Here is a 225,782-nt window from a genome sequence, read left to right on the forward strand (position 1 = left end):
GAATGGTCACCATCAACTCACAGCATCTCCTATGACTGTCCAGTCTACCTTTAGTTACCAGTATTGAGCAGCCCTTAGCCAGGGGATTCTCATTGACACCCAACCCAACACTGTGCCTGGACAAAGAGATCACAGTTTCAAGGGAGGGCAGGACTGTCATTTGTGAAGCAGTAAAGGAAGCATGCACTCCAGAGAACAAAATTAAGGGCCAAAACCTCCCTGGCCCTCTGCATTTAGTGAGGAGAGACAGCCCAGGAGTCAAGACCAACCAATGGCACAATGAGCTCCATTTCATTGCAACTGTGTCATTTTGGGCAAGCTACACCCCCTTGCCAAGGGTCAATGTTCACATCTATAAAGAAATACAAGAATTGTCTTGAAAATTGCCTATGAACATTTACATGTAGTGTGAATAAGGTGTCTGGCTCAGTGCTAGACACCTGAGTTAGTCATTTAGCTAATCAATGATAAGCATCACTTATGAGCGTCTCAAAGAGAATGGTTGGAAAACCTCAGACAACTCAGGGACTTACAGGCGTACTTGGAGGAAGATTATCTCTGATTTCTGACGTAAGGAAGCTCAGCCACCGGCCTCTGCATCATTTCACCCCCATTTTGGGCTTGAACCATCCATTCATCCATGCTGCCCCTGTCTCTATAAATATATTGGGCTGTCAGCCACTAGGGCTGGAAACTGCTCTTCCTGAGCTAGAATCTCTAACAGCTCAACCTCCACAAGCTGTTCATGAGTTATTTCAAGGGACATTTTGCTGTCAATCACTCACCCTTGAAGTGGACTGCACAGGCCTGCTCTGCACCCAGAATCATGAGGGAGTGGGAGCAACATTTGCTTCTTGGGAATCAGCACATTAGTTCATGACCCCTGAGGAGAAGTCGAGAAGAGGACTGTGATGCCAAACAAGGAAAGGGAACTGTTCCTACCAAGAACTCCATATATATCAGGCAGCATCCTCCTAACACTAGGACGCAGGGAGGAGATTCCCATCCTACAGGGGAAAGAAACTGAGGTTGAAAAATTCTACCGTGTCCATCTGGTGAGCGGGGAAGCTGAGTTTCAAACCTAGGGCTCTTTGACTACAAAGTTCCTTACAGGATTTCTCAGAGGTGGTGGTGCTGTGGTATTTGGGGTAAGATCGTCTTTTATTACATGATGTTTAGCAACTCTGGTCCCTTGGCATTAAAAGCTGATAGCATACCTGGGTCATTGCAGCACCTGAAATGGGAATGGCCTCTGCACATTTTCAAACCTTCCCTTGTGGAGGGCGGGATGCCGCAGGCTGAGGAGGATTCAGATAGATAGATAATGTAAATCAAACAACATCCTGTTTGAGAACAGGATTCTGACAGAGGGTATGAGGAGAAAGGGAGCTTTGCAGATATGGCTGTGAGGCTCTCGACTAGTCTGGAAATCCTTGTAACTCTGAGTATGTGCGTTTCCACCTGAAGTAACGCTTCTTTATGCATGGCATGTGCATGCAAATGATGACACAGGTATATGAGGTGTGCTCTCGAGCACATGTCGGAACGCTCAGGTCCCAGTCCCCCAGACCCCCTCCTCCTCACTTCCTCCACGTTCAGTCTCCTTCTTCTGTCCTGGTAAGTCCCACACCTAAATATATCTCACAGCCATTCCCACTACACTGGTCTACATCAAACCTCCTCACCTCTCATCTGGACCATTGCAACGACCCTGCCCCTAGCAGCAGCTACCACCAACTCGTTCTCCACACCACTGCCAGCATGATCTTTCTAAATGGCAAATCAGACCACATCACTCTCCAGCTCAAAACTCCCGTCATTGCCATTGCCTAGAGCAGTTTTAGAAGCAGACCCTGTATCTAAATGAAATCTCCACACAGAAGGGCAGTATGTAAAGCAAATAAATGCAGGACTGCTCTGTTGAATTATGTAGACTCCTAAGTGAGGCATACAAGGTCTTTACTGATCTGTCCCCCTTCTACCTCTCCGGCAACATCTCTTAACTCTATAGAATCACTGTGGCTCGGTCAGCTAAGTTGGAGGACTCTGGAGACAAGCTTCCTGCATTCAAATCCTTTGCCATTTCCTAGCTGTACAAACTTGGGCACATTGTTTTGCCTCTCTGTGCCGGGGTTTCCTTATTCATAAAGTGGGGCTAATAGTACATCACAGGGTCCTTTTAAGGATTAGATTAGTTTATATTTCTGAAGTACACAAAACAGTTCCTGGCACATAGTAAGCACACAGTAAATTTCAGCTCTTATGACCTTTCTTAAAATTTTTAAAAAGATTTTTATTTATTTATTTGACAGGGAGAAAGAGAGATTACAAGTAGGCAGAGAGGCAGGCAGAGAGAGAGGGGAAAGCAGGCTCCCCGCTGAGCAGAGAGCCCAATGTGGGGCTCGATCCCAGGACCTCGAGATTATGACCTGAGCTGAAGGCAGAGGCTTAACCCACTGAGCCACCCAGGTGCCCCTCTTATGACCTTTCTTGTATCTCATCCTAAGTTGCTCTAAACCTCTACAAGTTCCCTGAAATGTTATGCTACCCCATACTCCAATATTTTGGACACTGTATACATGTGTGGGCAGGAGTGCAGGGCTCAGCTGCAAGACCTGGAGTCATGAGGCTGCTTAAGAAAGGAAGGAACTTGGGTGCCTGGGTGGCTCAGTGGGTTAAGCCGCTGCCTTCGGCTCAGGTCATGATCTCAGGGTCCTGGGATCGAGTCCCGCATAGGGCTCTCTGCTCAGCAGGGAGCCTGCTTCTCTCTCTCTCTCTCTCTCTCTCTCTGCCTGCCTCTCTGTCTACTTGTGATCTCTCTGTCAAATAAATAAATAAATCTTAAAAAAAAAAAAAAAGAAAGGAAGGAACTTTATTATAAGAACACATGTGGACTGCATCTGGCATCAAAAAAGCTATACAGAACTTAAGGGGACTCTAGGCACCAGGTGCTCTAACCAGGTTTCCTGTCTTCCCTGAGCACCTGCTTCATCATCCTTCATCATCCTTCTACACCGACTGGACGGTGCACTGTCCTTCTACACCGACTGGTCTCTAATTTCTTGAGGGATCCAATCAGATTGGCTAAGTTCAGTTTCCAGTGCTTCCTAATTGGGTAAAAGCCCTTTGTGTCCACCTGCTTCATAGGACAACAGCTTCTTTTTTTTTTTTTTTCCTTTCTTTTTTTCTTCAGGTTTTTTTTTTTTTTTTTTTTTGACAGAGAGATAGCAAGAGCCAGAGAGCATAGGCAGAGGGAATGGCAGTGGGAGAGGAAGAAGCAGGCTCCCCACTGAGCAGGGAACCTGATGTGGGGCTCGATCCCAGGGCCCTGGGATCATGACCTGAGTCAAAGACAGAATCTTAACCATCTGAGCCACCCAGGCACCAGGACATCACCTTCTTGTCATGAGGTCATCTCTGGTCCAACCAGTGACCACTGTACTTCAGAGGATGAATTTACTTCTCTTCTCTGAGCTAAGGACTGGGGATGAGGCTGTGCCTCTGGAAGGGGCATTACGAGCAGGCCTTTAACATAACATCCTGCACCTTCCACTGGAACGGCTTCCTTCCTACTTCCCTGTCTGACAAATTCTTTATTTACCAAGGATTACTTCCTTGGTCTCTCTTCCCTGATTCTCCCAGGCAGAACGGGTGCTCACTTTACCCAGGTAGGACCTGAGAATCAGCATCTGTACACTGTCTTTGGAGGGCCTATCTTTTTTTTTTTTTTTTTAAGATTCTATTTATTTATTTGACAGACAGAGATCACAAGGAGGCAGAGAGGCAGTCAGAGAGAGAGGAGGAAGTAGGCTCCCTGCTGAGCAGAGAGCCCAACTTGGGGCTCGATCCCAGGACCCTGAGATCATGACCCGAGTGGAAGGCAGAGGCTTTAACCCACTGAGTCACCCTGGTGCCCTAGAGGGCCTATATTATCAGCAACTGTATTTCTGTCTGCCCATCTTTTAAAAAATTTTTCAGTAATATTCCATTGTGTATATAGATAGCACTGGGTGTTAGACGCAAACAATGAATCATGGAACACTACATCAAAAACTAATGATGTAATGTATGGTGACTAACATAACATAATAAAAAATAAAAAAATTTTTAACATTTTTTAAAAACTTTGAAGTATAGTTAATATATAACATTGTGTTAGTTTTAGGTGCACAACATATATGCCTATCTTTTTGCAAGAATTCCTCACGTATCTCTAGCACCTGGCACACAAATGTGCATTATGCAAAATGCCAAGACATCTGGGGAAGAATTTTATTAAATGGATGAAAAGAATCTGGATATACATGCAAAAGAAGGTAAATTTCAGCCCATGTGTGCTTTCTTTGTTGAAATTGTGTCTTTCCTTCAGGACTAAGACAAGTTCATCTTGAAAAGGAGAAACAGATGTTGTTTCTGTGACATTTTCAAACCTTTCCCTGCTACCAAGAGGCACAATTGCCTCTCATGCCTGATTTCTCTACTCCCTCCAATTGGAATGTCCTTCAAAGGCTCTTCCTTCTCACCCCTTGCCTACCTGGTGGATACTATTCACGTTTGAATAATCCCACACATGTTAGATTCTCTAAGAACATCCCCTTGACCTCCTCCTCTTCCCCAACATTGACACTTCATTCCTCCTTGCTCAGTACCAAGTTTGTATGGTAACCTATAGCTGTTTTTATGTTGATCCTATAGAATGGAGCTTTATTTCCTTATATATTTTGGGGGTTTTGCTTATAAAGGAACTCATTGAAGGCAAGAAGAAGAACCTATTCCTCTTTATAGCTCCCATACATCTAAGACAGTCATTAGAATGCAAGAGGTACCAAATACATGTTTGTTGAATGAATGAATGAATGAATGAATGAACAAATGAATATAGGGCACATAGTTATTCCAAAATAGCACAAAATCCCCAAACCCTTCGCTTGGTCTTTGAAATGTGATTTTCTTGCTGCAGACCTCCCTTTTTTTCATCATGTTTCATTCAGACTAAAGCCACTTCTTTTCTCATAGTTCTCACAATTTCCCTGAGTATATTTCAACTGACTAATGGGGACAAAAATACTCACTAGAGTGCCACTATAAACAACTGAGGCTACAAACATTTTCAAAGGGGTTTTCTAATGATTGCTTTACCCAAAGAAGGTCTTGGTACACATATTTGAAGGAAATGTGAAACTTCTCTGCTATCCCAGCTTTCTCATATTTCCCCCCGACCTTTGCTACCTTTCTGCCATTTCTAGGTCTGACAAATGTGCATTATGCAAAATGCCAAGACATCTGGGCAAGAAGCATTTTTTAAAGCAAAGAAAATCTTCTTTTCAATGCGTGTTAGCTCAAAAACACCGATTCCTCACACCATGCATGAATATAAATTGAAGATGTATTAAAGATCTAAATGTGAAACCAAATTTTAAAACTATGAAAAGGGATAATAAATAAATATCATGAACTTCCATGAAAAGAAGGATCTCTTAAGAAATAAAAGAATTATAAAATATAAGGGCAAAAAAATGTCTTTGCAAGTAACTTGGCAATTTCTAATGAAGTTGGAAATGGACACATTATGTGACTGAGCGATTCCACTTTTAGGTTTACACCCTAGAGAAAAACTTACACATGGTCACATGGAAATGTATAAAAGAATAAAGAAGTATTCTTTCATAATCAGGAGAAATTTAGGAACCTTTTATGTCATAGCCTTCCAAAGACAGAAGAAACACAAGATTTTGCATGAAAGTCACTTATTTTGGGAAGTGATCCCAGGGAAACATATGTAGGGAGATAGGAAGAGGGAAAGAGGGAAGAAGGTAAAACCAATCCAAAAATGTGTATCTAACCAGTCACCACTGTAGACAACTCTAGTGGGGCTCTATTCTACTAGAGATTTCTTTTGGAACCCTATAGAAAATAGATTTCTTTTACAACACCACAGAATTTTTTGCCCCAGAGATAAAAGATGAGCACATTTATTAATGAGCTTCCAACTATCATTGGTCAAGGATTGCCCTATGAAGTGTTAATTCTCTCATATTTCTAGGTTGTATACATCTTAGAATGACTGAGTAGGATCCCATTGGAATTCCCAGATTGTCCTTATCTTTTCTTTTATATGCTCTATCTCTTTGCCTTTTGGTCCCACTTTCTGAGAGTTCTTCAAATTTATTTTCCAACTCTTCTACATTCTTTTATATTTATCCATGTTGTGTTTTATTTTCTGAGAGCACTTTCTTTTCTCTAATTGCTTCTTTTTTCATAGCAACCTGTTCTTGTTTTATAGACGCACCAGCTTTTCTTGTCTTATCGACGGATTAGCTTTAAAATCTCTCTGCAGATTTTAATTATTATTTTTCGTCTCCTCCCTACATTCTCTTTTTTCTCTGGGGTCACATCCTTTCTTATAGTCTCTTTTTTATGGTGGAAATTTTCCTCAGCTGTCTGATAATATCATTGATTTTTATTTAAGACCGAGGCATTAAAAAGCTGTTTGGAGTTGTATAATGGGTTAGACTTTAGAATTGGAGAACTTTGTCTTATGTTATCAGATAGGAAGTTTGCCTTTACTATGAGTGTCCCCCAAATGCCAGATAAATAGAAATTATTCAGTTGTCCAGGAAAGAACCTTCTGCCTATGGAGAGATGTCCTGTGGTTAGAGGCTTTACATTAAAGTTGTGAGGAGGTGTTCCATTCATAGATACCCCATTAATCCATCTGTTGCCTGCTCTACATTTTACTACTGTAAAAAAAGAGAAACATGCTATCTTTGTGGGCATGTTGGGTTTCTTTTAGGCTATACTGTGACTCCTGTTATGCTCCAGACTGCAAATTCCCTTGTCCTACTCTATCAATTACCCTTCTTTATGTCATTTTCTCTCTTCAGAAATTTGTTGAAATCTCTCCTCCACTTTGCTTTTGAGATAAGAATCTTCTTTTCTTTCCAGGTGAGTTAATAATCTATATCGATTAGAATGACAATACATTTGGTCTTTTAAGTTATTCCTTTTTTAAAAATTATTTTTATTAACATATAATGTATTATTTGCCCCAGGGGTACAGGTCTGTGAATCGTCAGGCTTACACACTTCACAGCACTCACCATAGCACATACCCTCCCCAGTGTCCCTAACCTAACTACCCTATCCCTACCTCCCCACTCCCCAGCAACCCTCAGTTTGTTTCATGAGATTAAGAGTCTCTTATTATTTGTCTCCCTCCCAATCCCATCTTGTTTCATTTTTTCTTTCCCTACACCCCAAGCCCCCAACTCTGCCTCTCAAATTCTTCATATCAGGGAGATCGTACAATAATTGTCTTTCTCTGATTGACTTCTTTTGCTCAGGATAACTCTCTAGTTCCATCCATGCCATTGCAAATGGAAAGATTTCATTTCTTTTGATGGCTGTACAGTGTTCCATTGTATATACATATATACCACATCTTCTTTATCCATTCACCTGTTGATGGACATCTAGGTTATTTCCATAGTTTGGCTATTATGGACATTGCTGCTATAAACATTCGGGTGCACATGCCCCTTTGGATCACTACCTTTGTATCTTTAGGGTAAATACCCAGTAGTGCGATTGCCAGGTCGTAGGGTAGCTCTATTTTCAACTTTCTGAGGGACATCCATGCTGTTTTCCAGAGTGACTGCACCAGCTTGCATTTCCACCAACAGTGTAGGAGGCTTCCACTTTCTCTGCATCCTCGCCAACATCTGTCATGTCATGACTTGTTAATTTTAGCCATTCTGACTGGATTGAGGTGATATCTCACTGTGGTTTTGATTTATATTTCCCTGATGCTGAGTGATGTGGAGCACTTTTTCATGTGTCTGTTGGCCATATGGATGTGTTCTTTGTAGAAATGTCTGTTCATGTCTTCTGCCCATTTTTGATTGGATTATTTGTTCTTTGGGTGTGGAGTTTGATAAGTTCTTTACAGATTCTGGATACTAGCCCTTTATCTGATATGTCTTTTGCAAATGTCTTCTCCCATTCTGTAGGTTGTCTGTTGGTTTTGTTGACTGTTTCCTTTGCTGTGCAAAAGCTTTTGATCTTGATGCAGTCCCAATAGTTCATTTTTTCCCTTGCTTCCCTTGCCTTTGGCGATGTTTCTAGGAAGAACTTGCTGTAGCTGAGGTCGAGGGGTTGCTGCCTGTATTCTTCTCAAGGGTTTTTTTTTTTTTAATTTTTTTTTTTTATTTTAAAGATTTTTATTTATTTATTTGACAGAGAGAGATCACAAGTAGGCAGAGAGGCAGGCAGAGAGAGAGAGGAAGGGAAGTAGGCTCCCTGCTGAGCAGAGAGCCCGATGCGGGGCTCAATCCCAGGACCCTGGGATCATGACCTGAGCCCTGAGCCAAAGGCAGAGGCTTAACCCACTGAGCCACTCAGGCACCCCTCCTCAAGGGTTTTGATGTATTCCTGTCTCACACTGAGGTCCTTCTTCCATTCTGAGTCTATTTTCATGTGTGGTGTAAGGAAATGGTCCAGTTTCATTCTTCTGCATGTGGCTGTGTAATTTTCCCAACACCATTTGTTTTTAATGCTTCTTTTGATGATTTTACTGTATTGATGTTTCACTTCATAATCTGTGGTTACTTTTCTGGGATACATGTGTATACCTGCTGGTGTGGTGTTTCCATCTGATAATTTGAATGTTTTACAGTCTACTGTTCTTCTAATTGATAACTTTATAATCTAACTTTATATAATTAATTCTAGCATATAGCTAGATTTTTAAAAAATCCAATCTGATAATGCATTTTTTAAAGATTTATTTATTTATTTTGGAGAGCGAGAGAGTGGGGGAGGGGCAGAGGGAAAGGGAGAGAGAGAATCTCAAGCAGATTCCCCACTAAGTGTAGAGCCCAATGTGGGCCTTGATCTCATGATCCTGAGATCATGACCTGAGCAGAAATCAAGAGCTGGATATTTAACCGACTGAGCCACCCAGGTGCCCCAGATAATGCATGTTTTTAATAAGTGTGTATAATTTATTTACATTTTCATGAATATGTGCCTATATGAATTTTCAGTACCAGCTTATGAGGATTTCTGTTTACCATTTTTTCTTTTTTTTTTTTTTTTAAAGATTTTATTTATTTATTTGACAGAGAGATATCACAGTAGACAGAGAGGCAGGCAGAGAGAGAGAGAGAGGGAAGCAGGCTCCCTGCTGAGCAGGGAGCCCAATGCGGGACTCGATTCCAGGACCCTGAGATCATGACCCTAGCCGAAGGCAGCGGCTTAACCCACTGAGCCACCCAGGTGCCCACCATTTTTTCTTTATTCTTTCTCTGTTGATAGATTTTTCTGCATCCCTATTTTCATGTTTTAGTCTGCTTCTTGAAAGCTATAGATTGTACTTCTATTTTTTAGTAGTTTCTCTAATTTTATAACATATACACAATTTCTCACTTTTCTAACAACTATTAAATATTTCAGTCCCACCTAACTCTTTGAATAATTATCATCCTTCATTTTATTATAGTTCTTTAGAATTTCCATTTTACATTTTTACACAGAAAGTATTGTTTTCTCAGTCAATACTTAAATTTCTCTACATTTTAAACAAGTTTCTATGCTGTCATTAAATGCATCCTCTAATAATTATTTTAGTGAGCATCTGAAAGTATAAACTCTCTTAGTTGTTATTATATCAAAAATGCATTTGTTGCAGGGCTCCTGGGAGGCTCAGTTGGTTAAGTGTCTGCTTTGGGCTTGGGACATGATTTCCAGGTGCTGGGATAGAGCCCCCGGGGCAGGCTCCTTACTCAGCGGGGAGTCTGCTTCTCCCTCTGCCTCTCACCCTCCCCCAGTTCTCTCTCTCTCAAATAAATAGATGAATAAATAATTTTTTAAAAATGTATTTATTGCTTAAATGGAACATAAAATTAGTGAATACCAAACTATTGCTCCTAGGGAAAATACAGGGTTGGGCTCCTGAGAGTCTGCGGAGATATTTCAAAAACCAATCAACACATAACTTTGTTTAGTGTGTGTTTTTGCTTAATGAAACATTGCTTAATATATACAAAATTAACACAAAATTCTCAGCCAACAGCACTATAACTCGTCTCTAATACACCTATTTTCTCCATAAGGCACATAACAACTTTCTGAGCTTAGCCATCACTTCGGAATTATGCTCGGGGTCCATTTCAGATGGCTAACTTACTAACAAAAAAGCACAAAAGGTGCAACCAAAAAACAAACAAACAAACAAACAAAAAAACAAAACAAAAAAAGTAGCACTAGGTAGACTACAAAAAGGATACTTGTTTACAATAGGAGAATTGAAACAAGAAGGTGGAGTGTTGCCTTGTTTGACCTCAGATGAGACTAAGTGTCTGATGACTCAAAATTTCCCCCTTTACTGCCCATGTCGGCAAATGACCCACAAAAGGCACAGGTACTGATTTTTGGGGTTACGAATACATTTTTGTGAATAGGCAAATCCACAAGTACAAAATCTGCAAAGGAAGATTAAGTGTATCTATAACATAATGACTTTTTACAAAGTGAAGGCATTCATATTGCAAGTAAAGTCAAGAAACGTTAACATTTCCAGCATCTCCCTTGGGTGCTCTTTCAACAGGAACCACTGTCCTGACTTCTAACATCAGAGATGAGTTAACCTATTTTTTCATATCAGTATAAGCATGTGTTTTGTACTCTTGTTCTGGCTTTTTTTTTGGTAAATATTACATTATTTATCCATGTTGTTGTGGGTTGTAACAGTATCACTCATTTTAAAGCATTTTTACTAGTCCATTCTGTACAATTAGTTTTGTCAGAAGTGAATTTGTGTTCTTATTGTTGCTTTCATTGGCTTTCCTAGGATTATATTTCCTCATGAATTTTGGCTTTTTGACTTTCAAGTTCACTTTAAGTAGGAAGCTTTCTGCTTCTTCATCTTACTCTTACTTTCTCGTAGTATAGTGGGTGTACTGGTGCTTTCCCCTGACCTCCGAAGGCCCCAGTGTCTCACGGCGGTGTTTCAGCGTACCTCCCCTGCAGCAACATTGAGGATATCCAGTCTCAGAGCCTGCAGGAGACTTGGCTCAGGTCCTGCTTGTGAGGCTGTGTCCATCCATCTGCCTTGGAAGGTCCCGATTTTCCTGGAAACATTTACCCCAAGCAGCAGAGGGTCAGCTTCCTGAACCCCCTTCACAGGAGGCGCACCCCACTCCAGTTCCTAGCAGCATGCAGGGAGCCTGACTCTATTCTATGCCTCGAGTGGAGCTGTTTTGTTTCTGTTTCTCTGCTGGAGTCAGTCTCCTATCGCTGTTGTCTGGCCTGCCCTTGATTGGCTTCATCCTTGCTTACTTTTGTGGATTTCTGGTCCCAGGGATGCTTGCCTTGTCTTTCATCCCAGTATCTCTTTTTGGTTATCTCTTCTATTTGACCTGTCATTGCTGTGTCTGGAGATGGGAGAAGTCGTGAGGACTGAACTTTACTATGCTGTCTGGAAGTCTGTAGTGCTTTGTTTTATCAGCAAAGCATTTTTATTCTGAAATAAAGAAAGCACCATTCAAGAGTCGCCATCCAGCTGGAAACAACCCAAACATCCATCAGCCGGTGAATGGTAAACAAAAATGTGGTATATCTATATAATGTAATATTAGCCAGCCATGAAAAAGAATGAATTACTGCTACATGCTTTTACACGGATGAACCTTAAGAACATTATGCTAAGTAAAAGAAGCCAAAGAAGAGAGACTGTACATTGCATTATTCCATTTATATGAAATATCCATGATAGGCAAATCCATTGAGACAGAAAGCAGATTGATGTTTCTAGGAGCTGGGGGAGGGGGAAGTGGGGAGTGACTACTAATGGATATGGGATTTCCATCTGGGGTAATGAAGGTGGTCCAGAACTAGATAGTAGTGATTGTTGCATAACATTGTAAATGTACTAAATGCCACTGAATTGTATACTTTAAAAGGGTTAAAATTGTGAATTTTATGTTATGTGAATTTTACCACAACACACCTCTCTGCAAACCCTCATAACTGCCCCTGTTGGAATGTATCACTCTTTCTTTGCACCAACACAGTACTGGGTCAATATGTTCAGTGAGCATCTTTTATATTATACTGCATATTATTTGTCTTTGTGTCTGTCCCTCTGATGTGGGAAACAAAGGGAGAAGAAAAATTATTAAATCTCCTTACTACCTACAGTCCGTTGACAAGTCCTTGAAACATGCAGAGTGACATTTCCCTAGGAACTCAACTGCCTCAATGTTAATACTTTGCTAAGGGCAAAAGGCTATTCTAGCCCGACCCCTCCCCCCCCCCAGGATCCTGTAAATCTACTTTAATGTATTAAAATTCCTTTGGGGGCGCCTGGGTGGCTCAGTGGGTTAAGGCCTCTGCCTTCAGCTCGGGTCATGATCCCAGGGTCCTGGGATCGAGCCCCACATCGGGCTCTCTGCTCGGCAGGGAGCCCGCTTCCTCCTCTCTCTACCTGCCTCTCTGCCGGCCTCTCTGCCTACTTGTGATCTCTGTCTGTCAAATAAAAAAAAAAAAAAAAAAAAAAAAAAAATTCCTTTGGAAACTTTCTTTATCTCTAAACCCCTCAAGAGACATGTTGGCAATCATCCCCTGAGCATGTGGCCCACCAATACATATCTGAAGGGTCTCATGACTAAGGTTTTATGAGATGGTAATAAGTTACCTTTTCCCCACAATAGCTAGCCCTCCCCCAAGGTCCTGGAAACCTTGCTTTCAAAACTCCTTAGAGGGCGCCTGGGTGGCTCAGTGGGTTAAGCCGCTGCCTTCGGCTCAGGTCATGATCTCAGGGTCCTGGGATCGAGTCCCGCATAGGGCTCTCTGCTCAGCAGGGAGCCTGCTTCTCTCTCTCTCTCTCTCTCTGCCTGCCTCTCTGTCTACTTGTGATCTCTCTGTCAAATAAATAAATAAATAAATCTTTAAAAAAAAAAAAAACAGAACTCCTTAGAGACTTACACTATCCCTAACCCCCTCCCAACATGAAAGTATATAATGAGCTACTCCTCATGACCCCGGTGCAGCTCTTTCTGCCCATGGATCCTATCCCCGTGCTTTAATAAAATCACCTTTTTGCACCAAAGACGTCTCAAGAATTCTTTCTTGACCATCGGCTTCGAACACTAACGTCGTCTTCCCTCCATCACCACTATCAGACCAAAAGATACTTTTAGGAAGGGGAGTGTGAGGGGCACCTGGGTGGCTCAGTGGGGTCAACCTCTGCCTTCAGCTCAGGATCCAGGCCTGCTTGCTCAGCAGGGAGCCTGCTTCCTCCTCTCTCTCTGTCTGCCTCTCTGCTTACTTATGATCTCTGTCTGTCAGGTAAATAAATAAAATCTTTAAAGAAAAATCTAAAAAAAAAAAAAAAAAAAGGTGGGGAGTGTGTCCTATTCACCTTTGTTTCTTTGTCATCCGGCTTAGTGGCTTAGTGTCCAGAACAGAGTAAGCCCAACAAATATTTGCTGAATAAATGAATGAACAAATTAAACTCACAGGACCACCAAGAAAAAGAAAAAAAAAACAAGTCACTCTTCCTCTAAGTCTCACAATTTATTGTTAGAATTACCCCCTGGGGAAAGGGTTTTCATTCGGGAGCATACTGTGGTGCGCACGGAGCCGAAGCCTTTTGTGTGAGGAAACAGGGCCAGCAGCCATGACCTGGCCCTGACCCCTGACCGTATCCCTGGGGGCCCCATACAGCTTTGCCTTTCCAGCCTCTGCCAATCCGCACATAGCATCTGCTGGAGGGGCAGTCACAATGGCTGCAGGCTCAATTAATCAACATATTCCTAATAACTAAGCTCAGAGATGCTTCTGCTGAGTCACCCTCCAGCACAAAGCATTTTTTTTTTTAAACGATGCTCCCATCTGTCCTCTAGGGTGTGAATTGCAAATATGGCAGCCTCACTCTGTAGAGAGGGTTTAAATGACAGCCCCTGGGTTAGGCAATAAACAGTAGAATAAACAACGTATCAAATTGGGAGAGATTCCAGGGGTTCCTATATTTGACTATGTATTTGCAGGCTTTAGGGATATACATTTCCCCAATATACCAGCTATGAGATTAGGAGTTTGAGATCTAAAAATGTCTTCCTTGGCTTATGCTACAATTCTTTAGGACATGGCCAAAGATGTTTCTTCTTGTTCCAACTCACGAGGAGATAAGGGCAGGAAAGGAGTCCTTAACCATTTCCCTCATGTTTGCTGTTTATACTCTCAAAATGACTTTTAAATGATCACTTTCACTCTCTCATATTAAATTTGCAATCTTTTCTTTAACAGATATTGAGAACCTACGCTGTGCCAGGAATTCTGGACTCCTCAACATAAGTAAAATGTAATCCCTCTTTCCAAGGTATGAGTTCATAGGCTTTTTTTAGGATTTGCTCCAAGTTCTTATTTCTGATTCTAACCCAGCTTTGTAAAAAGTGCCCCCTAATTTACCAGCTGGTAAACATTTTTGACCACCCTTATGATTCTCTGTGCTTATAATAAATGGAACAAGTTACTGTTAATCTCTCCTCGTGTTGTCCTAACGATCAGCAGCCTGTGGACAGGTTGGGATTGTCTGAGCCCAATCACACTGAAATCCCTTGAATTATCTGGAATGGAACAGTTTGTTTTTGCCCGTGAAAGATACAGAGTAGGCACTCGAAAATAATTGCTTTCTAGCAGGGAGCCTAGAGTTCCGTGGAAACATGCCCTTCTCACACAGCATCCCCAGGTTCTGACATCATGAAGACTGATCTGCCCCGACTGACGCGAATGGCTTTTCTGGGAAACCCCACAGCAGTCCACAGTGCCCTGCAGTTCCCAGTCACTCCGTGTAGTCCCCAGAATGTTGCTGAGGGACATGGCAGGCAGAGTAAAGTTGCATAAGTCTCTGTCATCTAGGAGCCAGACCCAAGGAGACTGAAGGCTTCATTTCCTCTGCTGACTGAATGTATGGGGTCCCTGGTCTGCTTTGAAAGGGATGTGCTAGGATTTCAAAGCCAGCCCTGCAGTCTGCCAGCAATGATGCTGACTATTCATGCAGCCAATATCTGTCATTCGTGCCACCTGCAACACAGAGTCGCACAGTAAAAGAATTTGGGATCAAAAATGTTCAATGAAAGAAAGAAACTTTTTTTCACTTCCAGCAAGGTTTTTGGTGTTATTGTTGTTGCATTTTTTTGTTTTGTTTTCTTTTTGTTTTGTATAAAACAGGTAACAGTTGGGGCGCTTGGGTGGCTCAGTCGGTTAAGTGACTGCCTTCAGCTCAGGTCATGATCTTGGGGTCCTGGGATTGAGCCCCACTTCGGCCTTCCTGCTGGATGGGAAACCTGCTTCTCCCTCTCCCACTCCCCCTGCTTGAGTTCCCTCTCTCACTGTGTTTCTCTCTGTCAAATAAATAAATAAATAAATAAATAAAATCTTTAAAAAAATAAAAATAGGGTGCCTGGGTGGCTCAGTGGGTTAAGCCGCTGCCTTCCGCTCGGGTCATGATCTCAGGGTCCTGGGATCAAGTCCCGCATCGGGCTCTCTGCTCAGCAGGGAGCCTGCTTCCTCCTCTCTCTCTCTGCCTGCCTCTCTGCCTACTTGTGATCTCTCTCTGTCAAATAAATAAATAAAATCTTAAAAAAGATAAAAATAAATAAAAATAAAATAGGTAATAGCCTCCAAAGAGGGAGGGAGATGTGCTATCTCATAGTCACCTGTCATTCATTAATCCCAATCACAAATGCTATTGTTCTGCTCCTGTCAATCAGCATGGCATTGGAGGGACTTCTTCGAATATTAGAGTGACTTCTTCTTCCTCATCTTACTGCCTTTTCACTCTCTTTTTGTATGCAACTACATTGTAGCCAAATACAAGAAGGCAGGGGAACTGTCCGTGTTGTTTGCCACTGTCTTTGCTCCAGTTCCTTCCCTCAGAAGCAGACCCTGGGCCAAAGATTCATGCAAGTAATTTATCTGAGAAGTGATTCCAAGAAACAGTGGTTGGGAAGGGAGTCAGAGAAGGGAAGTTAGCCCAAAACAAAAGGATTACGAAGCAAGTTACATCATGGGTAAGTGGAGCCTAATCCCATGGGTGAAGTCTGGGAAATAGGGTATTACACAAATCTCAAAGTTATCCCACCTAAGGAGTGAGGAAATTGGGGTATTTATATGCCAATTTTCAGCAGACATTGGTAGACAGCTGTTCCTATGTAACATTAATTGTATGGGGGAAAAAATGAACCTTAAGTCTGACTTCATTTACTATAAACAATTTAATGAAAGAAGGGTCATGTACCCAGATGTAAAAATTGGAACCATAATTTATCTAGAAGAAAACATAGGAAAATATGTGTACAACCTTAGGGTAGGCCAACATTACTTAGGACACAAAAAACACTGAAAAAAAAATCTGAACGATTAATAAATTGGACTCCAGTCAGAATTAAATAATTCTGCTCTTTGCAAAACATTATTAAGGAAATGAAAAGGCAAGTCACAGAATGTTTTTAATGCATGTATCTGACAAAAGACTTATATCCAGAATAGGTAAAAAAAAAAAAAAAAAAAAAAAAAAAACCTCTTGCAAATGAATAGTGGCAAAAGATTTGAACAGACGCTTCATAAAATAAAATATACAAATGGCCAGAAACCCATTGGAAATGGGGTTCAATATTATTCATCATCAGAGAAATGCAAATTAAAACCACAATGAGACATCACAATAAGTCCACTACAGTTGCTAAACTGAAAGGATTTGACGAAGCAAATGTCAGCAAGCACAACTGTACCTCTCAGGTGTTGCTGGTAGGAGTGCCAGATGATACAAGAATTACTGCCACACGCTCCTTTGCCGTTTTTTATAGGATAAAACCTATCTCTCTAGAATATAGCAATTTCACTCCTAGGTATAGATTGAAGATAATCGACAGCACATATCAACAAAAAAGACTGGTACAAAAATGTTCATAACAGCTTTTTTTTTTTTAAAGAATTTATTTATTTATTTGACAGAGAGAGATGACAAGCAGGCAGAGAGGCAGGCAGAGAGAGAGGAGGAAGCAGGCTCCCTGCTGAGCAGAGAGCCTGATGTGGGGTTCGATCCCAGGACCCTGGGATCATGACCCGAGCCGAAGACAGTGGCTTAACCTACTGAGCCACCCAGGCGTCCCTGTTCATAACAGCTTTTAACAAAATACAGAAAACAACCCGAATGGCCATCGACAGGTAAAGAACAAATTATAATACAATCATACAATAGAATGCTATTGAACACTAAAAAAGGTTGAACTACTGATGCACATCACAACATGGGATGAACATAAAGACAAAATGGTACCAACCAAAGGAAGCACATATGAAAGGGTACATTCTGTATGGTTTCATATATATTAAGTTCAGAAGCAGGAAAAGCCAACCTATAGTGATAAAAATCTGACCAACGCTTGCCCTTGGGAGTTGGAGAGTGACAGGAACAAGACATTCCTAAGAGACCCTGGGGCTTTCGGAAATGTTTTATATCTTGTCTTGGATGGTGATTATATGAGTGTTTAGAGGTGTCAAAACTTGCTTGTAATAACCTGTGCTTTTATTGTGTAAAATTGTACCTTGATACATATTATAGATTTATCTTTAAAAAAGAAAATACAGGGTGCCTGGGTGGTTCAGTCCTTAAGCGTCTGCCTTTGGCTCAGGTCATGATCCCAGCGTCCTAAGATGGAGCCCCCATATCAGGCTCCCTGCTCAGCAGGGAGTCTGCTTCTCCCTCTCTCCTGCTCCCCTGTGCTGTGTTTCTTGTCTCCATATTTTTATCATTAATAAATAAAATCTTAAAAAGATAAAAGAAAATACAACGACCATTAAAAATATGGAGTAATTTGCTCAGTGTTCGGCACCCTCTTCCCCACTCCCTCCAACTTCTTGCTAGACAGTAAGCTTCAGGAGGGTAGAAGATGTACCTGGTTTGATCTCTACTGTATCCCCAGCACCAAGTATAGCATCCAGGATCTTTTGAATGCTCAAGTCACATTTGTTAATATCGTAAGTTTTTAAGAGCCTCTGTGCATTGTGCTGTGGCTTTCTCATATCTCCTTTTGCAAACATGATTTGTTCTTGGCAGACGCTAGTGGCCCCAGAAGCTCAAGCACAGGTGCATTGTCTAGGAGGGGAGCTTGCAGGTGGGAACCCAGCAGGGCCCTGGGTGTCCTTGGGCACTGACAGGGTCCCAACTGTGAGCACCATCTGTTCCTGTGAAGGGTGTCTGACAGCATCCACAGTCCTGAACCTGGAAGGTGAGCGCCTCTGAGACCGAATGTCAGGCTCCCGTTCCATCCTCCTGCCTACGGGGAGCCCATAGAAAGTCTCTTCAACCCTGTGATTAGAAAGCATCAACATGTGTACCGCTTTGTAACTGATCAAGTATTTCCCTCATATGGTCTTATTTTATCTTTCCCCTGGCCCTTTAAGATGGGTATTTGCTAACCCTATTTTACAGAGAGGTTAAGTGACTTCCCCAAGGTCACACGGCTGGCAAGTGGTGGAACTGGGACTCACATCAAGCTTCTAACTATTTACTACTATATTAAATGTCCTAGTGCTGTGTCATTTAAGGGCCTTTAGAAGCAGTTTCTGAAATCTGAAATGGAACGATGATTAACATTAATTCTCTGCCTTGAATGCAGTTTGTTCTGTATGCCCCTGAAAGATTAACCTGCCTAGACCACCCTACACACATTTTCCATGCTCCTTATCACCTACCAAGTAAAATTCACTCTCCTTAGCTGCTGTTCTTTGCTCTTTTGCCCCTGGGGCCTCATCTTCCTTGAAACACCTTCCACTCTGACTGGTTGTGTCACTGTCTCCATCTCTGAAACTTTGTTCCTCAACGTGTCCTCCATATGGAATATCGGTTTCTTCTATGTTCCCTTGGAGAACTTTTTCTCATCCTTCAAGTTCGCACTGAAATGCCACCACCACTCTTCATCTGAATTCTCAGAGCACATGGTTTGTGCCCTTTCCGTGGCAGTAACTATATCATGGGTACCTCTCATTGTCTTCCTTATAAGATCCTAGGAGGCTAGACACATGAGCTCCTAGAAGGCTAGATATATGACTTACCCATTTCTGTAACCCCTGTACTGACCAGTGTAATTACACACTATGGATATTTAATCAGTGTTTTGTAGAATGAATAAACTACCACCTCTCTAAACATTGTCTATGCATTTACTACCCTTTGACATTTAATTTTAAAAATTATTTGCATTATAACTCTATTTTATGTGTTTGGTTAACATTGTCTCCATCCTCTGTATACTCTGCATCTGGTTTGACACAGACCCAATGAATACCTAAATTCTTGGTGAGTGGGGTAGACGCTTGGAGAGACTGTGGAGACCACACTTTTGCCCTGGCTGTGTAACCTTGGACAAACCACTTCAGCCCTCAGGACCTTATTTTGCCTACCATTTATTCAATGGGGGCAGTAATATCTGTTTTGCTTCTTTAATTCACAAGGTTGTTGGGAGGACAAATGAAATAACAGATGTAGAAGTGCTTTGTCGACTATAAATCACCCAGACCTGTCATTTAGTTGCACCTGCTGCTTGACTGGGGCACACCTTTTATAGCCGTCAGCTTCCCACCCAATTGCTCTTCTCTTTGGCAAGAACTTGACAGTCTGGAGTATGTCCGGAGGGTCACAGGATGAGGAGAAAATAGCCTTACTTCCTGAATGGCGTGTGGAATTGATGCAGTGTTGTGATGGGTTTGGGGTGGGCCATTTGAAAGGCTGCTGTTAAGGCAAACACATTTGTCCATGCAGCCTCGGAGAGCCGGCCTAGTCCCAGCGCGCAGAAGTTAGTTTTCAGAAATGTCCTAGTCAGAGCGTTTGGACCGGCTGGACCGTGACTTGAGCTCCCGAGGGCCTCAGGATAGTAGAGGCGAGGCCCACCACCATCTATCTACAAGCGTCACAGCCTCACTTGCAGGTAGAAGTTACTATCTCCACTTTTCCCACCAGCAGGAGAAGGCGCACGAGGTCCCAAGTGACGTCCACAATCCCAGCAGCCCCCTGCACGTGTCTTGGGGCCTGCCCATTGGCTTCCACTTGCGAGGAAGGTGGGCCTTGGGCCATCTCGCTTCCTGATTGGTTGGCTGTGCGGATTGGCATGGGCCCGCTCGCTGCGCACGCCCCGAAGCCGGACATGGCGGAGGCGGGAAAAGAGCCCGCAGGCCTAGCGTTCCCGGGAGGAGGTGCGACCCAGTGGCCTCTGCAGCGCTATGGCCGCTTCATGCCCTCGGGTACCGGAGAGCCGCCTGGGCTTGGTCAGGACGTTGGGGCAGCGTCTTCCCCCACATGGAAGGTGAGGCCTGTGGGCAGGAAAGGCCGCGCGTGCTCCACTCCTGGGAAGAGAGGGAAGACCGGGGCCAGTAGCCACACTGGGCCTAGTCTGCCGCCCAGGCAGGAGGAGGGGACACCTCGGGACTGGCACGACTGGCTAGCCAGGAGCTAACGGGAAACGTCTGTATGTAATCTCATAATTGGAACCAGTACATTCTCAAGATAATTACGCAAGGCAGTAGTCCTATGTTAAACAGATGAACGGGCGGTAGTTGTGTGTGAGAGACTTGATTCAGGGGCTGGCGATATGTCAGTGCACAAGATAGTAATGGTCCCTACCCTCAATTTTGTTTTCAGCCTAGTGGGGGACATGGTATTATCCAAATAACTGCCTAATTATTTAAACCAGTTCCATACCCTTATGTGGAAGGAAGGGTTGAGTAGCCCATGACCAAGTTATGCCAGGGGCGGTCAAGCACCCCACAGAAAAACTACTAAATTTGAATCCTTGCTTTGCTGCTGAGTTTCTCTGACCTTGGTTGAGTTGTCGATCCTCTTTTTACCTTATTTAACTTACCTCAAAATGGAGATAATAATAGTATCCCCTTCATAGCATCCTTGTGAGCCGTGAATAAGTTAATATATGTAAATTACTTCAAACAGTCCTGGTAAAATTATAGAAGCGTTTGCTGTGACTATTTTGTTGTTGTTGTTGTTGTAGTGGTGGTATGTTTTAATGCCAGGAGTTGCTAGTCATTCAGTTCCTTTTGGTCAGCTTTCACTGTTGGTTGTGGACCCTGAAGTTTTGGATTATGCCTGTGCATGCATATGTTAGTGTGATTTGGGTAGAAGAGTAAATTAGAACAAATACTTCAGATAGCCTTTGCAGCATATGCAAAGGTCTTACACCTGGAAAACCTCAGCACGTGTAATGTATAGAGGAAAAGAATAAGGCTGGTACTTAGAGAACAAATAGAGTGAGAGCACAAGGTAGAGAAACAGGTGCCTTGTGAACATTATCCTAAAGCTAGTTGGAAGCCACTGAAGGTTTTAAGTAGAAGAATTTTTGTATCGGAAAGATCACTCTGGCTGAAGTCTGAAGACAGAGTTGAAGGGGAATATGAGAAGATCCCTTAGAATGCTGTTGTTGCAGGCAAATGATGATAATGGCTTTGACTAGAGTGGGACTGCTTTGAAAGGATGGCAGTAGGGATAGAGAAATGGGACATATTAAAACTATATTTTGGAGGCCAAAATGACAGCACATGGAGGTTGATAGGATATAGGTGGTGGGAGTAAAGGACTTCTGAGCTTCTAGCAGGAGCAAATGGGTAGATGGTTGAGGAATGGAAAGCACTGGAGGAGGAACAGTGAAAGAAAGATCCAAGGCTTCAGTTTTGGATGTATGGAGTTTAAATGTGTTTGAAGCATTCAAGTAGAGATGTTGAGGTAGTTGGGTATACTGGTGTAGAAGAAAGATATGGGCTGGAGATGAATGTGTCATCAGCATGAAGGTGGAATTTATAGTTACGAGATTACATGAGATTTCAGGACCGAGTCCCAAGATGGCCCAACATTTGAAGGTTAGGTAGAGGGGACATAGTCCCTAAGGAAGATTGACAGGGGACAGGGATTGGGGGGGGGGTCCAGGAGAAAGTATCAAACCTACAGAAAGTTATTTTAAGAGGGAGAGAACAGTGAACTTTGTTGAACAATGCTGCAGAGTGGAGAAAAAAATGATGTCTGAGGGGTGTCCATTGGATTTGGCAACATGAAGATCCTTACAGTATTTACCAAGGGAATTTTCAGTGGAGTGAAATGGTGGAAGCCAGATGAGATGGGCTGTTGGGTGACTGGTAGGTGAGTGAGCAGAGTCACCATGCCTAGACAATTCTTCTGAGAGGGTTGGCTGTGGATGAGAGTAGATATGGGGCATAATGAACTGTTCACCAAATCCTCAAATATTAGATGTAGGGCACCACTTAAAGCTTGAAATCAGTGTATCTAGAATCATAAAAAAAGCATTCAGTGCCTCTTTATGTTCTTATAGAATGGTATATCCAGAGAAATTATATAGGCTGCAAACACAAAAAAGGATGAATAAAGTTAAATTGAAGGATGACTGATCTATTATTGTGTTTAAAAAAAAAAAAGAAAAAACAACCAGGGAAGTTTGAAGAATATGTAAATTCGGAGACTGCCCAACACTTTCCTTCACACCTTCTCTTAACACCCCTTCAAACCCTTTCTCCTAAGGCTTCTGTATTGGGTGCATTGGCTCATATGCCTATGGGTAACTCTTGGATTCTTATCCTGCAGCCAGAGGCCATGGACATTTGGCTGTTGTAAGGAGTTCATTGTTATTACAGTTATTTTTCCCTTCTTTTTGCAAAGCTTTTCATAATTGCTTATGAGGAATGGCACTTTTCAACAGTTTTCAAATGTTTGGCATAAAGCCACAGCTACAGTGACAAGAGATGAAGTTGGCTTTTGCAGTGCTTTTGAAAATGGAACATTTGTACCTTCCTTTGAATCTGTGCTGAAGCATCCTACCTGCTGTGATCAGTTTCAGCCTAGGTCTGTCATTTTTCTTTTTGGAAAAACGAAAGAGAAAACAAGATTTGTTCTATTTTATGTGCACTGTGACTATTGTGCAATAGTAATAATAAAAGATGAGCCATCTAAAGAACTGTACTAAGTCCCATGTGAATTTCTGATTTTAAAAATATGTGGTACCTGCAGTAAAAAAATGTGTTAGGTAAAGCATAAAAATATATTATTGTGGAGGATTGAGTCATTCTGGTCGTTTTTTTCCTAGGGAACTTTCAAGTTGAACCTTGGCTTAAACTACTTTGAGTTTTTTTATTTTTATTTTTTTTCTGAAGGTATAGCAAGAACTGATCTGGTATTTTTCTGTATAGTTATTTAATTACAGAGACTTTGTCACAATGGTCGCATGCTAGGGGCCACAAAAATGTTGACTCAAGAGAAAATATGGATAGTACAACAAGTCTTCTAAGACTTGAAATCCTGGTTGAGAGGGGAGGTCAAATCTGAGACAAATATTATACAGAACATCTAATATATGTATATCTATTTGATTTATTTGTCTGAATTGAATTATTATGAAAAGTAACTCTCTGGAAATAAGTTAATCAACAGTTTGGAAGCAAATAAGCTTTTTATAATACTGTAAAAAAAGTGTGAAAAAAAATCAACATTTAGAACTATGCTATTCAGACTTCATTGTGCACAGAAATCACATGTAGATTTTTTTTTTTTTAAAGATTTTTATTTATTTATTTATTTGACAGAGAGATAGAGAGCACAAGTAAGCAGAGCAGCAGGCAGAGGGAGAGAGAGAAGCAGGCTCTCTGCTGAACAGGAAGCCCGATGTGGGGCTCCATCCCAGGACCCTGGAACCATGGCCTGAGCTGAAGGCAGCTGCCCAACCAACCGAACCACGCAGGCGCCCATGGGGATTCTTTTTTAATGCAAATTCTGACTCAGTAGGTCGAGTATGAGGAATAAAATTCTGTAGTTCCAGCAAGTTCCCAGGTGATGCTGATGCTGCTGGTTCTAGGACCACACTTGGAGAGGCAAGGGTTTAGAAGACCTCGCATGAAATGGGCAGCCATACAGTAAAATTAATAAAATGAATTCATGGAGTTATGAAGTAAGGCAATCAGATTCATAATGAATATGCAAATGTCTTGTTAATAGGGTTAATATTTAAGCCATCTGTCATTTAAGTGGAATGAGCAAATGAAATACAAACTTGAACTTGGTTTTAATTCCTTACATCTGTTCTTCGCCCAAGCCTTTCTGAAAAGATTATCATAATAACAGATTGGTCCATTTTGTGTATTTTATATCTGAATATAATTTAGCTTACTAATTTGAGAATAATTTTGAAAGATGATGTTAAATTGTAGGTTGCTCTTAAAGTTTTACCATGTTTTTCAGATTCCAGGATTTCTTAGACATGCCCTAATTGGTTGAACCTGACAATTTCTTATTTTTTCCTTTCAAAGGGAAAAAAAAAATCAACCTTTAATTTTTATAGGAGGAACTTAAAATAATTGCCCTACTTAGAAATTAAGAAATAGAATATGAAGGAGGTGAACTTCTAAATGCAGATTCAACATAAGATATACTTCAGGTCCTCTCAACAGTGTCCTTTTCTTCCTTGTATTCTTAGTGCCTGCATATTAATACTTAATATGTAGCATATGATTGCTTGTTCCTCAGTGAATGTTTGAGTGTGTACTAACTTTTCTAAACTTTCCTCATGATAATGTGATAATTATGGCATGATAGTTACTATTTATTAAGGTGTTTACTTTGATTTCTTTCTTTTTAAAAAAAAATTTTATTTATTTATTCAACAGACAGAGATCACAGATAGGCAGAGAGGCAGACAGAGAGAGAGAGAGACACGGGAGGAAGCAGGCTCCCCACGGAGCAGAGAGCCCGATGTGGGGCTCTATCCCAGGACTCTGGGATCCTGACCTGAGCCAAAGGCAGAGGCTTTAACCCACTGAGCCACCCAGGTGCCCCACTTTGATTTGTTTCTGACAGAAGTCCTATGGAGCAAATATCATACCATTTTATAGATAGGTAAACTAACACTCAGGTGCAGTGGCTTGTCCAGGAACACTGGGATAAGTTAAGAATAAAGAATTTATTCAGAGTCTGGTTTAACTGCCTCTAAATGGTGTGCTTTTAACCACTATGCTGTTTGCCTCTGAAGCGTTAACATTTCATATACAGAATAGCATTTCAGTTATGTAGATGAGGGATTTTGAGATTAACACAGAGTGCAAATGATAAAAATGACAGGTTGTTTGTTTGTTTGTTTTTAAGGAAAATTTAAGATTCAGTAAAACCCCAAGAAAATGATTTTTAAAATAGTGAAATAGTAGTTCTTCTTTACATGTCTGGTAATTTTTAATTGGTGACTGATGTGAATTTTGCCCTGTTGGATGCAGGATATTTTTGTATTCCTATAAATATTCTTGAATTTTCTGGAAACAGTTTGATCCTTTCAAGTCTTGCTTTTAAGCTTTGTCAGGTGGGACCAGACAAATTGGAAGTCCATAGTGGGTCATTTGGTTGAGTTCTATTTTGTCATTTTCCATGTCAGTTCATCAGAGCAGCATTTGACCTAGGGCTAATTTTTTTCTCACTCCTGAGGCAAAACTCTTCAGGTTGTTCTACCCAATGCTCTGTAAATTATGAGGGTTTTCACCCTAGCTGATGAGAACAGGCACTATTCCCTGCCCTATGTGAGGTCTTGGGATTGTTCCCTTAAAGCTTTCCGAGTGGTTCTTTGCCCTGCCTCACATATGTATATGTAGAAGAGCTGGGGAATCTCTGCAGGCTTGGGAGTTTTCTCTCTGGTATTCTGTCCTGTGAACTGTAGCCACACTGTCCTCCCTGGACTCACATCTCTAGCCCCTTAACTCAGGGAAGCCTCACCCTGTTCTGCCTGGGCTCCTCCTCTCAGTGCTTTGGCCTGGAGACTTTCTCCAAGAAGTAATCTAGGGCAGTTGTAAGACTCACCTCCTTTGTTTTCCATTATAGCTCAGGAATCATGATTTTCATTACCTGGTATCCAGTGTCTTGAAAACTGTTGTTTCTTCTAATTTGTTCTGTTTTTTAGTTGTTTGAGGCAGGAGGGTATATTTGGTCCCTATTACTTTGTTGGCCAGAAATGGAAGTCCATAGTGGGTCATTTGGTTGAGTTCTATTTTGTCATTTTCCATGTCAGTTCATCAGTTCAACAAAATGTTATTAAATTGTCTACTGGCTACTTAGCATATAGTTAGGCACTGGAGAGGCTATGGAACTGTTCTTGTGCTTTCACAAGGACCCTGTAAGAACATGTAGAGGGCCTGATCATAGAGCAGTGTTTCTCAAGGTGTATTGGGCTGACTGCTTTCAACAGTCTCCTGGGGTGCTTGTTGAAAATGCAGTTTCATGGTTCCTGCACTGGACCTATTGAATTAGAATCTCTGGGGGTGATACTCTAGTTATAACTAATTTATGTACTGCGGGCCATCCTCACGCCCCAATTCTGAAGAGAAGGTGGGGAAGAGGGAATAATTGACAAAGTAATACTGATACTCTTACAATTTGTATTTTTGTCAGCCTCTTCCAATTTAATTGTCACTACTCTTTAGATCTGTCTTACTACCATTTTATAGAAGCTGAGGCCTGCCTAGGCTAACTGGCTTGCCAAAGGTTTACATAGGAAGTAGAACTAATTCTAAAACCCTGTTTTCCTCAAGTCAGTCCTCACTGTGCTGTACGCTTCCTACAGTGGTATTTTCTCTTTTGTAGATGTAGGAGTCTCCTTGAGAGTTATTTTTCATGCAGCTTATTTTTTCTGAAGAGCTAGCAGGTTATATTATGTATTAATTACAATTGATATGGACTCTGAGTAACAGAAAATATAAAATAACAGCAGATTATATAAGGTGAAAGTTTATTATTCTCCTTGTAAAAGTGCAGGGCTGGTATGACACTCCACAGTGTCAGGAATTGAGGAGCTTTCCGTTTTTTTCTCTGCCACGCCTGGCCATGGTCTAATAGCCCAAGATAGAAATGATATCTAGACAGCCTGGTGGAGGAAGGGATCAAGAAGTAACAAAAGGATATATACCTGCTGTCTCTTATGGAAGATTCCCCATAAGCTGCCACATGATAGTACCCCTTACAGCACAGTGGCCAGAACTTTATTTTTTATAAAGAGCTGTGGCCCCATCCTAACTTCATAAACAGCTGGCATATGTAGTCTCTATTCCTCAAGATCATGTGTCCAACTAAAACCCAGCATTGGAGAACAGCTAGGAGTCTGCCACATACTTTTCTCTTCTGACTCTGGAGACTGCCAAGAAATGAAGGCTTATTCTGGGGTCCCTGGCTAGAACTCAAGGGCACTTTTTTTTCTTTTCTTTTCTTTTTTTAGATTTCATTTATTTATTTGAGAGTGAGTGAATGAGAGAACATAAGCAGGGGGAGGGGAATGGGGAGAGGGAGAAGCAGACTCTCTTCTGAGCAGGGAGCCTGATGCAGGGGTCCATCCCAGGGCCTTGGGATCATGACCTGAGCTGAAAGCAGATGTTTAACCAACTGAGCCACCCAGGCACCCTCAAGGGCATTTTATAATAACAATACCAATAACCAAAATATCCTGTTATTTAGTGCATAACTACAATATGGCCATAGATGTATACATTACTTGTGGGGTTTTTATTTTTGCTTTTTTTTTTTTGTCTGAGTATTATGCACTTGTAATTGTTTATTATTGTTGCTGTTAACATTTAGCCTTTCTATGAAACAACAGAAACAAAATACTGAATTTTACAGTTTTGTAATGGGTATATAGCAGAATCACTTTCATTAGCATATATCTTCTACTAGTTTGTTGAAATAATTTATGAATCACTTTAGTTACCAAGAGGGAAACAGCTGATAGCCTACTTAACAGTCTTCCATGTTTTTCATATTTTGTGATGCATAAATCCCTTAGGGCCAATATATATAGAGAGAGCTGTGATACTTTCTGAGGGGTCTTAAAAGCAGGAGGGGGGGACCCTTAATTGAGTACATAATCTGTCACATTTGAAGAGTAACACTATTTTAACCTTTCATCTAAGATAGAAATACATTTGAAATACTTTTCTGTATTTTCATATATTTAACTTTTTTCTGTTTAACTTTATTTTTTATTTTAGTTTTTTAGAGAGGGAGATGGGAGTGTGGGACAAAGGGAGACGGGAGGATGGGACAGAGGGAGTTGGGGAGAGAGAGAATCTTAAGCAGTCTCCATCCCCAGCAAAGAGCCCAATATGGGGCTCTGTACAGCAGCCCATGAGATCATAACCTGAGCTGAAACCAAGAATCAGTCACTTAACTGACTGAGCCACACAGTCACCCCCTTTTCTTTTTTTTTTTTTTTTTAAACTTTAGATTAGTGTTATAGTACAGTCTTGCCCAAATATATGCAGGTAAAATATTAGGAGACTCTGATTTAATCATGTATAACCTGTGCCTGAAAAGCCAACTTGTAATATAGGCAAGTTCTGTATTTCAGTGTGTCCTATCATATTGATGTTGAAATACCACAATAGAGGTCAGGTTGATTTAAATCTTTTTCACCCCATTTTATTGCGATATAATTGACCTACAAGATTAAGTTTTAGTTGTATGACATAATGATTTCAAATATGTATATTTGTGAAATGATTACCACAGTAAGTTTAGTTAATATCCATAACCTTACATAGTCACAAATTTTTTTCCTTGTGGTGAGAACTTTTTTTTAAAAAACATTTTATGTATTTATTTGAGAGAGAGAGAGAGAGAGAGAGAGAGAGCATGATCAGGGGGAGGAGCAGAGGGAGAGGGACAAGCAGACCACCCTCTGAAAATGGAGCTCTTCATAGAGGCAAGGGGAGGTTGGATCCCAGGACCCTGAGATCAAGACCTGAGTGGACTGAACCACCCAGGTGCTCTAGTGATAAGAACTTTAAAGAACTATCCTCAGCAATTTCCAAATATTCAGTATAGTATCGTTAGCTATGGTCGTTATATTGTATATTAACATCCCCAGAACTTATAAGTGGAAGCTTGTACCTTTTGATCAAGTTCAGGTATTTTGCCCGCCCACCTTTGTTCTCCACCAATCCATTCTCTGTTTCTGTGACTTTGGGGTTTTTTTAGGTTTCACATGTAGGTAAGATCATCCAGTATTTGTCTTTCTGTGTCTGGCTTATTTCACTTAGTATAATGCCCTCAAGATCCATCTACATTGTCACAAATGGCAGGATTTCCTTCTTTTTATGGATAAATAATACTCTATCATGTGTATATATATCTCAAATTATCTTTAGTCTTTCATTTTTAAGTCTTGGCTATTACAAACAGTGTGGCAGTGAACAAGGAGGTTCATGTATCTCTTCAAGATAGCGATTTCATTTCCTTCAGATCTATCCCTAGAAGTGGATTTGCTGGATCATATGGTATTTCTTTAATTTTTGTTTTTCGAGGAATGCCTATGATGTTTTTCTTTGTGGTTGTACCAATTTATGTTCTCACCAATAGCATACAAGTGTTCCTTTTTCTTCATATCCTTGCCAGAATGTGTTACCTCTTGTCTTTTTGATAACAGCCATTCTAGCACATGTGAGGTAATAGCTCATGATTTTCATTTATATTTCCTTGAGGATTAGTGATTTGGAGTACCATAATATGTACCTTTTGAACATCTTTGGGAAAATGTCTTTTCAGGTCCTTTGTCCTTTAAAAAATTGGATTATTTGCTTTTTTTGCTATTGAGTTATATGAGTTGCTTATATATTTTGGTTGTTAATCCCTTGTTAGATATGTGGTTTGCAAATATTTTCTCCCATTCTGTGGCTGTCCTGTCATTTGATTAATCCTTTCTTTTGCTGTGCAGGAACTTGTTAGTTTGATAGAGTCCACTTATTTATTTTTGCTTTTGTTGCTTGTACCTTAAGTGTCATATCCAAAAAAATCATTACCTAGACTAGTATCAAAGAGCTTTTCCCCTGTGTTTTCCTCTAGAAGTTTTATAGTTTCAGGTCCTGCATTTTTCTTCAATCCCCTTTGAGTTAATTCTTGTGAGTAATGTAAGATGGGACACTAGTTTCATTTTTTTGCATGTGAATATCCAGTTTTCCCAACACTGTTTTTTTCCATGGAGTATTCTTGGCTCCCATGTCAATTAGTTGACTAGATATGCATGGGTTTATTTCTGGGTTCTCTATTCTGTTCCATTGGTCTGTGTGTCTGTTTTTATGCCAATACCATACATACTTTATTTTATGACCTAAATCTTAAGCCACATTTAGGTTAGGAACTGGAAAGAAGAGAAGATACAAATATGATAAATGTTTTCCCTGACACCTTAAAATTAATATCTTTTTCTGTGATGACTTGGTCATTAGAGATAACATTTTTCTTTGAGCTTTCCATATTGTGCCAATGTGAACATTCCAGTAAAATGCTAAATCACTCATTAAAAATATTTCCCAAGAACCGGAAGTCAGCGATTTTTTTTCTCAAATGCCTAGATTATATTAGGCATTATGACATTTGGAATTTGTAGAGTTAGGGCAGTACATGTAGTATCCTTGTCCTTTGCAGTAAGCTGAATACCTTCACTTAATCAAGCTTAGACCTAGTCAACAAAGAAAATGGAAGCCTCTTGTAAAACTTTTTGTTTTAAAGAAATTAAAACATAATCAAAGATGCATAAAATAATGCAGTAAGTCCACATGTATGTGTCATCAGCTTCAATAGTCATCAGCTCATGGCTAGTCTGGTTTCATCTGTATCCTATCCATGTCCATTGTGTTATTTTGAAGGAAATCTCTGATATCATATCATTTTATCAATGATTTCAGTTACCTCTAAAAGGTAGGGACTTTAAAAGAAATCATAATACCACTTTTGTCCTAAAAAGTTCCTTAATATTATCAAATATTCAGTGTTCACTTCTTAAGTGTCGTAATTCTCTTTCAATCATTCTCTTTCATCCATTATGATTGATGTATCTTTTAGTCTTTACGTTTTCTTTGATCTTTTTCCCTGACCCACCTTTCTCCCTTCCTTGCAATTTGTTGAAACAAACAAACAAACAAACAGGTTCTACAGAGTTTCTGACTGTGGATTTTGCTGACTGCTTCTTTGTGGTACAGTTGATCTGATCCTTGGGCCTGCCTAATTCTTGTGAATTGCTAGTTGAAGCTAGAAGTGAGGTCATGTTCAGGTTGGGTTTTTTAAATTTTGTTTTTTATGGCAAAGGTACTTAAAGGGGGTTGGTTTTCTTCCTGTTGGAAGTATGTAGTGCCTGTTTATTTCTCTTCGTGATGTTGCAGCTAGAGCCTAGAGCTCTAGAGCCATTAATTAGGAGTTGCAAAAGGTGATATCCTAATTTTATTATTTTTTTCTTCATTTATTATTTGGAACATAAAAATATTTCATATTCTTTATAGAAGAAAAAGTTCTTCATGTCGGCTAGTGTTTACATGGTCACTGGTTTGTATAGGAGAGGTATGATATATGTTTAATTATTTTCCTTCATTTACCACTGAAAAAGTTTTTTTTTAGAATCGTCTTGTGCTGGAGAGTGACTTTTTTAAGACTGGTAGCTTTTAAGGTCTTCTTCTGTTCTTTCAATTCAAAATTTTTATTGGGTTGTATCTAGTGTGTTTCCCTACCCCCACCATCAGTGCCTGGAACTTGAATCCCTTGTATCTCATGCCTTTCTGCAATCATGGGATAATTCCTGTTTGTTGAATCATTGTGTCTCCTCTGTCTCTTTCTACCCCTCCACTTTAGCTGTTATCATTAACACTTGTTCTGCATTTGATCCTTTGTTCCACATTACCTTATCTTACACACATGAGTTCTTCCTCTTTGTAGTTTTGCTCTGTGTTTCTAAATATTTCTTCTACTTGCTTTTTCAGACCATTAATTTGGTTTCAACAGTGTCCATCCAATTCTTCAGTTAAGCTATTGAGTTTTTTTCCTTAGTTTTTATGAGGCATAATTTAGCTCTAAGACTCTGCTTAAATGTTCTTAATTATATATATTATTGTAATTATGTATGTATGTGTATATATATGTATGTATGTGTGATATTTATATGTGTATGTGTTGTAGTTGAGGTTGTTGTCCATCTCCTTTGACAGTTTTGTTCCACCAGGAGCCACCTATTCTGGGTTTTCTGTTTGTTCTTCATTACTTTAGCTACTAGGTATATTGTTATTTTCCTTTGTCTAACTTACACTTCTTTTTACCCTTGTGGCTCAAGTTCAACAGTGAATATATATCTTAACTGGTAAATGTTAGGAAGTATATGATAGCTTCTGGGCCTTCTTAAAGGGGTAGGAAGGACTCAGCTCAGTAAGTTGTCCATCTCCATTGTGACTTCTTAGAGGCTGGGAGACCAGTAGGAATTTCAGAATACACAGGCTGGTACTGCTCTTTTTCTTGGTTGGCCGGTGGGGTGAGGTTGTCTACAGTTTCTACTGGTAAGATTCTTTCCCAAGAACTGGGACATTCCTATCTTTGTCCTAGGGTTCTTTGCTCAGAGGAGGGCCTCCTTTCTCTTGGGGGTGGAGAAAGTATGCCACCTCTTTATATCTGAATTCTAAGACCTCAACCCCTCCTTCTGGCCCATTTGGATGCTGATTTTTAGTAACTTCTCAAGGAGAGGTAGTTGGTATTTGGTTTGGATTTGGGAAGGGAAGACTGCAAGGATGCAAACTACCATTTTTCCTAACCTCCTTGGAAATCTCTAATTAGGTATTTTCAGAGTGTATGAATATACTATAAAAATCTTTTAGGTGAAGGATTGCAACAAATACCTGAAAAATAGAAAGTATTGAATTCCCAGATATCTGGTTAACTCTCTAATGCCTTCAGGTCTTTGCTCAAGCCTCACCTTCTCAATATGTCTACCCTGACCAGCCTATTTATATTATAATTTTCATGCCTTGTCTTTATACTCCTGTTCCCCTTACCCTGCTTTATTGTTTCCCTACCTTCTGTACTTTCCTACATACTAGATAATTTACTAATTATGTTTACTTATTACTTATTTACTTATTATGTTAAATGGTGTGCCTAGAGCATTTGACACCCAGAATGGATAACTTTTTAGCACTCTACTGCCTAAATGATGACATTATTTTCATAAAATTTCCACAAATGAAATCGTTCATTTATTATATAGATAGTAAACTCTTTTATTGAGCTTCATTATTATAATCATGGCAGTAAAATAAATAAGAAAAGGGAAATACACACTACAAGACAGGAAAAAAGCACAACTCTTTAGCTAATTGTTTTTACATCTTGTTAACTTCTGAACCTTGATTCTTTGCTTAGAGGCTGATATTTTATGTAATTAATCACCCACAAACTAACAAGTGATTAAAAAACCTGAATCTCTCAACGGTACAGTTTAGGCAACTAATGATAAAATTACTGTTTTATTTCCTTTTTTTGTTCTTTAGTTTGAAACATTAAATAATTTTAAAATAATGTTAAGAATACTGTTCAAGTTTAGCAAAATATTTTGAGTGTGAACTAAAATTTGCACTTAAACAAAAATGTTCCATCTTGTGCTTGCACTCTTGTCTCATTTAAGTTTAAATTTTAAAATTAAAATTAAAATTTTAAATTTTAAACACAGGCCACCTGGGTGGCTCAGTTGGTTAAGCAACTGCCTTCAGCTTAGGTCATGATCCCGGAGTCCCAGAGTCAAGTCTCAAATTGGGATTCCAGCTCCAAGGGGAGTCTGCTTCACCCTCTGACCTCCCTCTTATGCTTTCTCTGTCTCTCTCTCAAATAAATAAATAAAATCTTTTTAAAAATAAATAAATAAAATTTTAAACGCAAATATAAATACCAACAGGTCCCAGCATTGGACAAATGACAGCATTGGAGTAACTCCAATCTGTTTGCGTTTATAATCCCTATGCTATCATTGTTTGTTTTGAATCTAGTTGAAATGTAGACTGTAGTACTGCAGGGTTGAAGTGAACTTTGTCCTAAGAAGGGGTTGGAGACAAGGATTTTGCATTGAGCAAACTTGATGTCAAATCTTTGTGAGCTATTCTTGAAAAAGATGTATGTGGTTAAGTGTGCAATATATGTGGGCCAACATTATAATTAGGAATTTCCCAAATGAATGTGTGAAAAGCAAAGTTTATTAAAGAATAAATACTAAAAGTCCGATAATTTGAAGCTTATATATGTTTTATTCAAACTTAGTAACTATAGTGGTTGTTTAGAACTAAGACCAAAAAAAGACTTTTACAGGGAGGGGTAGTTCATCAGTCACATTGGTTAAAATTGTGGGCACATGGTGGTAGTAAAAATCAGATTGCTTGTTAGTCTGTTTGACTAATGTATATAAATTCTTGACACAGCATTCCCTTATTGCCTGAACCAGGGTTCACTGCTCTCAACATCCCACCCTTAGAATGCCACTAATTATATTTGTTTACTGTAGTCTTTACTGTACGCTTGCCCTGCATCCCATCCTCCATTAGTTCCATGAGGGCAGCTACTAATTTTGTTCAGTTATGTTTCCCATCTAAAAATGCTTGGAGTCTAGTAGGTGCTTAATAAATATTTGTTGAATGAATGAAGCTCAAGGTCAGGGACATTCCTTTCTATGTTTTATTTTTCTCCTTTCCCAAATATTTATAAAATAAATCACTATATAGTGGGTTCTTTATTAATGTTAGCTGACTGAAATGCTTGATATGTGGTGTCTTTAATCTCTACAGAAGAATTTAGAATTTTAATTGTTGCTGCTGTTAACAAATTGCTACAAACTTAGTGGCTTAAAACAACTCAGACTTGTAGCTTATAGTTCTGCAGTCAGAAGCTTGAAATACATCTTAATAGGGCTAAAATCAAGGTGTCAGTAGGGATTCTTTCCTTCTGGAGGCTCTAGGAGAGTATGTTTCTGCCTGTTCCAACCTCTAGAGGCTGCTTGAATTCCTAGCCTTGTACTAATACCATCCATCTTCAAAGCAGTCAGATTTCCTACTCTGATCTCTGATTCTTCTGCTTCCCTCTTTCCCTTGTAAGAACCTTGTGATTATACTGGGCTTACCTGGATAATCCAGGCTACTCTCCCATCTCAAGATCTTTTTTTTTTTTTTTAATTTTATTTATTTATTTGACAGAGAGAAATCACAAGTAGATGGAGAGGCAGGCAGAGAGAGAGAGAGAGGGAAGCAGGCTCCCTGCCAAGCAGAGAGCCCGATGCGGGACTCGATCCCAGGACCCCGAGATCATGACCTGAGCCAAAGGCAGCGGCTTAACCCACTGAGCCACCCAGGCGCCCCCATCTCAAGATCTTTAACCTGAATTACCTCTGCAAAGTTTCCTTTGCCATGTAAGATATATCCACGTGTTCCAGGGATTAGGACATGGAAATCTTTGAGGGACCATTATTCTGCCTGCCTCAGTATCTTGCCAATACTAAATGTTCCTATCCATGAACAAAATATCTTTCTCCATATATTTATGTGTTTTTAAATTTCTGTCAATTTTCAGTGTACAGATCTTTTTCACTTTTTTGTCATATCCCTAAATATTTCATATTTTTGATGCTGTTATAAATGTTGATATTTTTAAAATTTCAAACTCTAATTGTTTTTTTCTAGGTTGTATAAATTTAGTTTTATTCTAAGAAAATCAATTAGATTTTCTACATAAATGATCATGTCTGAATTTAAGACTGTTTTAATTCATTCTTTTATTTCTTCTTCTTGCCTGATTACAAAAGTTAGAACCTCCAGGATAATGTTGATAGGAGTGGTAAGAGCTAACATTATTGTCTTATTCTTTATCTTAGAAAGCTTTCCATCTTTCCTGCTAACTGTAGGTTTTTCATAGATACCCTTCATCAGCTCGAGGAAGTTCCTTCTATTCCTGGTTTGCTGAGTTTGTAAATAAGGAGTGGATGTTGGTTTGTGTCAAAGGCTTTTTCTATATATTTCTCACTATTGAGGTGATTATATGGTTTTTCTTTTTAGTTTATTAAGATAGTGAATTATATTCAGTTCAAAATACTTCTAATTTCTCTTTTATCTTATTTACCCATAGGTTATTTCGAAGTGTGTTACTTAGTTTCAAAATATTTGGGGAGGTTTTTTTTCAGAGATCTGTCTGTTACTGATTTCTAATTTAATGTTAGTTTTGATAGAACATACTTAACATGTACTAAGCCTTGTTTTATGGCCCAGAATTTTGTCTGTCTTGGTAAATGCTCTGTATTGGAGAATGTGTATTTTGCTGGTATTGGTTAAAGTGTTTTATAAATGTCCATGAGATTATGTTGGTTGATACTGTTCTTCAAATCTACTATTATTTACTGATTTTCCATATACTTGTTCTGTCAGTTATTGAGAGAGGGGTATTGACAGCTCTGACTATAATTGTGGATTTATATATATTCCTCCTGTTGTTCTATCAGTTATTGCTTCATGTATTTTTAAGCTCTCTCCTTGGGAACATAAATGTTTAGGATAGTTATGTCTCTTGATTAACCTACCCCTTTATCACTATGAAATGACCATCTTTATATCTTTTTGATATTTTTGCTTAATGTTAATATACATACTCCAACATTCTTTGACTAGTATTCTCATGGTATATGTTTTTCCCACTCTTTTGTTTTTAACCTGTTTATATTTTTATATTTAAAATGCATTTCTTGGGGCGCCTGGGTGGCTCAGTGGGTTAAAGCCTCTGTCTTCAGCTCAGGTCATGATCCCAGGGTCCTGGGATCGAGCCCCACATCAGGCTCTGTGCTCAGCAGGGAGCCTGCTTCCTCCTCTCTCTCTCTCTCTGCCTGCCTCTCTCTGCCTTCTTGTGATCTCTAACTGTCAAATAAATAAATAAAATCTTTTAAAAAAAATAAATAAATAAAATGCATTTCTTGGGGTGCCTAGGTGGCTCAGTGGGTTAAAGCCTCTGCCTTCAGCTCAGATATTAATCTTTTTTTTTTTTTAAAGATTTTATTTATTTATTTGTCAGAGAGAGAGGGAGAGAGAGCGAGTACAGGCGGACAGAATGGCAGGCAGAGGCAGAGGGAGAAGCAGGCTCCCTGCCGAGCAAGGAGCCCGATGCAGGACTTGATCCCAGGACACTGGGATCATGACCCGAGCCGAAGGCAGCTGCTTAACCAACTGAGCCACCCAGGCGTCCCTCAGATATTAATCTTGCTCTGTTTCTTCCCTATGTGAGTAGAGTGCTGTTCCATTCAGTGCTTGACTGTTGTGTTTTCCACAGTGACTCCAATACCAAAATGCAGTGGGCAGGAATGCTTGGATTTCTACTCCTGGTGATAGGCAACAGATGTCACTTGCTCAAGACTTTGTAAATATTGAATGAATAAATGTATGAATGGGAAGGTTTGGACTTCAAGTTAGGGGCTGTTGATTTTGAAATGACTGTTGGGCCTTTAAGTGAAGATCACAAGTAAGCAATTAGAAGTAGCAGTTTGGAGAGCAGGGGAGAAGTCTCCTGGGATTCTCATGGAAGTCATTAGTTACCACTTGAAAAAATTACAAAATAATTTGGAAGGAATTGGTGTCTCCATAATGAGTGTTTCTAGCCAACAAAAGACGTAGACAAAAATGTTCATAACAGCATTATTTGTGCTCAACCTAAACTGGAAAACGATATTCATCAACAAAAGAATGAAATAATAAATTGTGGTATCATTGTAGAGTGGTATTCTGTAGTACTGAAAACAAATGAACTTAAGTATGTGCAACAACACTGATGAAGACTGACGGAAAATAATTCTTTCTATATGATTCCATTCATACAAATAGGGCTAAACTATGGTGTTAGAAATATGGCTACCTTAGGGGGAGGAGGGAGCAGGTAGTGGTTGGGAGACAGCACTAGGGTACCTTCTGGAAGGCTGGCAGTGTTTTCTGTTTCTTCACCTGCGTGGTGATTATTATACGTTTGTTTTATCATCATTCATTAATTTATACATTTAACTGTTGGATACTTTGGGGAATATTTTTGGCATATATAGTACATTTGTAAAAAATAAGCTGTCAGGGGCACCTGGGTGGCTCAGTGGGTTAAAGCCTCTGCTTTCGGCTCAGGTCGTGGTCCCAGAGTCTTGGGATCGAGCCCCACATCCAGCTCTCTGCTCAGCAGGGAGCCTGCTTCCTCCTCTCTCTCTGCCTGCCTCTCTGCCTACTTGTGATCTCTCTCTGTCAAATAAATTAATAAATAAAAATCTTAAAAAAAAAAAAGCTGTCATGTTGAAAAATTGCCTCTCAAAGAATTTGTTGACCAGGCTCTAGTTTTGAAAGCTGTACTTGACTCCTAGCTGTCTTTGTGATTTTAAGTGGTCATGAGGCATTCAAGATAAACCATTTAAACTGTGGCTGGAAGAGTATCATACAAATAACTGAGTTCCTAATCCTGGAAAAGAGACGGAGCAATAACCACCAAAGTGCAGAGTTTAGCATACCTTCCTTGACATCTAAAATACCATTTGGGGGGGGGGGGCCTGCGTGGCTCAGTGCGTTAAAGCCTCTGCCCCACGTCAGGCTCTCTGCTCAGCAGGGAGTCTGCTTCCTCCTCTCTCTCTTCCTGCCTCTCTGCCTCCCTGCAATCTCTGTCTGTCAAACAGGTTAATAGAATCTTTAAAAAAAATTTTTTTTAAATACCATTTGTTTTTTTTTTTAAAGGTTGGAATTTAAAGTGAATTAGAGAAATCTCAGTAGGAACTCCTTAAGTTTAAATATAGCATTAAAGCTGGATTCCCCACAGATGAAACTATGAAAACATTATTTCTCAAAAGAATGTAGTAACCTTATAAAGATAGATTTCAGTTAGGTATGTATTCATTGTTTTGAGCTTTGAGCATTGAGGTAAATCCATAATTTCATTTAGTATTTATACAAGGATGTTTATCTTTCAGTATATTAAAGCTACCTATATATAGAAGGTAGTCACTTAAGACCCAAATCCCAGTTTTCTATACCTATGAATCATGTCCTCTTTGATATTTTGATTTCATTGCTTCAACTCCCCTCTGAAACTATAGGCCAAATCTAGCGAGAAAAATATAATGAGAATAAATGCAAGATCTTACATTTAGGTTTGGATTAAGAATGTGAAGGAATGATTTACCAACATAAGTGATAAAGTTTCAAGAGGTTTTACTGATACCAGATCATTCTTCAAATGGGACTACCCCCTCAAAAGGTTAATGTCGTTGTAGGCTGTACTGTGTAATTGGAGATAGACCACACCCAGCACATTTCGGTCAGTTTGGGGCACCATATTTTTTTTTTTTAAAGATTTTATTTTGATTTGTCAGAGAGACGGAGAGAGAGCGAGCATAGGCAGACAGAGTGGTAGGCAGAGACAGAGGGAGAAGCAGGCTCCCTGCCGAGCAAGGAGCCCGATGTGGGACTCGATCCCAGGACGCTGGGATCATGACCTGAGCCGAAGGCAGCTGCTTAACCAACTGAGCCACCCAGGTACCCCGGGGCACCATATTTTAAGAGTGACATTGAGGGGTACCTGGGTGGCTCAGTGGGTTAAAGCCTCTGCCTTCAGTCATGTCATGATCTCAGGGTCCTGGGATCGAGCCCCGCATTGGGCTCTCTGCTCAGTGGTGAGCCTGCTTCCTCCTCTTTCCCTCTCTGCCTGCCTCTCTGCCTGGTTGTGATCTCTGTCAAATAAATAAATAAAATCTTAAAAAAAAAAAAAAGAGTGACATTGACAAATTAAAGCTCATCCAAAGGAAAGCACCGGGTTTTGAGATGTTGTAAAAAATGGATTTATATGACTGAAGAAACTAGTACTCTGAAGTCTCACAGCAACCCTGTAAGGCATTATCCCTATTTTAAGAAAGGAAACAGGCTCAAAGATAACTAATAACTTATTAATATGTTACTGAAAAGTGGTTAGTTCAGGGCCCACAATTCTTTATTTTTAAATTAGTATCCTCTTCATTTCAAAATACTTAATTTAGTAATATTTTTTAAAAGCTGGCTGTTATCCCTGCTCCGCAGGAAGCCTGCTTCCCTCTCTCTCTCTCTCTCTCTGCCTGCCTCTCTGCCTACTTGTGATCTCTGTCTGTCAAATAAATAAATAAAATCTTTAAAAAAAAAAAAAAAGCTGGCTGTTAGCCCCTTTTATAAAGGAGAAACTTGAAAGTATAAGTGTTGTGTTGTACTGACTGAACCAGTAAGGTGCCCCTACTGGATAATACTTTTTAAAAAATCTTTATAAATAAATAAAGTCTAAAAGCTGGTTACAGATTAAATGGAAGGAAAGGGAACATTCTGAGTAGGAAGATCAGTGTGAAAAGATATACATTTACTAGTATTACAGAAATGTATTGTTTTACCCGCATTTCTCTCACTCTCTTCTTTTCCAAGGTTTTTGACTCCAGTGAAGAATCTGGGTATCTTGTTCTCACCATCGTTATATCAGGTCATTTCTTCATTTCCCAAGGACAGACACTGCTGGTAGGTTTTATGCATACAGTTTTATATGCAAATATATTTCTTTATCTTTGTAGCTTTACATTAATTTTTGTACCCTCAAGCTTCTTCAGGGCTGCAGAAATTCATCATGTTCAACAAAGTAAGCATTTATCAATGTTCTGTAGCAGAGGGAAATACAAAAATATACCGAATATTGCCTGGCCGAAAGGGGTTTATGGTTCTGTTTTGGGAGCCAAAGTGGATCAAAGGATTGAGATTAACCAGTATTAGAAAGGATTCTTAACTGGGGAAATTGGGTTGAGACAGGCTAAATTTATGGAGAAATGTGTGGAGGGTTTTTCAGAGAAGGTAAAGAACATAAGCAGAGGGATAGATCTGAAGAAGTAGCTAGAAGAAAACTTGAAGCATGCTATTATTAACTTCCATAGCCCTCTATAAAACTAATTTTATAAAGGTCCATTTGTCCTTTAATCTGAGCATATACACATACATATTGTAGGAAATTTTTGAAATGAAGAAGTAAATAAAGGAGAAAATAATAGTCATTTTGCTTGAAAGTTTGGGTTTGAATTGGTATTTAGAAACAAAATGAAAAAACAATCAACTTACAGTCAAAGAATTGTAAAAGGAAGAAATAGAAGGGAAGAGTATTATATCCTTTGCCTGTGAGTGATATCTGTATACAAATTCTTACAAATATTTACTGAATATCAACAGAGGCATAATTTATTCACATAACAGATATTTATTGAACAATTATTATGTGCTAGGCATCCTAGATGCTAGGGATACAGCAGTAAACAGCAGAGATATAAATCTATCATTGTGGAATGTCATTCTTGTGGGGAAAGACATCATGAACAAATAGGTCAAATATATTTAAAAGATATGAATTTTTGGTGAATCCCTTACACATTCTGTTAGGATGGCAGCATCCCATAGTTGTACATTGCAATGATTCATCTTTCCATGGAGTGTCTTCAAGGTCCTCTTTGTTTTCCTTGTGATTTTTAAAACTGCAGCAATGGTTGTATCATTTTTGCTTTATTTGCCCAGTTAGGGCTTGTATTAGTTGCAGAGGATAAGATATTTTCTTCAGCTTCAAATGAAGAATATTCCAGACGGTGGACTGGGGCTGCCTAGCCCACAGCTAGTTCTCCTCTGTCAGTATTGTGAGTCTTTGCTGAATGATGACATTAAGGCAATTTGGCTTCCTTACACAGGGGGCCATCTTGTGCTTTGTCTGTTTCATCTGTTTGTACCAGTGGTAAATGTTGTTACAAACTGATAGAGGTTTCTTTGTATCATACATGAAATGATTTTTGCAATGCAGTTACAAAACTAAGTTTATCAAATTCCACACCCACTACTGAGAAATACAAAGGTAACTACAATTTGTTGCCTGTTGCATATACATATATGCCTTATATATTGGATAATACATTAAAAAAATTCTAAGTAGGGTCCATACCCAGTATGGGGCTTAAACTCATGAACCTGAGATCAGGAGTCTTGTGTTGTACTGACTGAACCAGCAAGGTGCCCCTACTGGATAATACTTTTAAAAAAATCTTTATTAAGCGCTTTTTAAAACTCAGTTTTATTGAGGTGTAATTTACATAAACTCAGTAATTTTTAGTGTTCAATTTGATGTGTTTTGTTTTTGAGAGAGAGAGTGCCCACATGCACTCAAGCGGGGAGGGGAGGGGCAGAGGGAGAGAGAGAGAATTTTAAGCAGGCTCCACGACCAGCATGGACGGAGTCTGATGCAGGGCTCAGTCTCAAAATCCTGAGGTCATGACCTGAGCTAGAATCAAGAGTTTGATGCTTAACCAACTGAGCTAGCTACCCAGGCACCCCTGGTGTGTTTTGATAAATGAATATAGTTGTGTAACCGTTGCTAAAATCATGATGTAGAACATTCCAATTAACCCTGATAGTTTCCTTATACCACTCTGTAGGCAGTCTCCTCTGTCTACTCTTGGAGATCTGCTTTTTCTTGCTATTGTTTTCCTTATCTAAAATTTCATGTAAATGAAATCCTAGGATATGTAGTCTTTTGTATCTGGCTTTTCCACTTAGCAAAATGCTTTTGAATTCATCCATATTTGTTCCTTTTCATTACTGAATAGTATTCACTTATCTGTGTAAACCACATTAGCTTATCCATTCACCTTTTGATAGACATTTGGGTTTTTCCTTTTTTGTTGTTGTTGTTACTATGAGTGATGCTGGGATAACCATTTGTATAAAGCCTTTGTATTGAATGTATGTTTTCATTTTTCTTTGATAAATTCCCAGAGAGGAACTGTCACTGAGTCACGTGGTACATCTGTGTTATAAGAAACTACACAGCTGGTTTTCAAAGTGGCATTCCAACAGTGGGTGTGAGGGATCCAGTTGTTCCATGTCCTTACCAACACTTGGTATTGTCCTTCTTCTTAAGTTTAACTCTCCTAATGGATGTCTAGTGATATCTCATGGTAACTTGCATTCCCACAGTGATTAGTGACATTGAACAACTTTCTGTGTGTTGACAGGTATACCTTAGAGGTATTGCAGGTTAAAACCTGCAATATGTTATTAGGCCATATAATAAAATAAATATCACAGTATGGTGAATCAAATGCATGTTTTGGTTCCCAGTGTATGTATAAGTTAAGTTTACCCTACACTGTAGTCTATCAAGTGTGCCATAGCGTTATGTTTAAAAAAAAAAAAAAGTGTACATACCTTAAGTAGTACTCTGTCTAAAAAATGTTTACCACCATCTGAGTCTTCAGTGAGTCATCATCTTTTTGCTAGTTGGGGGCGGGGTAGGGGGATTGGCCCTTGCCTCGACGATGCTGCCTGCTGACATATCCGGGTGGTAATTGCTGAAGCTTGGGATGGCTGTGGCAATTTCTTAAAATAAGACAGTAGTGAGGGGCACCTGGGTGGTTCAGTCGGTTAAGTGGCTGCCTTCAGCTCAGGTCATGATCCCAGGATCCTGGGTTCGAGTCCCACATCAGGCTCCCTGCTCAGTGGAGAGCCTGCTTTTCCCTCTCCCCCTGCCTGCCGCTCTGCCTACTTGTGCTCTTTCTTTCTCTGTCAAATAAATAAAGTCTAAAAAAAAAAAAAAAAGACAGCAGTGAACTTAGCTGCATTGATGGACTCTTTCCTTTTACCAACAACTTCTCTGCAGCATGTAATGCTGTCAAGATTGTTGCAATTAAGTCCCATCTTCAGGCTCCACTTTTTTTTTTTTTTAAGATTTTATTTATTTATCAGAGAGAGCAAGAGGGGGAGAGAGCAAGCACAGACAGACAGAATGGCAGGCAGAGGCAGAGGGAGAAGCAGGCTCCCCGCCGAACAAGGAGCCCGATGTGGGACTCGATCCCAGGATGAGCCGAAGGCAGCTGCTCAACCAACTGAGCCACCCAGGCGTCCCTCAGGCTCCACTTCTAATTCTAGTTTTCTTGCTGTTTCCACCATAGCTACAGTTACTTCCTCCACTCAAGTCTGGAACCCCTCAAAGTCCTCCATGTTGACTGGAATCCACTTCTTCCAAACTCCTGTTAATGCTGATGTTTTATCTCTTCCCCTGAATCAGAAACTAGAATAGTTAATTCTTTCCAGAAGGTTTTTAATTTACTTTGCCCAGATCCATCAGAAGAATCTCTAGTTAAGGGAGCTATGGCCTTATGCAGTGTATTTCTTAACAAAACTTGAAACTCAGAATGACTTCCTGATCCATGGGCTACAGAATGGCTGTTGTGTTTGCAGGCATGAAAGCAACGTTCATCTCGTTATACGTTTCCATCAGAGATCTTGAGTGACCAGGTGCGTTGTCAGTGAGAAGTAATATTTTGAAAGGAATCTCTCAGAGCAGTAGGTCTCAATAATGAGCTTAAAATATTTAGCAAACCATATTGTAAAAAGATGTGCTGTCATCCAGACTTTGTTGTTCCATTTATAGAACCAGGCAAAGTAGCTTTACCAGAATTCTGAAGGGCCCTAGGATTTTTGGAATGGTAAATGAGCATTGACTTCAGCTTCAACTCATCAGGTGCATTAGCCTCTAACAGGAGAGCCAGCCTGTCCTTCGAAGCTTTTGAGGCCAGGTGTGGACTTCTCCTCTCTACCTGTGGAAGTCTGACATGGCATCAATATAAGGCTGTTTCATCTACCCTGAAAATCTGCTGTTTAATGTAGCCACCTTCATTATGATCTGCTTCATTATTGTCTGTTATAACCTGCTGCTTCACCTTGCATTTTCATGTTATGGAGATGGCTTCTTCCCTTACCCCTCCTGAGCTACGCTGTGCTGGCTTCAGACTTTTCTTCAGCAGCTTCCTCACCTCACAGCCTTCACAGAATTGGAGAGAGTTAGGGCCTTGCTCTGGATTTGGCTTTGGCTAAAGGGAATGTCATGGTTGGTTTGATCTTCTATCCAGAGTGCTAAAACTTTCTCCATATCAACAAGAAGACTTGCTTTTGAATCATTCATGTGTTCACTGGAGTAGGAATAACACTGTTAATTTCTTTCAAGAACTTTTCCTTTGCATTCACCACCTGGCTAACTTGTTTGGTGCAAGAGACCTAGCTTTCAGCCTATCCCAGCTTTCAAGGTGCCTTCCTCACTAAGCTTAATCAGTTCTGGCTTTTCATTCAGAGTGAGAGACGTGACTCTTTCACGTTGAACACTTGCAGGCAATTTCTTTCTTTCCTTCTTTCTTTCTATCTTTCATCTTTCTTTCTTTCAGATTTTATTTATTTGTCAGAGAGAGAGAGAGAAACAGAGTGAGCACCGGCAACACACACAAGTGGGGGGGAGCAGCAGGCAGAGGGAGAAGCAGGCTCCCTGCTGAGCAAGGAGCCCGGTGTGGAACTCAATCCATGACCTGGGTTCATGACCTGAGCTGAAGGCAGATGCTTAACTGACTGAGCCACCCAGGTGTCCTTAGAGGCCATTTCACTGTGGGGTTATTACTTGGCCTAATTTTGATATTGTTATGTGTCAGGGAATAGGGAGACGCACGGAGAGGGAGAGAGCTGGGGGAACTGCTGGTTAGCAGAGTAGTCAGACCACACAACATTTATTAGTTTGCTGTCTCAGATGGGTGTGGCTCCTGACTCCCCAGAGCAATTAGAGTAGTAGTATCAAAGATGACTGATCACAGATCACCCTAACAAATACAGTAATAATGAAATAATTTGAAATATTGTGAGAATTACCAAAACATGACACGAAGACATGAAGTGAGCAAATGCTATTGGAAAAGTGGCACCAGTAGATTTGCTTTGTACAGGATTGTCACAAAACTTATATTTGTAAAAACAACAGCATATGAGAAGCACAAAAGCTAAGTATTGCACAAAACAAAGTGCGATAAAATGACATATTCTTCTGTTTTCCTGTATTTGCTCTTCATATGTTTTTTTTTAAGATTTTATTTATTTATTTGATTGAGATTACAAGTAGGCAGAGAGAGAGAGGAGGAAGCAGGCTCCCCGCTGAGCAGAGAGCCCGGTGCAGGGCTCCATCCCAGGACCCTGAGATCATGACCTGAGCCGAATGCAGAGGCTTTAACCCACTGAGCCACCCAGGCACCCCAACTCTTCATATGTCTTACTAGTGTAGTACCTGTTTATGTTTTTTAATCGTTTTTAATTGGAGTTGTCTTTTTATATTTGAATTTTAAGAGTTCTTCTGATTACAACTCTCTTATCAGTAGTATTTTCTGCAAATTTATCTCTCAGGGACGCCTGGGTGGCTCAGTTGGTTGAGCAGCTGCCTTCGGCTCAGGTCATGATCCCAGCGTCCTGGGATCGAGTCCCGCATCGGGCTCCTTGCTCCTCGGGGAGCCTGCTTCTCCCTCTGACTCTGCCTTCCACTCTGTCTGCCTGTGCTCACTCTCGCTCGCTCTCTCTCTGACAAAAAAATAAATAAAATCTTTAAAAAAAAAATTTATCTCTCAGTCTGTGGCTTACCTTTTTGTTTCTTATCAGTCTTTTGAAGAGCAGAAGCCTAAAATTTTGATGAAGTACCTTTTTTTCCTTTATGATTCATGCTTAATTATCCTGTTTTAGAAATTATTGTCAACTTCAAGATTGCAAAAATATTTTTTCTGTTTTCTTCTGGAAATTTTGAAGTTTTAGCTCTTATATGTAGGCCTATGGTCCATTATGAATTTTTAGTATTATTTAATAACACTAATATTTATTATTTTGCATAGAGCCCCTTCTTCCCTTTGATTAAGGCAATGTGGTATTGAGAAAAATGACTATATTATGAAATATCATGGATCTTAAGGAATCTACTTCTGGAACCACTGAGTTAGTTTTTAATGTATGGTGAGAGTTAAGGGTCAGGGTTATATTTTTTCAGATAGAATGATCCAGCACCATTTGTTAAAAACTCTAGCCTTTTTTCATTGATTTACCTTGGTACCTTTGGGAAAATCAATTTGGTATGTATGTGTGGGTGTATTTCTGGACTCTCTCTTCTGTTCTATTGACCTATACATCTGTCCTTACTCCAGGAAGAGACTGTCATGATTACTTCAGCTATGTTGTAATTTTTGAAGCAGGTAATATAATTCCTCCAAATTTGTTTTCTCAACGATGTTCTGGCTGTTTTAGGTTATTTGCATTTCCATATATATGTTAGAATCAGTTTTCCTACCCCAAAACACCCTGCTGGGGTTTTGACTATGATTTCTTCAAATCTGTAAATCATTTGGGTAAAAATTGACATTTTAATATTGAGTCTTCTGACCTGTGACCATGTTATAATTATATTCATCATTCCATTTGCTTATATACTTTTCCTCAGCAATGTTTTGCGGTTTCCACAATAGACCTGGCACATATTTAACTAAATTTATTCACAAACACTTCATAATTCTTACATTATTGTAAAAAGAATTTTATAAATCTCAATGTCTAATAGTTTGTTGCTAGTGTGTAGAAACACAACTGACTTTTTATCACATTCACTTTATATCCTGTGATGTTGCTGCACTCATTAGTTCTATAGTTTTTTAGATGTTTTTATAGAATTTTACATGTAGATGATCTGTTGTCTGTGAATAGAGTTTTACATTCTTTTCAATCTATCTATTCTCCCCTGTCTCCCTTCCTTTTCCCCCAGATGACACTGGCTAGGACATCCTTTACAATGTTGAATAAGAATGGTGAAAGTTGATATCGTTGCCTGATCCTGATCTTAGGGAAAAGCAGTCTCTTCACCAAAAAGTATAATGTTAGCACTGAGGTTTTTGTAGATACCCTTTACAAGACTGAGGAAGTTCCCTTCTATTCTAGTTTGCTGAGAATTTTAATCATGAATAGGAGTTGAATTTTGTTGAATGCTTTTTCTGCATCTACTGAGATGAATTTCCTTTTTTATTTCCAGTTATGTTGATGTAATACATATTTTAAAATATTCAGTTCTTATTGAATCTACCTTTATTGCAGGAGTATTTGATTTTTAAAATGATGTACATGTGTTTAAAAATGATTAAAAATAAGAATGCATACTAAAAAATGTACCCCCTAAATTAAAGAATAATTTTTTTCAGTTCATACAGTTTATTCACAGTATTTTCTAGGTTCCACAAGAACCAACATACAGAAGAGCAAAATGCATTTGGAATCATAACACATTTTAATTACAATTTTATGTTGATATTACATTTACACACCCTCCCCTCTCATGTTAATCTGGGTTGTGATATATTTTTAGAATTTTTCCCATAAAAGGTAGGGAAAGGACAGCTATGGAAAGTTTTAGCCACTTCCGTTTTTGTAAGAGAATCCAATTGTTGGCATGGATTAAAATGTGCTATATTTGTATTATCTTTGTGGAAGCTATACAAACCCCTAAAAAAGTCATTTATTTCAGAGAAATTGATGGCTAGGGCCTAGTAACAGTTCCCTCTGTGATATGTTTTTGTAGAAATCCAAACAGGTCAACAAGGCTTTGGGCTTTTTGCTTGAACCTCGCAGCTATTTCAACATAATTCCTCTTAAACCTCATATTTCTCTGATTGTCTTCTCCTGTTGAGGCCCATGGGAACTTAATGTTTCAGATTAAATTTAGCTTGGTGTCCAGTAATACCATGGGTTTCCATTTTGCTTGTTCAGTTAGCACGTGCAGTCATGTGATGATATCACTGCCAGAGGGTTCCACACGTACCCACCACTGGTCCATTCTCTTGCTATTTCCTGTGGAGGGTTAGTATGGCAAGAAGGCAGGGAGACTTTTGCTCCATCCTCAGTCTACCTTGTACTTGAGTGCATCTGGTTTCCCCTTTCTGGACTTGGCATTTTAAGCAGAGTCTCCCTTGTCTATTTGGTCTTTTATTTTATTTTTTTATTTTTATTTTTAATTTTTACTTTTTTTTGTTTTGTTTTGGGCTTTTAAAATTTGTTTTTAATTGCCATAAATGCCATAAGACTTACCGTTTTATCTCTTTTTAAGTGTATAGTCTACTGATATTAAGTACATTCATCTTATTGTGCAGCCTATGCTACTATCCATCTCCAGAGTCTTTTCACTTGCAAAACTGAAACTCTATACCCATTATACCCATTATACTCATTAAACAGTAGATCCCCACTTCCAGCCCAGCACCTGGCAACAACAATTCTACCTTCTGTCTCTGTGAATGTAACTACTGTAGGTACTGCATTCAAGCAGAATCATACAGTATTTGTCCTAAGGTTTATCCATTGAAACAGGTATCAGAATTTCCTTCCTTTTTAAACTGAATAATAGTCCATTGTTTGTATTTACCACATTTTGTTTATTCATTTATCTGTCACTAGACAAAGGTTTTTTCCAATTTTTGCTCACTGTGAGTAATAGTGCTTATGAACATGACCCTGCTTTCAATTTTGGGGGGTATATACCCAGAAGTGGGATTATTGGATCCTATACTTCTATCTCAATTTTTTGAGGAACTGCTGTACTTTTCTCCACAGTAGATGCACTATTTTATACTCCCACTACTAACACTGCACAAGGGTTCCAATTTCTCCACTAACACTTGTTAGTTTGTTGTTGTTTCTTTAGTTAAGGTATCACGGACATAACATATTAGTTTTAGGTGTAGAGCATAATCATTTGATATTTGTATACATCGCTAAATGATCATCACAACCATCTACTTAATATGTCACCTTATATATATGTTGCATAAAACCCTTTTTCTTGTGATGAGAAACAAGATTTACTCTCTTAGCGCTATCAGATATGCAATACAGTATTATTAACTGTAGTTACCATGGTATACATCTCTGACTTATTTGTGTATTTATTTTAAAAATATTTATTTATTTATTTATTTATTTGACAGAGAGAGAGAGAGCATGAGTGCGCTATCACAAGTAGGCCAAGAGGTAGGCAGAGAGAAGGGGAAGCAGGCTCCCTGCTGAGCAGAGAGCCTGATACTGGCCTTGATCCCAGGACCCTGAGATCATGACCTGAGCCAAAGGCAGAGTCTTAACCCACTGAGCTACCCAGGTGCCCCTCCAGGACTTATTTATTTTGCAACTAGAATTTTGTACCTTTTACGGTCTTCATATCTCTTCCTCCCTCACCCTGGCCACTCCCAACAGTATCTACTTCTAGCAACCACCAGTCTGTTCTCTGTGTCAAAGGAGCTTGTTTTTTTGGTTTTGGTTTTTAGATTCCATTCATCTACTGAATAGACACTTAAGGTTGTTTCCATATGTTGGCTATTATAAATAATGATGCAGTAAATATGAGTGCATGTATCTTTTCATTTTCCTCAGATCAAATAGCCAGAAGTAGAATTGCTGGATCACATGGTAGGTCTAGTTTTAATTTTTTGAGGATCCTCCACAGTGTTTTCCATGGAGACTATGTCAGTTTACATTCCCACCAGTAGTGCACAAAGGTTCCCTTTTCTTCATATGATTGCCAACACTGATAATCTCTTGTCTTTTTGTTAATTGCCATTTTAACAGGTATAAGGTGATATTTCACTGTGGTTTTCATTTGCATGGTATAGGATCTTTTTAATGTGTTGTTGAATTTGGTTTGCTAATATTTTGTTGAAGATTTTTGCATGTGTTTTTATCATAGATGTGTTATTGGCTGATAATTTTCTTGTGGCATCCTTGTCTGATTTTGATATCAGGGTAATGCTGGCCTCATAACATGAGTTTAGAAGCATTCCCTCTTCTTCTGTTTTTTGGTTTTGTTTTTTGGAAGAACTTGAGAAGGATTGGTAGTAATTATTCTTTGAATGTTTGGTAGAATTCACCAGGGAAGGTGACTGCTCCTGGACTTACCTCTTTGGGGTGGTTTTGTGTATTGATTCAGTTTCTTTACTAGTAGTTGATCTGTTCAGATTTTCTCTTTCTTCATGATTCAATCTTAGTAGGTTGCATGTTTCTAAAAATTTATCCATTTCTTCTAGGTTGTCAAATTTGGTGACATATAATTGTTCATAGCAGGCTTGTGATTTTGTATTTCTCTGGCTTCAGTCATAAAGTCTCCTCTTTTATTTCTGATTTTATTTATTTGAGTCCTCTCTTTTTTCTTGGTGAATCTAGGTAAATGTTTGTCAATTTTGTACAACTTTTCAAAGAACCAGCTCTTAGTTTCATTGATCTTTTCTGTTATTTTACCCTCTGTTTCTTTTTTTTTTTTCATAGTAGCCATCACAATGGTTTTGAGGTTGTATCTCAGTGTGGGTTAATTTGCATTCACTAATTATTAGGGATGTTGAACATTTTTTCATGTGCTTTTTGACAAATTATCTTAGAGAAATATCTATTCAAGTCTTTGCATATTTTCTGATTAGATTTTCTTGTTATTGAGTTGTAAGATTGAGAGCTTGTTGTTGTTACTGAAGTAAAACATTTCTCCAAACATGTAACACACACACAGCAGCTGATGAATTCAGCTTCTTTTATATATATATTTTTTAAAGATTTTATTTATTTATCAGAGAGAGGGAGGGGGAGAGAGTGAGCACAGGCAGACAGAATGGCAAGCAGAGGCAGAGGGAGAAGCAGGCTCCCTGCTGAGCAAGGAGCCTGACGTGGGACTCAATCCCAGGACGTTGGGATCATGACCCAAGCCGAAGGCAGCTGCTCAACCAACTGAGCCACCCAGGCGTCAGGCGTTAGCTTCTTTTATATTAAGTCTCATGTGATTTCCTTTTTCTCTCTTGTTTCTTTCAGCATGAGTAGGTATAGGCTGATACAGACTGAGCACTGTCAGCCCTTTTTAGAGTGGGAACATGGAAGAATGGCTTCTGTGGGGGACAGCATTCTGCACCTTGCTGTACCCTCACCCAGTCACCATTAAGTGTAAGATTGCTCCTGCCTCTGCTCAGCCCTACTTGTCTCCTCCCCTCCTGGTGCTGGAGCTCCTGATCAGAGTGCATTTATCCTTCACTGAGACATTGTCTGCTTTCTCTTTCTTAAACCCATTTTAAAATGTAAAGTTCATAATTCCTTTTGAGATATTATCTCTGAAGTTAAAAAAATCCTATATGTAATTGTAAATGTATAAAAATCCACCTTTTATCAGCATCTCCCTTCTCAAGCTAGAAGTTGCAGAAACCAAAATGCTAAAGATATCCAAATGGGGGAAATTATTTCCTAAGACTTTAGCCTCTCCTTTTTATCTCACTTAGTTCTGATCCAGCATGAGGGTCTTCACCTAAATAAAACTATATCTGAAACATAGGAGCTAAATGGTCTTGAGACCATTTTAATTCTGTCTTCTTGGGAAACATCCTGGAAATAATGAAGTTCATTTTGTTTTGTTTTCCTTTTAACTTTTCATGCCCAGCCCAAATATTCTTCAAAAAGAAATTGTCTCACTATTTACCAGTGGAAATATATTCCTATTTAAGTGAACTCTGGAAACTGCAAACACTAACTTTAACCTTGTTAGTTTAAGAAATATTTGTTCAAATCACAGTCTCAGCTTAAGAATCTTCTGAGAGGAAAGTCTTAGCACAGAGTTTTAAAATCAAGTTATTCACCCAGTTAAATTCTTTAAATTAGAACCAGTCTTTTTCTTTGGCTACCTTTTCAAGAAGAGGCAAGGAAGACAGAATTCTTCATAAGTATATTATCACCCCCTTCCCACATTAAAAACCTTATGATCAATTCTATCACTTTTTTCATCTTGTATCTCCCCTCCGGAGAGAATTGGGTTAGCAAGAGTTAAAGCATTTCCCTGCTTTATTTTTATACTCTCCCATATCTAAGTAAACTTCAGCACCTATGCAGTACTGGCTTGAAAAGTTGCTGACTACCCATCTAAGAGGCATGTGAAGGCCATCCTCCACCATACCTTCCCTATCTCCCTGTGGTGCTTTTAGGAACCTATGACCATCCCCACCTTCATTAGTGAGACATCCATGACTTACACATTGGACTCACTTGCCTTTCTTCTCTTAAATTATCCATTGGACTCAACTTGTCAGTAGGTAAGAGAACAGTCTGTGGACTCCAGAAAAAACTCACACAGCAGCTGCAGTGTCATCTCCTCCCAGACTTCCTCAGGCAGCATTCCCTCACTTGCCTTCCCAACACTCCTTCCAGTTCCAAACTCGTTTAACAAGGGTAGTGGTGAGTCTGTGCCAATCTCACTTCTTATGCCAACGGATGCATTTCAGGTGGGTGGAAGGAGAACGCATACTCATACACAGTGGAGTTACAGTTCTTGCTTAATTAGCAACGGAATAGAATCTTATTAGAAGTGAGGTAGCCACACATGACTGCAGTGGATACAGTGAGTCTCAGTAGTGCCTCCCTCTCTCTCTTGTCTGATGACATTGGTTTTTTCCAGGCTCTAAAAAAAGGTCACTTTTTGCTAAGCCACAGCCTTTTATATGTGAGACTTAACCTTATCATTCCAGGTATTCAGAATGTATCAGTTTCTAATTAAGGGAATGTTAACAAGCATTGGATTCGCCTCTCCATCTTTTCTATGATTGAAAGCTGTCATAGCTCAGGTATTTCTGCAGGCTTTCAGAATTCTAGAACAGTGTCTTTCACATTTTCTGTTGGGAGACTGGTGTTTTGTTGTTGGTAGTAATGGCATTATCTTTCTAGAGTAAGAATATTGAATCTTTGAATACATTTTGAAATCTCTTTTTTCTTGATTTGTCATTGGCTTTTTTGAAAGTAATTTTAATTGGTGTATAACTTACAATAAAATGTACTCACTGAATTCATGGAGTTTTGATAAATATATACAACTATATAAAGCACCATCACAATCATGATATGGAACTTTTACCCCTCCAAATTCCCCCATGCCCACCCATCCCCAGGCAACCACTCTTCCTCTCTGCTTTCTGTCACTGCAGATTAGTTTTGCCTTTGCTAACCACTGATATAAATGGAATTCTATAGTTTGCACTCTTTTCTTGTCTGATTTCTTTTACACAGCTTAATGTTTTCAAGACTTGTCCCTGTTGTTGTGTGTGTCATGTTCTCTTTTATAGATGATTAGAATTTCATTTTATGAATGTGCCTCAATTTGCTTATCCATTCATCTGTTGATTGATATTTGGATTATTTCTACTCTAGGTCCATTATAACTGAAGCTGCTATGAACATTTGTATACAGGTGTTTATGTGAATGTAATGTAAATACTTGTTTATGTTTTAATATTTCTTGGGTGATACCTAGGGGTAGAATTGCTGGGTTGCATGGTAAATGAATACTTAGGATTATAAGAAACTATTAATTACACTGTTTTTCAAAGTAGTCATATGATTTTGCTTTCCTGCCAGCTCTGTTTGATAGTCCATGTTTCTCTACATTCTTGCTAACATTGGTATTGTGCCTTTTTAAAGATTATTTATTTATTTATTTGTCAGTGATAGAGGGAGAGAGAGCGAGCGAGCACAGGCAGACAGAATGGCAGGCAGAGGCAGAGGGAGAAGCAGGCTCCCTGCCGAGCAAGGAGCCCGATGTGGGACTCGATCCCAGGACGCTGGGATCATGACCTGAGCCGAAGGCAGCCGCTTAACCAACTGAGCCACCCAGGCGTCCCTGGTATTGTGCCTTTTTAATAATTTTAGGTATTTTAGTGTCTGTGTAATGGTATGTCATTGTAGTTCACTTCTCATTACTAAATTACTAATAAAACACATATGCTTGTTGTCCAGGTTAAGAAACAGAACATTTTGGAGCACCTGGATGGCTTAGTCAGAAGAACACAGGACTCTTGATCTTGGGGTTGTGAGTTTGAGTCCCATGTTGGGTGTAGAGATTAAAATAAGTAAGTAGATAGATAGATAGATAGATAGGTAGATAGAGGCACCTGGGTGGCTCAGTCATTAACTGTCTGCCTTCAGCTCAGATTGTGATCCTGGGGTCCTGGGATTAGGTGTCACATCAGGCTCCCTGCTTGGCAAGGAGTCTACTTCTCCCTCTGCTTCTCCCTCCTGCCTGCTCATTCTCTCTCTCTCTGTGTCAAATAAATAAATAAAATCTTTAAAAATAAAAGTATAAATAAAATATATTTAAATTTATATATAAACTTATATATTTAAATTTATGTAAAATCTATTTAAATTTATATATACATATATAAATATATTATATACAATATAATAAATATAAAATAGATATAAATAAAAATAATAAATATTCTTTTAAAAAGGAAAACATTTTTGAAGTATAATTGACATATATTCTATATTAGTTTCAGGTATAGAATAAAATGATTCAATATTTGTACGTATTGTACAATATATAATCCCCAAATTATTATGGTTGACATTCATTACTATGCAGAATTACAAAGATTTTTTTCTCTTGTGATAAGGACTTAAGATCTACTCTTTAAGCAACTTTCAAATATGCAATACCGTATTATTAACTGTAGTTCCCATGCTGTACCTTTCATCCCTGAGATTAACTTATTTTATAGCTGAAAATTTGTGCCTAAGAAATAGAACATTTTGAAGCCCCCAAAACCTCTCATGTTCCCCTCCAGTCACTATTATGTATCACCTCCCTCCTGAAAGTTAGCCACCATCCTGACTCCTAAAAGTATAGATTAATTTTGCTTGTTTTTACACTTTATATAAAATGAATAAATACAAGACTCTTCTGTGCCTGGCTTCTTTCACTCATAATTATATTTATGAGGCTTGACCATGTTGTGTGAAATTACAGATTATCCATTCTTGTTTTGTGAATATATGACAATTTACTTAATTTACTGTATTGTTTGATATTTGGGTAATTTCCAAATTTTAGCTATTACAAATAGTGCTGCTGTGAACATTCTAGTACATATTTTTGGGTGAACATTTGTATATATTTTGTTGAGCATATAGGTAGGAGTGGAATATGTGAGTTATAAGATAGCACTTCTCCAACATTAGTGTACCTATGCTACATTATATGTACCATATATGTACCAATGTACCTATAACCTTGGCTCTTAGTAAATTGCTGATTGTGAATCAGCAGATTTTGGATGTGGTCTGAGATTTTATGTTTCTAACAAACTCCTAGGTTTGCTGTTGCAACTGATGATGCTGCTGTTACTGATCCCTGGACACACTCTGAGAGACATGCCTGTGTTCAGCTTTGGTAGATACTGCCGAAGAGTTTTCCAGAGTGATTATGCCCATTTTATATTCTTGTTAATAATGTATGAGAGTGCTCCACATTCTTGACAATACTTGGAATCTTCTCTTTATTTTGGCAATTTCGGTAGGTACGTAGTAATGTCTTATTGTGGTTTTAATTTCTATTTTTCTACTTAGTAATGAAATTATGTACTTTTCCTTATATTTATTGGTGGTCTGGATATCCTCTTTTGTGAATTGTATGTTGAAATCTCATTTTTTTACTGGGTTTTCATTGATGTTGTTTTTCCTTATGCTATTACAGTTCTTATTCTATTACATCTGTTCATCTCCTTATTCTTAATTTTCTTTTCATTGAACTCCCTACTTATTTCTACCTTACTCTTTTGTTTTGTTTTGTTTTTTGTTTTTTATTTTCAGCATAACCGTATTCATTGTTTTTGCACCACACCCAGTGCTCCATGCAATCTGTGCCCTCTCTAATAACTACCACCTGGTTCCCCCAACCTCCCCCCACCACTTCAAACCCCTCAGATTGTTTTATTTCTACCTTACTCTTAGCCAAACTTCAGTCTGCTACACAATATCTGATCTGTCATCTCGGTTTCAAAGAACGTGTTTTTTTTAAATTTTATTAAATTTCAAACAAAGCAATTTTAATTAAAATTTACTTCTGTTTCCAAGGGTTTTTTCAAAACTGTATGCCCTTTTCTGTATCTTGAGTGTTTTTTTCCTTTTCCTTTTTTGCTGCAGAATGGTTTCATAGGCCCCGTACATGTTTTTTTCCTCCTCTTCCCCTCTTCCCATTCTTTTTCTCTTCTTCTTTCTCTTCCTCCTTCTCTACCTCTTTCTCCTCCTTTTTTCTATTTTATTCACCCTTATGCTGGGAGAAGTCTCATCCAGGGCCTGTGTGTGGATTCATTTGCAGTAACCTTACTGTCCTTGGACACTAATAGATTTTCTTTTCAAATATTACAGAAGTGACCTGGTTGATAGAAATTTACATTTCTGTTCATATACCTAGAAGCCTGAGAGGAGTGGCTTGCGAGCCTGTCCCAGCAGGGAGTGATGTCTCTGTCTAATTTCTTCTATGAGGAATGAGACTCTTTCAGAGCTATGAGGCTAGCTTTTGGTAGCCACAAGGCCAGTTATATACTATAGTTATTCATCCACCTTCCTAGTACCTCTGTCCACTGTTTCTGGGTGAAATTGCTAGATTTCCTAGACCATCATTTTGTACATTTCAGTGCATATCCTGCAGTACAGCTGTTTCCAGTGCTCTTGATTCCTAGATTTCACATGAAAGATTTCTTATTTTTTTCCTATGGTGCAATCTTCCCCTAGCTCTTGCCCTTCTTCTTCTTTTTTTTTAAATTAACATATAATTTATTATTTGTTTCAGGGGTACAGGTCTGTGAATCATCAGTCTTATAACAGCACTCACCATCACACATACCCTCTCCAGTGTCCATCACCCATCCACCCTATCCCTCCCACCCCAAACCCCTCCTGCAGCCCTCAGTTTGTTTCTTGAGATTAAAAGTCTCTTCTGGTCTGTCTCTCTCCCCAGTCCCATCTTGTTTCATGTTTCCCTCCCTCCCCCCACAACCCCCCAGATTCCTCATATCAGAGAGATCATATGCTAATGATTGACTTACTTTGCTTAGCATAACACCTGCTACTACCATCCCTGTAGTTGGAGATTTGCCCTTCTTATTAATGGCTATTTTTGCCAGTATCTCCTCTGCGTTCTGTCCAGCTCACAGCACTCCTTGTTCTCAGGAAGATAAGTCACTAGTTGGCTCTTGACATCTTTCTTCCACCCCAGATTTATCTTTCCATGTCTTTCAGAAAGTCTTCAACAGTTTTGACATAGAAATGGCATCCATTCCTAGTTTCTAGGATTGGTGTAGTTGTGTCTTATTTTAGATTTGTTTTGGAATTTTAATTGTGATGGCATGAAGGTGTTGAGTTTAATGTCTCTATTCAAGATGTTATCATCTATAAGTATAAAAACCTTTTAGATAATTTTTAATTTTTTCCCACTAAAATACCTTGTTCCACCAAAATGTATATTTTTTCACCTTAGAGTAACAAACATAGAGTTAAAGTCTTGCTGCTTTCTGTTAGGTTTGGTTGTTCATGGTATCTCAGATGAAGTTATGTTAGCAATTAATTGGGTGATAGTCTATCAGTGGACTGGAATGTCCAAGTATAAGTCAAGAACATTTTTGTACCCAAAAATACTTCACTGACTATAGTGGATCAGACAAATGAGGCCCTCTAAATGGGTGATTGTTGACCTAGGGCTGTGCTACTTTGTTATGGTAAGTGTTTTGTGATGAGTGAGTGTATATATCTAGCTTTTTGATAAGGTAATGGCTCTGATAGGGAATGTAAGGGCTTATTTAGCCTGCTTTGCTTTTAAGACTATAATTATACTTTTGTTCTGTTGGACTTCAGTGGGGTCTTTGTATGTATTTCTTGTCCTTTCTTTGGGGACCAGTTCTTGACAGTAATTTGTAAGAAAGCTTCTATTTTGTGTTTCGTCTGAAAAAATCTTAGGCATATGAAGCCAATAATAATGATCATTTCCTTTTTGTCTTTTATCTTTTTTTTTCCCTTTAAAGTGAGTCGTAACTTTGGAATAATGATTTTGAAAAGAGATAGTAGCTACTCACAAAGAGTAACTTGACATTGGAAACCCAAATGCCTCCCCCCAACTTCATTTTTAAACATCTCGGAGTCAAATATATTTGCCAGATTTTATAGATTGTGTCTTTATTCTTAAAGTTCCCATTTAATTTATCAGACTTGTAGTTTGGAAGACGAAGTGCCTCTTGGGGGCTGAATTCTGATTCTTATATTCTTATTTCGTATAGTGAAAGTTATCTCACCAGTTATCTGTGATATGTCTTATCACAATGTCATGATGATATGTTTTATCATCAATGTCATGACTCAAAAACATTGTGAATACCCTAGTCTTAAAATGTTTTTAAAGAGCAAATAGGGGCACCTGGGTGGCTGAGTGGGTTGAAGCCTCTGCCTTCAGCTCAGCTTATGGTCTCAGGGTCCTGGGATAGAGCCCTGCATCAGCTCTCTGCCCAGCAGGGAGCCTGCTTCCCCTGATCTCTCTGCCTGCCTCTGTGCCTACTTGTGCTCTCTCTCTCTGTCAAATAGATAAATAAAATCTTAAAAAGAGAAAATATAAAAAAAAAATTCATCTCTTCCTATTTTTGACTGCAACAAATTAATTTTTGTTGCATATGGCATGAATTCAGTCACATGGCACTACTCAACCAGGCTTCTAGATTCCTTCTCTGGTTACAAGGTTACAGAATTTAGAGTCTTTCTAAAAACACATTGTTGGTATAAGATTTTTTCCCCTGCAGTATTCAAGCCTGCATGAATTTTGATTGGATCAGCTTTACTTGGGTTGTTTTAAAATAGTAAATCTTTTATTATTATTAGAGAAAAGCCCTTTTTTTGTATCACTAATCATTAGCAAAGAGGAAATGAGCAATTTTGCTTTGATTTTTACTACTTAAACTCTTCTTTTTAAACCTTTAAAGTAATTTAATTCTTGTGAATATTTAGTTCTTCAGTGGAGCTTACTGAGGAGACAGAATTTATATACTTGTAACAAAGTGCAATTCCAAGTGATGTGGTTTAGATTATAAGCACTAACACCATTATTTCTTTTAAACTTGTTATTTGGAAATAATATCAGACTTAACCAAAAAGTTTGCAAAAAATAACACAGGAATACATTTTACCACATACATTTCACCCACTTTCTGCAATGACCAAAAGCAGGAATTCTGGTCTGACACAATACCATCGACTTATCTGCACATTTTATTCTTATTTTACCAGTTGTTCACTGTCCTTTTGCTGGCCAGAATCTAATTTAGGATCCCACATTGCGTTTAGTTATCATGTCTCCTTGAGCTTCTTCAGTCTGGGACACCTCCTCAGTTTTTGTTTTTCATGTGCGTCTTTGATGCATTAAGAGTATTGGCCAGTTATTTTGTAGAATGTCCTAGAAGAGAAAGATATTCCGCCTTTCTCAGTTCATCATCTCTGGAGGTACGCTGTGCTGCTATGTCTCATTATTGGTGATGATTATCTTGATCACTCGCCTAAGGTGGTATCTGCCAGCTTTCTCTATTGTAGTTTTCTTTTTATAATTGGGGAGATATTCTGACGTATGCAAGTTTCTGTTTCTCATTATACTGTTGTACTAATACTAATTTTAGCATCCATCGATGATTCTTGCCAGTAACAATTATTACTCTAGTGTTTGCCAAATGGTGATTTTCTATTTCAATGATTCTTTGCACATTTATTAATTGGAAGGGTTGTCTCTTTCCCCATGTTTATTTATTTATTCAATTATTTGATTATATAGGTATAGAATCATGGATATTTACTTTATTCCATAGATCACTATCCACAACTCTATTATTTATTTTGGTACTAGCACCATTTTTATGTTAGAATATCATGGTTCTTTTTTTTTTTTTAAGATTTTATTTATTTATTTGACAAACAGAGATCACAAGTAGGCAGAGGCAGGCAGAGAGAGGAGGAAGCAGGCTGCATGCTGAGCAGAGAGCCCAATGCAGGGCTTGATCCCAGAACCCTGGGATCATGACCTGAGCTGAAGGCAGAGGCTTTAACCCATTGAGCTTCCCAGGCGCCCCTGAATATCATGATTCTTAAACTTTCTGGTGTGCCATGAAATTTGATGTTGGGCAAAATATTCAGCTATTTTCACCTTCAGTGTGCTCAGTGTAAAGTGGAAAGAATATCTGCTCTGCTATATATAAAATAGATTTGCAAACTCTAAAATGTGATACAAATTGTAACATTGTCGTTATTTTGTTTTAAATGTCTGTGGTTGTTCAGAGAACAAAAGCTCTTTTTAGGGGTAGACTTGAGAGTTAATTCTTTTAGACTGTTCACTTATTTCAGTAGGGAGGACCAAGAATGAATGTGGAGAGAAATGGCTGATGAGATTAGAGGCAAAAGAAAGACAAAAGTAAATCATATAAATACAGAGCAATACACATTCTCACATTCTGCTGCCTACAATAAATACTTCTTGAATTCCCTAGAATATTATGCAGTAGTAAATGTATTTGACTGTTAGTTCTGAAAACTACCTTGTTTCATGTAACAAAAATATGTTGCCAAATTAAATGTGGCTTATAAAAACAACATTAACTTAATTTTTTCTGTTGTTTGGTTTGGAAACATTATCTCTGGTGTACTTTATTAAGGGTGTGTGAAACACACAAAACTATAAGGTGTTGTGAATGTTACTGCTCTTGGCTTTCTTTCCAGTTTGCTTTGTGAGTCTTTTTTGGTACCTATGATAATACTGTGCATGGAAGTCCTTGATATGACTTCCTCTTATTACATTTCTGAATCAATACGTATATATCCTGCCCAGGATCTGTACCTTCATCCTGTTTGCTCTGGATATTTAGAAGATACATGGAATGTTCAATTTATGACTTAATATTTTGTCTTTTTTCTTTTCTTTTTTTTTTTTTTTTTTTTTGGTCTTTGGGGATGAAGGTTTTATTTCTTCATGTCATCACAATCAGGCAAAAAATAGTAGACTAAACTGCTAAGTAGGTCGACCTGCCTGAGCATGGTGAGGTGGCGAATTCTAATGAGACTTCCTGACTTCAGCAGTTACTAGTGCTGGGAACAGCAAGTGGAAATAGCAATACTTGAACTGCAAATAGTTAAAGAAGAATAAATGAGTTTCCACTTTGTTCAACATTTGTAACTGAGGAAACAGAAGACTTCACACTACAGCACATTTTTTTCTATTTCATGTTAAAGGATATGGCCAAATAAAGGCATGAAATCAGAATGAAATAAAGAAGAGATCAGAGTAAGTGATTGTATTAATGGATGTGGGGTCTTTCGGTGGGCATCTTCTGTGTTCTCTTATACAGTGAAAGATTAGAAATAGACTTGCCTCATTGTTGTATATGTTTATAAAAGCTCACATGAGGCATTGAAGCTATCAAAGGTTGATGTTTTGTGCCAGTTATTTTGGAGATGGATGTTTTATAAAATTCAGAGACCTCAAAATCAACAGTAAATGCATTGAACCTCAAACTTTGGGTTTAACGTAGCTTTTGATTTCAGCTTAGAATTTCACCCTTCTTTGTTGGTTTTTGGCTCTTGACTTGTGTGCACAACGACACTCAGCTGAATTTTCCCCCTTGTCACTGCTGCTCTGGCTTGGTCTATCAAGTAATTAAAATTTTCCAACTGACAAAGGGAGGACATTGGGCACTCCCAAGGAACACCTGCCAGGTATTAGTACTTATAACTCAGTATGATTCCTTTATTTAGTTAGAGTGAAACCCATTTTGAAGGGGGAAAGTATTATGGAAGAGTGTTTAATTGCTGCAAGGCTGTGTGGAGAATTTTTAAAGAAAAATTAAGTATTCACCAGAACTCATTTTGACCATTTGCTATCTAATGCAGCCTTTTGTGCTTAAATATTTTAGATTGGTACAGAAAGAACAAAAGGATAATGAAAAAAAATTTTTTATGGAAGTATAATTAACATACAATATTATGTTAGTTGTAGGTATAGATTCTACAATTCTTTTATTATTACTATTATTTATTTATTTAATCTCCACATCCAATGTGGAACCAAAACCCATGAACCTGAGATCAAGGGTTGTACACTCCTCCAACTGAGCCAGGCAGACACCCATATATTATGGTATGTTCACAGCAATAAATATAGCCACCGCCTGTCATCATACGTTATTACAATACCTTTGACTATTCCTTGTGCTGTAGTTTTCATCTTTATGACTTATTTTTAACTGGAAGTTGATAACCTCTTCATCCTCTTTATCTATTTCTCCCATCCTCCCATCACTGACATATTTTTTATAGCTGAGTAATATTCCATCATATATATTACCACATCTTTCTCCATTTATCTGTCAATGGCCTAACATGTGATCTGTCCTGGAGAACCTACCAATATGTACTTGTAAAGAATGTGTCTTTTGCTGTTTTGGGGTGGACAATTCTGTATATATTCGTTAGGTACATCTGGTCTCATGTGTTGTTCAAAGCCACCATTTGCTTAGTGATTTTCTCTCTGGATGCTATCCATTGATGTGAGGTGTTAAAATCCCTTACTATTATTGTATTACTGTCCAGTTTCTCCCTTTTTTCTGCTAATGTTTGCTTTAGATATATAGGTGCTTTTGTGTTGGGTGCATAGATATTTACAATTGTCATGTCCTCTTATTGGATTGATCATTATGTTACGTAGTGCTCTTCTTTGTCTCTTGCTACAGTCTTTGTGTTAAAGTCTACTTTTTCTGTCCTTCTATTTGCATGGTATGTTTTTCCATCCTTTTACTTTCAGTCTATAAGCATCTTTAGGTCTGAAGTGAACCTCTTACGGGCAGCATATAGATGAGTCCTATTTCTTTATTTATTCAGTCACCCTGTGTATTTTGAGTGTTTGAGTGTTTAGGCCATTTAAAGTTATTATTAATATGTATGTACTTGTTGCCATTTGGTAATTGTTTTCTGGTTGTTTTTTTAGTTTTTCTTTGTTCTTTTATTTCTCTCTTCCTCTCTTCCCTTGTGCTTTGTTGGCTTTCTTTAGTGTCATCATTGGATTCCTTTCTTTTTATTTTTTGTGCATCTATTATAGGTTTTTGTTTTGTGGTTACCATTGGGTTCATATATAACACCTTATATGTATAGCAGTTTATATTCAGTTGATTGTCACTGAAGTTCAAACACATTCTTAAAGCACCAAATTTTTACTTTCCTCTCTACATTTGATATATATGATGTCATACTTTGTGTCTTTTTATTTTGTGTATCCCTGTGTCTTTTTATTTTGCATATCCTTGACTAATTTTTGTAGATTTAGTGGATTTTACTATGTCTATGTTTAACCACTGTACTACTGGATTTTAAATTAATTAACTTAATTTTTAATTAAATTAATTAATTTAAAAATTTTTAAATTTAAATTTTTAATTTTAACAATTAAAATTTTAATTTTAAAAATTAAATTTTTAATTTTTAATTAATAAATAGACTTCCTTTACTATTTGCTTTTATCTGTGAAATTCTGTCTTTTTATAATTTTAGTTATGGCATTTTCTTTCCCATTTAATAATTTTAGTTATTTCCCATTTTTATAATTTTAGTTATGGCATTTTCTTTCCCATTTAAAAAGTCTCTTTGGGGTGCCTGCTGTGTGGCTCAGTTAAGTGGCTGCATTTCGCTCAGGTTGTGATCCTTGGGACCTGGGATTGAACCCCATGTCAGGGCCCCGGCTCAGCAGAGAGCCTGCTTCTCCCTCTCCCTCCGCCTGCTTGCTTTGCCTACTCATGCTCTCTCTCTCTATTGTTCTCTCAAATAAATAAATAAAATCTTTTTTTAAAAGTCTCTAACATTTCTTTTTTTTTTTTTAAAGATTTTATTTATTTATTTGACAGATAGAGATCACAAGAAGGCAGAGAGGCAGGCAGAGAGAGAGAGAGAGGAGGAAGCAGGCTCCCTGCCGAGCAGAGAGCCTGATGCAGGGCTTGATCCCAGTACTCTGGGATCATGACCTGAACCAAAGGCAGGGACTTTAACCCACTGAGCCACCCAGGCACCCCTCTCTTTAACATTTCTTGTAGAGTATTGGCTTAATGGTGATGAATTCCTTTAACTTTTTTTTTGGGAAACAGTCTCTCCTTCAGTTCTGAATGATTGCCAGGTAGAATATTCTTGGCTACAGAATATTCTTGGCTATATTTCAACATTTTGGAATATATTGTGTCACTCTGCAAAGTTTCTGCTGAAAAATCAGCTGATAGCCTTTTGGGGTTTCCCTTGTATGTAACTGTTTTTGTTTGCTGCTTTTAGAACTCTCTCTTTATTCATGCCATTTTAATTACATGTCTTGGTATGGACCTCCTTGAGTTAATTTTGCTGGGAGCTGTCTGTGCTTCCTGGACCTTGATATCTGCTTCCTTCCCGAGATTAAGGAAGTTTTCAGCTATTCTTCAGATAAGACTTCTGTCCCTTTCCCTCTCTCTTCCCCATTAGGGATTCCTCTAATATGACTGTTATACTTGATGTTGCTCAGTTCCATTAAGCTATTCTCTATTCTCATTTTTTATTTTTCCTTCTTACTACAACATACTAATTTTTAATAATCATATTAAAAACAAAATATCCTTAACAGTCATGTTCTCTTCGTCTTTATTACCATTATCTCAGTTTCATTATTGTTCTACTTTTTATCTTTTTCTTTAAAGATTTTATTCATTTATTTGACTCCTCCTCCTCCAAGAAGAAGAAGAAGAAGAAGAAGAAAGTCTTCTTCTTCTTCTTCTTCTTCTTCTTCTTCATGATTTTATTTATTCATGAGAGAGAGCAAGAGAGAGAAACATGAATGGGGGGCCGGAGGCAGAGGGAAAAGCAGACTCCCTGATGAGCAGGAAGCCAGAAGCTAGGCTCGATCCCAGGACCCTAAGATCATGACCCGAGCCAAAAGCAGCCATTTAACCATCTGAGCCACCCAGGCAACACACTGTATTTCTTTCTTTTTTTTTATTAAAAATTTATTCTGAAGGAATTATAGATTTTGGGTCCTCCTTCTCTCTTATCAGGGTACTTCAGTAACCTCCCACTGATCACTTTTCTTTTTGTCTCTTATTTAGTGTCTATACTGATGCATGAACAGTTATTTTAAAATACAAGTCTAATCAGATAATTCTCTTGCTTATGGTTGCTTCAGTGGCTCACATTGCATTAGGATAAAGCATAACGTGCAAGGACCTTAATGATCTGGCCTTTGCCTGGCTCTACTGCCTTATCACCTACACTTCCCTAAAGAACTTGTGGTTTTCTGAAAACAGAGAACCACAAGTTCTCTGAGAACCTTCTCATCTTTGCTTTTTTTTTTTTTTTTTTCAAAGTAAGCTCCATGTCCAGTTTGGAGCCCAATGCAGGGCTTGAACTCATGATGCTGAGATGGAGACCTGAACTGACTGAGCCACCTAGGCATCCCTCCACTTTTGCTTTTAATATTTCTCTAGCTAGCATGCTCTTGTCTTATCTTGCTAATTAGCTCCTATTCATGCTTCAGGACAATTTAAACTTTTTATTACAGATATTGTCAAACATACACTAGAGAAAACAATGTAATGAATGCTATGCATCTATCACCCAAATGCAGATTATTAACAGCAGATCTTTCAACTTGTTTTTTTCCCCAACTCAATCTTTATTGTTGTTTTCTATGACCTTTTTAGGCAAAGCGAGTTGCTTCTTTCCTCTCTTGTCCTTAGCACCATGGCCATTCTTCTCTTAGAATGATTATAAGTTGATATAAGTACTCATTTACTTGTCTCTACTTCTAGATTGTAAGTCCTTTTAGAGAAGGAACCAAGTTCTTTTTACTTGGTGTTTTCTCTGCCTAATGTAGAGATTGACACATGATAGGTATTTAATAAATATGGAAAGTAATAATTAACCTCATATCTTTCCTTCCATTTGGCTATTACCTCATTCTCCCCTGTTTCCCACAGATAAGTACATTAAAAAAAAACAACAACACCCCCCAAGAGGCCAGATACAAAAGAGTATCATATATTAAGGGAAAGATAAAAGTGGGCTCTGGTAATAGAAGCCAGAATAGTGGTGGTCTTTGGCAGCAGGTGATAAGTAGACATTGCTAACCAGGAGAGATCATATATGAGGGAGTCTTCTTGGTCCTGGGTATGTTCTCTTCTGATCTAGATGATGCTTAGATATATATATATGAATGAAATATATCAATCTAAAATTACTTGTGCATTTTGTTGAATGTAAATCCTACACCAATTTAAAAAAAAAGAAAAAAGAAAAACTTGCTTTCTTCCATTATTTTTTCCTTGCTGCTACCACCATTTTCTTGATTACTCTGATTGGAAAACTGGTAGTTTCTCTAGACTACCTCCTTCTTCTTCTGAATAATAACTCTTGACTCCTTCCCTCCTGTTCAGCCTCAGCACCTCTGTTCATAGAATGCAGACTAGGCTGTAGATGGGCCCAGTCTATGTCAGGTTCTCCCTCCCAGCCTTTGGGTTAAGGGATGGAGTCATTGGACTTAACTATGCATTTAACCAGAGTTGTAGTTTGGGGAGGCAGTGATTCACTCACCAACACAGATTACATGAGAATTTAAGGCATGTTCATGAAGCCATTTGCAGTACCTAGGTATGATATTTGGAGTAAAAAAGAGATGCCAAAACACTGCTTTTACTAAGAATATTTCTTATTGCACATCCATGAAAGTATAACATTCAGTCAAGTTGAATAAATGTTAAGTAATGATTGAAAGAAACAACTTTTTATTACATGTAGTTTATAGGAGATTTTAAGGAAAGATGCATTTTATGCAAGTATTGTTTATCATTTTTCTTTCTTAATGGAAGGGTAGTAAAAGTAAAAATCTGGACGCTCCTGGGTGGCTCAGTCATTAAGCATCTGCCTTCGGGCTCAGGTCATGATCCCTAGGTCCTGGGATTGAGCCCTGCATTGGGCTCCCTGCTCAGCGGGGAGCCTGCTTCTCCCTGTTTGTGTTCCTTCTCTCACTGTAACTCTCTCTCTCTGTGTCAAATAAATAAATAAATAAAATCTTTTTTTTAAAAAAAAGTAAAAATTTGTAAGAGGGTTCAGAATAAATGATGAGAGTTTTTATTCTGTGGGTTTTTGCCAGTTATTCTTGAGGAAGGACAGAATTGATTCACTTTTTTAAAAGATTTTATTTATTTATTTGACAGACAGTGATCACAAGTAGGCAGAGAGGAGGAAACAGGCTCCCTACTGAGCAGCGAGCTCAATGCAGGGCTTGATCCCAGGACCCTGGGATTATGACCTGAGCTGAAGGCAGAGGCTTTAACCCACTGAGCCACCCAGTTGCCACCAGAATTGATTCACTTTTAAAGCATGATGATTTTATGTTTTATTTTTCAGAATAAATGTTTTATCAGATCATCAGCAGGTGCAAGGGATGCAGTGCAATCATCATTGCAGTAAATACTTAAATATATACAGCTCAGGAATAGAAGTCATTTTCTTGTGAAATGAGTTTTATTAAGATCATATTCTTTATGTTCAAGATTTAAGAGAGTTCTGTTGTGAAAGGTACAATTCCAAAAACGATCTTAGTAAGGAGAGAAAGTAATTTTGGTTCCTACAGAATGTGATACTTGTATAATTTATGTTCTCCATATCTATTAAATAATAAATCTTAGGAAAAAATAATGAAAATAAAATATCAAGCTGAAGACTGAAACTTCCATGGTAACATTATCTATCACACTAAGTGAGAAAGATTAGATTGCATTTAAGGACATTTTGGTACTAAACATATGTCAGGGTATAAAAGATTAACTTTTGTGTTTTTATTTTAAAGATTTTATTTATTTGAGTTAGTGAATGAAGAGTGAGAGGGCATGAGTGTGGATGGGGGAAGGGCAGAGAGAGAGGGAGAAGGAGTAGCAGGCTCTCCACTGAGCAGGAATCCTCATGCAGGCTCCATCCAAGGACCCTAAGATCTTGACCTGAGCCGAAGGCAGATACTTAACCAACTGAGTCACCCAGGTGCCCTTTGTGTTGATTTTTAAAATGAAATTCTAGCCCATTCTTTAGATTACCTCCCCCCAAAAGCTACTTGTAGGCTATTATTTGCAAAAGGGATGATCTCTTCAAGGTATGTAGTGATACTAAAGTTAAATAATTTTGTTTGGGCCATTTATAAGAAATCATGAAGATGTGTAGGATATTTAAAGATACTTTCTTATAAAGTATTTCAAACAGAATTTAAAAATCACCATTGCACTATATGTGGAAAACCCAAAAGACTCTACTCCAAAACTGCTAGAACTTGTACAGGAATTCAGTAAAGTGTCAGGATATAAAATCAATGCACAGAAATCCGTTGCATCTCTCTACACCCACAATGAGACAGAAGAAAGAGAAATTAAGGAGTCAATCCCATTTTCAATTGCACCCAAAACCATAAGATACCTAGGAATAAACCTAGCCAAAGAGGCAAAGAATCTATACTCAGGAAACTATAAAGTACTCATGAAAGAATTGAGGAAGACACAAAGAAATGGAAAAATGTTCCATGCTCCTGGATTGGAAGAATAAATATTGTGAAAATGTCTATGCTACCTAAAGCAATCTACACATTTAATGCAATTCCTATCAAAGTACCATCCATCTTTTTCAAAGAAATGGAACAGATAATTCTAAAATTTATATGGAACCAGAAAATACCTCAAATAGCCAAAGGAATATTGAAAAAGAAAGCCAAAGTTGGTGGCATCACAATTCCGGACTTCACGCTCTATTACAAAGCTGTCATCATCAAGACAGCATGGTACTGGCACAAAAACAGACACATAGATCAATGGAACAGAATAGAGAGCCCAGAAATAGACCCTCAACTCTATGGTCAACTAATCTTCGACAAAGCAGGAAAGAATGTCCAATGGAAGAAAGACCGCCTCTTCAATAAATGGTGTTGGGAAAATTGGACAGCCACATGCAGAAAAATGAAATTGTACCATTTCCTTATACCACACACAAAAATAGACTCAAAATAGATGAAGGACCTCAATGTGAGAAAGGAATCCATCAAAATCCTTGAGGAGAACACAGGCAGCAACCTCTTTGACCTCAGCCGCAGCAACATCTTCCTAGGAACATTGCCAAAGGCAAGGGAAGCAAGGGCAAAAATGAACTATTGGTATTTCATCAAGATCAAAAGCTTTTGCACAGAAAAGGAAACAGTTAACAAGATCAAAAGACAACTGACAGAATGGGAGAAGATATTTGTAAACGACATATCAGATAAAGGACTAGTGTCCAAAATCTATAAAGAACTTAGCAAACTCAACATCCAAAGAACAAATAATCCAATCAAGAAATGGGCAGAGGACATGAACAGACATTTCTGCAAAGAAGACATCCAGATGGCCAACAGACACATGAAAAAGTGCTCCATATCACTCGGCATCAGGGAAATACAAATCAAAACCACAATGAGATATCACCTCACACAGTCAGAATGGCTAAAATTAACAAGGCAGGAAATGACAGATGCTGGCGAGGATGCGGAGAAAGGGGAACTCTCCTACACTGTTGGTGGGAATGCAAGCTGGTGCAACCACTCTGGAAAACAGCATGGAGGTTCCTCAAAATGTTGAAAATAGAACTACCCTATGACCCAGCAATTGCACTACTGGGTATTTACCCTAAAGATACAAATGTAGTGATCTGAAGGGGCACGTGCACCCGAATGTTTATAGCAGCAATGTCCACAATATCCAAACTATGGAAAGAACCTAGATGTCCATCAACAGATGAATGGATCAAGAAGATGTGGTATATATACACAATGGAATACTATGAAGCCATCAAAAGAAATGAAATCTTGCCATTTGTGACAACATGGATGGAGCTAGAGCGTATCATGCTTAGTGAAATAAGTCAAGCAGAGAAATACAACTATCATATGATCTCCCTGATATGAGGAAGTGGTGATGCAAGTTGGGGGCTTAAGTGGGTAGGAGAAGAATCAATGAAACAAGATGGGATTGGGAGGGAGACAAACCATAAGTGACTCTTAATCTCACAAAACAAACTGAGGGTTGCTGGGGGGAGGGGGGTTGGGAGAAGGGGGGTGGGGTTATGGACATTGGGGAGGGTATGTGCTTTGATGAGTGCTGTGAAGTGTGTAAACCTGGTGATTCACAGACCTGTACCCCTGGGGATAAAAATATATGTTTATTAAAAAAATTAAAAAATTAAAAATATATATTAAAAATATTTTTTTAAAAAATCACCATTGCTTCTACCACTCAGCTTTAGCCAGTCTTTTATATCTTTGTATCAATTCTTACTGAGTTGATTGCATTGATTAAAGAAATTCAAATTAAAACCCCAAGGAGATACCACTACATATTATTAGAATGGCCAAGACTTAACAACAAGAACTACAATGTTTTTTGCAAGGATGCAGAGTAAATGGAGCTCTCACACTTTGCTGTTGGAAATGCAAAATGATACATACAATCACATGGAGAAAGAGTTTGGCAGTTTTTTGTATAAATACAAGCTTATCATATGATCCAGTAATAACGATGAAATGAAAACCTATTTTCACATAAAAATTGGTTCACAAATGCTTATAGCAACTTTATTCATTATCACTCCAAACTGGAAACAGCCCAGTGTCTTTCAGTTGGTGAATGTATAAACAGAACTATGGTGTATCAGTGTAATATGCCTCAGGAATACAAATTCCTGACTGCTGGCACACAGCAACATGGATGAATCTTAAATGCATTTTCCAAGTGAAAGAAGTTTACTCCGAAGAGTATATGTCTTATCATTCCATTTACCTGATATTCTGGAAAATACAGGAAAAAAAAATCAGTGATTGCCAAAGCTGGGTATAGGAATTGGGTTTGACTACAGACAGGAGACTGTTTTTTGGGTTGATGAAAATATTATTTATCTGGATCATGGTGGGTACACAACTGTGGTTATTAAATTCATAGAACTCTATACCCACAAGGGTGGATTTTACTGTGTGTAAATTATACCTCAATAAACCTGACTAAAAATTTTCCTCGTTCTTTTAAGGCTATAGCTAAAATGTTTACAGAAAAAAAAATGCTATGACACCTAGAATTTGCTTTGAAATTATCTTGCAGTTGAGGTATAGATGAACTAAGATTGACTATGAATGAATGGTTGTTGGATTGGGAGGTGGGTACATGGATGTCATTTTACTGTTACCTATTTTCATATATGCTTGAAATGGCCTATTATAATAAACATTTTCTAATGTTAATCTGGTGGATATGAAATAGGATTTCATGTTTTTAAATTTTGTTTTTCCTGATTTTAATGAACTTTTGCATCACTTCCTATTGTTTACTCAGATTTCCTTATGCATGAATTGTTTTTTTTCCCCCCATGCCTGTTTTCCTATTAGTTTGTCTATCTCTTACTTATCAACTTTAGAACTTTATATATTCTGGATGCTAGTCCTTTGCCATGGACTAGTATCTAAGTTGCAGATATTTTTTCCCAGTCTGTCATTGGCTTTTTCTGGTGAGTTTGTAGTGACTTTTACAGTACATAGGTTTCTAATTTTTACGTAGATGGGTTTATCAATCTATTTTTTTGTGTTTTGTGCCTTATTTATATCTTGTTTAATAAATTCTTCTATAGAGGGGCCTGAGTGGCTCAGTCAGAGTCCAACTCTTGGCTTCAGTCCAGGTTGTGATTGTAGGGTCATGAGGTCAAGCCCACATCAGGCTCCATGCCCAGTGAAGAGCCTGCTTGGGATTCTCTCTCTCCCTCTCTACCTTTCCCCCCATTCACATGCCCTTGCATGCTCTCTCTCTCAAACAAAGAAATAAATCTTAAATTCTTCCATAGAAATATTTTCATATTTCTTTGTTTTTTGCATTTATGTCTGCAGTCCTCCTAGAATTTATCTTTGTGTTTAGTGTGATCAATATTAGTTTTTTCCCATGTGGATACCCAATTATTCTAACACAGTCCTTTCTCTACTGATTTGGAATGGAACCTGCAGTTAGTTTGTCGCTGGGCTGCCTGCCCATCCTGGGCTCTGGTCCTGTTTGGCAAAAAGAATCCTAGCCCTTCCTTCCTGCCCACAACCAGCATTTGTTTTCCCTCCTCTTGAGTTTCTTCAGATACTTGAGATTTATGCTCTTGGGCTTTGCCTCCCCTCCAGGTTTAGTATGAATCATCTTTAATTTTTTCCTCAGGAATATACTTGGGGGAGGAGAACAGGAAGGAACAGTCAACTGATTTTATAAGTTTGGCTGAGCTTTCTAATTTTGTTTATTTATTAAAGCATTTTTTTGTTATTTATTAAGACATTGGTTACATACATATTATATGCTGCATGGGAACTCTTGAGTTTTGTTTTAATGGATTAGAGAATATAGACTCTAATGGATTCCATTTTAATTTGGATTACAAAACCTTGGACTTGGGTTGCCTACATTTCTACAACAATAAAATTGCATCCTGTTCTCTAACCAAACCACATTACATTCTGTTCCTTGCTCATATCACTTTCCTCTACTCCTCTGTTTGTATTTGCTCTCCTCACTTCCTAGAGTTACTTTTTTTTTTTTTCTTTTTGTGCCTGGAACACTTCTACATGTTTATATTCCTCACTAACCTGTGACTGTCACTATGTTCTATTTATCTTTTTTTTTTAATTTTTATTTATTTATTTGACAGACAGAGATCACAAGTAAGCAGAGAGGCAGGCAGAGAGAGAGGAAGGGAAGCAGACTCCCCGCTGAGCAGAAAGCCCGATGCGGGGCTCGATCCCAGGACCCTGAGATCATGACTTGAGCCGAAGGCAGAGGCTTTAACCCACTGAGCCACCCTTGCCCCCCTATTTATCTTTTAAACCCTTGTACCTTACATAGCTTCTACAGTGTAGTAGGAGCCCTATAAATGTTCATGTGCTTACATTCAGCATGTTTGTGGTATTCTTCATGTGTCAAAGTGTGTAAACTTCTCTATAATTTGGTTGGATATTTGGTCAGGGTAAGTTGTAAGTTTATCAGTTAAATATATGTGTTGCTATTGGTCATGTGTACTCAACCCATTTGTCTCAAATTTGCTAGATCTGCAAAGATGCTTATGAAAATAGTTTTTTGTTCATTGCTATGTATTAAATTGTCTGACCATCTGTTTGGTGCAAGCAAATTAGACGCCTTTTATTACTAGTACTTTTTAAAAAACAACACCCTTTGTACTAAATAGGACCTATTCTTATCCAACATTCAGCTCCAGTCCTTTTTAACCTGGTTATTGTTCATAGAAAATTTGCTTGTTGTTGTTCGGTAACATTGTACTTTTTGTTTGTTGTTTCAATTCTTTATTTCAATTCTAGTTAATTACCATACAGGGTAATACTGATTTCAGGAGTAGAATTTAGTGATTCATCACTTATATCTAGTACTCATCACAAGTGCCCTCCTAATACCCATTATCCATTTTAATTTGAAACGGCTTGCTTTTTTAATTTTTTTAATTTTCAGTGTAACAGTATTCATTGTTTTTGTACCACACCCAGTGCTCCATGCCATCTGTGCTCTCTCTAATACCCACCACCTGGTTCCCCCAACCTCCCATCCCCGACCCCTTCAAAACCCTCAGATTTTTTTTTTTTAATTCCTATGGATGAAACATTTGAGGAGAGAGAGTATGGCTGAAAAAAAGTGATTTGGAGCACATCCTTTCTGAATTGACAGAGAATTAACATTCCATTACTTTCTTTTTTCTTTTTATAAATGCATGTTTTCATATTGATTTGGTCATCTTATGCAGAAAACTTATAGTAGGCTCCACAAATTAAAGGTAAGGAAAGCTTTGGTATTTCTTAGAAGCTAAAAGCTTCGCTTTTTGCATTTGGTCTTTTATCACACATATTTTCTAATAATGGAAGATAATGGGAGCTGAGAAATAGGACTCTGAATTATGACCCTTCTCATTTTAAAAAAGCTTTTCCAGGTTGTCTTGGTTGTACTTTTAATGTCACTTAGTATTGTTTGAGTTGTACTGAAATAGCAAGAGGTGGTATTATACCTAGGCTCAGCTGGTTCACTGCACTGTTATAATTACTACTACTTGTGAAATCTAAAAATTAAAAGTTTAAAAAGATGCCTGTGGTGCTGATACAATATGGCTGAAGTGCCACTAGAAATGAATGCAAGCAGAAGTGCTGTATTTAGTATCTCAGGAATTAGATCAGAAAGTGATAACTGTGAACAATGTATATATGCTTGGTTTGATAGATTACAGTTTAATTAAGCTATACATATTTCTTTATCAAAACTGAATTCAACCAATGTAGAATCATTGTTACAATTATAAATTTGGGGGGGGGATAAATGTAAACAAATGAAAGGGTTTTATAAATCCTGTCTTACATGCCTGAGAAGCCAATGACCACATCAAGCTTAGAGTGCCCCTGAAAGATCAAAAGAAATATAGGTCTGAAAGAAGGTGGTTACAATAATTTGTGTACTAATTCCATTACTCTGTGACCTTAGAAAGGATTTTCTAAATCACCAAGGAAAAGATCAAAAGATACTAACTACATAAAACTGGAAAACTTTGCTATGTCCAATAAAATCCATAACCAAACTAGAAAAATGTTAAAGTGGAGTGAGGAAGGCCATCTTAAAGATGTGAAAACCCAGAATCTATAAAAGTTGATAAAGTGGGGCACCTGGGTGGCTCAGTGGGTTAAAGCCTCTGCCTTCGGCTCAGGTCATGATCCCAGAGTCTTGGGATCGAACCCCACATCAGGCTTTCTGCTCAGCAGGGAGCCTGCTTCCTCCTCTGTCTCTGCCTGCGTCTCTGCCTACGTCTCTGCCCACTTGTGATCTTTGTCGGTCAAATAAATAAATAAAATCTTAAAAAAAAACCAAAGTCGATAAAGTTTGCTAATAAAAAAGAAATCAGTGCTTCTACATGGAGAAAATACCATAAAGTTAAAAAAAAATGATGAAATTTCATTTCAAGACAAAGTGTTAATTTCTGGGATATATGAAGAATATCTATAATTAATAAAACTGTAACTCAATTAAAAATAGACAAAGAACATAAAGAGAAGTATCCACAGAGTATTTATATCTGCAGAAATAGAAATGGTTTATGTATATAACTTGGACAAAAATGATCATATATATATCTGCTTGTATGTGCATCGAGTATATCAAGAGGCTTTATAAGAACTTGGTTTCAGTGTTTGCGACAGGGAGGGAAACTGGATGGCTGAAGGACAGAGATGGGAAGAGGAATTACTCCTTACCTTCAAATCTTTATCTTTTGGTATTTTTCTATTACGTATTAAATAGATACCATATATGGATAAACACACATGTGTAATTTTTTTGTTAAAAGCCTAAAAAGAATCTTTAAAGCACAAAATGACAATATTTTTATTGTAACAAAGAGCTCGCACATGTTAACAAAAACAAGACTGTTATCAAATTAATTAAGCAAACATACATTAGCAAACAGTTCACAAAAAAGGAAAACAGAATGAATAAATAAACATGTAGAAATATGTTCAACCTCAGTAATAATCAGAATGGAACTTAGTTATAACCTCTCAGTAAGTCATTCCCAAGCCCCTAAAATTAAGGTGAGCACCATTTCTGTGTGTTTCTGGCACTTGGCCTCATGGTTCTTATCCATGAAATTACTAGGTGATGGATGTGTTGATGATGTTTTCTGTCTCTACTTCTGCAAGCTCTTTGAGGTTAGAGATTGTGTTTTTTGTCATTTCCCCTTGAGTATGCCAGTGTCTAGCACAGAGGACTATTTCTTGAATGAATTAATGAACTGAGTAAATAGCTAGTAATCAGAGATAAAGATACTGAAACAATGCTTACATTTCTTTAATAAGGAAAAATTAAATTTTAATATACAGTGTGTTATTAAGAAGATGAAACTAGGGGCGCCTGGGTGGCTCAGTGGGTTAAAGCCTCTGCCTTTGGCCCGGGTCGTGATCTCAGGGTCCTGGGATCGAGCCCCACATTGGGCTCTCTGCTCAGCAGGGACCCTGCTTCCTCCTCTGTCTCTGCCTGCCTCTCTGGCTACTTGCGATCTCTGTCTGTCAAATAAATAAATAAAATCTTTAAAACAAACAAACAAAAAAGAAGATGAAACTATTATGCTCCTTATACTCCTGGTGACATAGCACATTGTTTTTCTAAAATATTTTCATCATTTGCCAATATTATCAAGACCCCGCCCTTCCACAAACACACCCCTTATAGGGCACAATTGTTAACCTTTAATCCAGTCACATTTTCAGAATCTGTACTAGGCTAATAATCTAATATATTTTAAAAATATGTATCCAAAGATGTTCATCATGGTGTGATTCATAATAGGGATACAATGGAAGTATCCATAATAGCCAACACTGAATAGCGATTTTAGAAAAATTGTTGAATCTATATGGTAGGCAGTAAAAATTACCCTTACAAAAATATAACAGCATGAAAAATGCTTGTGATATAATAATGTTAAGTGACAAAGGCAGAATTCAGAGTATATCTTAATAATGCCAAATATGAAGATTAGAAGGAGATACTTTACAATGAGAAAACCTTTGTTGTAATTAGAATAATTTTAAGTACTGTGGCTAAAACTCCCTTTCTTGAAAATGTTGGATGGGAACTATAAATATTTGCCTCTGACACTCTGTATCCTTTAGATACATTAATATATTCAAACAACTTATTGTATTATATTCTATTATTTTTGGTATAATAAGTCTAGGAGTTATGAGATTTGGTATAATAAGTCAGTGAGTCTGGGAGATTTCTTTTGCAACAGATCTATAGTATGATTATGTGATTTTTAAAGGTTTTTTTTAAAAGATTTTATTTATTTATTTGACAGAGATCACAAGTAGGCAGAGAGGCAGACAAAGAGAGGAGGAAGCAGGCTCCCTGCTGAGCAGAGAGCCAGATGTGGGGCTAGATTCCAGGACCCTGGGATCATGACCAGAGCTGAAGGCAGAGGCTTTAACCCACTGAGCCACCCAGGAGCCCCTGATTATGTGATTTTTAAATTTGAAAATGTTTATATATCTTAGCAAATATAATAAGATCTATATTCCTGTTTCTTTAAAGATTTTACTTATTTTAGAGAGTGCGAGCACTTGGGTGGGGGAGGGGCAGAGAGAGAGAGAGAGATACAGAATCTCAAGGAGAATCTCAAGGAGAATCTCAAAGAGAGTCTGTGCTGAGCACTGAGCCGGTCTTTGGGCTCCATCCAGAGATCAAGACTGGAGCAGAAACCAAGAGTCAGATGGCCTAACTGAGCCACCCAGGTGCCCCTTAGATCTGTGTTTTTACCCAGTTGCTGTAGTTATTAATACTGTCATAGTGATGTTGTTTACGAATTCTGAGGGTATTTTGCCATGACTGACATGGGCTGTTATTGACTCAGTTCTTTCCCTTCTAAATTCATAATTCTAAAGTCATTATAACCCAGTATAATGGTATTTGGAGTGGGGCCTTGGGGATGTAATTAGATTTAGGTTAGCTCCTGAGGATGGGCGGCTCATGATGGGATTAGTATCCTTACAAGAAAAAGAGAGCATATACTCTTACCTTCTCTCTGGATGAGAAGAGGCGATGTGAGCACACTGCAAGAAGGTGGCTATCTACAGTCCAGGAAGCAGTTTCTCCCCAGACACTGAACCTGCCAGTATCTTGATCTTAAGCTTTCTAGTTTCCAGAGCTAGGAGAAATAAATGTCTTGTTTAAGCCACTCAGTCTATGGTATTTTGTTGTAGCAAACTGAACTAAGACATGGGCTAAAACTTTGTGAATATGGTAACTGTCGAAGGCATATAATAGCTACCTTTTAATTTTGTTTACAATCTATTTTATTCACAAGGAACTGAATATAAAGACCAATTTCTGTAGTTTTTAGATAGACTTCTATTTACAAAGTAGATATGCAGATGTTTACATACAACACCCTTCCCATTTACTCCTTTGCAGGCCATATAAAAGATTTGGTTTTTTATCCTTAGAGAAATAGGATGCTATTGAAGGATTCTAAATAGGGGAGTGACAGAACCAGTGGTGTTTTTAGATAAAAATGACATCTCTCACAGTGGTGCAGAGAAGAGGGTGGGCTAGAGGTTACGGGAAGCCTACTTTAGGAAGCTATTTAGTAAATCAAGAAGGAAGAGGGCAGCTTAAACTAGGACGGACAGGAATGGATTGATAGAAGAGATACTTGAAAGTGAAAAAAATCAATGACTAGTGGTGATTTGGAAATGGCAGTAGGGGAGAGAGACATGTGAAAGAAAACTTCCCTGTTTCTAGCTTATGTAGCTCAACTGAAGGTGTCCTCACTCATTGTGGTTAGAGAACTCAGAGAAGAGGGGTGTGTGTGTGAGAGAGAGAGAGAGAGAGAGAAACAGAGAAAGAGAGTGAGTGAGATGGCTATGGCCTTGGTTTTGGACAGTTTGAATTTGAGGTGTCTTCGAGATACTCTAGCAGAGACGACAGTCCACATATCCTTGTTTACTGTTTAACAATTAACCTCCTTGTTCTTTGAAGGTGGGATAGAGGCCTGCACTAGTGATATGATTCGGGAGTCATAGGTATTTAAACAGTAATTGAGACTGTGAATGTGGTGAAGATTGCCTGGGAAGAGGGTAGCAAAATGAACAAGAGAAGAGAATATTGAGGAGAGTAAACTAGCAAAGGAGGCAGAGAAGGAGCTGTCGGGTAGGAAGAAAACGGTAGGAGTGTTGGGGTCATAGCAGCCAGGGCAGACATGTTTCATGAAGGAAAAAGTGGTAGGCTGTGGTGGATACTGATAAGACACTGAGCAAGAGGAAGATAAAATTAATGTGTTAATTAGTATATTGTTAAATGAGAAGATGTGGGGTTTTGAAAATGGTATGGCAGTTGGACAGGGAAATTTGGATATATAATTGAAGTGCTAAAAAGTGAGTTATGTTTGCATTAAGTTGTATGTTAATTAAATTTTTTGGATTGGGGGAGGGTAGTGAGTACGAACCTTTAATAAATAAAGTGTAATAAATAAATGAATAAATAAATAAATAATATGTAGTAAGTGCAAACACCCTACTAAATGAAAAACAGGAACAAAATACAAACCACATAGCAAATAAGCCTATGCTTATTTGACCATATGCGTTTAGTGATAACAAACTAACCACATAGCAAATACCACATAGCAAATAAGCCTAGACCATATGCATGTAGTGATAAGATTAGCGCGGAGTAACAAGTTGTAAATATTTTAACTTGTGCGAAATATCGTAAACTAAAACATGTTTACGATGTGTGTATGTTTTTGGTGTGTAAGCATAAGAAAAATAAGTGATATAATATGTTTAGGAAGGAGACTTAGCACAGTATATAAAGAGGCATCGCGTTGGTCTGAGGTGAAGCGAGTTCCCTGTCGGGAGGACATCATCGCCGGTGCTACCGACGCCCCCAACAGTTTCGTTGCCGAACACTCGCTGGTTCTCAGTCTCAACTTCTGCGGTGACCTCTCTGTCTAGATTGTGAGGCGACGTCTCCTTCTTCGTGACAACGTCAGCGGACCGTGACCGGGCCACGATAGTGGTGCGGACCTCGTCCCAATAAAGATCAAGTGAGTAACATCATATCCATCTCTCTGTCTCTTCTTTACACGTCGCGATATCCTGGCGGGACGCAGGGGTTTTGCTCGCGACAGGGAGCCTGCTTCCCCCTCTGTCTCTGCCTGCCTCTCTGCCTACTTGTGATCTCTCGCTATCAAATAAATAAATAAAATCTAAAAAAAAAATTCTTTGGATTGGAAATAACAGTACCCCAACTCAATTTCCTTTAAACAAAATAAATAACTTATTGCCATAGAGAATTAAAATGTCCAGAAGAGGTGCCTCGTTAGCGCAGTAGGTAGCGTGTCAGTCTCATAAAATGTCCAGATAGGAGTGGCCTCTGGCACAAGTCAATCAGGCACTCAAACAATATCATTAGCTATGTCTTTATCATCTCTTTCAGATCTGCTTTCCTCTGAGGAAGGATTGTAAGGGCCTATTCAGCCAGAGCGGCCCCACTCTGGTTGAACGGCCATTTTGTTGTAAAACTTAAATGGACTCTGCCCGCCCCCCAGGGGAACTTACTTAAAATCAAGTCCCAGAAACCAGTAGCAGGTAAAAAAGCCCAAATACAAGGGTGGGTCAGGTCAGGTGGAGACATTCAATCACTAAGGGGTGCATACTGTCTCCTAGCTACCAAGGAGTATGGACCCCACCCTTTGGGCACATTTTGGGTGCCAATTCTGACCAAGATGATAGGCTGGTTCAGATGTCACTAGGGTAAATTATAATTCAGTTGGTCACCTAGCATGACTGTGCAGCTTTCTCTATGTGTTACAGTTTCATTGGCCACACCTGTGCATGGCCAGGCCCAACCACATGCCTTTGCTCTATAGAAATAAGTCTGTGAAACAGAGAGGGGTCATCCTCTCTGTAAGGGGCGCCCTGACCGGTCTGTTTGACAGTCAGTTTGATTCTTGATGCTTGGTGCGAGATAAAGCTTTGCTTGACTTTGTTTGTATCAGTCTTGCTCCTTTAATCACAGACCCATTACTGGGGGACCCAATACGGGGGACCCAACAGGATCTCTCCTGGTCCCTAGGCTTTTCTTATCCTTACAATCCTAATGGAAAGAGTGTTCTTCCTTCCCATTTTTAGCAAAAATCTCAGGACTTACTTGGATTTTACCAGTTTGTATCACATGCTTGTGCATAAACAAATCACTTTGGTCAAAGCAATTAGAAATACTGCCAAGCCAGGCCTGAGTCACCTGCTCAGCCCTGGATCTGTGCCAGGTAAAGAAGTAGTCTAATCTGAATCACATGGGCTGTGAATAAGGGAGGAGTGATTTCCCAAAGGAAAATCAAGATGTGTTCCCAGAATAAGGACAAATGTATGCTAGGGAGGCAGAAAGAGCAGACATCTATTTCAACTGTAAAAGAAGCCTTTGGCCCAATATATTTGAACACCTGCTTTTGTCATATACTTTGTAGGTAATCTTTTGACTTAAAGGATGATTGAGTCTATATGTTAGTGTAACTTCTAGAAGGAGTCCCTGGGCTTGGTTTTTATGGCTAGAGGAAGGTTGGAATTATTCTTGCTGTATGTGCTACTGTTGGTTTGGGGAGCTTGAATAACCAATCTTGAAGACACACTGGGACCAACAAACACATGAAAAGATGCTCAACATCACTAATTACTAGAGAAATGCAGATCAAACCACAATGAGCTATCACCTCATCAGGATGGCTACTATAAAATACCACCACCACAAACAGAAAATAACAGATTTTAATGAGGATGTGGAGAAATTGGAACCCATGTGTCTTATTGGTGCATTGATTTATAAAATGATGTTAACTGCTATGGAAAACAATATGACTCCTTAAAAAATTAAAGTGTAGAACTATCGTATGATTGAGCAATCCCACTTCTGGGTATATATCCAAAGGAATTGAAAGCAAGATCTCAAAGAGATATTTATACGTCATGTTCATAGCACCATTATTCCCAATGGGCAGAAGGTGGAAGAACTAATGTATCACTGATGGATGGATAAATAAAATATGGTATACACATACAATAGAATATTATCCATCCCTATAAAGGAAGAAATTCTCATGTAAATGACAGCATGGATGAACCTTGAGGATATTATGTTAAACATGATAAGCCAGTCATAAAAAGATCAATACTGCATGATTCTAGTTACAAGGTATGTAGAACAGTCAAAATGATAAGAGACAGAAAGGAGAATGGTGGTTGCCAGGGGCTGGGTGGGGATGCAGGGAATGAGGAATTGTTGTTTAATGCCTGCAGAGTTTCAGTTTTGCAAGATGTTAAAGTTCTGGGAGATCTGCTGCACAACAATGTGAATGTATTCAAACCACTGAACTGTACATTTAGAAATGGTTAAGATGGTAAATTTATGTTAGTATTTTTATTATAATTTCAAAAATTCTTAAAAGACACATTGACTAATGAACAAATTATAAATGTTCCTTAAGGAGTAACTTGTATTACATTTTGTAATAAAGACTGATGCACCTGAACCAAAGGCAAAGGGATTTTAGGGGTTGAATTTACAAAAACTGTCCCTAGCACCACCATTACCACCACTCCTGCTTCATTCTGCCTGGATATGCCTTTGAAATCTGTGTTACTGGCAGTGGCATTAATAGATTTGTAGGATCCATTAATGTTCTTTTCCCCAGTCTCCTTTCAAATAATCCACCTGTGTTTTGTGTTATCAGTACCTAACTCTTTAAAGAGTACTTTTAGGGGCACCTGGGTGGCTCAGTCGGTTAAGCATCTGCCTCTGGCTCAGGTCATGATCCCAGGGTCCTGGAATCAAGTCCCCCCACCAGGCTCCCTGCTTATCAGGGAGCCTGCTTCTCCCTCTGCCTCTCCTCCCTGCTTGTGCACGCACACTCACTGGCACGTGCTCTCTCTCTCTCTCTCATGAATAAATGAAATTTTTTAAAAAAGAGTACTTTTAATCTAGTTTTTAGAAATTTGTAATTCATCATTATATTTGTTGATGAGAAACAAACCCACACTTTTTTATGCCAGTGGACATGTTTTCATTCATTCACTCAACAAACACGTACTCCATTGAATATCACTTTTTAAAATTAAAGTTGGCACACAATCTTATGTTAATATCAGATATACAACATAGTGATTCAACATTATGAAATGCTCACCACAGTTAGTGCAGTTACCATCTGTCACCATACAAAGTGATTACAGTGATATTGACTATGTTTCCTGTGTTGTACTTACCATCCCTATGACTTATTTATTTTATAACTGGAAGTTTGTACCTCTTAATCCTCTTTACCTATTTTGTTTATACCCCCCAAAACTCCTCTCCTGTGGCAGCCAATTTCTTCTCTGTGCCTATAGGGTTGTTTCTGTGTTTTCTTGGTTTAGAGTCCCCATATAAGCAAAATCATACAGTATGCATTTTTCTGTATGGACTAATTTCACTTGACATAATACCCTCTAGGTCTATCCATGTTGTCACAAATGGCAAGATCTTATTCTTTTTTATGGCTGAGTAATAGTCCATCATATGTATGTACCACATCTTTTTCTATTCATCTATTGATGGATACTTAGGTTACTTCCCCATCTTGGCTATTGTAAATAATACTGCACTAAACATTGAAGTGATTATATCTTTTTGAATTAGTATTTTTGTATTATTTAGGTAAATAACCAGTAGAAAAATTACTGGATCATATGGCATGTCTATGTTTAATTTTTTAAGAAACCTCCCTACTGTTATCCACAGTTGCTACATCAGTTTACAATCCCACCAACCATGTACAAGGGTTCCTTTTTCTCCATATCCTTACTAACACTTGTTATTTCTTGTATTTTATGTTCTAGCCATTTTAACAGATGTGAGGTGATATCTCATTGTGGTTTTGATTTGCATTCCTAATAGCGAATGATGTTGAACATCTTCTCATGTGTCCACTGGCCATCTTCTTTAGAAAAATGTCTACTCAGTTCCTCTGCCATTTTTTAATTGGGTTATTTGTTTTTTTGGTGTTGAGTTATATAAGTTCTTTATATATTTTGGATATTAGTCCCTTATTGGATATACCATTTGCAAGTATCTTCCTTCATTCGGTATGTTGCCATTTAATTTTTTTTATGACAAAAGCATTTTAGTTTGATGTAGTCTCAATTATTTATTTTTGCTTGTGTTTCCCTTGCTTGCAGAGATACAGTCAGAAAAATATTTCTAAGTCTATTGTCCAGAATATTACTACCTATGTTTTCTTTTAGGAGTTTTGTGGATTCTGGTCTCACTTTTAGGTCTTTAATCCATTTTGAATTTATTCTTTTTTTTAATGACTTTTTAAAAAAAATATTTATTTATTTGTCAGAGAGAGGGAGGGAGAGAGAGCACACAAGCAGGCAGAGAGGCTGGCAGAGGCAGAGAGAGAAGCAGGCTCCTGCCGAGCAAGGAGCCCATGTGGGACTCTATCCCAGGACTCTGGGATCATGACCCGAGCCGAAGGCAGTGGCTTAACCCACTGAGCGTCTCTTAATTTATTTTTGTATATGGCATAAGAAGGTAGTCCAGCTTCATTCTTGTTCATGTTGCTGTCCAGTTTTTCCAGCACCATTTATTGAAGAGGCTCTCCTTTCCCATTGCATATTCTTGCCTCCTTTGATCATAGATTAATTGACTATAAAAACGTGAGTTTATTTTTGGGCTTTCCCATTCCATTTATCTGTGTGTCTGTTTTTGTGCCCATTTCATACTGTTTAGATTACCACAGCTTTGTAGTATATCTTGAAATCTGGGATTGTATTACCTCCAGCTTTTGTTCTACTTTCTGAAGATTGCTTTGCCTCTTGAAGGTTTTTTGTCATTACATACAAATTTTATGGTTATTTGCTCTAGTTCTGTGAAAAATGCTGTGATATTTTGATATGGATTGCATTGAATGTGTAGATTGCTCTAGGTAGCATAAACATTTTAACAATATTTTTTTTCCAGTCCATGAACATGAGATATCATTCTATTTGTTTGTATCATCTTTAATTTTTTTAATTGGTGTTCTGTAGTTTTCAGCATATAGGTCTTTCACCTCCTTGGTTAAGTTTATTGCTAGGTATTTTATTGGCTTTGGTACAATTATAGAGGGGATTGTTTTCTTAATTTCTCTTTCTGCTACTTCATTTTTAGTGTATAGAAGTACAACTTATTTCTTTGTACTAATTTTATATACTGCAATTTTACTGAATTCATTTATTACTTCCAGTAGTTTTTTGGTAGAGTCTTTAGGGTTTTCTACGTACAGTATCATATTATCTGTAAATAGTAGCAGTTTACTTCTTTCTTACCAATTTGGATGACTTTTTTTTTTTTCTTGTCTGATTGATGTGGCTAGGACTTCCAGCACTGTGTTAAATAAAAGTGGCAAGAGTGGGCTTCCTTGTCTTATTTCTAATCTTAGAGGAAAAATTTTCAGTTTTCACCATTGAATGTTATATTAGCCATGGGTTTGTCATATACAGCCTTTGTCATGTTGAGGTGTGTCCCCATTAAACCACGTTACTGAGAGTTTTTGTCATGAATGGTTGTTGAATTTTGTGAAATGGTTTTTCCGCATCTGTTGAGATGATCATAATATTTTTTATTTTGATGTGGTGTGTCATCTTGACTGATTGAACCATCCTTGCATCCCCAGAATAATTCCCACTTGATTGTGGTGAATAATCCTTTTAGTGTAGTTTGCTGATATTTTGTTAAGGATTTTTGCATCTCTGTTCATTAAGGATGTTGGCCAGTAGTGTTTTGGGTTTTTTGGGTTTTGTTTTGCTTCTATTGTTTGGATGGTGTATCTTTTTTCCATCCTTTCACTTGGAGTTTATGTCTTTATTTATTTATTTTAAAATTTTTGGCTCCATGCCCAACATGAGACTTGAACTTACAACCCTGAGATCAAGATTTGCATTCTTGGGACGTGTAGGTGGCTCATTCAGTTAAATGCCTTCAGCTCAGGTCATGATCTTGGGGTCCTCGGATTGAGCCCCACATTGGGCTCCTTGCTCAGCAGGGATCCCTCTCCTTGCCTCCCTCTCCCCTTGCTTATGTGCGTGTTTCTCTCTCTCTCTCTCTCTCTCTCTCTGTGTCAAATAAATAAATAAAAATATTTTAAAAACAGTTTTTTTTAAAGTTGCATTCTCTACAAACTGAGCCAGCCTGGAGCCCCTCTTCTATGTCTTTAGGTCTGAAGTGAGTCTCTTAGGTGCAGCATGTAGATGTCTTGTTTTGTTTTGTTTTGTTTTGTTTTGTTTTGTTTTAAGCCGTTTAGTTACCCTTTTGATTAGAGTATTTAGACCATTTACATTTAAAGTAATTACTGCTAGTGGGGTGCCTGGGTGGCTTAGTCAGGTAAGGGGCTACCTTCAGCTCAGGTCATGATCTCAAGGTCCTGGGATCTAGCCCTGGGCTCTCTGTTCAGTCAACAGGGAGTCTGCTTCATCCTCTTCCTCTGATCTTTCTTGCTTTCTCTCTCTCAAATAAATAAAATCTTAGAAGAAAAAAGTACTTACTGCTAAGTATGTACTTATTGCTATTTTATTGTTTTCTGGTTGCTTTTGTAGTTCTTCTCTGTTCCTTTCTTCTGTTGCTCTCTTGCCTTGTAATTGATGGCTTTCTGTAGTGTTCTGCTTAGCTTTTTATTCTTTTGTGTATCTATTGGGTTTGGGTTTGTGGTTACCATGAGTTTCAAGTATAGGATCCTAAGTATATAGCAATTTATATTAAGTTGACAGTCATTTAAGTTTGAAGATTTTCTGAAAGAACTTCTTTACTCTTTCCTTCACATTTTATATTTGTGTTGTTATATTTTCATCTTTTAATTCATAATTTTCTTACTTCTAATTATGGCCTTTTCTTTTCCATTTAAGTGAAGTCCCTTTAGCATTTCTGGTAAGGCCAGTTTAATAGTAACAAATTCCTCTTACTCTTGTCTGGGAAACTCTATATCTCTCCTTTCATTCTGAATGATAACCTCACCAAGTAGACTATTCTTGGTTGTAGGGTTTTTTCCTTTCAGCTCTTTAAATACTATGCTAAGCAATATAAGTCAGTCAGATAAAGACAATTATATCAGCTCACTGAAATGTAGAATTTAAGAAACAAGGTAAAGGATCATAGGAGAAGAGAGGAAAAAATGAAACAAGATGAAACCAGGGAGGGAGATAAACCATAAGATATTCTTAATCTTAGGAAACAAACTGAGGGTTGCTGGAGGGGAGGGGTTGGGAGGATAGGGTAACTTGGTGGTGGACATTGGGGAGGGTATGGACATGGGGAGGATGGAGAGGGTCGCACTGGGTGTTATATAAGACTGATAAATCACAGGTCTGTACTCCTAAAACAAATAATACATTATATGGTAATTTTCAAAAATTAAAAAAAAAATAAATACACCAGCTACCTTCTGGCCTGGTATATTTCTGTTGAAAAATCAAGTGATAACATTATAGTGTTTCCCTTCTACTTAATTTTTTGTTTCTTGCTTAAAATTCTCTATCTTTAAACTTTAACACTCTTGATTTTTATGTGTCATGGTGGGAACCTCTTTGAGTTCATCTTGCTTGGAACTCTCTGTGTGTCCTGAACCTAGATCTGATTTCTTCCTTTAGTTAGGGACATTTTCACTATCATTTCTTCAAATAAGTTTTTTGCCCCCTTTTCTCTCTTTCTTCTCCTTCTGGGACCCCTATAATGCAAATGTTTATTCACTTGATGTTATACAAGAGATCCCTTATCCTATCCTCATTTTAAAAAATTATCTTTTTGTTTGTTTGTTTGTTTTTTCTGTTTAGCTTAGATTCTTTCTGTTGCCCTTCTGGATTGCTGATCCATTCTTCGGTATCCTTTAATCTGTTGATTCCCTCTAGTATATTTTTCATTTCTGTTTTTGTGTTCTACAACTGATTGGTTCTTTTAAATATTTTCTCTTTGTTGAAGTTCTCACCAAGTTCTTCACTCTTCTCTCCAGTGTTATGAGCATCTTTATGATCATTAAACTCTTAATCAGGCATATTCACTCTCTTTCATTTATTTTTCTGTGGTTTTGTCTCATTCTTTCACATGGGGCATATTCCTCTGTCTCCCCATTTTGTTTAGCTTTCTGTGTTTGTTTCTCTCTGAAGGAGGTAAAACAGCTATTTCTTCTAAACTTGAAGAAACAGTCTTCTGTATGGTCAACCCCCAGGTAGACTGTGTGTGCCTGGTAACTCTGGCTGGTTGGCTAGGACTGTGTCTGGTGTGGGCTGGGCTTCTAAGGCTCTCCATGTTGGGCCACCCTGGTGAGATGGCCAGAAGTGAAGTGGGTGTGGGCTGGGGTGGTCTTAGGGTTCTTTGAGCAGAGGTCACCCTGGCAGCACAGCTGAAGCTGAAGTAGATAAGCTAGAGTGTCCTGGGGCTCTCCACATAAGAGGGTTTCTTGAAAAGACAGCTAGAGACAGGGCAGGATGGTTCAGAGGATCCCAGGGTGTTCCACACAAGGAGTATCTTCACAGGACAGCTGTAGGTGAAGTGGGTACAAGTTGAGGTATCCTGGAGTGCAGGGCGTGCCCTGATGGGGAAGCAGGCCAGGAGTCCCAGAGCCCTCCGCACAGGGGCTGCCCGGGTGGAGTAGCCAAAACCAATGCAGGCACAGGCTGAATGTTCTTAGGGCACCCTTCCAGGGTGGATGGAGCAAAACTAGGTGTGAACCAGGAGGTCACAGAGTGCTTTGCTCCAAGGATGCCTTAGCAAGCTGTCTGGAGCTGGCATGGTGGGGACTGGTGTGTTTTGGAGTTTGTGCCTGTGTTGCCTTGGCACATCAGCTGGAAATGTAGTGAGTGCTGACCAAGGGTGTGTCCTGGTGTGTGCTACAGTGGAGCCACCTTTGTGGAACAGCTGGCGCTGGTGTGGGCTAGGAGCCTGGGTCTCACTGAGGTATTAGGCCTGGACCTTGCTCTTGTCCATGCTCTCAGGGTGGACGAGGGAGCATAAACCATAGTGCTCACCAGCCCCTCTGACTCAGAGAGTGTTCCAGCAGCTCTTCTGCTGTTTGGCAGAGTCCTGGGGCTGGATCTTTTATATCTATTTGTTCTTTTAAACTGTGGCTCTTTTTCTCTGCCCCAGGGCAAACATATCTGCTTATGGCTCCTCAATACTGTCCATTCCCACTGTAGTTTTTTAGCACTGGAGGAGGCGGGCGGGGGGGGGGATGTATGTTCCCCTTTGTTACCACATCTCCATCTCTCTTGCTCTTTTCCTTGTGATCTATCTCAGAAGCTGTTCAGTCAGCTCTCAGTTCCTTAGGAGGAATTAATTGCTCTATAAATAGGTATAGATTTGGTGTATCTGTGGAGGAGGTGAGTTTAGGGTTTTCCTTATGTTCTCATCCTTGACCAAAACCTCTAGTTGAATTCTTTTGTATGTGGATGTCCAGTTTTCCGAACAGCATTTATTGAAGAGACTGTCTTTTCCCCATTTTTATTCTTCCCTACTTTTTATTGGATTCATTGACCATATAAGCATGAGTTTATTTGGGGGCTCTCTGTTCTGTTCCATTGATCTATATATCTATTTTTGTGCCAGTACCACACTGTTTTGATTTATTATAGCTTTGTAGTATATCTTGAAATCTGAGATTGTGATACCACCAGCTGTGTTCTTCATTCTCAAGATTTATTTGGCCATTCAGTCTTCTGTGGTTTCATATAAATATAAGTATTATTTTTTATAGTTTTATGAAAAATGCTATTAGTTTTTTATAGGGATTGCATTGAATCTATAGATTGCTTTGAATATTATGAACATTTTAACATTATTCTTCCAATCCATGAGCATGGGATATCTTTCCATTTGTTTGTCACCTTTTATTACTCAGCCATAAAAAAGGATGAAAAGCTGCCTTTGCAACAACACATATTGACCTAGAGCTTATTATGCTAAGTGAAATAGTTCAGAGAGAGAAAGACAAATACCATGATTTCACTTATATGTGGAATTTAAAAATGTAGAATAAATGAATAAACAAACAAAAATTAGAATTAGACCTATAAATAAAGAGTGTAAACTGATTGTTGCCAGAGGGGAGGTGGTGGGGGATTGGGTAAAATGGGTGGAGGGGAGTTTGAGATACAGGCTACTAGTTATGGAATAAATAAGACACAGGAATAAAAGGCACAGCATAAGGAATGTAGTGAATGATATTGTAGTAGTGTTGTATGGTGACAGATAGTAGCTATACTTGTACTGAGGAAAGCATAACAGAGAGATGTTGAATCACTATGTTGAACACCTAAAATTAATGTAACATTTTATGTCGACTATATTCAGATTTTTAAAAATAGAGCAAACATAATATTATGAGTGAAAAGAGGGATGTTACTGTAGAGCCTACAGACATTAAAGAGATAAAAGAGGATATTTTATTTTATTTTTAGATTTTATTTATTTATTTGACAGAGAGACATCACAAGTAGACAGAGAGGCAGGCAGAGAGAGAAGGGGGAAGCAGGCTTCCCACCAAGCAAAGAGCCCGATGCGGGGCCTGATCCCAGGACCCTGAGATCATGACCTGAGCCGAAGGCAGAGGCTTAACCCACTGAGCCACCCAGGCACCCGAGGATATTTTTAAATATCTTTATTTCATGCCATTTGATTGTTTGGATAAAATGCACAAATTCCTTGAGAAAATACAACTTACCAAAGCTAACAGAAGAAGGAATAGAAAATTTACATAATACATTGTCTATTAAGGAAATGGATTCCATTATTTAAAACCTTCCCACAAAGAAAACCTCAAGTTTTAGAACTTATCTGGTGAATTCTTGCAGATGTTGAACAATCTTGAATAGACTTCTCCAGACAACAGAGAAAGAGGGTTATAGTCCCTACCTCTTCTTACAAGAAAGGAGTTATAGAATAATTTGCAAGAAAAGAAATTGCAGGCTAGTCTCTCTTAATGGTCATATTTATGGATGCAAAAGTCCTTAACACAATATTAGCAAATTATATGCATAAAAAGGCAGTATGTTACAATAAATTAGATTTATTTCAAGTATGGAAAGGTAGCTTAATATTTAAAAATCAGCATATTTCACCATGTTGACAGAATATTGAAAAATTAAATGACTGTTTTGATAGATACAGACTTTTTAGCTTATCAGAAGAGGACCTTTTCAAAGAATCTCCCTCTCCAGTCTCTTCTCTTGCACTGCCATATATGCACAACTTTCTTCCACCATATATGGAATAGTTTGCACTTCCTGGATCATGTCCTGTTATTTCTTGCTTCTCTGCCTTCACATGTGTTGTACCACCTGGTTCTTTCCCCAATAACTTAAACTTGTTCCTTAGAAGTCTGTCTAGGATTCTGGGAAGGTTTTGGCAGCACAGTCTCCCCACCCCTCATATACAGTAAAAGGCATTTGGATAACTTACTCCGCTACAATCAATATGTAAACTCTATTTATTACTCTCAAATGATGCCGCTTCCCTATAAATATCCCCCCCCCTAGATAGCTTCAGCTATCTGCTTTCTGTTAGTATAGATTACATTTGTATTTTCCAGATTTTCATATAATCGGAATCATACAGTATGAAGTCTTACATGATTAGTTTTTTCACTCAGTATGCTTTTGAGATTCACCCATGTTATTGCTTGCACCTGTAGCTCATTCTCTCTTGTTTCTGAGTTGTATTCCAGTGCATGAAAATTCCACGAATTGTTCATCCAATTACATGTTCATGGACGTGGGAGTTATTTGTAGTTTGAGGTTATTGTGATTAAGGCTGTTATGAACATTAGTGTATGGGTTTTTGTAGAGATGTATTTTCATTTCCCTTGGGTAAATTCCTGATAGTGAAATTGCCAGGTAGTGTGCTAAGTGGTATACAAAAACTTGATAAGACACTGCCAAACTATTGCCAGCAGAGTTGTACTATTTACATTGACCAGCAGGGCATGAGTATTACAGTTGCTCCGTATCCTTGGCAACACTCGGTATTTGCCAGCCTTTTTAACTTTAGCCAAACTAATGGGTATGTACTGGTATCTTGTGATTTTAATTTACATTTCTCTGATAATGATGTCGAGTATCTTTTAATGTATTTGTTGGTCATTACTATATCTTCCTTTGCTAAGTGTCTGTTCAAATCCATGTGTTCAAATCTTTTGCTTATTGAGTTGTCTGTAAGAGGTTGATATATGTATATATATAGATTTATATGTGAAAGCTGCCATATATGTTTATATGTAAATATATATATATATATATATATATATATATATATATATATATATATAATGTATATATATAATGTATATATATTCTGGATTTAACTCTTTTGTCAGATGCGTGTGTTGTGAATATTTTCTCCCAGTATGGGTCTTCCTTTTTCACATTCTTAACATTGTCTTCAAAGAGCTAAAGATTTAAAATTTTCAAAAGTCTGATTTATGAACTGTTGATTCTTCTATGATTTATACTTTCTGTGTCCTTTCTAAGAAATCTTTGCTTACCCCAAGCTTGCAAAAGATTCTCTACTGTGTTTTATTTTGGAAGTTTTGTAGTTTCAGCTAGTCTATTTAGGCTTCTGTTTTATTTTCTTTCTTTTTTTTTTTATAAAAGATTTTATTTATTTATTTGATAGATATCACAAGTAGGCAGAGAGAGGGAAGCAGGCTCCCTGCTGAGCAGAGAGCCTGATGTGGGGCTCGATCCCAGGATCCTGGGATCATGGCCTGGCCGAAAGCAGAGGCTTAACCCACTGAACCACCCAGGTGCCCCTTCTGATTTATTTTCAATTAATTTTTGTGTGTTGAATGAGGGTAAGGGTCAGGGTTTATTTTTTTTCCCCAAATAGATAATTTTGTTGTCCCAGTATGTTCTTCATTGAGTTATTGTGGCACTTTTATTGAAACTGGTGATACAAATCTTCAAACTGTGTCTGTTTACAAGCTTATTTTAGCTAAGCTAGGCCCTTTGCATTTCTATATGAATTGTAGAATCAGCTTGCTCATTTCTAAAAATTTCTGCAAAATTTTAATTGGGATTTCATTATATCTACAGATCAGGTTTGAATTGAATCTTAACAATATCATAATACAATCTATGAACATGTATGTCCTGCCATTTATTTAGGGTTCAGTTCATTGTTACCCTTTTACCTAGGTATCACAGTACTTATACTATCTGCTTCCCATTGTCTAAAAATAGCTATTGCTAATAGTTTGTCCAGTTTTCTAGTTGTTTATGACAGGAATATAAGTCTTGATCCTCTTATACCTTCTTGGTCAGAAATGGCATCTTAGCTTTTGAATCTCCTCAAATCACCCCATAAAATTAGATCGAATAGGACTCCAAAGCCAAAGACCCATGGTTAACAGCTCCACAAATCTAGGTGACTAGATGTTTCTGTGACCCTCCAGATATGAGTTGGGGAGGCTAAATCACTTAGAGATGGTCTGTGTGACATCATCATCTAGGGAGGAGGAAACAGGGAGGCAGCCTAGCTTATGATACCTTGAGAACTAAGTGTATGTCAGGATTCAGGAATCAACTTGAAAAGGTTCTCACTAGCCAAAGAGAGATAGTTTGGGAATTAAGAACTACAATTAATTTCAATAGAAAATATATTTAAATTTTTAAGTTTCAAAGAATACTTTAAAAAACCCTCTCATTGTTACTATTGGATTAAATGAAGGAAACAGTCATTATTTTGAAAGCTGGCAAATAAAAGAAGCAAGCATTTATCCTTCCTTTTCTGTTTTTAATCTAGAGTAACAAAGTAGTTGATGAGGCAAAGTTTCTCTGTGGGTTTCAGCTCATAAATGCATAAAGAATGAATGAAACACTAACACATCGCTTTGCAGCTATCAATGGGTCTGGGCAGTGATGGTCAGTGGCTGCTAACTTCACTTTGGAAAAGATACTCATATAAAATCACATACTCCCATTTAGGAAGTAGCCTCACAAAATGTGACAACATGAATCTGATCAAGCATATTAATCTATCATTCTACCAATTATGAGAGTACATAATAAAAGACACCATGGGGGTATAATAACAAAATTTAGTGAGGATTACTCTAGAATAGGGATTGGCAAACTGGCCCATGGGACAGATTTGGCCCATTGCCTGTTTTTCCATGGCTTATGAAGTATGAGCAGGTTTTACATTTTTAAATGGTTGAAAAAAATCATGAAATGTGAAAATTACATAAAATTCAAATTTCAGGGACATCTGTGTGCCTCAGTCAGTTAATAAACCTTTGCTTTCAGCTCTGGTCATGACCCCAGGAGTCCCCCAACAGGCTCCTTGCTCAGCAGGGAGGCTGCTGCTTCTTCTGCTTGCTGCTCTCTGTTTGTGCTCTTTTTCTCTGTCTCTAACAAATAAATAAATTAAAATCTTTTTTAAAAATAAAAAATAAGTAAACAAATTTAAGTGTCCACAATTGAAGTTTTGTTGGAAAACAGCTATGTTCTTTATATGTTGTCTGCGGCCGCTTTCATGCTACAGTAGCAGACTAGAATAGTTGTAACAGAGACTATAAAATCTGCAAAGCCTAAAATATTTACTCAGTGGCCCTTCACAGAAAAAAATCTGCTGATCCCTGACCTAAAAGACTAATGACCTAGTTTCCTCAACAAAAAAATGTAAGGGAAAAGAGATGAAAGGAAGAACCAATAGTTTGAAAGTGACTTAAACATAGCAGTTATCACAGTAAATATGAATCTTATTGGAATCCCTGTTCAAAAAAAATGGGGAGCACCTGGCTGGCTCAGTTGGCAGAGCATGCAACTCTTTATCTCGGAATTGTGAGTTTCAGCCCCATGTTGGGTATAGAGATTACTTAAAAATAACATCTTTTAAAAAATGAAAAATGTAAAAAAATAGAGAAATGTGAACATTGACAAAGATATTTGGTATTAAAGAATTTTCATTTTAAAAGGCATGATAATGGTTTTGTGGTTATGTTTTCAGAAGAGTCCTTAGCTTTTAGAGATACATTCTGAAATATTTACAATGTCCAGAGTTGTCTCAATAATCTGAGGAGTGGTGGTTATTGGGTGTGGGTATAAAAAATAATAAGATTGGCCATGTTATGAAAATTGTAACTGGAAGATGGGTACATATGATTCATCACACTATTTTACTGTTTCTTCCTCTTTTGTGAATGTCTGAAAATCTACATTTATAGACTTAAATCAGCTATTTAAAAATAAAAGTATTTATTTTAAAAATTATTTATTTTTATTATGTTTAGCTAGCCAACATATGGTATATCATAACTTTTGATGCAGTGTTCAGTTTTTTAAAAATTGATTCAAGGGCCATGTCCTCTGAGCCTTGTAATCTTAATGCCTCTTTTCTGTGCTTGTGCAGAAACATGGGATTTACTACATTGGTTGTTACTGCTAAATGATTGTTTGATTTCCCCTCAACTTTGAGCCCCTGAGGGCTAAGACCATGTATTATTTGACTTTGGTCCCTAATACTAATAATCATAGGACCTGGCACATAACCTGGTACGTAATAGCTCTTTCATAAATTTGTTTGGAACAAATTGTGACTCTCATAGCATATCCGATTTGTAGACATTAAGGATTTCAAGCTATAGTAATCCCTATTTTATTGACATTATTCATTAATTTTTAACATATGCCTTCCAAACAGCCTGTGTTTCAGCATGAAAGGAAACTGTTTATATCTCTTATAAATCAGGAAAAATATAACTCTAAAGTAAATTATAGAATGGGCATGTTTGAGTTGTTTGTTTATCTTCATGTGGTTTGTTTATCTTCATGCTAAATGTGGAGTAGTTCCTTCCAAATAAGACCATTATTTATTCTGCAGGCACAATACTGTGTATTTCTGAATGTAGGGGAAATATCCCCAAAATCTAAGATAAAAATGCTAATCATAATGGAATATGAATTGGTGCAGCCACTATGAAAAAGAGTATGAGGTTCCTCAAACAATTGAAGATAGAGGGATTTCCAGGAGTAGGATGTGTAGGGCAGAGTAGGAGGATCCTAAGCTTACCTCATTCCATGACTATACTTACATAACACCCATATCATGTAAATAATCCAGAAAGTAACCCAAAGATTGGTAGAATAGACTCTCTACAACTAAATGTAGAGAAAGAGGCCACATTGAAAAGGGTAGGAAGGGTGGAGATGCAGTTGGAAACAAAACTGACCTGTAAGACTGTCTGTAGGAGGAAGAAATGCCACTGGCACAGAGAGAGGGGAGGAGGACCCCAGATCAGGCACCCTAGGCACAAGGACCTTAACTGGGAAGATGAATTCCCATAACATTTGGCTTTGAAATCCAGAGGGGCTTAACTTTGTGAGTTCTGACTATAGGTGGGGCTTAACACCTGGAACTTTAAAAATCAGCGGGATTGGCTCTTGGAGAACCCAAGGGCAAAAAGAAACCAAATCACCACCATTAAAAGGAAAGTACAACAAATAGCTCTGCTGAGATATAGCATAGAAGAAGCAGTTTGAAAAACACCTGGGGTATAGGGAAGAGAGATTTATTTACTTATCTCAGAACTGTGCTGGAGGGACAGGATCTTTAGGAGACTTCTCTAAGAACAAAAGAGCTGGTGGTGCTATTTCTCTCTGTGTCCCTCAGTCTAGATACCTGGATGTATGTGGGAACCAGTGCAGCATGAACGCTGTCCATGTAGTTTGCTACCTTGCTCTTTTGCAGGCCTGCCTCTTCCAACCCGTCCTAGGCAGAAGTCCATCCAGAGTGGTACCACAAACAGGACAGTGTGCAAGCAGCCCTGACAGGGGCTAACACCTCTCCAAAGTGACTCCTGCCTTGGGGAGAGAGGGAGATAACCACACACACCCATTTAACTCTGGCTCAAGCAATGTGCTGGGGGCAGACATGCAGTCTGACTACAGGCTCCGCCCACAATGAAAGCTTCTAGGGGACAGCATACGGAGAGCTCCCTGCAGTTTGGAGTAACCACAGCTCTGAAAAATGTCTGACCTAACTCAAGCCCAAGACATCTCCAGACTGGTGCACTAACAACACAGAGATCAAACCCTGCCCACACAGGCAAAGAGGGCCATTGCAGATGATTGGACTGAAGTCAAAAGTGGCAGCTCAGCCATTACAGTAGGGCATATGCAGTACACGTAGGAGAAACCCCTGAAGTACCAGGTTCTGGTAAACAGGGAACAGGGCACTATAGGATCTCTTCTTCCTAAGTCCACTACTTTTTTCTTTATTTTTTTTTTATTTTTAAGTAATATCCACACCCAGCATGGGGCTCAAACTCATAACCCCAAGATTAAGGGATGCACACTCACTGACTGAGGCAGCCAGGTCCCCAGGGCCACTCCTTTCAAGAGCAGAAAACATAGTTGACTTTCCTAACACGTAGAAACAGAATTATGCAAAATGAGGAGACAAAGGAATATGTCCCAAATGAAAGAATAGGACAAAATCACAGCAAGAGAGCTAAACAAAATGGAGATAAGTAATATGCCTGATAGAGAATTTAATGGCCATACTCACTGGACTTTGAGAAAAGAGTGGAGGACCTCAGTGAGATTCACAACAAAGAGATAGAAAACATAAAAAAGAACCAATCAGAGATGAAGAACTCAGTAACTGAAATTAAAACTACACAGGTGGAAATAAATAGGGGAAACAGAATGGGTCAGGATAGAGTAATGGAAAGCAGTGAAGTTGAACAAGAGAAAGAAAAAATAATATAATTGTTATTTTTATGTAGTATACATTTATATATAATAAGTAAAATAATTTAAAAATAAGAAGAGATTGAGTACCTGGGTGGCTCAGTGGGTTAAGCCGCTGCCTTCGGCTCAGGTCATGATCTCAGGGTCCTGGGATCAAGCCCTGCATTGGGCTCTCTGCTCAGCAGGGAGCCTGCTTCCCCTCTCTCTCTGCCTGCCTCTCTGCCTACTTGTGATCTCTGCCTGTCAAATAAATAAAGAAAATCTTTAAAAAAAAAAAAAAGAAGAGATTAAGAGAACTCAGTGACACCATCAAGCATAAGAACATTTACATTATAGGTATCCCATAAGGAGAAGAGAGAGAAAATGGGGCAGAAAATTTATTTGAAGAAATAGTAGCTGAAAACATCTCAAATCTGGAGAAGGAAACAGAACTCCAGATCCAGGAGACATAGAAAGCACAAAATCAATGGAGGGAGGTCTGCACTAAGACATACAATAATTAAAATGGCAACAAGTAATGATAGAGAATTTTATCTATTTTTTTAAAGAGGTATTATTTTTTAAGATTTTTATTTTTTTATTTATTTGACAGACAGAGATCACAAGTAGGCAGAGAGGCAGACGAGGGGGGGTGGGAAGCAGGCTCCCCGCTGAGCAGAGAGCTTGATGCGGGACTTGATCCCAGGACCCCAGGATCATGGCCTGAGCCGAAGGCAGAGGCTTTGACCCACTGAGCCACCCAGGCGCCCGGTAATAGAGAATTTTAAAAGCAGCAAGAGAAAAGAAGAAAGTTACATACAGGGGCTAACTCCATAAAGCTACCAGCTGATTTTTCAGCAGCAAATTTGCAGGCGGGAAGGGAGTGGCATGATTGATTCAAAGTGCTGAAAGAAAAAAAAAAACAAAACAAAAACAAACATGCAACCAAGAATCTCTATCCAGTAATGCTGTCATTTAGAATAGGAGATATCAGGAGTTTCCCAGATGAATAAAAGTTAGAGGACTTCATCACCACTAAAATAGCCTTATAACATATGGTACAGGGATTCTTTGAGTGGAAAGGAAAGACCATAAGCAGGAGTAAGAAAAGTAGGATGCACAAAAGCAGTAAAATTAAGTATGTCAATAAAAGTTAGGGAATTCACAAAATAAAAAGACATAAAGTGTGACACCATATACTTACAATGTTGGGGTTGGAGGGAGAGGAATGAAAATTTAGTGCTTTTAGAATGGGTTCAAACTTAACCACCAATTTAATATAGTCTGCTGTATGCATAAGATGTTATATCTAAATCTAACGGTAACCAAAAATCAAAAGCCAGTAATGGGCAAAAAATACAGAGAAAGGAATATAAATATATCACTAAAGAAAAGCAGTGACCTGTGAGAGAAGAGAGCAAAAGAAGAAAGGAACAGAAAAATTACAAAAACAAATACAAAACAAGTAACAGAATTACAATAAATATATACCTATCAATAATTACTTTGAATGTAAATGAATTCAATGCTTCAATCAAAAGATATAGGGTAACAGAACAAATGAAAAAGCACGGCCTATCTATATGCTATCTGTAAAAACCTTATTTCAGGGTGCCTGGGTGGCTCAGTGGGTTAAGCCTCTGCCTTCAGCTCAGGTCATGATCTCAGGGTCCTGGGATCAGGCTCTCTGCTCAGCAGGAACCTGCTTCCACCTCTCTCTCTGCCTGCCTCTCTGCCTACTTGTGGTCTCTCTCTCTCTGTGTCAAATAAATAAATAAAATCTTAAAAAAAAAAAAGACTTATTTCAGCCTTAAGGCTGAAATCTTTAAAGATAACTCCAAATTGAAAGTGAAAGTGGGATTTATTCCTAGAATGCAAGGGAAATATCAGCAAGAGAAAGGAGAAAAACCATATGATCATTTCTAAAGACAAGATAAAGGCATTTGACAAAGTACAACATCCATTATGGCAAAAGTTCTCAACAAAGTACTTTTAGAGGGAACATACCTCAACATATAAAGGCCATCTATGAAAAAACCACAGCTAACATCATACTCAGTGGTGAAAAACAGCTGTTCCCACAAGGTCAGGAACAAGTCAGGGATGTCCACTCTCACCATTTTTATTCAGCATAGTACTGGAAGTCCTGGCCACAATAATCAGAGAAGAAGAAGGAATAAAAAGCATCCACAGTGCTAAGTATGAAGTAAAACTATCACTATTTACAGATGACTTGACACTATAGATAACCCTAAGGACTCCACCAAAAATCTACTAGAACTGATGAGTGAACTCCGTGAGGTTGCAGGCTACAAAAATCAATATACAGAAATTCATCATTTCTATGCACTAATGAATCAGCAGAAAGGAGAAAGAAAAAAAAACCAAGAAAACAACTCCATTTACAATCGCACCAAAAATAAAAAACTCCCTAGGAATAAAATTAACCAACGAGGTGAGAGACCTGTACTCTGAGAACTATAGAACATCGATGAAGATGACACAGACAAATGGGAAGATATTTCATGCGCTTGGATTGGGAAAAAAAATATTGTTAAAATGTCTATACTACTGCAAACAATATACACCTTTAATGTAATCCCTATCAAAATACCAACAGCATTTTTCACAGAGCTAGAACAAATGATCCTGATTTGTATGGAACCACAAAAGGCCCCAGAGGGCCAAAGCAGTCTTGAAAAAGAACAAAGCTGGAGGTATCACAATTTCAGATTTCAAGATACACTACAAAAGCTATAGTAATCAAAACAGTGTGATACTGGCACAGAAATAGACATATAGATCAAAGGAATAGAATAGAGAGCCCAGAAATAAACTCATGCTTTTATGGTCAGTTAATCTAGGACAAAGGCAAGAATATGCGTTGGGAAAAAGACCGTCTGTCTAACAAATGGTGTTAGGAAAACTGGAGAGCCATGTGCAAAAGTATGAAACTGAACCAATACATGCAATAAACTTGAAATGGATTAAAGGCCTGAATGTGAGACCTGAAACCATAAAAATCCTAAAAGATAACAAAGGCAGTAATTTCTCGGACATTGGCCATAACAGTGTTTTTCTGCATATGTCTCCTTTGGCCATAGAAACAGAACAAAATTAAACTACTGGGACTACATCAAAATAAAAAGCTTCTGCATAGTGAAGGAAACAATCAACAAAACTAAAAGACAACCTACAGAATGGGAGAAGATATTTGCAATGATAACATGATAAGGGGTTAGTATGCAAAATATTGAGGGCACTTATATAACTCAACACCAAAAAAACCAAATAAGCCAATTAAAAATGGGTAGAAGACATGAACAAACATTTCTCCAAAGAAGACATACAGATGGCCAAAGGGCACATGAAAAGATGGCCAACATCATTCATCATGAGGGAAAGGCAAATGAAAACCACAACGAAATATCACCTTACACTTAACAGAATGGCTAAAATAAAAAACACAAGAAACAGCGAATGTTGGTGAGGATGTGGAGAAAAAGGAGCCCTTGTGCACTGTTGGTGGGAATGCAAACTAGTGCAGCCATTGTGGGAAACAGTATGGAAATTTATCAAAAATTAAAAATAGAATTAATATAAAACCCACTAAGTCCTCTACTGGGTATTTACTGAAAGAAATCAAAACAGTAATTTGAAAAGATAAATGCATGTTATGCTTATTGCAACATGATTTACAGTAGTCAAATTACAAAAGCCCAAATGCCGGTTGAATAATGAGTGGAGAAAGAAGATGGGTGTATATATACAATGGAGTATTATTCAGCCATAAAAAATGAGATATTGCCATTTGCAACATGGATGGACCTGCAGGGTATAATGCTAAGTGAAATAAGTAAGTTAGAGAAAGACAAATACCATATGCTTTCATTCATATGTGGAAACTAAGAAACAAAACAAAGAAAAGACAAAAATACTCTTAAGTATGGAGCAGAAACTGAAGGTCACCAGAGCAGAGGTGAGTGGAAGATGGGTGAAATAGGTTAAGGGGATTGAGTATGCTTTATCTTGATGAGCACTGAGTAATGTCTAGAAATGCTGAATCTTATTGCATACCTGAAACTAATGTAACACTGTTGTGTTAATTATATTTGAATTTTAAAATAATTTTTAAAATGTAATCCTTGGGGCACCTGGGTGGCTCAGTCAGTTAAGCCTCTGCCTTCAGCTCAGATTATGATCTCAGGGTCCTGTGATCAAGCCCCACATCGGGCTCCTTGCTCAGCTGAGAGCCTGCCTCTCTCTCTCTCCCTCTGTCTGCCCCTTTGCCTGCTTGAGCTCTCTCTCTCTGTGTCAAATTAATATATAAACTCTTTAAAAAAAAAAAGATTTTTTAAAAAATGTAATCCTCAAACCAGCGCTTTAAAAAAAAAAAAAGATTGTTAATTATTTATATGAAAGAGAGAGAGCAAGAGCACAAGCGGGGGGAATGGCTGAGGGAGAGAGAAAAGCAGACAAGCCACTGAGCGAGGAGCCCAAATGAGGGGGTGGTTTGCCCCGGGGCTTGACTCGAGGTTCTGTCCCAGGACCCTGAGATCATGACCTGAGCTGAAGTCATATGCTTAACCAACTGAGTCACCCAGGCACCTCAAACTAGCTATGTTTTTTATCTTTTTGTTCCCTTTTATTAGCTTAATAAATAACAATTGATTATGATTATTAAAAAGTTAATTTTAAAAAATTCCAGTTCTTTTGCTTGCTTTCTTTTCTGTGCACATTGTTATCTTCATAGTCTGTAGCAACCCTTTTATCATGGATGTTTTTTCCTTATTTTCAGTATAATTTGAACCTCATGAACTCTGAGCTCCAGGGAAAGTGAGTCAAAAACACAATGCTGGGGCGCCTGGGTGGCTCAGTGGGTTAAGCCTCTGCCTTCAGCTCAGGTCATGATCTCAGGGTCCTGGGCCCGCATCAGGCTCTCTGCTCAGCAGGGAGCCTGCTTCCCCCTCTCTTCCTGACTCTCTGCCTACTTGTGATCTCTCTCCCTGTCAAATAAATAAGATCTTTAAAAACACACATACACACAACGCTGAAACTTAAGATAGGATCTAGTTTTTTAAATAAATTACTGGCACCTGAATACCTCACGTTCATCAGGAAGCCCTTTGAATGGTCTGGGCTTGGGGACTGGGAAGGTTGTGTAAAGGTAAGTCACTGAGTTATTTTTGTAACCATATTCTCCTCTGCTGTTTTTCTCTGAATCAGGGTGTTTGTAGCAGGTGTGAGCATTTTTTAATTGTTATTTCCATAAAAGCAAAATGCTGTGTTTTCTTCTCTTATGATCATATCTGGCATGGTTTGAAAGCTAATTTACCTAGCTAAATGCCAACAACCCCTATGATGGCCTCCTAGCTTGCCTGCTCACACCTGAGAGGTGTCCGAAGCACTAAAGAAACTAGTTCAGTGATCAAATCAACAGCAAGGGAAATGGCTTGGTTTGGAGAAGGGCATAAGACATTTTTCCCCCCACCACTCTTAGATACCAAATTGTCTACCTCTAATCTCTGCATCCATTTATTTAGGTCCTTTTCCCCCTTCTTTTGATGGCTTTCTTTCTGGTAACTGTTAATTATTTATAATAACAAAGGACATGGAATGTGGATAACTAAAATCTAGAAATGAACTTTGTAATTTATATTACTTGAAAACCAAAGCCTGTGGCTGTGTGTTTGTGTGTACGGCATTTGTGCCACTGCACCTCGGGGAGACTGGAGCTGGGCAGCAGGAAGGGATGGGCCACAGGGTGATCAGAGGACATGGCAGGGGGTGGGGGTGGTAAGAAATTGGCACTCTATTTCAGTTAACCAGCATATAATACATCATTAGTTTTGATGTAGTGTTCAGTGATTCATTAGTTGCTTATAACATCCAGCACTTACCACAACATGTGCCCTCCTGAATACCCATCACCCAGTTACCCCCTTCCCTAATCCCCCTTCCTTCTGTAACCCTCAGTTTGTTTCCCAGAGTCCAGAGTGTCTCGTGATTTTTCTCCCTCTCTGATTTCTTCCCATGCAGTTTTCCCTCCCTTCCCCTGTGGACTTCTGCACTACGCCTTATGTTCCACATATGAGTGAAACCATATGATAATTGTCTTTCTCTGCTTGACTTGTTTCGCTTAGCATAATCACCTCCAGTTCCATCCAGGTCGAGGCAAATGGTGGGTATTCATCCTTTCTGATGGCTGAGTAATATTCCGTGTATATATGAACCACATCTTTATCCATTCATCTGTTGAAGGACATCTTAGCTCCTTCCACAGTTTGTCTGTTATAGACATTGCTGCTCTGAATATGGGGTGCCCTTGCCCCTTCTTTTCACGTCTATATCTTTGCAGTGAATATTTAATAGTGCTGGGTCTAGGGTAGCTCTGTTTTTAATGTCTTGAGGAACCTCCATATTGTTTTCCAGAGTGACTATACCAGCTTGCATTCCCACCAACAGTGTAAGAGGGGTCCCCTTTCTCCTCATCTTTGCAAATACTTATGGTTTCCTGTCTTGTTAATTTTGGCCATTCTTACTGGTGTAAAGTGGTATATCAGTGTGGTCTTGATTTGATTTTCCCTAATGGCTAGTGATGTTGAACATTTTTTCATGTGTCTTTTAGACATTCATATGTCTTCTTTGGAGAAGTGTCTGTCCAAGTCATCTGCCCATTTCTTGACTGGATTATTTGTTTTTTGGGTGTTGAGTTGGATGAGTTCTATATAGATCTTGGATATATATCTTGTCCCATTCTGTGAATTGCCTCTTGGTTTTGTTGACTATTTCCTTTGCTGTGCAAAAGCGTTTTCTCTTGATGAAGTCCCAGAAGTTCCTTTTTGCTGTTGTTGCCCTTGTCTTTAGCCATGGCACTCCTTTTCTTATTCAAGAGACATGCAAAATACAAAGATGGGTACACCACAGTTCTTGCTCTCATGGAGTTTGCAGTGAAGTGGGATCTAGAAGGGAGAGTGAGTTAGAATGACAGACGTGTACACAGACATGGTAGCATGTAGCACCTCCCACCTGCTGAATTCTGGGCATCTTATAGGTCTTATTTTCACTCCATCCCTGTCCATTACCTAAGACCCTCAACTGTTTACTACTTGAAAGTCTCATTCTCCTTAGCTTCCACATGCCTCTCTCTCAGACATAACTTTTTGGCTCCTGTCCTTTTAGTTGATGGTAAATTTGGTATTTTCCAGAGTATTCCACTCTCTTTCTCTTCCTACCTTGTACTGTTAATTCCCAGCCATTTTCCATCCCATCACTTTGAAGAGATATGGCAGACTCTCAGCAGCAGCAGTGACTTTGACCAGGTGAGGGAACAGTGTCCTGAGGGGGAGAGCCCTTGGGTGTCTCTACTAAATTCTTCCTGCCCTTGGGTGGCTTCTGTGTCTTTTTTTTAACCCGTAGCACAGTGCTCATTCATAGTAGGAGCCCAGGGATGGTGAGTGAGTCTTCAGTAGCAGCTGGTACAGTTGATGTAGGTGCACAGAACAGGGATGCTTGTCTCTCTGAGCAAGTCAGGAGAGGCTGCTGAGAGGAGCCATCAGCTGAGCTAAACTGAATTTGCCAGATGGATAAGCCTTAGAGGAGATTCAAAGAGGTGGATTTTCAGAGACCGGGCGATGAATTATTAAAATCTCGGAATATATTAATGGCAAGTGGTTAGGTACAGAGACTTCTTTACTAAATCCCAAAGTATTAGGATGAAAAAGCTCGTCTTGAATCTTCAACAAGATTGAAATAAGTCAAATAAAAGTTAGATGTTCTGTATCATTGGACAGGTAATAAATGCATGGGCCTCATTGTTCCCAAGAAGTACCGCCTTGAAATACTCTGTTAATTTTAATAAAGAGCTTCATTCTTGCATTCACTGACGACTTATTGAAGCAGCTGCTAGGGTCAAACGCTGTAATAGGTGGTATATGTTCAGTAGGGAGCAAAATGATCAGAGCCCCTGCCTGCATGGGGCTTCCAGTCAAGGGGAAAACAGACTTAAAGCAAACAAGCCTTGCGGATGCACGACGACTGTGAAGGATGCCGGAGGGGGGGTCTAATAGGCTCACCTAAGTGAGATTAGGGATGAAATGAACAGTGATCAGAGGTTAATTAGGCAAACAGAGAGAAAAGATATACAGAGTTTGAAGGCAAAATGGTTTGGACGAATTGATGAAGAGAGCCCTAACATGTCTCAAATAAGATGCTGTCAAGTGTGCCTGGGGGGTTCAGTTGGTGAAGCATTTGCCTTTGGCTGGGGTCGTGATTGCAGGGGCCTGGGATGGAGCCTGCCTCGAGTTCCTTCACTGGGCTCCCTGCTCAGCAGGGAGCCTCCTTCTCCCTCTGCTGCTCCCCCTGCTTGTGCTCTCTTGCTTTCTGTCAAATAAATAAATAAAATCTTAAAAAAAAAAATGTTGCCAAGAAGGAGACCACACCTTTCTCCAGGTGGCCACTGCACAGAGTCCTAAATGGAATGGCCGCTGGGGCAGAGCCAGTAGCATTTGCTAAACATTGTGCTAGTTGCTGGGTGAGTAATAAGACACATTCAAGAACCTGCCTTGCCTGCCCAGGGGTTCTTCCTCACTCTGAAATATAGTCAGTTAGGAGGTAAGTACAAGATCCTGTGAGAGCATAGATTCTGAGAGGTCAGCCAACTTTGTCTTGTGGGGGATGTTTGGGATAAACTGGGTTTTCAAAAATCAGTGAAAAAGGAAGCCATTTCAGGAATGAGCTGCAGAAGAAAATGCAGGTGTGAGGAGCATGGCACATTTGCAGAACTGCAGGGAGTTTCACATGGCTCTAATACAGCGTTTATATGAGCGTCGAAGGAAATAATCAGGCATAAAAAGCAGAGAAGCCAAATGTTAGATATTTATATGCAGCAAGGAATTTGAACTCTATCCTGCAGGTGTTTCTTGCAAGGGGTGAGGGAGAGATGAGATGGTGGCATCGAAAGGGAGTGACTTCATCCGATTTTTGTTTTATAAAGGCTGCTCTGGTGGTAGCACAGATGGATGGAGAAATTAGGCCTGGAGGAAGGGGCACTAGTTCTAAGGATAGTGCGGGGATTCTGGGGACAACTGGCGGGGGTCTAATGGAGCAGTGGCCGTGAACATGGGGGGAATGGTCAGGTGGAGAAGCTCTTTGGGGATGGTATCTCTGAGACTTGAAGATTTCATGGTGTTGAGGGAGGAGTGAGGAAAGGAGGAGGTGAGCATGATGCCTGGTGATAGGCTGGGTGCAAGGGGAGGATGTGTGACACCATTCACCAAGGCAGCACCACGCAGGAGTGACAGCGTTTGGAGGACAGTTGTCTGGATGCAGCCGGGCATGCTCACATGGTGAGATCTGTTGCGCTGTCCAGTGGAGATGTCCTAGAGAGCTCTAACTGGACCAGAGACAGGAAGACGTGAGATCTGACCAGGGCCAAAAGCCATTCATTTCTTTTCTTTTTTAATCAGCTGTTTATTCTAGAATAGTTTTTGATTTGCGGAAGGGTTGTAAAGATAGTACAGAGTTCCCATGGACTTACCATCTCTTTAGGTCCCACTTCCACCTCTCCCTTGAGTTTTTGCCATGGTGGAATGGGTATCTTGTTTTCACAGAGATTCCCATATATATGCGGGATAGGCTTATGTGGTTCAGAACTGAAAGCAACATAAAGACAAAATAAAAAATCTTCCTCTAACCCCTGCCCTCATTTGCACTGTTCCTCCCACTCCCTACAGATAGCTATTTTTATTAGTCTCATGTGTACTAATCATTCCAGTTTCTCTTTAACGTAAATGCAAGCAAATAATAAGAATATACATTGCATGTGTCCTCCCTTTCTTATACAGAAGGTGGCATCTTATGGGCATTGCTGTGTAGCTTGCTTTTTGCTGAACAGTATACTATGGAGATCAACACAGAACTGCCCTGAGAAGGTAGCAACAGGCTGGCCGTGCAGGGCTACTGGGCGCTCAAAATGTGGCTGGGGGATGAAAGCCAGAAGTTTAAATTTAGTTTAAAGTTGAATTTTAAAATGGAAGCAGTGTAACTTATGTTCCCATTAAATGTTATTTTGGTGGAATGACATTCCACTTTAACCATCAAAAATAGTTTCCAAATTGAGATGCAGTATTTGCGTACAATAACATGGGGGTCACAGACTTAGTTTACATTCTCTATTTTGATATTACCTTAATGTTTTACAGTGTTAAATTTGAAATAACAGTTACATGTAGAAATAACATTTCTGACATAGAAGTTAAACAAAATATTTAAATTTTACCAACTTTTATTTTTAAAATATGGCTATTAATTAAAAATTATATGTGGCTCAAATTATATTTCTACTAAATAGCACTGATATAGAGCATTTATTATTTCTTACAGTTGGATACTGCTGTAAAGAGTACCATATTTTGTTTAACCAGTCCACTGTTGATGTATACTTGACTTGATTCTAGTCTTTCACTGTTAAAAATGCGGAAATCCATAGCCTGGCCTTGCATCACTTCACACACGCGCAGGTGGATCTGTGAAATGAATTCCCAGGATGGGAGTTGCCGGGTTAAAGAGTATTAAACTTGTAATGTTGATCCTGACAAATTACCCTTTATAGGAATTGCACCAGTTTGGGGACACCTGGGTGGCTCATTTGGTTAAGCATCTGACTCTACTCAGGTCTTGATCTCAGGATTGTGGGTTCAAGCCCTGCACTGGGTGTGAGTTCATGCCCAGCAGGGAGCCTACTTAAAAAAAAGAGTTGTACCCTTTTAAATAGCTTTGTTGTGAAGACAGGTTTACCACTAAAATGGCTTAAACATCAACATCAGGACTTTGTATCTTTTGATGTATGTGAAGATCAGTTGCTCTTATCTGGTCATCTTCTTGGGGACTTCCATGTCTTGGTGGCCATATTTTCCATGCTGTAATCCTTATTTTCTTCTTTCCAGCACATTCTGTCATTTTGAAAATTATTTTTAAATAACTTAAATGTATTTTGAAATTTAAAAAATGGGAAAAACCTTACCTGGCATTGTATGAAAACTGAAATTTCCCATCAGTCTTTGCCTTAAGGTTAAAGGTAAAAATAAAACAATAAAGAGTCTGAAAAGTTAAAAAAAAAAAAAAAAGAGTTGTAGCAGTTGTGCTTCTGCCAGTAATGTGTGTGAAGTGCCAGGGTCCTTGCATACTGACATTTTACGCTACACACATGTTTGGAAGATCTAATAGTGAATGCATTTCTTTTTTTGCCAATTCTGAGAGTTTTAAGAAGAAATCACAGATGGTTTGCCTAACTTCTTTTTTCATTTAAAAAAAACAGTATTAATGACAAAACTCTTACAATGAACATTTTAGAAGTGACTCTTTTTCTTTTTTAAATGAAAATGCGGAGGAATTAACATCCAGTTTTCCCAGGCTCTAAATTTCTTTGGAAGTTGTGGTTTCTCTGTAGACAGACTTAGGAAGAGAGAGGCCAGGAGGGTTTGTATTTATAAGGGATGACATTTTCTTCTGTTTTCTAATTATTGGAGTTTTTTTCCAATTCCTCCTCAGATCCCTTCAGCAGCCTCCCCTGGCTGCAGTGCATGAACAGTATAAGGGAGACAAGGGAGGTGGGCAGGAGGCAAGCAGGATTCACGTACATACAGCCTTTCCATCTCTTTAGTTTGGTTTGGTTCCCAGGATCAGTTTTACTGAGTGCTGAACACATTCTCACTTCAGGGGCTTCCTAAACCAGGAAATCCACTGACAACATAATTGGAGCTTATGAGTGTACACAGTGGTTCAACAGCCAATTCTGTTTACTTGATTATTAATAAGCTGCAGACAGTTCATCTTTCTACCATTAGGCTCTAACTGCTGTCTCTCTTTTGAGGCTAGTGTGCCCTCTACTGCCCTCTCTCCCTTTTTTTTTTTTTCCCCAGACTGAAGTGAAGAACGAGACATTCAGCATCCAAAAACAAGTTGCGTCAATTTTTCCATTCATAGGAATCTCAAAATAAGATTCTCACGAAGAGAACTCTCACTGTGTAGTTTGAGATCTGTCAGACAAGCTAATAGTATATTGGAAACCCTTAGCTTTCAGGAACATAAGCTTGTATTTTGGCAAATCCAGAGATGTATTTTACAACAGCTATGACTGTGGACATTTGCTTTAGTATTTCATTGATTTTCAATATGAAAAGGTGAAGCCGTGAAAGCTGAGACTCTCACTGTGGGTCAGGCAGGCAGAGCACTGGGCTCAGGGACTTACTGGAAGGGTCATCCTTGGCAGCCGGTGAAATTGAGCCATTTCTATATTGTGCTTACTTTCGGAATGAATGTACAACTTTCTAATAGGAGGCAGCTGCTCCAGAGCTGTTCTTCCTGTCCCTTTTTGCTTCTATAGCTAATTGTGCTTAATTGTTTTGTTTCAGGAAGGGTTTTCACTCATTGGGAGCAAGAACTGGTTGAAGATTGTGAGACGCATGGATTGTCTGTTATTTGGAACAACAATAAAGGCAAGAGGCCCCGTGGCCAACTGTTTTAAGCGAAAGATCATACCCTTCTCATCTAAGTGTGCACAGGGAGGGTGAGTGTGGGAGCTTCTCTTTGTAGGTGAAATGGAACCGGGAAGATCACGTATGTTGAAAGACTTGCCCTCTGAGCAGAATGTGAACCTCGGGCTGCAGGAAGGCAGCAGCCCGTCAGTTAGAGGATGTTGTTGAGGACCTAGGGCTTTGACTGATCTGTCAGTGCCCATCTGACACAGCGGCGGCCCAGCCGTGCCCCATTCCCCAGGCACACGCTGGGGGGACGCGGGACATGTCATTGTTTGTCTCACTATTTTTGAATGCTTTTCTGAGAATGTCTTTTCGTTTTCCCTCTTTAATAGTAAAAAAAATCCCTTTTATTTGCTTTCTGACTGCATTAAACATCAAGAATGATTCTCATCAAAGACACATACAGTCTAATCACCTGGATTATTTTCTTTCAGAAATAACTATAAAAAAAACCAATCTGATAACATTCACCAAGTAGGTAATATTTCCTTCCATTATGAATGTTGGCATCAGACACAGTCGTATTAGATCTTTGCATCAATAGAAATCAGCTAATTTCACCACATCGTGGTTGTTTCTGGGAGCTTCAATGTCAGCCGTGCTCAGCACTGCCGCAGAATTATGGTGGTAATTAGGCCTGCTGTTAGATCTTTTTATTGCCTATGTTAATGAGCATATATACTGTTAGTTCACAAATTAGTGTTTTAATATTGTAGTAGCCTACTTCAGGATAATTGGTTTCCTTTATAATCTAATATATTTTATGTGATTGCAAATGTTTTGAGAAGTGGTCCACTGGTTTCACCAGACTGCCAAAGGGAACTCGCAGGTCTGCAGATACACAGAATTTTTTTTTCCCGATAAATACTGTACAACACTGTAAATGTATTTGCTCTTCCTACTGATTTTCTTAACATTCTCTTTTCTCTAGTTTACTTCATTTTAAGAATACAGTATATAGGCGCACCTGGGTGGCTCAGTGGGTTAAAGCCTCTGCCTTTGGCTCAGGTCATGATGCCAGGGGCCTGGGATTGAGCCCCACCATCAGGCTCTCTGCTTGGTAGGGAGCCTGCTTCCTCCTCTCTCTGCCTGCCTCTCTGCCTATTTGTGATCTGTGATCTCTCTGTCAAATAAATAAACTAAATCTTAAAAAAAAAAAAAGAATACAGTATATAATAGATGTAACATACAAAGTGGGTTGATCGACTGTTCGTGTTACCAATAAGGCTTCCTGTCAACAGTAGGCTACAAATAGCTAAGTTTTGGGGGAGTCATTAAGTCTTACTTGGGCTTTCAACTGTGCAGGGGTCAGCACCCCTCACCTCTCATTCTGCAGTCAACTATATATGTCTTTTAAAAGTTACACCAATGGCGCCTGGGTGGCTCAGTGGGTTAAGTCGCTGCCTTCGGCTTGGGTCATGATCTCAAGGTCCTGGGATCGAGTCCCGCATCGGACTCTCTGCTCAGCAGGGAGCCTGCTTCCTCCTCTCTCTCTCTCTGCCTGCCTCTCTGCCTACTTGTGATCTCTCTCTGTCAAATAAATAAATAAAATCTTAAAAAAAAAATAAAAGTTACACCAAGTTTTTAAGTTTTTTCCTGATATATATTACTGTTAAAAATTTGAACTATGAAGAACAACATAAAAACCAAGCAACTGGACCATTCCAAAATAATTATTACTAACATTTTGAAGTTCTTACATGACATATTCTTTCAGTTAGGATAGCATTCAAATGCATGTGACAGAAAATCCAGGCATAATGGCCCCCAAAATGAAGGGTTTATTTTATTTATTTAATTTATTTTTTTACTAGATGACAAATCCAGAAACAGGCAGTTGCTAGCATCGGCTCAGCAATTTCACAGTTCCAAAGTCAACATCTTTGCAATTCCCCTGGCCTCTCCCTCGCATTTACAAAATGGCTGCTGTAGCTCGACCGAATTTCTATTCAAGAAAACCAGCTTCTTCTGTCCCTTTCATAAGGAAAGCAAAAACTTTCCTGTACAGCTGTACAGGAACTTTCCTGTACAGCTTCTTTCCACAAAAGAATAGGTCTTCTTAAGTCTCATGGACCGGAACAGTGTAATGTGGCCTGTCTCAATTTGCTGACATTAGCAAAATGAGCATTTAGCTTTCTCAGCCTCTCATATATGTCTGCTCATGGCAGTGAACAGTGTCTGTCGCACAGATAATTTATACCTTTGGGTTTGTATTACACGGAGTGCTTTGTTCCTGCTGTCTTGTCATGGAACATGACAGCAGGAACACGATCCTGAGTGACGACCTTCTTAGTCTTTGAAAATGTGATTCTTCAGGGCTACATAGCATTTTATTGTTTGCATTCAACATGATTCAGCTAATTCCCAAGTTTTCAACTATTATAAAAATGTTTTGATTTTCATAAGGATTTATTTACAGGGTTCTTGAGATAGGAGTCCTGGAAGGATGTGTATTTATTTTGTCAAAGTGCCCTCTCTATAAGTCACCCCATTTCTATAGCACTAGTGAATTTAAGAATGCTCATTTATCCAAATTCTTTCCAATAGGGGGATATAATTTAAATTTTAAAGCTAGCTTCCAGTCTGATTGGCAGAAAGGAACATCTTCCTTTAATTTGCATTTCTTCAGTAACTAATGGGAATGAACCTTTTTTGTGTATTTGTTAGCCATCTGTATTTGTTCTGTGAATCACCTCCATATATATATATATATATATATATATATATATATATATATATATATATACACACACATATATATATATGTGATTTATATATATGTATATAAGTCATATAGATGTAGATTTTAGAAATATTTAAGGTTAAGATCCTTTTGCCCACTGTTACTGTGAATGGTATTCTTTATCCCAAAGAGATTTCTAGCTGCTTATTATTGGACTTTTTCTGAATTAGTTGAAATTTGGCTTCCAACCAAACTTTTATTAACTCTGATTTGTTAATTTTTTAATTTCTAGGAAAGTGATTTATAATCTACAATGACAATTTTATTTTTCCCAATAGTTTAAACTTATATATACTTATACTTTTCTCATCTTACTGAATTACCTAGACCTTTCAGAACACAAATTCTGTGGTTATACCATCATCCTTGACCTCTTGTTGACTTGAATGGACAGTTGTGTTTAGACGTTAAGAACATTTCTAGCGGGCGCCTGGGTGGCTCAGTGGTTGGGCCGCTGCCTTCGGCTCAGGTCATGATCTCAGGGTCCTGGGATCGAGTCCCGCATCGGGCTCTCTGCTCGGCGGGGAGCCTGCTTCCCTCTCTCTCTCTCTCTCTGCCTGCCTCTCCGTCTACTTGTGATTTCTCTCTGTCAAATAAATAAATAAATAAAATCTTTAAAGAACATTTCTAGCTGTTGATCAGATATTCTTTACCATGTAAGGGAGATAGTCTTTCAGTTAAATTTTATTTACTAATACTTTTATCAGGATTACATATTAAATTGATTTATCAAAATATTTTTGATACCTTTTCAAGATCATGTCTTCCCCCCCGCCTGACCCCCTTTTTGTGATCTGTTGGCTTGGTATAATACTACTGAACCAACAGATTTTTTTTTTTGGCCTTATCTAGAAAAGGGTATCTCTGGTGTTTCTTGCCTTGGATAACTTTTAGTTAACCAAGTGTTGTGTAACACCATTAAGTTAGCAAATGGAAGAAGTGTTTTGAAAATAAAGTTTTCATTCTGTTAACAGCAATTAAATATAGCTTAAATCCTGTGGGTAAATAAAAGATTGTATTTCTTTTCTCTCTGGATGAAATAAGCAGATTAAGTTCTGCTTATTTGCAAATTGGGCTTCTTCTTCTTCTTCTTTTTTTTTTTTTTTTCCCAGTAATTCTGATATAAATGCTCCAGGTTAATCGGCTAGCAGTCAACATTTAGTTACCTATCTGCAGGGAGTTTGGTTTAAAGGAATGAACAAACCACTCTCCTCTTTACCCCCAGGAACTCACTGAATCCTGTTTTCATGATTTTGGAGTATTGCATCTTGGTTGCAAAGTAAAAAATCAAAGAACGTGTTGAAGCCCCTTCACTCATTCAGTCCTTTCTTGTGTACTCCCCTCTCCTTCCTTTTCTATGGCAGAGGAATTCTCTACCAGGGGTGGGGAAAACTGCTTTGGTTGGGGGTCCTAGTGGTGATGAGAAACTTTATACAAACAGGTCTGGGCAAGGAATCTAAAACCAGCAGGAAAACCCAGCAGGTTGATGAGGCCTTGTGTCTCCTTGGCTCTCCTCCCATGTAGCGCTAACCAGACCCACGTCTTACATGTGTGCTGGTACTTTATGACATCAGCCAGAGAGCTTGTATGACAATCGCCAAACGCAGATGCTCTTCATACCTGTGAGTCAGAATTTACTGAGCACAATGCCTCCCAGAAGGTAGAGCCTGACTTTGTTGTGAGTACATGATCAGTGTCCAGAGACAAGCCCTTGGCCTTTACTTTTGTTTCCTTAAGGCGTCTGTGTGAAGGGAGTTTTCTGCTTATTGTAATACCTTGAAATTAAGCGTTCTGAAGTAGGGGAGAACCACCCAACATGTAAACCATCACTTAAAACATAGTCATTTTGCGCTAATCTTCTTAGATGATAGACTGTATATTTAGGCCAGCTCATGGCTGTTGGCATATACTTGAAAACTTTTCATTTCACCACAAGGAGCCCTTTCTCACTTTTAATTATGGCATAAGAATAAGTCTTATCAAGATTTTCAACCCAGGAGTCCTTTTTGTTAACCTGGTGGCAGCTTTTCCTTCGTGGCACCCCGTGGCATTGAGGACATGGGATGGCGATGTAGCTCATTGTCACATTTTTTCCTGATGCACCTCAGTTTTATCTTGGGTCTGCATGCACTGAGGTGATATTTCTGGCTTCAGATGATAAGCTCAAATTCTCTCTGAGAATTTTACAGAAGCAAACTTGGAGCAAGGCTTCAGTTAGGCTGTCACCCGTACAGCTTACCCCATCATTCTTGGAACTGCATTCTAAAGAAACCCTAACTGTCCAGACTCCTCCTTATGCACACTCACATACAGATAGCTCTAAACCTGCATGATTGGTATGAGATCGTTGCCCGGCTGATGCACTTAATAATTGTCTGTTTCTGTACATAGCCTTTTGTCCAGCCCCGAGGTACAATTTTTAATGTGATTGCTTGTCAAAGATTTGATAATTACAGAGTCGGAATGGGAATAGCTAATACAGAGGTCTTCATATAGAGTTTAGGGTAAGCTAGAAACGGCTTATTAATTGTAAACAGGAAAGCATCTCAATTTCACAAAAAAGACTCCTAGAATTACCGAAAATGGAATGTATAGGTCTCTTATCAGGTCTTTCTCCTTCCTCAGGGAAAATCAGGTTTTATTTTCTCTTGACAATTTGGGGATTATTCATCCGAGAGAAAAATATCTAAGGAAATGAATATGCAATCCAGAAAAGAAAAATACAGGGGACTAATAAGTAGAAGTATTTGACCTTATTTGTAATCAAAGAAATGAAATTCTACAATAAAAAGTCTGTCTTAACCTAGTAGAGTAAAAAAAGTTTAAAAGAGTAAGAATCTCCAGTGTGGAGGGCACAGTGGGCATAAACTGATAGTATCTTGTTCGGAGCAGTTAGGCATGGTACCAAAATACCAAGACCTTTTGACCAGGCGAATTTGTAGAAGAATGCCTACCACAGCTCTGTTGTTTATAAGAGGACAAAAGGCTGTAAATAACTTAAATGTTTGTCATTAGGGGGCCAGATAAATAAAGGACTACTCTTCAGTCATTAAGAACAATGAACTTCTTTTTTTTTTTTTTAAGATTTTATTTATTTATTAGAAATCACAAGCAGGAAGAGAGGCAGGCGGGGGTGGGGGGTGCAGGCTCCCTGCTGAGCAGAGAGCCTGATGTGGGGCTCGATCCCAGGACCCTGGGATCATGACCTGAGCTGAAGGCAGAGGCTTAACCCACTGAGCCACACAGGTGCCCCTAAACTTCTAGATTTATGTTCCTTATTAATATACAGTAGTATAGTCCAACATATCCCTGTAATACATAACCCACGATGCATAAGTGCGTGTATATGTTCTCAGATAAGTATATATTAGAGTATTCCCTTTTCGTATTTTTTCATTGTTGTAAGGGTAGTGATAATGGATTATTTTACACTTAGGAAAAAGATTAAATGAATTACAAAATGAAGAGAACCCAACAGTGGCAGTCAAGTGGAAGCAGTGTCCATTCTTTTTTTTTTTTTTTTAAAGATTTTATTTATTTATTAATCAGAGAGAGAGAGAGCAAGCACAGGCAGACAGAGTGGCAGGCAGCAGGCTCCCTGCCGAGCAAGGAGCACGATGTGGGATTCAATCCCACGTCACCAGGATCATGACCCGAACCGAAGGCAGCTGCTTAACCAACTGAGCCACCCAGGCATCCCGAGCAGTATCCATTCTTCTAAACACAATACCTCCTCATCACTTAGACATGCCCAGACTTTTCTGTAATGTAATCATGTGGTTTTGCCTAATGGCTTTATCTAAAAAATTTAAATAGTACCAATTGGGAACAGACAAACCAAGGGATTTTTGCCTGTAGGAACTCAAAAGGATTTTGTTAGCTGTGGTTGGAAACATTCTCCCATTAGCAGTGATTCATGTATTTAATAAATAGAAAGTACTGTCACTCTGCTAAGTTAGCATCTGGATAACTTTAAAGAAGGACCTGAACAAAGGCACACCGTACATACCCCTGTCTGGTACGTATCAGCCCCTCTAAACTAGGCAGAATACTAGACTACCAAAACAGGAAGCTACTTCTACTAAAATAATGGGTTTATTTTTGTTGTTACTATTACAATACAGTTCTATTTTTAAACTTACAATCAAATAAGTTTGATGTAGTTGTCAAACTTTTACAACATTAACTGCATCTCTCCCACATTAGCTGATCTGCCAAGGAATGGAAGAACTCATACAGCCGATGAGAGGCAACACGGGATCTGTGTGTAGTCTAGCTTCGTTCTGGATCTAGAGCCCTGCAGATTACAACTGTGCACTCACTCTTCGCATCTGCCTGTCTCCTGTTCCCCTGTCTTGTTGGTCAGCTTCACTGGTTGAATGCCATCTCCCTGGTTTGCTCTTTTATATACTTAGGTTTAGAAAAATTTGGTTGAGCCATCACTGATTTTCCACCTAAGAAATAAGAAGCTATGAAATCTTTATTCCAAAGTAAGACAAAACACTGATCTTTTACTGCAGTCAGTTGTGACTTTCCTGGTCTTCATGATATGGGCGTTTCCATTGCTGCTGGTGTCAGTTCCCTGAAGGAGATGAATTTAGTAGGAGTGGCTCCCCAAAGGGGGAAGAAAGGAAATTAGTGGCTTTTCTCTACCCACAAGAACAATCTAGAGTAATTAATCCTTTGTCCACACCTGTCCCCTGCAAGCAAAGGGCAGCACTCCCTAGAAGACGGCACAGTAAGGAAGTGTATGACAAGGGTGACTAAGGCTAACTTTGGATTTGTCCCACAGAACAAGAGCCGGATGTTCCGGGTGCAGTTTAGTGGAGGGTCCAAGGAGCAGGCGCTGGAACACTGCTGCAGCTGTGTGCAGAAGCTGGCCCAGTACGTGCCGGTGCAGGTGCCCGACCCAGTGGGCCAGGAGCTCCCACCGAGTTCCGGCCCACTGACGGGTGAAAGCCGAGGGGACTGTGTGCAGCATGTACCCCTGCAGCAGGGGGTAAGTAGGCAAGTGTGTTGGCTTTGGGAGAAACCTGACAAGGTATTCTTTTGAGGAGTGGGGGCAAAATCACAGTGGAATTTGTTGAGTCTGTCTGGTTTGTAGGTTAAAAGGTACCTAAGTTTAAGTGACTTACTTAAATTGAAGGTTGATCGTCACTGTAGCTACCTCGCATCCTAGAAATTAGAGCAGCCAGGAGTCCCGGCTGTGTTCTAGGTGTCACTGTAGACCGTGGACCTCAACGTGTATGGTCCCTAGACTCTTCCCTGAGACCCTTTTCAGGGGTCTATAAAGTCATCCTTGTTTTTATAATAATATGACATCATTTGCCCTTTTCATTGTTGTATCTGTATTACCTGACAAAAGAATGGAGCAAAGCTACTGTCACCTTAGCACAGATCAAGGCAGTGACATCAGACCGTGCAGGGAGTCAGCACAGTCCTCCGCAGTCACTGGCGGCGAGAACTCACCCACCCACCTTGCACTGGAAAGCGAGGTGGGGAGGCGCCTGAGCTGCCCCTCTGCGCCCTGAACCAGCCCCACTTCCAGAGCGCCTCTGGAGCGCTGTTAGCGCTGGAAACGGCGGACAGACTGCCACAGCCCAGGTTCACCACCCAAGTGAACCTGGTATTTGGTGGGCATTTTCTCAAATGAAGTGAGTCTGTCATTATCGGAAAAAGACTAATAGTATTTATCGACAGTGATGAAATAAGCTTCTCAAGCGAAGACTGGAATCTTGGAAAAACTTGTATCTGCTGCTGGACTGTCACAGTTCCCGACCCAGCCGACTTCTCTGATAGTGCTACTTGTGAACATGGGTGTGTTTCTTTTTTTAGCTATAATTATATGACAAAAAGTTTCAACATTTTGGAAGACCTGTATAGTCCGGTGAACCAGTATTTTCCAAGCGACCAAGCCACGATGCTCCAAAATCATGCATGGATAGAGATCTGGTCAACGTGTACACAATAGTCCCGTGGTTTTAATAACAGAAAGTGTAACAAGTTCATTGCTATGATTTCAGACTCTCTGTTACAACTGACTTTTAAGAACCTATCTTTTGTTGAGTTTTAATGTTCTATCAAAGAATATCCACCATTATCTGAAAAGGGTGTTTTAGGATACTTCTGCCTTTTCCACCTAAATAGCTGTGTGAAGCCAGAGTTTCCTCATGTACCTCTCCAGAGCAACAGATTGAATGAGATAGGAGAGTCCAGCTGTCTTCCATTAAGCAAGACATTCCAGAGATTTGCAAAATCATGACATTTTTTGTTTTAGGAAATAGTTTTTTTTTTTTTCATAAAGACATTTCTAAGAACATATAATGGGTTTATTTTTTAAAATGACTCAGTATTTTTAATTATTTCCATTTTTAACAGATCAGAAATATATAACCAAAACAGAGGCTGTCTGAAGGCCTCAATAATTTATCTGTGTGTAAAGGGGTCTTGGAATCGTAAGTTGGAGGATCACTGTTTCAGAATTTCTCCTGGAAAAAAGACATTTTCTAGCATTTCATTGGCCTGATCCCAAATGTTGTTAGCATAAGCATCTACCTGTGCTCTTGAGATGAAATTCCAGTTTCAAGCTGAGTTTTTAATTTTCTGCTTTGAGAAATTATTTTCCAAACCTGACTTTCTTTCCTTCATCCTGTAAGAGCCCTTAAACCACTGGACTGAGATGGTTTGTTGTTGCTGTTTTTTTTTTTTTAAAGATTTTATTTATTCATTTGACAGAGATAGATCACAAGTAGGCAGAGAGGCAGGCAGAGAGAGAGAGAGGGAAGCAGGCTCCCCGCTGAGCAGAGAGCCCCCGGTGTGGGACTCGATCCCAGGACCCTGAGATCATGACCTGAGCTGAAGGCAGCGGCTTAACCCACTGAGCCACCCAGGTGCCCCTGTTGTTGCTGTTTTGCCACCAAGTTTCTGGTTCAGAATTTATGTAAGGTGAACATAAATTTACATTATTTTTCGTAAGGTCTTTTTCTTTGAACAAGTGCTGACTTCCTCTTGAATGTGCTTAGTTTGCCAAGTAAGATTTTGTATTAGAATTCTTTCCCTTCATTTGTTTCTGTCTGACCTTCTTTGAGAAGATGTCTTCATGCTAAAGCTCCATTTCTTACAAACCCTGGATCTAGTTTCAGGCATTTTGCCACATCAGCTCCCACTGTATTAAGAATCCTTTCCCGCTAAATGGGATGGAGTGGTCTATTATTTAGTACTTTATTGCTCATGATCCTTTGCCCCCTAAATAGAACATCTTCTTTTGTAAATTTCATTGATCCATTATGCAGTTCAGATTATGGTACCCAGGGCATGGGATGGGACAGGAAGCAGATAGGCTCCTAGAATTTGGGTAGTCTGGAATGCCTTATAAAGGGCAACGAAGATGCATCAGGCTAGAAATTAACCAGGCTACACAATTATCTGAATAGAAGAAGATAAACTGAGGCTATAGCATGGAGTAGCAAACACAGGCTGAGGGTTGTGAACTACAGAAGCAGATGGAGGCTCTACCGCTCCAATTTTGAAGGCTAGTCCCAAGTATCTAGGTAGAAGTATCCGCAAAGTGGCTAGAAATTTTTCATCCTTTTCTTGATTCTGTCTTCAGGTACCTTTCCAAACTGTAGTTTGGTGTTATATGTGATGTTGTTCAAAGACCACGGGCTGTGGCATCAAAATGGAACTGGAATCTTGACCCTATTAGTGGCTGTGTGAGGAGGAGTCCCTGAACCTCATCTGTAACACTGCAAGATGGAAATGTTCTGTGTTTATGTATGTATATGTATATATACACACAGAGATGTAGTAGAACACCTGGCAAACATCTAAACAATGTTACTCATGACCTTCACTGTCAGAACTGTTACCCACCCAGATTGTTCCCTTGCAGATGGACAAGTTCAGGTGCCAGTTAGTTAGCCAGGATCACAACTCCAAAGGGGCCATAATAAAATGCAGTGTCTGAAGCTGCAGAGCAGAAGACAAGATAAAACCACTGGGTTAATTTGCCACAGTGTAGATATCGTGAAGCACTGTCTAGAACATTCTAGTCTTCCTTATGGCAAAACATTCCCACGTTTGCCCATAGCTGCTGCTGTGCAAATGTGGTACCATGTTCCCTTTCTCAGAATCCATCTGAGTTGCAAGCTGTGGCCAAGTTCTAGTCATCATGCTGCTCTCTTGTATTCAGGTGTGTCATCTTCCTAAGAACTACATACACACATGTATATGTATGTATATGTGTATGTGTATACACACACACACATATATATATATATGCACATGCATATACATATATATTTGGGGGGGTCTGAAATAGTTATCTTCTTTGCAGATAGAGATTAATTACATGTCTTTCTACTTCAAGCTCTTGAGTCCATTTCCCAGAGAATTTTGTTTTTACTTTACCTCAGCCTTGTAATTTTGCTAACTGTGGCTTAACTGTTTCTCAACCTGAGAGTTTCTAAGCCAACCCAGCCCACCCCGAAGAGAGGGGCACAGGATGGTAGTTGCTGGTGAACTCTCCTTTGTCAAAACAAGTCTGGAAGAAGCAAACAGCAAGTTACTGTGTGCGCAGAATCTTCTAAGTCTACACACTTGAGTGGAGGACAGTCTAAACCCGAGCCACCCTACTTGCCTCAGGTGCTACCCTCACACTTGGCTACTGTTCAGTGTTTATGCGACACCACATTTGGTTGATGTCTGTCCCAGCTGTCTGAGGAACATGATGTGAGCTGAGCTGGTACATATCCTAGGAAAGCATCACATACCAGAGCTAGGCGTGCCATGCCAGGCATGAGAGTCTTTTATTTTCACACATGAGGAAACTGAATAGAGAAAGGGGCTTTACCTATGGACTTCTGATTCATTTGAGTCCCTTAACCTTTTTGTCATTTTTAGTATTCTTGACTAGTTTTCTCTTTGTTCCTTACGTCCTGTCACCCTACCTTCCATTTTGATGCTTCCAGCTGTACTTTTTTTCTGAATACATACTGACCAGTGATGGTCAGCTACCACATAGGAGGAGACAGAATCTGGCACCCCCGACTTCTGGCGGCCAGAACATACTGATATAGCATGACAGAGGCACCACCAGCTCACACCTCAGGTGGGCACGCCTGTGTGCAACAGCCACAGGTGGCCTGAGCCTAGGTGGACCTGCAGGTGTATGACTAGGAAGGAGGGGGCAGGGCATTGGAAACAGTGCTTTTAGGTAGAAGCAGCCTTCCAAGCCTTTCGGGCCTCGGGCCGTCTCCTACCCTGTGTGGATTTTATTTGCCTGGAACACATCCCGTATTCTACCCGAACAGTCTCCTCACATTGTAGATTCTTGTGAAATGCACAGATTCTGGAGCATCTCCTACTTCCTACCTAGCATAGAGCCTCCCTTTAGCTCACCCCCCACCAAGAGCCTGAAGTCTTAGACCTGCTTCCATTCCAACACCGCTTGGGTTGCATTGTAATCACTGTTTCACTTGTTGGGTTCTCACTGGGCTGTAGGTTCTTGAGGGCTGGAGCTCTGCCCTGTTCTCTGTGGCCCTTTCCCTTTCTCACCCCAGTGTCTAGTAGGCACAGACATTGTTGAATGAAGATACCTTGTTATTTTACTCAGAAGAACGCATTCTCTTAGAATATCTAAAAAGATTTTAAGTCTTATTAAAAGCATATGGTTATCTTGAAATTACACGGTGTCCCCTCCCCGCACGTGCTGCCCCCCCCCCCGCCCGGTTTGCTTTTCTGCTGTGATGATGTATTGCTTGAGTCATAATTCTCAGAAAGGAACAAATCATTACCAGAAGCTGGGCAGGTCGCCTGCCCTATGGGACGAGCTTGTGGGCATGAGCTAGGCCTCCAAAGTCTGGAGCGCATAGTGGTGCTGGACAGTGGAAAGTCCTAAAAGCCTAGTAGCAGACACTGAGGAACACATACCAGGCACAAGGCAGGGAGCCTCAGACTGAAACTGTACTCTGTACTCCCTCGCCTAGCTTAAACCAGGCAGACTCCATGCGTCATGACTTTACGCCCTTTACTGACCTTTTTTTACACAAGCAGACATGCTGCCACTCCTGTGATGGCCGGTGGCATTTGTGATTACATTCAGCTCGTCCCCTAACTGCAGCCATGTCCTTGCAGCCACCCCAGAAGCCAGAGAAGCTGCAGCCATGTGGACCGGCCAGCACGAGTGTTTCCGGAGGAAGGATCTCAGTGAGTCGGTTAGCTCAGGTAGAGCCTATTTTCCTGTTGTTTTCCTTGGTCATGAAAACAGTGATCCTGAGGAATCTGCTTCCCAGCGGTCACCCCTTGTGGAAGAGTAAGCTAAGATGCTAGTGTGGAAGCTGGTGCTGAGCGGGGGCTCTTGGGCCGATGGAAGAGCGGTCTCTGGGGAAAGGCCGGCAGGGTGGGCTGTGCCTGTGGCCTTAGCGGTTCAGTGTGGGAGATAACAGATTTAATTACCACCTCCCCAAAAGGAAGAGTAGAGGGAAGTACTTCCACTTAATTTTGGACATGGAATTTGAGAACTAGTCTAAGACAAATATCAATATGAATTTGGAATCAGATGGTGGTTTCTGTAGGGACAAACTTCCGGTGCTGCGATCTCAGCTAAGGATGTGTGGAAACCCAGGAGGATTCAACCTGGTTCGCACAGACTAGCTTTCAGACATTCCTCCCTCCCCTTGCAGTTTGCTATTACCAAAGAATCCCACAAAATCTGTTCATTCAAATTCGGGGTCACTTGATGCCTACTCAGCTGGAAGCTCCTGGAGACCTGTCTCCCCACTGTGTTTCCCTGCTGTGCTGGACAGCACACGGTCAGGCTAACAGCTTCTGACTTTCATACAATTCTGCATGGAAATCATCAGTATGCAAGGATAATTTTTTTTTTTAAATTTATTTTAGAGCACGTATGAGGTAGGGGATGGGGAGAGGGAGAGAATGAATCTCAAGCAGACTCCACGCTAAGTGCAGAGCAGTGTCAGGCTGGATCCCAGGACCCTGACATCATGACCTGAGCCAAAACCAAGAGTCGGACATTTCCTGACTGAGCCACCCAGGCGCCCATCTTTCTTTTTAAATGTATTTATTGAACTGTGCTAACAGTGGTATGAAACAGAAAACACTGGTGTTTTCTCCGTCTGGCTTATCACTACTAACTCAGTCATAGAACTAACCTGGACAGTCATAGAACTAAAAAACTTAAGAGGAAAGAAGACTAAGAATTCATGTCTATTCCTTTTAATAACTCAAGCAACTATGACAAAACCAAAATCAAAACCAAACACAAATCTAAACGCCTCTGTCCAGCGGCAGATCAGGCTACATAGTGCCCCAGTATATAGCCTCCTATTTGCATTGTGGCTAGAGGGTAACTGAATGAGAGGCTGAGGACAGGAGAGCCACACCAAAAAAACCATGGAAACGGCACGGTGTGATACCCTTCTTCAGGAAATGTCAGTTGCTATAAAAGGTGTATCTTAGCCCAATTTATTTACATAGTAACTATACATATGTAAGTATTTGCATATTTACATATTATGGAAGCAGGTACAAACAAGAGAGAGCACCAGGCTGGTCGCTCAGACAGGTTATTCGTTTGCTCTAAACTTCTAGACAAGTCATTCCATGAAGGTCTAAGTGGGTGACACTTTTAGAAATCGTTGTAGCCATATAGATCAAATTTTATGTTCTGTCTTGTTACCTGTAATTCCATTTCAACTACATAAACATGCATATAAGGATGCCCTTCACAGTGTTGAGCACAGATAGAAGATCAGAAACAACATAAATGTTGACTAATAGGACACTAAGTGGTTTTAAGTGTGGCATAACCGTAAACGGGATAAAAATGCAGCCGATAAAAGTGACACATATCCCTGTCTATTGCCATGGAGCAATATTAGCAGTACAGTAAGTCTTTAAAAGGCTACAAAGCAGCATGGTTGATTTTCTTGTCCTGAATACAAACAAAAGTTGGAAGGAGATACACTAACCTCTTAACAGTGGCTCTCACTGGAGAGCAGGGCTCCATGTTACTTTCACGTTCTCTCCTGAAGCAGAGTCTGAGAAGTTAGTTTGAATTTAGAAAAGTAAATGTCTATTACAGATCGTGTCTAGGGAAACATCAGTTGTATCCACATACACCAAACCATGCCATCCATAGAAAGGGATAAATAAGTCTTCATCGTTCTAGGACTGAGTTAGTAGTGATAAAACCACTCACCTAGGAGGAGTGTTAGGAGTCAAAGCAGCAAGCGCAGAGGGAACACCACAGAGCCGGAGCCCACAGTCTCGCGTGATGTGTGGACTCCAGTGTCACCGCACCATCCAGACTGCCAGGTCCAGTAGACTTTAATTTGAACTCTCATATCAAAATAGTGGCAACTTACTCACCTGGTTTTAAAATACTGCAAGTTACCAAAGACACACAGATGGTAATCCATCAAGTGACAAACTTGCTTGACACTGTATGACCTCATCTGTGACATTTTGGAAAAGGCAAAGCTACAAGGTATGGAAAAGAGATGAGTGGTTTGCCAGGGGTTAAATGTTTGACTACTAGAGTGGAGGTGGTATGAAGACATTTTCTGGGCTGGGGAGTGGTATGGAAAGGTCCTGTTTTCTTGATTGTGGTGACAGTTTCATGTTCCTCTCCCTGTCCAACTTCACGAGTAAGACTGGAAAGAGACATGAGAGTTAATTATGTCCTTTGGATGGTCAGTTTGTGACTTTAATTACATTCAAAACCCACTTCCCACACGGTGAACTGCTCACACCCATTCATCTATGAGGTCTGGGAAAGCTGAACAAAGCTCATGCATTTCATTCACTGACAACTTTATCAGTCCACAAAATGTGCTGATCTTAACTTTGTAAATCATTTCATTAATACATTTGAAATAGGGATACAAGTTGATATCACTTCCTATGTATATTTAGAAACGTCATATAAAGGAACCCTATAAAGCTAGAAAACACTAATTTTTGGTGTATGTTTCCCTAATACTTCCTTAAAGCAAAGTTTTTCTGTGTTCTATTCAGGCTGTTGCTTTTGGCTATACTCTCTAATAAACTACTCTTCTGAAATCCCCACAGTCTCTCCTGGTGTCAGGGGAGCGGCTCCCGGTCTGCGAACAATCTGCGTGGGACGCAGAAGAGTTAGGCCCCTTTCTACGCTTGTGCCTCATGGATCAGAATTTTCCCGCGTTTGTGGAAGAGGTGGAAAAGGAACTCAAAAAGCTGACAGGGTTGAGAAATTAACACTCCAACAAAGGAAGCTGAAAGCACTGAAAAAGTGCTTCCTCCTAAGATTAGATACAAGAATAAAGAATATTATTCCGGGGGCACCTGGGTGGCTCAGTGGGTTAAAGCCTCTGCCTTCGGCTCAGGTCATGATCTCAGGGTCCTGGGATCGAGTCCCGCATCGGGCTCTCTGCTCAGCAGGGAGCCTGCTTCCTCCTCTCTCTCTCTCTGCCTGCCTCTCTGCCTGCTTGTGATCTCTCTCTCTGTCAAATAAATAAGTAAAATATTAAAAAAAAATATTATTCCGAACACCTTTTATCAATGTTTTATTTTTAAAAACAGGTGAATCCACTTTTTTATACATCATTGCACTTCAACACAAAACACAAGTACATGCATCTATGGTTACACACCGCATGAGAACCCTGCCGGGCGAGAAAATCTACACTCAACCGTTAAAGCAATGTGAAAAATACAGTGTCAACCCCGGAGGAGAACGAGTTGCATAGAATACCATGCGAGAACATTTCAAGGTCATTGAAAACAAAAGGTAAATTATAAAAGTTTGCCTTAATTGAATGTACAATAAGGTTCAACACATCAGTGCAAAAGGATTTAAGAATTTACATGGTTTAACAAAAAAGAATCACTTAAAAAGCAATCATACATATATACTGCAATTCAATATATCCATTCAGTGGAGCGTTCCAGCTTCTTACCAAAGTCACAGGTTAAGCCCTTAGAACTACAGATTTCAGTTTATATTACTCATCTTTATGTACCAGAACTGCACAATTTCCTCATCTGACAACATACAATAAGGAATGAATATCAGCAGCTAAAAAATGAAACAAGCATTTATTTTATTTTGGATTTCTCCCACCCCCAAAAATATAAATATATATATATATATATTTATATACTGTATATATCTGTAGGTTTTGCTGTACTTTACAAAAATGTTTTCACTAGATGGCAGCAGTGCAATTTAGAGCTTTGCCAATTTAACAGCTGCATTAAGTAAAAAATGGCGCATGCACGATCCGATCCTGAGGACCTTTTCACTTCTACTTAAATATTTTAACAAAGGGGGGAAAAAGCAACATTCACAGCACATCAAGCCCAAAATAGTTTACACCTTCTACACTGAAGCATTGTTTAAAATGAACCTGACTAGTTCACCCTTACAGGAAAGGCTAAATAAGGCATGCTTTAGACAGTCGTTGTGGTGTTGCTCACTTGAAAGGGGAGAGAACCAAAGAGGTCCAAGCAGAAAATTTAGCAGGTCATGTTGCCACCAGTTTCAGGAACCTAAAGATCTGTAAAGAGACAGTATGTGGAAATTAAAAGGGAATATGCACCATCACTGAAGACTACACTAAGTGCCACATCAAACAAAGCTTCGGTTCAGACACATGCTCAGGGATGTGGTGTGAAATTCTGATCTCCATGTGCCTACGTGGAAGGCACTGCAGCCCAGCTGTGCCGGCCACTGTTCCTGCCTGGCCCTCACAAGCAAAGTGGAATTAACTGGCCTCTGGGAATAATCCACACAAGGGGACAAGTTTTCCCTCTTTTTAAAGATATGGTTAAATAGTGGTGCAGTGTCTTTTTAAAACACCACACATACTCTGAAATGGCACTTATAGAGATATGTGGAACAACACAGCTGAAAATGTTCCTTTCCAGTGGCTGCACTGGACGAAGGACAGAGAAAGAACTTGTTCCATCAGTATTGGCTGCTCAGAAATGAACTACCAAGATCCCACAACGTGATGCCAACTACTGAAGAATCTGTAGCAAGGTCAACAGAGGCACACTCATTGGAATATAATTTTTAAAACTTCTAAAGAAGGCCATACTTACATTATAAGCAGTATTTAATTTGTGTTTCTCTGGCGCAAGTTTTTATCTTTGTGATTGTTGGTAGAGTTGGTTTTCCTTTGGAGGAAAAATTGCATTACAAAAGTTAAACTCAAAGTAGCAACTCTTGAAATTATAACACATGGAAATACAGGGATTCTTTCACTTACTACCATCCCTGGTGTAAGAAGAAATTTTACTGCACACTAATGCATAAGAACACTCCATAAAGTGCCTACAGATCTTCGAGTAATCCTTTTGACTCCCACAATACAATTTTCAGGTACCTTTCCCTCTGATTTATGGACTATAAAGGTAAAAACTGTAGTTTCTTCTCTACTGAACACCACAGTCTCTCCTCAAATAAAAGATGATCACATATGGGCAGTGCTGTGCCTTAACCAATTTGGGCAGTTTGCCTGTCACTCCTTAGTCTGCAACTCTAGGAGGTTCTGCTTATCTCGGACAGATTCAGAGCCCGCAGTACCGTCTCCCTCGGACACATGCAACTGTTGAGGGAGCCTGGCAGCTTACCTGTGCTATAGTTCCACTTGAGATGATGAACAAGACTGGAAGTCTCTGATACATACTGGTGATTGCCCCCCCCCCCCGCATTCTCAATTTGAGCATACAGGATGCGCAAACCTTTATTCCTGCATGGCATTCCACTTTATATTGTTAGAAAAAAACAAAATTATACTGCCTGTCCTGGGAATCAAATGGTCGGTCAGCCCCAACTGTGCGGCTAGGGAGGTCTACACTACAACACTCACTTCCACTCACTGGTTGTCCACAACCTTTGCTACTCTATTGGATTACACTGCAAATATAAAATAAACTACTGAATCAATGTCCAATAAATTACTTACATTGGTCCAGCTGGTTCATCATCTGTGAGGTATTCAGATTTTTAATAATCCATTGAGAGACAGGAGAAGAAAGGAGAAAATCGTGAGACTCTACATAAGAACTAACAGAACAGCAAATGGCAAGTGGCAAACATGGCTATTCATAGCATTTATTCAAGGCCATTCCATCTGGAGGTGCAAAAACACTCATGGAGTTATTACTTCTAGATTCAAGTTTTTAATGGCAGGTATGTTGTTTCAATGGTTTTAGTTAACACTTTGAATGCTTGTCATGAAAAACTGCAACTGTAGCGGACAGATAGGCTGCAATATTATTATACTCATCTTGTCCCCAAGTTCCAGTGGTTCACTCTTAAATAGATGAGAAGACAAACCAACATTTCAGTTGTAAAATCCTGCTGTTTGTTTTCTTGGGGTGAATGCGTGCACAGTTTTGGCTCAATCCTGCAAGGTAGATGGATGTGTATGTTCTATACATTAGCCACACATCCTCACTTCCCCAAAGGACACTGCTCTTGCTCTTCTGTAATCTTTAGGAGAGTCTTTCATCTGGAGAAAAGACTGAGGAAGAGGAAGCCACAATAGTTCAACCTAATACTGGGTTAGCCCGGCTGGGCTATGCCCGCAACAAGTGTATGGGTACCAGATGTTCCGTGACACACCAGGGAGAGCTGAATAGTGGTGACATCCCTCTAGAAAAGACTTCAGACAGAAAGACAGGCTCAACTCTTGAGCCCTGGCCAAAACCAGAACCGAAATCCAGATGAGCCATGAGATTTTTCTTTTTCTTTCTTTCTTTTTTTTTTTTTTTAACCAAAAAGCTTAGATTCTCTGAGTTTAGAAGCCTTCTTAAATTGGTATTTCACGATTGTGATTTTTAAGTTTTTCTTTCCTGTTTGTGGACTGAGGGCAACTTGGTCCCCTTTAGGCAGAGATGTACATACATGGAATGTTTGTTTTAAAGAGGCCCACAAACGGGAGGGAACAGTAAGTGCTCTCAGTTTCTTTCTGTTTTACGTAAGTCAGGTAGACTAAATGATTCAGAACAGTTTGATTTCACTGAAGGCTTCCAGAAAAACTCTCAGCAGGATTCCACAAGGGGGCTTGGTGCACATGAAGCAGTTATGGAGGTCACAGTCTCCGTGTAGGCATCTGCAGGAGCACACGTCAGGAGTAATGTCTGTCACAGGGAGACATTGCTCCACCTGTTCCTTTGAGGCAACGGAGAGGCAAAGCCACTGCCAGCACACACAGTGACTGGAGCAAAAAAAGATTGAAAAACAAAAACAAAAACGAAAACAAACTAACCACAAACCAGTGACTTGTCAGCCAGAACAACAGGCTAGCGACACACCAGTGTCCACAAGGCTCTACTACAAACAACAGTACACTCTCGACCAGGTACAGAGAACAAACTAAGACTCAAGGACACCCAAGACAGCTGTGTGCCGTGTACGCAGTGGAGATATACGGGACAAACCAAGACTGAGACACAAGCCCAGCCTACGTCCACTGGCACCACAATGCCCTACGCTCTCAGCATCCAGGCCAAGCCAGCTCAGCTACATGCCAGGAACTAAGCACTTCAGGAACTTAAAGGAAAAGACCCAGGAGCAAACTTAGAATAGTTTCAGTGCTTTGGCTGTGCACCGGAAAACAGAAAATTCTAGAGCAAGATAACTGACTAGAATATCACCAATCTACACCCAGCATGAAAAGAAAAAGCAGGGAAGGGAGACTCGCGATAGCCAAGCTAATCTCCTCAAAGCATGATACTGTCCGCACTGACCCAGGCACTTTACACGCAAGCTTTGCTTTCCTTTGGTGGCAGAGGGGGAGGCCCTGCTGTCTGCCCAGTGACGTCATCTTCCAGCCCAACAAGCTGGTACCGTGCAAAGGGCTGCATGTAGGGGTTTTAGCAACAGCGGCTCTGGTGCAGCTGCCATGCCTGCAGGTGGGAGCAGGTGCTGCTCACACTAGTGTCTGGATCTCGCATCGTCTCTCCCCCCAATGCACATTTACAAGGAACCCAGAAAACAGTCTCATGTCTCCTACTGTCCTGGACTGAATCACTGTCTGCAGCACCACTCTCCCTTCACGGGTCAGACAAAACAAAACAAAACAAAACAAAACAAAAAACAAACAAAAAAAAAAACAAAAAACAACCTGACCCTAACAGGGAAGTCAGGAGAGAGGAAAGCACAGAACTACAGAAGAAAAGGTACGAAAATCAAAAAGTAAATGAGGATTAAACAGCAAACTGAAATCCAAATTAGTTGTGAAAGTGAATGAAGTAAACTTGAAGAAAAGTGTTAACATTATGAACTGTGCATCGTATAGACTGAAGCGGAGATTAAACAAACTCCAAAAGCATGCATATCGCTCACTTACCACCATGTTTTAAGGGTTTGATGCAATTGAGGGGGGAAAAAAAAGAAGTCATAGTAACCGACAAATATCAACATACCCCCAAACCCTCAGGCCAAAAGATAGCGGCTTAAACTGGCTCTCCTCTTCGCCTGGGATTACTCACAGCCACTGGCTAGATGGGAGGAAGAGGACTGGGGAGAAAGGGAACAAGATGCTTCTGGAATCCATCTGAGGAGACTGAAGTTCCTGGTGGAACTGCCATCTTCCCAACTAGTTGTGCTATGGCGCTCACTCCGCCAGATCCCATCGCCTCACCATCTGGAAGGTGCTCTGCGATGCCCAGTACACAACGCGTTACCTGATAGGACACCACCTCGAAAAAGATGGCTTTTCAGTCAAAGTGACCAAGAGTTGATATCTAGTCAAAGCTTTTTCACTGCCTTCCTCTCACTGAGGATGGATTTTTCTAGTTCCTAAACCTGCTTAAATCTTGCCTTATCTCCATAGAGCAGCATTAAACCAGAGAGATTAACGGTCACATCCAGTTGCCTTTCATATTTAGTCCTACTGTATTCTCTCCACAAGGTAACTTGTTACTGACTCAGATGACCCCTAGCTAGGAGACGATTTTAAAAAGTCACATTTCTTTTCCAGCATTCCCAGCCAGCTGAAAAGCTTCAGATGTTCCCAACTAACAGATTTTTTCAAACATAAGAAAAGCTCTTATTTGTAAAGTGTCTAAAAGATTTTGAATGTATCATAGCCACTAAAAATGGTCCCCCTAAACCCCCAAATATCTTCTCCACCAGTAACTTAAGGAGGAGTCCCTTTGAACTGCTAATAAAAATTGTCCCCTGAATGTGAAAACAGAAAACTCTCTGATGCTGCCACTTCTCTTAAATCAGCTCTTCTTGTTTTCATTCGAGGTCACTAAATGTCCAGTAGAACTGAAGGCCCCAACAATGAGGCAGGCTCGCACCACATCTCCCCAGGTGACTGGGGAAGACAGACTTGAAGCATATTCGCGCGCACACTAATCCCTCCCTGGGTTCCGTCAGCAGAGAACTGACACGGAAGGTGTGCTCCAAGCATGTGAGCTGTAGGACGGATAGAAGGCTAAGAGGATGCCGGCTCGACCTAGTCTTTTTAGATAATTACCATTTAACATTTTCAGAGAATGTAGTCAAGAAGTGAGTAAAGTGAAAAAACGAAAACTCTGATTTGACCCCATGATTCATCTGTTAACTGAAAACACTGAAGGTAAAAGGCGATATGCAGATAATCTACCTGTAAGACAACATATTGGGCATCGATCCTCAAACACATCACAGCAGGGGCTTAAAGGGACTTAGCGTGCATTTTGCTTGTAAAATGCCCTGAGTAGAGGCACCTGGGTGGCTCAGTCAGGTAAGCACCTGCCTTTGGCTCAGGTCCTGAACCCAGGGTCCTGGGATCAAGTCCCTGCATTGGGCTCCTGCCAGTGGGGAGTTTTGCTTCTCTCTCTGCCTGCCGCTCCCCCTGCTTGTACACACTCTCTGACAAATAGATAAAATCTTTAAAAATAAAGTGTCCTGGGTAGACTCTAGTAGAGTCTACTAGAGACAAAGACAGAGATCTTTTGGTTTTCTTCTGCTGAAAACCACTAAACCTTAACTCTAAGCATTTCCTATGTGAGAAATCTGAAACAGTATTTACTTTTCTGGGGAAATATACTCAGACGAAACTCTCTAAGTTCGAATTTGTGCATGTGTACAGTTTTAAATTGTTTAAATTGTTCCCTTAGTGCTTTTCTGGTAAGGGGCTGAGTGTCTTAAGAGCTCAGACTGCCCAAATAGGAATATTGTGAGTTTTACATGAAATTGTCTCATACAAAAAAAAGTTCAGTGACTCAGAAATCATACATCTACTCTGATAGTAAAGTACCTATTTTGGCAGAGAAAGCATGTCAGGCATATTAAAAAAAAATCCATTTTCACTATGTCATAAATAAGTCAACAGCTCCACAGACGGTTATCTGACACAAACTCATCACCTCTACAACTCCAGTTTGTATCAGATAGGCAGTCCCTCTTCCTTCATTCCACACAGGGGTGCATGCATCTGTCTACGTGTAGGCTTGGGGAGGGCTGTGTGGGGAGAAAGCATATAAGAGGGTGGCCCGTACATGGGACTGCGCAGGAGTTGAGGGGAAACTAGCTGGAAAAAAGCTACAGCATAAGGAAAACTCACTGAAGAACAATCGACTTTTTTTTTTTTTCTTTAATGATTAATTCCAGGGGGACAAGAAATGAAGGGGCATAGGAGCAGGGAGGAGTTGGAGAGGAGGCAGCAGACAAAGGAGAAAACTCTGGTGCGGAAATGCTGGAGCAAGGCAGGGATGTGGAGAATGGAGCCTGGACCGCGCTGGCTGTCGGGAAGGGAGCGGAGAGGAGGCAAACACTGCGATAATCCCAGCACCCCAGGTCTGTCACCCCAATTCAACAAGAGAAAAGTAAATGCTGCTTACATTATAGTTCCTCTAAGAGACGAGAGCAAGATTTTAATTTGCACTTACCCATGTCTTTCATGTAGGATTCATCCACTGTCTATAATAATTTCACTTAAAAGAGGGACCTTCCCTTCGGAAGCCACTCAGATCTGCTGACCACACACGGCTCCTCCACCCAACTAGCCACCACTTGCACTCAAGAGCCATGGAGCTCTAGGTGGTGGTGGTGGTGGTGGTGGTGGTTTTTACAATAGCTGCTCCCCATGTAGGTGTCTGTGCTTGTCAAAACCAATACTAACCATTTCTCAAATCTAACCCAAATGTCTTCCACACATGCGGGGTGGGGTGGGGGGGCAACCTGGTAATAAACCTGGTAATAAAGTGGCTTCCTAACAGGAAGACTCAGATGGGGATGTGCTAAGCCAATGTGTCACTCTGCCAAGAGAGTGGCAGCCAGCCTTGTCTTAAAAAATCAGGATCTGAAGCCCATCTTTGCCTTCTCCTACCTCTTTGCTTCTCTACCTTTCCGAACAGAAGGCTGAGCAAGGTGATATTCTGCAAGGCAAAGAGCATTCTGAGGGGATGAAAAGCCTTTGCAGAACTGAGGCGTAAGTGCTCCTAGGGAGCCAACGCTGGAAATACAGCGTCCCTTGACTCTCAGGCCTAAATATAAGTACTCTGCCTTGGAATCCTAATTTGTGGCAGGAAAGAGACAAAATTATAGGAAAGATAGTATGCATGTGTGAAAATCCCAAGAAGGCAGCTCGCATCATAGAACAGCAGTTCTGTGGACTTAGGAGAAGGAATGTAAAAATCCTGGGGCACGTTCCCCCTGCAGGAACTGGCTCATTTATTCCCACAAGCCCAGGGGCTTCCCACCTCCCACAGGCGTAGTTAGGTTAAACAATGAGCCTTTCCAGCAGCCTCACTGTAATACTCTCTTCTGCTTAGGGCAACCAGAGAGATTTTGGAGGTGCTGAGAAGGAAAAGATGGGGAAGGCCTCTCAAACGTGGCCTTCCAGAGAATCCAAAGCTCCCAGGCCTACCTTCAGGGCTGCATACCTTCTGAGGGAGCAGCAGCCACAGGGACACAGACAACTCTGCGGGGTGAGCACAGAACTGTGGTGCATGAGCACAGGCCCAGGATTGTCACAGCAGAGCTGGCATCCTCACCGTCACCTAAGGCCGGCCTCCACTGAACTTAGACCCACACCCTTCTTGTCTAGTCAGTGACAGGCAAGTGGTGGTAATCGCTGGCTGGCCAATGACTTTGACGGTGATGTTACAGGGCAGAAGGGTGGGAGCTAGTCAGGAAGCCAAAAGTACTACCGATACACATCTCCAGCAGCAGCTGCCCCCTGACTATAATCGTGGGGTTAGAAATGGAATATCCACGACCAAAACAAAACAAAAGGAAAAAACCCTAAAGATCCCCTAGGACTTTCCTCATTGTAAGCATGTCCAAAAATCTAAGTTCCTTGTTCTTTCCAATGCTTACTAATTCACTGTTGTCCTGATGCCACTATCCAGTCCTACCTCTGGCCTAAGCCAGCCTAAGGGTGTCACCTCAGGGCCTGGGCTCCAGGTGTTACTGCTTAGTAGCTCAGTCTTAAAACCAGGGGCGATGGATACATCAGACTACACCATCCTTGTCTGTGAGACAGCAGAAAAGCCAAATGCTTGGTGGCTGCCTCACCAAGAACCTTGAAACCTGCCAAAGGAACCTAGCAAGGGAGCCAAAGGCTGATCTTATTCTCAAGATCAGTCTGATTGGGCTGGGGCGGCACCTGCAGGGCTATACCAGGCAACCACATGACAACCAATGAGATACCTTAAATCTGCCTGAAAGGCCAGGTGGCCTGCGATCTTGGGTGGCTTCTAGGCTTGACCTGGATTCCCCTCAAGCTCAATCTGCCTGATGATCTGTATTGGAGGAGGACAGAGCTGAACAAAGAGACTGACAGCTGCCTGTTCCCCACATGGGGCCTGAAGGGCAGATGGGACTGGGGCTTGGAGAACAGCCAAATGCAGGGATGGAGCTAATTATAGCTCGAAGGTGGCTAATCTTAAGAGCAGGGTGTGAGGAACCAGTATGGGAATTCTCCTTCTCTCCTTTTGGGACTGAACCCCAACATCCTTATAGTCCTTTTTGGGTGCTTGGAAACCATCTCAAGGATCCAACCCCAACATTACAGCTATTTTGTAGGGATGCTCTTACCATCAGGAACTTCATCTGGCCTCTTCCTCTTCTCATACACAACAATGATCACCACAAGGATGATGATTTCAGCCAGAATTCCCAAAAAAGGCCAGAGCGGGGCCAGGTGGCTCCGTACCCTGAGGATGGTGACAACGGAGGCGGAACCGATGGAGTTGGTAGCATTACATTCATACTCGCCAGGGTCTTCTGTGATCTGGAGACCCACGATGCTCAGCTCAGTGTAATTCTCCTTGTTGATAATGAAGAAGCGGCCGGAGGTATTGACAATGTCCTGCTCAGAGGCAGAGAAAGTAAGAACACACAGAGGTCAGTGGAGGTGAATTCGTGTCCAAGACAAGACAGCAAAGTTCTCCCTTCTTAGGAGGACTCCTGGCTAGGATGAGGGAGCAGTGTCTCGGACCCTCTTTGTCCAGGTAACTCATGAGCAGCTCATTACTTGCTTCCTTTCAATATCAGTAACAGATCAGCAAGCTTCTGGCAGAGCCAGGTTAAGGCCTCCCCTGCCCAACGGTCCTCTAGACTTCTCCAACTTCTCTGAAGTGAATGGAAGAAGTCCTACCCTGTAAGCTCAGAAAAGACCAACTCAATCTAGAAAATGCTACTTTAAATATAGATAAGAAACTGTAACAGGAAGAAGATGAAGAAAGAGGGGTGTGCCCTCTATGGTCAGGCAAATATGCTAACTTCAGGCCTGTCTGAGGACTTCAGAATCTGCACATCTACTTCACACTTGGTGAGTTCTGAAGTCTCCTTAAACTTCCTCTAGAAACCATGCTAAGAACTTGCTCCTAGTCAGAATGGAGAAGTTCATTAACTTCCCTTTCCTTTAAGAATTAGACGGTTAAAGGAAAGTTTATTCAGTCAATCAACAGCTGTTTACTAATGTATGTTATATGTCTCATAACCTACCAAGGGGAAGGCGAGACACAAGCGAACAAGGAGGCTGGCCTTAAGAGGGAACCAGACCTCCAAAAGGATGGTTACAGGAACGTGGCAAGAAGCCCCAACACACAGCACGTGCTGAGTACTGGGGGGAGACAGTGAGTGGCCAGTGCCAGAAAGAGTTGGATAAAGCTTGGGAGAAGAGCCAGCTTTTGCACTAGATGGTGGGGGGGAGGAGAGAGGATGGAGCAGATAGGAGCGCTCCGGGTCCATGTGAGAAGGCAGAGGCAAGAGTCCACAAGCAGGGGTCTAGGTGGAGCTGGGACAGGCTTACAGCACTGGGGTGACGGCAGGGCAAAAATGGACTTGTGTCAGCAGGCGGCAGCAACTAAAGCATAATCAGAAATAGTAAAGAAAGCGGAAGATAGCCCTGGACTGAGGTCTATCTGCACAGAGTGGCACACGCAACTTAGTGTGGGTAAGGTTAAAATGGCAAACACAGCCTTCAGAGTAAGTTATGAAGCTTCACTTTGAGGACTTGGAACGCTGCCAACTTCTCTAACCCCCTACTCTCCTGGTTCACTCAGTCCATGTTTTCCACTTATGATCAGAAGTGATGTCTTCTTTGATCCACAAACCTTCAACACGGGTTTTTTTTTTTAAATACCATGATATGCAAGAAACTTTAACCTTTTCAATCAATGCATAAGAAGATACTGAGTGGGACTTGTCCTACTGCTACAGAATTGATGACTAGGGAGAAGCATCACAAGTACCCCATACCCGTGGATGGAAGTACAGCATAGGGAACAGGGTCGATAATATTGTAATAACGTTGTACAGTAACAGATGGGACTACACTTGATCATGGTAAGCACTGCACTATGCGTAGAACTGTCCAATCACTGTGCTATCCACCGGAAACGAATACGTTATATGTCAACTATACTTCAGTAAAATTTTTAAATATATACATACATTTTTTTGAAGGACAGCTTTTCAAACACCTTTAATCTAACTTGTACTGAGGAAGTGTTCACATACATTTATAACTAACAGTGATTGATATTTAGGTTTCAGTATTAACACTGTGTTATATGTTCAAATCTTCCACATTGTTGTTGATTTTCCCTCCATCTCATCTGTCAAAGGCTAAAAATAATATATGTAAGTCTGCCACCATATAACTGTGCATCTGGCTATATTTCCTTATTTTTCCAGTTTTTGCTTCATTCATTTTGAAACTACTATGTAGCATAATAGACCATGACAGCTTTGTCTTTAATGTGGATTATACCTCTTACCATGATAAAAAGGAACTCTTTTGGTTTCATGTTTTCTATTTGAACCTTTCTATAATGTTAATATTTCCATTGTTCTATTTATATAACTTCACCATATATATCTTTATTCATTTTTGTTTCAACACTTCTGAACTATTTTGTTGTATGCAGATCATCTTTAAGCAATATATTGTTACATTGTTTCTTAGATCTCTGCCTTTCAGTGAGGATATTTAAAACTTTGTATTTACTACTACTATAATTTTTATGTTTATTGTCATAGATTATGGCTTACTTAAAAAAAAAAGTACCCCAGAATTCTTTAAAAAAAAAAATAAAGTTCATACAAATCAGGGGCAGACAGTCCTTCCAGGGTTTATTAAAAGGGAGCCCCATCAAGCTCTCTTATGCCCAAGTCATTCCAGATTACCCCTTGCCAGTCTAAAAAGAGAAGACAGGTTGAGACCTGGCATTGCACACAGCCTTCCACCCTGCAGCTAAGTGGAACAGGCACCAAGAAAATCACTCAAAGATTGGGGATGGCAAGAAGAAAGTATCTTTTTCCAGTGGTTATCCATTTAGGCAGGAGACTGGCTGGTAAGCTATATACCTCTCAACCTTGGATAAAGGCTATTTGGAGATGAGAAGGCAGAAGAACCTATACTCCCACCATTTGAAGAGCCATGAAGTTCAAGTTTCCTGTACCTAAGAGGTTTGCCTTCTGGGTGAGCAGACCCCAGCATCTGTGGCTGGAGCTAAATAAGAAACAGAAAGGTTCAGTAAGAGGAGATCTCTCATATCTAAGAACTGGTCCTGTAAAGAACTTACACAAATTCTTACAAGATCCAGGATCTGGATACCTGCCACATAGAGGCCCCAGAAGCAGCAAAAACCAACAGTAGACTCTTGACTATAGCAAAAGTCAGATGAGTGGGATTTGTCTCCCTTCCTGCCTCATACAGAAGAAAGAAAAACCCAGAAGACAGAGTGAGGACAATCCTCTACTCCCCTCAGGCTAGGGGACAGGAGGTAAAACTGGGAATTTAGGATTGGACTGGACTCCACTCTTTAACAAAAAAGAGGTCTAAGAAACCTATGGGATCTGCCTAGAAAAGGGATCTGTAAAATTAATGTCTAGAAAAAAACTGAAAGCATTTTATCTTCACCCTTAACCAAGTTTAGGCTGTTCAGCAACCTGGTTTTCAAAGGCATCAACCTAGAAATTTATTTTCTTTTCCCTATCCTTCTTTCATTAAACTTTTGTTTCCCAATTGATTCACAGCTTGAAAGCAAGAGGAAATACTACTTGACTTTAAAGGTTTTTCACAATATAACAGGTAATTAAGAGTTCATGAGCATGAGAATAGGAGATCAATATCAAAATATCCACTGATGGGGAGCCTGGGTGGCTTCAGTCCTGGGGCTTGCATGGGGCTCCCTGCCCAGTGGGGAGCCTGCTTCTTCTCCCTCTGCTACTCCCCCTGCTTGTGCTCTCTGGCTCTGTCAAATAAAATCTTTTTTTTTTTTTAAGACTTTATTTATTTGACAAAAAGAGAGACAGCGAGAGAGAAAACACAAGGACCCCAAGAACATAACCTGAGCCAAAGGCAGACGCTTAACATCTAAGCCACCCAGGTACCAGGAAAGGAAGGGAAAGGGAAAAGGAAAGGGCCATTGAAGAATCAAGGGCTCTTCTACCCAGAGACCAGGAGAGAGAAATGGGCATTTGTTTGCCATCACAACTAAGTATTTTATTGACTTTTCAGGGCCTGCTCTAAAAATACTCAACCTCTCCCTTCCTCATCATCCCCCTTATTAATGGGTTTCTGAAATCTAGCCATTGTAGTTAATGTTAGAGTCCTTTTCACCACTTGACATATCATTATTGAGAGGTCATGGAGTGGGAAGAACCATGGACTTGAAATAAAAAACTGGACTTGACCCTTCCTTGGTTCTGTAACTAATTCACTTTGGTTAATATGTAATCTTTCTGAAGAAGCAGACTAGATTATCTCTTTGGTCCCTTCTGATTCTGACTATTGACAATCAAGGAGGATGACTGAGAAGTACAGTGCTGGGCATGCAAGGCCTGGGGATAGGAGGAATGGATGACACCCTCTCTGACAGAAAGAGAGACTGGCCAAACATCATGAATCAGAGAGTGAGTAAGAGTCTAAAACTTGGACTCCCTCCGCAGCACTACCAAGAATCATCCCCTGGAAAAAAGATGTTTTCTTTGATCTTTTTGGGAGCAGATACGGTCATATTTCCAATGTCCAATGCTGCCCTTGTACCTCACCATGTTGCTTCAATCCCTAATCAATACTCCCTGTGTTCTGGAATATACTAGTAATTGCCCTGGCCGCCAAGTCTTCCCCCAAAACCAGAAAGGTGTACTGAGACTACTTCAAGAGCAGTGTTTTCTTTTGGACAAATGGACTAGAAAAATAATAAAAGTTTAAGATTGGGGTTATCTTGAGTGCCTGGGTGGCTCAGTTGTTAAGTGTTTGCCTTTGGCCCAGGTCACGATCCCCGGGTCCTGGAATTGAGCCCCATGTTGGAGTCCCTGCTCTCTGCTCAGTGGGAAGCATGCTTCTCCCTCTTCCACTCACCCTGCTTGTGTTCCCTCTCTTGCTGTCTCCTTGTCAAATAAACAAAATTAACAAAATCTTTAAAAAAAAAAAAGAAAAAAAAGCAACAGTTGGGGTTAACTATTTCAATTTCCCATCTTAAAGGCAAACCAGTCAAATCCCTTCGTAGACAGCCACCTTTAACAAATCTTGTAGGGATTCCATGCTGGACAGAGACTGTCAGTGACCTTCAAATTCAAAATGTAACCGTCTGTGACTAGAACGGGTGACCTAAGCCATGGCAGTATGGCAGGTTACAGCAACTACTCCACATGTCTGGATCTCCCAGGAGAAACTCTAGCACAGAAACCCAGGCAGAGAGAATCAAGGCTGCCTCCTACTCACCATTGGCATACCATTCTTCTTCTTGCGCCATATCCAGTCGGGATGCGGGTAGCCAACTGACTTGCAATACATCATGGCATCTTGGCCTTCATTCTTATTCTCACTCCGTTTATGGCCAGTGATGTCAGGAGCAGCTGTGAGAGAGTGTTCAGCAGTTACCACAGGAGCCTACAGGATACAAAGGCCTTACCTATGGACTCGGAGTTCTGCTTCTAATACAGCCAGTCTCTAGGCCTGTCCTCGTAGTCATCTTTGATAACAGGCATTTCAGGTCAGAACAAAGCAATGGAACCAATCCATCCCCTACCTCTCACCCACTGAAGCAATCACGCAGATACCAGGATTACTATACATGAAGTTCTGCTAACAATGCAGGTGGTTCTCTAACCTCCTAGAAGAGTGGACACAGGCTCAACTACCCTAAATGAAACATCCTTAAAAAAAAATGCACACAGGGACTATTATCTCCTCTTCTGGTTATGGTTTTTTTTCTTAAAATGTCTGCACTATTAACAATTACAGATTACATCAAATGTCATACACTCCTTTAAGGAAATGAGAGAACCCTAAGATCAAACACTTAAAATCAAGTCCTACTGCAAGATACGTAAAAACAATGAATGCCCAGAGAAGCAATCTGATGAACATCAATGGGCAAGGTTCTCCTAGGAAAGAAGGAATCCAGCAAACTGGTCTTCACAAAGGGTAAGAAAGGAATAAACATGAAATTCAACCAATGTCCCAAGAGACTTCAACAGTTTCAGAATCTGACCTGTACACTTGATTTGCAGTAATCTCAATAAACCCAAACTTGGAATTTCTAGATACATTAGACATTGCTAGTATTCTCTGTTTTAAGGGATCACTTACAAGGAAATAGAACTTGTGGTTTAAAAATCAGGTAAGTTTCGGGGCACCTGGGTGGCTCTGCCTTCAGCTCTCAGGTCATGATCCCAGGGTCCTGGGATCAAGCCCCGCATCGGACTCTCTGCTCTGCAGGGAGGCTGCTTTTTCCTCTCTCTCTCTGCCTGCCTCTCTGCCTACTTGTGATCTCTGTCAAATAAATAAATAATATCTTTTAAAAAATTAAATAAGTTTCAAGGATTTAAGAAGTCAGAGATGGCTAATTCTTTGAAATTAGTCTCCTTTGATCTTAACTAAATTTTCCACCATACCTCCTCCTCATCAGTTACAGTAATGTGAAAGCAATAAAACTCAAAGTAGGCCAGATATCACTTTGTTGGCCAAGATAGGAAAGAGAATCAATAAGCCTGGTCCAAATTCCAGTTTTGCTTGTTCTTTAATTATTCTGTGCTTCAGTTCTACATCCACTATCAAATGGAGGTAATTCTAGCCCCCATCTACATCCAGTGTCCTTGGATAAGTAAGATTTAAAACATTCATCCTGAGACTATAAAAGCCTGTACCATTATATTATGTTATGGGCTTGTCCCATGTTCCCCTTCTAAATAGCTTGGTTTTTCTTGGCTTAAAAAAAGGATCCAAAGTCCTTCTCAGACTGTGCTTCCCAGCCCACTTCTAGAGGCACCTGGACAGAAAGGGAATGAACAAGGTCCCAAGATGTCTCTATAGCCACTGCCTGCCCAACTGAGGCCGGCTCGGTACTAGTCAGTGTGAGGTCTTTTCTAAAAAGGATGTTATAAAAGGAAACATCGTTTCTCCCCCCAAGCAAACTTCCTCACTGCAGAAGGGAGTGGGCCAGTGGGGTCAATCTTGTTGCCACCATACCAGATTTCCCCCAAAGCCACTTGATCACTGTTCCACCTGCTCACCCCTCCTCAGAGCTTTCTTCAGTCAATAAATAGTAAAGACCATCTTAAGTACTACAAGAAGCAAGCTCCACGACGATACACTAACAAAAGCACCATTGGAGAAGACACAACAAACAGAGGAGCTACCATTTTGCTTCTAGCTGTGTTTCATGTGTTTGATCAACATTGGCTGAGCACCTACCATATGCCAAATCCATCAGAGTGGTGGGGGGAAGGCCTTTCTGTTGAGGTGAATTTTAGCACAGTCATGAAGAAAATAAGGGAGTAGAGCACTTCTATATCCATGGGAAGAACACTCCAAATAAAAGACAAAAAAGCCTTAAGGCAGAGGTGCACTTGTTATGGACAAGGAACAGCATGGAGGAGTTTGGTTGGAGCTCAGTAAGCAAGGCCAATGGTAGAAGAGGACATCAGAGTGAATGGAGCCCAGATCAAAGAGGACTTTGCAGGCCACTGCAGTGACTTTGGCATTTACTCTGAGTCACCTAGGAAGCCACTGGTAAATACCAAGCAGGGGTATGGAAAGATCTGCCTGTTTAACAGGCTCCCTCTGGTTCCTATGTAGACAACTGTGTTGAGCGACATCAGTGGAAGCAAGACCATTTAGGAAGCTGTTAAGAGTAATCCAGGCAAGGGAGAAGGTGATTTGGATGACAGTAGTAGCAGTAAAAGTTGGGGAGATTCTGATATATTTTTTAGGCTGAGTTCATGTGTTTATCAATGGACTGGATGGATGTGGGATGCAAGAGAAAAGAGCCAGGATGACTCCAAAGTTTCTGGCTCGAATAATTTTAAAAGGGAGTTGCCAGTTACTACGATAAGGAAAACTATAGAAGACTCGGGCTGTGTTTTGTTGTTGTTGTTGGGTTGTTTTTATTTTGTTTTGTTTAGGGATAGAGCAATGGTGGTAGTAAAAACCAGGAGTTCAAAGTTTAGGATGTGTTAAGCTTAAGATACTTCTTTAATATCTGAGTGAAGTTGTCAAGTAGACAGCTGAGATGTCCAGTCTGAAGCTCAGGACAGTAGTCTAGGATGGAGATGGAAACTTTAGAAATCAGCGTACGTGTGGCAGATTTTTCCATTTTCATTCTCCTCTGCCCCACAGAGAATACCCACTCTGGCCCAGTTATCTAACTAATACCATCAGCTTTTACCTTGGGGACTCATCCCAATATTGCACATCAGAACCACCTAGAAGGCTAAAAGGTGAGTTGGCTTATGATGCCACGGCCTCTAAGAAGTTGCTATTCTGAAAGGAGGCAGACCAGAAGGCCAAGACCTGAGAAGGATGGGGATGATCTTCACTCCTACCGTGTTGTTTAGGGAACCACCACTTCCCCTTTTCACTGATTTTGGTATTCTACAGAGGCGTCTATTTACCCATGTGAACACGGCCTTAAAGCCTACTATACACAAAGACTATCTAGGAACTTAGCCACCCTCATCACACTTTGTTGGCCATACTTACATAGTGTAAACCTATAGGAAAGAGACTTCAATGGTTAGATCTGTTACTGCTTTCTCCTCAGCTTAGCAAAGAATACCAAGTGACACTGATTAGTCACCCTTGGGATGGTGGAAGTGTCACTAGTGTTGTGGGCAGAGAGAAAATTAACCCAAGCCACATCACTCTATCCCTAAGGGAAGGATTATAACAACTATTACCTTAGCCTTTGAGTCAAAGAAAAATCTTTTCACTTCTCTCTATCCTTTATGGTAGCTGCTCAATCAGAAAGCCTGCACTTTGGATGGCAGCCACATCTGTGTGAACATCACATAATGCATAAACTTACCAAATGACAGAGCTATATACCTGAAACTAATGTAATACTGTGAGTCAACCATACACAAATAGTGGGGGAAAAAAAAGAAAGAAAAGTGGGGGAGGTGGAGAAAGAAAAGCTGAGGACAGTGGACCCACAGCAAGAAAGGTCACTAGACTCTCAGAGTACATGTAAGCACTGGGAAAAGAGCAAGGGGGGTTCCTTAGGGCTCAGAGTCCTCTCAACGTGGTTTTTATTTTTTATTTTTTTAAAAGATTTTACTTATTTATTTGACAGAGAGAGATCACAAGTAGACAGAGAGGCAGGCAGAGAGAGAGAGGTAGAGGGAAGCAGGCTCCCTGCTGAGCAAAGAGCCCGATGCGGGACTCGATCCCAGGACCCTGAGATCATGACCTGAGCCGAAGGCAGCGGCTTAACCCACTGAGCCACCCAGGCGCCCTCATGGTGGTTTTTAAATAGTCACCGAAGTCTTTGATATTTTTCCCTTCAAGAAGTGAAGCATAACTACTCCCTCCCCGAGTGTGGCCTAGTGACAGTAATCCAATGAATGAATGAATGAATGAAATAAAGCAGAAGTAAAGGTATGTGACTTGGGATAGTTCACAAATGACCATGTGTCTTTCTCCTTGCTCTCTTTCGGATCACATGTTCTGGGGAAGGTTAGCTGTCATACCTGGAGGACACTGAAACAGCCTATGGAAAAGGCCCACGTAGTGCGGAACTAAGGCCTTCTGTCAACAGCAGCCATGTGAGGCAGCCACCTAGCAAACAGATCCTCCAGCCTCCATGAAGCTTTCAGAAGACTGCATGCAGCCTGAGAGACCCTGAGCCACCCCACTAACCAGCTCCCTAATTCCTGACCCACAGAACCTACAAGGTAATAAGGGGGGGTTTATTTTGTTTTGCTTTTAAGTCTCTAAGTTTGGTGCTAATTTAACCACCCAATGAAGAAGACATTACCCCATTTACATAGACTGGAAAACTCAAGTTTGGAAGTTATTGAACTTCTAAAAGTACATTGCCAATAAATGGTAAAGCTAGAGACCAAATTCAGGACTGATTCCAGAGGTCATGCTTTTTGTACTTTATCACATAGAAGAGAAAATAAACCAAACTAGAATGGAGTCCATAAAAAATAAAAATATGAAATATGCATTACAACTGCATAGAAAACTGCCTAAAGGTGATCTTTGCTTATAGATGTAACAGAACACTCTAGACCTGAGGTGGACTGATTTAGCTGTCGGACTTTACTCTGTATATACCATAACATAAATAAAAAAAGCTTTGGACTTTAAGTCAAAGAAATTTAGGCTCCACTGAGACTATGACTCACCAACTGAGTAACCTAAGGTGGGTCATTTAAAATCCTTTGAGTTTCACTACTCACTTTTGTAAAACAGGAGTAATACTCACATAATTCACAGAGGTCTTATGAGGATTAACTTACATCTCTGTACCAATCTAGCACATGATTGGAGCTCAGGGTCAAAAACATTTAAATTTAGTTGTTAATCAGGGAAAGGAAAGGCTAGACTCAGACTCTGGCATTAGAAGTTCTAAGAAGTCAAAGAGATGCTGATTAATGTGTTCTCTCCCTACTGATATAAACAGGACTTTTGTTTGTAACTCTAATAAGGTTTAATCAGGTCAGATACTCACAAATTTTGATTAATGGCCTATTTATATTGATTAAGGTGTCTCACCTTCTATGGGCTTGCCAATTAATAAAGAACTACTTAACCAGGGTCAGCTGGTCTAAAGGTAGGTAGGTCTGAGGCATCTGACAGAGTCAAATACTCCTTACTTCCCCTACCCTCTCAGGGAGGCAGAGAGTAACAGAGGGACCTTTAAAAGAGATCAGAGATCTACTCAGGAATTAACTTGCTCTCTGGCCTTGTTAGCCGCATACTCTAATATTAGACATCAGTTAATGGATATCCTTCCAGTATCCTGATGAATGGCAACACAGGGGTTCGAAAAGAATCTTAGTTACCCAAAAACATCTGACCCAATTTCATTATCTGGGCCCATAGCTGAGGACGAACACATGTTTCTCAGCACCCTCTGTTGCCTGTCCAGCCTACACTTAAGAGCAAAGCATCCAGCTTCTCTGTCACACTGGCGGCTGCAGAAAGTGTCCACTTGGGCAATGGAGTCATGTTCAGCTGAATCTGACATTAAATAAAGTTAAACACAACAGAGCTAAGAATGGGGTCATAGGGTGGAGTTTCATACTTTTCAAGGCAAATTCATAACCTCACAACTCATTTTTCATCTTTGCTGTAAGCAAACTTAAAGGCTTGGCTGAAGGCAGAGAGAGAGAGAGTTAAGATTTACTATTAAGCCAAGAGCTAGCTCAAGAAGCAATATGAGACTGGTCACAATGGAAACAAAAGGGATGTTGGCTTTGTGGCTCAATAAGCCGCCTCCACACACGGTAGATGCATCACTCATCTGACGACTAGAGCAGCCCGGGACTTGTGCTGCCTTCTGCAGATGAGACTCTTCCCCTTCTGTGTGTGAGAGCACTGAGTGGGTGGCATCTGGAGTCTCCTTGAAGACAGTGATTCTAGCCTGGGCCACTCTTATCACCCAGTGTGCTCTTCGTAAGCCTGATATCCAGCCACAGTGCCCACACATTCAGTCAAGTTTGAGAACCATTGTTCTCATATCTTTCCTGGCACCAGTTCGAGATCCAGGCAGTAGAAGGAGGAACTGTCCCTTAAGACAGGGAGATGAGTGAATGGAGGTATGTGGAGCACTGAGGGGACACTCCCAAAGCTGAGAAGCTGACACAGCCAACTACCATGAAGAAAAGAAGCTTAGAGATCCTTTTCTTCAATAACCCAGCCTCACCTTTGGGTTCTCCCCCTTCCATTTAAGGGAACCACAGCCTACTGGAGCCTTACAGGAACTCTTAAGAGCATCTATCTCACCCTGCTTCATCACACACTTGTGGAAGCTGAGGCCCGAGGAAAGGAGCGAACGACAGTGAATGGTTAGGGCCACTGAAAGTTTAATGGCAAGGCAGGATTAGAACCTACTTCTTCTGACTCTCAGTCCAAGACATTCTAGCTATTATATGATGAACACAGCAACATGGCTTAGGGCCTAGGAGCACAGGTTCTGGCACAGGAGTGCCTGGATGAGAACCCTTGTTCCATGGGTTACCTGTCACACTGGGCCAGTCATCTGATTCCCTGGATCCTCCATGTTCTCCCCTGAAAAGTGGAAATAATAATGGCATTTCCACCCAAGAGCTGTGAAGACTCTAAGGGAGGACAGAATAGTAATGCACCTAGCACGGAGCCTGGCACAGTTAGTGTGCAATGTTAGCCATTCTTATTAAGGAAGGTCAGGGTAGCACCCTGAAGAGAGGAAAAGAAAGAACAGGTATGGTTATTTGGGCTGAGGTTGATGCTCACAATGTTCTAGCAACTTCAAGGTATTATTTTGCTTTCAAAGACTTCTCAAGTATGGGCAATTCAGCTTTGACAGAAGTTCTGACCTAAAGGATGTCAGAACCTCTAAGCATCCTTGCCTATCAAAGTAGCTACCTATCAAATAAATAACCATGGAAATGCTCTGTATGCTGAAAGTGCCAGACAAATGAAGAGATGTGTATTATTACTCTTAATGATACTGTCATCACTCCATCTCAGCCAGTCTGAACTTTTAATGTATCGACTGTAAGGCCATATTACAGAGTAGGAAACAAGGATTCAGGATAAGGCGATAACATTTAAAAATCCTAACATTTAGCCATAAAATTAAAATACAAAGAAAGCTGAGAAATATGGAGGGAAAAACAAGATCGGTCTCATCTCTGGTAGCCCCCACAAGACTGAAAGTCACTTGATATGCCCAGTGAGCAGAGAGAGATAATGGTGAGCTTAATAAAATGAGTTAGACCCTTGGGGCGCCTGGGCGGCTCAGTGGGTTAAGCGCTGCCTTCGGCTCAGGTCATGATCTCAGGGTCCTGGGATCGAGTCCCGCATCGGGCTCTCTGCTCAGCAGGGAGCCTGCTTCCTTCTCTCTCTGCCTGTCAGTGTACTTGTAATTTTTCTCTGTCAAATAAATAAATAAAATCTTAAAAAAAAAAAAATGAGTTAGACCCTCAATGCAGATCTTCCTGGGTCTGGGATGTACCTTTCCCAAGAGGCGATAGCATGTTTGTTGCAGAGGATCTGGTGACCACCAGAATCCTTTTCTAAAAACAGAACAAAATTCAAATTCCTTATTTCTTGGACTAATCAAAATAACGGAGTGATGAGGATAGGGTTTGGAAGTCAGGAGAGGGGTTTTCTTTTTTTTGTAAATTACAGACATTTTTAATGTGCTTTGTTATGAGCACATTTTGTTTTCTAGTTTCAGAAAAGGAAGAAAGGGAAAGAGGAATGACAGTAAGAGTTAGAAGGTTGAAGAATTACAGAAACAGAAAATTCAATACCTATCCATTCACGAATGCTCTATAGCAAGCTATGGAGTGTCTAGAAGACATAACCTCTGAAGAGTCAAAATGCTGGGGAAAGAGATGCCTCCCCACAGTTACCTAAGTGGATCCCAAGACAGGCTGGGCTTTGCGGCCAAGATCCCACTAAGATCTAGTCATGGTGATTTCCTCTCCCCTGGCCAGTCCTGCTCCATCTTTCACCCCCAGCATCTGCTCAGGTCACCTGGCAGATACTTAAGAAATGTAATCCTTACACAGTAATAGTATCTTCCTGTTTACACTGTGCCACATTTTTGGCCTTTGAAAAAAGTACAAGAAAAAAACCCTACTTCAGATGCAAGGCCTTAACTACTACATGTGGACATTGCCATCCTCAAAATTCCTTTCTTGACAGGGGCTCTACAGGCTAGAGTGGAAAAACACTGCCACCTCGGGCCTGCTCCTGGCCACGTGTCCCTCTGACTCCTTCAGTCTTCTTTTCCCTTGCACACGGTAAGCAGTGCAAGACATGATGATCTGCTCTTCCAGTGCCCAGTTCTGATCTAGTCTAGGCCCTTTGCTCCCCACAGTGCTAAGTCCCAGCAACACCTCGGTGAGGAGGAGCAGAATGCATGCAGTACAAGCCAAAGAGGGGAGAAAAGGGCTGTAGCCTGCAGAATTGGTGCTAAGGCGATCTATCTGTGTGCTGTAAGTGAGCCAGCCCTGAAATGCCAATTTATACTTGAACCACAAAGGAAGATTCTCAGAGACTCCTTTCAGCAGAGGTCACTTAATGTTTCTTGAATCTCTCTCAAGTACTCAGCATATTTTTCAAATCTTTGTAACTATACAAAGATAACTGTCTTTTACCTTGCCATATTGGACTCTGAGAAAACAAAACCAGAATTTATATGAAATTCATAGAATTTCTGGGAATTATATGAATTTCTGGGAATCAGCCCCCCTCTCTCTCTGTGGAAGGCAGTTTGCAATCCCAACCACCTAGCTTAGAATATGATCCTGGGCTTAGGGCAAATCATTTTTTTTTCTTTTCTCCCCCGCCATGGCAAATCTTTTTTGAAGTTAAACAAAAAAAAGTCAAATGTTCAGTCTTTATCAGACTAAACTAATTATCCCCTAAAAGACATTAAATGTTCAACTGTTTTCTATCCAGGTGTTAGGGAAGAGAGAGACTGGAATTCACTGTAAATTTTCTTGAGAGACTAACCCATCAGTCCAAGCTAATCACAGAATATGCTTCAGAATTCTATGAAAGAGAATTCCCTTAAGGTCTACTCTTTTAAAAGCAGAATTCACCACCTGCCCAATCTTCCTCACAGAGCTCCTGGGCAGCAAAAGGCAGCAGTGCACAACACACACAGTCACAGCGACAAGCTGTCATGGAAGTTTTAACCTCCTCTGAAAATGCTCCTGCCTGCAGCCTCCTATTCTCTGCCGCTCCAGACCACTACCTCCTACCTGCTAAAGGGAATGTGAGGAAAAGATGTCTTGCCGGGGGGCGGGGGGGGTTGTCACAAAAGCACAGCTCATGAGCAGCCAACCACTGGGAAACCTCCATCTCCACTCCTGAAAGCGCTGCTAGAAATCAGGAGAGCCAAGTCAGCAGGATCACAGTGAAGCCAGGACTTCCAGTTGCTTGGAATTATGTTTCAGACTTGCGGAGGACAGCTAACTACACACACCACTCTCCCTCCTCACCCATTCTGTTACATCCTGTGCCAAAGGCTCAGCCTGGAAGACTACAGGGCCTCCAGTCTCTCCTGGGAGAGTAAAACATCTCTCCAGGTAGTCCTGCTCACCCAGCCAAGGAAAGACACTCAGCTGACTTAGAGAAAAAAGGCCTTCTCATGCCTCCCTCCCCATGCTAAACAAATGTGTCATCCTTCAGAAACAGAGATAAACCCAGACCTCTCCAAGAAAAGCCCTGAAGGAATCAAATCCCAGGTTCTCTGTCCTGTGTGGACTGTAACCATGCCACTGTGACTCAACCCCTTCAGGCATTTTGAATTCAATCTGGCAGCTAGAAGAGACACTGGCTGTCCTTATGTCCACTTATAAGTCAGGGCTATGTCAGCAAGACAATGCTTTCATTTAATAACAACATATAACTGAAACTTAGAATCTGTCTCAGCCTTTCTTTAATCTGAACCTCTAGTCTTCTAATTGTTTAAAGAAAGATCTGAGTATCTGCTATTATGGGATCTTCCATTTCCTAAATTTGTCCTTTCAGCCACTAAAGATCACCTATGGATTTAAAGAACAAGTCTGTCTCTTTCCTAAGCAAAATGAAGAAGACTGGAAAAACAAACAAACAACCCCTCATCTCTTTAGTCTAACCTCAAACAGTAGCCCCACCTTCCCCCTGGACATTTCATAAAATGGAAAAACAGGGGACTGAGAGTCAAGACCTGGGTTCTAACCCTAGCTCTGCCACAAACCATTCTGTGACCCAGAGCTCATGGCTGCACTTTTCTGGGTCTCAGCTGCTTCTTTGAAATAACACAGGAAAGCTGGATTCACGATGTTAGGGTAGCTCCAATCTTGTAAAATTCACTTGTCCCTTCTCTTAGAGTTCCTTTCCTTTCTCGAACTTTCAGCTACATGTTCAAGACACAGCTGTTGAAGTTGCCATGCACCCAGTTCCTATTAAAATTCCAATGAATTACCCACAAATAGTTTACGTTCACCATGCACATCTTATTTTTCCAAATCCTCCTGGCCTGTTGGAGAGACCTATGTAATAATATTTGTAAGGTACTTTGTTCTAAGGGATTTACATAGATTGAACCATAACGAAGCTGCCAACATTCATTTTTACCACACAGAAACAGCAATCTCCTATGCCTCAAACTACCGTATCAGCTTATTCATTCCTCCTTACAATCCCCATGAGGTAGGTTTTACAAACGAGGACACAGGAGCACACAGAAGTTAATAACTTGCCAGTCATATACATAGCTAAGAGATGATAGGTCTTGGAGTTAAACCTGGGCGCCTGAGCTCTGAGCTTGTGGTCCTACCATAATGTTATACTGCCTCCCATAATGGGAACAAGAACAGCTTGAAGACTGGAAGTCCAGACCAAGTAGTGTCTCAGAAAGAGAGCGAGAGGCTCACACTGCAGCCTCTGTTGGGTTGTACCTTTCACTTCAATGGTGGCATTTGCTTTAGGAGCACTGACAAAGTGATATACACAGTGGTATTCGCCTGAATCCTCAGCTCTCGGCTTATTGATCCTGCAGAGATGAGAAAAAAAAAAAAAATCAAGTGAGGAAGCTGGGAACAAATATACAACAAAATACACAACAAAAAAATCAAAAGGGCAACCAGGGCCCCTGCTCTCCAAACTGTGTCCCTGAATGCAACTCACCTCCTCCTAACTAAAAGCAAAACCTCCCTCCATGTATTACAAAACATTAATGCTTCACTCCTTCCTGGGTGCCTGGAATACAAATATAGAATGATATATGCTCTCTAACCTTAAACAAGCAATCAAAATAAGAGGGCTGTACAAAACAGACTCTATTTAGATACAGAGGATGGAGCCATCAATAAAAACTTCTTGCTCACCTGGTGGTTCTAGTCAAATAAGTAAGAGCAGGAAAAAAAGCAAATCTTCTTCTGTGCTTCCCTAAAGACCCTGTTGTGGGCTTGTTCTTCCCACACTGTATTTCAGTAGCATGCCTTTCAATAAGTCTACTCACTAACAGGACCCAGGGGACATTAGGGAGAAAAAAAATCTCTGACAGAGCACCAGCCACAAAGATGCAACTAAACTTTTAAGACTTTTAAGTACAGGGATGCCTTGATGGCTCAGTCGGTGGGGTGTCTGCCTTTGGCTCAGGTCACGATCCCAGAATCCTGGGATGCAGCTGGGCATCGGGCTCCTTGCTCAGTGAGGAGTCTGCTTCCCCCTCTGCCTGCCGCTCCCCGCATTTGTGTGCATGCTCACTCTCTCTGACAAATAATAAAATCTTTAAAAAAAGAAAGAAAGAAAAGAAAAGACTTTTAAGCACAGCTAGAACTCTAAGGACCGGCACAAATCTGCTCCCTACCATCATCTCAGCCACTTTTTAGCCATACTGGGCTCTTTCCACTTTTTCAACGTGCCCCACTTGTTCCTTCCTCAAAACCTCGACGTGAGATATTCCTTTAGAGAATGCTCTTCCCATTACCCTAACCTAAGTCTTTCTGCATCAGTCTTGGCTCACATCACTTCCTCCTATCCTCAATCTAAGTAACATCCCTCTCCCTGACATGCTCATTATACACTCAGATTCTTCATAAGCATTCATCATATGTGATTATATACTTATTATATATGTATCATATATATTACATATTTTTATATTTTATAAATATATGTAATATATATTATATATTTATGTGATTGCTTGATGAATGTCCCGTTTCCCAAAAGACCAAGTGCTATGTGGACAGGCACTGTTTATTTGGTGTACAATTCTATACGCTGCATATGATCTGACCCGGAATACAGCAGAGGGAAGGAATAAAGGAGTAAATGACTGAATGAATATAAACAGAGAGTAAACAGCTATGCAGAGATCCTGATCAAGTACATCATAGTGACAAGAAGGACTGTAGGAAGTGTGTACGGCTAGAACAGCACTCCTCTGAATTCCACAGGGTGATCCTAAACAAGCTTTCTTGCCCCTAACAACCAGCTTCACACCAGCTCAGTACACTATAGCCTGGACACACACCCCAAAACATATGCAGACAGGCTAGTGCGTAATTACCAAAGAGAGAGAAATCAACATCAGAGGATAGCCATTATATAGCTTCTCCTCTCTTGACTCAGTGGTTGAAACATGACACTTGTGATGGTCAAATCTCTACCGCACTAGTTAACGTCTGAGAAAAACTCCTAACCTTGACCACTGACTAGCCTAATATATGTATCCATCTTATTGTTCATCCCAAAAAAGAAACGGGGTTAACAGAATATGGAGGAGGAGAGACACAGCCTCTCCCTAGGACTGTCTCAGCATACCCACTGCAGCATAATATTCTAAGAGGAACAGCCAAGAGTCTTCTAAATTTGATACAAGTAGCTCTTCTTAAATCAATATGCTCCCAATAGGGAAAACAGACAAGTCAGCTGCTTTTAACAAATGTTCCAGAGTTTCAAGGAGGAAAGGCAGCTGTACCCTTAGGGCTCAGACTAACTTCAGTCTTGAAAAGACTTAGAAAGATGACTCCCAAGCTTGAGCCCATGCCTAGGGCTCAAAATCGCCTACATAACATTCCCTTCAACTAGCTATTGGGAAGCAACTGAAGCAAATGGAAAACATCCCCTCAAGTGAGCAGGTGCAGGGTCTAAGACCAGCTCCATAGCTGACTTAATAGGTGGTTCAAGGGGACTCATAGCTGTTACTTCACAAAATGTGGGAGAACACTGAAAAACTCTGATAATGCAGAACACCCTGGAGAGCTGCAAATAAGCTCACCAGAAAAAAGGAAGAAAGAAGGAAGAAGAGGAGGCAGAGGCTGTTATTTTATAAAGTCAAGCTCAAATTTATAAAGTGACAGTTCAGAGCCCTATAGGTGACATAGTACAAGACCTAGGAGAAACACAACTGGATGTCTGGTACCTTCAAAGAGTTATTGTAAAAATACAAACTTGTAAAATTAACAAACTGATCAAGAATATATGCCTTTCATTCCACCCAATAGTTCTATGTGATTAACCTTTTCTGAACTATGAGAATATAGCTGAAGCTGTATTTCCAACTTAATATCAGAAGAAACTACAGTAGAGACAGATTAACTTGCCACTAAAAATGGTATGTTAAAATGGCAGGGGGGAGACCTAGGTTCTATAAAAGTCAGAAGAGCCCAAACCTAGCCTTGCTTCTGAAATTTACTAGCTGTAATACTTGGCCTTGAAAACAGTGAAGAGTCATTACTCTTTGAGTTTCAGTTTCTTTACTTGAAAAAAGGAGGAGGATCCTTAATGTGAGTCAATAAAATAAGAAGTATGAAAAGATCTCAATCTTGCAAAATACTGCAGAATGTCCTCGCTACTCCTGGGCACGCAGGTTTTCCTGGTTTCACTCCACTGCACTCTTTCTTTGCACTGCATCAAGCTGACAAACAGGATTAGCTGATCCTTTTCCAGCTTAGTTTTCAACCATAAACTATTCTGAAAGGTGAGGTGCCATGTGCTCTAGCTATTCCAAAAAAGCACCAAATCTTTGCGTGCCAGGGTAGCTTCAGCCAGCAAATATATCCCTTTCATCAAATGATATTTCCTGGTTACTGGAATTACCTTATTCCAGATCATTAAAGAGCCCTGTATCTACTGGTCTTGATCAGGTTCTGGTCCTATTTAACTACTCCTAAAAGGTAACTCACTAGGAAATCTACTCAGTGGAAAAATCACTTAGGGTGCTCTTGCTTTAAGACTCCTAAAGTAGATTTCAATCTAATTCCTCAAACCACAGGATTAAGTCAAGAGATCTGCATTCTAATTGTGACTTTCCTACTGACTAGCACCTTCCTCTGAGGCAAAGCGCTCCCTACACTGTTTCTCTATTATCACAGTGAGGGGAACATCTATGACTCTCAAACCTAGCTATTCATCAGAATCCTCTGGAAATCTTTAATAGATCTCTGGGTCTCACCCCAGATATACTGGGTTAGACTCTTACATGTCTCCCACATAACATAACTGTGCATTATGCATGTCCATAGTAAGTTCAGCAGTGCTCCCTCCCATCTTCCGAGGAGCTGCTAGTCCCTCTCACCTGTATTCCATGTTGCTGGCATTCTTGCGAGTGGCAGTCAGTTCAACCCCATTTTTTGTCCAGTAGCTGTATGTAAGGGTGTGAGAGTTGGAGGTGAGGTTACACTGCAGGGTGACGGGGAGAACAGGGCTGTCTCGAAGAATGACCTCTTCACTGGTGACAATCCTTGGCTCTGTAATAAGAGTGCACAGTGATAGGGCGCCATAGCCTTCCATTCTCTGTAGCCCTGACCTGAGAATCAGATGGGGTAGGATGGGGAGACTAGAAGAAGAGGGAGGGCAGACAGGACCACATGAGGAGTTTCACTTTACCACTTTGGAGGAAGTCAAAAAAGGAAAAACAATGATTATAAGCAAATGACCACTAGCGCAGACAACAGCCTGAAGACCAGTTGGCCTAGACGTGAAAAGAATGGGAGTATTATGGATACTTGTACTGGGAATAATCCACTTACACTTTTAACACCACCATTTTATGATTTAAGAACCGCCAACCAATTCAGCTTCAATTAGAAAACCAGGCTCCACCTTGCAGTTCTGAAGACAAAGGCAGTATCATTTATGTAACTAATAAACTCCCTATGGAGTTACTAGGCCTTGGAACAGTAAAAGCTATAATTAGATAATACATGTATGGCTTTTCCCACATTAAATTCTTATAAACCTATGGCAAACCAGCCATGGTCATTAATTATGCAGAAAAAGACAGTGTCAATCCTAACAGCAAATTTCGTGCCAGAAGTCTGTTGCATTTTTCCAAATTTTTGCCAAGGGAAAATTCTTAAGGAACCATCATATTTCTTCTCTCCAGCCCATATTTATTCCCAAAATAAAACTTTTTCAGAATTGCTAAGTAAAACACATTCCACTGTGCAGATAATGTAACTAGAATGCGATATGTGTTGGTATCATGGCTTCCTAGCATTTTAGAACTAAAATGCCCTTAGAGTTCACTGAATCCCCACTCTTTAAGAGCCAGAAATGGAAAATGACTTGTGCAAGGCCATAATTATTATTAGTAGCAATGCTGGGCCTAGAACACACATCTGACTGAATTCTCTATCTCTGTTTCCTCCCCCACTTCCAAACCCCAACCCACCCCAAACACACTTTCCGCCCTATGGCAAGTGATATACTTCATCTCCTGGGCTGATAACCTGGGGTCATTATTCTAAAACCTACTTGAATCAAATATTAGAACACATTGAGCAAAAACACACTATCATTCCTGGAAGGTTCATCCTTAAAGCCCTTTGAATTCCACCATTATATTAAAGTTAAGATGTTTGTCGTCTTTTTGTTATTGTTACTTCTCTCTAACCTTTTCCCAAGCTTAGCTGTTATTCTACTTTTGGTCGGACATTTTCGGGTCAAGTCTAAACTTTTCCCAACCACAATTCGAGGTATTTCCTCTCTTACTCTTTTTCCAATTGTTTTTCAGAAATTCTTAACTAACTTCCCATCTCCCTGTACCTGGCAACTCTGTAGCAGCAATCTGACACCATACAATATAGTTCTGACTCAACTCTTGAGGACAGAGGTCTCTCCCTCCACTGGAGCTAAGCTTTGTTCCCTGTGCAAGGAGGTGGACAGAATGGAGAAGTCATGGGACACTTGAAAAATAGAATGCCCAAGGACCTCCTAATCAATGCAACATTTCTGACTATAGAGCTCATATCAAAGGAAACTGACAAATAAAGCAAATCCTCAAGTCTGTTAATTAAATGGGTTCTCACTATTTTCCAACTCTGGCAAAGGGATAGTGGTTATCTTCCATTCAGCACTGGTCCTTATTGGTAACATCAAACAGGGTCTCTATGTACAGATAATGGAGGCATAGCAGCCACTAAGACAGAAGCAGATGCATGTAAACACGTTAGAGCAGTGGTGTCCCAAGGTTTCCAAAACACACTGGACAGAAGCCAAATCCCTGGGCCTTAAGTCGAGTGGAACGGCTGCGAACCCTGCAATGGAAGGCGCACACACACCATCAGCAGAAAGCACCACAATTCCAAGAAAAATCAAAACCAAGCAAAAACAAAAGAGAGAACCAGTACTCCACAGAAATTAAAAATATAAAGGCAACATTAAAACCCAAACATACTTATAGGTTTTTACTAAATTTTTATTATCCAATTTTCTTTTCTGACCCATACGGGATTCTCCTTCTGGTTCTTCTCAGACTGCACTGAGAAAGGGTAAACTCGGAGGATGAGGCCAAGAGCTTCTAGATGTTTCAACACAAGGAGGCCAAAGTAAGTGCTACTCTTACCTTTGATGATGCAAATGCCCACTGCAGCTCAGGGAGATCAAGAAGGTGATGAGAGCAACCTGCAGACTTTCTGCCAAGAATTCTTGGAAGGCAAAGGAAAGCACTTTTCCCATTATGTGTTAAAGATCCAGGAGAGAGTCAGCTGGGAGCAAGTGGATAATTTAAATAGGTTTACACAGGATTCTGCATCATAGGAGGGCTGTGGAGTAGGGTAGCCTCCCTCTGATAACTGCGGCATATGGAAACCAGTACTAAACCAAGCTCCTTGGCCAGGGTGCCACATCTGCATTCAGCACCAGGATGAAGGTGACGCTTTTCTTCCTGTGGCTTAGCATTGCACATGAAAGTCCAGGAGAGAAGTACATTTAGGAGAAGCCCAAAAACATTTACCTGCCACTGACTCCTATTTAGAAGCAGTGGGTGGGAGACCCTTACCCTCACCATCACTCGTGTATAAAACAACATACTATGGCTAGGGAGATTCCCCTAAAAACTGGGCATATTTCTCTGCCTGCCTTACCTTACTCAAGGAGCTTTGGGGGAAGTACTGTCAAGAAGTCATCGTTAGGGGCGCCTGGATGGCTCAGTCGATTAGTGTCTGCCTTCAGCTCAGATCGAGCCCCACCTTGGGCTCCCTGCTCAGCAGGGAGTCTGCTTCTCCCTCTCTCTCCAACCTGCCTCCCCACTTGTGGGCCCCCCACCCTCCCACCCTGGTCTGTCTCAAAATTTTTTAAATGTTATCCTTAGAAGACTTCAACCTCCTCCTGGAGGCAGATGTCTGTCCCTGGGATGTTAAAACCACAAAACAATCCAATTAGAGTGAATTCAGGGTGTTTTTTAGAGGTAGCAGCAGCAGCTTGACTCTCTAAAAGTTAATGAGGATTAACTAATTGATGGGGAAGTCTGGGATGAGAGTGAACTGGCCAGGGTTTGGTTTAACCACATGAGACACTTCTAAGTTAGGAAGTTTATTTCCAAGTAAACTGGGGAAATGTTATGTATTCTCAGGATTGGTAGGTAAGTACCCCCAAAGACTCCTCTTCTTCTGGCCCCAAGGCATGACCGTTGAAATCTGAGTCTATTTGAGTCAAGCTCCTGGAAGTACAAGTACCATATGCCCAGCCCAGTCCATGCCTACAAACTTCTGTAGATCTTTGTGGCCATTTGGGTATTTCTGCTTTTATAAGGAAAGGAGCAGGGGGGCAGGAGAAGGAAGCGTGCAAGGGAAAAACTGTTAAATAAAAGGAAAATTGCTGGGTTAATATTCCCCATTTTCACATAGACAGGTTTTCTTTTCCCCTTTCCAGAAGCAGGTTCTCTGATTGAACAGTGCCAGCTGCAGCAGCCTCTCCTCTCTCCTCTTCATAAGCATCTTCTAAGATACTATAAAAAACAAACAACTAACCTGCTGGCTTCCATAAAGTATATAGATTCAGGGCCCATGTCCTATTATTTCCTGTGTTATTACTAAATTCCTCATAAATGTGTTTTTACTATTTTTACTCACTCCTTCTAAATCAATCAGCTCCTTAAGCCAGTACTGGCTTTAAGTCTGAGTTCTTGAAGAGAAGGCGAAACCCAAAGGATCTTTCCATTAAGTAAAGTATGCTCCCTCAGTTATAATCAGGTCAGATGTGGGGCTAGAACTAACTCTTCCCAGCCAGGAGCACTAGCTCACTGGAGATTTCTCCCCCTCTCTTCTTCCCACTGTACAAGTAGCAAGGCACTTTTCCAAAAGAGAGGTGGCCACAAGAGCTCCTGTGTCTAATGTTTTACTTGTACCTGCTATAACAGAGGAAGAGAAGAACTCTGAGCCAGCCACTTAGCTCCCCCTCCTCAGTTAGTTGCAATTTAGTTTCTCCTTTTTTCAAAACACAAGAGAAGGCCAGTGTGAATGGCTTCCAAGCTAGTTCTGGGGTTGCCAATCTCTGGGATAGGAGCACCATGCCAACAGTCAGTCATCAGAGTCAAACTATCTGTGAACAGGAAGCAGATGCAAATCTGACTTTGAAACAAGCAAGATGGGGTTTAAAAAAAAAATACTTTGCAGTTTAGTGTCACCTGGTGCCTACCAGCAAGACATATGGAAAAAATATCAGGCTGCTGCTTTTAAGAGAGCAGGAGACTGGATGGGCAGGACCAGTAAGGAGTATACTGCTGTAGTGGAGGGCTGTTATCAGAGAAGCACGTGCCACTGTTTTAGAAAAGAAAAAGAGCTGGAACTATGGAAATATCCAAGCTTACATGCCACCCAACAACCAAAACACACCACCACACCGCACCCATGGCGACATTCCCATCACAGAACAGGATGACACCAAGTCACAGTGAGGGAAGAAGCTGGGCAGACACAAACTTAAAACCATAGAGGTGAAGGCAGCTACTCAGAGAGCTTCAAACAGATGAACAGAAAAAATAAAAAGTAGTTAGATTGGGGAGAGAAACAAAAATAAAAAGGCACCAGAGAACAAATCAGCAAAAGGATAGCAGGAAACCTACTACAAAATTAAAGGGGAGGGAAAGAAACAATTCAACACTACCCTGGTTTAACTGCCTGGTTTTGTGAGTTTAAGTGGTTCTGGAGCCCCCCAGTTCTCCCTCCCCACCTCTTCCCATTGCAGATGATTTTGGACAGGCACGGATTTCCCCAAGTTCTTTGTTCCTGAGGAGAAAGACACAGAGAAGGGATGGGGGATGAGGGAGGTAGAGAGAATGGCAAAGGGAAAAAAAAAAAAAAATGTTGCCACAGATATTTTCATACACTACAACCAGAAGGGTCATGGGTTTGAAAAAACGAAGACAAGGGGTGGGGTGAGCGATCATACTGGGGAAGAGGGAAGGGAAGCAGAAGGGAAGGGTCATCGGGCCACCTCTAATGACTACAGTACTACTACTGTAGGGTGCTGGACTCACTCTGAAGGACGCTTATGGTGGCCTGGGCTCGAATCCATGTTATGGAGGGGTTTTGCCTCAAGTCATTCCTCTTGGGGTCGTTGCTGGCCCTGCACTCGTAAGTCCCAGAGTCCTCCAAGGTGAGCCGGGTTATTCTCAGCACACTTACGCCGTTTGACCCGTAGGCGGTGTTTACGGTGACACGGCGCTTCCGAGCACCGTCCCACAGCTGTCTGAAAGACTCTGCCCGGTTGACTTCTGCGTACCACCACTGGATCTCTGGCGTGGGGCTCCCGACCACGTCACAGTACAGCTCAAAGGCGTCCCCAGTGAGCTTAGTTTCTGACATGGGCGACTTGACAAACCCAGCTAGAGGGAGGGGGAGCAGGAATGCAGTGACAGGCCAATCAGAAAAAAAAAAAGAATCAACAGGTGTTAATAGTAATTTAAAGAAAAGAAAAGAAAAAAGCAAATGAGTTGCAAAGAACAAAAAGGATTCATTTTTAAACTATAAAGAGACAGTAAATAGCATTTCATACAAGCTTTTAGAAGAAGAACCACCCTGGGAAGCTTATGAAGCAAAGGCAGGCTAATTACAAGCTGGGGCGGCCCAGGTGCTAGCCAGGCAGAAGCAAGCCCACTGGAAAGCGTTTTAGCAATGGGCCCAGTTGGTAGGAATGAGAAAGCCTCAGGTCTCAGGGAAGAGTCTTTTTCCTTAGAGCACAAACCATTACCTTTCCAAATTCAGGCAAGTGATGAAAGATAATCACAAGCAGCAGTAGTTCAATATGCCAAGTCAGGATCTCTCTTTTGGATGGGGGAACACTTTGTTAGAGATGGAATGTCTTTAGTGGGCCTCAACAAGAAATACCAACTGACCTAATGACACCTTCTCCTGGGAATCAAAGTCCAAATTTCAACTGAAAAGGTAGCATATTTCTCTCTTGTGCAGGACTCCATGCCGAGTTCAGGATGGCCTTCCCCCCACATCCTATTCTTCCCTGGGTCTCTGGCAAACAAAGGGCCCAGCTAGCTATGACTAGGTAACCTCTACCCGAACGCAGACCTTCAGGCCCAGGAAAACAAGACAGTCTGTACTTCAGAGTGCGAATTACTAAGGATGTCAGCTCAGCAGTGGAACCAACAGTAACAGCAATCCACCTAATTGCCAATAGAGGGACTATGTCTTCCACAATTCCTGAAGTTCATACAACTGGAGAACTCTCCTGAAAAGTCAGTCTTAAAAATAACCATGGTACTTGACAGGCTCTGTCTACATAGTTTACTTGCCTAGCTCCCAGAGGCCAGCTCATAAAGAATAAGAAATATGTAATGATGAATTAAATTCTGTGGTGAAGGCTAGGCCTCAACAACATTGCCAGGCATTATTCAGGAATTAAAGTTTATGTAGCCTTTAGCATACACTCCCATAAGACAAAGTGGCAATGGCAGAAAGAGAGTAGAAAATCCAGACTTAATTGAAGAACTTGGAAGTAGGGTCCATAATAAACTAAATCACAGTGCAAGCATACTCTCTCTCACCCATTTATTCCACCTAAGGTTCCTCAGCATCTCTACCAATTCAGGCAGTATCCCAAGGTACAAGGTAAGAGGGGCTGGTCAGTTTCCCTGGGGACCTAGCTGGCCTCTCTGTAGTGAGCAAAGTGGGACCAGGATCTATCAACATCAGATTAAAAATATTCCAAAGGAAATGTATAAATTAAATGGAACAGTTTTCCTACAGTCCAGAAGCCAAGGATGTAAAGGAGCTGGCTGAAAATGGAGGTTACTCAGTGGAAAATTTTCTGTTTATATCCACAGAAGTAATTGCCTTTGGAAATAAATTCCATCCCACAGACCTAAGAACTCTAAGAGAGGTACTATACTTACTTAAGTAGAGGCCAAGACCTCCAAATTCATACTAATCTTTCAACTCATAAAACACTGAGTATCTGGGGAGGATAGGAATATTATAATTAACAACCTTAGATTAAAGTTTTGCCTTGAAAATGCTATTCTAAACTACTTCTTCAGATCGGGTCAGTTCCTTGTAAGGAACCATCTATCAGAGACCCCAAGAAGGCAACAAGATGTCACTCTCAGATGCAGGGGAAGTTCCAGAATTTTAGAAAGGAGACACCAATCCCCAGCAATGAAAAGGCGATCTCAATACCAAGTAAAGTGGTACTAAAGGAACCATGTCTTAATTTCACAAACTGCCACCCACCCACTCATTAAAGTCAAAGCCAACTAACACAGAAGGACAGGTAAAGGAAGCTGGTCATTCATTTTACCACTGGTTTAATCATCATGGAAATCTGGTTATCAATAAATCCCTAGGAAGCAGTAAAGAGTAGTACTCTGTTTTAATCACACTCTCAACCATTAAGTGTAAATTACAAGTGCTCTTATTCTCACATTTTCTGTGAGCTGGGGGAGTTTATGTCTTCTCAAACACAGTGATTATGCACAGACTGTCCTTGACTTATGGGGTTACATCCTGATAAAGCCACTGTATGTTGAAATTTTCTAAAGTCAAAAATGCATTTAATACACCTAACCTACAGAAGATCACAGCTTAGTCTATACTACCTTAACTGTGCTCAGAACACTTACACAACACAGGCCTACAGCTGGGCAAATCATGTAACAAAACATCTACACTTTGTAAGTGTTGAATATCTCATAATTTATTGAATGCTGCATGGAGAATGAAAAACAGAATGGCTGTATGAGTCCAGAATGGTTTTAAGTGTATCAATTGTTTACCCTCGTGACAACATGGCTGACTGGGAGCTGCAGTTCGCCGCTGCTGTCCACCACCATGAGGGAGGCAGGGACTGCAGACTGCTAGCCTGGGAAAAGATCAAAATTCAAAATATGGTGTCTATTGAATAGGTATCACTTTTGCACCATCAAAAAGTTGAAAAGTTTTAAGTTGAACCACAGTGAGTCAGAGACCATCTACTTGATCATGCTCTAGAAATCTGTTGGTGGGTTTGTACTTTTCCCCCTTCTGAAACGCAGGGTGACATTTAAGCCTCTTCATCAATCTACTGATTATGCTAATATAAAAGGAATGCCTGCAAGTATGTCCAGAACCCCAAAAACCCATCCAATTCCAGTATAATCTCTAATCCCAACACTACACAATTCAAAGGTAGCTGAGAAACAGCCTGACCACAATTCCCACTGCACAGAACCAAGCAAGTCACCCAACCTGACACTGCCACCCCTGGGCAAGACTCACTACTAAGGAGGAAGGAATGCTAATCTGATTTAGTTTAATTTTCTACCTGCATATAGGAAAATGGGACTAAGTAAAAAAATACTTTCTGAATTAGTAAACTATATGATGTATATTTAAACAAACTTATATGAAAACAAGATTTAAAATCCCTTAAAACACTAACAACAGACGTCTATCCATGTACTCTTTGAAAGCTGTTATTATTTATTATTAGCCATGTGCACCAACAAGTAACATTTTCTAAGTACAAGTTATGTGTTAGACAATGTGATAAGCACTTTATATAACCTCATTTAATCCTCACAACAGTCCTATAAGATAGGTGCCAACATAACACCCTTAAAGATGAAAACTAAGGCCCTAAAAAGTTAAGTAATTTGCCCACAGTCACAAGCTAACAGTGAAAGACTCTGGCCTGAAATCCAGAGTGTCCAAAGCCAAAGCATGGTCTCCTAATACTTCCCACAAGTGTGGTCAATATCCCTTACTAAAATAGAAAAAGGTTTTTGTAGTTATTTAAAAGTTAAAGATATTTTTTGTCACCACTTAAATGTAATTAATAATTAATTTTACATAATTTACATAATTACAATAATTGCAGACTACAAAAAGCAAGGACCTGTCCTTTGGAACGTGCAGCACAGTGTGATCACTAACTGCTTAAAATTATAATTCTAGTAAAGAATGGAGACAGAGAAGCACAGGATCAGAGTTCCCCAAGCAAGTGTGGGAGTGGGGTTCAGAGGGGGAAAGTGAGAAAAAAAAAGAAAAGATGGTTCAGAAGCAAGACCGCCCCCTAGTTCCGATGATTTCATCACCTGCTCTTGAGAAGGCTGGCTGCATAGAAGGGAAGAGTTTAAAGACATTAGATGCATTTCTCTGATACTGTGGTCAGTGGGAAAATTAATAAAGGGCAGTACCTAAAGTTTTTATAAGAACTGAAAGTTTACAAAGTGCTTCCACATGCATCATATCGCCATTTCATTCACATAGTTTCACAAGGTCTATATGGCAGGTGCAGGGAGAATTTCATGACTGCTTAGGTAGCTAATCCTGGTCTTCAGCACTTAGTCTGCTGTTCTTTCCATTAAGCTGTACTGCCTCTAACGAAACCAAGCACAGGATTCCTTGATAGCTGAACATGCATCAAAAATCCATGAAAACAGATCTATTTCCCCTCCTAGCAGCAAGGAAAAGAAAAAAACAAAAACCTCTACACAGTATCATGAAATCACAATTAGCAAAGGAAAGTTATTAGCAACCATCTACCTCATTATCCATCCCAAATTAGCTCCAATTCAGGAGAAGAGAAGAACCAGCTTGCAGCAGCAGCAGCAGCAGGAAGAGGCAGACAGCTCAGAGCCTGACTCACTCTGCCCAGCCTTTCACCACCAAGGGCTTTCAATCTAGTATGTGTGCTCAACATTAAAGGACACAACTGCCTGAAGTTAGGAGGGCAGCAGAACCATCCGTTTGATCTCCAAGTCAAAGCCCATCCAGTATTTTGGAAAAAGCCAAAATTTCTGAAAAACCCCTTACCCACCATCATCTCTTCCCACTGTAACATATAATGGGGCTCAGATCTCAAACAAGTTTGAGGAAGGACTAACAAAGCTCATTCAGTTCAACACTGATAAAGGAAGCTGAGAGGTGGTCACAGGTTTGGGGGAAGGGAGAGACTAGAAGCTGGGGTTGGAGGAGGACAGCAAGCACAGTATAAAAAAATGAAGACAGTAAAACCAGGAAAGCAGTAATGTAAAATTGCTTAACTGGGGATGGGGGATGGGAAGCGAAGATGACAGCTGGGGCTAGCAGCCGGAGAAAAGGAGGAGCTCTCTGGCAGAAAAACTGGATGTGTAGATATGTAGCAGCGGGTGAGAAGAAAAAGGGAACACAGAAGAGCAAGTTGAGCCCAATCCCAAGAAAACTGCTTTTACGTATGCCCTAAGGAAGCAAAAAAGCTAACCTAGTCCCACATAGGACCTGAGACCACCACTGATTTTTACAGCTAAAATTCTCACTTACCTCCAGGGCAATCTCTGAACAGGTAATAAGACTAACTTCTCTCCCTCTCTCTCTCTCAGCTGACTACTGCCAAGGCCAGGCTTTTAAATCTAACCTGCTTTTGTCAACTTTTATTTATTTTTTTTAAACAGTTGTTCCCTTCCCTCTCTCTCTCTCTCTCTCTGCCTGCCCCTCTCTCCGTCTACTTGTGATCTCTCTCTGTCAAATAAATAAATAAAATCTTAAAAAAAAAAATGAAAAAAATAAACAGTTGTTCCCTTCAAGCCCTTGTTTACTACTAATTCCCTGTGAGTGGCTCATGCTGCTGACTCCTTTATGCCACATAATAAAGAGAAAATGACAGCCGAGGAGAAAAGAGCATTTCTCTCCCCCATCTTACCCTCAAACACACTCTCATATCATACACATCAAAAAGAAGAAAGACTGAGCAAGACAAGCTGATCTCTAACTGTGGTTATCGGCATAGTATTTCAAATCTGTTTAAACAACTATGAACTGCTATAAGGCTGTATATACAAGTTGTATGTACACATCTTGCCTACCCTTTTTTCTTTCCTTTTTTTAAAAAGATTTTTGTTTATTTATTTGACAGAGAGTGAGCACGAGCTGGGGAGAGACAGAGGGAAAGAGAAAAGGAGAAGCAGATTCTCTGCTGAGCAGGGAGCCCAACTCAGGATTCAATCCCAGACCCCTGGGATCATGACCTGAGCTGAAGGCCGATGCTTAACTGATGGAGCCACCCAGTCGCCCCACATCTTGCCTATCCTTACTGTTAACTTAAGAATTATTATCGTTATTCCTTAACAACAAAGCTAGGTCATAAATCCATATGCACTTATTCTGTGTGTAACCATCAAGGGTAAGGCAGGCCTGAGGCCCTGGGAGTGGATGAAAATGGGATAACCTCATTTTCTGCAGCAGGAAGTATCTGGGTCTGATCTCACTCACAGATTAGTCTGATCTGTAGGAAGAAATGGCAGCAATTACAAACCCAAATTAAACCCATTCCTTCCACAGTTACCTCAATCAGGCAGACATGACAAAGGTTTAGGACTGTCCCCATCACTAGTTTCTATGCCAGGGCCCACCCTCTATTTAGAAAGTGTACCATTCAAATGGCTAAAGATATCTGCTCAGCATTTTAGCCCGCCTTCTGTTTTGGAGAAACAGGACAATCCAGTTTGAAGGAGACTATGTAGTTTAGTGATTAAAAGCAGCAAACTCTAAAATCAGATTGTCTGGAGGTGCAATCACTAACTATGTGACCTCAGGCAAGTGACCTAACCTCTCTGAGCTTCTCCTAATCTGTAGAAAAAGGCTAATAGTAGTAGCAACCTCAGAGTGTTATTGCAAGGATTAAATGAAATAATACAGCTTAGAACAGTGCCTGGCACATAGTAAGCACTCAATAATGTTACCTATCATTACATGTCTCCATAGAAGTAATGCTGAACAGGCCACATGCAGAAGCCTTCAGCACTGCCCCACAACAGGCTGGGAAGCAGAAATGTTACATCAAAATGAGTTCTAAATTAGAATCCAACTTCAAGAAACAACAAAAAATTAACCTCTAAAATAAATTTAGAACCAGAATAGAAGTAGACTGTAGAACACAATGAAAAAGAAGGGAAACTAGAATGGGGGGAATGATAGTAGCAGTGTGGACTCAAGGAATTTGAAATGTTACTAGAGTTATAAACCATCGAATCAGATAATTATGAACACTGTGGAAAGCCCAAGAGTAATGAGAATACAAAAGAGGCAGTATAAGATTCTCCTTAAAAAAAAAAAAAAAAAAAAAAAGAATAACCCCACAGATTACAAATCAAGCTATTTACCAATGAAATATGGGAAGATACTGCACACTGGCCAGGCCAAACTACAAATTCACAAAATGTAAGATAAAATGGTAGTTACAGGATTTTGGACCATGTCAGATTAAGCTTAATTTCCTAACAGTGTTAGATTTTGAGTCAGTACCTCCACACCTTAAATTCTTTTAACACTGAGCAGTTTCTTCAAACAGGAAAGATGCTATCTTCTTTATGGGATAGTTGTAGGTCACATGGTTTATGTGGGAAAGCTCTGCAAACTATAAAGCTCTATGCAAATGTTATTTTAGGACAGAGAAGGGATACATCAGATGTGACTAATCTTCAACAAGGATTTCCATTCAGTCCTGTTATCAATTACCATTGACAGGCTAAATAATCATCTACCTAGATCCATGGGTCTAAAAGTCAGTGACCAAAAAAAAAGAAAGAAAGAAAGTAGAAGTATGATAAAAAGAAACCATGGGCTTCTCTCATCCCAGAAAATACAAACAAAATTTTGCATACAATACAGGGGTGTCCCAGGCCTCCAAGTTAGACATCTGTGTCTCAATTGTATTGCTACTGAATGAGTCAACAAATAAGGATCTTTCTAGTAAGCTGAGAGCTGACCAGCTTTCAGGGAAATGAGGCACAGTTTACATCTAGGCTGAATTCTTCAACTTCTTCAACCTCAATCTCATCTGAAAACTGGGGATAATAATCCCTAACTCCTTCATAAGGTCATGGTGAAATTCACATAAACAATGGTATAGAAAATTACTTTGCAACTTATACGGCTATAAATGTAATAATATAGGTGCTCATTTTGTGCACGCGTTCTAGTCTGTAATCAAGGATGACTTAAATCAGCTCTGGGTGTTCTAAGACTCACCCATGGGGGGAGGGGTTGTCTACTGCACTTTTTCTTCATTTTTCAATTTTCCAAAGGAATAAAAGCACTGAAAACCACTGCCTCAAAGAATTTAAGAATGTTTCAAATAGAAAGTGACCTTAAATCAGGTAGAGTTGCCAGCAATTAATAATAAAATTTAGAATTCTGGTCCCCACTTATATTTCATGTATATGTAACATGCTCCAGGGGGCTCAGTAACACCAGCCTAGGACCCTGAATGTCCTCAAAAGGGTTCTAACAGATTGAAGGCTCTGCTTATATGTTATTTATTAGAAAATCCTGGCCACTTAAGTCTTTTACAGACATCAAATAAATAGCTTCATTATTAAAGACACTCCTTGAGACGAACAACATTTCCTCCTCACTCCAAGAAGGTAAGAGGCATTTTAATTTAATCTTGAACAAAGAATGTGAGGTTGAATATAACTGATCAGGTCTCATTTTGACTGTGATATCAAAATGACTATAACCTTAGATTTAAAAACTAAGATGTGTCCAAGGGGAAAAAACGAAATAGCCACAAACAGCTATCAAGCTAGTTTTTTAGGAAGCTTTAGGAAATCTACATAACTCCACAAATAGTACTCAAGCTGCTAGTACACAAAGGAAAAGAGCAAGTTTTGCTAGCCATTAAAAACCAAGGATGTCTCATCCAAAGGAAATAGACAAACGCATACAAAATCAGCTATATCTCAAATGGTGTTCTTAATAAAAGGTCTGGTTTATACATTTATACATTTAATGCTCATAAAAACTCTGCTATTCTGGGGCGCCTGGGTGGCTTAGTGGGTTAAAGCTTCTGCCTTCAGCTCAGGTCATGATCCCAGGATCCTGGGATGGAGCTCCAAATTGGGCTCTCTGCTCAGCAGGGAGCCTGCTTCCTCTTCTCTGCCTACTTGTGATCTCTGTCAAATAAATAAATAAAATTTAAAACAAATTCTGCTATTCCAGTAGACGGTCAAAAATAGCTATGGGCCAGTCTAGAACTACACCCAAATGGAACTGTGAGGCCAAAACCAACTTTTTTGTGTGTGTTGGGAGGGAAACAGTTACAGAGCATGCCGCAGTTGACCCTCCAGTTAGGATTTATTAAAAGCAAAATAGGGGCACCTGGGTGCTCAGTTGTTAAGCGTCTGCCTTTGGCTCAGGTCATGATCCCAGAGTCCTGGGATCAGGCCCTGCATGCTGCTTCCTGCTGGGCAGGAAGCCAGCTTCTCCCTTCTCCACTCCCCCTGCTTGTGTTCCCTCTCTCACTGTGTCTCTTTCTGTCAAATAAATAAATAAAATCTTCAAAAACAATGACAACAACAAAAGGCAAAATGAAATCAATATGCTAGAAAGGCTGAATACTCCAATTAAAGAAACAAATCTCACAGCCATGGATAATTACTAATGAAAAGCTGACCTTCACTAATTACTTTTTCTGTGAAATTCATTTGCCTATAGATTCAATATAACATTTTAAAAAAATTTATTCTAGAGAGAGAGAGAGAGAACAAGCACACAAGCAGGAGGAAAGTGAGACAGAATCTCAAGGAGACTCCCCATCAAGTACATAGTCCAACATAGGGCTGGATCTCAGGGCCCTAAGATCATGACCTGAGCTGAAACCAAGAGTCAGAGACACTCAATGACTGAGCCACGTGAATCTAGGCACCCCTAGATTCAGTATAACTTTTGATAACAAACTCACTTTCTGTCCTTGACAATAATCCAATCAGGATTTAAACATTAAACATAACATATTTCAGCTCATTCTTTAGAAGATGATACAATTCATATCTCTCTCTCTCTCTCTCTCTCTTTTGGTGGTGGGCAGCAAAGCAAAGTTTATTGAGCTACAGTACAAAGCTCCCAAAGAGGGAGGGGACCCAAGAGGGTTGACCTCATCTCATTCCTTCATCATCATATATCCCCCATAAGAATGACCATTAACATAACCAGTGCAAGCTGACAGTCTGAATAAAATCTAGAAGAGATTTTAACTGAGAGGTAGGAAACCCGCCCCGTTTTAAACAGCCATTCCCAGAAACCAGAGTCAAATAGTCTGCACATAGGGATATTCAATCTTTGAATCACATCCCAGAATGTTAGGTAATATAGTCCCAGTCTTCTCTTCTGAGGAATTATTTCCAAAGCATAAATAGCTTATAGTGGAAACCACACTAGAAACTTTGTTATTATATGTCAAAAGCAAAACTTTTCTTAGATGGCAGAATCCTAGAGCAGCTATTCTTAAATCTTATTATGCATCAGAATCATCTGTTAAAACACAGACTGCTAGGCCCCATCCCAAGATTCTGATTCAATAGGTCTGAAGCAAGGCCTGGGAATGTGCATTTCTAACAAGTTCTCAGGTGATACTGGTATTGTTGGATCACAGACAACACTTTGACAATGTCAGTGTGAAACTGATCAATTTTTTGGCTTTTTCAAATAGAAGGGAAATATGGGCCACACAGATGTTTCTGAAACCAAGTAATACTCTCTACAAGTTGAGTCGGATTCATAATCAAAAGAGCAAATGTGGCAAAAATGGTTGCTAAAAACTGTATCACTCACTAGGATTTATGCTCCCTTCAGCAGCACATAAACTATGACTTCTATGACTTCGCAATAATGGCTTTTATCTGGTCTTTGTTCTAGTTCTCAATCTATAAGTTGTAAGCATGCTTTTAATTCAATTTACCATTTTTTGAGGGCCTATTTACTAAAAACTGTACACAGGGATAATTAAAATAAACTTTGTTCCAAAAGAGAGCTCAACCTTGAAGACGACACAGAAAAATAATCAAAATACAATACGAGTGACAATGGCTACTTCCACAACAGATGTATACAAAAGACAACAGGAACATGTAAGAAATAGCTAATTTTGCTGTAGCTGATAGATGCATAAAAAACTTATGCATGAAATCTAAGTTTAGCCTTGTCAGTGGTGGGGAGAGAGGAGACGGTCTTGCTCTAGGCCAGAGTAAACAGTTATGAGCACAGGGTTGAGAAATGGCAGAATGATTCTAGATACAGCTGGGGAAAAAAAAAAAAATCCACATTTTTTTAGTGTTTTTATATACCAAACACCTTCTAAGTACTCATGTTACTCAGAAAAAGAAGACACTTTATAAACTCAAGACCTCACAATTTAAGGAGAATGACAAGCATCCTGCAGTCTAAGCAGCCTGGGCTTCTTTCTATAGAACAAGCAGTGTGACCGATCTGACTGGTGGCAGTACGAAGGACAGATCAGAAGAAAGGAGCTAAAAAACTCCTCTGATAGTCCAAATTAAAAATGAGTCTGAAATAAGTAATTGTAGATGCAGAAATGATGAAAAGGTGATGGATTTGAGAAATGTTTAGGGGAATTAATCAACTTAAATTGTTGACCACAGATGAAGAGGGATACTGTAAGTGGAATAAAGGAAGGTGAACTGAGAGTTGGCTTTGAAGGCACATACAGGATAAGCTATGCTGGTAATATGTTCAGAGGTAGTTAAAAATATGGATCTGTTATTCAGGAGAGAGGTGGAGGCTGGAAATATGCACTTGGGAATTATCAGCTTAGATGGAAGTTGAAGCCAAGGGAGGAGATGAGATCACTCAGGGAGGATGAAAAAGGAACTGAGAATGGAACTTTCTACATAATTACACTTTTTTCCAAATGATTCACCACTGAATGCAATGCACTTTTGGTAGGACAAAATACACCAAAACAGGAATTAATTCCCTTCCTTTATCTGGACAACACTTCCAATAAGGTCAGGTAAATAATTTATTATTCTGCTTTAGAAGATTTAAAAGAAGGGTCTTCTCATGTTCTTGCTGTTAATGACTGAGATACAAGGCCTAGAATCCATACTAGAAGCTCCCAAAGCAGCATCAGACTTTGAGTACAGTGCCTAATACTATTCATCTTTACAACAAATCCTTAACCTTTCATAAAAACAGCACCATTTGGTTCCAAAGATTATTTTGGGAAACATTTTTTTCTTGCGAAGAAGCTTATACTTAATCCCAACCAAATTTTCTCAATTTTTGAAAAGGAAAAACGTATGGAATCTCAGCCTAATGCCCAAGACTGAACCAACTCTCACCCTCCAATTCGGCAGCAAAGTACTAGAAACAAACAAAACCAGTACGCCACAGAACAAGTAAATGTGGGGGCGGGGGGGGGGGTAGAAAATCAACAGGAATGCAGCTCCTGTTTCCATGACATACTGCAAACTTTATGTTCTTTTTCTCACCTTACGGATCTCTTCAATCTTTCTATAAAGATTAACCAGATATGAATTTGGAAAATAAGGACAGTAATACATAAGCAAATGACTAAGAGAGTCTCCACTTTGACAAATGCATGGAATGGGGAATTTCCTTCCTCCATCTAGGCTTCAACAGTCTCTCAATTTAAAAACTGAGGATGTTCAATAAAACTATGAGCCTTATTCTGAATTTTTAAAATGAGTTATGAAAGGAGATAAATTTGACTCTACCTATTAACCATATTGACCATGTACTGGAGTTGCAAGCTTCCCCACTACTTAAGTCATAATGATGGCATAATTGTTTATATGGTGGGATTAAACAACAGGATCTAAGGAATATTTGGTATTACATACTTCATGGAGATCTGTATTTCTCTCCAAATTCTCAACAATTTACATAGTTACTGTTCATTCCTGGAATTTCAGTTGCATCTCCAAAAGAGGCAATATATTATGTTTAAATGGTAAAGGGGGAGCCAGAGGGCAAATGATTCTGAAAGCAACACACAATTTCACCTCCATTAAATGGGAATTTAACATACATTTAATCTGCTGTTAGAAGAATGAAGATCCTACCTGTGGAACTTACTAAGCCTATTCAGAAAGAGACTATCAAGAATACTTTCTTAAAATTACATAGACTCCAGACAATGAAATATTATTCAGTGTTAAAAAGAAATAAGCAATCAAGCCATAAAAAGACACAGAGGAAACTTAAATGCATATTACTAAATAAAAAAGCCAATCTGAAAAGCTTACATATTATGTGATCCAACTACATGACACTCTAGCAAAGTCTAAGCTATGGAGATAGTATAAAGTAGCTAACAGGAGCTAAGGGGAAGGGAAAGAAAGAATGAATAGGTGGAACACAGGATTTTTAGGGCTGTGAAACTATTCTCTATGACACTATAATGGTGGATACAGATCATTTACATGTGCCCAGACTCTTAGAATGTACAACACTGAGAAGGAACTCTAATGCAAACTATAGACTTTGGGTGATAATGTGGTATCACTGTGAGTTCACTAATTGTAACAAATGTACCACTCCAATAGGAATGGTGTTCTAGAGAAGACTGTATGTGTGGGTGGGACAGGGGATATACAGTTAATTCTCAGTACTTTTTCTTAGCTATGCTATGAACCCAAACTGCCCTAAAAAAGAAGTCCATTAGGCAGAGGACATGAACAGACATTTCTGCAAAGAAGACATCTAGATGGCCAACAGACACATGAAAAAGTGCTCCATATCACTCGGTATCAGGGAAATACAAATCAAAACCACAATGAGATATCACCTCACACCAGTCAGAATGGCTAAAGTCAACAAGTAAGGACACCAGTCAGAATGGCTAAAGTCAACAAGTAAGGAAATGACAGATGCTGGCAAGGATGAGGAGAAAGGGGAACCCTACTACACTGTTGGTAGGAATGCAAGCTGGTGCAACCACTCTGGAAAACAGCATGGAGGTTCCTCAAAATGTTGAAAATAGAACTGCCCGATGACCCAGCAATTGCACTACTGGGTATTTACCCTAAAGATACAAACGTAGTGATCCGAAGGGGCACATGCACCCGAATGTTTACAGCAGCAATGTTCACAATAGCCAAACTATGGAAAGAACTTAGATGTCCATCAACAGATGAATGGATCAAGAAGATGTGGTATATATACACAATGGAATACTATGCAGTCATCAAAAGAAATGAAATCTTGCCATTTGCGACAACATGGATGGAACTAGAGTGTGTCATGCTTAGTGAAATAAGTGAAATAAGTCAAGCAGAGAAATACAACTATCATATGATCTCCCTGATATGAGGAAGTGGTGATGCAACATGGGGGCTTAAGTGGGTAGGAGAAGAATAAATGAAACAAGATGGGATTGGGAGGGAGACAAACCATAAATGACTCTTAATCTCACAAAACAAACTGAGGGTTGCTGGGGGGAGGGGGGTTGGGAGAAGGGGGGTGGGGTTATGGACATTGGGGAGGGTATGTGCTTTGGTGAGTGCTGTGAAGTGTGTAAACCTGGCGATTCACAGACCTGTACCCCTGGGGATAAAAATATATGTTTATAAAAAAAAAAAAATTAAAAAAAAAAGAAGTCCATTAAAAATAATTAAATACACCAACTGAAAAATACTTAACAATCATGTACTAAGATTTACTTGCTCTTTGCATTTAGTACCTGACTGCAGACATATTTTTTTTAAAGATTTGAGAGAGAGAGCAAGCACACGTGAACATACACACACACACACATGCTCAAATAGGGGAAGGAGCAGAGACACTCTTCAAGCAGACTCCCCACTGAGTGTGGAGCCTGATGCGGGGATCAATCCCACAACCCATGACGAGATCATGACCTGAGTCGAAACCAAGAGTTGGATGTTCAACTTACTGAGCCACCCACATGCCCGACTGCAGATATTTTTTTTAATGACACATTAATGCAAAACTCCTTCAGCAATGAGAATTTAGGTTAACCCAGACAAGCAAAGTCATATCCACCCATCTTGTGTTTATGATGCAGGAACAGAAAACACAGAGCTCTTTTCTAGCCTACAAATCATCTTAAACCTTGAGATCACCCACACTTCCCACGAGACTCTTTTTACCAATGCCCTCATAACTCCACTAAACATAAATCTCTCAGCTGAAGGAAAAACACATTATCCAACATAGGAAGACATTTCATATACCTTCATCATATTAAGTACCCAAAGGCAGATACTACACTTATGGGTAACACAACCACATAATTTATTATGTAAATCAGGACACTTTGGGGTGACCGGTGGCTTAGTCAGTAGAGCATCTGACTCTTGATCTCAGCTCAGGTCTTGATCTCAGGGTCGTTGAGTTCAAGCCCTGCGTTGGACTCAATGCTGGGTGTGGAGTCTACTCAAAAAAAAAAAAAAAAAAAAAGAGAGAGAAAGAAAGAAAAGAAAAAATCATCAAGTAAACCAGAACACTTTTAAGAGTGAAAGGGATGCTGTGAATAATCATAAGAGGAAAATAGGCACCACTAATGGGGAACCTGGAAGTTGCACAGTATAAAATCAAGCACTTATAATGGAGCTATCCCACAATAAAACTCCAGGTCAATTCACTTTCAATCCATTATATACAGTATATTTGTGATTCACAAACTTTTCCCAAGAACCTTGAGCAATAATTTTCCAAACACTGTTAAAACACCGTCTCAGAATCAAGTATGTCCAGTCCTACAAAGCACCTCCAAATTTCTAGGTTTTTTTTTTTTCTCTTCTATCAAAACTGGTATGTCCTCAAACCTACTCTCCTATATTCAATAGTATTTGGTATCTATACTACCCTTGGCTAAGATAAATTTCCCACTAACCAGAATCTCTTGCCTTACTATAAAGTATGCATCCTTATTCAAGCCCTACTGCATTGGTTTCAAATGACAGTATACAAAGATCAGTGAACCCTAATATTTGCAAAAGGTAATTCCCTACTTGGTAGTCTGAAAGTATTATCATATCTAGTAAAATTATCAACTCTGGTACAAAACAGGCCAAGATTATATAGGCTAGAATTAATTCTCTAAAATGTATTATCAGGTACTTTCTGATGGTGTTTCAGAAATGAATACCAAACTTCATGGTAATAAACCAATAGACATACCAATTTAAATTGTAATTTTTAAGGAAAGTATAATAATGTACAGAAATTTTTCTATTTAATAATATATAGGTTTAATCTGAAACCTCAGTTTCCTTGTGTGTACAATCATAACTGGAATAGAGGATTTCTATGGCCTTTTGTGATATAACAGCTAATATTCCATAAATTTACATATAATAAACTGAAATGCAGTATTCTATGAATCCATGAAGATGCATAAGGCAGTACTGTGCTTGTGATATACAGTATATTTTAATAGATTGCGATTTTTTTTAAAGATTTTATTTGACAGGGAGAGAGGCAGCAAAAAAGGGAACTCAAGCAGGGGGAGGGGCAGACTCTCTGCTGCGCAGGGAGCCTGATGAGGGGCTCAATCCCAGGACCCTGGGATCACGACCTGAGCCGAAGGCAGATGCTTTACCAACTGAGCCACCCAGGCACCCCTAGATTGTGACCTGTTTGGAAACCAGAACAGGCCTCTAATTTTGTATTCCCATAATGCCTTGCTGCACATATAACAGTCAATAATATTTGTTAAAAGAATGTTAAGAAATAAAATTCTCATTAACTGAGGATTAAGGATCAAATCCTGTCATTAATTTCAACCTATTAACAACTTAAAATGTGCTAGTAATTAGTCTGATAATGAACAGCATAACAAAAGAGACCATATCTCTTAGATGAGTGGTTTTTCAGAATACCAGTGTTATCTTTCTGAATATCGACAGAATCATAAATTCTAGAAAACTAGACTATGGTATATTTGAATTTACCATAGATGCCCTAGAAGCTACTTTTATTTAAAAAATCAAATCCCTAATGTCAGTCTGTTTTCTTGCCAGTGTATTCATTAATACTAACAAACAAGGAATAAAAATTGAATTTAAATAGATTTTTTTATTTGAAAAAATAAAAAACAGATTTTGATTTAAGATTTTACTTTACAATGGGAATGCAACTTTCCCATTCTTTTCCAAATTAGGTAATGAGGCCGCCCTTCATCCATTCCAAAAGAGAAGGAAATTCAGATTTCCCTGTAAACCTCCCTGAATCAAAAACAAACAGACTAGAAATTTCTTCTTTGAAAAGATAACCTTTAAGAAAATCCTTTGTGTGGGAAGGGCAGAAAGTAGGACATTTTCTAACTATTCTTTAAAAAAATAAAAATAAAAAAAATCCGAGAAGATTACTAACAGATAAATGTCTCTGAAAACATATTCATTATAACAGCACCTAACCTTTACTGATCATTTATATGTGTCAAGCATGGTGCAAAGTATATTATATAATCTAACTCACTTCATTAAAATACAGTCTACTGCTTAAGGTCCTTGTTGCCATTCTACAGATATGCAGAAGCAGGATGCATACCTTGGCAGTTAAGATTCCAGAGTTCAAAACACTACACTATTTTTCTACATATATTTTTCTATATACATTACATAATCCAAAAACATTTTACCTTAGAATGACTACCACACAGTGTATTCTACTTCTCCCTTGTCAATGTTCCCAGTTCAGGCCTTTGTCAATTTACAACCATCTCCAATTATCTAAGTTAACTATATGGAAATTCTATATGGGTCTATAAATTTAAAAAGTATTCGGCATTACTAACTGTAGCCTATTGTTTTAAGTTGGTGTTCCTAACTAGTACACTGGAACTTAGTAGATTTCTAGTTCCTACTGGCGGATCCCCAAGGTGGTTGCTAAAACCACACATCCTGAAGATCTTCCTCCCACAGAAGGATGAAAACTAACAGCACTTTCAGTCCTTTACCAGGCAGGGACTTAACAGCATACCTCTGCACTCCTATTCTTGTGCATATTCTCAGATTTCAAAACTCAAGGCAAGTGACAAGCAGGTCTTTCTCATGAAGAGTCTGACAAATCTTGCAATAAAAATTATTTTACCAAGTGATAGGATGATTATCTTTGCCCTATTTTATAGATTCTACCTTAAAGAGATCATTTCTTCTGGTCTTCTGTCAACTATGGACAAATCTATTAGTAATCATGACTGTAAAGTATCCACAGGACTGCTCCCAGGCAACTATCAAGACTAAGCAAGAAGATCGTGGACCAAAGGTAAGATACCTTGTGGAAAAAAAAAAAAAAATTTTTTTTGTTGTTTCAGTAGTGGGTCCACAAAACAGGTCACCCATATCAATCAATTTTAAAATTGTACTCCTCCAACCCTAAGGAGTTTTTGAAATAATTAGGAGATTCCCTCCCCTCCTAAACAGCTCTACTTTTATCTCATTAACAAATTTATTTTTAAATATAAAGAAAAAATTTTTTCAGCCGCTAAGAGTTGAAAAATCTAATTCTTGACCCAGACTGACACTTAACATATACCATGGTCCAAAGAGGTTCTACTTCAGTTGCAGTGCCCTTACTACAATCCAAATATTCTGAATCCTGTTCACTAAAATCCTATCCAATAAAATCTGCTCTCTATTTGATTGCTCAAGAAATCCCAAAATCCAGCTGACAATCCAAATCTTTTTTTTCCTCCTTTCACAATTACTTATTTGTACTCTGATCATCTCGTTTCAGGTCTTCAGTACCTCCTAAGTCCATGATTACCTAGTACCCTCACCTCCATAATGAGGTGGAAGATCAGGTTATTTACTTACCTAGTCTCCCAAACACCAGCAAAATATTGCTGCTTCTCTTGAAAAGGACAGCAAAATTAAATCCAGAATGCTTCCATTAAAAATTAGCAGAGTTGTCCCAGGAATTATCCACATGGCTACAATATTACATGTATGAACATTCAAGGTTTCTGACAAAAATATGTCTCAGGATAAAAATAGAGTAATATATCATTCCTTTTCATTTAACAAAGGTTTTTTCCCTGTTTGGAATGAGAAAGGCTCTCTAAGCGGACCAGGTTCAATATAAAGATTCAGTCATTATCAGAATAATTCCCTTCAGTGACACTGAGTAACAACATATGTATTCTAAAGACTCCAAATATACTTGAATAAATGAGAATATCTGTCACTCCAATTGCCATATTCAAAAAAGGAAAGCTATAAATACCAAGATAAATTACATCATAATTAATACTACTAGAGCTTTACAGTCTATAAATTATGTCTACATAAAACAAGCTTTGAAAGAGTATACAACAGACTACTAACGGTGCTTGTTTCTGGGGAGTGGGAATCATGGCATAAAAGGAGGAACTTTAACATTTTATCTTTTACACCCAGGTATTATTCGAAACTACCATGTAAGCAAGTCCTTTCATAATTTTTTTAATCCAGTAACTTCCCCTTTTTCCAAAAACTTAAATAATTCCATGTCAAAATGGTTAACAAACTATCCCAGGCAGGAAGATTTATCCTGTCTGCTAATATTCCTTCCTATAGAAAGTTATATCTATCCTTTGAAAATTCAACCTGATGAAAACTTCATTTTATGGCTTCATATGGCTTCATTATACGGCTGACAAGTTTATGTATTTGGTTATTTCAGGCTCACCTGGTACTACTGGGCCTGCCAAAGTTTTTCCAATGGTGTATTTTGAGAATTTAAGACTTGATGCAATTCTTGAGCTGTTTCAGTGACAAAAGTGAAGTGGAAAGCAAAGGGAGAAGAAAAATTACCAATTTCCTTACTATCTATAGCCCATTGACAAGTCCTTGAAACAGACAGAGTGACAGCCCTCTAGAGACTCAACTGCCTCAATGTTAATACTTTGCTAAAGGCAAAAGGCAATCCTAGCCCAACCCCCACACCCACCAGGATCCTCTAAGTCTACTTCATTGTATAAAAATTCCTTTGGAAACATCCTTTATCTCTAAACCACCCAAGACAGGTTTTGGCAATCATCCCCCAAGCATGTGGCCCACCGATATATATCTGAAGGGTCTCATGATTAAGGTTTTACTGGACGGTAATAAATTACCTTTTCCCAAAAACAGCTAGCTGTCTCAAGGTCCTGGAAACCTTGCTTCCAAAATTCCTTAGAGACCTATGCTATCTCTAACCACCACCCCCCCACAACTTGAAAGTGTATAATGAACTATTCCTCATGACCTCGGTGAAGCTCTTTCTGCCCATGGGTCCTGTCCCCGTGCTTTAATAAAATCACCTTTTTGCACCAAAAACGTCTCAAGAATTCTTTCTTAGGGAGCCTGGGTGGCTCAGTGGGTTAAAGTCTCTGCCTTCGGCTCAGGTTATGATCCCAGGGTTCTGGGATCAAGTCCCCCATGGGGTTCTCTGCTCAGCGGGGGGGGGAGCCTGCTTCCCTTTCTCTCTCTCTGCCTGCTTCTCTGACTACTTGTGATCTTCGTCTGTCAAATAAATAAATAAAATCTTTAAAAAAAAAAAAAAAAGAATTCTTTCTTGCCTGTCAGCTTCGAACCCTAACATCGTCTTTCCTACATCAGAAATGATAGTGTTTCATAACGATAAGGTGACACTAAGACACTACATGTGTCTTAAAAACACATTCCACTCAAATTCTTTCCCATTCTGACTTTAAAGCTGCTAAAACACACATACCTGTTACTGAGATACACGTGCTAGCCATCTCATACTTCTAATGGTAATTTCTCAGCAATTTTCACTATAGTTTAATGTTGTTCCTAAAGTAAAAACTATTACTCTGTATACTCTAGTGTTTTTTCTTTAATACACATCAAAATTTACCCTTTCATCCTACAGCTGAAAAATCTGATTGCCGCTAGCACCACCCCCACCGCATAATTGAATTTTAATGTCTACCTGCCCCTGGGTAGCAAATTATATGCTCCATAGGCAGACATTTCAGAATGTTTCATGTGCACTCCACAGTAAGTGGTAGCTTTGCAGGGAAGCACTAAAATTTACCAGTCCACAGTAAGTACCTTATAGTTCATAATCAATATTCATTACTAGCCACCTGCCTAGAATTCTTTCTGCCTTGATGTCCTCAGTTGTATAAGGAATTAATTTTCTTTGTGACTAGACCTCAAAGACTATCTGTGCTATTTCTGAAAAATACGGACATTATGACCTTAAAACATTTTAAGAACATGTTAGGAAAACCTCCATCATACAATAAAAATCATTAAACAGCTATTAGGAAGAGCAAAAACACCCAGAAAACACAATATGCAAACACTCCAGCTCAAAAACATGAGTCAACTAAACTTTGCATATGACAGGCAAAGTAGAATTTGCTACCCCTCTACCTCAAAAAGGTCCAAGTAAAACAGGACAAAGAATTTAGAAGTATCAAAAGTTTATCTAGAAACAATGGAAGATACCTGAAAGGACAGGCCAGGTAGGTACAGATAAGACCAAAATTAAGACCAAAAAAAATAGGGCGCCTGGGTGGCTCAGTGGGTTGAGCCGCTGCCTTCGGCTCAGGTCATGATCTCAGGGTCCTGGGATCGAGTCCCGTATCGGGCTCTCTGCTCAGCGGGGAGCCTGTTTCCTCCTCTCTCCCTCTCTGCCTGCCTCTCTGCCTACTTGTGATCTCTCTCTGTCAAATAAATAAATAAATAAATAAATAAAATCTTTAAAAAAAAAATTTTGTTTAAGACCAAAAAAATAGGGGGGAAAAAAGGACTTAAAAAAATTAAATATATACCATATATACACGGTACTACACAATTAAACCATAAAGCTATTAAAAAGGACTCAAAATCATACTGTGGAGGAAAAGAGACAAACAACAGAATTCTGAGGACAGGAATAAAGGAATAAAGCACATGCTTTCTTGTATTGCCTTAATCATTTAGGTCCCTGTCTTAATGCCTAAAGTTAAAAAGAAAAGAATTTTCTGCTGCTAACGTATGAAGACAAGATGTACAGCAAGACATATATGCCTTTAAAGCATTTTAAAAGAACCAAGAAAACGTGGAACTTTTAAAACCTTCACTGAACTGGAAGAAAAGCACACACGTGAGTTTACTAGTAACAATCATGTTGCTAAATTTCTAGCTCAAGCAACAACTCTAAATATATGTCACTACTATGGCATAATCTAATTTTGAAGGTGCAATAAAGTACTGTAGTACTACCAATATTACCCACTCTACCGTTGTTACTTCAAAAATAAATAGCACTGCAGGGCATCGGGGTGGCAAAGTCATTTAAGTATCCAACTCTTGGTTTTCACATAGTCATGATTTCAGAGTTGTGGAATCAGGACCGAAATTGGGGTCTGTGCTCAGTAAGGTGTGTACTTGGGTTTCTTTCTCCCTCTCCTTCTGCTCCTCCCCATCCCATGCACTCTTGCAAATAAATAAATAAATAAATAGATAGATAGATAAATAAACAGATAGACAGCATTGCTAAAAATATCCTCGCTATGCTAAAGTTGAAAAACAACCTGAAAGACTAAGGAGGTTGATCATTTGAAATTAGCATGTTTAGTGTTAGCATCACACTCCAAAGACCTTAAATGATTGATGGATTGTGCGTTAACCAAAAAAATTCATTTTAATTACCTCCTTGCTTCTATTAAAAATAGAAAGGGACCAATATCTCCCATATTGGATTTCAAATTTCATAATCATTTCACGATAGAAACACAGAGCTTCCTTTCAGATTAAAAAGTAAACCAAGATAACTGAAAGGGTAATAGTGAAAGAAACATGTGTGTCTGGTACAACGCTAGGTGATTTACATTTGCAATCCCATTCTAACACTACTCTATGAGGTGTGTATTCACCTAATTCACAGATAAGGAAACAGGGATTAAGAGAACTGCCAAGGGGCACATGGGAAGTCTTGATCCCAAGGGCCTAGGATCAAGTCCCACATTGGGCTCCCTGCTAGGTAGAGAGTCTTGCTTCTCCCCTTTTTTCTCCCTCTGCCTCTCTCCCTGCTCCTGCACGCTCTCTCTCTCAAAGAAGTACATCTTAAAAAAGAGAGAAAGAGAATTGCGAAAAATCAGGACTCCAAATGTCTTAGGTTTCAAAATTCATAATATAGTCTCTTTTGGTAAAGAGCATGCAAAACACGCCTCTAGTGAGCCAGGTCCAGGGATTCTCAACATCCCACAAAACAGGAAACATCTTAAACAACAAAGAATTGTCCCTCTTCCTACACAACTTTCAAATGGCATTCAATATGAAAAACTTGTTCTGGGCCTAGAACCTAACTCTTTTTTAAATATAACACATAAAGCATTCTTACATGATTTTAATCATCACTCAATTTTCCAGGAATGTAATTACCATGTAGAGTGAGAACAGACTGGACTTGGTTTCATTTGGAACTTTACCAAAAGTTGCTCAACTTCTCAGAAAATGACATTGTCAACAGCAGTGCCACCTGTGGTATTTGAGTCACCTTTACAGCAAGACTACGTCAGTCTGCCTTTGTAACTGTCATATTCTTGGTTTTTCTACATATGGATATAAACAGTAGACTGCCTCATTTTGGACCAAACTATTTTATTATTAGTTATGTTCTCCTTTATATTACATTTAGGGCATTACATTTTTTTTTTTCTTAATGTGTAGGGAGGATAAAACATCTAGGAACCTCATCCAGGAGAGTTACAAAAATGTGTTAAGAAAGAGGACACAAAATACTCTTGACTTTACTTTTTGTCATCTATCTAGGGCAAGGAGGGAATGGGGATAGGGAGTTAACAGGATGTCCCTACAACCAGATTTAACCTGAAATGACAGCAGGACTGGGAAGCACATTTCAAAGATTACAGAAATTCAGTATCAGCCTCCCCCAGGAGAGGGAGGATAATTCAGTGAAACACATCATCATTATCATCATCATCTTCATCATAATGGCACCTGGGTGGCTCAGTCAGTTAAGCGTCCAACTCTTAATTTCAGCTCAGATCATGATCTCAGGGTTGTGAGATAAATCCCACATCAGGCTCCATTCTGGGTATGGAGCCCTGCTTCAGATTCTCTCTCTCCCTCTCTCTCTGCCCCGCCCTCTAAAAAAAATAAAATAAAATAAATAAAACAAAATGCACATTCTAAGATACACTCATCATTTGTCAGAAAAAACAACCTTGAAATAATTGCTCTTCTCATTAGCATTTCATTTTCCTCTTCAATTTCCTATGAATCACCAGAGCTGCAGTAAGCGTAAATACTTTATAAAGTACAAAACCCTATAACTCAAAGCTATGCATACATGCCACTTTACAATATGGTTTATAAAGCACTTTCCCACACATTATCATTTAATTTAATGAGAACCCTATGGATTAAGTACTAACCTAATCTTAAAAATGGAAAGTATAGCAACTAAAATGGAAATAGAAATTCAAGACTACTCCCAAATCCAGTGCTTTCTCTATTCAACTACACTGCCCCACAAAATAACATCTTTAACACATTTTTTAAATTTATTTTACATTCACAGTGGGAAAAGAGTATCAGTTTATCTGTAACACGGTCTCCAACTGAGTTTAGACATCAAATTTAAACTACACTAATTTTCTAGTTTCATAAAAACCATGAATTATTTTGAACACCTCTTAAAACTGCCTTAAATATATTTCAAATAAATATGCATGATCACGCTTTATGCTACTTAATATCATTCATCCTGGAACCTACTTTTTAAAAAATTTCTTTATCTGAGAGAAAGAGAGATATCACAAGCAGGAGGGGCAGAGGAAGAAGGAGAATAGAATCTCAAGCGACTCGATGCTAAGCATGGAGCTCAGTGGGGGCTAGATCCCAGACCCCAAGATCATGACCTGAGCTGAAAACCAAGAGTCAGATGCTTAACTGACTGTGCTACCCAGATGTCCCCACCCTGAAACCTGCACATTGTTCAATTCTTGTTATTCTTTTAGCTGTCTCACCCTGGCCCACACCACAAGGACAGAAGGTAAAATCTCTTACACTGAATTACTAATACAAAGTGACACAACTCTGGTCAAAGACCTTAAAACTAAAGCTCATGGAACCATGATTTTTCTTAGTATTAAAACTTACCTGTAAAGAAATCACATCCCTCAACTACAGAGCTAACATCTACTTTCTGACTCTCTAAATCAGGGGGTTATAATTCAGCAAGTGAGAGTGTGTGGCCAGTCACATCTTCATTCATACATTTCTCTTCTTCCATGCTAAGAATGCAAATATATTCCAAGCCCCAGAGTAAAAATCTGAAAAATAACAATCCTTGAATGAAGGGCCACAGAATTATCTTTATCATATATGGTCAGGCAATAGTGACCTAAATTTTAAAATATTTCAGGAAAGTAGAAAAGAGGGGAGTTGATAAAATAACCACCTAAGAGCTTGTGCAGACATCCTTCCTGAAAATAGCTTCAATTTTTAAAGAATAAAAAACCTATTCTGTCAAATATAACAGAATTGAAGAAAAGATATATAGAAACATGATGTAACCAAAATTTAAAAACTACCCTAAACTATATTTTCTCACACAAAATTTGCAATATGACAATATGCAAATTTTAATATGACAATTTTGGTCATATTAAATCTATTTTTAAAAGATTTCTTTTAACACACAAAACTCACCAAATTACAAGATTCTTTGTCACTTAAGTTCTAAATGGAAAACCAAAATAGAAAAATAGGAAAGAAAAAAAAAAGACATTAATGTTGCCAGATTCAGCAAAAAAAAAAAAAAAAAAAAAAAGCTTTGTTGTTTATCTGAAGTGCAAATATAACTGAGCATCCAACATTTTATCTGGCAACCCTATACTCTGAACTGAATAAAGTGAGCTCTTACCTTTCCCAAAGTATTACAGCATCAGCCCCACTCAAAGAACAAGCTAGGCTTCTATCACAGAAGAATTTTGACCAATGAACTCTTAAAGAGTTAGTCTGGCAGTTGATAAGGCTTTCTTTAAGAGCTGACATTTACTATATAAAAAACAATGCCTGTTTCCTAAGAGCCAAAGTTTAAACTTTTACTAGGTTCCATGCAATATGAACTCTTAAGGAGTTTAATATTTCTATGTGTAAAACCCAAATCTGAAAAGATTCGTAATGTAGGTTTTTTGTAACTAAAAAAAGTTGTTCATAAAGACTATAATAAGCAGAATCCTATTTTCAGCATTACAAGCAGATACTAAAAGCTACTTTAATGGATTCCAAAGTTCATCTGCCATTTTTTTTTTTAATTCATAATCATAGAACTTTGGTGTTGGAAACTAATTTCTGACCCTTTAGAAACTTCTGGAAGTCCCACTTCACTTCATATTCATTTCCATAAAAGTTTTTTTTTTCTATTACTGAGCTCTTAAGCAAGTACTAGATATAACAGAGCCTCCCTTTTGTTTTATGAGGCCCCTCTCTCCTCTCAACCTCTTGCCCTACTTATAAACAGCTCTGACAATGAGAGAGTGCAAATAACTATTCCTCTGCTAGTTTCATTAATATCATTTTCTTAATACTAAATCTATACTTTTCCTCCTCGTGCTCTAGGCCACTGCTCTATGATACAGCCCATCCATCTTTGGAGACTGCCTAATTCCCTTACTTCATTTACACTGCTAGCTTGAAGGTATTAATAGATAATCATATCCCCCTAGTGCTCCCTTTTCCTAAATTTAGCTCCTTCAGGCTTTTCTCCTAAGGCTTACGCTACCATCAATGTAGAATTATCTGCATGTTATCTTAAATGTGGTTGAAAAGTGTTCATAATTATTTGGAGTTTTAGCCTAGTAAGAAAACAGTAACACTGTTAGCAGTACCAGATCACTAGGTTATTTGTCTAGGGGTAATTCAGTGACAGTTCCCTGGAAGTTATTTGAAACCTCGTTATAGTTGCTCTTCTCTAGGTAGCAGTTTCCTGGTTTGCATTAAGGCCATTTATTTCATCTTCTTTGATGAATGATTTGATATTCAGCATTAACTAATATAATTTCAATGCTGGAGCAGCTATGCTATTTTTCCAGTTGTTCCACAATGTCCAAAACTCCACACAGTGTCTAAAAATGAGTAAACCTGCTACTCTAGGATCTTAAACAAGAAAGCCTAATGATGCTTCAGTGATGCTTCTGTTTTATTTTTCCCTCCTTCCCTGTGGCCAGTACTCAAGTCGTTCTGTATTCACCAGCAAAGTTCCTCAGACAATGGCATGAAAGGAAGCATTCAGTTCTGAATAAACAGGCAGTGCTCCCAGTCCTGTACTCAAACCATAACTCAAAGGCACAGGCTATAATAAGCAAAAGAAGTTCTCATTTAAAAGGACAACTAAAGGGGCACCTGAGTGGCTCAGGTCATAATCTCAGAGTCCTGAGACCCAAGCCCTGCGTTGGGCCCTGGCTTCATCAGGGAGTCTGCTTGAGATTCTATTCTCTCTCCCCATCTTTCTCTCCACCCTGCTCCACCATGCACTCTATCTCTCTAAAATAAATCTCAAAAAAAAAAAAAAAAAGTAAATAAAAGGATTAAACATACTAGAAAACTTAGGCTTTGATTATAATATTCAAAGTACTATAGCTTCCCCTATGTCCCAAGTTCAGATAGGGAAAAAAAGTCATCATTATTCATGAGGCAAATGCCTCATGAAAATCCTTATTGTGTTTATAATCATATTATTCTAGACAACCACAGCACATAAAAAAATAAAACAACAACCCAAAACTACTCCATATGAGAAAATGCTGTTGAGTCTCACTATCCATTAATGAATTATGAAATCGAGGTAGGTCACAATAGTTTTCTTCATATGCATGAGAATGCAGATATTGTACAAAATGTTACATACTTATGCATATACTTTGTCACAAAATCTGTACTTCTGGATCACAAACAAAAGTCTTTTTCTAAACAGCTTTTATATTTTTAGAATCATTTCAACATAATTGTGAATGAAACTATTACCATTTTATTAATGAGCTAATCCCTACTAAATGCATTTCAGTATCTAAAAAATTTTAGTTTGTAATGTTTACTTTTCATGTTATTTTTAAATTAATAAGCAGCAAGGATGTATTTATAACTCTTCAAACTAGATGATGAGTATATGGGAGTTTATTACATTATTGAGTCTACTTTTTATATGTTTGAAATTCTAACAAAAATGTAAAAAAAGAAAACAAGGAAATGGATCTACTTAACAAATAAATACAAAGACGTATAAGAAATAAACTTATAAACTGAGACTTGAACACACTATTTCTAAGGACAAAAAACCCAGGAACTTCCTCAGATTTAATTCTGGTAATACTTAGATTGCCTTGTTCAACTATAATGGAAATGTTTAAAAAATACATAAGAGACAGGAGAAACAAAGCCATAAACAGAAAACCTCCTCAATGGATAATACAATTATTTAAGTGTGCCTCATTGTCTCTTCATTGCCTCTACAATAGTCAACTACTTTTCAACCAATAGAAAGAACACAAAATATCTACCTACCTGGCAGTGCTTTTCATTTCTTAAAATGTTTAATTCACACTGGCAATTTTCCCAGTGAGTTTAATATAAGAGCTCTGTAACACAACATTCTGCCTTCCTTGAAACAGTAACTACAAATGTTGTCTGAAGTAGGCTTACAGGCAGTTGGATTACAAAACAGTGCATAGCTCAAAAATCAGTTTTTCTTATTTCCAAAAAGTAAGTTTCTAAACACTTATTAAAACATGAAGCATTCTCGGGGCGCCTGGGTGGCTCAGTGGGTTAAGCCGCTGCCTTCGGCTCAGGTCATGATCTCAGAGTCCTGGGATCGAGTCCCATATCGGGCTCTCTGCTCAGCAGGGAGCCTGCTTCCCTCTCTCTCTCTCTCTGCCTGCCTCTCTGCCTACCTGTGATATCTCTCTGTCAAATAAATAAAAATCTTTAAAAAAAAAAAAAAAAAAAAAAAAAAAACATAAAGCATTCTCTCCCTAGGCCCTTTATGCATTAGAACTACCTTAAACTATAAGGTCAATTGTGTAATTTTAGAACTGGAAGGGAATTTAGACATCAAAGTGGTTTTTCAAATACTGTATCAGGAAGAAAAGAAGAATCAGTGGCATAACAATTTATATACCCAGGTACACTTACTTTTTTACTGTATCATACTGCATATGGAACATTTTATTTTGCCTTGTTAGTATTCTATCAGAAAAGGATATGACATTTTGTCTTGTACAGTATTTTACATTTAATCACTTTTAGAATGTGAGTATACACCTGGATAGAATTAAAACTATTGGTACAATCTGTAACTTAATGTTTTCTGATAATATAAACTTACATAATATATAGAACCCTGACACTTTCAGAATGATTTCACATAATCTCATTTATATTTCACTGTCTAGTCAATTTGAAGCAATTCTTGGGTGTAATGATAAAAAATAAAATAAAGCAAAGGGAAACAAAACCTATCAAAACTGACATATTTCTGGGGCGCCTCGGTGGCTCAGTGGGTTAAGCCGCTGCCTTCGGCTCAGGTCATGATCTCAGGGTCCTGGGATCGAGTCCCGCATTGGACCTCTCTGCTCAGCAGGGATCCTGCTTCCCTCTCTCTCTCTTTCTCTGGCTGCCTCTCTGTCTACTTGTGATTTCTCTCTGTCAAATTAATAAATAAAATCTTAAAAAAAAACTGACATATTTCTGGAAAATACCATAAAATACACCACAAACTTATAGTAATTAGGATTATTTGGAAGACAAGCCAGTCTTAAAACATCCCATAACTGTTTTCAGAAATGCAAAAGAATACCATTCACTAGTTTTAGTACAAGGAACTTAACACAAGATGTTTCCATCAAAGCTGACCACAATCTGTTTTAATGAAGAGATAGGACTGGGTTTTTTAAACCTGAAACAACAAAAACAAGAAACAGAAAACCAGCAGGTGGGTGAGGAACCCTGAACACATTTCCCACTAACTTACTATATGCAAATAAATGTTGATACTTATGATATTCTTTAAACCCCATTTCTACACAAACCAATTAAAAGTTCTGAGCAATCGGGTCAAAATAACCTCATTAATTAGGTTTAATAAATGTGTATCTTTGTATTTACATAAAAACAAACAAAAAGGCCTACTCTCAATTTTAGATAACACAGTAACTGGAATTAGGTGCAAATCTTTACTCCCTCTCCTAAATTGAATAAATTTTTGAAAAACAGATAAGATTCTATATAGAAATAATGTTTTTACATAAGATCACTGAAATATTTCACTTTAAACTCAGTGAGAAGTCTATATTTTATATATGTACACACACACACACATACACACCCCTATAAAATCTAACAGTTCATAAATCAGCTAATTTTTACTGGAGCTACTTCCCCAAAGCTAATCCTTACTAACTAAAATTAGGAATTCTGAAAAAAAAATCTACAAAAACGTCACAAAGAAGTTTAAAAATGGATTATCCAAGGTGCTTAAAATTAAACTCCATGTCATCAATGGCATTAAAAAAAATTCATATAAAATGATGTATTGTTTAAAGAGACACACTTAAAGGCAAGTCAATTGTTCACAGGTGATTTAATACCATTTTTTTTTTTAAACATTGATGTGTGAATTTACTTTAGAGGTCCCAGCTCTATTTTCTGACAGATTCTATTTTTCCAGATGGTCCTCAAATGAAGACTTATTCCTCAGTCTTACATCCCACTTTTCTCCTTGTACTACTGAAGCCTTTCTCATCTTTCCCTTTCTCTTGTAACTTCATTCTCTACCTCTGATCCTGTCCAGATTGTGCTCACTGTAAACAAAAAAGGAACAGATGCAGAAAATTCTTAACAGAATTCACTTTTTCCAAAACTTATGTGCATAATTTTACAGAAACTTTTATTGAACATCTCCTGCAAAATAGCCAACACTGTTTTCCTACACTTCATTTGTACAGATGCTAGCTACTTGTTACCTTCCCAAACTGTCTTGTAATCAAAAACTTTTACATAGATCAAACAAAGTATGGATTTTACAAAAATGTAAAGATTTTACATTCATCTTATTTTGAAAAAGTACCTCAAACTAAGTAAATGAAAACATGTCCAAATCGTTGGAACACTTATCTGGTCATATCAGCTCATCTCTGCAAACCCAGTTAAAAAATCACTTTTGTTTAAAAAAATAATAAAGACAATACAGTAATATTTTACCTTTTACTTATGTCTAAAGATATCCTCCAGAGAAAATATTTCACATCAAAACTGTATTGAGAAAAAGAAAGGGATTCTTTCAAGACAAAATAGTCTAATTTCCTCATAAGGATTTATATAACTAACTTAAAGTCAGACCTGCATTGAGCTTCACTCTTAATTTCTGGCAAATGTTTGGACTGTGGAGCACATTTATATCTAAGGGCTTTTATTTCCTTTCATTGTTTTAAACCTCGGTGTATTAATAGGTCAGCTTTATTAAGTCTGACAACACAAAAACCCCATCTGCATCTCTAATTTGAAACCAGTAACCTTGAAAAACAGAGACTAAGAGCTCAGGAAGGATCCTGACTTAGAACCATGACCTTTCCACCTGAGACCCAGGACCAATTTTTCATGCCTAGGTGCTCCATTCTATCAGTAGTGATACTTGTCAATTCCCTGAGAGACTAGAGGCTTATAATCTCCTGAGGAAATGCTTTATTCCAAGGCAAACTATTTCTTCTGGTCATTTAAAATCTTATTGGGATTAATTACGTTAAGATCTCTTGCTTGACATCTAGCATGTCATTTGCACCACAGATGCTGTAGGTAACATCTGTCTTCTGTCACTCATTTCAGTTCACCCGAAGAGATGAACAATCAACAGCAAGTACATGCCTAAAAACATACTCAGGGAGAGAAAACTGCCAAACAACTAAAGCAAACAGCACTCGACAGAAAAGAAAAAGATTTGTGAATCATCTATTGCTAATACTGGCATTGTTACAAAAGACAATGTTCACAACTATCTAGTATCACCTAGCAAAACGGTCTCTTAAAATTTCACTCATTAATAATAAAGTTCATTAGACTCCTTATTTTCTCCCACTGAGCCCTGTTAATTACCCAATTTTATATTTTCAGTATGAATGTATTGCATTTTTACTCTCCACTCCACATTCATTAGTTAACATCTCCAGCACTCCCACTGTGTGCCAGGCACTACACTCTGCTTCTCTTCTTCACAAAAATGGGATTCTATGAAAGGATGATACCTAAACCATATGAAAGATACTTAGCTCACTGAAAAAAAAAAAAAAAAAAAAAGACCATGAAATCTCCCGAACAATGAAAACATGAACTTCCTCATCTGAATTTGCAACTGCAGACACAGTGCAGCTGGTCATTTAAAGTTACATAAGCAAAAGCACAAATCTCTGTTCAGGGCCTTCAAAATGGCCTACTTAATTTTATTCAAGATAGTGAGCAGCATTAATAATTAAGTGCTCAACATACAAATGATAAAAACAGGTAATTAATAATGTTACCTTTTAAGGGATAACAACAGTAACAGCAAACACTATAGTGAGCAAACATTTAGTACATATAATTACTGTTATGCTACATAATGTAGCATATGGCACATATAGTAACATATAGTAACATATGTTACATATAGTAACAAGTGTTACATATAGTAAAAATTCACTCCCTACTGAAACTCACTATATATGCCAGGCAGAAATCTCAGTGCATTATACCATTATCTCATTTAATCGTCCCATCATCCCTAGGAGACTGGCATTATTATAAACTTCCTTTTACAAACCGAGGCTTGGCAGTATTACACACTTAATATAAAATAACTTAGCTAGAAGAGCTGCGACTCAAACCCAGGTCTATCGGGATCCAGAGGCTGCTCTTGATCACCATATAATATCGCTTGGTTTACACTCATTCAATTTTAAAGTCTAAAAATTTTGAATGTCATATCAGAAACGTTACTTTTTAAGACAAATTTCTTCCTCTAAAATGAGTTACATCTTTCTTGATCTATACAAAAACCAACACCTTAACTAAGGATTTTACTTTGAACTGTGGTCCTACAAGTCTAAAATTTGGATGAGAAAGTCTATCTGAATGAAAGCCTTGAGTCTCTTGGGTCACAGCTGAGAAGCAAGAGGCCTTGAGGGTCATCAGTCCAAACTCCTCATTTTAGGAAAATGAAAGAGACCTTTTGAAAAACATGTATTATCAGTCTAAACTACCACATACCTAATCCAAAAACACTTAGGTTTGGGTTTTTTTTTCCCCTAAGTCACCATTTTAAGTAAATAAATCTAACATTTGATATCGTACAAATAATGGTATCCATTTCTGATGCACTATAAGAAAATACAAACTCCATGACAAGAAGTCAGACTCTTGTAGGGCTATTATCAATTGAAAGCATGAATCGTATCATAAAACATGTTATAGAAAGCTATAAAATGGCAGTCTTACCTATAATGGACTCAAACACACAAAAAAACAGCCATTTCTTCCTTAAGTAAAATTTACATTCATTTGGGTCAACTACAGGGCTCAGCTGCACTTCACCAGTCAGGTCAGATGACTGAATTCAAGCTCATTTCAAGGAAAAGCTGCACTATGCCGTATTTAGAACACATATCACTGAGAATAGCCAGTTGAGTCTTTGGTAGGCCTATCCAAAAACATTGCTTTAGTTGCTAAGAAACTACAATTTCCCCGTATTATAAATCATTGAAAGAAGCTAAGCCACAGCACAGAGATTAAACATGTTAAGATAAAAAATCTCTCACCTATCATGCCAAAAGAAACCATACTATTTCCACAAATCGAAGAGCTGAAATTAGTATTAGGCTCCTTTAAATCATATTGTTAATACAGACTAAAAACTGATGAGACAAATCAAACTAACTCTACCCAGCCTTCCACAGTGGCCTCATGCTTTGGAAGAAACTGAAAAATACCCAACTGACTTCACATATTCAATGCGACAGAAATATATTTCCTTCCTGACCCCTGCAGTGATAATTCAAGGCCATGAAGCATACACAAGATTTGATTAATGCAATCTGGTATAGCAAAAACCTATATTTAACTTATGGTGATTTTCAATCCTTTATTGATATATTTTCACTGTAATCCTCAGCATTTTAAGCCCAGACTCTCCACAGAAGGCTTAACTTCAAAGACTCTATCAGTGATTTTTTTTAAATGAAAGCATTAAATTCCAACTATTCCAACAAGAGTAATTATAAATTGTTCTAGTATAACGAGACACTGAAGAATCAGCAATAATAATTTCTAGTTCACTCTCTAGCAGGGACTTCTGTTAAATTCTTTCCTACAAAAATATGTTTAAACCTCTTAAAGGCTGTTTCCACAAAAGCAGAAACTAGTTCTCAGTATTTTTCACCTCTGAAAGATCAATTCAGCAGCTGAGTTGTAACACGGCATCACCAGTCAGAATCTTTTTTGTCTTGATCCCCCATCACCATGATTTTCTCTATCTCTCCATCTTCTCTTAAAGAGCTTCCGTTCAAAACCTAATTGTTTCCACTACAGACGGTACACATCTCAGGAACTACTTTCACGTTCCTCAGAAATAATGTCTGTTCTGCTCTGAAACTTTTAGATCTTTAAACCCCACTGCCTCCATCTCCCTGTCTTCAGATTCAGTCCCACCCCTGCAGTTCCAGTTATGTGTCTCTGCCTTCCCAAAGCCCTAAACAGTATCATACAACACTCGCCACAACTCAGCTCCTCCCGACCCTAACATATTCTCCACACTGCAAACCAACATTACACCCCCGGCTTCCTGTATTTTACTCCCTTTCCTTATTTTGTCTTTCCCCCACCCCCATCTCTGTACCCAGACACCCTTATTGCTCTAATAAATATTCCCCCTACCTCAGTTTCAACCCTTTCTCCCCATCCTCTGCTCGTTTTTCCTCTCCTTATTTAGAAACTCCTTTTTGCTCTCCCAACCACTACCCTAGAATGCCCAACACTCCACCCTCCTTAGCAAACCCAGCCCTCTTCCCCCATCTCGTTGAGAGCCACAGCTGTTTCTCTTTTCAGATCCCTTACTGCAGTCAACCCACTACCTTAGCTTTCCACCTACCTTCCCTCCACCTCCATATCTAAGGTTCCGCGAGCCTTTACCCCTCCTCGGGGCTCTCGTACTCTGCTCAGTCTTCTTCAGGACTCCCCTCCCCCCCAGTGTCTCCTTTTTTTTTTTTTTTTTTTTTTTTTTTAGGGATGTCAGCTGTCTCACGGGGCCCCCGTAGAATCCTAGATAACCCCAGTGCCCGGGACCCCCGTCGTCTTGGGGAGCCTTAGTGACACCACTCCCGTCGCCTTAAACATAAATACCTGGATTCTACCGCCTTCTTTAAATGCTGCGCCCCCTCCTCATCCGCCCCCGCTACTCCAGCTCCTCACGTCGGCTTCCCAGTGTCCCCTCCCCGGCTCGCAGCGACGAGCCCCACGATGTGAAGCCTCTAAGTCCGCAACACCACAGGCTCCTAACGGACGCCCCCACCTCTCGGACCGGCGCCTCGGTTCTCACACCCGCGCCTCTTCGAACTCCCGACCCGCATCTCCCCTCGGGTGCGCAGCCCTTCATACTCTCGACCGGCCCTCTTCCCCTTGTTCCGGCACCTCCTCGGGCCCGGGACGGCCTCCTCCGGTCGCCGGCGTCCCTCGGCCCCCGCCCGGCCCGCCCCCGGCACCCCGCTTACCGTTCTGAGCGGCGCCTGGCCCTGGGAGGAGGGAGCCAGAGACCAGCAACAGCGAGAGGGCCAAGGCGCTGGGAAGCGACGAGCCCGACATCCTCCCTGCGGAAGACCGAACAGCGAATGGGCCGGGGCCAGAGCCGGGGCCGGGGCCGGGGCCGGGGAAGGGAGGGGAGGGAGGGAGGGGGCGGGCGAGTGCGCGAGGGAGTGAGCGAGGGAGGCAGCAACAGCTAGGCTCCGTCCTTCTCCGTCCTCCTCCTACCGCCGCAGCGCCCAAGCCTCGCGAGATCTACGCTCCGGGGCCGTGGGCGGTTAAGGAGAGACGGCGGCAAAGCTCGCGAGAAGAAGCGGCCTCGACTGATGCTCCCGCCCCTCAGACCGGTGTCCCGCCCCTGCAGAGGCTGATTGGCCTAGAGCTAGATGGGTCACGTGCCAAGGGCACTTCTGGCCACGTGACGGGGCGGGGCGGGGCTCCTCCACTCCTTTGGCCCTGGTGGAACCGTAGGCTGTGCTTTTTGCTCACCCTCTGTGAGACGGGAGCGCCCATAAACAAGAGGAAGCTTTGGGGACACAATATGTTTCCTTCTCTCATCCTGCTTTTCATTTGTTGGAGCTCTAGGCTGCTCTCATTGTCTCCAAAGTCCTTGTCGGTCTTCCTTCTGGACTTTGACCTCAGACCCTACAAGCATCCCGCTCCAACCTTCTACTTCCGCCTGTTTTAATCCTCCAGGCATAGTGACGTCCTCCACGTGTTCGATATTACCCTGTGCTTTCTGCATTTGCTCCCGCCCCTTGAGATGTCCTCCTTTTCCGCGCGCTTCTCCTCCTCCTCCCCCATTCTGACCTTATTTTAATTTCACAGAATCTGAAGCCTGAAGTTCAGCTAGCCTAATTGCTCATCCATAGACACTAAATGCTACAACAAAGTCATCATGTGCTAACTTACATGAAGAATCTTCGGAAGCATTATTATGCAGTGAACATTTATTGAGTACCTGCTGGGTACCAAGTTTTCACATCTGCTGTGAAACCCAGATGTAAAGATTGTCCCCATTTTCATAAAGTTCACAACCTAATCTGTCAGAGGAACAAGGAAGAGGACGAATGACGGCATAGCAAAACGACCCATAGGAAAGGAGTCAGAGAAGAGTTCGGCTATGTGGTCGCTACTGTTTGTATGGAATTGAGAAATGCACTTTTTAAGGGTATCTTTTTGAACTGTTATCAGCACCATCGATCCTTGGCCATCAAAGGAGTTTCCCTAGCTTAGTTCATCTCTGAGTCAGACCAGACATCCTGGGGAGTGTCTGTGGAGTGAAACTGTGAGAAGACAAATAAACAGTCCTGGTGATCTGAGTCAATTCAAAGATAGAGCTTGGGGAACCAGAAGGAAGGAACACTCACCAAGACCTTCACAGGCTCAAGTCAAAGTAGTCTCAAGGTTTCAGCATGAACTGGACAGGTGGTTCCAGACTGAGCTTTCAAGCAAACACTGGGACTACAGCTGTGGCATGTTGCGGATGGAACGGAAACCAATATCCTCTGAGACTTTAGGTGTGTGTGTGACCAAGGGATTGGCAGGTGTCCTAGAATAAATAGGCCATTCTGCAGACAGCTGTATATGCAGGGCTGCCTGTGGTGAGGCGGGTTTTCAGCTAGTGGAAATTTGGTGAGATGCAACTATAACCCTAATCAACATCCCCATTTAATTAGGGAGCCTCATAACAAGGGATCCTTGCAAAACGATTATGCTCATTTTGTGGGTAGAGAAACTGAGGCCAAGAAAGGCGTGACCTGCCCAGGGCCTGAGTGTTTCTGGTAATCATTAGTACCAAACAGTCTGGTTTGACACCTTCTGGGCTCATGGCAGGAGTGCATTTCCTTGTCCCCCCTCGAAGTTGGGAGTGGCATATGACTTGCTTTGACTGGTGAAATAGAAGATGACACACACCATTTTCAAGCAAAAGCATTTCATTACTGTTGCAGACATTAGAGGATGCTCTTCTTGGGAGAAGATCCTCAATGGTGATGTGAAAGCATGTATCAAAATGAAATAGGTCAGCCTGGGTCCCTCAGCCCAAAAAGCCCAAGCCTCCTACCAACCAATGTAAAGCAGATAATGTCTGTTGAGTTAAACTACTGAGATTCAGAGGCATTTTCTCCTAAGTATTCTGCTTAGGGGGAAAATGAAATTTAAGTCTATCCCATAACCCCCACGACCCCTATTAGCTGTGTGACATTGGGTAAGTGACCAAATCTCTCCCTATGTATCTGTCAAATGGGGCTAATGGTAGTATCTACCTCATAAGATTATAGGAGGAATAAATGATCCATTTATGCACAATGTTCCCATCAGTTTCTGGTGCATGTGAATACTCAAATGTTGATTATAATGATAATAAATCTTATTGCTGCTGCTGCTGCTGCTGCTACAATTCTAACTCCAGCCCTATGTTCTTCCCACTATGTCATGCTACTTACAACAAATCATTTGGGAACAAAAGTTTTCTTAAGATTTTATTTATTTATATGAGAGGTGGAGAGAGAGAGAGAGAGTGCACACACAAGCGAGCAAGCACAAGCAGGGGGAGGGGCAGAGGGAGAGGGAGAAGCAGACTCCCTTGCTAAGCAGGGAGATGACAGGAGGCTCGACTCTAGGACCCTGGGATCATGACGAACTGAAGGCAGACACCTAACCAACTGAGCCGCACAGGTGCCCCTGGGAAAAAGAAAATTTAAGTATTGTGTTACCATCAACTCTCAAAACCTTCAGTTATAAGGACTTCTTTTACCCTGGAGAAAATATAAAACTCTACACAATAGTAGCTGTACTTTTAGTCCTCTTTTGTTGAAAAAAATATATGATAACTAAAACCTTTCAACAGCTGAGTGACCTCTTTAAGGGAATTTAGGAGTTTGTGTCTTGTTGTTATTGTTATTGTTGTTGTTGTTGTTGTTCTTCTTCTTCTTCTTCCTCTTTTTAGATATACAGACGCTTAGAATCTCCCTACAAGTGTTAGGTGTGTGGAAGGATGGCCGAGCTCCTTGCAATATCTCACAAGAGCCCTAGAGGTCCTCAGTGCTCAGGCTGAAACACACTTCTTGGCCTCCAGGTACTGCTTCGAGATCCGCTTTCCACTATTGACAGCGCTTCCTGGTGGCAAGATCTATAATAAACCATTCCCAGTTGAAAGGTTTTTGGTGGTTTTATTTGATATTATTCATTAGACATAGGAAGGATGTCAATAAAATGTAATAGTGATATTACAGTTGACTTTGACCTTCCTAATGGTTCCCCCCACTCACCTCCTGCAAATATCTCTGCTTATTTGAAGTTCTTTCTATTCAGATTTATTACCCTGACCACCCTCATGGCTGTCATCTTCTGACTCCCCACATAATCTTTCCATGTCCCTTCCACTAGCACCATGCTTGAACACCATGGGTGAGTTCAACATCCACTTTGATGATCTGTTCAATAAATGGGCTTCTCAGTCCTTTGATCTTTTCACCTCCAACAACTCTCTTCACTTAGCTACCCTTCCACATTCACAGCCTCAACACTTTAATCACCCCAAAAAGGGCCCCATATTTGAAATATGAAAGTATAATAACTCACTATCTCCATTTACCATCTCCAATCCTTTCAATTCTGTGTGCTAGGACCCTATTTACTAAGTCTTCGACCTCACTGAGACCTCTAATGCATTGATCTCACCAATTCCTTGTCCATTCTTCGTTTCCCTCCTTGTCTAGTCCATGATTCACCATTCCATGATTGAATTCCATGATTCACCATTATAATCATTTCCTTACCCACCTCAACCTCTAACATACTTTGCTGGAAAAAAACAGCAAACTGGCTAAGCACTACAGTCTGAGATGAGGTTTCATGCCTGCACCCAAGCAGCTGAATATTGTCAGAGAAAAATCACACCAACAGGCTGAATGACTTCATTTTAAATTCTTGGTCTCAAACCTCAAATGGGTCCTTGCTACCACCGAGCAGTCCTACTCTTCCTTATGTGGCACAGATGAATTTACAATCAACTGGTCCCATGCAGGAAATGCACATTTCTTTCATTTCTCTAAATCAAATTTAATCCATTGTGAGCACCCATCTCTTTTTAAAAAAATTTTTTTTTATTTATGTATTTAACAGAGCTAGAGAAAGAGAGTGGGGGAGAAGCAGAAGAAGGAGGACAAGAGACCTCATGTTTGTCCTCCCATCTCCCCTGCCATGGGGATCTATTCCAGAACTTGAGATCATGACCTGAGCTGAAATCAAGAGTCAGTCACTTAACCTACAGAACCATCCAGGTGTTCCGATTCTGAGCACCTTTCTGCTAAGATGACAAGAAACTCCATTTTGCTCATTATGAGCTTCCATCCCTACTTCCCGGGGTAAATATGAACTCCCTGGGGCTTAATGCAGTCCAGGACATTGCTGGGTCTTGTTTTGTTTTTTTCCTTCGTTGTGTTCAGTCCGGTCATTGCTGATAGGTGCACTTCCCAGACCCTCATGGCCCCTTGAAGATGAATGGCTCAGCACTTCCCACCCCTTACCTTGCTAGCCTCACCCTAACCCAACCTCCCTTTTCAGTTCTTTGTGATTGCTCTGCTTCTTCCCACCTTGGGGCCATTTTTCACATTCCTTGACCTTTGCCCAGCATGCGTATCACCCATCCTCTTCACCTCATCTGCTTCTCATCCTTCAGACGTCAACTTCACATCATCCCTCCTTAATGTGAAAATTAAAACCATACGAGATACTACTTTTCATGCACACATTTAATCATTTAAAAAAACCATCAGGGGCGCCTGGATGGCTCAGTGGGCTAAGCCGCTGCCTTCGGCTCAGGTCATGATTGCAGGGTCCTGGAATCGAGCCCCGTGTCGGGCTCTCTGCTCAGCCGGGAGCCTGCTTCCCTCTCTCTCTCTCTCTGCCTGCCTCTCTGCCTGCTTGTGATCTCTCTCTGTCAAATAAATAAATAAAATCTTTAAAAAAATAAAAAATAAAAATAAAAAAACCAACAATATGGTGGGTGGCTCAGTAGGTTGAGCATCTGTCCAACTCTTAGTTTGGCTCGGGTCACAGTCTTGGGGTTCTGGCATTGAGTTCAGCCCAGAGACTGCTTGAGATTTCCTCCCTCTCCCCTTTCCCCCACCCCCCATTTGCATACTCTCCTCCTCTCTCTCTCAAATAAGTAAATTTTTAAAAATCTTTAAAACAAAAACACCTGACAATACTAAATGTTGGTGGGTATGTGGAGCAAGGAGAACTCCCCATACACTGCTGGAATGCATACAAAAATGGCAGAACCATACTTTAATATTTTTAAATGGTAGAACTACTTTGGGAAACTATTTGGCAGTTTCTTAAAAGTTACATATACATCTAATCTGTGACCAATAATTCTACTCTTGTATTACCAGTGCCCAAGAGAAATGAAAATATATGTCCATGAAACAATTTGAATAAGAATGTTCCTAGCAGCTTTATCCATAATACACATAATGGGAAACAACCCAAATATTCATCAAGAGGTGAACGGATGAGCAAACTGTGGTATTGTCATATAGTACATTCTATCCAGCAATTAAAAAAAAAAAGAATGAACTACTGATACATGCAATAATATGAAAGAATCTCTGATGCATAATACTGAGCAAAAGTAGTGAGACCATGGGGCTCCTGGGTGGCTCAGTGGGTTAGGCCTCTGCCTTTGGCTCGGATCATGATCCCAGGGTCCTGGGATCGAGCCCTGCAACAGGCTCTCTGCTCAGCGGGAAGCCTGCTCCCCCACCCCTGCCTGACCCTCTGCCTACTTGTGATCTCTGTTTGTCAAATAAATAAATAAAGTCTTTTTTTTTTTTTTTTAAGATTTTATTTATTTATTTGACAGAGAGAAATCACAAGTAGTCGGAGAGGCAGGCAGAGAGAGAGAGAGGGAAGCAGGCTCCCTGCTGAGCAGAGAGCCCGATGCGGGACTCGATCCCAGGACCCTGAGACCATGACCTGAGCCGAAGGCAGCGGCTTAACCCACTGAGCCACCCAGGCGCCCAAATAAATAAAGTCTTAATAAAAAAAAGAGAAATGGGGTTATGGACATTGGGGAGGGTATGTGCTTTGGTGAGTGCTGTGAAGTGTGTAAACCTGGCGATTCACAGACCTGTACCCCTGGGGATAAAAATATATTATATGTTTATAAAAAATAAAAATAAAATAAAATAAAATTTAAAAAGAGAGAGAGAGAGAGTTAGCCAAGCAAAGATGGGGCAGATATAGGCGTAAGAATTCTGTTCCAAGGATAGCACTTCAAAGTGTGAAGTGTCTGAAGTGGGAGAGAGCTTGTCAAGGGCTACAGAGAGGACCTGTGTGCCTGGAACTCAGGGAACAAGGGGGAAGATATGTAAAAGGAGGCTGAAGTTGAAAGAGGGGGGTTGGGGTCGGATCAGCAATGCCTCAAGGACCATGTGAAGAATTTAAGATTTTGGTCACCTATGAGTAAAGCTGTAGGTTGGTTCCTTTAATAGAAGCCTAGTCCAGAACCTCTTTATTTGGAAGTAAAGCAAATCTCTCAATAGGGACCATATATTGAAGCAGAATGAATAGTGAAGCTGTGTTCTCTATCTCTCTCTCTTTTTAAAAGATTGTATTTGTTTATTTATTTATTTATTTTATTTATTCATTAGAGAGAAAGAACACACACAGAGGGGAGAGGCAGGGGGAGAAGGGAGAAGCAGACTCCCCGCTGAGCTGGGAGCCTGATGGGAGGCTCAATCCCAGGACCTGGAGATCATGACCTGAGTCTAAGGCAGACACTCAACCATCTGAACCACCCAGGTGCCCCGAAGCTGTGCTCTGTATATGCCTAACCAGGTGCTACTCTCTATCACAATTTCCTTCTATTAACAACATCTTGCTTAGCTGTCCCCTCCAGGTTCAACTGTGCTGCAGGGAATTAAGGGAAGGGAGATTCTTTCCTTGGGTTAGAACATAAACAGGCAAGAGCCCTCCCCTAAGCCCTCATATCCTGTCCCTAAGGGGAAAGTGAATGAAGCATAGAGGCCAGTGATCAGTGTGGTGGGTCCAGTCCTCTCTTGACATAAGCAGAGTCTAGTGATTCTAGAGGCTGGATGACCAGCCCTCAATATTTCTTCCTCCAGACACCTAAAATGTATCTGTACCATCGAAAACTGTTGTCTAGTCTTGCATGATGTGTTAATGTCATATATCATGCCATATATCTCTGTCATATATCATGTCATATATATAATGTCATATATCTCCCATCTAGAATATTAACTCATTATAACTACCTCTATCTAGGGGTGCCTGGGTGGCTCCGTTGGTTATGGGGCTGTCTTCAGCTCAGGTCATGATCCTGGAGTCCTGGGATTGAGCCCCATGTCAGGCTCCCTACTCAGCGGGGCTGCTTCTCCCTCTCCCTCGGCCAGCCGCTTCCCTCCCCTCTCTCACTATCAAATAAATAAAATCTTAGAAAAAAATACCTCTATCTTGTATTTCACAGCTTTTCACAGATTACAAAATATTTTCACATTCATTATCCCATAGTTCACTTGGTTATCAAAACTCTATTGCATAGGGGTCGCCTGGGTGGCTTAGATGGTTAAGCATCTGCCTTCAGCTCAGGTCATGATCTCTGGTCCTGGGATCGAGCCCCACATTGGGCTCCCAGCTCAGTGGGGATCCTGCTTCTCCCTCTGCCTCTCCCTCTGCTTATGCTCTGTCTCTCTCTTTCTCTCTCAAATGAATAAATAAAATCTTTAAAGAAAAAAAACTCTATTACATAAATAAGATAACTGAGGCTCAAAAAGGAGAGTAACTTGCTCAACGCCCCCAGCTGGTGAGTAATAAAGCCAAATAGAATTTGAACCCAAGTCCTTTGGACTCCAAAGGGGTGTTGAGGGTCACCGAGTCACTAGCTGGAGGAAGACAAAATGATCCTCTCCCAACAGCATGGGTCTTTTCTGATGATGAAGCAAAGTCTTTGGGCAAGATCTGCTGGGGTCACTAGAAGATCAGCTCATCTCCTGGTCAGGAGTTTGGGGCGCTCACCATTTCTTCCGGAAGTACTTTGGGTGCAGTATCTACCCTGATGACCAGTGGAGGGAAGGGGCAGGGCAACTCAACAGCCAAGTTGGCTTCTCCCTGGAGTTAGAGTTGGGGTTTTAGGGACTGATCCACAGCCCTCTTTGAATCCCTGCTCAAATTTGGAAACAACTGAAAGACAGACATAGGCATCAATGATGCGACTGGATAAGTCTGCCATATTTAGGGGCACAATGTTAGCAACCATATTTGGCTAGCCGACTTATCTGTGTTCTCCAACATCACCTTTATAACGGGGATACTTTGACCTCCAAAGTGATGCTGGAGAACATGGATTAATCTGGGAGCCAAATACAGCTGCTAGTGCTTTGCCCCTAAATTTGGCAGACTATCCAGTCAGGGATGCCCAAAGTGCAAGAAGATCATTAATTCCCCCACTGCCGCTGGAAAACGTAAGCATCATGGAGATACAGACAAAGGCTTGCTCTCTGTAAGTGGCCGGTCCCAAGCTTGCTAATATCTTTCTCGCCTACCAGAAAACTCACTCCTGAGCCCATGGGGAAAAGCCAGTAAGAGGAGGTAAGGAGTGTTAAAATAATGAAGTAGTTCTCTATCCTGACCACATATTAGAAGCATCTGGGGAGTCTGAAACAGCACCAACGCCAAAATATACGCACTCATCTTCAGGTCCCAGCCCCAGAGATTTGAACTTGATTGGCGCAGGGTGGGGTCCCGTATATGTGGCCAAGTAATGCACTCTAATGTGTTGTAATGCACTGCTTCTCAAACTTGGATGAACATTAGGTCACCTGGGAACTTTAGAAAAATCCCAGTGCCTAGACCACAACAATTAAACCAGACTCTCTAGAGGAAGGACCTAAGCATCTGTATATTTTTAAGACTTCCAAGGGGATTGCAATGTGCAGCAAAATTGAGAACAGGTGCTCAAATGCAATCTTAAAAAAAAAAAAACTGGGTATGCAGCAGAATGACAAAGAAGGCTATTAAAAAAAAAAAATAGAGGGACGCCTGGGTGGCTCAGTTGGTTAAGCAGCTGCCTTTGGCTCAGGTCATGATCCCGGCGTCCTGGGATCGAGTCCCACATCGGGCTCCTTGCTCCGCGGGGAGCCTGCTTCTCCCTCTGACTCTGCCTGCCACTCTGTCTGCCTGTGCTCACTCTCGCTCTCTCTCTCTGACTAAATAAATAAAATCTTAAAAAAAAAAAATTTAAAAAAAAATAGATTTCTGGCCCCCAATGTATTCCTGTGGACATGTAACTGGTGTGTTAAATTAAGAATCTGCAGATTATGACCTGCTGAATGAAGGGGGACAGGCCACCTGCATAGGACTGGAAAGTAGTTCCCTGAGCATTCGGGATCCCACTTTGGGCAAGTGAAAACTCCAGGGGTCATTTTGATCAAAGGCACTACTTCAATACACTCACACAAAGAAAGTAAAGATACAAGATTTATTACTTACAGATCCCATCAATGGGAGTGAGGAGGTATGCGATGAGCGTGGGCAAAGGTCATCCTCTCTCCCAGGTCAGGAGCATGCAAGAGAAAAGAGAGCAGGGCTGCAAATACTTTTATTTACCAGGTGGCTAAGGTGGAGGTCGCTAACTTTTTGCAGGCTCAACTCTGAAGGGTTATTGTAAAAGGTACCCTGGAATAGCAAAGCAGGAACTTGTGGTGGAAATCCTAACTTTGTTTCCTTATCTAAATGTCCAGACTTGGTGTGAGCAGGGTGTCATACTGCAAGATGAGACTCAAAAGAGCTGTTTTCTCTTTCTCTGACATTTACCCCTAGAAATTCTGATTCAGTAGGTCGGGGTGGAGCCTGAGACTTTGCATTTCTGACAAGCTCCCAGGTAATCCTGATACTCTTGGTTTGCAAACCATACTTTGAGACCTGTCCCTGCACAGGACATAGCAGTGTATTTCCTCCAGCAGTGGACAGAGCCATGAAGGAAGTCCGGTGTGATAACTTCTGTCCCTAAAGGTCCATGGAAAAATAATTATCAGTTCAAGGGGCGTCTGGGTGGCTCAGTTGGTTAAGTGTCTGCCTTCAGTTTAACTCATGATCCCAGAGTCCTGGGATTGAGCCCCATGTTGGGCTCCCTGCTCAATGGAGAGTCTGCTTCTTCCTCTGCCTTTCTCCCCACTTCTGGCTTGTGCACTCACTCTCTCTCTCTCCTATAAATTAAAAAAAAAAATCTTAAAAGAATTATCGGTACCCCCACACACAAAAAATTCGGTCCAATTAGCCCATAAGGTGTTTTAGAGAGGGATAATTCTGTGGCTAGTTCCAGAATGCTCAAGATGTTCTCCAGGTCACTGACATTCCCACAGCTCAGAAACTCACTTGTGTTGTTTCCATGTTAATGACTACTTATAGCTGTAAGAGCAGTGTCTTCTTGGTATGGTCCCTTTTTCCTGAGAAATGCTCTGATTCACATGAGCCTAATGGGACCATTCCATTCTTGCAAGACCCTTGACCCCTGTTTGATTCAAGGGAGGTGGCAAGGCTCCAGCCAGGCTCTTCAGAAGCCCTAGAAAATTTCTGGATTACAATTTAAGAGAGCCGATCTCTCTCTGCTCAGTGGTATAAGTTTTGAAACATGAAAATCAAGGTGTCAATGGCCAGGAGTTCTGCCATTTGCAAGAAGCTAGTCTGCAGAGAGAGGATGAAGATGATTCGAAAAAAAAAAAAAAAAAAAGGCAGCAAAGTTCCCTCTCTGCTATGTGCTCCTGTAGGAGGGGCATTACATAGTGTTCTATTCTCTGATGTCTGTCATCATTAATAACACAAAGGAAGAGGGTCAATAATTATCATAAACAGCTTCACTGAGGTATAATTAATAGACAATGAACTACATATATTTAAAGGGTACGGTTTGATACGTTTTGACATATTTATACACCTGTGAAACCATCACCATTCATCACCCCCTACAGTTTCATGAGCTCCTTTATAGTCCCTCCTCCTACCTCTCCCCACCTAACCCCCTGGCAGCCACTGATCTGCTCCCTGTCACTCACTATAAGCTTGTATCTTCTAGAGTTTTATATAAATGGAATCCTACAATATGTATTATTTTTGACAGCTTCTTTCTGATTCATTCATGCAGTGTGTGTCAATAGTTCATTCCGTTTTATTGTGAGTAGTATTTCATCAGATGGATATATCACAACTGTTTATCCATTCACCTGTTGATGGATTTTGGGGTTGTTTCCAGGTCATGCCTGTCACAAATAAAGCTGCATGAACATTCTCGTATACGACTTAGTACGGACATATGCTTTCATTTCTCCTGGGTAAATAGCTAGGTGTGGAATGAGTGGATCATATGGAAGATATATAATTAACTTTTAAGAAACCGCCAAACTCTTTTACAAAGTTGGTTATGCCACTACATTCCTGACAGTGTTTGAGACCTCTGGTTCTTCCACACTAACCCTTGGCAAGGTCACTTCTTAAAATTTCAGTCATCCTAATAGGTATGTGGCACATCATTGTGATTTTAATTTGCATTTCCCTAATGATTAATGATGTTGTACACCATTTTATGAACCTATTGACAACCCATACGTCTTCTTCGGTGCAATGTCTCTTAACATCTTTTGCCCATTTTTGACTGCGTTTTTTGTCCTCCAAAGAGTTGTAGGATTGTAAGGGTTGTAAGTTGTAAGGGTTTTTTCTATATTCTGAATATAAATATCAGATATGTTTTGCAAGTATTTTCTTTCATTCTATGCCCTGCTTTTTCCTTTTCATACTAGTATCTTTTGAAAATCAAAAGTTTTAATTTTGACCAAATATATTTATCAACTTTTTCTTTTTAATATTTATATTTGTGGGCCCTCGCTAAGAAATCATTACCTATGCACAAAGATTTTTCTCCCATATTTTATTCCAGAAGCCTTAAGTTTGAGCTCTCATATTTATGTCTATGATTCATTCAGGGTTAATTTTTTCATATAGTATAAGGTAAAGATAAAAAAATTTTAGTGTCATTTGTTGAAAATTTAGTGTCATTTGTTGTAACATTTGTTACAAATCAGTTGTCCATACACATGTGGACTATCTCTGGATTTTATTCTGTTTCATTGAGATGTACGTCCAGTCTCTGACACCACCTCAACTACTTCAAATTTATTCTAAGCCTTAAAATAAGATAGAAAAAAATTAGATAAGGTCCTTTGGAAATAGTAAACATGTAGGTAAATACTAGAGACTTTTGTTCAGTTTTGAAGATTTAGAACATTTTATGTAATTATTTGAGAGAGAGAGAGAGTGCATGCACTCTACACAGAGCCCAGAGCCCGGAATGGTGAGGTGAGGAGCCTTGGTCTCGGGACTCTAAGATCAAGAGTTGGAGTGGAGGGGCACCTGGGTGGCTCAGTGGGTTAAGCCGCTGCCTTCGGCTCAGGTCATGATCTCAGGGACCTGGGATCGAGTCCTGCGTCGGGCTCTCTGCTCAGCAGGGAGCCTGCTTCCCTTCTTCCCTTCCTCTCTCTCTCTCTGCCTGCCTCTCTGCATACTTGTGATCTCTCTCTGTCAAATAAATAAATAAATAAATCTTTAAAAAAAAAAAGAGTTGGAGTGGAAATCAAGAGTTGGACACTTCAACCAACAGCCCAGGCACCCCACACTTTTAAATATTTTAAAAGATAATTGACTTTTTAAATCAAAAGTGATAACAATGTATTATGGGGTTTATTACGTAGAAGTAAAATGTATGACAACAAAATATAAAGGGCATGAATGGAGAAAGGAGAGTATACCATTTCAAGTTTCTTACCCTTTGTTCATAAAGTGATATAATGTTGTTTGGAGGTAAACTACTATCAGTTAAAGATTTAGTAGGGCAACTACTGAAAACTAAAAGAGATAGGATTGGACAGACTCTGTCTTTGGCTCAGGTCATGTCCCAGTGTCCTGGGATCGAGTTCCACAACAGGCTCCCTGTTCAATAGGGAGTCTGCTTCTCCCTCTGTCTCTCCCAACTGACTTGTGCTCTTGCTCTCTCTCACTTTCTCTCAAATAAATAAATAAAATCTTAAAAAAAAAAAAGAATTAATAAGCAATGGTGAAAATGAAATAGAATATTAAAACATCCAATTAATCCAAAAGGAGGCAGGAAAGAGAGAAAATTAGCAAAGAAAAAAATTGGGTCAAATAGATAACTAGCAATAATATGATAGAATAAAATGTACCCAAACAAATCATTGTATTAAATGCAAATAGTTTAAGCATTCCAACAAAAAGGCATAGATTATCAGATTGGATAAAATAAAAACATAGACCTATCTGTGCTGTCCATAAGCAGGCCACTTCAAATATAAAGACACACAAAGATTTAAAGTAAAAGAATCAAAAAAAGTATCCCATGCAAACATGAATTAGAGGAAAACTGGGATAGTTATATTAATATCAGACAAAGTAGATTTCAAAAGGAGACATGTTATCTGGGAATAATGGATTCATTGCGTAATGATAATTCACCAAGTCACATACACCAAGAGCACATAACAATCTGAAATGGTATGGATATGAAAACAGAGCTTCCTAACAGATAAAACAAAATCTGATAAAACCGAAAGATAAAGTATCTTATGTGTGTGTGTGTGTGTGTGTGTGTGTATGCCAATCCACAAGTATAGTTAGAAATTTTAACACTTTTCTTTCAGTGATTAATAGAACAAATAGAAAAATCTATAAGGATGTAGAAGACTCATACAACACTATCTGTCAACTGAGCCAAATGGCATTCATAGAACACTACACCTAATGATGGCAAAATGTGCATTCTCTCCAAGGGCACATGGAATATTCACTAAGATAACCTATGTTCTGGTGTATAAAACAAGTCTCAACAAACAGAGGCATTGAAATCATCCAAGGTATATCCTCTGACCACCAAGAAATAGACTAGAAATCAGTGAGAGAAAGATAACTGGAAAATCCTCTGAATAATTTCAAGTTGAACATTATACTCCTAAATAACACAAGAAGAAATCATAATATAAATTTTAAAATATGTTTCAGAAATCCATAACAATTTAAACAGATTTAAAAATAAAAAAGTATTTATTACATTTATACTCCCATATTTGCCATTCCTAGAACTTCTTTATTTTTATTTATAAATCCAAATTTCCTTCTGGTTTCATTTTCTTTCTGCCTGAAAAGCTTCTTTAACATAGGTTATAGTGCTGGTTTGCTAGTGATGGATTTTCTAAGCTTTTGTCTGACAAAGTTTTTATTTCACTTACTCTTTTGCAGGTATTTCTGTCAAACATAGGATTCCAAGTTGACAGATTTTTTTTTTCCCAGTTCTTCAAAGATGCCTCTGCATATGTTCAGGTGTGCAGATTGTCTGATAAGAGGTCTACTGTAGTGCTTACCTTTCTTCCTTTGAACACATGTGTCTTTTTTTTTTTTTCCTGGCTGCTATTAAATTTTTCTCTTTATCACTGGGTTTCCAGCAATTTGATTATAATATGTCTTGATGGCAGTGCCTGGGTGGTTCAGATGGCTGAGCGTCTGCCCTCGGCTCAGGTCATGATCTCCAGGTCCGTGTCTGGCTCCCAGCTCAGCAGGGAGTCTGTTTCTCCCTCTGCTTCTCCCTCTGCCTCTCCCCCTGCTGGTGCTCTCTGGGTCTCTGTCTCTCTCTCTCTCTTTCAAGTGAATAAATAAAATCTTTTTTTTTTTTTTAAAAATAGTGTGTGTTGATGTATATTGCTTTCTGTTTCATTTACTTGGCATTCACAGAGCTTCTTGGATCTGTAGATTCATAGCTTTCATCAAATTGGAAAACTTTTAACCATTATTTCTTTTAATATGTTTCTGTTCTCTTCCTCTCTGCAACTCAAATTGCACCTATTTTATTTTTCAAAATACACCTATTTTAGATCACTTAGGAGTGTCTCATAGGATCGCAAGACTCTGTTCATTCTTTTTGGTCTTTTTCTCCCCCTCTGTGTGCTTCAATTTGGATAGCTTTGGGTTGCTATGTCTTTGCTATTCACTGGTCTCTTTTTTACTGCAGGGTTTAATCTACTCTAATCCAATCCTGTACAAATTTCACATCAGATCGTTGTGTTTTTTATCTCTTAAAGTGTCATTTGGGCCTTTTTATATCTTTCATCTCTCTCCTCATTTTTATATTTTCCTTTCCATTTTGAATTCCAATATCTTTGTTGCTTCTGTGTTTGTTTTCTATTGATCAATTTTTCTTTTAGTTATGTGTCATAGTTTCCTTGCTTATTTGCATGCTTATTTTATGCATGCTCTGTATGGTAAGATTTACCTTATTTCATGTTGCATCTTTTTATTTTATTTTATTTTATTTTATTGTTGCATCTTTTTAAAAGATAGATTTATTTATTTGACAGAGAGAGAGAGAGAGCCAGAGAGGAAACACAAGCAGAGAGAGTGGGAGAGGGAGACTGACACAGGGCTTGATCCCAGAACAATGGGATCTTTTAGACATTAGATCTCAGACGTTTAACAACTGAGTCACCCAGATGCCCCTTACATTGCATATTGTTGTACTTGTTTAAAGAGTGTTGGGCTCTGTTCTGGCATCCAGTTAAGTTATTATCGATCAGTTTGATAATTTTGAAGCTTATTTTTTCATGTTTTTATGGCATCAAAGAAGCCATTTCTCTTGGTTTTGTTAGGCCCTGTGTTGAGGGGCTCCCTTCTGAGGATGCCTCATATATTACAAAGTCTCTTAACCCTGGCCATTTTGGGAAAATAGGCCTGTCCTGGCTGTGTGTGAGATCCCGGAATTTTTGATTTCCAATGGTTCCTTCCGCAGCCTCCTAGAGTTTCATTCCAAACATGCAGATCAGCATTCAGCCAAAGATTAATCTCAAGGATCCTTCTGCAGATCTCCAGAGCTTTCTGTGTGTGTAAATACTTCCCTTCCAGGATGGTGTCCCACAAATTCTAGCCACCTCTGTCTCTCCGAATTCCAATCTCTGCCTCCTCAGCTTAGCTAGATTGATTCTGTTTGAGTTCCTCCTCCTTGCACAGGAGCCAGAAAACTGCCCCAGGACAGCAAGTTGGTTCACTTTTAGGACTCACATGTTTGTTTCACTTCTTTCAATGATTACAGTTCTTTGCTGTGTGATCAACTTATATTTCCTTCTTTACAAGATTCCTGATATGAATCTGTGATACTTGAAGGAGACCAGGTCTAATGGCTTCTCTTTTGCTTCCTGTTTGGACCATGATTTTCTTATACATATTCTTCCCTAGAATTTCTAATTACTTTTCTCTTTTTGTTGAAAAAACTAATATGACCATATCACCAAGCCCTTCCAGCTCCTTTCCTACAATTTTTCATTTGGAATCTATTCTACCCTTCATCTAAAAGATATTCTTGTTGGATCATTCTGGTATGTTATTCTAATACAAAATGACTGGCTTGTAGATCTGTCACAACAGGGTCTTAGTGAGACCTCTTTCCCTTTGCAAGCACAACAGAAAGTATTGTAGTGAACACTGGTTGATTTCTCAATTCACACTGACTCATGATTAGCCTGGGTCAATAATTATGACCCCATGCACTTTGCTAGTTATTAACTCAGAAATTTAACTCTATCTGGTTAATGAGACATGAGGATAAATTAGCAAAGGGCTTCTGGGAAAAGTTTCTTATTCCTTTTTTGGGGAAAAAAATACAGGAAACACATCCTTTTTCTTCCTCTGGACATGTCATATGTAGATTTTATATCTGAAATTGTGGCCGCCATCTTGCTGTCAGCTTGAGGCTAAAGCCAACACTAAGAAATGGCAGAGCAGACATATGAAAAGAACCCAGCCTCCAGCTGATATCATAGAGTTAATGAATCAACTATTTTATGGAATCACTACATCTGGAATTTCTGTTTCCTTACAGCCTAAGTCACTTGTTGTTTTGTAGAGTCAACATGGTTTTTTATGTGGTAAACACTGCTGGCTACCTGCCCAATATTTTTTCTTTTCTTTTTCTTTTTTTTTTTTTAAATTTTATTTATTTATTTATTTGACAGACAGAGATCACAAGTAGGCAGAGAGGCAGAGAGGGGGAAGCAGGCTCCCTGCTGAGCAAAGAGCCTGATGTGGGGCTTGATCCCAGGACCCTGGGATCATGACCTGAGCCAAAGGCTGAGGCTTAACCCACTGAGCCACCCATGCACCCCTCTTCTTCTTCTTTTTTTTTTTTTTTATTACTAAGAGAAACTTCCCTTTTTTGCCCCCTTTCAGGATAAGAATAGCACTATGCCCTAAAAATGGTTTTCTAAGCTAGCCTGAAACATGCCTTTCTCTTCAGGTTCTTTTTCAGCGAGCTATGGGGGCCATATGATCCATTTAATACTAGCTAATGAAATATAGATTAAGATTTATGATTGGGTCCTCAGGAAAATCTTTTTAATGGGAATAGATTTAGTTTTCACACTTGCTCCTTCCTTCTTCTCCCTGGAAATGGAGATAAAATGTTTGGAGTTACTGCAGCCATCTTGTGACAGGAAGGATGAAAATCAAATGCTAGAGTGGGTAGAACAGAAAAAGAAGGTTCCTAGAACCTTCATGACACCACTGAGCTGTTAAACCAGCCATTAAATGCCTCCACAAAACTTTTTGTTATGTGAAAAAAAAATTATTTAAGCTGCCATTAAGTGTATTTTTAGAGAATACATTGAGAATATAACATTTTCCTCTTCCATGGTTTTCCCCTACATTTTGCTTCATTATATCCTCAAGATTCTACCTTCTAAAAAGTATATAGGAGGCTAATGTTCTTAGTCTTTGCATATCTATAAAGTCCTTATTTGGGGCGCCTGGGTGGCTCAGTGGGTTAAAGCCTCTGCTTTCAGCTCAGGTCATGATCTCAGGGTCATGAGATCAAGCCCCATGTTGGGTGTAGAGATTACTTATAAGTAAAATCTTAAACAAAAGAGAGGGGGTGAGTTAAGTTGGCAGGAGAGTAGGGGATCCTAAGTCCATCTGGTCCCTGGAATTCAGCTAGAGAGTTATCAAATCATTCTGAACACCTGCAAAATCAATCAGAGATCTGAGGAAAGAAATGTTGCAATTCTACAAATAGAAAAGCAACCACTTTTTGGAAGATAGAAGATGTGGAGATGTGAATCAGGGCAATATATAAGAGGATACAGTAGAAGGGAGGGAGTTTATTTAAGGATGCTACTGCGAAACATTATAAGCAGTGGAGTGCAAAATCCCAGAAGAGAACACAGGCAGCAACCTCATTGACCTCAGCTGCAGCAACTTCTTGCTAGACACGTCTTCAAAGGCAAGGGCAACAAAAGCAAAAATGAACTATTGGGACTTCATCAGGACAAAAAACTTTTGCACAGCAAAAGGAACAGTCAACAAAACTAAAAGGCAACTGACAGAATGGGAGAAGATATTTGCAAAAGTCTTATCAGATAAAGGGCTAGTATTGAAGTCTATAAAGAATTTATCAAACTCAACATCCAAAAATCAAAAAAATCTAGTCAAGAAATGGTAAGAAGACGTGAACAGACATTTCTCCAAAAAAAAAAAAACATACAAATGGCCAACAGACACATGAAAAAGTGCTCAACAACACTCCACATCAGGGAAATACAAATCAAAACCACAATGAGATACCATCTCACACTGGTCAGAACAGCTAAAACAACTCGGGAAACAACAGATGTTGGCGAGGAAGTGGAGAAAGGGGCACCCTCTTACACTGTTGGTGGGAATGCAAACTGGTGCAACCACTCTGGAAAACCGTATGGAGGTTCCTCAAAAAGTTAAAAATATAGCTACCTATGCACAGCTAGGTATTTACCCCAAAGATACAAACATAGAGATTCGAAGGGGCACATGCACACCAATGTTTATAGCAGCAATGTTCACTATAGCCAAATTATGGAAAGAGCCCAGATGTCCATCAGCAGATGAATGGGTAAAGAAGATTAGACACACACACACACACACACACACACACACACACACACACACACAGAGGAATAGTACCCAGCCATCAAAAAAGACAAAGTCTTACCATCTGCAACAATGTGGATGGAACTAGAGGGTATTATGGTAAGCAATATAAGTCAGAGAAAGACAAACACCATATGATTTCAGTCATATGTGGAATTTAAGAAACAAAACAGATGAACACTGGGGAAGGGAAGGAAAAATAAAATAAGGTGAAAACAGAGAGGAAGACAAACAGTAAAAGAGTTTTAACTACAGGAAACAAATGAGGGTTGTTGGAGGGGAGACGGATAGAAGGGTGGAGTAACTGGGTGATGGGAATTCAGGAGGGCATGTGATGTAACCAGTACTGGGTGTTATATATGCCACCGATGAATCTCTGAAACTAACCTCTGAAGCTAACAATACATTACAACTTAATTAAACTGAATTTAAATAAAAATTTTTTTAAAAAGGAAAGAAGTCAGAGAAAGACAAATACCATATGGTTTCATTCATATGCGGAATTAAGAAACAGAACAAATGAACAAAGAAAAGAAGGGACAAATTTAAAAAAAACAAAACAGATTCCTAAATACAGAGAACAAATGGTTGGTGCCAGAGAAGAGGTGAGTGAGGGGATGGGTTGAGTAGAAAAAGGGTATTAAGAGGCATAAACTTCCAGCTACAAAATAAATAACTTACAGAGATGAAAAGCACAGCATAGGGAATATAGTCAATAAGATGGTAATAATATTGTTTGGTGACAGATGGTGACTACACTTACCGTAGTGAGCACTGAGTAATATGGAGAATTATTGAATCATTATAATGTGCACTTGAAATGGATATAACATTTATGCTAATTATACTTTCATAAAAGTTTTTTTTTGAAAGTTTTAGAAACTGCACTTATTTTTAGTGTTCTGAAATCTATAAAGGTATATTCAGGAGCGAGTCTTTTCCATTTATTATGTTTAATACTTGCTGGGATCTGTTAACCAGAAAACTACTGTCTTTTCACCCCTTGGGATAAATTCTGACCCTTCATGGTTCTTTCTCCATTTCTGAATGTTTGACTTTCTGAATCGCTTCTCTTTCTCTTACCTTTTCCTCTCATATTTTCCATACCTTTTGCTTTTCCTCAGTGCTCTAACATATTTTCTTTATCTGCCAATTCTTCTATTACAATTCTGACTTCAGCCATTATATTTAAAATTCTAAGAGCAATTTCTTATTCTGTGATTGTTCCTTTATCATAACAATCTGAATTTCATGGATATATTATCTTTTAAAAATCTCTTTGAATAGGTAGCTTTTAAAGGTTTTCTGTTCTCTGAATTCCTTATTTCTCTTAAGACAGATTTTTTTTTATCCTGATCTTTTTCTTCTATTTGTATGTGTGGTAATCTATATTCGCTTTTCTATATTTAAGAGAGAAAAAACCATGTTGGTATTTCTGTGTAGCTGGTATGAGTTTCCTGTGTGGTGTATGAGTCTAGATCTGTTTCCCCATTCAGTGTCTTTCTGAAGGGAAAAGCTGATCAGAGTTTCCAAGATGAGCCTTGGAGCCAACTTTAAAACTGGAGAGAGGGAACGGAAGAGACACCTCAAAAGGAGAAAACCTTATTCTGAGCTTGTTACCCATGTAGCAACCTTTGTTCTCTGTAGTTAACCCTATCTGGTGAGTTCTGCAGGAGGGTTGATAGCAGGGGGCGTGGTCCAAGTCTGGCCTCTTGGGAAGCTGTTGATAGAAAGACTTCTACTTAACTTCTAACTTTCCTTGTATCCGTCTGTCCTCCCCTGCCAACTCTTGGGCTCTGCTGAGTGTACCAACTCCCTCCTCAGCTCCAGGCCTTTCTTAACTTACTCTGAACAGTGGACTCATTCTCTGTCCCATCTATCAATAGCTTCCCTCTACTTACTGTTATCCAGAAATCTTAGAAAGGCTCCTGCTTGGTGATGGCCCACTCTTGTTCTCTTTGCTGTATTAGGTTATTTTACTTTTACTATCATTTCAATGGTATTTTAGGAGGGAGAGAAGACAAATATGTGTGCTTAATCCACCATCTTTGCTAGAATTTTATTTTGATTTTCCATTTGTCTTCCTAAATGAAATTGTTCTGATAGTTGTTCTTCTTTTCTCTATGGGACCTTTCTTTGGTTTTGGGTTCAGGCCTACAGTAACTTTAAAAAGTGGTTGGCTCACATTCCAGGTGTTTCCACACTTTGGGATAGTTTAAATTCGTCCAAACATTGGTCCAAGGATTTTTACCTCACCGTGACCTGGGACTATGATTTAAGTACAGATTCCATTTATTTTTGTACCAATACAAGAAAAATATGAAATAATATACATAAGTTGATAACATTTGTTAACTCAGAAGGAGAGGGGGAGAAATAGGGAGACGTAATTTTTATTTTATGTGTGTCTTTATTGTTGGATTCTTTTTTTACAACCACTATACACAACTTTTTAAAAAAGATTTTATTTATTTATTTGACAGACAGAGATCACAAGTAGGCAGAGAGGCAGGCAGAGAGAGAGGGAACCAGGGCCCCTGTGAGTTAGGCAGGCAGAGAGAGAGGGAAGCAGGCTCCCTGCTCAGTAAGGGAGTCTGCTTCTCCCTCTCCCCATGTCCCTCCCCCTGCTTGTGTTTTCTCTCTCTCTCCCTCTTATTTAAATAAATAAAATCTTTAAAAAAATAATTTTTAAAAAATATTTTATTTATTTATTTGACAGACAGAGATCACAGGTAGGCAGAGAGGCAGGCAGAGAGAAAGGAAGGGAAACAGGCTCTCTGCTCTCTGTTCTCTAAAAAAGAACTTCATTCTTTTCTAATGCTGATGTGGGGCTTGATCCCAGGACCCTGGGATCACGACCTGAGCCGAAGGCAGAGGCTTTAACCCACTGAGCCACCCAGGTGCCCCCCAAAAATAATTCTATTCATGAGAAATTATATCTACTAATTTTTATTACCCTTACAATAATCATCTTTTCTTTTTTCTTCTTCTTCTTTTTTTTTTTTTTTTTGAGAGAGAGAGAGAACACAAGGAAATATGAGCTTGAGAGGGGCAGGGGAAGAGGGAGAGAGAGAATCCTAAGCAGGCTCCAGGCTCAGTGCAGAGCCCTACATGGGGCTTGATCTCACAATCCAAGATCATAGCCTGAGATGAAACCAAGAGTCCTATGCTTAAGGGACTGAGCCACCCAGGCACCTCCATAGGCTTCCTTTATAATCATCTAGAAGAAAGTTTTCTCATCCATCTTTTCCAGATGTCCCATGAGGGAGAGAGGGTGGAGCTTCCTCAAGCAGAGCTTGGACCAGGGCTGCACATGGTAGGGAGGCTTTGGGGCCTCAGTCAGGCCAGGCCAATCTGATGGTTTTCAGAGGCCCCATAGGGTGCAGCAGGAGGAGGCCTTGGCATCCCCAGCCATGATCCCTTTTCTTTATTGTGACTGACTCAAAACCTTTGGCTCTCTTTTCCAACTGGTCTTCTAGACGGCTCTCAGGGAACTTGGGGACATCTGGTGGCCACTCCCCGGCCTGCCTCTCCTTCTCCACCTGGATACTCAGCTCCTGCAGGTCTGTCTCTGACATATGGGAAAATCTGCAGTTGGAGCCAAAGGCACACTGGCCTGTCAGTAGAAACTTTCTATAGCACTCACTTGTCCTGTGCATCTAGCAAGATGGCCACCGCCTCTTGGAACACGTTGTACCAGACCCTGTTGGCCTGGAAGTGCCACAGCCCCTTCAGGAGCTTCTTGAGGTTGTGGGAGTTGTCCTGGAAGGAGAGGCTGCCGTTGTCACGGGGAGCGATGCTTCCCCAGGGCCACCTGCACCTGGCTCTGCAGGGCCCAAGGGCTCTGAGCTCCTCCTCCTTCTGTGCCCTCCAACCTTTGTCTTTCATTTTAACCCCATTCTTACTCTTCTGTGTGGTTTTTCCATTAAAACATTTCTATTGTGGTAAAATATACATAATGTAAAATTTGCCATTTTAACCATTTTTAAGTTTGCAATTCAGTGGCATTTAAGAACATTCGCAATGTTGTGCAACCATCACCACCATCTATTTCTGGAATTCTTCATCATCCTGAACATAAACTGTGTACTGTTAACCTTAAAAATAAAACTGCCAGTTCGTTTTTACCAGCAAAAATGGGTTTATTCAGGAATAGCAGAGAATTGCAATCTGGGACAAGCAAGCGACAGCAAAAACCATAGGCAAGTCCGGAGAACAGAGGAGAGGAACACTCTTTTATAGAGGAAAGTGGGAAGTTGGGAAAGGTGTCATAAACAAAAAGCCCACTAAAATAAACTAGGGTTGGGAACCATTGTGGCTTCTCATTGGCTAGGCTGTTGCTGAGGGGAGGAGGGTAGTCTTTTTCCCTCCTGCCATGATAGTAAAGTAGTATGGAGACACAAGGTCCATCTCCTCCTTAGATTTGCAATTGATGATGAATGGTAGAGCGTAAGAGCTCCCACTGCCAGCCTCCCGATTCCATTTTAGTAAAGTGTCCAGTTACCAATTTTCACAGTGCCCGTTGAACATTAACTTTTCATTCTTTCCTAACCCCAAGCCCTTGGTAACCTCTAAAATACTTTCTGCCTCTATGAATTTGCCTATTCTGGGACCCGCATGTAAGTGGGACCATATAATATTTGTCCTTTTGTGTCTGGCTTATTTTATTTAGCATAATGTTTTCAAGGTTCATACACATTGCATCCGAACTTCATTCTTTTCTAATGCTGAATAATACTCCACTGTATGTATATACCACATTTTGTTTATCCGTTCCTCTGTTGATGGGCATTTGGGTTATTTCTATCTTTTGGCTCTTGTCAATACTGTTACTATGAGGAATAGTGTACAAGTATTGATTTCAGTCCTTGCTTTCAATTTTTGGGGGTATGTGCCCAGAAGTAGAATTCCTGAACCCTCTGGTAATTTTATGTTTGGTTTTTCGAGAAACTGACAGACCATTTCTACACCAGGTGTACCATTTGCATTCCTATCAGGAATGCACAGTTCCAATTTCTCCACACCCTCACCAACATTAGTTATTTTCTGGATGTCTTCGTTTGTTTTTAACTGTAGCCATCCTAATGGGTGTGAGGTAGTATCTCATTGTGTTTTGATTTGTATTTCCCTAATGGCTAGTGATTTTGAGTATCTTTTCCTGGGCTTATTAGTCATTTATTTATCTTCTTTGCAGAAAGTTCTATTCAAGTCTTTTGCCCATTTTTGAAGTGGGTTTTGGTTTTTGGTTCAGTTATAAGAGTTTTTCCATTGTTTATTGATCTGATTTATTATTCTGTCTCTCCTGAATTCCTAAGAGGCATACAGTGGATCTTCTCTATTTGTGCTGTCCCATGTGGTAGCCATTAGCCACAGGTGACTATTGAAATTTAAACTTTAGTTGATTAAAATTAAATACAATTTAAAATTTGATTCTTCGGGGGCATTTTGACTTGTCAATAGTCACCTGTGGCTAGTGGCTACCATATTGGACAGCAGAGAATGAACATTTTTCTCATCATGAAAAGTTTTATTAGACAACATTGTGCTAGATCTACTTTCCACATCTCTTATTTTTTCTCTAACATTCTGCATCTCTATTTTTATGGTCTTTTATGGTCTTTGAGAGATGTCCTCGACTTCATCATTCATACGTTGAATTGGTCTTCAGTCATACCCAGTTACATTAATGACCCTAATATTTAATTTTAAATCTTATTTGACAGTTAGCTTTATAAATGTCAATATTTCTTTTGTTCTTCTACTGCTACCTTTTCATGGGAATATATTCTTAGAGATGCAGTTTGCTTTTGATTAACCATAAGGACACTAATTCACTTAAAAATTTTGTTTTAGGTTCTCTGTCTCCTCAATTAGCTTTGTTTCCTCCAGGGTCAAATGTCCTATTTGTTCATCTTGGTTCCTCTCTTCTGTGCTATTGACTTTCCTAATATCTAATGATTCTTAATTGTCTATTTATATTTTCTGAACGCAAGACGAGGTTGACATATAGCTCATATTTATTATCTTAACAACTGAGGTCATGTCCACAGCGGGGATCACTCCTTAACTGCAGGATTAATGGAAGGCTCTGGGCTGGGAACAGTCACATAAGCTACCACAGTTGTTAAAACAAAGGGAAGGCTTTACTCATTTGAACCATGGGTGGGCTGCATTCCCTTATTCTTTTCTTCTTTTCCTCCATTTATGTTATGAACGTACAAAATTATCTTGGGCCTAATTTGATTCTCTGGTCTCAAGAACTGACTAGGAGTTCCCCTCGGGCAGGTTCTCCAATTTGATTAGAGAATGGAAATCATGGCTCTATCCTGGGGCCAAACACTGCAGCCAGCTGCTCTCTATAGAGAGGGGGGCTCCGTCGTTTCAGGGCAGACCTTTAATTAGTTACTCCATGGTCCACTTGTGCTCCTTGCCCTTGCTGACTATTTGAAGCTCTTTGAGAAAATTCATCTCTAGCTTATGTTTCAGATTTCTGCTTTCGTTCATTAGGATGTGAGTTTCTCCGCTGTGCTGTCTCCATCAACTGCACGCCATCACCCACGTTCACTAATGGATCTTTGCCTTTGTGGACCTCTGGCATACTAGATCATGTTAGTCCTCAGTTTACAGTAATCAGCACTGCTCCAGCATCATTAACATCATTGTTGTTATTACTATTACTTATTTCTATTACTTATTAATATTACTATTGCTAGTTATTACTATTACTTATTACATCATGCACCAACTCGACTCCTTCATTATAGGATGAATGTATTTTTGCATCACATATGTTTGCATTTTTAACGGATATGAATGGTACTAAAAGATTTGTCTTCTTTTCTTCGGTGTTGTGTTTCAAATATGTATCTCTAATAGTCTATAAATATCCAGCTAATGCTTTAGGATGCAGCTGCTGTTCCTTTCTAGTCCTGCACTACATTTATTTATTTATTCTCTTGTGTCGGAAACCTCGGTTACCTCCAACTCTCCACCCCCACAAACACTTGACAGGGATTTCTATCTGCCCATGCATTTCAGCACTTGCTATTTCTCTGCTTGCTCGTTTGCCCACGACATAGTATTTCATTGCTGCTTGAATGTGTATTTCTCGAGGATCTCTTCCTATTTACACATGAACACCTTGGATCTCCCCTTCTGCAAATAGTGGGTTTTGCAGAAACCCACCTTTGGGGTTTTCTATAGGCCTACTGAAAGGCTATTATTGGCCTTTCAATTGGCCTATTCTATTAGCCAGGGTATATGAGATGCAGCTGCTCTACCAACCAACCAAAAACTCTTACTGCCTTAAAAGAAGACATGTTTATTTCTTGGGACACATGGTGAACCGTGTAGTGGCTCCAGAGCTTCCATCCTGAAATGACACATATTATTTCCACTCACATTTCATTGCCATAGCTAGTTCCCTGGCCATAGTTAATGTTCAGAGGGTATGGTAAAGTACAATCCTACTATGTGTCCAGAAAGAGGAGAATGGACACCACTAATGACAACCATTATCTGTCCTTCTGGTCAAAACCCAGCCAATTTGGTTTTTTTCCATTCATAAAAACTACACTCCCTCCCTACATAAGGTAGTTGTCTAAACATTTGAAGGGAAGGAAAATTTTTTTCTTTCTACCCTTTGAGGGAACCCATAACAAAAGACAGATTCACAAGAGCAAAATAAACAAAAGGTTATTAATATGTATATTTCCTATATACATGGGAGAAACTTAGGGAAGAGTGATGCAAAGAGATGGGTTAGAATGCAGGTTTAAACAGCATCTTCAACAAAGCACAATGCATTTTTAGAGAAATGACAGGACAAAGAAAAAAAAAAAAACATTTTTAGGCTTCCGAGGGTGGCAAATATGGGAAGGTAAATATGTGGGAAACTAATGGTTAGTTTAATAGTTAATGTTAAATATATGGGTAACTTGGGGCGCCTGGGTGGCTCAGTAGGTTGAAGCCTCTGCCTTTAGCTTGGGTCATGATCCCAGCATCCTGAGATGGAGCCCTGCATCGGGCTCTCTGCTCGGCAGGGAGCCTGCTTCCTCCTCTCTCTCTCTTTCTGCCTGCTGCTCTGCCTACTTGTGATCTCTGTCTGTCAAATAAATAAATTAAATCTTTAAAAAATATATATATGGGCAACTAGTGGTTAGTTTAATAGTAAAATTTGCATGCAGATTCTTATAGTGACTCCAAGCTGATAGGGTCTAAAGTTACCTTTGGTGATTAACTTTCACTTTCCCTGGCAGAAAGGGAGGGAGGGACACCTTTGAGAATTTATGTCCTGCTTTTAGGCAAATCGGAGAAGATAGGTCGATTTTCTTGTATTTGCTTTTTCTCAATTGCCTTCAGCTCAAAATAATCCTTATGCTAAAGTGGCATATTTTGGGGTGACATATTCTGGTTCCTTTCACATTCCATCCTGTCCCCCACACTCTCTGTCCCAAGAATGTATAGTTCCTTGCTTCTGCCCTGACTGCCTGCTCTGGAAGTAGCTGTCTGTCCTTTGCTCTCCATAACCCTTGGCTGTACCTTTTGGAAGATTCTTTGCTTTCCGTCATCCTCTTTGGCCATAGACAATAGCACATTTCCTGCGCATTGATGGCTGGGGGCTCTAGAGTCATTTTAAGGCTCACAGGGTCATGAACTTTAGGCTCACAATTTCTTTGGCCATGCGGATACTTTCTAAAACCTCAGTAGCCTACTTTTTATTTCATTCTCCTAAGTTCTCAATGATAAAAATACAAACAACACAGTTGTTTGATAGGACTCATCTGCTATTTTCCAGGTGTATTTCTTGGATTTCCTAGATTTCTTGCTAACCCTCTTCCCCACCCTTTCTTTTTTGCATAATTGCAGGTAAGGTGTCTGGTTTATCCGGCTGTTGTGGAAGAGCTGCACACTTAGTCTCTTAGGGCCATTTTGTCGAATTAAAAGGGATTACTGATACTTCACCTTTAGTTGAACCCTCGCTCTGAGCCATCTTTAACCATGCAAAGGTTTTCATCATTGGATGAAACAGACATAAACTTGATGTGATCCTTGTCAAAAGTCTGAGATTTGGGGCGCGTGGGTTAAAGCCTCAGGTCATGATCTCAGGGTCCTGGGATCTTGCCCTGCATCGCATCAGGCTCTCTGCTCGGCAGGGAACCTGCTTCTTCCCCTCTCCCTGCCTGCCTCTCTGCCTACTTGTGATCTGTCTCTGCCAAAGAAATAAATAAAATCTTAAAAAAAAAAAAAGTCTGAGATTTTAAGGAGCATTGTCCTTCCAAGCCCTCCTCATTTTTCCTTTTACTTGTGAGGGTTGAGAAACAGCTGTTACTTCCAACTGTGCAAGACCTCTGTTTTCTGGTCCCTCTCAATCCCTTTCCATTCCTGCTTGGAAATATGCCAGTTACTTAATGCTACCTTCAAATAAGAAATTTATTTCAAATAAGAAATTCATGCTCACTATTATCTTCCTTTCCTCTAGGGTTAAAAGTTTATTAGGTATAAGACATGCCTTCCGGGTTATTGCAGATGACAGTTTTATTCAATATTTTCCACTACATAACAGAAAATGCTATCCCTCCAACATCTGCTCAGAGTTTCCTTGCTCCCTGGTGACCAGCTCCTAAGCCATTGCCATATATTTTGGATTATACTGTTATGTTGGGACCCCTTTCTTGGATCAGTTAGGATAGATTAAATTAGGCTAGGTGACAGCCATCCAGGTGCCCCTATACAAGGATTTTTGTGGACATATGTTTTTATTCATCTAGGAATGGAATTGTTTGGTCATAAAATAGATGTATGTTTAACTTTTTAAGAAACCACC

At 39.8% G+C, this 225,782-nt stretch overlaps 2 protein-coding genes and 3 long non-coding RNA genes across 9 annotated transcripts; 2 read left to right on the forward strand and 3 right to left on the reverse strand.

Annotated features, from left to right (window-relative positions):
* The first annotated feature begins 20,015 nt into the window (after nucleotides 1-20,015).
* Nucleotides 20,016-126,796, forward strand: REC114 (REC114 meiotic recombination protein). Of its 3 annotated transcripts, none has more exons than XM_082735796.1 (6): nucleotides 20,016-20,366; nucleotides 40,330-40,419; nucleotides 110,392-110,475; nucleotides 118,053-118,259; nucleotides 123,395-123,484; nucleotides 126,353-126,796. In XM_082735796.1, exons 1-6 carry the CDS (start codon nucleotides 20,172-20,174, stop codon nucleotides 126,515-126,517), a joined length of 831 nt encoding a protein of 276 aa, XP_082591922.1. In that variant the 5' UTR covers nucleotides 20,016-20,171; the 3' UTR covers nucleotides 126,518-126,796. The 3 variants fall into 3 exon arrangements, with proteins under 3 accessions (XP_082591922.1, XP_082591923.1, XP_082591924.1); XM_082735797.1 differs by having other exon boundaries at nucleotides 123,395-123,466; XM_082735798.1 differs by lacking the exon at nucleotides 40,330-40,419 and having other exon boundaries at nucleotides 20,169-20,366.
* On the reverse strand, nucleotides 118,018-119,998 carry LOC309867233. Its single transcript, XR_014313053.1, has 2 exons — nucleotides 118,768-119,998; nucleotides 118,018-118,700 (listed from the first exon to the last, which is right to left on the reverse strand). It is a non-coding gene; the product is annotated as an uncharacterized lncRNA (long non-coding RNA).
* A 12-nt stretch (nucleotides 126,797-126,808) lies between the features above and the next one.
* On the reverse strand, nucleotides 126,809-197,203 carry NPTN (neuroplastin). 3 transcript variants are annotated; one of them, XM_082735792.1, is made up of 9 exons: nucleotides 196,894-197,201; nucleotides 161,438-161,785; nucleotides 156,254-156,425; nucleotides 152,625-152,719; nucleotides 141,451-141,584; nucleotides 136,308-136,581; nucleotides 129,232-129,253; nucleotides 128,366-128,440; nucleotides 126,809-127,818 (listed from the first exon to the last, which is right to left on the reverse strand). In XM_082735792.1, exons 1-8 carry the CDS (start codon nucleotides 196,982-196,984, stop codon nucleotides 128,380-128,382), a joined length of 1,197 nt encoding a protein of 398 aa, XP_082591918.1. In that variant the 5' UTR covers nucleotides 196,985-197,201; the 3' UTR covers nucleotides 126,809-127,818; nucleotides 128,366-128,379. The 3 variants fall into 3 exon arrangements, with proteins under 3 accessions (XP_082591918.1, XP_082591919.1, XP_082591917.1); XM_082735793.1 differs by lacking the exon at nucleotides 161,438-161,785 and having other exon boundaries at nucleotides 196,894-197,197; XM_082735791.1 differs by lacking the exons at nucleotides 126,809-127,818; nucleotides 128,366-128,440; nucleotides 129,232-129,253 and adding an exon at nucleotides 129,966-134,008 and having other exon boundaries at nucleotides 196,894-197,203.
* LOC309867230 lies at nucleotides 166,250-183,528 on the forward strand. The gene is made up of 3 exons (XR_014313050.1): nucleotides 166,250-169,792; nucleotides 179,287-179,423; nucleotides 183,077-183,528. It is a non-coding gene; the product is annotated as an uncharacterized lncRNA (long non-coding RNA).
* A 688-nt stretch (nucleotides 197,204-197,891) lies between the features above and the next one.
* On the reverse strand, nucleotides 197,892-206,501 carry LOC309867235. Its single transcript, XR_014313055.1, has 3 exons — nucleotides 206,444-206,501; nucleotides 198,292-198,473; nucleotides 197,892-198,194 (listed from the first exon to the last, which is right to left on the reverse strand). It is a non-coding gene; the product is annotated as an uncharacterized lncRNA (long non-coding RNA).
* Nucleotides 206,502-225,782: the final 19,281 nt, after the last annotated feature.

The sequence above is a fragment of the Mustela nivalis genome (genome assembly GCF_964662115.1).
Source record: "Mustela nivalis genome assembly, chromosome: 6".
Lineage (NCBI taxonomy): Eukaryota > Metazoa > Chordata > Mammalia > Carnivora > Mustelidae > Mustela > Mustela nivalis.

Bases quoted from the DNA above. Each gene is read 5' to 3' on its own strand.
- REC114 (XM_082735796.1), top strand. From the start codon at position 20,172: ATGGGCCCGCTCGCTGCGCACGCCCCGAAGCCGGACATGGCGGAGGCG. The intron at 20,367-40,329 runs GTGAGGCCTGTG...TTCTTTTCCAAG, and splicing joins CGTCTTCCCCCACATGGAAG to GTTTTTGACTCCAGTGAAGA. The intron at 110,476-118,052 runs GCAAGAGGCCCC...TTTGTCCCACAG, and splicing joins TATTTGGAACAACAATAAAG to AACAAGAGCCGGATGTTCCG.
- NPTN (XM_082735791.1), bottom strand. From the start codon at position 196,984: ATGTCGGGCTCGTCGCTTCCCAGCGCCTTGGCCCTCTCGCTGTTGCTG. The intron at 161,786-196,893 runs GTAAGCGGGGTG...CCCTCCCTCTAG, and splicing joins GCCAGGCGCCGCTCAGAACG to CTGGGTTTGTCAAGTCGCCC. The intron at 152,720-156,253 runs GTGAGAGGGACT...TCATCTCTGCAG, and splicing joins GCCAGCAACATGGAATACAG to GATCAATAAGCCGAGAGCTG.